Source organism: Zonotrichia leucophrys, chromosome 12 (genome assembly GCF_028769735.1).
Source record: "Zonotrichia leucophrys gambelii isolate GWCS_2022_RI chromosome 12, RI_Zleu_2.0, whole genome shotgun sequence".
Classification (NCBI taxonomy): domain Eukaryota; kingdom Metazoa; phylum Chordata; class Aves; order Passeriformes; family Passerellidae; genus Zonotrichia; species Zonotrichia leucophrys.
In genome coordinates this window covers 19,925,459-20,177,204 of record NC_088182.1, presented here as the reverse complement: position 1 = coordinate 20,177,204, position 251,746 = coordinate 19,925,459, and the positions used below count along the sequence as shown (strand labels likewise).

General features: G+C 47.4%; 2 protein-coding genes and 1 long non-coding RNA gene across 7 annotated transcripts; 1 reads left to right on the top strand and 2 right to left on the bottom strand.

The window, feature by feature from the left end:
• Positions 1-27,506: 27,506 nt before the first annotated feature.
• Positions 27,507-137,101, top strand: FBLN2 (fibulin 2). Of its 5 annotated transcripts, none has more exons than XM_064724343.1 (17): positions 27,507-27,606; positions 67,978-69,432; positions 104,224-104,335; positions 106,775-106,904; positions 111,232-111,418; positions 112,157-112,363; positions 114,333-114,449; positions 116,255-116,356; positions 122,771-122,905; positions 123,943-124,080; positions 124,359-124,502; positions 128,533-128,661; positions 129,558-129,683; positions 130,664-130,780; positions 131,750-131,878; positions 134,041-134,164; positions 136,175-137,101. In XM_064724343.1, exons 2-17 carry the CDS (start codon positions 68,103-68,105, stop codon positions 136,530-136,532), a joined length of 3,585 nt encoding a protein of 1,194 aa, XP_064580413.1. In that variant the 5' UTR covers positions 27,507-27,606; positions 67,978-68,102; the 3' UTR covers positions 136,533-137,101. The 5 variants fall into 5 exon arrangements, with proteins under 5 accessions (XP_064580413.1, XP_064580412.1, XP_064580414.1 ...); XM_064724342.1 differs by lacking the exon at positions 27,507-27,606 and adding an exon at positions 37,652-37,687; XM_064724344.1 differs by lacking the exon at positions 27,507-27,606 and adding an exon at positions 39,023-39,122.
• A 10,636-nt stretch (positions 137,102-147,737) lies between these two features.
• On the bottom strand, positions 147,738-148,391 carry LOC135453419 (histone H1-like). The gene has a single exon (XM_064724455.1). It carries the CDS (start codon positions 148,389-148,391, stop codon positions 147,738-147,740), a length of 654 nt encoding a protein of 217 aa, XP_064580525.1.
• A 46,211-nt stretch (positions 148,392-194,602) lies between these two features.
• LOC135453335 (uncharacterized) lies at positions 194,603-197,058 on the bottom strand. The gene is made up of 3 exons (XR_010441844.1): positions 196,986-197,058; positions 196,842-196,900; positions 194,603-195,630 (listed from the first exon to the last, which is right to left on the bottom strand). It is a non-coding gene; the product is annotated as an uncharacterized LOC135453335 (long non-coding RNA).
• Positions 197,059-251,746: the final 54,688 nt, after the last annotated feature.

Below are 251,746 nucleotides of genomic sequence, written 5' to 3'. Positions count from 1 at the left end.
CCCATGTCCATTCACGTCTGGCTCCAACGGCCCTATCCGAGCCCTTTCCAGTGCCCATTTCGCAGGGGCAGACGGGGATCCCAACACATCCTGAAAAATGTCTCATCTGTGCTCCATTCAGATGCAGTTGCTTGCAAAGGCTTCTCCATTAGACTGGCTGAATAAAGTTTTGAAGCCATTGGAGCCTCTTGCAGGTTTGTTCTCACTGTCCTACACAGTAGTAATGGTTGACAACCTGTCAGAAACCTGGTAACACAATGTTCATGTGGCTGTTGCCTCACAGATGTGTCTGCATGGAAGACTTTTCCTGACCCTTTGGTGATTCCTACACAGAAGCCTGGCTCCCATCACAGGGGTGAGCACTGTGTCCTGGCTGACCGCACAGGCTGAGCCCGGCTTTTGTGCCATCCATTCCTGTGAAATGGAACCACTTTCTGTTAAGGTTCTCTGAGCGGAAAAAACAAAGCCACAGGACACCAGAAAACCCATGAGCCAAACAACATCCTGAAACGAATGGTGACAGAACTGCTCAAAGGGAATGATGGGTGCATATCCCTCAGCCTTGTCCTGGGGCTCAGCAGCCGAGGACTTTGGCTGCACATCAGGACACGCCGTGCCCGGCACAGCAGGAAGGGATCCATGGCAGCCTCACTGCCCCACTGCTGCTTCCACAACCTGCAGGGCTTTGGCTGCACATCCTCCAATGGGAAAGAACAAAGCTACAGGACAGAAGAAAGCCCTTGATCCATCTGAACACATGAGGGAAATGCTGAAGGAAATGCAGCACGCAGGACAAGGTGGGTTGCATTTCCCTCAGCCTTGTCCTGGGGCTCAACAGCCGGGGGCTTTGGCTGCACATCTGGACACCACGAGCCCGGCACAGCGGGAAGGGATCCATGGCAGCCTCACTGCCCCGCTGCTGCTTCCACGCCCTGCTGGGCTGTTTGCCAGCCTGGCCTGGCTGCAGCTTCTCCCCAGCCTCTGCAGGAAGGCATTGGGCATCAGATGACAGGCAGACCAAACTGCACCACAGGCATGAGATGCCCTGCAAATTCCCATCTCCGGGCAAAAGGGGCAACTATATGGAGAAGGGAGAGCCCTGCCCTACCCAAAACGTTGAAAGGGATTTCCTGAATCTTAACCATGTCTTTGAGAGGCATTTCCTCCTGAAGATGCCACCTCTCCAATGGGGAACAGCCCAGTCTGATCCAGCTCTCTCTTTTCTTTTCTCCAGAAGCAGATGGAGAGGCTGTGCAGAAGGAAGCATTTCCTGGACGAAGCAGTGACTCATTGACAGCCTCTGCTGCTGCAGGAAGGGAGGCGATGCCAGGCACAGCCACAGGAGGTAATTGCTGTGCCTCTGGGCCTGAGCCCCGCTGAGGCTTGAGCTGCCCTCTCTGCTGCTTGGCACTGCGGGCACAGCCCGGACAAGACGGGCACAGCCTAGAGGAATTGTCCCGAGCAGGCTCAGGGCACTCGCGTACTGAGCTGTCCTGCTGGGCTCCCTCCGTGGGAGACACGTCCCGAAACCTGGGAGGGCTGCACGGGGTGCCCATGGTGGGCAAAGGGCAGAGGGGGAGAGCAAGGCTCCAGTGGGTCCTGACAGGGCCTGGCCATGTGCCCGTGTGCTGGGGGATTTGTCCCAGGTGACAGAGGGACGCAGAGACAGAAGAAGGTAGGAAGGGAGGGAAAAAGGGCAGGAGGGACAGAGCGGAACAGGGGGATAGCTGGGCACTGCCTGCTGCACTTTTCCCCAGGCATTTAGCAAGAGTTGCAGCTGTGGGAGTGAGAGCACCCAGGGCCCTGGGCTGCTTCAGCCGCCCCAACAGGGACGTTACACAGCGCATGTAAAGAGGGTGCAGAGTGACCAGGAGCCTGCCCAGAGCTCCCCATGGCAGCTTTGCCCATGTCCATTCACGTCTGGCTCCAACGGCCCTATCCGAGCCCTTTCCAGTGCCCATTTCGCAGGGGCAGACGGGGATCCCAACACATCCTGAAAAATGGTCTCATCTGTGCTCCATTCAAGATGCAGTTGCTGCAAAGGCTTCTCCATTAGATTGGCTGAATAAAGTTTTGAAGCCATTGGAGCCTCTTGCAGGTTTGTTCTCACTGTCCTACACAGTAGTAATGGTTGACAACCTGTCAGAAACCTGGTAACACAAGCTACTGTGGCTGTTGCCTCACAGATGTGTCTGCATGGAAGACTTTTCCTGACCCTTTGGTGATTCCTACACAGAAGCCTGGCTCCCATCACAGGGGTGAGCACTGTGTCCTGGCTGACCGCACAGGCTGAGCCCGGCTTTTGTGCCATCCATTCCTGTGAAATGGAACCACTTTCTGTTAAGGTTCTCTGAGCGGAAAAAACAAAGCCACAGGACACCAGAAAACCCATGAGCCAAACAACATCCTGAAACGAATGGTGACAGAACTGCTCAAAGGGAATGATGGGTGCATATCCCTCAGCCTTGTCCTGGGGCTCAGCAGCCGAGGACTTTGGCTGCACATCAGGACACGCCGTGCCCGGCACAGCAGGAAGGGATCCATGGCAGCCTCACTGCCCCACTGCTGCTTCCACAACCTGCAGGGCTTTGGCTGCACATCCTCCAATGGGAAAGAACAAAGCTACAGGACAGAAGAAAGCCCTTGATCCATCTGAACACATGAGGGAAATGCTGAAGGAAATGCAGCACGCAGGACAAGGTGGTTGCATTTCCCTCAGCCTTGTCCTGGGGCTCAACAGCCGGGGGCTTTGGCTGCACATCTGGACACCACGAGCCCGGCACAGCGGGAAGGGATCCATGGCAGCCTCACTGCCCCGCTGCTGCTTCCACGCCCTGCTGGGCTGTTTGCCAGCCTGGCCTGGCTGCAGCTTCTCCCCAGCCTCTGCAGGAAGGCATTGGGCATCAGATGACAGGCAGACCAAACTGCACCACAGGCATGAGATGCCCTGCAAATTCCCATCTCCGGGCAAAAGGGGCAACTATATGGAGAAGGGAGAGCCCTGCCCTACCCAAAACGTTGAAAGGGATTTCCTGAATCTTAACCATGTCTTTGAGAGGCATTTCCTCCTGAAGATGCCACCTCTCCAATGGGGAACAGCCCAGTCTGATCCAGCTCTCTCTTTTCTTTTCTCCAGAAGCAGATGGAGAGGCTGTGCAGAAGGAAGCATTTCCTGGACGAAGCAGTGACTCATTGACAGCCTCTGCTGCTGCAGGAAGGGAGGCGATGCCAGGCACAGCCACAGGAGGTAATTGCTGTGCCTCTGGGCCTGAGCCCCGCTGAGGCTTGAGCTGCCCTCTCTGCTGCTTGGCACTGCGGGCACAGCCCGGACAAGACGGGCACAGCCTAGAGGAATTGTCCCGAGCAGGCTCAGGGCACTCGCGTACTGAGCTGTCCTGCTGGGCTCCCTCCGTGGGAGACACGTCCCGAAACCTGGGAGCGGCTGCACGGGGTGCCCATGGTGGGCAAAGGGCAGAGGGGGAGAGCAAGGCTCCAGTGGGTCCTGACAGGGCCTGGCCATGTGCCCGTGTGCTGGGGGATTTGTCCCAGGTGACAGAGGGACGCAGAGACAGAAGAAGGTAGGAAGGGAGGGAAAAAGGGCAGGAGGGACAGAGCGGAACAGGGGGATAGCTGGGCACTGCCTGCTGCACTTTTCCCCAGGCATTTAGCAAGAGTTGCAGCTGTGGGAGTGAGAGCACCCAGGGCCCTGGGCTGCTTCAGCCGCCCCAACAGGGACGTTACACAGCGCATGTAAAGAGGGTGCAGAGTGACCAGGAGCCTGCCCAGAGCTCCCCATGGCAGCTTTGCCCATGTCCATTCACGTCTGGCTCCAACGGCCCTATCCGAGCCCTTTCCAGTGCCCATTTCGCAGGGGCAGACGGGGATCCCAACACATCCTGAAAAATGGTCTCATCTGTGCTCCATTCAAGATGCAGTTGCTGCAAAGGCTTCTCCATTAGATTGGCTGAATAAAGTTTTGAAGCCATTGGAGCCTCTTGCAGGTTTGTTCTCACTGTCCTACACAGTAGTAATGGTTGACAACCTGTCAGAAACCTGGTAACACAAGCTACTGTGGCTGTTGCCTCACAGATGTGTCTGCATGGAAGACTTTTCCTGACCCTTTGGTGATTCCTACACAGAAGCCTGGCTCCCATCACAGGGGTGAGCACTGTGTCCTGGCTGACCGCACAGGCTGAGCCCGGCTTTTGTGCCATCCATTCCTGTGAAATGGAACCACTTTCTGTTAAGGTTCTCTGAGCGGAAAAAACAAAGCCACAGGACACCAGAAAACCCATGAGCCAAACAACATCCTGAAACGAATGGTGACAGAACTGCTCAAAGGGAATGATGGGTGCATATCCCTCAGCCTTGTCCTGGGGCTCAGCAGCCGAGGACTTTGGCTGCACATCAGGACACGCCGTGCCCGGCACAGCAGGAAGGGATCCATGGCAGCCTCACTGCCCCACTGCTGCTTCCACAACCTGCAGGGCTTTGGCTGCACATCCTCCAATGGGAAAGAACAAAGCTACAGGACAGAAGAAAGCCCTTGATCCATCTGAACACATGAGGGAAATGCTGAAGGAAATGCAGCACGCAGGACAAGGTGGTTGCATTTCCCTCAGCCTTGTCCTGGGGCTCAACAGCCGGGGGCTTTGGCTGCACATCTGGACACCACGAGCCCGGCACAGCGGGAAGGGATCCATGGCAGCCTCACTGCCCCGCTGCTGCTTCCACGCCCTGCTGGGCTGTTTGCCAGCCTGGCCTGGCTGCAGCTTCTCCCCAGCCTCTGCAGGAAGGCATTGGGCATCAGATGACAGGCAGACCAAACTGCACCACAGGCATGAGATGCCCTGCAAATTCCCATCTCCGGGCAAAAGGGGCAACTATATGGAGAAGGGAGAGCCCTGCCCTACCCAAAACGTTGAAAGGGATTTCCTGAATCTTAACCATGTCTTTGAGAGGCATTTCCTCCTGAAGATGCCACCTCTCCAATGGGGAACAGCCCAGTCTGATCCAGCTCTCTCTTTTCTTTTCTCCAGAAGCAGATGGAGAGGCTGTGCAGAAGGAAGCATTTCCTGGACGAAGCAGTGACTCATTGACAGCCTCTGCTGCTGCAGGAAGGGAGGCGATGCCAGGCACAGCCACAGGAGGTAATTGCTGTGCCTCTGGGCCTGAGCCCCGCTGAGGCTTGAGCTGCCCTCTCTGCTGCTTGGCACTGCGGGCACAGCCCGGACAAGACGGGCACAGCCCAGAGGAATTGTCCCGAGCAGGCTCAGGGCACTCGCGTACTGAGCTGTCCTGCTGGGCTCCCTCCGTGGGAGACACGTCCCGAAACCTGGGAGCGGCTGCACGGGGTGCCCATGGTGGGCAAAGGGCAGAGGGGGAGAGCAAGGCTCCAGTGGGTCCTGACAGGGCCTGGCCATGTGCCCGTGTGCTGGGGGATTTGTCCCAGGTGACAGAGGGACGCAGAGATAGAAGAAGGTAGGAACGGAGGGAGAAAGGGCAGGAGGGACAGAGCGGAACAGGGGGATAGCTGGGCACTGCCTGCTGCACTTTTCCCCAGGCATTTAGCAAGAGTTGCAGCTGTGGGAGTGAGAGCACCCAGGGCCCTGGGCTGCTTCAGCCGCCCCAACAGGGACGTTACACAGCGCATGTAAAGAGGGTGCAGAGTGACCAGGAGCCTGCCCAGAGCTCCCCATGGCAGCTTTGCCCATGTCCATTCACGTCTGGCTCCAACGGCCCTATCCGAGCCCTTTCCAGTGCCCATTTCGCAGGGGCAGACGGGGATCCCAACACATCCTGAAAAATGGTCTCATCTGTGCTCCATTCAAGATGCAGTTGCTGCAAAGGCTTCTCCATTAGATTGGCTGAATAAAGTTTTGAAGCCATTGGAGCCTCTTGCAGGTTTGTTCTCACTGTCCTACACAGTAGTAATGGTTGACAACCTGTCAGAAACCTGGTAACACAAGCTACTGTGGCTGTTGCCTCACAGATGTGTCTGCATGGAAGACTTTTCCTGACCCTTTGGTGATTCCTACACAGAAGCCTGGCTCCCATCACAGGGGTGAGCACTGTGTCCTGGCTGACCGCACAGGCTGAGCCCGGCTTTTGTGCCATCCATTCCTGTGAAATGGAACCACTTTCTGTTAAGGTTCTCTGAGCGGAAAAAACAAAGCCACAGGACACCAGAAAACCCATGAGCCAAACAACATCCTGAAACGAATGGTGACAGAACTGCTCAAAGGGAATGATGGGTGCATATCCCTCAGCCTTGTCCTGGGGCTCAGCAGCCGAGGACTTTGGCTGCACATCAGGACACGCCGTGCCCGGCACAGCAGGAAGGGATCCATGGCAGCCTCACTGCCCCACTGCTGCTTCCACAACCTGCAGGGCTTTGGCTGCACATCCTCCAATGGGAAAGAACAAAGCTACAGGACAGAAGAAAGCCCTTGATCCATCTGAACACATGAGGGAAATGCTGAAGGAAATGCAGCACGCAGGACAAGGTGGTTGCATTTCCCTCAGCCTTGTCCTGGGGCTCAACAGCCGGGGGCTTTGGCTGCACATCTGGACACCACGAGCCCGGCACAGCGGGAAGGGATCCATGGCAGCCTCACTGCCCCGCTGCTGCTTCCACGCCCTGCTGGGCTGTTTGCCAGCCTGGCCTGGCTGCAGCTTCTCCCCAGCCTCTGCAGGAAGGCATTGGGCATCAGATGACAGGCAGACCAAACTGCACCACAGGCATGAGATGCCCTGCAAATTCCCATCTCCGGGCAAAAGGGGCAACTATATGGAGAAGGGAGAGCCCTGCCCTACCCAAAACGTTGAAAGGGATTTCCTGAATCTTAACCATGTCTTTGAGAGGCATTTCCTCCTGAAGATGCCACCTCTCCAATGGGGAACAGCCCAGTCTGATCCAGCTCTCTCTTTTCTTTTCTCCAGAAGCAGATGGAGAGGCTGTGCAGAAGGAAGCATTTCCTGGAGGAAGCAGTGACTCATTGACAGCCTCTGCTCCTGCAGGAAGGGAGGTGATGCCAGGCACAGCCACAGGAGGTAATTGCTGTGCTACTGGGCCTGAGCCCTGCTGAGGCTTGAGCTGCCCTCTCTGCTGCTTGGCACTGCGGGCACAGCCCGGACAAGACGGGCACAGCCCAGAGGAATTGTCCCGAACAGGCTCAGGGCACTCGCGTACTGAGCTGTCCTGCTGGGCTCCCTCCTTGGGAGACACGTCCCGAAACCTGGGAGCGGCTGCACGGGGTTCCCATGGTGGGGAAAGTGTAGAGGGGTGCTAGGCTGCCATGGATCCCTTCCCGTTGTGCCGGGCATGGCGTGTCCAAATGTGCAGCCAAAGCCCCTGTCTGCTCAGCTCCAGGACAAGGCTGAGGGTGTGCACCCACCATTCCCTTTGAGCAGCTCTCTCACAGTGTGCTTCTGGATGTATTTTGGTCCATGGTGGGGAAAGCGCAGAGATGGAGCGAGGCTGACATCGATCCCTTCCCGCTGTTCCGTGCTCTGCTCTGACATGGGGGACCCTGGCTCACTCTAGGATCACTCCCAAGTCTTCTCCCAGAGCTTCATTCCACAGCTCAGCCCCAAGGGCCATAGGGGTATCAGGAATTTCACAGCCTACCATTGCTGACTCATAGTCAGATTGCACAGGAAAACTCTAGCTGTTTTTCAGAATACCAGATGCTGTGTTGTTTCCTTCCCACTGCAGATTTTCCATTGCCCCAGCCTCAGCCCCTGGCAGCCTGCCTGGATGTTCTCCCCACGCCGCTTCTGCAATCCCACTCGTCCAGGTCCTCCTGGTTCTGTGGGCAGCTCTTCGGGCCACTGAGGCCCTGTTCCTCCTTTGTTTGTGAGCATGTCCAAGTGAGAGATGATTCAGGGGCTCAGCACCAAGGCCTCCAGCAGCAGTGGTCAGTTCCTGAGCGCGCTCGGGGGCCACAGGCAGCTGCCCATGGCTCTGGCAGGGATGTGAAGGGGAGGCCGTGCAGGGGAGCAGCCCCCACGGCCCAGCCCTGCCCATGGGGGCCTGCAGCCCGTGGGGATGGAGCAGCAGTTTCTGGGGTGACAGAGCCAGCAGCTGGGCAGTGCAGCACACACTGCACACATCTACTGCAGGGATATGTTAGCAAGATTGTGTATACATACACTCCAAACTGAAAAAATTCAGTCTAAGTGTAGCTTAGTTTCACAGGCATTAGGGTAGAATTATTACCGCTGCTTTCTTTGCTGAGCTTTGGAATATTATACTTTTTTTTTTTTATACTTTGTAAAAACAATATCTGAGTCTGCAAAGGGAGTTTTTCAATCACAAGGGTTCTTGCTTCCCTCCAGGAAAAGTGTAATTCAGTGTACCAGGGAGATTTTCTCTTAACATATTGCTGAGTTCTCATGCTGCCACTCATTAGTAGAGATGAAATAATTTCTCACTGTTCATGTTTGATTTTTGTTTGGAAACACCAGGGGAAAAATGTACCCACTGTGAAGATTTGGTTCATGTGGATCACTTATTATTTCAGCTGCATAAGTTGAGAGAGAAATTCAAAGAGGTTATCCCAGGCAGAATCTGGTGCTGATGCTTGTGCCATTGGAGTCTGGAGTGGGCTCTTTCCTAGCACAACTCACCACACTGAGCTGCTGGGCATATCTCATTTGTTTTCTGGTTTTTACTACTAAGAACAGCCAGCATCATTTAACAGTACCTAAAACAGATTTGTTGGTTCCTCTGAATCAACTCAAACTGAGGGTTGGAGTTCCTCCAGGCTTCAGCGTGGAGAAAAGGAGGCTCAGGGGGAGCCTCGTGGCTCTCCACAAGTCCCTGACAGGAGGTTGGAGCCAGGTGGGGCTCTGCTCCCATGGGAACAGGGACAGGACAAAAGGAAAAGGCCTCAACTTGCACCAGGAGAGGTTTAGATGGGAAATTAGGGAACATTTCTTCTTGGAAAAGGTTGTAAAGCATTGGAAGAGGTAGCCCAGGGCACTGGTAGAATCACCATCCCTGGAAGAGCTCAGAAGACATGTTGATGTGGGACTTGGGATGTGGTTTAGTGGTGAACATAGTGATGGTGTGGTTGATGGTTGGAATTGATTATTGTGAAGGTCTTTCCCAACTTTAAGGATGCTCTGATTCCATGATTCCAAACAACCCAGGGATAACATAATCCAATCTCTCTTGGTGTACATGACTTGGTTCACTCTGATGTTTTCTCCACATCCATGTGCCAATGCATCTTCCAGCACATGGAAGGAACAAACCAGGTGTGAAGACTGGAGAAGGAAAATGAGCCCACGTCACTTCCTTGGGAAGAGAAGGGAAGATCCGGCAACTTCCAGAGGGGAGGAGAAACAGATAAAAAGGTTTGAGAAGCTGAAGTAGTGGCAGAGGTACCAGGGAGAAGAAATAAGAGGTGAGAGAAATGGTGGCAATGAATTGCAGGGCAGGCAGAGGACACCAGTGACCCAAACAGTTTGGCACCTCCTGGCCATTAGGCAGCTGACCCCAAAAGTTCATCTCTGCTCAAAGGGCATGCACAGCCTCGCCCACCCAGTACAGGTGCAGGAACAGCATGAGGAAATGGCAGGGGAGTGTCATAAACAACCTAAATACTGTCGTGCATTTCCAGCAGGTTTTGCAGCCTGTACTGAGCATCTCAGTCCTGGCTGCACTGTTCCCAGACACCAACACCATTAGATCAGAGGAGCTGACTTAATCCCTTGTTAAAATAATCAACTCATTTCAATTTGAAGTCATTTGAATGATAAGGACCATTTACATCTTGCTGCTCAGAAGGCAGAAGATTGGGCTGAAGCCAGAGCTTTGAGGAGCAGCCAGACAAGGACAGGTAGAGCCAGGGAATGATAACATGGCACCCACACCTCAGTTTGGGAAGAATCATTTGCCCAGCAGGAGCCCAGCTCCACAGCAACATCCCTGGAAACTCTGCATCATAAATACCAGGGATTCATTCATACAGCAAAAGATTTCCTGGCCTTATTTACCCTTCCACATTTGCTGCAGCTCTTCATTTCAAAAGCCATGTGAGTACCCTGTGCTGGAAAGCTTGTCCTTCCCCTGCTCCTGGCTCTGCACCAAGATGTTCTCTCTTCTGCTGCTGACCAATGCATCTCCTGGCTCACTACTACTGAAGGAAAAGAAATCTATTTACAAGACACAAACAGCTTTGTGTAAATCACAGCCATGGGCTGCCAATTGTGCGCTCTCCCAGCCCAGCAGTGCCTCCTTCCCCCAGCACAGAGTGCTGCACTAGCGCAGCTCCAGGCACCTGTTGCTATTAGGTCATGTCACCAGGGACTGGAAAGCACCAGACAACGCTCTGTGTCTTAAAAATGCAGATGTGTGATGATTATCTCATGATAGCCATCATACATCCTGTGGTAATGCTATTTCTAATCATTTAGCCTTCAGGAGTTCTTAGGCTGGGATGAGCCCATGCTCCAAGCTGGAGCAAACTGTGTGCTCAGGTCTACTGTGTGAAACAATCATTGTGGTCCTAGTGCTGCCTCCTCCCTGAAAAGATGGACCTGTCACATTCTCCTGAGTCCACATGGTGGAACCAGGTAATTTCTAGTTGCCGGATGTACAGCAATGCTCAAACCACTAATATCATTAAATACAGTTGCATGAAATTAAATAAGAATACCCTTACTTTCAGTCACGCTCCCCTTTTGTACCACCTGACTACATAATAGTATGCAAATATAATTATTTCCCTATATTTCTTCTTTCTATTATTTCCCTATATTTCTTCTTTCTATATGTGGACCATCTCAGGGCTGCAGCAGGAGTGGAAGAAACCGGGCAAATGACTCATCTCTCTCAGGACAGACGTGGATTTTGACCCAGCAAACCACAGCAACACGGACATAAAGGTGGAGTTTTGTATTATTCAGGGAATAAAACATCGCAGCAAATGACTGCCTGAAGTTTGGTGTGTTTCCTAGAAGACTTGCTAAATAAGTATGAAGGAAATGTCCTTACTCTTTATCACGAAAGGTCAAGTGTACAAACACCTGCAGCTGCAGACATCACAAGGATGCTGTGTTTACAGCAGGCACTGCCCCATTCTGCTTCTGGCAGTCCCTAGCCCCAAACAGAGCTTGTTCAGGCTGGGGGAGATTTCAAGAGACAGCAGGAGGCTCCCTTTTTCTCTATGCTCCCCTTTTCTTTATGCTTCTTAAAAATCTCTCCCCTCTTCCCACTAACTGTGCAGGCACTGTTGGATGCAGCTTCCAGGGGCAGATTTCTTCTTCCTGTGATAGTGCCAAGCTCGCAGGGCCGTGCAGGAGGGACCTCTGTGAGCAGTGGGATTTACACTCTTTAACAGCAGCCATGTCCCAGTGAAGCGGTCAGGCTGGGCAAGGATTGTCCTTCTCGGACGGCCCGGCCAGCTATCCAGCACCGCTAGCAGCAGGGCAGCACTGTCCCCATCTCCGTGGCTCCGGACAGCGCCTGAGGCAAACGCCCTGTGCTGTGACAGCAGCCACACCTTGCGGTGGGACGTGGCACGGCTTATGGCTGCAGCCAGCAGAAAAAAGAGAGCGCTCTCCAGCTGTGGGGAGTCGGCAGCCGGACAGGGAATGAGCGAGACGCTTGCAACAGCTTCTAAGGAGGGAGGGAGACAGGGGAGGAGCCGACCCTCTGGCGAATAGAGTTTTAGAGGGGAGCGGGATACAAAAGATTGACTTAGAGAGAACCCCAATGGGGATAACTTGAGGGTGGGGCCCTGGTCCCTGAACCAATCACTCTACTCTCTAGCTGGAAGTTTCTAGAGAGAAGGGTGCGAGCGCCGAGTGACAGACAGGGCACCGGGGAGGGATTTGAGAAAGGATACATTAGTCTCCAAGGCAACTGGGAAGGAGTTGGGATAACTGGCAGCACAAGGGAAGGAGAAGATAACCAGCGGAGAACCATTACATGATAGCGGGAACAGAAAAGTCCAACTTCTACAGAAACAACACAACATCCCAGGACAGTCCTGGCACTGCAAACATGTTTTCCCTCTGCAGTTTGCAGTAACAGTCAAGGAGCATCCAAACTGTTGCAAAGCAAAGCTTGTTTAAAGGATGGGTTTAGTTCCGGTGAGCTTCCAAGGACTCCTCCTTTGAAGCAGCCTATGCAGGGGGACTCTGAAGTGTCCCTGTACTCTCCGAGTTTCAGACAGAGCTGGGAAACCATGTAACCCTCCGCTCTCAGTCCCCAAGAGCAGACAAGATGCCGTCCCCCTTTCCCGGAGCTGGGGGATGGAAAGGAGGCTGCAATGGCAGTGATGGGTGGGTTTGTGGCCATCCCATTTCCAGCAGTCTCTGCCTTCCCCCACTGGCCTCGCGGGTGCTCTGCAGCTTTTCCCCATGAGAATACCCTCTGCCCCTGTGCAGAATTCAGGAGTAATGCACAGTGTCTCCCCTTCCCAGAAATCAGGCTGTGTGAGTGTGTTTGCATATGTGCACATGCCAAGTTTTAGCCCAAAGAGAGTTTTATACCTGACTTACAACCCACTGAAATAATTTTATTATGGAAGCAGTGACATAACTTGATAGTAATGCACCCGCACCACTCCAGTGCCGGGGGTTTATAGGGCGTTTATGAGGTGTGTGTGCAGATGGTGACATCCCCAGCACACGCAGAGCTGGCAGTACCTGGCTGGAACCCTTCCAGCGAGGGGCTGGTGGCCCCAGGGTGTCTGACAGCACTGTGGAGGTGGCTCCTCACACAGCAGACCTGGGAAAGGGACAAGGACATGAGTTCAAATAGCTCACAGCAATGGTTGGCAGGACCTCCTGAGAAATTCTTCTCCTTAGTTCTGATGGGCAGCAACAAAACTAATTTGGTGGGTGCAGCTATTGATCATCTTCAGGTGAGCTCAAAGCAGAACTCTTCCTCCAACCCCTGCTGGAGATTATCTGCTCTGTAGTGCGGCCCACTGGCCTCAGAGCCTTGTAGCAGTGCGTTTCTGCTGCCACGGGCCATGAAATGAGATGTCCTGGCTGGTGCAGTTGTGTTTGAGGGAGCTGGGACACCTCTGAACAGCCAGGACACTCAGGAGCATCACTGGGGACCAAGTATTAATTAGAATGTAAAATTTCATCTGCAGTCATCTTGCATTACTGCTGTTAAGAGGACAAATGTTCCATTGCCCTGTGATTTCTGAGTGTGCAGAGTCATGGCTAAAGCTGGGCTGGAGACAAGAAAGAGGAGTTTTGGCCAACTGGCCACTAATTCATGTGTGAGTGGTATTCAGCACCCAATTTGCTTTGCAGAACCAGTAAAGGTGAGAGGCTATTGTAAACCTGAAAAAATATATTTGTGCTACAGCACTTGATTCCAAAATTGTCTTAGAAAAGAACAAATACACCTTTGTAAAAAAAATTGTGTGGTTTCTATTGCCCATCCCTCTACTGTGTGAGAAGCTTCTTGGAGACCAATACTTGTTCGGCTGATGTTCTGAAGGGATTGATTCAGAAGCTATGAGAAAAATGCAGTATGAGCAAAATACCAGCTTCAGTTTATAGAGTCAGGCATCACAAAGGCTGGAAAGAATCTTCAACGTAAGTGAGTCCAGTCTTTGACCTGATATCTGCACTTAGCTGGTCTGCAGGGATCTCTGGGATGCCATTTTTAGTGAGTTCACCTATGGAGTTTATGGGGTGAGCATAGGAAACAGAGCCCAGATTTCGCACATGAACAAAATATGTGGGATTTCCAACTCCCCACAGCCCTCGGGTCACCTGTGCAGGTGCTCACCTCTTGCCTGGCACCAGCTGCTGTGAGCACCACAGAGACACAGGATTTTAGCCTCCAAAGACCTCTGTGGTTTGACTCTCCCATCTGTGTGTCACAGGGCCCAGAAGATCAGCTCTCTGCTGCAGGGAGCTGGCAATTCATCTATTTAGCACTTTCCTGGCAGTGCAAGAGGTAAGAATGGGAGAGGTGGACAGCAAAGTCCAGCTTTTCATCATTTCTGGTAAGATGAGATGAAAATACTGATGAGTTATTTTAACGCGAGAATAGGGAATAGTTTTAACATTCAATATGATTAATTTACAACAAATTCTAAGTAGATTAACTATACATACACCATGTTTCTTTCCCCAGATGATCATTTATCCACATAACTTTGCAAACCAACAATTAGAGCAGCATTCCCTGTGCTCTGATAGTACTCTCTGGTGTTCCCAGGCTCAGGCTGCTCAAGGGAATGATGCATGGGCTGTGCAGCCGCTGAGCGTGGCTGTAACAGCATTGGGGAGTCACGAAGCATCATGCAGGAAAGCCTGGGGCTCCTGTGCCAATGGAGTTTCAGGGCAAAACTTTTAGTAAGCTGGTGTTTTCTTGCTTCCAGTCTTTTCCTCCTGGCTCTTAAATAGTGGCCAGAGGATGAGGTTGGTTGTGGCCTGGTTCATCTGCAGTTCCAAAGCAATGCATCACTCTGCAGTCCTGTGAGGGAAGCCTTTGGTATCTTTCCAGTCTTTAGTTTTCCTCAATTATTCATCTGAGGGTTGCTTAATTGCTAAATCTCCTACTTTTAAATAATATGGGGAGGCTTGAAGGAATGCTGTTCAGACACAAACTGGTCCCTTCTCAGCTTCAAAGGGCAAATAGAAATTATCTTCCTGTTCTGTCTCTCGGGCTGCGGTGACACCGATGGCTCTTGCTGAGCTCTTGCCAAGGCTGTAGCCAGGGCTCAGCCCTTTCCCATCTCCTCCTGGGCAGCAGGAGCACTCTGGGACTGGTTGTGAGAGCTGTGTCCTGAGAGGAGTGTGGGCAATGCGTGCAGGAGGAACCTGTGGTGGATTTTGTGTGTCATATTTCAGCAGACATTCACTGCAGCCTGCTGCAGAGTGAGACAGTTCCTGGTGTCTGTGTAACCAGGTACTTGGTCGGATGTTAAGAGGAAATTCCTCCCTGTGAGGGTGGGCAGGCCCTGGCACAGGGTGCCCAGAGCAGCTGTGGCTGCCCCTGGATCCCTGGCAGTGCCCAAGGCCAGGCTGGACAGGGCTTGGAGCAGCCTGGGACAGCGGGAGGTGTCCCTGCCATGGCAGGGGTGGCACTGGAGGGGCTTTGAGGTCCCTCCAGCCCAAACCAGTCTGGGATTCTGCAATTATTCTGTCTTTATTTTCACTTGTGAATTGATTCCAAGTCTACAGTGGTTTCAATGCCTGAAACCACTCACTGGGGCTGCTCCATCCCTGTGTGCACCTGGAGGAGGAGAGGGTGAGCACACAGCTTACAGTCCTGCTGTCCCATAACGTCCTGGGATGACGTTATGATGCTTGTATATCCCCATTCATATGTTCTGTGCCTTTAAGACCGGCTCTGAAGAGTGGAAGTTTTGTTTGGGTTTCTCTTATCACGGACACAGAGACAGGCGGTACATAAGGCTGTTTTTTCACTTCCAGCTTCAGCTTGCTGCTTTTGCTTGCTCTCTTTTTCTGTTCTTGCTTCTGCTCTGCTTTCGCCTCTGCCTGTTAGCTAGTTCTAGCTAAACAGTCCACCTTGCTTCCTGGACTGTTTCTCCTCTCCTGTTTCTGTGACCATCTCGAACCTGCTCCGGACTGGGACCCGGGAACACCAAGGGTTCGGCTGCAGCAGCTGGCCCAGCGCCGGAGGGACTGAGAACAGAGCAACCTCCCCTGAAAGAGACTTTCTGATTTTGCCATCTTTCTCAGAGCGGTGTCATCGGGTATTGTTCATTTTGTGTGCTGGGGGGTGCGGGGCCAGTCAAATAAACAGGTTCTTTCCACCTCTCTCCGAGGAATTTTTTCCCGAACTGGTTGGGGGGAGGGGCCGTGTGGGTTTTGCTTTCTGGAGGGGCCCTCCTTTGCAGATTCTTTAACAAATTTGCCCTAAACCAGGACAAATTTTTGGCGCGCAATGTGGGGCTCAAGAGAGAGTGGAAAAACTCTGTTTTGGCTGCATTTTGGCTGCTATTACTCTGTGTTCGTTTAAATCAGCTAATAGCCATGCTTTTTGGATTCATGTCTATTGGGGTGAAGGTTTGCATGCATTTCTGGTCCCTAGGGTTTTTTGAGATTTTAATACCTCTCTGGTCCCTAGGTTTATTTTCTTATCCAGAAATAGCTTTAGTATTGCCCCTAATACGTAGTTTTTACATCAGAGGAGCTGTGACCAGAATAGCTATCCTGCTGGGTTTGGTGGCAATAATGTACAAGAAGTTTATAAACATGCTAGGGTCTGCTCCAGGTATGAATGGTTCATGGCTATGATTATGCATCCAGTTTGTCGCAGGAGGGAATGAGGTTCTTCAGCCTCTGCTTTCCTCCTTCTCCTATGAATCAGTTGCATCACTAGTGAAGGATGTTCAGTTTCCCTTCAATGTTAAAGAAACCATCTTCCTGGTATTCAATCTGGTAACCTTCCTCTATACAGCCTGCTGCTTCTCTAGAATGAGGGCTGAGATTTCTAGATGGGCTGATGAGACCCCTGACTCAGGAGTAAACCTTGGTGTGGAAAATCCTAAGTGGTGTGGGAAATGGAAGGATATCGGCCAAATCCTGAAGGAATTCTCTGACCCTATAGTGTGGGATTTTCCCCAAGAACAAATTCAGAACCCAGCTGAGGTGGGGAAATATCTGAAAGAGAAGTACCAGGATGAGCCTAAGGAGAGGAAGGTCATTGCAGTGAGCTGGACCCTGGCATATGCTTATCGCACACTGCTAGATATTGTCGGGCAGCAGACAGAGGCAGGAGGGCAGGGAGATAAATCAACAACTGTCCTGGTGACTCAGGCTGCAGCTAACACTCCAGGCTCGAAGCCAGCAGCTAAACCTGTGGCTGTTGCTACCAGCACTAGAAGTGGGAAATGCACAGCCAAGACCAATCGACCAGTGGACGATGATGATGATGATGATGATGATGATGATGATGATGATGATGAAGGAGAAGGAACCTCAGTGCCTCCTGACGTAAAGTCAGGAGTCAAAGCAGCAGGTGCAAGATCAGATGCCAATGCATTTTTCTCCATTCCTCTGGCAGCAGAATGCAGGCCTCAGTTTGCCTTCACATGGAGGGGAGTGCAGTACACCTGGAACCGACTGCCCCAGGGGTGGAAGCACAGCCCCACCATCTGCCATGGACTGATCCAGGCTGCACTGGAAAAGGGTGAGGTTCCAGAACATCTGCAGTATATTGATGACATCATTGTGTGGGGGAACACAGCTGCGGAAGTGTTCGAGAAAGGGAAGGAAATCATCCAGATCCTCCTGGGAGCTGGTTTCGCCATTAAAAAGAGCAAAGTAAAGGGACCAGCTCGTGAGATTCAATTCCTGGGAGTGAAGTGGCAAGATGGACGGCGTCAGATTCCTACAGATGTCATCAACAAGATCACAGCAATGTCTCCACCCACCAATAAGAAAGAGACGCAAGCTTTCTTGGGTGCAATAGGTTTTTGGAGGATGCATATTCCTGAGTACAGTAAGATCGTGAGCCCTCTCTACCTGGTCACCCACAAGAAGAACAATTTCCACTGGGGCCCTGAGCAGCAACAAGCCTTTGTCCAGATCAAGCAGGAGATTGCTCATGCAGTTGCCCTTGGCCCAGTCAGGACAGGACCAGAGGTGAAGAATGTGCTCTACTCTGCAGCCGGGAACCATGGCTTGTCCTGGAGCCTTTGGCAGAAGGTGCCTGAGGAGACTCGGGGTCGACCACTGGGATTTTGGAGTCGAAGCTACAGAGGGTCTGAAGCCAACTATACTCCAACAGAGAAGGAAATCCTGGCTGCCTGTGAAGGAGTCCAGGCTGCCTCGGAGGTAATAGGCACTGAAGCACAACTCCTCCTGGCACCCTGACTACCAGTATTGGGGTGGATGTTCAAAGGCAAGGTTCCTTCCACTCACCATGCCACCAGTGCTACATGGAGCAAGTGGATTGCTCTCATCACTCAGTGTGCCCGTATAGGTAAACTGAATCGCCCTGGGAATTTGGAGGTCATTACAAATTGGCCCGAAGGTGAGAATTTTGGTGTCACAGATGAAGAGGAACAAGAACCAGTGACACGTGCTGAAGCTCCTCCCTATAACCAACTGCCCCCAGAGGAAACACGCTACGCTCTTTTCACTGACGGTTCCTGTCGCATCATAGGGATGAACCGGAAGCGGAAAGCAGACGTATGGAGCCCCACACAACATGTTGCACAAGCTACCGAAGGAGAAGGTGGATCAAGCCAATTTGCTGAACTCAAAGCTGTTCAACTGGCCCTAGACATTGCTGAGAGAGAGAAGTGGCCAAGGCTCTACCTCTACACTGATTCATGGATGGTAGCCAGTGTTCTGTGGGGATGGCTGGAGAGGTGGAAAAAGGCTAACTGGCAACGTAGAGGGAAACCAATTTGGGCTGCTGGTGAGTGGAAAGACATTGCTACCAGGGTAGGGAGGCTACCTGTGAAAGTCCACCATGTAGATGCCCATGTACCCAAGAGTAGGTCCAATGAGGAGCACCAAAACAATGAGCAGGTAGACCAAGCTGCAAAGATAGGGGTGTCCAAAATAGACCTAGATTGGGAACATAAGGGAGAGTTATTCCTAGCTATATGGGCCCATGATGCCTCAGGCCACCAGGGCAGAGATGCCACCTATAAGTGGGCACGAGACCGAGGAGTGGATCTAACCATGGACAGTATTTCTCAGGTTATCCATGACTGTGAGACGTGTGCTGCCATCAAGCAGGCCAAGCGAGTGAAACCCCTCTGGTACGGTGGGCGGTGGTCCAAGTACAAGTATGGGGAGGCCTGGCAGATTGACTACATCACACTGCCCCAGACACACCAGGGCAAGCGCTACGTGCTGACCATGGTGGAGGCCACCACTGGATGGCTGGAAACCTACCCTGTGTCTCATGCTACAGCCCGGAACACCATCCTGGGCCTGGAAAAGCAAGATCTGTGGAGACATGGCACCCCTGAGAGGATCAAGTCAGACAATGGGACTCATTTCAGGAACAGCCTTATCAACACTTGGCTAGGGAGCATGGCATTGAGTGGGTGTACCATATCCCCTACCATGCACCAGCTGCAGGAAAAGTGGAGAGGTACAATGGACTACTAAAAACCCAGTTGAAAGCTTTGGGTGGAGGATCTTTCAAGAATTGGGAGCAGCATCTGGCAAAAGCCACCTGGTTAGTTAACACCCGAGGTTCCACCAACCGAGCAGATCCTGCCCAGTCTGAGTCCCTGAATGTAATAGAAGGAGACAAAGTCCCAGTGGTACATATCAGAGGTTTGTTAGGGAAGACTGTGTGGATCAATTCTGCCTTGAGTACAGACAAACCCATTCGTGGGGTTGTCTTTGCTCAGGGACCAGGTTGCACGTGGTGGATAATGCAAAGACATGGAGCAACACAATGTGTACCTCAGGGAGATCTGATTGTGGGGTAAGAATGATATGGGGATAAGGGGTGGAATGTCCTGGGGTGACGTTATGATGCTTGTATCCCCATTCATCTGTTCTGTGCCTTTAAGACCGGCTCTGAAGAGTGGAAGTTTTGTTTGGGTTTCTCTTATCACGGACACAGAGACAGGCGGTACATAAGGCTGTTTTTTCACTTCCAGCTTCAGCTTGCTGCTTTTGCTTGCTCTCTTTTTCTGTTCTTGCTTCTGCTCTGCTTTCGCCTCTGCCTGTTAGCTAGTTCTAGCTAAACAGTCCACCTTGCTTCCTGGACTGTTTCTCCTCTCCTGTTTCTGTGACCATCTCGAACCTGCTCCGGACTGGGACCCGGGAACACCAAGGGTTCGGCTGCAGCAGCTGGCCCAGCGCCGGAGGGACTGAGAACAGAGCAACCACCCCCGAAAGAGACTTTCTGATTTTGCCATCTTTCTCAGAGCGGTGTCATCGGGTATTGTTCATTTTGTGTGCTGGGGGGTGCTGGGCCAGTCAAATAAACAGGTTCTTTCCACCTCTCTCCGAGGAATTTTTTCCCAAACCGGTTGGGGGGAGGGGCCGTGTGGGTTTTGCTTTCTGGAGGGGCCCTCCTTTGCAGATTCTTTAACAAATTTGCCCTAAACCAGGACACTCCCGAAACTATAAACACCAGGCTTTTCTCAAGTCTTCTGTTTTCATTCCACTCTCACCTCTCAAAATCTTGCCTATTTGTCAGTCCTTGAATAAGCCCCATTTCTCTCTGGCATGGTGGGAATGTGCAGGATTTCTTCTAGGTGTCTTGATGCCTATAGGTTTTGGGGTCAATGAGCTTATGCAGAGCTGTGCTCATGCTGGAAGTTAAACCTTGTCTTTAAAGAGTCTGGAAGAGCAGTAAGGAGGATTTTAAGTTCCTCACAGCAGAAGCTGTGTCCACTTGGCACCTACAGCCATTCCAAGGCAGACTGTGAAGTCTCCAGAACAGTTCGATGATGCAGTGTTAAAACAACTTTCTGCCAGTGCTGGTAAACTGCCATGGCTTGGATGAACTACCTATAGCTAAACAACCACATATGAATTTGCATTTTCAGAGGGAATTTCCCGTGAAGTTTGAATGCGCTTTTTTAGTGACAGCAGCCTATTCAACACTGCCTTGGCTCACCTGAAGCACTCTTGGCTTTCACGGAGTGTCCACATTCACATTGTGGCTGTTGAATTATCAGAGAAGCTGTTCCTTGCTTTCCAAGAAACTGTTCTGAATTCTCCACTAAATGCTAAGCAGAGCTCTGTTGTGCTGCCATTTTTGGTGAGATTTCAAATGGTTTATTTTTGTGCTATGCTGAATTTTAATAATTGCTATAAGTATGCTATTAGTCAAAATGAGGGAGAAAGAAACCCAATTATTAAACTAGACTGCTGGGACTGGAATCTACAGCTGATATATTAAAGCCCAACTGTCATGCTTAATAATTAACTCAACCCACTGACAATACTGGAAGAGAAAATGAACATTATTAATGAGATAACTGATCATTATTTCTTTTCCCTCCTACCATTAGAACAATATGTTGCAGTATATCAATTAAACAATAACTTTACATCATATACACTGTGTGCTTTCAGCATTGCTTTGCTGTCTCCTGCTTTCCCAACACCACTTTTATGGAATTAATGCTTTTTTCCAATGCTTGCTGCCCTGGGCTGTGTAAGGCCTGAGGGAGCCTGTACAGGCTGCAAATGTTACTCAAAATGCCCTGTTTGCACCTGAACCCAAGAGGAATGATCCACATCCCCACTGACAGGGACCTGTTTGTTAGGACTTTCTGAGCACTCTGAAGCTTCTGATTCAGCTTCTCACTCAGCACAGCTCCTCCTCCTGCTGCAGCCGAAACCTTGGCATTGTGGAAGAGTAAATGCCCCTCAGGCCCAGTGGATTGGGAGACAGTTCTCTGCACAGTAAGGCACCTGCCCACCCTGAAAGATGTGCTGATATCACCTGGAAAGCCCCACTTTTGGTGGAGAAGCTTCATGACCAAGATTTTCCCCAAATTATTTAAGAAACCTGGTGTCTTTCGGTGATGAATGTTTTTGCAGAGAGGATGGATAGCTTCTGCTTAAGCAATGCCCTCAGTCACATGTGGGAGCAACCTCAAGGGACTCATTTTAATTTGGATTTCCTCTCTGCATCTTGGCAAGCTCTGCCAGCTTCATGCTGCAAAAAGCACCATTTGGGCTCTGAACCTGCTGATATTTGCAAGACAGATGCCAAAGTACTACCTGAAGTTATTGCAGAGATGATGATTTGCTGTGTGTGTGGCAGAGGAGAGCTGTCCTCTGAAGTGTTTTGAGGTCTTCAGTGCCCACCAGAGAGCTCGGGATAAGCCAGATCCCTTTGCACATTTACCTTTTTGTTTGATTTTGGTATTTATTTGAGGAGGAGCCCAAACTCTCCAAACAGAAACCTGGACTTAATGACGTCAGTAAGAGCTTATCAAATGCAGGGCAGTGCCCTCATGTCCCAGTGGGCTAGAGGGATTGATTTCCTTTTTCCTTGCTGTTCCTGATGAGAGGGTTGGCTTTACACACAGCTGAATCCATTTCCTGAAGGACATTGAGCTCCAGCTCAGGGTTTCATGTTATTCCAGGAAATCTCCCCATGAGCTTGCCCCAGAGGTCAGCTGCTCCCGAGCACAAAAGCAGCAGGAAAACGACTTCCAGCCCTCACCTTGGTGCCGCGCAATAAATTAAGAGATGAAATGTCAGAAAAGCACCTCTGAAAGAAGTTGTCCTGCAGCTTGAGAAGGAAAAATAAAAGAAATCCCTGGACTTAGGAGTTGATTGTAGGACTGAGAAAGGAGGGAGTGCTGCTTTTGCATGTGAAAGAGACATCAAAGTATCTTTAGACTGAAAAGGGATAAACATTCTTTGTAGAGAAAACTTTCCCAAATGGGAAGTTAGCTGCAGCAATGGGGGCGGTTCAGAGCAGTGACTCAGAGCATGGAGGGTATTTACTCACCCAGTTGCTTTAGATAAATCCCCCTGATGCCAACGTTATCTGACACTTTTCATTTTTCTATCTTTAACAGGAACCAAAGTACAAGTCTCTACTCCAGGAACCATTGCCAAGGAGATGATTATTCATTAACTCTGGCTAAGGAAAAATGGGCTTAGCAACATCTAAGATCTCTGGGGGGAGTTTCTACATTAATTTCCTGTCAAATTCCTGTTGGTATTCTGTGTAAGCATTGCTCCAAATTAATAACGCAAAATAACTAGAAAGTAGCAGAAACCCCAAGGTAAATATTGCAATTTTTAGCCAGAATGGGTTTAATTGGTATTGTTTTATGCATCCTTTGCCTCTGAAATGTGAACTGTTTCTGGTGCTGTTACCTGAACTGCACACTTTATAGAGAAACTACAGCTAAACTACAGCTACTACAGGAAATTTTACCTCTCAATTCAAAATGGTGGAATAATAACTGCTAATAATATGTTTGACTGATTTTCACCATCATCATTGAGCATATTTCTTATTAATAAATGTCTTCATTAGTAGATCAGTGTCAAAGAATATAAATAAATTATTTGGGATGCTTCCCCCCCCACCATCAGTCACTGAATACATTATTCTTGACTATTTCTATTCATTAAGCCAGCTGCATTCCATTAAGAAAACAGTATAAACCATAGTTCAGGGAAAGACTCTGTAATGCTTGAAAAATCCCCAGGGAATATTTCTCTCATATCAACATTTTTATAGCTACAATCTTTTAACCTGGAAATGCCATGCCCTGGGTCCAGTTTGCAGAAATCACCAGAACCTTTGGGATAAACAAGCGTGTGTGTGTGGAGCCCAGTTCTGCCTGGGACACAGAGGGGCTGTCAGAGGGGAGGGATGCTGGCTGAGGGGTGTGCATGGGCTAAGGGGTCTAAAATAAGCACTTGGCTCTGTAGGGCCATGCTGAAGTGCCTCCAGTGCAGCAGATCATGAGCACAGCCTCTTCTGAGGGAGGATTGTGGAAACCTGGCCCATTAGGAAATGCTGCTGTCTCTGCCTGCCCCAGAGCTGGACTTCAGCATCCTTTTACATTGAAATTCCCCGTAAAACCTCCACCAGTTAATGGCTATTTGGCAGTAAGAGGTCAATGCAATTCAGGCTTATTGCTTAAATCTTGGGAGAATGTATCACCCTGGCAGCAGTCTCACAGTACCCGCTTAATTGTGGGAAAAGCACCCACTACCACTTTTCCCACAATTAAGTGGGAAACATTTGAGCATTTAACATTATCTCCTATAAATTCTCCACCTAATCATCCACAGAGGAGCCAGCATCATTTTGATGTTTAAGCAGGAATAATCCCTTTTTCATTTCAAGAGTCTACTCCCTCGTTTTTATTCCTGTGACTAATTGATCATGCATTCCTTTCTGAAAAATGCCTGTTAGTGTGGCTGGTGGCAGGAATTAATGAAATCATAAATTGCACGTAGTCTGTGGTGATTCTTCCCTTTGCAGTCTGTCTGGGAGATGAAATTCCTTGGCAGTGCAGTGTGTCAGGGGATGAGAATGCCTTTGTTCTGGGGAAATCTGCAGCATCACAACCACTTCAAAGGTGGATAAAGAGTGAGGGGGGTGAAAGCTCTGATCTGGTGTGACACAGCACTCCCTAGTTCTGCAATGCAATGGTGGAGGTGGGTGAGAAAGAAAAGGGTCAAATACCATCCACAAAACAACCAAACCCATATGCCTCCAGTATAGTCTGCATTCAGTCTAATTAGTTTAACTTGGCAGGAGATGACGTTAAAGAAGCAACAGTCCTATTAAAGAACAAACCTTGTCCTACACCCATAGTGAGCAGGAGCAGAGAAGATTTGAGCATCATCCCTTAAAGTGCTGGACAGGGCTTGGGACACCCTGAGGTAGTGGGAGGTGTCCCTGTCCATGGCATGGGTGGAATGAGATGAGCTTTTAGGTCCCTTCCCAGCCAAACCATCCATGATTCTATGATTCATCCCAAGGTTTATCCATATGCATATGTTTTGTTGCTGCAGCAGCTCCCTGGCAGCTCTGAGAACCCCAGCCCCCAAAACAACTTGCAGGGAAACCTCTCTTGGCCTTGCCGTTATCAGGGTGAGCACTGCAACCACAGGGATTCCTTGTGAAATACCCTCCTGCTCATTCCTGCTGTTTGGCTGGATGTGCCTGGAGCCAGCCTCACCTCCCGGGCTCTTTGTCAGGCTGCAGCAGAGCTGGTTGCTGATACCAGTGGATAAAGAGATTCCCCTGTGCTTTCCTGCCAGAGCAGCCCCGTGCTCCTGCCAGCAGGGCTGCAGCACCTGGGGATTGGCAGCTCCTGGGGCAGGGGGAGGTCAGCCAAGAGGATCCCATGGCTATGAGGGGAAAAACAGAAAGGAAATGAGGAAAACTAATAAAACAGAAAGGCCAAATCCAGTGTTGCCTAGTAAGTGCTGTCTTGGGGTCTCTAACACCACTTGGGGCTCTGTGGAGTGTTGGCTGCATGAACTTCCAGCATTGTACCACAGAACTGAAGTTGGGCTCCTTGAAGACCTCTTCCTGAAGGCATTTTCTGAACTACTAACTCAAAAGAAAGTACATAACTTTTTTTTTTATCATCACGATTTTTCTCTTACATCTTTTTCATTCTCTAGGAACAATATATCTGATGTAAAACTTGACAGGAACATGGAATACTGCCAAAAGGTAGTAGCTAGTGATGAAATACCATCCGGTACCTTTTTCTCCCCAGAGATTTGCAGGTTAGACTGACGCACATGTACACCAGTGTGCTCTTACAAACTGCTGTGCTGATTTGGGCTTAGGTAGTGATGCTGGTTTCGCATTAAAGTTTTAATGTGTTCTCTATGTAATTTTGCTCTATGTTGGTATAATGTTGTTTCCAACTTGGATTGCTTCAATCATTTAATGAACATACTGAAGAAATTCTGTTTACAGCTGTCTTGAAAAATCTGGAGAGGTTTTTGCTTCTACTGATGGACCCTGATAAAATATCACTTATGGGACACAAGTTCTATTGCTAGGCCAATATTCAAGTCAGTGACAAAATCAATAGGTGTTTAAAAAACTGGGTTATTCTGAGTCTCAGGAATATCAAATAACATTTCATAAACAGACAGCATTTCTAATTACAAGTTTATCCTGGGTCACTGCTTTTTAAAAGACCTTTTCTGGGATTGACAAACCAGGGAAAAGAGCTGCCAGCTGCCCAGAAAGGGCTGAGAGTTGGCTCTGCCAATCTTTCACCTTGGGGAGCCACATTTTACTGGGTGCTTTATGGGGGGCTCAAGATTTGCAGTAATGAATTTATTTTTTTTCTGCTAGACTGTTTATAAGTTAAAATAGGAATGTTTCTCCCAAATTTATTAAATCACAATCAAAACTTAAACTCAAGTTCCTGGGGGAAGGAAGGTTCTTCACACCTGAGAAGAAATGGAGGGATGAATTTCAGACATGTGCTGTGGGTCTGCTGCCATCCTCAGTTATTTTTGGGTAGTGCCTGCCCGAGCACCTTGCTGACACGTTCATTTGATGGGGACAACAAGGCAATGGCTGTGCTGCTTCCCTCTCTAACTAAAGACAAACTGGGAGCTTAAAGGATGACTGAAACAGAACAAACATTTAAAATTTGTAAATACAAGTGAGAAGAAATTAATTCCATAAAGTAAAAAGGGAAATGTGCATGACATTAAGGAAAAAGGACATGTGAGCTTTGTATTAGAAGCATCTTCATTGATGGACATATCAGGCTGTGACAAAAACCAGTCAGAAGTTTCAACAGATGAAAGGCTGGATGAGTTGTAACGAGCCAACATTTGATAGCTTGTATGGGAATTTGGAAAAGAAACTAGGGATATACTATCAGCCCATTGTAGTGCTGGACTAAAAGGGCTCTTGATAGGTTTTGTTTCAAAGTGAATGAAAGTGGGAGGCAAACTGGCTTGCCAAGAGGAATAGTTAGCAATTAATGAAAAATAGCTTTGCTCTTTGTAGGCTTTACAGATGCAAGGATGGGACAAACATTTCTTTGGCCCTGATTCAGCAGGTTCACAGGGGTCACACAATTCACAGCACAGAGCCCTGGCCTGACCTGCAGAGAGCGATCTGCTGGGGAGCCAGGGACCACAGGAAAGCCTTTGATCTCTGTGTGTGCCTGCCAGTTGGCCACTGCTGTGTCAGAAATGCCTCTGCTGTTAGCAGGGAATGTGAGTGTGATAAAGGAGAATTTCTGAGCCTGCTGTATGCAGAACTCCAGCCTCCTCCTGCCTCCAGAACATTCGGTGGCTCCAGAACCAGCTGGATGGTCACACTGCTCTGTATTCCTCCACACACCACATAGAGAAACACACAAAGCCAAGCTCTAAGACCTTCAACGAGCTGGATTAAATCATTGGTGGCCTCAGAGCATTCCTCAGGCTGCATGAGGAGACTCTCATCATTTCTGCCAGCAGTGACAGTGGTGGCTGTGCTGTCCCAGTAGTGCCCACAGTGCAGTCCAACCTGCAAGGATGGGCACTGTGCAGTCAACCTGCAGCAAGGAAAAGATGGGAAGGTGAGTGTGCCCGGGATTTGCAGGGGGACATGAGGTCGAATGCCCTGAGTGCCCAAAGCGCATTTGAAAGTGCTTGTTTTGATGAGCTGACCATGCAGAATGTCTCTGAGCAGTGAGGAAGAAGAGGTGCAAAACTGAAGGCCAAGATGCTGCAGGTGTAATGAGGCTCCAGCAGCCTCCCCAGGGCTGGAGCTGGGAGCAGGAACAGATCTAAGGGATGTGTTCCCTGCCTGCAGCCAGGGAGGCTGTGGGGAATGTGTGTGCTGCTGGAGGGGAATGAGCTGAGGGGCACAGAGTGGGGGAGAGGGATTGTTTTTGGGTAAAGGAGAGCTGAATGAACTCTCCTGAGGGCTGGAAGGGGTCTCAGAACAGCCCTGCTCAGCTGGGAAAAGTCAGGGTGAGGAGCACGGGGTCTGGTGGGATGGCAGGAGCAGCTCTGGGAATGAGATGATTGAACTGACTGCCAGGGCCTGTTTTCTGCCTCTCAACAACCTCTCCTCTCCAGCTTGCTCCAAGCACAGCCTGATTGCTGAGATCTTGCAGATCGCCGGTTCCTTGGGAATGAGAACCAGACCTGACAGCCCTGGACTTTATTGAAGGCATGAGTATTCTGGTCAAGTACAAGGTAGAGACACTTATGGATGAGTGAAAAAGTGTTGGGGTTTATTTATTTATTTACTTGTGGAGTTGTTCTCTGTTTGCTAAACTGCCTTCCACTCTAAATTTGCCTTGTGACTCTTTGTGGCTGGTTACACCAAAGGATGGGCAAGAGGGTCACTACTGCCTCTTGTGAAACCCCACTGCTGTTCTTGCATAGCAGCAGCATGAACCATGAAGGAAGGCCCCAGCATTTTTGAAATCCAGTCCCAAGGTGACACGGTGCTGGAATGTCTTTCCATTGCACAATAGCATGGCGAGCTGCTCTGGGATGGAGGTGGAGCAATTTTCTCTGCAGCTCTCCCGGAGCTGGACAAACCACATTTATTTTTCACACCACGTAAGAATTTATGGGAAATGTTGACGTGGTCGTGTCTGCCTGTCAAGGGTACAACAGCAGCTTCAGCATTTTTTTGGCACAGCTCTTTAAAATCCAACTGTTTACTGACTTGTCATCTCTGTCTTACAGTAAGAAAAGGGTAAGTTTGTTTTGCACTTCAGGGATCTCTTCAGATAATCTCATCTCCTTAGTTATGAATAAAATGAGGTGTGATTTTCACACGTATATATCCAAACTGCAGCTACCAGCCTGTCCCTCATGTTCCAGGAGCAATGCCTCCAGCTCATACATCGCTTTCATATTTTTATGGATTTTTATAGCAGTTTTCTTTCCATAACAGGTACAGAAATCTGAGCCTACATTCCTGTGTACTGTATATTGCATTATAAACAGGAACTCATTTCTCTGGGCATTACATTCAGTTTAAGAAACAATGTTCTTATTGCAGCCAGGATTGCCAAGCAAAATATTTGCATATAAACTGCTCTGTCAGCCTGGCAGTTGGAGTAGGGTGATGGAAGCAGAGCCACAGCATTTACCTTTGTTAAGCAGCAAGAAAGAGGATTTTATACATGAAAAGCCTAGAAAGGATTGAGAAGAGAGGGCTGAGGCTCAGGGTGGTAAATGTCTGAGAGACTTACTATAGGAACTTGGCTGGAATTAGAGAAAACCAAAAATTCAGATCAGCCTCCAAGATAAAATCCTTGAGGAGGGGTGCAAAGGCTGGAAAGTGAGACTGGGGCTAAAGCAGGGAAATGAGAGAACCAAACCAAACCTTTGGTTTGGCTCTGTCAAAGCTTTTGCCTTTTATCTAGTCAGTCTAAATAACTGTGGAAACCTAACAGTGATGCTGCAATTCTAATAATCACCTGAATTTTCATGTGAAATAGTTTCTGGTTCTCATTGCTGAAATGTATTAAATTAATTAAATGCATTAAAAATATTTAAGTTTATTTAAAGGCCTGCCTAGTTTCTGAAGGTGCCCATTGGTAAAGGTACAATTCCAGTCCATGGTGGTTGCCCTGTCCTCTCCTCCCTCCCAACAATTCAGCCCCAAGAGCTTCAGCAGACAGAGCTTGGGATGGTTTTCATTATACAGAAAGGCTTAAGGAAGGTTTTTCTACACATCTTTACAGCTATGGGATGTCCAGGAAAGAATCCAGCTTGGCTTTCAGATCCCAGATTTGAATCTGTAGTCCTAGCAATAAATAAAAAGGCAACAATGCCCCAGTGAACTGAGCATGCATTATCATTTCCTATGGATTCCCAGGGCGTTATGAAACCCCATCAGGCCAGCTTCCCAGTGTCCAACTGGAACTGCACTGGGAAAAAGCAGTCACTGACAGGAGTTTGGAGCGGAACCAAAGGCTCTGTGCACAATGGGCCCTGTGGGATCAGGTGCTGCACAAAATACACCGCTGCAAAATACTTTTGAAAAGGCCCAAATTTACCCATTATTTTGGAAATACTGATACAAATTCATGTGTGTGTCCTCAGCACAGAATGTCAGTAATTACTGACCCCACACTAATGATTGTGAAGGGAAAGGGAAATGGAGGTGAGTGTTCAGTCACTGGCAAGTAATAGCTCTTTTTTTCTGGTTATTTCAGCAAGAAAGCACAGCAGACGCTAAAATTCAGGTACCTGCTGCCATCCTCCAGCTGTGTGGCAGCTGCCTGCACTGTGACACAACCACATGAGCACCTTGGGGGGTGCCCAGCTGACAGACACTGCCAGTGGGGCAGCCTGGTGAGTGTCATCTTACCAAAAACCAGCAGGAGCGAGACAAAACATGCAATTCGTTAAGTAACCCCTATGACCTTCTGAGCTCCAAAACCGCTTCAAGTCTGAGGGGTTCTTTGATTAGAAGGAGGGTTTGAGTTAGAAGGAATCCTGTGGTTTGACAGAGCAGAAGGAAGCAGGGCTGCAGGTCCCCAGGCAGAGCTGCACTGCACGGGCAATGCCTGGAGGTGCAGACAGTGCCAATGTGCCTGTGGACAGCTCTCTGGGAAAAACTTTGTTGCAAATTCTAAATCAACACAAATAACTGGTGTGAGTGAGTTTCAGGAGCTGTGCAGCCTCCCGTGAGCGGGTGTGTGTGTCAGAGATGCCTGCTGAGGACCCTCACTGTCACACACCAGGTGAGCCCGCAGGGACCAGGACAGCCTCAGCTGCTCCAGCCACAGCCACGGCTTCCTCAAGGGGCACCAGGCACCTCCAGTATTCTGTGGGCACCCGTGAAATTAGGCATTTGGAAAAACTTGATAATACGAGAGCACACTGGAACATTTCTTGGATCAGGCTGCTGCATTACTCATGTGTCATTAATTCTCCAAATATTAAGGGAACATTTCCTAATACTCTCCATTAAAGAGACACAGAACAGCTTGCTCAGGTTAAACCGTGATGTCAGACACACCCTTGGCCAGGAGGGAAGGGAGAGCCCCAGGTGGGGCTGCTGGAGTGAGGGAGCCTGGCTGTGCTCACACATTTCACACTGCAGGCTGCACATGTGCATGTTTGACCAGCCCCACCTGCAACATCTCATTGTTGCTGCTCACATTGCCTCTGGTGTCACAGCAGACCAATTTAATGCTCTTTCTGGCATTCCATCTATAAGTAAAACCACTGCTAACTTTGCCTCAGTTTGCAGAGAACAGGGCCGTAGCACTGATGGCATTGACACTGCAGAGTCGCTACCTCTGGGTTTTAGTTCCTGCCATTCTGGTGAGATTCTCCTCTTTTCCAGGCTTAGAGCTGCCCTGGCACTTTCACTGCATTTCTTACTGCCATGCCAGAAGCACAAACAGAATGTCAAGTGAGCCTCATTTCCTCTCCTCTCTATGTTGGTCCATAATGATGCTACCCACTGCTTTACTGCTCGTGTCCCAGCTCCTGTGAAACTGATGGCTGTGCACAACACTTCAGAACTGAGAGAAGTTGGGGGCGTTTCAGCAACCAACTGCTTTATTAGGTTATTTTTCTGCATGGGTGAAACTCCCCCCTGCATTTTGAGGTCATCTATTAAGATGGAGTGTGGAATTGGTAAATGACAGAAGAAGGGACCTCAGGGAGAGGCTGCTGTGAGTTCAGCATGCGTTCCTACTGCCAGAAATGTGTCATATTTCATGGCTTTCTCCAGTTTTTAGATGCTTTGTAGGTAGATACCTATTTCATTACAGCCCTAGATGGACATGGAAAGCAACAAAAATGGCAAGGGCTATGTATGTAATGAGGGAAATTGGCTAAAGGTGACTTGCTGTGCCCCGGAGGCTGGAGCTCTGCAGCACATGGGACCTGCCAGGAGCTGCCTGTCTGCCCAAGAGTGGAGAGCTTGTGCCTTTGGGATCTGCCTAGGATGGAAGCAGTGATGTGTGCAAACCCAGCCACCCCTGAGGAAATGCTCAGAACTCTGCTTTGCCCCTCTGAGCTGAGTGGGAATGGGTCTCTGAGCATTGCCCAGCTCCCACGGACTGCAGGCTCCTGTGAGCACCCCGAGCTGGTAGAGCCTCTGGGTGGGAGATGCAGAAGCAGGAGGCAGCAGGGAGTAGGACGGGTTGGATAAGCCATGTAATCCCTGGGCCACAGGGACATTCCTTCAGCAGCAGAGTGAATTTTGCTGTAAAAACTTATCATCTTCATTTGCCCTTGCATTTAGAAGACTTTAGTTTGGAGGGTGTGTTTTTTTTCTTTTTTTTTTTTTTTTTTTAATATATTGTAGTGGAATTACTTGTTATAGATATCCCTGCTGGCTATATGAAGAAATCTGAAAGGAAAGTATCTCTGCTTTTGGGAGCTGCTGGCTCTTTGTCACAGCACCAATTTCTTGAAACACAACCAGTTTTCTATTTAATCCTTCTCATGTGTTACTTTTCTTTATGCTGCAAAGTTTTACTTTTTATGGAAATGATGCTCTTGTGTATCATGTACAAAGCAGACTTTAAATCAGAAGATAATTTTGGCGACTTACCAGATGGAATTTGGGAGGCACAATGAGGGCAGGTGAAAAGCTAGAAAGCCCCAGTGGCAGGGGGTTTGTAGGGCTTTTAAACCAACTCTCCATCACTACAACCTGCTGCACAGTTAAAGCTCCTCAGCAGCAATGCAACTACAGAAAGATAAGGTGAGAGACTCCAGTGTGAAATCTGGAGGTGGAGGGGAAGGCTGTTCAGCAGCACTTGATGAGCCAGGAAATTCAGTTGCTGCAGTTTTCAACCATTTCCTCATCTCTGGCATGTCAGGTGGGCGCTAATGCTTCCACGGTGCTACCAGCACAGGGATTTGCTGTGAAGAAGGAGAAGTCTGTGCCAGCAGCAGAGGCCCAGGGGGTGCAGGGTGGTGTGGAGGGGTCCTGCCTCCAGATCTGTCATCGCCCAGGCTGCAGGACTGGTGAGAGGAGAAGTACAAATAGCCATGGAAGCAGTAAAGTAAACAATTTATATGGAAGGTCAAATCTGCTTTATTGTTTTTATCAGTTGGATTAGGGTGAAAAATGAGACATGCTGGGAGTGCTCCTGCAAATGCTGCACAGGTCTGGGGCTGTGAGCAGCACACAATGCCCAGGCCACCGGGCCTGCCAGGGTCCAGGGGGAGTTTGGACAGTGCTCTAAGCTCTGCTGGGCATCCTGTGCAGGACCAGGAGCTGGACTTGACATTCCTCATGTGTCCCTTCCCGCTGAGGACTCTTTATGACTCTCTGACTTGCCAAGAGGTGAATTACCCACATATTTCCAGGGTTGTGGGCTCAGCCTGGAGTGTTAAATGGCTGTGGCAGAACTTCCTTAGCGCAGACAGCTGCTTTGTTTCCTCAGTAGCTTTTCCAAGCATCACTTCTTCCTTCCCCACCTTCTCTCTGTGTGCTCTGAGGCTGTTGAACATATCTAAGCATACAGATTTTTAATGTGTCCCAGGAGCTGGCTTAGTCATTTAATGAATTTATGTATCTCTAGCTCTTTTTCTTCAGGGAAGAGGTAAAATATCTGCTATTCTGTCACTATCAGAGCCATGATCCTGTGGAACTCACTGAGAGCATCAGGGAACCTGCAGAGACATCAATGGCAAACTGTCATGGAGCTTAAACGAAAGCTGGAGGTGGCCATGGTGTTAGCGTTCAAAAACACATAATCACGGGGGATTATATGTGGTGCTTTTTATTAAAGAGCTCTGGGAATCAGGGTATTACCCAAATCTGATTCCGACCATACATGCGAAATGATCATGTTTTATACTCTGTCGTTATATAACTTTCATGTTAATTATTAAACTTATATTGTTCTGTTGTATACATAGATTTAGCCCCCCTTTGAATTTCCAACATAGTTTCTCATTATTCTTATTATGGTTATATAATAATTATATTTAATTACTAAACAATCATCACATCTAACAATTATGTAATTTATCATACTGCTTACGCAGGTGCAGTTGATCTGGGAAAACAAAAAGCTTAACATTTTAGATTCTTAATGAGACCCATATGGCTGTGCAGTCAAAGAAGAGTGAACTAAATGCATGCAAGAGCCAAAAAGCAGGTGAATGAACCACGACAGACATCCTGAAATCATGTTTAAAATGCAAATATTGATATTTCTCAGGCTTTTCTCCCATATGTAAATCACATCTGAATAAGATCTGGTAGAAGAGAACATATTTTGCCTTTGAGCTCAGACACAAACAAAGCAAACCCAACTGGAGAGAACTCCTAGAGGCTGCCGTGATTCCTGGAGACCACAGGCAGCTGGGAGTCACAAACCAGACTTGCCATCACGATGGATGCTGAGCCTGAAAGTCATCTACATGCAAATCTGCACAAATTAATCTGAGGGGTTTTTCTCCTGAAAATGCAAGCTACATCTTTTTCTCCTGGGATCAAACTGCAAATGTTGGGTTTGGGGAATCCAGAAACAATTGCAGTCAGAAAGCACTTCAGTACCAGAGAAATTATCCTCTTTCTTCTGTTTCCATATTACTTGCACGGAAGAGAAAAAAAGAAAAGAGAAACAAATCACCAGCATTAATGAGCTTGCTATTATTTTTCAGTAAAGGTGTAACTCAGAGAGAATTTTCACTCGTTTGGGAAAGGTTTGGGCTACTCATGGTGATGTACTTGCTGTGAAAGCAGGGCTTATGGGTGCTGCTGCTTGTGATTGAGAATTGAATTGTGGATTTGGGGCCAATAGGCTTTAAGGTCCCTTCCAACCCTAAACTTTCTGTGATTCTGTAATTCTACAGTATACCACACACCTGGGTTATGGGAGCAAGCTGAGGGTGTAAATAATGTTTGGCTCCAGGGCAGTCAGATGTGTTTTTTAATCTGCTTTTCTTCTCACAAACATGTATTTTTGCCTTTTTTTGGTATTCTTATTTTTCTGACCACCCTTTCAGGGAACAGAAAAAAGAAAGACACCCTTTTCTTTGGCTTCCCTTTGGACTATGTTCCTGAAGGGCACCAAGCTGTGAGTACTCATCAGATTGAGCGCAGCTGCCAGTGCCCCCTCAGCTGGAGGCTGTGCTGGGCAGGTGTGCACAGCTGACAGAAACAGACTCTGCACCCAGCACCCACAGCAGCAAGGGATGGAAATGCTTGGAAAAGACATTTGTGGGTTTCATCCGAGCAGAGATCCTCAAAAAACACAGTTTCAGGCTGGTAGCCTGCTGTTGATAGACTTCCTGAATGTTGAAGTGGGAAGGTAGAGCTTTAAAGGTATGAAATGATAGTAACTGAAGCTGAAATGGAGAAATTGAGTGTAGAAAGAGCTATGCTCGTAAGCACCAGCTAGGGCCCTGGCTCCCAGCTCCTCTGCATGATCTGATTACACAAGTTGTTGTTGTGGTTTGAGTTTGTTTTGTTTCTATCTCTGCTCTTCTGGGATTTGACCATATTGCAACATCTCCAGCTTGGTGCCTGCTGCAAAGGGCTCCTTGTGGTCCACAGTGCTCCTCTAATCACTGAAATATGACCCAGCACGTGGGCTTAGGGACCGTGCTCCAAGGGTGACCTGAGTACTGCTTATCAGACCCTTCTCCAGCCACATGTGGCACTGCCCCGAGCTGGCACGGGCTGCCAGGCCAGTACACCCCATGGAGGGCCATCCCCTCCCATCATATCATATATCACATATCATATATCATATATCATATATCATATATCATATATCATATATTATATATTATATATTATATATTATATATTATATATTATATATTATATATTATATATTATATATTATATATTATATATTATATATTATATATTATATATTATATATTATATATATAATATCAATCATATAAATCATATCATATCAATCATATGTCATATTGAACATATATCAACCATATCATGTCACAGCATATCATAGCATATATATAATATCATATCATATCATATCGATCATATCATATATCAATCATTTCATCATATCATAGCATAGCATATCAATCATATCATATCTTATCATGGTAAATGCATTATTAGATCACAACAGTTGCTCATATCTCGGTTTTAGCAGGTGAAAGGAAATCCCCCTCCTCCAGATTAAGGGAATTGAGATGGGAGTGTTATTCCTGCTCCATGAGGACTACAGCAAAGGCTTTTTTTATGGTTCAGGGTAGAGGAGAATATTTGCATTTTCCTGTTTCTTCTCACGCACCCAAAAGGTTCGGTTTGGGAGCTGATATTAACCAGCCTCATGAAGTGCACCATATGTTTTAGTATTTTTTAATTACTGTAGCCTTTACAGCCTCAGCTAAATGTCATACTTAGTGCTTTGTTTTACAATTAAATCTCTCCTTTGGGGAGATCCTAAGATCTTTTTCTCTTGTCATCTGTGAAGTGTAAAGAAGAACCACAAATTTACATTACTCTAGGCAAACAGTTCTGTTTGGAAAATAAACTTCAAACTATTATTATATCAAGATGCTTTTTATTAAATGCTGTGTTGATGCCACATAACAAGAATGTAGGTGATAAAGGATATTTTCACTTTTTCTTCATTGCCTTGCATAAGGCAAAGTGGTGGTTTATTATTTGAAGATAAAGGTCTACACAGAATTTTAAAAAGCCAGTACCAGCTCAGGTCTCTACACGTTCTAAAGATCTCAGTGCTAAAAGGATGAATTTACATCTCGAGCAGACTGTTGGTTATTGCTGAAGGACTTGAATCTATTCACAGCTCTCTCCCGCTCCTCAAACCCACACACTCTTTCTGCAGAGAGCTTTTTTGCCCACAGATAAGACTCATTAAAACAAAAAATAAAAGAATTCTTAACTGACAGCAAGGTAGCTGTTAAATGTAGCCCTTCTGAGCCTCTGCTGGACCACTTATGGCAAAACAGTTCCTGGATTCCTGGTGGGAATTGAGTGTCCTTGGCTCCAGAGGATCCCCCAGCTGCTCCCAAGCTCTGGTTGAACACCTGAGCTCCCTTCTGTGCTCAGAGGGGATTCCCCACACCTTGAGGGCATCCCCTGGGGTGGGGGGGTATGTAGGGTGCTGGCCCCGGAATGGCTTTGTCTGGACTGAGGAGCTGTGGCCACTCTCATCACAAATGTCACCAGGTTGTAATTCCTGACTACACTTTGTGCTACTCTTTGTGTAGATAACACTGAAGAGGGAAATATCCATTACTTCTTCCAGTTTCTCTGTGAGTGGTGCTAATTTGCCACAGAAGCATTAGCATTGCAGTTTGGGGGGAAAACAGTTTAATTTATTGCAGATTAAAATAGAGGTGGTCAGAAACAAAAACGTAAAAAACACCTTCTGCCCCCTCCTTTCTCCTGAGTGTCAGTGGGCTGCTCTGACACTTCTTTCCTCACAGCCCCGTGGCATTTTAACCTTTCCCGGCTCCCTCAGCCTCGGGAACAAGGGAAAGGGATCATTTTTGTGTGTGGAAACCATAAGAAATGGAAACTGCCACACTGCTCTGAAGGTGTTTCCAAAGAAAAAAGCAAGAAAGCAGCGTGGCCAGAGGGGTCTGTGCTGATGAGCAGCTACTCCAGGGCTGTTCAGATCTCACCTTAAGGACAACAATAAACAAACACAGATTTCTCCATGACCCTTTATTTTTCCCAGAGATGTTCATGGCCTACACTGGAGACCACTGGAGTGGGACCTGTGGGCAGCAGGGATCTGCCCAATGCTGCCTGAAAACCTTTCCAGAGCAGCACTGGCCCAGAAACTGGAATGTACTGGGGAAACAGACTGGGCTATTATGGGTCAAACCCTCACTACACTGGGGTTTTTTTCCCTATTTATTTATTTTTTCTTTCTGATGGTTATAACACTAATGGGCTACATTTTTCATTCTCTCTGGCACTTCTAATGAGAAACAGGGATATAGGAATATCCCTAAACAGTTTACATGTGTGCTCTGAATCTCAAAGTAAACACCCAGCCAAAGTTGAGGAGGGAGCCTGGAGACAGCTGTGGAAGGGGTGTTGCTGCAGTCTGATTTATGGGGTCAGCTATTCCCTTCAGCAGGAATGGGAGCCATGTCCAAGGCAATCATGGGCTGGCTGTGGAGCATGAGCTAACCAGGGCTGCACAGCATCCCAGCCCTGTTGTATTCCTGCACAGCAGCATCCATAAATTCAGCAAGGAATTTAGTGCTGTATGTGATGTCTCTCGCATGGATCCAGCCCCAGTGCTGCAGTTTCAGCTACAGTGGAAAAACAGAAATTGAAACATTGCAGTTGGGTTTTCCAGAGCAGGTAACATTAGGAGTAATTTTAACTTTGAACGGAGATGATTTTGTGTGAACTGGGTATATTTGTGCAGGATGAGATGTCCAAATAGTCCCTGTGGGGCTTGTGAGCTGGTTTTGTTCAGAACTTGGCTGTCTGTGTGTCTGTGCTGCCCAACAACAGGGATGTTTGCCTCATGAGATGATAACTTTCACATGTTGTTAGAGATCCATCACAGCACAAGTCAGAACTAACCACCTCACATGGTCTTCAGCTTTCCAAGATTTAATCATCAGGTTTCCAGGCTGGTTCAAGTTTTTATTAGCTCCACACCTTATCCAATTTGCAAAGCCTCTAATGTGAGGCCTTCCTTCTGGCTGGAGGAGGGAGCTGGTCAGCCAGCACTCGGTGACTGTCACCCCTTTTCCCACAGCACTCAAAACACGGCTTTGCTTTCTGCTTTGGATCATTTGCATTTTCAAAGAAGTGGGGAAATAGCGGTGACAATAACTGCATATTCAATAACACCACTTTAGTTTCTATCCCAGTTGGTTTATTTTAACAGAAAACCGGTTTTCTGTGGCAGAGGTGCTGCAAGCTTGAGGCTGGGATAGCATCAAAGAGCAGCTTATGCACATTGGGATATCTTCATGACATCTGGGGAAGCAGCCATTCTGGTAGTTTATTTGTGTAGTAGGTATTTATTACCATTGCAGGATGTTGCCTGGCCTCAGACCCTGCATTCTTGGCCTCAGTGCAAACATTTTTATTTAAGCCATTCACCAGAGGAAAACAATTATCTGTGACGAGTAATTTTAAGGGTTTGTGCACTCCTTTGTCAATGGGACCTTGTTGTACCTTCCAGCTTGCCAACGACCCACACTCACAGGCAGCAGGTCTCTGCCTGTGTGGGCTGAGCTGGAAATCTCAGCAGTGACAGCCCCTCCATGAGCTGTGTGTCACCTGGCTGGGCTCACAGCAGGCTCCTCTCCAAAATGCAGGTGCTGCTTGTGACAGACTCATGTGTGAGTCCTGTGTGAGGACAGAGCAGCACCCGGGCTGGAGGGGATGAGACAAAGCCACAGCCTCATGAAGGAGGTGCTGTGAAGTGCTGCTGGGATTTGAGATCCCGCTGCAGAGCAGGGAGCTGGGCAGGCTTAAGCAGCGTTTCCCTCTGTGTTTGTGAGCACTGGGATGAGACAGAGGTAGTCCTGCTCATGATTTGAGTGGTTTTTAAGGGCTGATGTTTCTGGCAATTTTCTGGTAGTTCAGTGAGTGGGCAAAGGCAGCAGGGAACTCCAGACAGCAAAGCAGAGCTTGGAGATGAGACTTGAGGTGCAGTGAAATGCAGAAACAGCAGATGGAAATCACACCTCACCTCAGGGATGAAAACACAATCCACTCATTTTGGGTGGGTAATGGAGTGTGTTACAGGGGAGGTGAACTCGCAGCTGGAATCCAGGTGGGAATACCCAGGCTCAGAATGTTGCCTTTACAAATTTCTAGACTTCCTCCTGCTTCCTCTCTCCCCCCTCTCTGCATCCCTTCTGGCTTTCCCACCAGAGTCTCTCCTGTGCCCTGTCCTCTGCCATACCCAGCTGACAGATCTCTGCACCCACAGAGGATCCTGCTGATGGAGCAGAGCTGGGCGTGGGTGCAAAAAAGCCACATAAAAACAGCCCACACAGAAAGAGCCCGTGGGCTCTGGGTCCTGGCTGGCAACCTTAAATGTTTGTAACGTTCTGCTGAAATGGTTTTTCAATGCTTTATCCTTTCTAAATTAGGAGCATGTTTCAGAGTCATAAGGGCAGTCATGGTGGCTCCATGGGATGCAGCCTGCTGGTGGCCACTCTTATCTTGGATATTTGCTTTGTTTACAACCTGCGTGTAATGTGCTGCAGCAAATCTAAAGTGGGTTTTGACAGTCTGCATTAGTCAGCTCATCCACCACGGAAAGAACCAGAGCTTCCCCTGTTCTTTGAAAACCTTTAAGGTCAATATTGACAGTTTCAAAAGAGAAAACAATAAGAAGAAATGTGTTGTTTCAGTCACATCTTCAAGTTCCTCACTCTCAAAATGTTCAGGTACAGAGGATCCAGTGAGAGGAACTGGGATGGCCAGGGAGAAATGGGAGATAGACTGGGAAAAATCACCACTCTGCCTGCTCACTGCACACCTGCATGGCTGTCAGACTTGAGCCTCTGCTGTGTGTTTGGAAATCAGTCCAAGTTAAAGCGGGTCTGACATGCCTGGTTTGGGTTTCTTGGCAGCTTCACGTGTGACAAAGCTGAAGGTAACCAGCTGTGGGGCAGCAGGAGGGCTCACCTTGGCTGTCCTTGCAGCCTTTGCCACCTCCTCACTGAGGTGACATCTGCTGCTGTCAGATGCTGATTTCCATCAATTACTAGGGGTGGAAAAGTTTGAGAACCAGGAGCAGTTTCAAGTCAGGTTCCAAGACAGGGATAATTTTTGTGCTATTTCCCTTGAAGAGCCTTTTGATGTTAGATTTGGGTACATTTCTCAGACACTGGCAGTAAAATGTAAGAATCTGTAGGAATACTTTATCAAATGCAGCTTTTAAGTGCCCTTGCCTTGCCAGTACAGTAAATTAATGACAAGTCACTGTCAAGCATGCTCGCTCCTGGCTTGAAGAATTAGACTTTACTCTGTTTCACATGTACAACCTGATTTCCTCTCAGGGCTGAATGGGTGCTACACTGCTACACTGAATGGGTGTAGCAGAGAGTAAATGTGACCAAATACCTGCAGAAAAATTGGCTGATGATAAGGAATGGGAGATAGTTTCCCTCCTAAACTGTGGTTTTCTTTCATTGAGAAATGCGGGGTATTTCTAGTTAGGCTCACTTGATTAAATCCTGGTTGTATTAGTTCTTCAGTGTCACCTGAAGTGAAAGCAAAATATTTTAAGTGATCTTATGTGGTTAAAAATATGGCTCAGAACCAGAGTAATTACTGTGGGTACTTTTCACACTGCAGGAATCTTCTCCTGTGAGCAGCTTCTTTACCTTTTCCCTGTCACAAGTTCAACTCTGCAGGTCGCAGCAAACCTTTACAAGTTGTAGTGATGAGAAATCCCCAGAATGGTGAGAGCTGTTCTGCACGGCCTCAGAGTATGCACGGACTGTAATGGATTTGTTTGGATTGAGCTAGTTGATTTCTCTTGTATGAAATGTGCTAGAATAGTGACTCTCTGGTATTCTAAAGCAGCAACATCTGCTGAAAGCTTTTCCTGTGTGAGCTGTGCATTTCTTATGTTTCTCAACCGTACACTGCAATGAAAGGCACGCTGTGGAGTGGCCTGACTTTGGCCAAGGGGGCATTGTTTTCTGTGGCTTTGTGACATCTTCCCAAATTCTGAAAAACCGTGGTTGGATGAGGACACGCAAACAAATATTTCAGTCTGAGCCTGCTCTGCTCCATGGCTATTCAACCAGAACAGCACCACTTTAAAGTGGGAATGCCAGAGCCATGTGGAAGGGAGGAAAAGATTTGGCAAATTTGGGTCCTACAATTTACAGGGGCAGAAGAAAGGGGCAGAGGACACTGGGGGTGTTGTTGCACTGGTCTGCAAGTTGGAAATTGTTGCTTAGGAATCACTAGAGACCCTTTTTTTTGTTTTGTTTTGTTTTAATCATCTCTTAGCTCTGGAATTTTAAAATGGCACATCTCTCTTCTGGTTTGGTGCCACTTCTGTGGGGCTTTTGTTTGGGAAATAAGTTGTTTCTAGGTGGGTCAAGGATTAACCACCCCATGTACAGAGGTCTCTCTGTGCTCTGATTCCCTGTCTGTCCCTTGGGACAGTGCTACCCTCTCTCCTTTGGTGCACAGTGCAGAGCTCAGAGCTTCAGGAGAGTTGGACATGCAAAAAAAAAAAAAAAAAAAGAAAGGCTGTATTCAAGTCCAACTTTTCTCCTGAAATCAGATTTCCAAAGAGTTAGTTGTGCTTTCCAAAGCTAGTCCCTGAGTGGGTATGTGCTTATCCCACCCATGAGGATGGCTGTGTGGATTCACACGACCTGCCTTATCCTTTCAGTCCCCAGACAATGTTGTCGGTTTTCTTTCATTCGGAAATTATGGATATTTCCATTTAGCCTCACTTCATTAAATCCTGGATGTATTAGTTCTTCAGTGTCACTTGAAGTCAATGCAAAACATTTTAAGCGATCTTATGTTGTTAAAAATATGGCTCAGAAACAGAATAATTTTTTTTCTTGGACAAATTAAGTGAAAGCACTGCCTGACAACAGGCCACCAGCATAGGGCTCCAATTTTTGGGTTAGGTTTAGGACTTCCTGAATTTATCCAGGTGTGTGGTGCCCTGGTGAGGTGCAGCGTGCACCCCCTCTTTGATATGAGGAAGGACTTGGGAGCCTGAAAGTACCTCCCATGTGCATCAATTGGTCTGATGAGAGAATTTAAACCTACCTACAGACTTTACCTTGCTTAGGGCATCATGGCTTTAACAAGAAAAGCTGCTGCTGGATTGATTTTTGGGAGTCTCCTGTAATTCCTGGTTCAGTTTTATCACAGTCCTGACTCCTTTGGTCTCTCCTGGTGTTCCTCAGACACACAAGGAACACACAGGTGGCAAGTGTGGGCTCGCTGTCAGCTCAGTCCCAGTCCCAGTGCAAACCCCAGACAAAGCATTGCCCCAGCTCTGCTCCTGCTGCAGTGGGGCCAGCAAGGGGCACTCACAGGCTCACCACACAACTCACACAATTTTAGGGGACTGTGACCCTGCTTTCAGAGCAGCAGTGCTCACACTGCATCTCCACTCGTGGAGAGAGAAATCAGAGTCCTCTGCTCCTTCTGTGCTTTCATTTTTCTTCCAGATGAAATTCAAGACTGTGTAGGAACATTTTGGGAGGGCTGATTGTTTGCTGACAAAGTAAATAGCATTTTTCTCCCTGGCTAAAGTTACACAATGATTTTGTGTAGTTAGTCCATCCCTCAGGGTGTCCAGCAGCAATCGGCAGGACCCTTCCCATATACACTGCAGCATCACACAATAACACAGTCCCACTTTCCCAAGCACTGGCTGTGATGGAGACAGGATACCACATTTCAGAAATGGAAACTCTTACCCTGCTACTTTTCCCTAATTGTATGCACATTTTGTCTGTGCAGACTTCAGTCTTGCCTGTGAATGGGAGTTGAGAGCCAGGACCAGCTCCAAAGTTTCCTCAAATGTTGCATTTACAGTGTCATAGATCGGGCTGGGCTGACTTTGCTGTGAGGAGGAGGAAGGTGACCAAGCACTGCAGGGAGCTCCCAGCCCTGACTGCAGCAGTGGATTCTGCTGCATGCCTTGGCTGCTGGGGATGCAAAGCCGGCAGCCGGGCCGTGGATGCTCTGGTGCCTCCACCAGCTGTTTGCAGCTGTGCCTAGGCCCAGGCCAGGCCGGTGCTGCTGGCTGGGCAGGTGGCCTCGGTGGGACACTGCCGTGCTCCTGCTGCTCTGCCCTGCTGGCTTGGGCAGCTCCGACGGGCACCAAACAGGGTCTCTCCTTCCCGTAACCAAATGCTCGGGAAGAAAGAGAAGCCCTTCGGTGTGAGAACATCCCAGCAGTGTCTCAGAGCTCCAGGGCTGGCCTGAGGGCCCAGCTGGAACCAGCAGGTACTGAGGGGACAGAGGGGCAGGAGGAAGCCGAGCCTGGTGCCCCAAGGAGGTGGCAGAGCTCTGGATCCAGGACAGGCGGCTCCCTCTGGCTGAGCCCCCTGGGCTCACAGGCACGGCCGTGTCTGGCAGGGAGCAGCACCGGCCTCACTCCCGAGACCCTCTGAGCAGGGATGCTTTCCCGATGACATAGTGTTTGTTGCAGGGACTTGGTTCGTCCCAGGGACTTGTCTCTAATTTATCCCAGGATGGGTTTCTATAAACAGTCGCTATTGTCACACGACAACAACGGGACGCTCTCGATGAGCAGATCGGGCTCCGAGCACCGAGCGCTTCCCTGAGGGCTTACGGCCAGGTGAGTTTGGGGCTGCTTACATCTCAGTAAGCAGCTGTGGGACGAAAAGAAATTGAAAAGCCTTTATAGTACAACCTCGAAACCACCTTTAGTCGACAGAGCGGCGTTAACCTGGGCAGAGCCAGGTGAGGCCCCTCAGCCCCGAGGCAGGCGCTGCGCTCACCTCTCACCGCCGGCTTTTTCTTTTCCTTGGTAGCTGCGGTGCCCAGGAGCCCGTCAGGGGGCTGCTCCGGTCCCCGTGAGCCTCCCCGCACAGCCCATCCCATCCCATTCCATCCCGTCCCATTCCATGCCGTTGTCCCGGCGTGTGGGGCCGCGCTCCGCGGGGCTGCCGTCCCGCCCGGCCGCTGTCAGGTTGGACAAACCCCGGCGCCGCTCGGCCCCGGCGCCGCTTTCCGGCCCCTCCCTCCGGCCCCGGGGTCCCGCGGCCCCTTCCCCGCGGAGCGAGCGAGCGGCACGGCCCGGCCCGGCCCGGTAAGTGCGGGGCGCCGAGCCCCGGGCGCTCCCGAGCCCGCTGCAGCCCCTCACCCAGAGCCCTTCCCGGGACAAATGCGCGGATATTTCCTTGTGCTGTTCCCCTCTTTCTTTTTTCTTTTCTTTTCTCTTTTTTTTTTTTTCCCCTGTTGGTTTGAAAGCGGCAATTTTTCAAAGGAAAAAAAAGTTGCTGTGGATGTTTCGGAGCTGTCGGTTTATTGAAAACAACTCGCTGGGTGGAGGCGAGAGCGGCCCGCGGGGCGGGGGGAGTGTTTGCACAGCAAATGTCATTTGGCGCTGGGGGAGAGCTGCCCGCAAACGCGTCCGCCGAGCCGGGCAGGCTCCTGAGCCCAGCGAAAACCAATGGGGAGTGCGAGAGGAAGAGGAGAAGGTAGATGGCAGAGCTGAGAAAAGCGCTCTGTGCCTGCTCTCGCCGGCACGCTCGGATTTGTGGAGAGAGCGGCGCTCAGACGGGCCGGGGGCTGTGCGGGACAGGGCAGGGATGTGCCGGGGAAGGCTGGGGCACCAGGCTCGTAGGGTCAGGGGGAGCCGAGCGGCCGCAGAACCGCTGTGTGCGTGCAGGGCTGAGCCCTAGCCAGCCTCCCCTCGCCTTATCTCCTCCCCTATCGCCCGCAGCCTGCAGCAGCAGCCTGGCGGTCGCCCCGAGCCGAGCCGCCCCAGGATGAGGTCAGAGCAGGAGGGTTTGGGCACACGGTCCGTAACACCTGCAGGAAGGGCCTTGGAGCTGGTGTGTGCCCCGCTGGTATCGAATTTTCTCTCTCAGCCTTGGGTTTTCTTTGGAAAGGAAATTGCCGTTATTGCCAAGTTATATTAGCGTCCAGTTTGGCTTCTTTGCACCTATAGGCGATGAGCAGAGGGGCGGTGTTTGGAGATTGTGTGGTTTTCTAACAGATCATCAGCACCCCGGTTCTCTCCTTTCCTCCTGCTCCTCATGACACATTCTTGCTTTAGGCATCCTGGTCCTTTCAGATGCAAATGGAAGCTATGGATACATCCCATAAATGTGTCTTTACTTGCAGCTTACGTCATTTAACAACAAAAACTACAGCTCGTGCTATACAGTTAATGGGTGTAAAATTGTCTGAGAAGATTTTGGACGTAAACCCTCCTTATTAGTGGAATGGATGAAATTAGTTTTATTATGAAAGATTTTCCCCTAATGACAGAATGGAGCCTACAGAGGCCAAACTCTGGTCTTTTAACTAGTTCTTCTCCCGAGTGGCGTCAGCTGGACCTTCAAAATCACTTTGAAGACAGTTATACCAGCATTAATAGGGCTGATGTTGGCCTAAAAATATCTTCCAAAAATCACACTCTTAATTGGCATTGCTTTGTTGGCAAAGCTTTCCCGGTGCTGCCTTACTCTTCAAGAGCAATGTTATTTTAATTGCATCAATGTATTCTGTCATGAAGGCAGTGCTCTGAGCAGGGTTTATTGAGTTCAGTGTAGAGCTTGGAGCTTTAACTTTTCTACTGAAGACAAGAAACTGATGGCAAAGCCATGGAGCTCTGAGAGCTCCTCAGGTACCCCATTTCTGTGGGACTGCTGGTCTAAACACACTGCATCAGGCTATTCTGCAAGTGGCAGTGGAATAAATAATGAGTAAACAGTAGCCTTGCAGTGTATATAAATACCAGGTAAAATGGTTTTCTTTTAGTTTAAGTCAGTTTTTGTGACTGAAGAGATCTCTCTTTACTTTCCATCCATCCATTTTAATACCTTTCCAGTTGCATTAGATAATTATTTGATATTATACACTTCTAAGTTTCTCTGATCTGCCTGAAGCTGGAAGAAATGGTGCTCTGCAGTTTTGTGCACTGAGTGTAGGTGGCCTCTGAGAGGTGATGTTGGGCAGAGAGTCCCCCGCAGCGCTAGGTGGCATTAACGATGACGTTCCAAACAAAGCTCTTTCTGTCCCTCTCAGGCATGAGCAGTGGGAGGGCAGCAACAACCCCCATCTCTGGGGGCTGGGGGCGAGTGGGGCTGAGGATCAGCTGGATCCCACTGGGAGAGGCTCGTGAGCTGCCAGGGAGCCTCACAGAGTGCTGCTGAGTCACTGCTGCAGGTGTGGGACATGGAGCCCCCCAGGCTGCTCCTGGGGCTCGGTGGTGATGGCAGGGGAACAGCAGCACAGTCAGGAGGTAGCATCTTCTGCATGTGATCATCTGTCCCCGGCTGGGATGGAGCCATGGTGTTGGACTGCTTGGAAGCAGCTTTGCTGGACAGTTCCTCGGTTCCAGGAGGGGACACTGCTGGGGCTGCCACGCTGCCAGAACCTCTCCAGCACTGCAGGACATCCCTTCCTCTGGATGTGCAGCAGCAGAGTGGCTGCAGCCCTTCTCCAGGCTGCTTCCACACTGTGATTTTGTGCCTTTTTTGTGTGTACTGGAAGCTCTGAGGGCTCCTGTTGCTCTCAGGCTGCAGGGAGACTGTGGGGAAGGAAGGGACCTTGGCTGTCCCTCCCCATCGTCCCTGTGTCCCCATGTCAACCAAACCAAGACTCCTGCCAACCTTGCCTCTCTCTGCTGCTTTCTTTCCTTTATCCAGGGAGATGAGAAATCTTTACAGGATTGCTCTCCCCTTTCAAGCTGTTCTTTGGAAACGCTTCCATGCCTGGGAGTTTCTTCCCGTAGTTTGTGGGTGCAAGGTGGGATTTAGCTGCTTCTGCCAAAAGCAAAAGTGTCTCTTACATTCTGCAGAGATTCTGGTGGCTGCTGAAAGACTTGCAGTGGGCACACACTTTCCTCCAGCTGCCTTCTGGCTGTTCTGCAGAGGAAAGCAGAGTGCTGCTGGCTGGGGCCTGCCTGCCTCTGCCATGAGCCTTTGACCTGGGGGCCACTGTGATCTCAGGTGGCCTCACAGTGCCCTGGGAGCTCTTCTTCCTCCTGGGTCCCAGGGCTGAGTGTGCTGAAGTGTTTTTCTTAGTTGCATGCAGATCCCTAGTGACAGAAAGAACCATGACTCTTAGTTATTGTGCCTCTTATCTCCTCTTCGATGTGCCACCAGCCCATATGTTTAGAATAAGGCTCTGATCTCGTGATATGGGCTCATGCATTCACTTTTGTTTAGCTTTTCCCCCCATTCTCATTCATTAGAAATTTGGATTTCCTTCCAGCTCATTGGCATAACATTAACCTTTCTTTCTGCTGGAAGTGACATGTTGCCTTTAATAACAGGGGCCTGTATTTAATATCCTAAGAAGTCCTTTCCAATTCCATGTTCGTACAGATCAGGAGTTAAACAGAAGAGACTTGGAAAAGGGCTTTCCAAAAAGCGCTTTGTTCTCTCCTGCTTATGTTATTGTGGTCTTTCTGTTGGAAATCAAACAGTCAAAACAAGCTTAGGTACGAAGAAATGCAGCTTACTTATGGCCTGGCCACACCTCCTCCTGTTGAACATGGCCAGAGCAAGACCAGACAATTTGAGCTGCGTTTTCCTTCTAGTGCATTACAAACCTAACCCATTATTCATGAAAATGAAGCTGTGTTAATTGCATCCCTTGCTTTGCATGACGGCAGGCGTGCATTCCTGTCTGTCTTGTTTGCTAACGAGCTCTGTGGGTTGGAGCAGAGGCAGGGAGAGGTTTGAGCCCTGTCACTGATCACTGGCTGCAGCGTGCAGAGAGGCCAGGGCAGTGTGTGTGAGCAGAGATGTCGCTGGCATTTACTGCTGGGTGCACTGGAGCCTGGGGCTTTCCCAGCCTGGGCTGGTTTTTATGAATGAAGGCAGGCAGGGCGTGCCCAGCCCGGTGCCAGCAGCGCTTTGTGGGTCCCTGGCTCAGCTGCACGGACAGACAGACGGACAGCCAGCTGCCATGGGCTGGGCTCAGGCACCCCAGCAGGTACCTCCTGCTCTTTCTGTGACATGAAGGCTGAGGAGATGCCCCTCCACACTTCACAGACTTTCTGCCTATTTTGGCAGCAATTTTTTATAATTTTTTTTTTTTTTTTTGTGATCCTTGGCAGGAAACTTCTTTTAGTTTAGTTCGAGTTTTTGCTCCTGACTCTATTCACTGAGAATACCTCGGAGACAAGGAGCTCATTTTTTCCTGTATCCAGAAAACCTTTTAGTAACTGCTAACCCCTTACACCTGTACACATAAGTCAAGAAAGGATCTTAATGCAGTTTTGTCTAGACTGCTGATGGAGAGGGAGAGAGAAAAAGCAATTCCTGGGGCAGGCATACATGACATTTTGGAAACAGAAAATACAACCAGCAAAGATTATATCCCCACCAGGGCTGGCAGAAGGGGTCTTACGGGTGTTCTTAATCCACCTCACTGCAAATCCAGCCAGGTTAGCTCAAACCACCTTTGTTTTTGACTTGAAGGAGCTGAGTCTGCACTAGCACAGTGAATGTTCCCTCTGTCCCTCCTGCCAGACGTGTGGTGGGGGACTACCAGACTACCAGCCAGCTGCTGGTCCTCAGCCAGCTCCTGCTGTGGCCAGGGCCAGAGACACCGTCTGTGTGTCCCCAGCTTCACTGAATGAGAGCTGGGCTCTTTGGCCAGCAGCTGCTTGAGATGTGCTCCTTGCACTGTTTGTGCTGTCCTAAATCATCTCAGCTTGGTGCCTGTGCCCTCTCATGGGAAATTCCACAGGTCCCTGGTGCTCGGGGTGGGCCAGCTGAAATCCTTCAGGGCATCAGCGAACAGCTCTTTAACCCAGACCTGTTCTTCTGCCCGAGCATTTGTGAATCTTTTAGGATGATGCTGCATATGCATGGGGGTTAGGGGATGCCTATGGGATCTGAATTCCCATTTAAGTTTATAAGGCAATGTGTTGTCTCAGTTTCTGTGGCAATCACATTTGAAGTGTTTTATAGAAAAAAACTTCTAGGACTGCTGCTTTTCCATGTTATGCTCTGGCTTTGGAGGTGAGGTTAATTATAAAACAAAATTAAGGTAAAAGCTGGAAAAACTCTTTTGCTGGTGTCATGAATCAGATCAGAACGAGAGGATACATTTAAAACTCTGAAGTGAAACCTTTTCACAGGAGAGTGTTACTTTAAATATATGCTTGGAATGGGGAAAAACTCGCACTTCTGCAAAAGATTTTTCAAAAAATAATTAAACTCTACTGTTTAGAAATGATTAATTATTGTAACATGTGAGTGCTGCAGAGTTTCATCTACTCACAGTAGTATTTCAAATGATTTAAAGTTGTTTGTTCAAGGTTTGCTTTTAGTATGTCATTAAATGTCATGGATTTATTCCAGCTGTCCTCCACAAATGTATCACTTGTGAGGGATTTTGCATGGGAACAGGCTGCCAGATTTTAGTTTTGATAGCAAAGCCCAATTTTGTTTTATTTTTGATCTAGTTTTGCTTTGCTAAGCGGCTTAGAGTGGAGCTGGCAGAGAAGATGGCAGCAGCTCTGCTGGCCCAGGGTCAGGGTGGGCAGCTGGTGCAGAGCCCTGAGCCCACTGACCACTGCCTGCCCGCCCTGCTGGCCTCTGCCTCTGCACAGTTCCCTCCAGCACTCCCGAATTTGCTTTGGACAAAGCCAAGTGGATTATCTCGAGCCACTAATTAGACTATTGAAGATAATCCTGCTGCCTTTTGGGTTTGTCTCTTTTTTTCCTGACGTGAATCAGCGAGGGCTGAGAGAGGCTGTTCCTCCATCCACCTGAAGGAGCTGAGCTGCTGAGCCTGCCCAGAGGCTCTGCCAGCTCTGTGGAGGCCAACTTTTTATTTATTCAGTTTCCATAAGCAGGACACTCACGTCTGGTGGCACGGCACGTCCTGTTCTGATCTCTTCTGCTCACGTGTGGAACTCTGTCCTGCAGTCCATACAACATCCAGTCTGATGATCCTGAATGTAGGATCTGGGCATGATTAATGTATAACACTTGGATGGCTGTTTGGGAAGGATATAATGTGATGCAGAGCAGATTGGTTTGGGGGATTTACCGCTCAGTTCTGAGCTGGTGAAGCAGAGTAAATGGCTCTGCTCAGGAGAGCTGCTGAATGCTCAAAAACACTCATTTGCCTTTAGAGCAAAACCAAAAATGCAGTCTGCTTTCTGACATGCTGTTTGGTTCCTGGCATGGCTGCCTGCATATCCAGGAGGATATGTCCTGTGGAAAGTGTGTGTAATAATTCGTGAGCTTTTGTAAAATGCAGATGTTAACAGCAAGAGTGCACGATAAGCAATCTCTCCTTGCTTTTATTAAGATGTTTGCATTCTTCTCAAGGTGTTGACATAGCACACTATGCCCTGGGGTGCTGCAAGTGTCTGAATATTTAGGATGTGTAAAAGAACATTTAATAATGTCTCTCCAGTCTGGGCAAACAGGTTAACTTGAGTGCATCACTTCTATTCCTGCATTTAAATAGAGTGAAGTGAAAGAAACTCACTGGGGTTTACTTAAATTTACTAAAATCTCTCTTTCTGTAACAATTTAAAAAATAAATCAGCACGTTATGATGTTTGCCATGAAGATGAAGCATATGCCTACACCAGACAGCTCATGTATGTAATTCTTGACTATGTTTCTGTGGTTTGGGGTTGCTTGTCTCTGAGGGTGTAAACAGCACTTAAATTGTGTAAATTGTGTCTTTGTGCAGTGCTGGGCACTGTGGCACCCCAACATGCAGCCGCACAAAGTTCCATGCTGCTGCCACACCCGGGGGATGGCTTTGCACTGGGAAAAACCCGCACTAACTGGGAATTGGAACTCGATAATTGTATTGGATCTGGATGATCTTCAGGTCCCTTCCAACCCAAACCATCCTGTGAAAACAGGCAGTGAAGTGTGTCAGGCAAGCGTGTCTGTGTTTCACGTAATCTCCAATGGATTCAAAATTAAATGTTTCCATTTGATTTTAAGCCTGCTTTTCAAAAACTCGTTTAAAGAGCCTAAATAACATCTGCCATGAGTAATGTTTGGGCCTTAACAAAGGGCAGGACTCTCACATTGGTGACTAAGAGGGCTGCAGAGCTGGGTGTTCTCAGGAGCAGAGCTGAGGATTTCTCTAGCAACTCGAGTAACAACTTCCAGTCTTCCCTCAATGCTGTGTTTTCCTGATGGGTAAATCAAGCAGGTCTTGTTTCCTCATTAAAAAGAAAAGCTAAGTGAAAGAAGATAAATGCTTTCTGCAAAACATCCTATTTTCATCTTTTTTTAATTACCAGGTCTTAAGTTGCAGAGTGACTGTTGTCCATCTGACCTGCCTCGCGTCCCCTCCCCTCCTCAGTGACACTGATATTAGAAGTATGGGAAAACTTAGACTGTTGGCAAAATGGGTGGAAAATCAAATGTTTAATGTTTTGCTTGAACATTTTGTGGTTTCTCCTGAAATTCTTCGTCTGAAACAAAGGATGTTCTTTGTTCTTTATTGGGAGGCTTGTTTTTACTTGAAAAAAAATATGCAATGTCATTGTGGATTGCAGAAATTTCTACAGAAATGACATAAGTTCTCTACAAAAACATATTTTTAAGACCTGGGAAAAAAGCACACAGTTACGAACTGCAAAAAAAATTGACTGGTTTGATGGTTTTTTGGCAGATTCTTACAAATACATTCAGAGTCAAAATGTTAGTGATTTGGAAAAATTTTGAAATAGAGTAATTTCACATGACCCCCTCTTGGAAGCTTCTAGGTTTTGCATTCTTTGCTCCAACACAATTCCCACTGAAGAAATACTTCAAAAAACAAAGATTATGGATTCTTTTTAAAGTGTCATTCCTTGCTTTTCGGGTAACCGCGCTGTGTTTATGTATCTTAATCTTACCCTGATTGATATGATCAAAACAAAGCCCTCATGGATTTGTTTGGAGTCTGCAAAGGATGTGAAACTGAACCACGAGACGGGTGGAGCTGGCAGGCCCTGGGTGCCCAGCTCCTGCAGCTCGATGTGGGGGTGCTCTGGGGTCCCCTGGCACCCTGTCTGTCCCCTGGGCACCCCATCCCCTGTCCCTGGGCACCCCTGTCCCCTGGGCACCCCATCTCCTGTCCCCTGGCACGCCATCCCCAACCTCCTTGCTCTGTGGCACCCCAAGGGCTCCCTGTCCCTCCCCAGCGGTGGGCACAAGGCCTGGGAGCAAGCAGTGGGGTCGGGGGGATGGTGGAGATCTGAAGTGGGAGGGAAAGGTGGTTTTGGGACCTTGTGGTGGTCCCACACCTCCTGCCCTTCCAGCCAGGCTGACTTTCACTGCTGGGCCCGTGCTGTTAAATAGCTGGTAGTTGTCACTCCATCAGTGTTCCTTTGTTATTTGAGAGTTACTGAGACACTTAATTGGCTGTTCATTAGCTGCTTTAGAGAAAAATAAAATTTGATTAATCATCATTTCAGCAAATTACAGCCCGTTCTGCAGGCTAATGGAATTAGGCAGTGAAGAGCTGGCTGGAGCTGTGCCCTGCCCTGGCCCTGCGGCCCTGCCTGGCCTCACCCGGAGGGCTGGGGGGCACAGAAACCGGGGTCACCCTCACCAGTCAGGGCTGGGGCACCCCAGGGTGGTGGTGAGGAGCAGGGAGTGCTGCTGGGCACAGGGCAGGGGCTGCCTGGGGCTCGGGGTTCCTCACAGCAGGCCCTGGCACAGGTGCCCAGAGCAGCTGTGGCTGCCCCTGCACCCTGGCAGTGCCCAAGGCCAGGCTGGACACTTGGAGCACCCTGGGACAGTGGGAGGCGTCCCTGCCATGGCAGGGGGTGGAACAAGATGAGCTTTAAGGTCTCTTCCAACTCAAACCATTCCATGATACTGTGCTATAAACACAGCCATCGACAGAGACAACTGTTGGCTCCATTCCTAACCTTTGAGGTCACTTCACTTCCTTTTTGTTGCTTTTGTTTTGTAAGCAATTGTCACCCCAGTCAAGATCAAACTTCTGAGCTCAGATGTTGAATTCACCCTTGAAGAATATATATTTTTCTCTGAAACAGTCCATTACATTATTCCAAGTTTTACCTTACCAACATGCTAATTTCAAACATAACTGGGTTTAGTAAATTATGCAATAGGGAAGATGGAGCTCTCACCTTTGCTTTAGAGTAAAGGTCAAGAGCTTGAAGACAGGAAAGCTCGAAGATGAAGAATGCAGTTGTTAGAAATCCCACACAAGGTATTTGCAGATGTTAAATATCAGGGCAAGGATTTAAAAAGCAGGTTCTTTACATGAAATTGCTTTCCTGCCTTCTGGCCAAGAGTTAAAAGATCCCCCAAAGGTTTTCTGTTTTCTGCCATCTTTTTGTCTTACATCTTTCCTCTTCCAGGATCCCTGACTGTTTCTTCCCTTTAATCTCTTTTAGGGGCCCTCTCTTGGCTGTTGAAAAGCAGCTCTATCAGCTCCCCATCTGCCCAGGGCTGGTGGAGAGAGGAGCAGAGACCTCCCTTCCCCTTGCCAAGTGGGACTGCCTCGGCCTCCCTGACCTGATTTAGCAGTGGTTGGGCCATTGACCATGTTGACTTTGGGATTACATGGAATCCGCCTGCACAAAAGCTGGGCAAGAGCACAGCCCGTGTCAGTTTGCACTTCACCCTTCTCTGAGCAAACACTCAGGAAATGCCTGCCCCAGGCTGGTGCTGGTTGTTATCCCTGGGGTTGGACCTCAGTGTGGGGCTGGGGCTGGAGCAGCAGCAGGGACAGGACTTGGGGACTATTCTCCCTCTGCACCTTCTCTGGTGCGTTCGTGCTTGGCAGCTCCACAGCGGGTGTAACTCTCCCCTGTGCACAATTTGGGAAGAAGAGGCATTTCCTCCTCCTCTCAGAGTAGTGTTCTTGTCAAGCATGATGGCAATTGCAAATTCAAACCAGAAGTAGATCAATAACAATAGAAGAATATTAACAGAAGAGTTAATTGATAAAGTTTAGTTGGTTTTGGACACCGTTAATTGCTTAGCTGATGGCAACCCTGGAGAGGATCAGATGGGACTCTTGCATCCCAACATGTGCAACATCTTCATTGCCAAAGATCCCAGACCAGATGCCCAGGGCTTTGCTGGGTTGAGGGGCCCCACCAGAGCTGCCTCAGTGTCCAGCCTTGGCTGTGGGGATGGTGGTGGCCCTCAGCAAGGAGTGCCCTCTGTGCTGGGACTGCGGTCTCTGCTGCACCAGGCACCCAGGGGAAGAGAGACAAGGGCCTCAGCAGCCCCTCAATACCCCCTGGGCTCTGGCAGGGGGAAATTGAGCTATTTTAGGGCCCCGTTGGGGTGGAGGAGGCAGCCCCAAGCGCTGCCCTGGCTTTACCTGGGTCAGGCAGCCCTAGGCTCAGCTTTGAAATGTGAGGCAGCTTCCTTAAGCATTGCAGGGGGTAAAAAGTGAATTAACCATATCATAGGCACATGGTACTTCCCTGCTCAGATTACACTACAAAATCTGGGCAGTTCCTAAGATAGAGCTGGAAAAGGGGATTTGGGAGTGTGAGCAGCACTTGGAGCAGAGCACAGCTGACATGGCTGGGAACAAAAGGTGACAGGAGAACTCGCCACATCTGCACTGCTGCTCATACACACAGGTCAGCAGAAATCTTTCCTAACTGGACTAAATCTTTCATAATTTGTTGCAAATTTGCTGGGAGAAGTGTAGAATAACTTTGAGTGCTGGCTTTGCTTTGTGCCTTGCGTTCTGCTAGTTGCAGAGCTTGTGTCTGGCTGAGTTTCACTTTGGTTTTTGTACTTTGTTTTCCAGATTTACTTTTTAACTGTTCTGTAGGCTCTAAAGCTGTTGCTAAATATCTCCAGTTTGATGCAGTTTAAAGACTTAAGTACAGAGGGGCGGGTTTGCTTTGTTAGTTAAGGCTGCTAAAGCTGGGTCTTTGCTGCTCGTGGACAAAGCTTTTTGCTCTTTTGCAAAATTCTCCATAAGCAACCCATGTGTTTGTGCTATTAGTCAGATCTTCATGGGCTTTTTTTTTTTTTTGTTTTCTCCTCAAAATGAGTGTCTTACAAAAACAATTATTTTTAATGTCACTTCTGGCCTTTTGACTGGGAATTCAAAGTTTTACCTCACAGGCTGGAGCGAAAAGTTAGGTTTGTTTTTGTTAATGTTAGTGAAGGAGTAGCAGTGATTCACTGTGACAGGCTGAATGTGAGCCATATGAACCGAGCTGCACAGGCATAAAGGAGAATTGTGCTGCAAAATATCTCCCAGTAATTTAGATTTTGACACACTTACCACTTCTCAAGTTGCATTTCCCCGTCTCCTCACACTCCTGCCCCTCCCCCACCATCCAGGATCTGATGGGATGGAAAAATATAGGCATTGTCTCTAGGATTAGGAATGGCTGGGCTAAAATTGTGCTTTTTGCTTCTGTGGATTTTATTATAGCAGTGTGAGAGCTTCCCGGAGACACGGCAATGATTGTATACGCTTACATAAGGGGTTTGAAATGACAACTTTCTGGGCTGCAATAACAGAGTTTTGGGAGGATCATTGCTGTCCCTGGGAGCGTGCAAGGGCTGTGGGCTGGTTTGTGTCCCTTGTGTCCGTGCTGGTTCCTGCTCCAAGCAGGGTGAGCTGTGTGCTGGAGCCCGGCTCCCACAGCTGAGGGGGACAGGGGACAGCAAACCCCAGGAGCTGGGCACGGGGCCACTGTGTCCCACTCTGGGGACAGCATTCTGCAGAGCCCTTTGTTTCCAGTTAAACACTGCTGATTCCTTTTGTGTGTTTTGGGGTTTTTGCTGTAATTCTCCTTTCCCCCCTTCTTTAGTCTGTGGTTTTCTTGTATGAATGGCAAATGGAGGCTGTTTCAGTGTTGACTCAGATGGTGCATACTCATAGCAGGACTTCACGTCCAGCCTTTTTATTGATTAAATATTGCAGCATTGGGGTGTGGAAAGGAATGGCAAATGGCAGTTCATACCATTATGAACATGGGGTTTCTTACCAGTCAGCGAAAGGCAGAGCGTAGAGCTGTGTGTGAGGGCAGTAAGTGCATTATCTGTAAAATAGAACATATTTTAATGGCTCTTGAACTTGAAGATTGAATTCTGTTCTCTTAAGAAGTGTATCCTGCAGCTGCAGCAGACACACGCCAGGGGCAAGGAGAGCAGAATTTGGTGTTGCAGTGAATTTGTTATAACCCAGTGGCCCACTCTCAAGTCTCTTTCTCCCTTAAGTTATTAGCCAGGACCCTGCTGGAAGTGGGGATTCAGCAAGACATTAAGGTCACATTGTGACCCACCTTTGCTGTTTAATGTCCAATGTGAAGTTTTAAAAGCAAACCAAAAATAATACATTGGATACTATTTTTGAGGCAAAACCCCAGCAAAATGTCTGTCATCGAGTTTCAAATGATGCCTTGCTTCACTTTAACAATGAGCTATCCATTCTATGGTCTGAATTTATGGAATGTTAAACAATTTCTGGCATTACTGTGCCCCTGCAGGAAGAACAGATGGTACTTTTGAATGAGTTTTGCTATGGGATAAAATGTTCCAGGTCTTCACCAGATCATACCCATCTGTAAGAAAGGAATAGCATTTGTGTAAAGTAAACAAGATAAAGCCAAACAACTCAAAATCTCCTGCTGAAGGAAGAACAGTGCCTGTGGGCTGAGATGGTGGTACAGATTGGAAGGTAATGTGGAAAGGTACTGCTTAATATTATTTTAAAGGTGAACACTGTTCTTGGTGAAACATCCCAAACAGGAAATCTCCTTTATCAGGCCCTGGGAGGCAGTGGTCAGGGTGTGAGTGGTCAGCGTGTACTGTGTATAACAAGAGCACATTATTTTTATATATTGTGTGATTTATAGAGGTTTGGCTTTCTGAGAAGAGCATGGAAACAATGAAAATCCAGATCCTGACAGTCCTTATCGTGCCCATGTATAATATGGCCACCCCCACATTACTGAGAGGAGCACTTCCATCTGGATGCATGCCTCACACCCTTCATAGAAGTTTGTCTTGTAGGTGAAACAGAGGATTGGCAGAATTGTGGGGTGTTGCACCATTTTCCTTCTCCATTCCTCTGGATGACCAGCAACTGCTGGAGTGATGGAGTCTATAATTTTTTTCAGAGCTCTGCTGGGATTCTCCCAGTTGACCTCCAAGGGAATGATTGCTTTCTCCTCCCTGCCCTCTGCAGTGTTGTGGTCCACATTTGGTGAAGGAATATCCCCTTCAGTTTATTTCTGTTCCTTAAAATTCTGTAAGCTTTGTTCATATTGCCCATAGAGTCCTGCTTTGCAAAGTGAAAAATCACAGGCTCTGCAGCTTTATCCACCCAAAATTAATAAGGTATGTATCATGTAAATCACGTATAGTCTCTGTATGGTGTGGTGCACAGCTGTGGGCTTCCCATCCCTGGAAGTGTCAAGGCCAGGCTGGACAGGGCTTGGAGCAACCTGGGGTAGTGGAAGGTGGAACTGGGTTGTCTTTAAGGTCCTTTTCAGCCCAAACCAGCCTGGAATTTTGTGGTAAAGCTCAGAGCAAAGGGACAACGCATCCATCCCAAGCAGTTTATTAATTGCCCTCTGGAGAGTTACCCAGCCCTCCACTGATTGTAGAGAACCTCATCAGCGAGGTGACTTCTAGACAAATGATGCTAAACAGCACCAGTGATCTTCTGAGAATTTAAACTCACAGACCTCTTTGTTCTGTTCTCGTTCTGTGTACTTGGGATACCCAGGACCGTGGTATCGGCCCCTTGCTTTCAGAACTGAGCTTTCCAATTCGGTGTACGATTTATTACTGAAACCCAGTGGGAATCTCCCCCGTGGCGGCTCCAGCTCAGCCAGCTGGGTGTGCACGTCTGGCTGGGCTGCCAGAGCGTTTCCATCAGGCGGGTGAGGCAGGGCCGTGCCCCAGGAAGGGGCTCTGCAGGTGCCTCTCGCCTCAGAGCCGCGGGGAGCACTGACAGGGGACTCTGCACAGCTGAAATTCCTGCCACTGCACCCCCTCTGCTTTCCTTGGTGGGGCTTTTGTCCTCCTTTCGTTGTTTAAAATACCAAATATTCTCTACTCTTGGGAAATGTCATTTCATCTCTCATGTTAGTAACTTTTCCATCCCTAATTTTCCTTCTCAGTCATGTGCTGGACTGTACATAACTAATGTGGAGGGGGGGACTACAAACTCATTCTTCTTTTGTACTAATTATTTACTTCCCCTTGTATTAATTATCTTTACAGTAATAGGATTTCCTCAGCTGGAAAATAAAATAGTTTCCTTCCCTTCCAAAAGATCATTGACCAAAACATAAATATGTATTTTAATGTGCCAAGACCAAACAAATTGTTTGTACTACTCAATACCACTTTAGCTGGAGTATTGTTTGCTGTGATGAGAATCAGATTGAATTTACTGTTTTGTCAGTGTGTTCAACAAAACCAAGATGATGATAAAGGAAAAAAAATTATTGTTTAAATTATGTATGTGTCTATAAGGTAACATATACACTTATTCAGTCAGCATTTTTTGTTAATGCAGTATCATCTGGTTTGCTGGGATTTCTGTTTTGAATATTCCACCTGTGGTTGCAAGTGATCATGGGTTTACTTGTATTGGGTGATGATCAGTAAATTAAAGTATTCAAGAGTCTGGGTTGCAAGCTTACCCAGCAGATCACTCTAACTTCCTGTGGTATATTAGAAAATGTTATGTGTAATTTACAAAATAAGTAAGAGTTGCTTTCCTGATCTCATTCTGGTTTGTAGACTGAATATGGTACAGACCCACAAGTTGTTCTGAGCACAAGAAGTGCACGTGTGCATCTGATGGCAGAAGCTGTCCCAGTGCATTTGGGCACTTGGCAAACTATCACTGAGTGTGCCAGCTTGGGGTTCTGTGCAGAAACAGGAAAAACCCGTGCTCCTATCTCCAGGAAATTATTCTGCAAATTAAGGTTACCCCCTGGACAGTTTGGATGTGTTCCCTATGAAAGGAGGGGAGTCAGGATGCAGGATTCCATGTGTGCTGCAGGCAAAAGTGCAGGATAAGCCCGAGGTGGAAGACGGGGCCATGCTCGTGTGACTTCTGTAAGCTCCACCTGGAATTATTGTTGTCTCTGCATGATGGGCTCTGAGATGGAGTGGCAGAGCAGGCTTCTTTCCTTTGCAGTTTGGTACCCACCAAAACAAATTAATTCCATTATCTTTTATGGAAAGTTTGTGCAGGAGCACTTGGGATTGATGGATTACATCTGTGGCTGCTGACTGATTAGCAACATGATAGATGCAGCTTCATTTACAGGGATTTACTTTCATTCATGAGGAAAAATTGAAGGTTTCTTTCCAGCACTTTTTTTTTGCATTAAAACTTTTCAAAGTGCTCAACAAATGGGTAGGTTTTGATTTCCATTTGTTTAAGGCCTGTGGTAACCAACATTTCAGTGAAAACATTTTAACCAAGTTTTGTTTTAGCTGAAGAATTTAATTGCTATATATAATAACCTTGATAGGAACTTTGTTTTGTCACCATGTGAGAGGCAACTGTTCCCAGGGAATGATCACTGTTGCTTTTTCTGGATTTTATTAATTTATAATTGACAATATGCTTCATAGCACGTCCAGTCCATACTCCAGATATGTTCTTGTCTGCAGTCCATAGAGGTTGAGAAGGCATGTGCAGGAATGCTGAAACAAGTCTGAGTTCCTTTTCTTCAGACCAAAGAATCATGTATTTTGTCAGATGCTCAACCAGATTCAGTAATTGGGTATTTTTCAGTGCCCAACAGCTAGACTTTCACCGTTAATCATGATAGTGACTAAGTCAGGACGCAGTTACGCAAAAAATTATTTGCTGTAAAGTTGCTATATTGACATTTTGTTTTGACACTGATTTGGAATTAATTGGCAGACTGAAGCAAGCCCCTCTGAGTTCCTCTGGAGGGTCTCAGATGCATTCCTCGGTTCTGAAGCTGGAGTTCAGAGGCAGCTCTGGCTCACAGGTACGCTATGCAAAGCTGCCTGGCAGCTCCCTTCAGCCTTCCCGGGATGAAAACCATTGTTAATTATTTCCAAATTGCCACATGGCAGCGCACAGGGCAGGAAAGGCCACTTGCTAAGCTGTCAGTTAAATAGTAGGCTTTCTTTGGCCTAATTTGGATTTTAGATGGGGGTGGGGGAATTTTCTGTTTGAACTGTTTGGAAAGAGCTGCCTGAAATAGGTAGGGAGTGCTCAGATGTTCCAACCAACGCATTTCCCAACAAAATGTATTGTACATCTGTATTACTGTCACTGCTTAGGGGGCAGTGGGGTTCAGAGTGCATAACAGGAGACTGGATTGCGAAAGAGAAACAAATGCAAAACTTAAATGTGCTGTTACAGAGAGTTCTATGTAGTATCAGAGTTCTTTCATGGAGGAAAGGAGAAACAGGGAGAGGGAATCACAGAGGGGAATGGGAGTGACATCTCAGGTTTTGCATGCCATGTCCCTGCAGCAGGCTCTTTCCTTGGTGAGAGCCACTGCAGCCCTGCAAATGGGAGCTGTGTAAAACTCTGGGAAGGGGCAGGGGGCTGGAGCATCCTGCAGGAAGGTTAGAGGAAGGAAGAGAGAGAGAAATCTAATCCAGGATCTCAAAAGGATATGTTTGAGGGGCACGGTTGTGAGATTGTGCAGGGGTTGTGCTTGGGTTAGTTTTGGGAGATGGTAAATATCTAAATAGTGGGGAACATCTTGGAAACTAGGGGTTTGTTCCTTCCTGAGAGGGAAGAGGGGAGTGCAGCTCTTTAAATAAATGAGAAAAAATTCTTTATTTCACTTATCAGAGCAGCCTTCAGCTTTGACAGTGCTGACCCAAGCCCAGAGCCCGGAGCTGGTGCTGGTTCCTGGGAGCTGTGCTGCCCCATCACGAGGTTGTCTCCACATGTGTGCAGCTGCTCAAGGTGCTGTGGAGCTCAGGGACCTGCCTGCTGCCAAAAGAGCTCTCCCTGTGCAAATTAGTTCATAACTTATGAGCTTTGACAAGTTTTTGTTGGCTGTGCCTTGGGAAACATTTTTGAGTGGCTGTTGCTGAGTTTGCTTTAATCTTTTCCCAGATTTCTTTGGCTGGTGTGGAAATAGCTGGATTATTTAATTGTGTTTTTGAGGAGTATATATAGTCACCTGAAACTTGGTGATGTAAAAAGAAGAGAAAAAAAGTGTGTCAATAGCAAACACATTTATTTTCACTCCAGTGTGAGAGTTTGGCTCCTTCTGCAGCAGAGCTGTGACCCTGGCCCCACTGTCAGGACTTGCTGAGCCTCCTGTGCAATGTCCAGAGAGGAACCTGGCCATGGTGGGTTTGTCAGGGGTCCCATGGTGTTTGTCAAGGATTCCATGGTGGGTTTGTCAGGGATCCTGTGGTGGGTTTGTCAGGGATGCCATGGTGGGTTTGTCAGGGATCCCATGGTGGGTTTGTCAGGGATCCTGTGGTGAGTTTGTCAGGGATTCCGTGGTGTGTTTTTCAGGGTCTCCATGGTGGGTTTGTCAGGGATCCCATGGTGTTTGTCAGGGATCCTGTGGTGGGTTTGTCAGGGATCCCGTGGTGGGTTTGTCAGGGATGCCATGGTGTGTTTGTCAGGGTCTCCATGGTGGGTTTGTCAGGGATCCTGTGGTGGGTTTGTCAGGGATCCTGTGGTGGGTTTGTCAGGGATCCCGTGGTGGGTTTGTCAGGGGTCCCATGGTGGGTTTGTCAGGGTCCCTGTGGCAGAGTCCTGGGCCTGTCCTTGCTGCTCTGCTCCCTGTGCTGAGCTCCCCATGTCCCCATGTCCCATGTGAGCCCTTCCTCTCTGGCTCCTGGGCAGCTGCTCTGCTCCCACTGAGTCACTTTGGATCTGCTGCACCGGCGACTCTGAATGACACAGAATTTCATTCCTCTGGAATCCAAGTACCTGCCCTGTTGTGCTGGGCTGGGCTGGGCTGAAGGGGAGCACTGACACAATAGCCCAAGGACATGATTGTCCCCTCCCTGGCTCTGTCATTCCCTTGGAAAAAGGCTGCCTTTGCACTCTGGGACTTCAGAAAGCCTTCATACCCTGCTCATTGTGGAAGAATAAGTCCCTGAGCTGCCTGGTCACTTCTGTTAATGCTTGGCTACTTCAGCTGAAATACCTCGGGTGATGCTTTTCCATTAGTGGAGCATGTCAGGTTCCTGTTTGGATTCGAGCGTGGGGAATGTCCTGGGAAGCTTCTGGAGCATCTCTGCCCAAGGGTGCTTCTGCTGGGAAGGGAATTTTCATTGGAGTTCTTTTGGGAGGCTGTGTGAGTTTTGATCCCATCCTGCCTTCTTCTTGTTTGTCTCCTCTTGAGTTCGCTGTTGAATTGAGTAAAAATACTCCAGACTCCCAAATGTCCATTTTTAAAAGCTTTTCCATGAAAAGAGGGTTAATGATAACTGATTTCCTATTGAAAACAAAGCTGAGAAAAACTGCCTGCAAAAGCTATGACTCCTGAACAGAGGCTTGTTTAGCCAAGAACCAGAGTGTTGACAACTCCAGAGTGCTTTACTTTCAATAACAAAAAGCAGCTTGTTGGACTGGGATTTACCCTGAGGTTCATCCTACCCCTCTGCTCCTTCTGCCCAACCCAGGGGCTCAGCTCAGCTCAGATTCCACAATTTGCAGGCACAGATGATGAGCCCTGGGCCTGAATGTTGCATAAGAGCAGTGATGGAAACATTCCTCCCTTTTCATTCATGCTCCCGGTGAATAGCCTGCAGTTCCCTCTGCGAGGAGAGCAGCAGCCATCCCTTCCAGCAGCCATCCCTTCCAGCAGCCATCCCTTCCAGCGCCTGCTGAGATCACAAGTTTCCGGATTGAGAGGGTGTGAAAGGAAGATCTAATCCATGGGCTGGCACAGCCCAGTTAGGATTTACTGGGTTTAGGGGTTTTTTTTCTGGTTTTCATACAAGATTGAAATGCTCTCACAAATTTCCATTTTCTCTTGCATTTAAAAGGGATTGTTTTAAAATTGTTGTTTCCTTCCGTCCCCTCCCTTCTTCCTCCCTCAGTCTAAATTGTGACCGCAGGCAGGGAGAGCTGTTGGCAGCTGCAGCAGCCTCAAGCTCTGGCTGGGAAGAGGTGTGAAAATGCTTGGACTGGGGAAATACATTCCCCTTGCTCCTCAGGACGGGTGTGCACATGTGCTTCTGCTGCTGCCCTGCTTTCTGCAGAGCTTTCCCCGCTGTGAGAGAGATTCAGCATCAACAAAAGATTCACCAGCACTGAGCAAGGCTGTGTTTGGTCCCTGCTCATGTACAGCCTGAACCTGCAGGGCCAATTTCAGCTGGCTGGCACTGGGGAAGCAGGAGAACGCTCATGGCAGCTCTGTGGGCTGAGGAACTCGCTTTGTGCACAGGCAGTGAGTGCCAGCCCTGCGCTGGCTGTCCCACAGGGTTATTCTTTGTGTGTCTGAGCCTTAGGTGTGGATTCCTGGGCAGCCCAGTTACACCAGTGTGCTCCCAGTACCCAGCCACGGCAGGGACTGCACAGATGGCTGCCACCTTCTGCTCTTACATCAGCCTGGCATCTGGCCCTGCTCACTCTCAAAAGCAGGAGATACAGATCAAACCAGCATTTCTGTTGCTGTCGTCCCCGAACATGGCAATTTAGTGAGGGACTGAGGGGTGGGACAGAGAAAAGGATTGTTCTGTCAAAGCCTCTTCACAGGGATCTGCAGCTGGTGAAATTGCAGGTACATCTTAAAGATGGAAATCAGTGGGTTCTCCTACAGTGCACTGGATTTATTCTCTTTACTGCTTTTTGTTTATAAATGGCTGTCTCCTTTTGTTCAGTGAACATTTGACAGAATGCTCCTGTGTTCCTCCTTTCCACATATGCCCACCTTCTGTATGTCTCTGGGGCACCCTTCACACCGAGACATTGTCTTTGGGTGAAATCTTTGAAGGAGAGTGCCTCCTGTCACCTCTGCTTACCTAAAATAAGCTTTCTGGTTCAGCACTGAAATGAAACCATCTGGAAAAAGAATCTCCCAATAAAATGCTCCTCTTAATTTAAAGAACTTGCACATTTAAAATGTCTAGATCTTCTGGGGGAACACACTGGTTTCATCAACATTTTAGAGTAATACGACTGAACAATTTTGATCAAGTCAACATTCTTCCTTTTGGTTTTATGTTATGGCTTTGAAAGAAGTAAATCACTTGGAGTATATTGTTTTGAAAAAAAAGTCAAAATTTATAACTTTTTGGCCCTAAACCGAATTGAAATAAGCGTCTTGAAATCTTGTTTTATTCCCCTGCCAGGAGACAGGAATATGGTGTTTTTCAGCCAGGACTAGTTACAATTTTGATGGCTGCTGCTGTTAGCCCTGGATGTCCCATCACACAGATACTGGGTTCATCTGCTTTCCTTTCCCATGAAAATGTGTGCCTGCAGTTCATGCTTATTTGGACTGTTTGTAAAGGTGGTTCTCCATAAAGTGTCTTTACTCTGCTTTTCCTAGGAATACTTTTTAAAGAGGGAATCGAGGCATAAGGAACTGCAGCAGGGTGACCATCCTCCATTTACTGCTGGTTTACCTCACATGTTTATGTGGGTAGAATTTGAGGGACTCTCTCTCAGTCCAGAGCATTGCCGCTCTCTTGCACGGGCACTCCTGCTTGCTCAGGAGGTATTATGAGCACAGGAATGGCAAAAATTTCTTTAATAATGGCCCAGTAAAACCCAGTAAAGCCAACAGGGTCAGCCCTTGAACCAAAGCAGAGCAGGATATACAGATTAGGGGATTCCACGGTGGACATGAATGGAATTCTCCTGGACATGAAGCAGTGCATGAGGGCTGGCACGGGTGGCACATGGTTCCCTTGCTGTAGAGCTCTGTAAAGCTTTCAGCAGAGCCTTTGAAAGACTTTTATTTTAGGTGTGCAGGGTGTAATTTGTCACTCAATGGAACAGCAGAGGTCAGTGACATTGGTAAGAGTGGGTGAAGGACATTGATGAGAATGCAAAGAACCAATTCTCATGTTAGTGGAGCCCTTGTGTATTGCCCCAGTTGTTTAAAAGGACATCAAGGAAAGCATTAAAATAGTTAATGGAAACAAATTACTGTAATAACATCTGCTGGTATTAAACTCCCCTGTCCTGCAGAGCTAGTGTATTGTTTTTACCCTCTTGGCTCAGAGACCTTTATTTACAGCTCCAGCTTTTGGTGCCTCTCCCCAGTAATGAGCTGCTGTCTCCAGAGCATCGCTGCAGTGCTGGGGCAGGGCAGGGCTCCAAGGTGGAGCACACCAGCTGTGGGGGCTGGCAGGAGCACGGCTCTGTGTGCAGGATGGGGGCTCAGTGGGGCTCAGCAGCCCTGCCTGTGCTTCCCCCAAAGATGGTTTTCCCTGTGCCTCAAGTAGAGGCTGTTTCTTTGATAAGTGAGTTTATGGTTTGGGGGGAGTGATGGGTGTGGGAAACAGATGGAGAAAGCACAGGGAAACGCAGTGGTTTAAAGGAATGAAAAGATACTTTTTGTTGGAATCATTGCACCAAAACCAAGGAGCCTCTGAGGAAGGAAAGTGAGCCTGAGGTGAGGAAAGGGAGGGTTGTGGTTTCATTCACGGAGGAAGGGCTTATAAGGATTTCAGCCTTATCAGTTAAGCCTGAAAACCCAAATGCTGAGGGATGTGGAAATGGTGGGAAGAGGAAGACACAGGGGACTGAGCAGGGCATGGAGCAGAGTGCGAGAGGCAAGGAGCAAGGATGGGAACAGGGGAAGGACTGGCGGTGACCCAGGCAAGCAAACAAACCCTCGGATGGAAACGGGTGGGGGTGAGGGGACCAGGGGTGACAGCACAGGGGAGCAGCTCCTTGCTGCAAAGCAGGATTGTCCTGTGGTGAACCCTCAGCTGTCCTTGAGCACTGTCCCTGCCAGGGATGGCTGCTCTCTGCCTCTTGCTTCAGCACAGGGCTTTCTTTTGGGAGCGTTGTGGGGCACCATTTACCTGGGGCTGGCTGGGCTGGGGTGCTCACAGCAGCTCCCCCCTTACCTGTCCCACAGGTGATGCCTGGCCCTGCCCTGGCGCACACTGAGGTGCCACACCTGTGTCTCTGACACCCACACGGCCCATTCTGCGTGCTGGGGCTCTCTGGGAGCCTGATGTAAAATCGGGAATGTGGCCAGGGCAGAGCTGAGCTCAGCTGCCTCCCCATGGGGCTTGCACTGAGGCGTCACAGCCAGGAGGTGCCACGGGTGGGGATATGACAAAATCCTACTGTGAGCCCCTTTCAGAAGTCACCTGGAGTTGTTCTCCCATTCATTATTTCCCAGCTAAAGCAGTGTAACAATTACAAATTTGGATTACCTGGAAAAGCTGCTGAAAGCAGGATAAATTATTAATTCCCAGGCTACCTTCTGAGGAATTAATTTCAGCACCACATATTGAAAATTCTCCTTCATGAGAAATAGCCTGGTTTTGAGAGCAGTGAGATTTTGAAAAAGTGAAATTGTTCCAAGCCATTATTGTATTTTCTGACAAATTTATTTTTCAGTCACTCTCCTTTAGCACACTCAGTTAATATACTCAAATTAGTAGTAGGAAACCTATATATGTAAGAATTCTGTTTTTGTATAAGGTACTGAAGTAATTGGGATTCCAGGGCAGAACTGTGGAAATTCTTAGCACGGTTTGCCCATATCTTATCAGAACAGGCAGGCATTTCCCACAGCCTGGCCTCATGCCAGAGGGACTGAGCAGACTTATTGGAAGCCCCCTTTGAATGGGAGAAGTAATCTTTCTGAATGGATTTTCTGGCACAACTCCTGTTGCGTGTGGCTCATTGTTCTGGGTGATGTGGCTGTGTTTCACCCCCTAGATAAATGTTTTAGGGTTGTTGTTTTTTTGATGATGGGAGGGGTCCTGGGAAAATAATCAGATTGCTGGTTCTATAAAATTTCTATAGGCAATTTTTTTTTTGTTGTAAGTGGTTTTCCATGTTAATTGTGTAGCTTTGTGAGCAGAATTTTGATATAAAGGACAACAGCTGATTAACCCTTGAACTTTTTGATGCTCAAAGGGCTATGTAATTAGAAAGCAAACCATTTTCTCTTCTTCAAGGCGTTTTAACAGTGATGTTATGGCAGTTCATGTATGTATAGGTGTATATTGTGTGTTCATAGTATAGTATAGTATTTAGTATTCACTAAAAATTACTGCTGGTGTTGTCAAAACTAAAAGAAGTGGTTGCCAGCGGTGGCACACCCTCAGTTGTTGTAAATGTCCTCCAGTGAAGTTGGAGTCAATCCCTCTGTGCACCACAGTCCCGCTGTGGAGCTATGCCAACCTCTGTGAGCGGAGAATCCGGCCCTTAATATGTATTACAGGATAGTTAGTGTGATGTGTAACCACAAAGTAACCACAACACACAAAGAAGTTCTATTTTAGCCCTGCTGGAGCAAAGAAATAACTGTTAATGCTGAAGACTGAAGTGCAAGAGATTGCTCAGTGGGGGAAGGAGGCAGAAAAAATCCAGATTTTGAGTTAACATGTGTACAGACAAATTCTCACGTCCCAAGGCTAAGTTTTGTCTATAAAAATTCCTTAAGATTTGAGTCTTTGTAATTAAAACATAAAGAATAATTATCTTAAGCTGATATCTGCAGAGGAAGAACAGTGTATTTACTTATGCCCTGCCAAAAAATCTTTTTAGCTGGAAAGATTAACAAAAAGGCATTGAAGTATAAAGAAGGGCCTTCCTTTTATTGAAATATATATGTTTTGTCAACAGATTCAAAACAGAGCAGTCACAACCATTTTTTTCTTCCTTTCCTTTTCAGAACAGGGGTGGGGGAAGCATCCAGCTCCAAACTTAGTGCCTCTAATGCTTGGAAGACATTATGATTAATTTTTGTCCTTAGGTTTCCAGATGTTGGATTTCGTCCCAACTTTTAAAGACCTCTAATGTTTAACAGGATATGTGCTGAGTGTAGTCTTTAACAGAGTTTTCTTTCATAACTCCAGGATCTATGAGAAAAGCTAACTTAGGAGGCCGCTGCAGATTCGGAGCTGAAGCCCCAGCCTTCCAGGAGAGCAGCCAAGGCTGAACGTGCGAGGTTGGAGCGGAGCCGCGTTCCTTCGGGAAGACGATGGCCAGGGCCCGGAGCTGGCAGCAGAGCCCTTGGAACGCCCTGCTCCTGGTGCTGCTGTGCTGGGGCGGCTGCCAGGCACAGAGGGACTGCACGGGCGCCGAGTGCCAGGCCCTGGAGAACTGCATTGAGGACGTGCTGGAGCCCGGCGAGTGCTGCGCCACGTGCCTGCAGCACGGCTGCACCTGCGAGGGCTACCAGTACTACGACTGCGTCAACGTGGGCTTCGTCAATGGCAAGGTGCCCGAGGGACAGTCCTACTTCGTGGACTTTGGCAGCACCGAGTGCTCGTGCCCCAAGGGAGGGGGCAAGATCAGCTGCCAGTTCATGCTGTGCCCGGAGCTGCCCCCGAACTGCATCGACGCGGTGGTGCCGGCGGACGGCTGTCCCCAGTGCGGCCGCATCGGCTGCCTGCACGAGGGACAGAAGTACGTGGCAGGGCACACCTTCCACATGCCCCCCTGCAAGGTTTGCCACTGCCCCAACGCCGGTGGGGAGCTGATGTGCTACCAGCTGCCGGACTGCGACGCGTTCCCCTTGAACACGGCCAGCCCAGGGGACGCCGAGGACGGCGAGCCCGAGCGGCACTACGACGATCCCTACAGCTACGACCAGGAGGCCTCCGAGGGAGACAACACCCAGGTGGAGTCTCCAAAGAAGTACAGGAGTTACTCGTCCCACCTGGAGCACGAGAGCCTCAGCCAGGAGCAGGGTGAGGACTATGACTACCTGGCGGCCAGCGTGGCTCCCTCAGCGCCAGCCCTGGCTGACCCACACACGGAGAGCACGGCAGTGCCCAGCACTACCGCAGTGCCCCGGGGCCCCGCCGAGGCCCGCAGTGCCACGGAGCGCGGCGAGCGCCGCAGGCTGCCCCGCGCCACCACACCCTCCCTCCAGCAGGGCACACGCAGGGAGGCACCAGCCACCACCGGGACTCCTCCCCAGCACACCACGGCCACCACCGAGGCACCCCAGCACCCAGAGGAGTTGGAGAGGAGGCCAAAAGGGAACAAAGCAAGGCACGAGCAAGAAAGAGCCCCCAGCTCCAAAATGAAAAAGCATGCCAGGAAGGAAGAGCCAGAGAATAGCATGTTTGAGGGCTTGAAAGAGGTGAACTTCACAGAGCCGAGCTCAGCAAGATCATCCCATGAAGGCCTCGAGGGGAATGATTTCCCCAAGGTGAAGTTCAGTGCAACAACCTCTCCTCCTGTCGCTCTGAAGGAAGACCGCAGCCCGTCCTCCCCAAGGCAGTCACAGACGCTGTACCGGTACCATCCCGAGGAGGACGGGGACCCCAACTCCATCCACGCCAACCCCAGGCTGCCAGAAGGTAAGAACGACTCTGGTGTGGGTGTCTAGAGAACTCTTACTCGTGGTAACATTGGTGCTCATCCTCTGCTGTGCTGTTCTTACTGTTGCACATGGCCTTGAAATCAACCAAACCACCACCAACCTTTCTTCCATCACCTCAGGAGGTAGTTTGTGTTTCATTTCACAGAACAGGTACCATCTCACTGTTGCCCACCTTGCTTTGATTTCACAGACAGTGGATGGGGTTTTCTGGTATTTTAACTTTATTTCAGATGATGATTTATTAAACTCTGGCATTTTTCTTCAATTACTTTTAACTTCTGTTGTGATGTGAAAGAAACTTCTTCCTCTGCATAGAAGGATTTAATTATTTATCTCCAGTTACCAACTCAGTGTAATCACATTTGTAGCTTTTGTTTTCTTCTGGAAAGGAAGTGAAACAATTGTGCTTTCACTTTCTAAATAAAAATATTTAGAGCACTTGTAATATTTATCTCATGGTTGAAAGGCTGTCTGAGCTCATTAGTTCAAGAACTCGAGAGATACACTCAAATACCCCTGAGCACTAGTAGGGAGAAAAAGGGCTCTCTCTTTCTTTATATTTTCATGGGGCTGGAAGTTTATGATGTTTATGATCAGCTGTGGCAAGTGTACGTATTTCCTCCCTGCCTCTGGATTCCTCTTGACATCTGCAGGGAATGTTGATTATACACTCTATGCAATGCTCATTACTGTAATGAATGCAAACTTCATCGCTGTAAATTAGCACATATACAGCTCATATTTCCAATTCATTTTTCATCAAATCAAGAGCAGTACCTCCTCTTTCAAGATGTGGCACGAAATGTTCTCCCAAGACTCAGCTGGAGGATGCTTGCAGAGAATGCTGATGAGTCCCTGGCCAGTGCCATTTCTCCTGGGCTGTGTCAGGAGCCCTTAAATCTTGAGCTGTCCAGTCCATCTCCTGGAGAAGTTTAAGGCAGATGGGAGGAGGAGAGCAGATTTGGAGCTCAGACTCTAAGTCCCAACACAAACAGCACCTCGTGGCTGTTCAAACAGAAAGTGTGCCAGGTCCATGGATGGAGATGGCAGCTTTTTCCTTTTCCTTTGACTTCCCTTTTATTTGCTTCAGCCTCCCTCAAAATCTGAGCTGTGCACCAAGGCTGTGTATGATACATGGGCCTGAATTAAGACTGACACACAATAACCTGTTTACTGATGTAATTTTAAAGAAGATTTTTTTTAATAAAATTGCCTTTTCTTCTTCTTTCAAAAAAGGAAAAATGGGTGGAGCACCCTGAAACTTTCAATGAGAGGGTTTAAGAAATGAGTCTGTTGGGGTGAAAGTGTTCAGCACCAGAACTAAATACTGAATTTTAGAGTCTGCCTGGGTGATTTGCAGTCTGTGATTCCCAGGAACTGCTTGGCTGAGACAGGTCTCCTTGGGGGATGGATTAGGTTGAGGTGCCTGGAGCAAGATGTGATGGATGGCATGTCAGGCATGAATTGTTCAGCTGGCAGAAGCAGGCTTGGGAATCACCGGGTGCCATTTTCCCCTTAGCTGAGATACCTGTGATTTCCTTCAAATATTGCAGAGGTAGAAATGGGAAATAAATGTCCCGTGGGAGCACAGAACTCTCTGACTGGCTGTAGATGCTGCAACTCCAAGGCTGCTGCTTCCCTGCCCCAGGGAGCTGCTGCATGTTTTGGGAGCCAGCAAAGCATGTCCACCACCCACAGTCACTGACAGGTGGGACCTGGACAGGCAGCCCCTGACCTGCCCCACCATTCCCATCAGGAATATTGGTGGAAGATCTGTATGGAACTGCAGCACCCTCTCAAAAGTGAGGGCTGTCTTTTGCCATGACCGGCGCTCATGCCTAGGGACAGCAGCGCTTCCACTCGTTATGCTGCTGTAATGGACGTGGTTGTGATTCATGGGAGTAGCTCCATATGTTTCAAGTAATAAAACACATACATCTTGTGTCTTTGGTGACTCCTGAGCCAGTGGTGGAGGGGGAGTGAGATACTAGTCAGGCTTGAAAGAAAAATTAATCTCGCCTACAGATAAAGAACGAAAACATAAATTTCGTGCATGTATTTCCAACTATAAAATGGCAAAATCTACCAAAATTGCCAAATAACTTATTTTCTCCTTTCAGGAATTGTCAGCATGATGTAAACTACATCAATCCCTGATTTTCAGAGCCTGTGGGGTTGTTATGCTGTTCCCTAATGAGGCTGCAGCCAGTCTGGCAGTGTGCAGGGTTCTGTTCAACCAGCTCTCAGCAGAGGACTCTGGGGTACATTTCTGTGACTCTACGGCCATTCTAGATTTGTTTTTGTTTTGTTTAGTGTTTCTTTTCCCCCAGAGTTTAGGAAAGTTTGTGAGCTTCCAGAGAGGCTTTCAGCCCAAGTTAGGTGGCTGTTGCATTTGTTCCTACTGTTTAGCTCTATCCTGCCCCAGAATTCTGCTGTGCTGGGTCCTGATGCCTTTGGTTAAAAACATGGCTTTGTTACTTGTATTTTACATATCTCGCTTTGGTTTTATATGTAGCTGAGTTTTCATCTCCCAAAACTTTGCTGGTTCATACGTAATCTAATGGTGGAAACAACATGGAACACTTTGGTGCTCAGGAAAGGTTAATTACAGTGGTTTGGTTTTCTTTCTTCTTTTTGGCACTGTTTTTCATCTGTTGTATTGCCCTGTGTTCACATCAGCTGCTCCATTCGTAAAGGAGCTGTAAGTGTACAGCAGAGGTAATTACTCAGCTGAGAAAGTGCAAATTAAGTGCTTTCACATGGGAAGGGATGAGATTAATGGAGACTGTTCTCTTTAGACAGTCTCTCTCCAAACATTGATCTTACCCTGTCACTTACTGCAAGAGCAGCAAATGCGGGGAATTTTAATTTCTGTATTGCCTATTTCCTCATCCTAAAAGTACCCTGATCAGGGTAGGGCTGACTGAAATATATTTCAAGAACTTAGTGTCAAATTCTGTTAAGATTTTCCCACTTTCTTCCATTTCCCCATGCTCTGGCAGTAGAGTGCGGTTCCTTGGATGAATGTAACTCAGGTAGCAAGCAGCCTCACTGTGAATGTTTTATGATTTGCATTCTGGTTTTGGCAGGCTCAGCAGCAGTTTGGATCTAGCTGGACCTGTCATGTTTCAGAGTGGAGGTGTTTTTCCACTTAACCTCCTCCATGACTGGTGATTTTTTTCCCATGGTGGCTTTTAGAGATAAAGATAATTGTTCTTGAGCTGGAGTAAATTGCACCAATTTGGGAGCTGAGATCAGTGGATGTGAGAGTGGCATTTATTGCAGGTGAATCCTGCCTAGGCAGGAGCTTCTGGGGGGCACCTATGAAACTTGTGAGGATGCAGCAGAGAGTCCAACCCACCCATCTGCTGCATGTTTGCTGATTCTGAAACTCCTGGAGTAGGATGACCTTGAATTTCTGAAATGAGGGCAGACAGATCCATGTGCAGGTCCAGGAGTTGGACTTGACGGTCCTTTTGGTCTCTTCCTGGATATTCTATGACTCTGTGAAAGCAGACCTGCAGTGAGGGTTTGGAAGCATTCCCTGAGCTCACCCACCCTTTGTTCTTCTTACTGCCACCATAAAAAGCACGGGAGATGGGAGAATGCTTGCAGGGTCCTTCAGAAACAAACTCTGTTTGCAGTTAATTTGGGTTTTTTGCAATCAGGTGAAGTGTTGTCTCATTTATACTTGAATTACCTCAGGCTTATTCTCTATTTTATCCCAGTCCTTTCTGTAACAGGAAGAAATGAGCTTTGAGGCCTCAAAATAGGATATCTGAGGAATAAAAATAAACCACAGGAGACTGGTGTATGAGGAGAGAAAGTCTCTGGGCCAGCAAGTGTGAATCAGCATGAATTACACCCCTGGGTGATAGTGTTCAGTGGTTCCTTTGGTAGTTGGAGTTCTGAGGTAGCGCGAATGGGAATTAAGGCAGTTCGAGATATGTGCAGAAAGAGGAAGACTAAAATACTATAAAATTTAAAAATGTCTATCTGTTCTGCAAAAAGTGGCCTTTGTACTTTATTGGGCAGCCAGATGCTAGTTTAGAAGGAAAAATGGAAATTATTCAACCATTTCCATTAATGAAAACATCCCATGTATGATATTGGGGGGGCTGATTCCCTCACAGCTGCTGGTGCACAGCCTTCCCTGCACCCTTCCCTTGTCACCTCAGGCATGGATTTGTGAGCAGAAGGTGCAAGGAAAACCCAGTCATACCCAAATGACACAGGGGACTGCACTCAGAGTAGATGTTTGCATATTCTGCAATAAACAGTGGCCAGAGTATCCAATCTGCAGGGACAGATGTGACCTGGCTCTCTGCTCCCTTGACTCGTGCTTTCCATTGGGTCTGTGTCCAGTGCTGGGAGCAGTCCCGTGTGAGGGATGGGGACAGTTCCATGTGAGGGATGGGAGCAGTTCCATCCTGTGTGAGGGATGGGAGCAGTCCCGTGTGAGGGATGGGGACAGTTCCATGTGAGGGATGGGAGCAGTGCCATGTGAGGAATGGGAGCAGTTCCATATCCCATGTGAGGGATGGGAGCAGTGCTGTGTGAGGGATAGGAGTAGTTCCATCCCATGTGAAGGATGGGAGCAGTCCTCTGTGAGGGATGGAAGCAGTCCCAGGAGCAGTTCCATGTGAGGGATGGGAGCAGTCCCAGGAGCAGTCCCATGTGAGGAATGGGAGCAGTCCTGTGTGAGGGATGGGAGCAGTCCCATGTGGGGAATGTGAGCAGTCCTGTATGAATGATGGGAGCAGTCCCATGTGGGGAATGGGAGCAGTCTTGTATGAGGGATGGGAGCAGTCCTGTGTGGGGAATGGGAGCAGTCCTGTGTGAGGGATGGGAACAGTTCCATCCTGTATGAGGGATGGGAGCAGTCCCTTGTGAGGAATGGGAGCAGTCCCATATGAGGAATGGGAGCTGTCCCATGTGGGGAATGGGAGCAGTCCCATGTGGGGAATGGGAGCAGTCCCATATGAGGGATGGGAGCAGGCCCCTATGAGGGGTGGGAACAGGGCTGGGGGCCCCAGGCACGCAGGTAGCGGCTGAATTCCCGGTGTCCAGACCTGTCCTAGGGGATGCTTTTGGGGTCAGTGCCGGTGCTTTGGGGTTTGTGTCTGGGTGATGGCTCTGGGCATGTTGCTGCATGGCTGCTGCTCACCTGGCTGTGTTCTGGGAGCTGCTCTGGGTCAGACTCTGCTGTTGCTTTTCCAGCTGGCTGGGCTTCAGGGCGCCTCTCAGGGCTGCAGGCTCTGCATTGGGAATGTTACTCTCTTCAGGAATTCCCCTGCAGAGCCCAAACCCTCCTCACCACCGTCCTTCTCCCATTCCTCATGTGCATCTTCCTTCTAAAACAGAGATATTAACCACAGGTCACGAGCTCCTGGCTACCAGTACTTTTGTGTCAGGTTTTATGGGGCTGTTTTGCTCCTGATCTTAAAGAGTATTTTAAGCCATGGCTGTATATTGAATAGTGGTCTTTAGTTAGAAAATATCGTTTAGATGATCGTTTTTAAAGCTGCAAAGATCTGTGGTATGCAGAATGCCAACACTGGGTGCCATGCTTTGCTAAAAGCTGTGTTGCCTGTAACAGTCAGGTGTCTGCTGTCTTCTAAGAACCTAAATAATTTAAGAAATGCTCGGATCTTTCAAACTCCAGTACCTGCCAATCTCACAAACAGAGTTGTGTAAGAAGGTGGCTCTCCATCTTCCTGTGTCACTCATAAAATTAAGGTAACATCTTCTGCCTGCAGTGTGAATCACTGGGGACAACAACAGGCAGGTACAGGTTACAAGGTGGGAGAAACGTGTGTTCCTGCAGCTCCTGCCAGCCCTGCCTCCATTAAGTGCCCTCTGGAGAGCACCCTTCTTGTCCCACACACAGCTCTGTGTGCTGCTGAGGGGCAGTCAGACTTCCTCTGCTGACAGTGCGTTGTACTCTAGGCTGCTGGTGCTGCAGCACAGGGAGTTACTCACAGCTGGCTGGGAGTGTTCTGGATGAGGAAATCCATTGTGCCCAGCCTGGCACCAAGGGAATGTGCAGAGGATGACTGAAAGTGGAACAGGATGGAGCGTTCACACCTGGCTGGGGGCATGCAGGGCAGACCCATCCTCCCTGCAGCACAAACCCAGGGCAGTGCCTGCATGGGACAGGCTTCCCACAGGGACACTCAACACAGGGGGTTTCACATATCCTTGCCTTCAGGGGTTGGGTACTAGGATCGTTTAAATCTCAAATTGTTGGAGTTGGGCACCCAATCTAGGATGGCACCAAAATGCCTTTGAAAACCCATCTCATGTACCTGTTCTGTTGAGGTAAAAATCATTATTTATGCAAAGTCAGCTAAATCCACTATTTGCAACAAGAACATTGCATCTCAGTTCTGAAATTCAAACATGCTGCAGACAAAGTTTGAACATAAGATGGGAGTTTTTTGTATAAATTAATTACCCTTGAACAGACGAGGCTGTTGGGCTCACCAGGTTTCTTGAGGGAACTCCATTTGCTGGCTATTTATAAAAGTATCTGAGAGTATATTTTTTTGGTATGCATGATTGATACTCCTTCAGAAAACAGAATTTAAATGAGACTTCTTTGCAGTAATGTGTCTGTTATTCTAATCGATCACCAAGGAATTAAAACTTTGACTCTGAATGTAGCTCCTTGTTAGAGAAAGGAAAGTATAAGTAGTAATTCCTGATCCAGATTTTGTGAGACAATAACCTTTTGAACAGTTTCAAATATGTAGGCCAAATAAACGTAGCTTTCCAGCATATGCTTACTCATGAAAGGATTTGTAATTTCATTATCCCGGGCCTCACAGCGAGCAATATCTCTTACCTCTCAGGGATTCTTAGGTAACACGCCAGCAAGTAATTGGAATTTTATAAAGATCCCCTTATGTGTGAGCAGGTTTTATGTTTTCTTGACTGTTCCCAGTCTGTCTCTGCTCTGCTTGAGATGATCAATTCCTTTCCAAAGCCACCAGAAAGTCCTAAATAACCATCCCAAAGCACTGGGGATGCTTATGCTCAGCCAAAGGCTGGGAGAGGGGTAGGAGAAAGAAGGATTTGTGCTGCATTTAGGGCCAGCAAACCTCCTCTGCACATTTCCCGTTCCCTGCCTTTGCCAGGGGGCTGCAGAGCCCCCCAGAGCCACCTGCCTTGCTCCAGCATCAGTGTGGGTGTCTGGGACACACACAGCACCCTGCAGCTGCATTCCAGAGTCACCTGCCTGCAGCAGGTCACTGCCTGCTGGAATTGCTGCCTTCCCTCCATCCTGGGGTACTCTGGTGCTGATGGGGCGGCTGATGGTGATGGGGTGGCTGTGAGATGGTGGCAGTGGCTCGGGTGGGTGCAGTGGGCTGGAAAGGGAGTCTGGGCAGCCAGGGTGGGCAGGGGGCTCGTGCTGAGGCTGCCCTACCTGTCCCCCTCCAGCCCTGCCTGTTCCTCTCCAGCCCTGCCTGTCCCCCTCCAGCCCTGCCTGTCCCCTCCAGCCCTGCCTGTCCCCCTCCAGCCCTGCCTGTCCCATCCAGCCCTGCCTGCTCTCTCCAGCCTGGCCATGCTTCTGCCCTTCTGGCTGCAGTTTCTCCAACCCTTCCTTCACCAGAGATGGGGCCATTCACACAAACCCCCGAGCAGTAATTCCTTCCCCTTGGTGTCTGAGTTCTGCTTGCTTTTGTGGTGCTGTTGTGAATCACAGGGAGGCTGATTGTGTTCAGAAGGGCTCAGAGTTGTTTGGCCATAGTTTTGAATTACCAAGTACTAAAATAAATGTTTATGGCTTCAACTGCTCTGGGTTTAAAAGCTTTTAACAGTTTTAAGAGTTGCCTGAAAGGAGACGATTTGCATCAGTAACTTTTAAAAGGTGTAAAAGTTGATGCTCTTGTGAGCTGTTCCTGTGTGTAAACTATACATCTTAAAAATAATGAATATAATCAGATGAGATCTCATGGCCTTTCTGCTGCCATGCACAGGGCAAGTGACTCCTTGCAGCTGCAGTGACCTGCACTGCCCGAGGAATAAATAACTGTGTGTTAGTCCTGAACACCCTTCCACCAAGGTTACCTGAACTGAGCAATGAGGATGCCTCAGGGTTAAGGATGCTGAATTCTTAGGATGAGCTTTATTTTGCATGAGGTCACTCTGTAGGAATGTTGTTTCTAGAGGCTGTGCGGGAGCTGCTGCCCAGCATGGGGACCCTGCAGCCTGGGGCTGGGCCCAGACACTGGGAACCAGTACAGGAACTCTTCTGTGAGAGCTGCAGGAAAGAAATGCAGGCAGACATGCCTCCAGTGGTGTAAGGCAAGTCAACAGGTTACCAAAATCCAAACCACTGGAAAAGCAAGTGTGTGCTCAGTCAGGATCATCAGTGAGCGCTGTTGAAAAGGAAGAGAGTACGGGATGTTCAAAAAGGAATTTTCCATGGATGTCCTACATGGTCCAGAAAATTTTCAGCCAATTTGATGCAATATATTCTGGTCTTGGAATGGCACTGAGATGCTTTTTGTGTAATAATCCCCCTAGCACCGTGCGAGGGCTCCAGTCTGGCACTGCTATGTAATAACACTCACTCCTTGTTACAGTCTCTGAGAGTAGCAGCATCAGCTGTGTTTGGAGCAGGGGAGCTGGGGTTTGACTGGAGCTGGCTCCTGGGCAGGGAAAAAGAACTGAGAAGATGAATGAGCTCCTGCAACAAGAACATCTGGCTGTACCTCAGTTTCTTTCTCTTCTGACTTCTCACTATTTCATGTTAATTTCAGTTTGGATCTTCAAAGACATTGTAGTGCAAATTGCTGGAATAATTTTGTGAGCACAAGTTAAACTGATTGATATTAGGGAGTTCTACATCTTGTATGAAGTGAATCAGCTAAAGTGCTTCTCGTATTCATGTTCTAAGGTAGACATCCTGCAGGGACTTAGGAGCCCATTACATTTTGTCAGTGGTTTGTAGCACAGCATTTGTTATACTCAATAGCAAACCTCCTGCATGCCGATGGCACAGGAAAAAGACATTCCAGGCCCACAGAGGCTGCCGTGGTGGGGAGGAGAATTCCCTGGAAAGCAAACCCTGAACAGCAAAGCACACCCTGCACTCTGGCTGGCCGAGCTGCGAGAGCAGAGCTTGTCTGGAGGGGACTCCTGCCCAAACTTGTCTGCTCTGTCATTCCAAAAGTGAACTTCGTGTCTGCAAAATGAAAATATGTGAAAGCATACCTTTGTCATGAAAATGGAGCTTATATAGTGGTGGTTTCTTACAGTTCTTTCCATAAGGTCAAAGAGTTCTTCTGTGTTGAACAAGCAGAACAAGAAGCTCTGAGCGAGTTTAATGGTGTTTAAGGAGTCTTTTGTTTTTCTCTCTTCTACTTTTAATAATGATTGTGAGCAGACTTCTGGATAAGAGTGTGAAGGCAATGTACTGTGTACTTGGTGGCACGGAGAGCCCTACACCCATCCCACATCCCTGCCAAGTGCTGTCAGGGTTTGGCTACCAAACTTCCAGCTGATGCCTTTAAAACCTCCTTACACCCGACTGTAATTCTGCAGCTCTGTCTATAAAACATCTTGTTTATGGCCCATAAGCAGCTGAAGATTAATATAGTTCTCCCTCTTATCCAAGAATCCTTTCTCTGCAATGTTCATTAATTTTCCTGGTGTTGGAATTGCCTTGCATGGTATTACATGTAGTTTTCATTTCCAGATTCAAACCTACAGTGTTGCAGCTGAATGATTTTTAAGAGATTCACTCCAGCGAACTGTTTTCATTGAAGATAACATACACTTAAGTAATGTCTCATGTAATAATGATAAAATTTGTACTTTTCCTGGTTCTGGATCAAAGTTGATAAGCGTTGTCTGAACTCATGGCATTGAAATCAAGAGCATAGTGACCATCAGTGATGGCTGACTTTACATTAGAAGGTTCTATAAATGTTGAATTTCACTTGGATTGACTATGGTGGTTTTGCTGGTGGAAGATAAATACGGAGACTTTCCAAAATCATGTGCTGTGGTGTCAGAAGTTTTGGACGATGCTTTAAAGTGATGAATGTGCTTTGCATATGTTCTTGAAGTATAGACTTTTGGCTTGCTCAGCCTATGGCCCTGGGAAAATTTTCCTGGTGGTGTCTCTGCTCTTTCTCCTTCACCCTTGGCCACCAGGGCCCCGAGGAGCAGGTTTGTGCTGTGGCGTGGCCAAGAACAAGTTGTGGGACAGGCAGGGACTTACGCTGCCCTGGTGTCACAGACATCATTGATGAAAAATCCTTTCCCTAGGATTTTTCCTCCTGAGTAGCTGCGAGGCCTCAGGAACAAAATGTAAACAATGGTTATCTGCTGCTGTGGAATGCAACAGGTGCATCTGTGATTGAGCTCATGTGGTTGTTTCTAATTAATGGCCAATCACAGCCCAGCTGGCTCGGACACAGAGCCCGAGCCACAAACCTTTGTGATGATTCTTTCCTATTCTATTCTTAGCTAGTCTTCTGATGAAACCTTTTCTTCTATTCTTTTAGTATAGTTTTAATGGAATATATATCATAAAATAAAAAATCAAGCCTTCTGAAACATGGAGTCAGATCCTCGTCTCTTCCCCAATCTGAAAACCCCTGTGAACACCGTCACACCCTGGTACCATGTGAAGCTAACCAACTGAGATGAAAAAAGAATTACACTGCTGGTTTTCTTATTCTGAAGGAACTGAACCAGCCAGTTAAAATGAACAGGAGCTTTTGGAGTCAGCCAGTTACATTTGCTTTCCCGTGTGAATAATTTGGTATGCAGAGAAATTGCGGCTGAGAGGGCAGTGCAGGCTGAGCACTGGTACCTCCCGTGGGAGGATGAGCAGGTCAGCACTGCAGGGCTGAGCCTGAGCCTCCTTGAGCCTCCAGCCCCAAGTCCCCATTCTCACTCTGGACCATGCAGAGAGCCAGTGCACCATCAGCACTGCTGTTTGTCTGCACAAACCCTTCAACCACGGGGCCTGACCTTCATTAGGTAATACTGAAGTCTCCTCTTGGTATGGTGAACAGATTTACACAGCTTTGAAATCTGACCCTGCTATTTCAGGGAGAGTGCTTGCTTGTTAGTCAGCTTTTAAATGGAGTCAATAATGTTCCTTGAAAAAAGACTCTGAAGGTCGGACCCTGTCTTGTCAATGCCATGTTAACCCCATCAGTTTCAGTGAGGTATACACTCATTTTAGCTGTATTGCTCCTCTGATATTACTTTAAAATGGTGAAGGGCAACTGTTAAGCCTCTGAAATTTTAAAAATGAAATGCTGTCTTTAAGAAAGAGCTCTTTACATCTCACACAGACATACAGCAGTTGCTCTCACTTCACAAGGCTTCCTTTGCAGTAGCAAAGCACTTAGTTGTTTGTTATATTTTTTGGTCAGACTCAAATTTCTCTCCCAGAACTTAGAGTTAATCTATAGTAAACCTCATAAACCATCCGATCACTATATAAATACATTATTTTAGCCATTTGTCTCTTTTGTTTGTAAATTCCCCAAACTGAATGTCTGCGTAATGGACATTTATGGCCATGCAGTTGATAGCACAGGGCCCCTGGCACCGCACGGTGCTGAGGGTCACAAGTGAGCTCCTCTTCCCATGACAGGCAGGAAAGGACTTGATGCCTGCTCGTCCAGCATCACCAAACACATTCCTTTGGGAAAGAAGAGCTGGTGTTGATTGATTTATATGCTTCCCCCACCCTTGCCAGGGTCACAGCACTGAGATTCCCACTGCTCTGTTTCAAATATGGCACAGACATCTTCAGACTCCCACAGAAAGTTAATCCTGCCCTTGAACATAAAAATCTGGACTATGATTGGTTTTGTGCCATATGGTCAGTTGGTCAGTTTTAGACCCAGAGGAATTGCACAGTTTTCTAAGTATATAGCATGAGAATTGTCCTTGTGTGCTGCATTCCTACTAGGTCAGAATGCTGCTTGTCTTGAGCAAGTCTCGGCTTAGTTTGCTGTAGTCCTGGTATCAGTGAAGAAATCTTCACAGCAGTTTCCTATTTTATATTTTAATGGCAAGAAACATATATATATGTGTGTATATATATATGTGTGTGTGTGTGTATACATATATATATAATATGTATATATATAATAAAATCAAAGAATCAATAAGATTAGAAACTAAGATCTCAGAGATCATCAAGTCCAAGCTTTCTCTTCTCTCTATCTCTCTCTCTCATTCTCCTAAGGTTCGGGTAAGAGATCATTCCTGGAGAGCCAGGGGACCTCACTGCTGGTGCCATGGTGATTGATTCTGTTCCCTAAGATGAACCTCCCCTTGAGGTTTCCTGACCTCTTCTCATTTGTTTTGGCTGGTTGTTTGCTGCCACCTTGCTGAGATTTTCCTTTTGCAGCTTGAATCTGCTCCAGATTCAGAACCTGAAAGCTGCCAAAGCTCATGGCAAGTGAGAGGGAGCAAGTGTTGGTGCAGTGCAAGGAGAAGCCAGGCTGGCAATGGGTGTTGAGGATGTTTTTGGTGTAGTAGCCCACTCTCAGTATGGGCTATGTCTTGCCTTATCTGTGCATTCTCCCAAGGATGAAAAGCAAATTATCTGCTCTCATAACCTGTCCCCTCTCTGCTGTTCCATCAGTTCGAGTGTACAGTGCAGGTTTGTTTGGCCCTGCCTCTCATGGGGCAGAGAAGGTAAAGTTTAACCTTTATTAATTCAGTATCTTGGTATAATTAAGAGAAGGTGGCTCCATGTGGGCTGCCTGAGCCCAGCTCAGAGGCCTGGCTGTGTGTGCACAGAGCTGTACCTCATGTGTGGATGTGCAGGCTGGGCCCTGCAGCAGGAGTTAAAGCTGGTGTTCTGCACAGACACTGCCCACAGCGTGCAGGATGAGTGTGTCAGTGCAGCCCACACTGCTGGGCACGTGCGTGTGACTGTTGGGTATCAAATGCCTTAAAAAAGGGGCAGAGGAACTTCAGCTGTGTGCTGGGGAGCTGCCTGCTGAGGCTGGAAGATGCCTTTATCTTGTTTGCCCTCTTTTTCCCTGGTAGTAAGACTTGGTTGTTAACTTTCAAACTGCTGAGCAGCTTTTAACTACTTGTGTGGACTAAAAGTGCACCTTTTAACAGATGCTAAAACAGCTCCTTACACCTTCCCTGAATCAGTCTGTCAAGCAGGGGAGGGTTCCGTTCTGCAGCAGTGATGGCTGTTGCCACAATTTATGTAATTGAAAACAAAGCCTTTGTAAGCAGGAGTTTAGAAGTGGCAGAATTGCTCCAGAGGTGTGTGTGTGGTGCTGTGGGAATGCTGGCTAGCTCAGTGTAAACACCTGGAATATAGACAGATGGAAATTGTGGCACGTCCCTAAAGTGAGGCGCTGCAGAGCCCCAGGGGTTTGGTCCCTTCAGGTCAGGCCAGGGCAGGTGAAACAGGGAAACCTTTGCTTGGGGAGCTGAGCTGAGCCCAAGAGCTCAGAAAATCCTCAAAGGGATGAAAAGTAGGGCCTGGTTTGCAAAGCAAACACAGCACAGCAAATGCATTTGTGACTGTAGCTTGATAACAGGAATGTGTAAACAGACTGCACCTGGCTTCCTGTTTAGCTGCATTTTTCTTCCATAACTGCCACTTATGCAAAAGGATTAATTTGACAGATTTCTGCCTTTTGTAGCAAGTCATGTTCAGAACAAAGAAGAGTGTTAATTTGGAATGAGGTTAAAGTTGCTTGTCAGTTGTTGTGCTTGTAAAGAAGATGAATAAACTCTTCACAGCATGGAAATGTATGCCTTGGATATCACCTACAAAATTAAAGGAGTGCCAAATTCTACAACATGTTTCAAATAACTGGATATATGAGGTTATTTGTCAGGAGTTCCCTGGAGTCCTGTGGCTGTCCTAAGCCATCAACTTTCATTTTAAACACAGTTTTTTTAGAAAAATAGGAGACTCACAGTTTTCCTCAGAGAGAAAAACTAAATCTCAAATGTTTAAAACCAAATAAAACGCACCAACCCTGTAAAGAGAGAGCAAATTTAAAGCTATTTATTAGACTTTACAGTTGAGATGAGATGTTAGGAAGAAATTTCTCCCTGTGAGGGTGGGCAGGCCCTGGCACAGGGTGACCAGAGCAGCTGTGGCTGCCCCTGGATCCCTGGCAGTGCCCAAGGCCAGGCTGGACAGGGCTGGGAGCAGCCTGGGACAGTGGGAGGTGTCCCTGCCATGGCAGGGGTGGCACTGGATGGGCTTTGAGGTCTCTTCCCACCCAAACCATTCTGGGATTCTGTGGTTCATGTTCCTGCTGCTGCAGTCCTTCCCCAGCCACCAAGGCCCTCGGGCAGGGTGGGGTGGGGTGGCTGAGAGCCTGGGAACACCTTTCCTATCAGGGTTTGGGAACACCTTTCCAGCAGGTTTGGGAACACCTCTCCCTGCAGGTTTGGGAACACCTTTCCAGCAGGTGTGGGAACACCTCTCCCTGCAGGTTTGGGAACACCTCTCCCATCAGGGTTTGGGAACACCTCTCCCTGCAGGTTGGGAACATCTCTCTCAGCAGGTTTGGGTGCACCTGGAGCACCGGATGTCACTGCAACAAGGAAGAACCAAAGAGCAACCAGACAGCTTGAAGGGATGAGAGCCAAACCAAGACATTTCTTTTGCTGACGCCCCCAGAAGTCACTGGAGAGGGCAAAGGAAGGCTTGCTGGAATGTTCTGCAGGAGAAGGGAGAGGAGCAGACGGGAGTGTCCTGCTCTGTCACAAGCCCTGAGCTGTTGGAGGAGCTCCTGATGGGGTGGGCTGGGGTTTTGTGTCTGTTTACATTCAACCTGGAGGTGGCTGAATGGGAATGGTTTAAAATAGCCCCACAGTTGCCATAGATACTGGTCTAAATTGAAAATAGAGGTCTGGCCCAAGCTTGGAGAGTGTCCTCCAAAGCCAGCCTTGGTGTGGGCTAGAGGAGCCCCACAAAACTGTGGGGATTCAGCCCAGGATGGGGATGTCTGGATGTGTTTGATGTCACCAGGCGGCTCCAGCAAGGCTTTGCTTGGGCCTGGAGACTGGGAAGGGAAAAATCTTTCATGCTTCAAACACTCTACTCCCTTTTTTGCCCCGGGAGGTCTGTAGAGCAGGAAAAAACGCCATGGAATGCTGCTTTCGTGGCACTGGGTTTGGCTTTTATTTGTGCAGTGTTACTGTGCAACAAAGCAGCAGCAAATTTAAAGTAGTTCAGCTGGATAAAAGCACCCTATTAAGGTAAATTTGGTTTATTTGTCCCAGGAATGTGTAGCAAATGCGCGTCTAATTACAGATAAGGCAACTAAGCCTTTCATCTTCTTTCGGTGAAAAAAACTCTGCAAATAATGTGGAAAATGTTGTGGTGAAATGAATGAAGGTCTTTTCAAGGATTTAGTTATCACTGATGAGAGCCCCACTTGGGGGAATTGGGAACGTTTCTCCCTAGCCTCGGGTTGGATGGATGTTTTGGGACAATTGCAGCTGACTCTGGAAATGCCTCATTTTGAGATAACAATCTGTCCCTCTGCCTTTGGGGATCTCTGGTGTCACCTCTGGGTTTGGATGGGGAGGGCAGATCTGCAGGGCTCGGTGAGGAGGATGGAGATGCAGGAATCTGAAAGGGCACACTTAGCAATGTGCCATGTTTCCTCTCCAGTTTCTTGCTCTGTAGGTGGTAGAGAATTAGTGCTTAATTACTTGCAGGCTGTGGACAACAACCACCCCCTTAAACTGTTTACATTTCTAGATAAGGCTGGAGCTGGATATTCTTTGAGCTCAGTCCTTCCTAAAATCTGTGGGAGATTTTATAGTGCTTATTTTGCTTTTGTACCATGTACTGGAACAAATGTTTGTTCCCAAAGAGCTTTTATCTATTAAGAACCCCCGTTCATCCACGTCTACATCCCATTATATATGATAAATCCCATTCATGCCATTCAGCTCCCCAGCCTGTGAAAAGGCTTAATCAAGAGCCTTGTGCAAATGGGGGAGTTCAGAACTGGGCAGAAAATCAGATCCAAGGTGGAGCTGGAGTTCTAGACTCACTTGGATACAAGGAATTATATCTAGCAAATATCACTTGAATAAAACATTAATTTCCCATTATAAAACATAATGTTGCTCTGATAATGGTTCCTGTTTTGAGTAATCCTCATTTCCTGCGTCTCTCTGGTGACTCATCACAGCAGAGCTCTCATCCATTCTGCTCTGCAGATGCTCTCAAGCTGCCTGTTCCCCATCTGACTCAGCTCCTGTGTATCAGCATCTCCTCCCCTTGCTGTGCAGCTCTGGGAGTGTTTGCCTGCAGAGCCCTTCAGCCTCCTTCCATCCTAAGCATGACTGCTGCTCCTGGCTGCGCTTTTAAATTTAACTCCAATTTTTAACAGATTTTTGGTTAAAAATTCACATGTCAAAATTTTAGGTTTTCTTAAGTCTTGGATCTGGAGCTGAGAAGCCCACATTGCAGAATGTGTGTGTCTGTAATTCTGTGTATCTGTGAGAGGAACCAATCTTTTTTCCTTTCAGGTTTTCAGTGAGTGGTTGCCCATATAAAACATTCCCAAATGTGATGTATGCCTCCTACAGCTTTAATTAAACTTCAAGGGGTTAAAAGTGATGGGGTGCAAGGGTCTAAATGGAGACTGTACCTCTCAGCTGTCACTTCTGTAACAGGGCCTGAGCTGCTGCTACTGAATTTTATAGGTAAATATACAGTTTTAAGAAGGCTGATGGGTGGGTGGTGAGCTAAGCAACAAAACCAGAGGATTCAAAGCAAGTTTTGCTGGAGCTTGGAGGGCTGCAGTGCCCTGAGGTGCCATAAGGTCCATGCAGAATGTTCCTCGTGTGAATTCAGAGCTGTGGGCAGGTCTGGTGTGACATTTGTGGGGCCAGGCGAGATGTTTGTGAGCTCTGCGGTTACAGCGGGGCCTTTTCTGCCTCTCTCTACCATTTGGGCTAAAGGAGAGGAGGGTGCAGGTGTTCCCAGCAGTAACTCCCATCGGAATTACCTGGCTGTAAACAGGCTGTTAAGACTTCCCTCTGCTTCTTGCTAAAGGCCACAAGAATTTGTTGATCCTGAAGAAACACTAAAATTTCCTGCCAGAAGGCCGGTGGGATGTGTGCAAGGAGGAATCTTGCACAGATGAGCCTCCCAGTGCTCCCTCTGTGCTGCTCTAGGTGAGGTTTGGGCTGGAGGTTCATTCTCCAGCTCCTGGGTAATGTTGGTGAACTTTCCTTTCCTTTCTGAAGTCAACCTCACCCTCCTATGAGCAAAATGGAACCTGGCGTTCAGTAAAGGGGGCCCTGCAGTGAATATATGACTGGTTGTGCTTGTCTGGGGCTTTCATTACCCAGGTGAAGCCCGTGAAATTGGCACTGCCATGGAGCTGCCCTCCTGTCTCCGGTACCACAGGGTGTAGCTGGGACTTGCTGCACCACAGCCTCTTCACTTTTAATTGACTTCTCCACTTTTTTTCTGGCAGTACTTCAAGCTTCTTAGGTCATATTTGGGTAAAGTTTTCCTTTCCATCCTGAAAGCAGTTTCTAGTATTAAAAGTTGCACATGGATGAGAGTTTTCACTGAATGAATGATGACAGAGAGGGGAGTTTTGGGACAGTGCCATGCTTCATATAGTTCCTGAGATTGTCATGAGGTGGTTACCTAAGCTGTCAGTCTGTTAGGATTACATAACATTTTTAAATTATCTCCTTTCCCAGGGCCAAAAAATGATTCAGTCCTCTTGTATATTGTATTACCTCGAGCTCTTGGTATTTATTACATATGCAATCAAGAAAATAAGAGTCTGAGGCTTGCAGAGATTTATTAGGTAGCATTTAACAGCTCTCTGTTTGCTAGCAATTTGGTTCATCAGAATGAGGAATTTATTTCTGAATTGTCTTTTAATGAGCAGATAAGCAGGTTTCTCTATCACTCTGAAACTGTGGGTTGTCACTTCAGGACTTTGTTTTTACAAATGGAAGTTGTTATCTCTTGGATAGGTATCAGCCTGCTGTGGTAGTTTCCACTGGTTTTAATGGAGCTTGAGTTTAAATACCCCAGCTGAAAGAAGGACAAGAACCTTTCTCTTTAGAGATATTTCTTTTACTGTGTATTTTGTGCTTGATGGAATTTACACAGCCAGAACTAAATGATTTTCAGTTCTGTGAATAGTGACTTTTTACTTGGGTAGATTGTGATAGGACAAGGGGGAATTGTTTTAAACTGAAAAAGAGCAGATTTGGATTTGATATTAGGAAGAAATTGTTCCCTGTTAGGGGATGCCTATGACAATGTAATAACTGGTTTTGGAAGGGCCAAGGCAAACAGAGGTATTACTCTGTGACAAGGATTTATGTGACCAAAACAGAGGATGAGCAACATGATGTTTCTGTGTGGGAAATAAAAGTGGTTTATGAACTGATGGACTAGCTGGGATTTAACTCAGTGCTGCTGAAACACTGTATATGGGCAGCTGAGGTTGTCTGAACAGAAGGAAGGGAACAGAGCAGAGTTGTGAGAGGTGAATTCAGCAGCTGGGCTCTCAGTCCCTCTCTGCTGTGTGTTACAGGTTCCACAGCAGATCAGAGTATCACAGAATTCACAGAATCACTGCGTTGGAAGAGACCTTCAAGATCATTGAGTCCAACCCAGCCCCAACACTCCAACTAAACCCTGGCACCCAGTGCTTTGTTAAACACACCCAGGGATGGGGACCCCACCACCTCCCTGGGCAGCCATTCCAGAGCTTTATCACCTTTATGTAAAAAACTTTTTCTTAATATCCAGCCTATATTTCCCTGGGTGCAGCTTAGGGAGGAGGAAATTCCTCCATTCTGGAGGAAACAGCCACAAGGTGCACCAGGGGAGGTTTAGGTTTGATATTAGGAAAAATTTCTTCATGGAAAGAGTTGTTAGGCATGGGAGCAGGCTGCCCAGGGCAGTGGGGGAGTCACCTGAACATGTTCCAAAGCACGTGTGGAGGTGGCACTTGGGAATGGCTTTGTGGGGAGCAGGGTGGTGCTGGGCTCGTGGCTGGATTTCTCCAGTCTTAATGATTCCATGGTTCATTACCCCAGAGCCTGGAAGCTGCTCTGTGAGATGGGATTTCAAAGCCAGGCAAAGCTGGTGTTCCTCCTCCAGGCTCCAAATGGAACACAGTGTATGAGCCTGGAGGTTGTTTTAGAGATGTGCAGCTCTGTGGGGCATTTCTCTTTCACACACCACGTGGAAGGGGAAAAGCCAGAAGAGCACAGGAGAATCTTTGTGCTGATCCAGTGTGGCCTCCCAACAGCTTTAATTTTGTTTTTTTTGTTGTTTTTTTTTTTTTTTTCTTTCTTTCTTTTTCTAATCAGAATTTACAATTAAAAGTCCATACTGCAAAGCCTGTAGATGACATGTGGGCTGAGGGAGCAGTGAGTAGCAGGGAGTCCTGCACAGGGCTGTGGGAATTGCCTGCACTTTGGCATCCTCAAATGAAAGGTCATTCCTCTTCAGCCAGGAAGGAAAAGGAAAAGCTAATTCTCTCTTCTTCCAGACTGGGAAAGCCACCAGCAATTCATCACACAGGGCTGAAAGCTGCCATGAGGCTCATGGAACAGAGAGTGGGGTGATGGACCCCTGATTCAGCTGTCATTCAGTTTTAAGGCTGCTCTTCCTACAAACAATTGCTGTACACAAAATGACTTACCTCTGGGTCCTGGGTTGTGATGAACAGCATCCATCCCTACAGGTAAAAAACTCACTTCTCTCATTTGCAGTTTGTGAAATCCTATTGGAAATAGGGAAAAAACAAGTATTGGGTTAAGGAGATAGAAATGGGCAAGTAGTTGCAGCTTCCTCTCTGTTTTACAAACACAGGCATATTTGGCAGTGCAAGTTCTCAGATATGTTCAAAGAAATACAGAATAGTGTGTAAAGTGTGGGAGATTTTTTGGTCAATATCCATTTTTTAAGGAAGTCAAAAAGAAGTATAGTAGTAGGTGTAGTTCTTACTTTTTGTTGGCTTCTTGCCAGGGCAATGGTTCTTTTTTTAAAGCCTTTTTGTCCTTCAGTTTACTCCAGTTATAATTTATTTACAAATGTATTCCTCAGGAACGTCATTCAAAAGCCATGTGCAATGAGACAAGACAGATTTTTATTTTTCACCCAGTCAGGTTAAGGTGTAGAAAGTGGATCAAACAGGACACATGGCTGGCCTCTTTCCTTGGTTTTTTCCTCCTCTGCTGGATTAAACTCATAGGTGTGTGGAGGTAAACCCTAACTGAGAGTGCTCATACTTGTGTGGGGGTAAATGCTCAGAGTGCTCATACCTGTGTGAGGGTAAATGCTCAGATGCTCATACCTGTGTGGGGGTAAATCTTAACTGAGAGTGCTCATACCTGTGTGGGGGTAAATGCTCCCTCAGATGCTCATACCTGTGTGAGGGTAAATGCTCCCTCAGAGTGCTCATACCTGTGTGGGGGTAAATGCTCCTTCAGAGTGCTCATACCTGTCTGAGGGTAAATGCTCAGAGTGTTCATATCTGTGTGGGGGTAAATCCTCACTCAGATGCTCATTCCTGTGTGAGGGTAAATGCTGATAGTGTTCATACCTTTGTGGGGGTAAATGCTCCCTCAGATGCTCATGCCTGTGTGGGGGTGGGTAAATGCTCCCCCAGATGCTCATGCCTGTGTGGGAGTGGGTAAATGTTCCTTCAGATGCTCATACCTGTGTGGGGTAAAGGCTCCCTCAGATGCTCATACCTGTGTGGGGGTGGGTAAATGCTCCCTCAGATGCTCATACCTGTGAGCTGGAGCTGGCTGAGCCAGGGCTCAGGGAGGTGAGGATGCTGGTGGACTCTGCCAAATCAGGCAAACGATGGATTCACACAGTCTGCACCCTTCCTGCTCAGCTGGGATGGCTGAGAGGCTCCAGCGTGGAGGGGCTGATCTGCTGGAGGAGCAGTGTGGGCTGCTCAGGGGCCCTGCAGTGTCCCCGGGCCTGGCAGGGGCTGGGCTCTGCCCTGGGACCAGCACTGGGAGCCATTCCAGGCTGGAGGGCCATCCCAGGCCCCGGGTGTGTCCGGCTATGCTGCTCCAGGGAATTTTGGCACTGCTGTGCAGAGCTGTGGCTGCAGCCTCCCCTCCCTGTGGCCTGGACCAGCCAGGCTTCTGGCACGAGGCTTTTGGCACGAGGGCTGGCAGCAGGAGTGACGTGGAGCAGAGCTCCAGCGGGACCTTTGGCCTGGCTGGCTGCAGGAACAGGCCCTCCCTGCTGCTGCCACAGCCCAGGGCACATCAGCCCTGCCACACTCTTGTCTTTTGCCATCATCCCTTTGCCATCACCCTGCATTCCTCAAATCCTGCCAGCTACAGAGAGAAAATGAATGTGGGTTTTGGGGTAGTGGCTGGACTTGATGATCTTGAAGGTCTCCTCCAACCAAAATGATTCTGTGATTCTGTAAAACATGAAAAATCACCTTTTTCATAGATGGGGAAGAAGGTTTGGAAGGGGGAATTTGTATTGTACCAGCTCTGGTAAGTGAAGATTACCACTATTAAGAGATAAAACAGTTAAAAACATATCAAAAATGCATGTTGGCTTGGGTCCTGCTTTGAAAAAGAAAAAAAGTGTTCTGTGATGTGTGATGGACCCATTTGTTTATCTGAGGTGAAAAAGGAAGGAAGAAGTCATCTGAGATCTGTCTGATGTGAAGATGACCTGAGCTGTGCTGTACATATCTTTAGAGATGGGAATATCTTTAGAGATACATCTTGCTAGCAGCCAAGGCATTTCTTAAGGTATTGAGATTTTCAAGATGTGCATAGGGAGAGATTATTGTGAGTTAGACTGCTGGGATTTAAATTATGGCCATGTTGAAGGGAAAGCCTCCTCAGCTTGAAGCCATTTAAATTGATGTCAGGTCAGTCTGTCCTCAGAATTTAAAGTAATAAAATTGTTGTTAGAAAAGTGGATGCATTGCAGTGTAGAAGAATCAGGACAGGCTGGGCATTTGTGGAGGTGTGGCTGGAGTTGTACCTGCAATCAGCAATTAAAACAATTATCAGTGATTATAGCTCAGTAGAATGCCAGATCCCTTGCATTCCTTCAGCAGGGCTGGTGCTGGATGGTGCTGGGTACACAGTTCCTAAATTCAGTTTGCATCTTGTTTCTGTGCACCAAACTGGATTGGGAAAATACTACATCAAGAGTTTGAAAGGTTGAGTCTTTTACCAAACATCACTGGGTGTCAGGCAAACATATCAAATTTAATTGACTTTTTGAACATACCAAGTGTTTTGGAGCTATTCTGTGGAAGTAGCATTTGGAAAGTTTTACCTGTCCATGGTGTTTCAGTTGGATCTGCATGGTGCTGGCAGAGAACAGGACAGTTTGGGCTTTTGGGGTGATTTTGTTTGAAGGCAGTTGCTGATTCTTGGGAACTGATGTAACCTTCTGTGTTTAAATGCCAGTGTGTTTTCCTCATTTGCAGTTGGTTTTTATGTACCAAGTCTACTGTACAGAGGTTTGCAAAAAAAACAAAACCCTTTTTATGACTAATTCTCAGTGACAGTCAATGTCATTGAGCCTGTTTGTGTCATTGTAAATTGGCATGAAGCCTTGGAAAGCTGGAAGTGGCTAAGCAGTTTTTCCACTCAGGTAATTAGGGAACTATAACATGGAAACTTTGGTAGAGATAAAAGGCTGTGGAAAGCAGAACTGTATTTAGGAGGCTTCTTTTCACTCTGTTCAGTATTGAACATTACTTCCTAAAAATTAACTTTCCTCTACGAATCAAGCCCCTGAAGTAGTGCTGGTCATAACTTTAACAGATGATGGTGAGGAAAAGTAATTAGCGTTCAGTCAGAAATGGTTACACTGTGTGAGGCAGCGGTGCTTTACACTGCGTGCACTGTAAATTTAAGTCATTTTAACATTGCTGGGAATTCATGAAGCTCTGAACTCAGATTTCCATGTTCTCTCAGGTTCCTGAAATGTTAACTCTTGGGTTGTGGTGCCAGTCAGTTCCTGTGCTGACAGTGGCAATTAGGAGTCATTGAGAAGTCACTGAGCCTCTGCACAGGAATGACATCTGTTCCAATTGCATGGATTCAGTGCAAATGTCACATTACCCTGATTCCATCCCTGGCTCCAGGGGCTGCACGCAGCAATGGTGCAGTGGGGTGCTGCAGCACAGACACAGCACGGGCAGGTGCTGCCAGCAGGACAGGGATCTGCTCTGAAACAGGACAGGGATCTGCTCTGAAATGGGATAGGGATCTGCTCTGAGACAGGATAGGGATCTGCTCTGAAATTGGATAGGGATCTGCTCTGAAATGGGATAGGGATCTGCTCTGAGACAGGACAAGGGATCTGCTCTGACACAGGACAGGGATCTGCTCTGAAACAGGACAAGGGATCTGCTCTGAAACGGGACAGTGATTTGCTCTGAAATGGGATAGGGATCTGCTCTGAAACAGGATAAGGGATCTGCTCTGAAATGGGACAGGGATCTGCTCTGACACAGGATAGGAATCTGCTCTGACACAGAACAGGGATGTGCTCTCCAACAGCTTTGGGATCTGCTCTGAAACAGGATAAGGGATCTGCTCTGAAATGGGACAGGGATCTGCTCTGACTCAGGACAGGGATCTGCTCTGACACAGGATAGGGATCTGCTCTGACACAGAACAGGGATGTGCTCTCCAACAGCATTGGGATCTGCTCTGAAACAGGATAAGGGATCTGCTCTGAAATGGGACAGGGATCTGCTCTGAAACAGGACAAGGGATCTGCTCTGAAATGGGACAGGGATTTGCTCTGAAATGGGATAGGGATCTGTTCTGAGACAGGACAGGGATCTGCTCTCCAGCAGGATAAGGAATCTGCTCTGAGACAGGATAGGGATCTGCTCTGACACAGGATAATGGATCTGCTCTTCCCCAGTCCCTGTGGAACACAAACTCAGGGTTAATGGCACTTGGAGAGCACTCTGAGCTCTGGTCCTGACTGAAAGCAGAACCTCTGCCGAGTCAGCGAGTGCATGTGCACAGAGGTTTGGGGCTGAAAAAGGCAGACTGGGTGAGAAATGTAGCACCAGTAGTGGTGGCTTTGCTGGATTGTTGTTTTGTGTCCTAACTTGGAGGGAAATTGATTTGTTTATTTTTTGGGTTTTGGGTTTTTGTTTTTTTTTTTTTTGTTGGAGATTTTCTGAAGAGATGTGGGAAAAGAGATAGGGTTTGAGGGGGAGATAAGGAAAAAGGGTCAAGAAAAATTGGGGTAATTTGTGCAGGTAGGAAAGGGAGAAGACTAAGGGACTCTAGAGAGGACTAGAGAGGAAAAGCAGTACTGAAACAAGAAAACCTTCAAGGGTGAGACTGCAGGACTCCAGCTGGATGCAGATGAGACTGCTAGTGCTGTAAGGCTGCTGTAGTTACTCCTGTCTGTCCCAGCAGCTGGGTCACTGCTGCTTCTGTCACTGTGAGGCCATGCCTGGGTGACAGCCCTGCCTCTGCTCCTGCAATATGCCTCACACAGGAAGATTGAAGAGAGGGGTCCTAACCTGGAAGATGTGGATGGCACTTTTCTGTTATTGAAAACAGAATATTCATAATTTTTGTGAGAGCTTTTGTAACAAATTGCCTAGAAAGCTTGTGATCCCAATGGGGTTTGTACTGGCTTTTGTCAGATAGCCAATCTTTCACTATAATGTGGTTACAGCACATTTTACTTGAGTTTATAAACAAACAACTCCTCCCTAAAAGCAGCCTTGCCAATACACTCTGTTGGTGGTCCCAATCCTTGCAGAAGGGATTGTGCTCCCAGCTCTTGTGCCCCAGCTCTGGAGCAGCCCCTGCCTGGCAACTTCAGCCTTTAACTGTGCTGCTGTTACAGGAAAACCTTCTCCCATGACGTTGTGCTGAGCATCCGAGCCACAGGGACAGCTAGACCTCAGAAAGCTTTATCTTATCTATGGGAAGGAGTGGAAAATATCTTTCAAATCAAAATCTATCTTAGATACCTGCAGCTTGTGCTGGTTGGGTCAGTGGCCTTCCAGAGTGTTGGAAATGTTGAGATTTTACTTCAAATTGTTATAAGGAGTCACCTGCAGGATGTGCTGCTGGCTTTGTCAGAGCCCCTTCCAGGACAAGAGGACTTTTGGGAGGTTAATAGGAAGAAACTGCATCTGAAGAGGAAAACGAGGGGATGCCACTGGCACTTTACTGAGATCATGGGTTTGCTTGTCAGTGCTCCCTAGTGTTGTATCTTGCTTTTAAAGATACATTTCACATCCATTTGTGGTTGCAGACATAGCAGAGAAAGGTGTAGCTGCTGAACCCAAGCAAAAACAAAATAGATCTCAGCAGCAAGAAGTCAAAATTGTAACAATGGCTGGAGAGAGCAAATAGTATGCAGAGTCCTGCCTCTATCAAGTAGTTTATAACAGACTTGTTTCTATGGAGTAGTTTAGGAAAGACCTATTTTGTGTTATTGAATTAAATTCTGAGAAAAATGTGAGGTATTCTGGCCTTCCTCAGTGTTGTGCTTGTGTGTGTGGGTGTGCAAAAGTTGGTGGTGCTCCAAGCCCTCTCAGGCACCCAGAGCCCAGTGTTCCAACCACTTCTATCCCTCCCCCTGGCTGATGACTCAGCAAGTTATTGTCTTTTTCCACAATGTCCAGACTTGTCTGCCTTTAAGAGTCCAGACACTTTGTTCCTTTTTTGTTGCTGCGTCACCACAAAGGGCCTCATATGGATCTTGTTTTCAACAGCCCCTGGGCAGCACCAAGGCTTTACTCTCATCACGAGTTGTTTCTAACCTGGGTAAAAACCTTCAAAATTCAACCATCCTGATATTTTGATCATTCACTTATAATTTGCACAAGTGCTGTGTGGGAATGGATGTTCCCAGAGTGTGGTTAAATATTGAAAAAGATAGAAACTGAGAAGTGCACTCTGCTTATTTACACACAAGTAATAAAGACTGGGGTTTTTTGGAAAAGCATTGATGAAGTGGTATGTGAAGTTCTGCCTCTTTTAATATTTTCCTTTACTCTGTTTTAGGTGTCTCTTGCAGAAAGTAACAGTAATGAGTTTTGTGGGAGAGATGAAGACTCCTCCACCCTTCATTAGAATTTGCTGCCTTATCCCAAATGCTCCAAAACACATTTAAATCACATAGTTGGAGCTTTTCACAAGTCAATGCCTTTTCTCTCTCTTCATCTCTGATTCCAAACTGGAATGTGATTGGGAATGTAAATTCCTTTACAAGTGGCTGCAGCCTGTGTTGTCCAAGTAGGAAATGTGAGCCAGAGTGCACTGCAGGAGATGGAGCTGCAGCTGGGGTTTAGCTTGTGCCTCTTTAGGCTGTGCAAGTGGGGTGTGGAGCCTGCCCCAGAGCAGATTTGTCTGTCTCTGGCTGCTCAGGAGCAGCAGGAGGAACATGAGCAGAGCCTGATGCCAGCCTGATGGCTGCAGTGGTGGGTACATGGGGAGGGAGAGGGACTGGGGCTGTCCCTGCAGCTGGAGCAGCTTCTGTAGAGAACAGGCTGAAATACTGATCCAGAACAGGCTGATCTGCCCACAGCATCCTGCTGATTGTTTCATGCTTTGCACATGCAGCTGTTGCCTGTTGGCTGCTCCCTGCAGGAATCGCTGTCCCACCCGTTCTTGCTGTGCCTCGGCAGGGCTGGGGTCAGCAGCGGCCATCAGCAGCTCCATCAGTACTGCTGCACTAAGGACTGGCCTAAATATTAATATATTGATATTTACTCCATGTATAAACAACCCCAGGCTGCACTGGAGCTGCTCAGCCTGGAGAAAAGGAAGCTCAGGAAGAACCTTCTGTTTCTCCACAATTCCAAGACAGGAGGGCTCGGGCTCTGCTCACAGGGAACAAGGGGAGATGGCCTCAAGCTGTGCCAGGGAGGTTTGGATTGGATATTAGGGAAAATTTTCTTGGTGGAGAGGGTTGTCAAGCATTGGAAAAGGCTGCCCAGGGCAGTGGTGGAGTCCCTGCCCATGGAAGTGTTCCAAAACAGGTGTGGATGCAGCACATGAGACGTGGCTTAGTGGTGGTGCTGCTGGCCTGATGGCTGGACTTGATCTCAGGTCTTTTCCACAGAAACCTTAAGGATTCTCTGATTCTGCATTCAAGGGCCTTGTGCTTGAATTTGGTAAAGGAGCAGGCGGTGCCTGTGGGATTCCATGGGCATGGGGTCAAACCCCAGCTTTAGGTGAAAACAACCACTTCTGCCATAGTTTACAATTATTTTCAAGTGTTACCTTGCTTGAAAGTGACTTCAGTAGCAGTGCTGGCAGGTATTCCAGGAGTGTCATTTATCCTGATGAACACATACGTGAGGTACTCACTACTTTTAATTAGGAAGATAGAATTGAAACAAAAGTAGGAATTTTGAGTGTGATCTGGGTGGTGTAGGTTTTTCACCGGCAGAAAGGACTTTGGGAATTGAGCAGTTCATGTGGATGTGTTTCTCTTGGTGTGCTGTGGGGTTACACTGAGCTGGAGGCAAAGTCTGAAGTGGGAATGAGCAAAATGGTTCACCCAATCCCTGCTGTGTGAAACCACAGTAACAGCATCAAACAAGGTGCTTCATTTAGAAGTTAAAAAGTCCATTTGCCTAATTTGTACCCCAAACCATTACTTTCTTAGGGAACTAAACCCTCTTCTTTCCAGACATCTGTGGTTGAGGCCATGCTGCGTGGCAAAGGGGAGATTTCCTGCTGTGCTTCCTGCTAGGGCTGCTAAATTCCCCTGCAACAATCTAAACATCATTATCAGCCCATTCAAATTAGTATTTCCTCCTACTTCTGTAAGGGATAAAAGGAGGTTTGTTTCCTTGCTGTTGATTTAAGTGTCCCACTGAAATTCCTTCACAATAACTGCTCTGGCACTGGGTGCATCCTTGAGAGTTTAAATCTCCTTGGGGTTAGTGGATCAAGGCAGAACTGGGAGCCATCAGCTCTTCCAGCCTGTCATTAATCCAGGAAATGCCCTGGGCCACAATCAATACTGATGGAATTCTTGCCCAAACCCTGATTACAAAACTTCATAAAGGAGAGCCCGAGGAGAGATCTCTTCAGAACATCATCGTAAAATAAGGAACAATGTAATTGATGATTATAAACCTGACAAGGACCAGCAAGGAATCCTGGAAGGTTCCCAAATAAGGAGATGGAGCTCCACAACAGCTCTTCTGTTCAGTTTAAGCACCCCTGCTCCCTAATTAGAAGCTCAGTGAAATTCAGAGGTTTCCTTCCTCTGCTATTCAGAATCCTTTTGTCAACAGCCCTCAGCCCAACAGAGCTGGAGGGCACATTCTTGGTCAGGAGCACTCCTGGGGCTGTTCAGGTCAGGGGCTGCTGCTGTCATGTCCTCTCCTCTCTGTGCTTGCCTTCTGCAGGTGTGCAGGCTGGTGCTGTGGTGAGAGCTGTGCTGAGCAATGTGGCAGAGCAAACAAGCTGGCACCAGCAGCTGAGCTGAGCCGGGGGTGAATCTGCCCCGTTTTCAGTGATGTTCTGAACAGGGATGAACACCCAGTTCACTCTGATGAATTTTACAGTTTTTCTACTTCGGGTGAATTGGTCATGAGGAAGATAAAAATCTTGGTTTCCTCCTCCTGAGTGGATTTGAGACTTTGTCCGTGAACAGTTTCTGAGTGGGTTCTCCTGGGAGGCGATGAGGCTGTGTATTTTTAGCCTGTTCTGTGTGTGCTGAACTGGTGGAAGCAGACTGAGCACTGGGCAGGTGCTGGGGATTTTCTTTTCAGTTGCCAGAGTTACAAAACTCAGAACCCTAAAGGCTCACAACAGCAGCCTTTAGGATGTTTGACCTTTGGGGTTGGCTTCATGGAGCATCCATGAGCAGTTCCCCATCCCCTGTTAGCCCTGCTAGGGGGTGCACAGTGCAGTCTGTGCCACAGCAAGTCAGATATAAATGTACAATCCTCCTTCAGGCTTCCAACAAAAATACAATTTCCATGTGCTTGGTGTGAGAATGAATAATGTATTTATATAGATTGCATGATTAAAGTATGTGTAGTGGTTTTAGGCAATTGGGCTTTAAAATGTCACAGTAACTTGGCTTGTCCTTGATCAACACTCCCAGTCCAGAACAAAGACCTTTTTCACTGCTAAACTTTTAATATTTAAAGCAGAAACGTGTCTTAATGGATGGCTGTGCCTACCACTGCAGTGTGGGGGTGTGAATGGGTAATGGTGAAATGAATGCATTTTTTTCTGTAGGTAAGCAGTCAGACATAGGGGGAACATATATTCTGAATGAAGGTCTTACACACACATCTATTTGCTGCTTTATGTTTGTTTGCCTTTATATTTTTTTAAGACAAAGGAATACTGGTTTTTGTAATTTAGTTACCATTACAACCTCAGCTCAGTTTGTAATTGGTTAAGAACATCCTGGAAGTGCTTGGCTTACTCAGTGTTGGAGTTGCAGCAGATTTAGTGATCCTGCCTAATTTTCCCAAGTGCTGTGACAGGCAGTCCCTGACTACATTCCCTGATAAACAATACTCCTCTGAATTTTAACTTGAAAATTAAACAGGGCTGGTGGAAGTGCTTTGGAGAATGGAGCCTACCTAGCCACAAAACAGATCATGCAAAGAGCTTGCTCTCCCCAAGATAAAATTCTTCAGACAGGAATTACAGGGATAATCGGAACCAGGCTTTCCAAAGCCACAGCTCTTTTGAAAGTTAATAGCCAGCATAAATATACTCTGTGCAATATCTGGGGAAGGAGTGTTGAGGGGGGAAATACAGCCAAGACTGAAGGGCTGAAGGGCAAGAAACATTCTGCCTGCTCTGAGTTATCATTGAACTGATGGAAGGATGATTGTGCATGAACTGTTCTGCCTCAAACTCTGGGGCAGAAGGATACAGCAAAATGAGACATTCTGCAAGGCAGGCAGAGCAATTGCTTGGGTTTGTAGCTGGTGAAAAGGGTTAAAGAATTTATTTAGTTGCCCCCCCTACTTCTTTCAACCTGGATCCAATAAAGGATGCTGTCATGAAAACCTTAAAGACCAAACATTGTCTAAATTATCTGGCCTCTGCCACAGGTAATACAAGTTTTGACTTACAAGGATTATCCAGAACTAAAGCCTGAGGGAGTATTAGGTTGCTATTCATTGACACTTTGAACAAAATCTGCCAAACAAGCCTGGCTGAGGCTATGTTGATGTATGTCTCCACTGTATGGTGCACAGCAAAATGAATGTTCAGCTTGGGTTATCCAGTTTTCATTGTGCCTTGGGGCAGACACAACTCTCTATGTTTTGCCAAGCAAGCCAGCATAAGGAATTTATGAAAAAAAGAGTAATGTAGGAAACAGAATGTTTTCATGTTGAAATGGAAAGCAGATGCTTCCCAAAGAGTGAAGGCAATATAACAGGAACTTGTCCTGGATGAGTGGTGGGATGGATTCCCAAAGAGACGTGGGTACCTTCAGAGGATGGAGGAGAGCACAGAAAAACACTTTGCTGCATGAGGTTTGAAATGAAGGCAGATTGCTCCAAGTGTGATGGACCTCCCTTGCCCTGCTGTGGTGATGGCATGGCAGGCAGGAATGGAAGAGCGTGGTGGAAAAGGATCAGGCACTGAACTGAATCCAAGGGGTGTGTGCTGAGTGCTCGGCTCAGCCTGCATTTCTCCTGCAATCTGCTTTTCCATCATTTCCAAGGAGAGAAGCCTCAAAGGCTGAGGAGAGCACGTGGGTTAGTGCCCCATCCTGAGCAGTGAGCTGACTGTGGTTTGGTCATGGAAACGCTCCAGCACTGCCCTCATTTCAGGGAGATTTAGAGTCAGACACGTCCTGAGCACTGCGGCTCTTGGAGGAGCCTGCAGGAACCTGCACAGAGCAAAACCCTCTGCTCATTTATCTGGGAACAGCTCCTGGGAGAGCTTAACCAGCCCCAGTGACGTAAGTGATAGCTCAGTTTGGAGTGAAAGCAGCTGGCTTTGGGGCTCTGCTGTCATTCTCCCCTGCCCTGCCTTTGCCAAGATAAATGTTCCTCTCCTCTTTACCTTACTCATTAAAACGTCTTCCCAGCCATCCCAGATAAACCAAGTTGAGAACATGTTACAGTGCACACCTAGATTGTGAAATTCAAGGAGGGAGTTTAATAAAGCCTCTCAGGCTGTTGATAAGATAGGAAATGACAACCTGTTAAGGGGTAAAGCTACAGTACTTTATTATTTATTTATTAGAGCTTTAAATGGTGAAGAGATTGGAGCAGAAAAAAAGACCCACTGGAAACAGTTATTTTTCAGTATTTTAAGAACCCTCCCAAGTTGTCCTGCGAGGCTTTTGTCATTATTTTTTATAAGGTATTGCTGTATGTTTTCAGGCAGTTATTTGATAAGGAAGTACAACTTATTTTTCTCCAGTTCTTGTTAAGTGTATGTGCTGGGTGCAAGTGTAAATACTATAGGTTTGGAGAAGATAAACTACTTTCTTCAGGTGTAGGAGTGGAAGTTCCATCATAACAGAAAGAGCTCAGCTCAGTTTGGTAGTGTTCCCTTTGCCTCTCTCCCATGTGAGTGCTGATCCAGCAATTAACAGCTGGAATTAAAGCCAGCAGGGAAGAGATGTGGGTGCCTGGGGCTGGCAGTGCCCTGCCCAACACTCTGATCCTCCTGGTGGTTCTTGCAGTACTCTGCCTTTCCCTGGTTTATAGATAGTTGGTGTTGGTGTTAATACCAGTTTTGAGCTTCACCTCTGCCTGAAGTCAAGGGATTCTGTCCAGGCCCCTGCTCTGTGTCTGCCTCACTTGGGTCTCTCTGTAGTTGAAGTTGCTGTCTGAGACTCCTCAATGTCACGGCTCCTGGAATAATTTTAGTGGAAAGGGAATTAATTGTCCACTCGTGCGTGGGAGGCCTGGGTGGGTTGGTTGTGTGGTGGGTCAGCCCTTGCTGCTCCCATCATGTGAGGAGCCGCAGACTTACAGAACAGTTTGTGTGCAAAGGGATTTAAAGCCCATCCAGTGCCACCCCTGCCATGGCAGGGACACCTCCCACTGTCCCAGGTGCTCCCAGCCCTCTCAAGCCTGGCCTTGGGCACCGCCAGGGATCCAGGGGCAGCCACAGGTGCTCTGGGCACCCTGTGCCAGCGCTTTATCGGGCTCAGTGAGGAAATGCTGATGTCCTAAGGTTTGTCTGCGTCTGTACTGAGACTAAAGAACCGCTTAGAAGGGAATGATGGATAAAGCTGCTGACAGCTCAGTCAGGAGTGCTGCCTCCGAGAATGGGCATTTGCATAACAGGAGTTATTCAATCGATGCAAATGCTCTGCAGAGCTGCAGACCCGAAGTGAGAATGGGAGGAAGCAAATTGGAGGTGTTAAAGGTGTGAAATGGTCTGAGTGGAAATTCAGGTGAAGCTGAAATCAGGAGAACTTCAGCATCAAGAAAGCTCTGGCAAGAAACTGAGATACTCCATCCCTTCTTGACCTTCTAGAGCTGGCTGATGATTTATCCCTCTGGAAACATAATTTGTGAACACTGGGAAGGAAAAAAAGGGAGGAAAGTTTATGAAAATCCACTTTGTCTCCTTTGCTGCTTTAACAAACCTATGGTTCACTGTGACAGTGTCAGGAAATAATTTAGTAGCCTTTAACTGTGTGTTTTTCTCAGTTTGAGCTTCAACTAAACTTTTTAAAATACACCCACCCACGGCAGATTTTTGTAGCTGAAATTCTTAACCTGTAAAAGCTGTGTGGATTTTGTGTGACCATGGAAAACCTGGATGTGTCCCTGGGTCAGCTTGAGGCCATCTGGCTGCTGCTCAGGGCTGGATCAGGCACTGAGACAACCTTAAAGCACAGGCAGGGAAGGGTTAAAACTCTCGGAAGGAAAAGTGTTATTTAAAATACTTGAATTAACTTCTAAGTGTCTTTAAAAGACAATACCAGTTTTTGAGATTAGGCCAAAATGTTCTGTAGTTCACCTCTTTAGGCTGATGCAGAGTGATAATTGCAGGAGGTGAGTGTCTGAATTGCAAACAAGTGAGGAAACTGCTGCTGTTTTCTAGTGCAGCCTTCACTTTTTTTTTCCTTTGTGAAGACATCTATAAATAGCAAATTATCTATTAGCAGGTGGGTTGTGAAGTGACTTTATCTTTAAACATTCACACAGTATATATAGAAAAACAAACAGGGATCACAGAGTTCTCAAACAAAATTACTTTGTTTTCCATAAGCAGATGCAAATCTGCTTCTGAATCTGCTAATATCATGGAAGCCCCGAATAAACAAAGCTCTGTTTGAATGTTTTTGTATTTCAAAGTCTGTTACACACAGAGCTGAAAAATCTCTACCCAGCATAGAAGCTCTGTGATCCCCAGTCCTGTGCATGTATTTAGTTGTATATATTTGTTCTCCCTAATGGAGAATTAAAATATCATAAATCTATGCTAATATCTCTGAGTCCTATTATGAGTTATTCCAGGTTCTTTTAAATTCCTGATGAAGATAAAAAGCAGTAGTTTGTTTATTTGATGATAACTTCATTCTGGGTTTAATTATTCATAAGATCACAGCAAAGGCAATCTATTTTGCAAATATGACTGTTTAATAGTATGGCACTTCAGTAGAGCAAGCTGATATTGAATCCTCAGTGAGGAATGAGTAACTCGCTTTTAGTTGAATTATAAATCATGTAGATTACTGCAGTGTAGATAGTTAAATTCTGCTCTATTCTCATGTTCCAGCAAGAGCAACAAATGTATTGCAGCCCTTGGTAAAATGAATGGAGTTTCCACCGAGGGAGTGAATTAGAACTATGTTAAAATTTCACTGTTTTATAGCAATGTGTTGTAATTATCTGGTACTGGATATATTTCCTGCCAGTTTAACTGCATAGATCAACCCTCCAATGTCACAGAGCAGCTCTTACACCTAATAGAGCTCTCAGGACTCAAGTATATTTTAAGGCAGTTAATGTGTTGTGTAAAACGAGAGCATTGCATAGCCTGGGGGCCATGTGCAGATTGTTGTGGTGCCACTGCCCCGTGTGTGAGTGGGAGCAGGGCAGGGTGGGGGGACACAAATGGCTTTGGTCATTAACCCCTGCACCTGCAGGGCTGCTTTGGGCTGTTCCTGCCCCAAGGCTTGAAGAGAACAAAGTGCCCCAAGTCTGTGCAGTAGGTGCAGAGGATCCAGCAAATCCCATTTCACTGCAACTGCACATTTACATCTTGGGTGTAAACCCACAGAATCAAATGTGGGAGCCAGAGCAGCATTCTCCATGTCCATCTCTCTTACTGCATCTTAGTGCCAGTGTAACAGTCAGAGTTATGGCTCCCAGACCCTTTTCACTGTATTTTTAAGCCAGCTGAACCATACAAGGCTGGGGCACTCTGTGCTAACCCAGCCTGTGTAGTGAGAGCACTGTTACAGCAGCATAAGGACTAAATCAACTTGCACCAAGTGGCCAAGCATGATTTTTCAAGGATTTTGCTCAGAGATGTCAAATATAGAATGTCTTTCAAACCATTTATGTAATTTATAACATTTAAAAGCCTTAATTTCCTTCTGCTGTTCCCCCCTGAAGGACGTCACCAGGTGATCAGTTATGTCAAGATGTTTTAGGTATCAGTTGTCTCTTTTTTTTCCTCATAACCAAACAAAATGTGGAAATAAAGGGAAAAACCTCACCCTGAACAATCGTTACTTTTAAGATTTTCTCAATTAAGAAGCAGAGTTAAACCAAATCCATTCCATACAAAATAATCTTAAAAAAATCTGTGTGTATGCTTTGTACAGGTTCCACAAAGGAGTTGATTGAGAGCTGCTGTGGAGCTGGCCAGCAGTGGGCTATAGACAACGGGGAGTGCACAGAAATCCCTGTAAGTGGCATGGATGGTGATATTTGCAGGTACGTAAGGTAAAACTGAACATTTTGGTAAGCATAAAGAGTAGCCCTTGAAAAGAAATCAAATGTACTTCATGGGATGTCCAGGAGACTGGAAACTGTGTCGTTCATTATCTGAATTATTTGTGGGCTGGCAATATTCATGGCTAATTAGAGGCCAGGATTTCCCCCTCCATTTGCCCAAAACCTAATCTGGACGAAAGCTTTTCAAGGTTTCTTTTTGTCTCTCCCATGAGCAGAGCACAGATTTTTATTTCCCGTTCTCCGTCTGTGACCGTGTTCACAGGGGTTCTTGGATGAAGGAAGACATGAGGATCTGACTCCATGTTTCAGAAGGCTTGATTTATTATTTTATGATATATATTACATTAAAACTATACTAAAAGAATAGAAGAAAAGGTTTCATCAGAAGGCTAGCTAAGCTAAGAATAGAATCAGAAAGAATGATAACAAAGGCTTCTGTCTCAGACAGAGAGTCCGAGCCAGCTGACTGTGATTGGCCATTAATTAGAAACAACCACATGAGACCAATCACAGATGCACCTGTTACATCCCACAGCAGCAGATAACCATTGTTTACATATTGTTCTTGAGGCCTCTCAGCTTCTCAGGAGGAAAAATCCTAAGGAAGGGATTTTTTCATGAAAAGATGTCTGCGACATTCCGCCCATCTGTGGAGTTGCAGTTCAGTGGGAGGGCAGAGCTGGCAGGTGCTGAGTGCAGTGATTATCCATCCGTGTTGAGGAATGTGTTCATTGCTCTGTGAGTGCCCCTGGTTCTGCTGGAGTGGGACCATGCCCTGATCCTGCTGCCCTGACAGGGAGCCACGTTCCCTCTGCATGGCAGGAGGACAGGGATGGGCGCACGGTAACCTGGACCAGCTGCAGTTCATCCCTTTCCCTGCCCACGAGCCTGGAGCAGCCCTTGGGGAGGATGGAGACAAACCCACTCCAGACTCACATTTTCACTGACTGATCCCGTCATTTAGAGCATTGAAAAACTTTGGCATGATCCCTTTTATCAAATTCAGTATCATTGCACCTTTCTGAAGTTACTGGGAGACTGAAATCCTTCCTGCTGGGATCTGGCTGACATAACTGACACATACCAACTGTCTGTGAAGTGAAGGCAGATTAAAAATCCCAGCCTTGGCCTAAGTAGGTGCAAATCCAGTACATGAATGAGTTGCACCTGCACATCTGAGGCTGGTTGTAGATGAAAAAGCCAGATCCTAAATGTTTCAGTCCCTGTGAACCTACTGAGATTAAAAGAAATAAGAGAGCAGGGGTTCAGTTGTTTTACTTGTAAAATTTCAGTTGTGTCCCTGTTTTAAAGATTTAAGCCTGTCCATAAATATTAGGTCTAAACAAAATGTTTTATGTAAAAAAGCATTCAAGTATGTGGCCTCAGAGCCTGGAAAGTGAGGACAAAACCTTGCTGCTGCCACTGGGAGCTGTGCCAGTGAGCAGGGCTGGTGACCCTGCCCCTCTCCAGCCCCAGGGCACTCCCTGTGCTGGAACCCTGCAATTCCTGCAGCTCCCAGGACTCTGCTCCAGCTCAACTCACTGCCCAAAGATTGTAAAATCCCAGTGTGGTTTGGGTTGGAAGGACTGGAAGTCCATCCCATTCCACCCCCTGCCATGGGCAAGGACACCTTCCGCTGTCCCAGGGTGGTTGGAGCCCTGTCCAGCCTGGCCTTGGGCACTGCCAGGGATGCAAGGGATACATACAAAGTGGATGCTCATTAAGAAAATGAGTATTCCTGTTCTGCCAGGATAGTTCTCTGCACGTGTTCAGGTGTTCTGAGTGGGGTACTTGAGGTGGCACTGGGACATTTGCAGGGGTGTCAGAGAGCCCTGTCCCTGGGCTGTGTGTGTGTGACAGTGCCTGTCCCTGGGCTGTGTGACAGTGCCCTGTCCCTGGGCTGTATGCGTGTGACAGTGCCCTGTCCTTGGGCTGTGTGACAGTGCCCTGGGCTGTGTGTGTGTGACAGTGCCTGTCCCTGGGCTGTGTGACGGTGCCCTGGGCTGTGTGACAGTGTGCCTGTGCTGTGTGACAGTGCCCTGTCCCTGGGCTGTGTGTATGTGACAGTGCCCTGTCCCTGGGCTATGTGACAGTGTGCCTGTGCTGTGTGACAGTGCCCTGTCCCTGGGCTGTGTGTGTGTGACAGTGCCCTGGACTGTGTGACAGTGCCCTGGGCTGTGTGTATGTGACAGTGCCCTGTCCCTGGGCTGTGTGACAGTGCCTGTCCCTGGGCTGTGTGACAGTGCCGTGTGCTGTGTGACAGTGCCCTGTCCCTGGGCTGTGTGACAGTGTGCCTGTGCTGTGTGACAGTGCCTGCCCCTGGGCTGTGTGTGTGTGACAGTGCCCTGGACTGTGTGACAGTGCCCCTGTGCTGTGTGACAGTGCCCTGGACTCTGTGACAGTGCCTGTCCCCTGCAGGATTGCCCAGAAGCAGTGCTGCGTGTCCACGGTGAGGGAGAACAGCTGCCTGGCCGGGATGGTGGCCGCCAAGGAGGGGGACACGTGTGGCCCCGAGGACAGCGACCCCTGCGCGGGCTCCTCCTACAAGGTGAGCTGCCCTGCGGGTGTGCGAGGTGTCCTCCTGCCTCAGCAGGGATCTGCTCCTGCATTCCTGTGGGGCACAGAAATGATGAACTTGCAGGAATGTGGCAGTGATATGGTGCTGTTTGCATTTCAGTGTGCAGCCCCTTTTAAAACTTTGCTGTAATGTTGTTTGGAATTAATTTCCATCTCTGTTTTGCAGACCTAACTGGCTGTAATGCTTTTGCTTCCTCGCTTTGGAAGTAGCTGAAAAGTCCATTTTAGTTTTTATATCTATAGTGTAGAAGAATTTAGAAAATGATGGGGCAAAACTTAATTGAAGATATAATGTGAAACCCATTACTGGGCACTTTGCTTGGCTCCAGTGTTGAATTGTAGCCCCCTTCCCAGTTCTGCACAATGCTGGACTAGATGAACAAGCATTTAGATGATGATGGAAGCTTTTGTTCATAAATAAAGGCAAACCCTTAATGGACAGCACAAATCACAAATCCTGAGCCACAGCCTCTGCTTAGATAAATGAGATTTGCTTTATGAGAACCAGTGGAGCCAAACCAATTTAAACCAGTTTGAAGATTCAGCAGCTCCCTTGTCCTGTTTTCACCAGAACAGTGCCTTTCAGAATTCATTTCCCTCTGATCATCATTTACATAGCTATAGCTCAGCTTAAGTGCAGCTTCCTGGGCTCAGCAGGAACCCGATTAGTTCTATCTGTTTTTTTCATCGCAGACTCTCCCAGATAATTGTTCACTGGAAAAGCAGGGAATGTGGACATCTACTGCAGGCTTTAAGGGTTAATTAGCTGTGCTGATTTGTCATCCTCAGAACCATTGCTAATTTGGGTCTGAAGTCTGTCATTAGAGTAAAAGGAGAATTTGTGCGTTCAGGAGAAGACATTAATATGTCTGAAAAGTGACAGAATTGTTATTCTTAGGTTTTCACCAGGGGTTGTTTGCATGCCAGGCAGAGCCAGGCTGTGGAGTCAAACCTGATTACACATGCCATTCCTCAGGCAGAGCTGGGGAGGGAGAGCTCCATCATTCCTGGCTGAGCTGAAACCAGAGACTAAATACTCCCGTGGAATGGTTCCTCATGCCAGTTCCACTGGGATTTTTCCTTTAAGATAAACCATCTGAGACAGTAAAATTACTGAACAGCTTTGCTCACCTATTTAGCTTGTTTAGCTCTTGAGTCATTGCAGCCACTGCTTGAAAAAAATCAATAAATATTGAGACTGTTGAGACTTTGTATTACTTTAACATTACAGTATGTACTGCTGTAATACAAAATAATCCAGCTTTGTACTGCTTTTTAATGCTTTGTATTACAGGAAAGATTTTCTAATTTTATTGTGGTTAAACATTGTTTCAGAGGGGATCTGGCAGAAGATGCTGACAGTCCATAGTGGTGTTTCCCCTGATCTGTCTGCTCTTAGTAAATCCTGTGGCATAAATCAAAAAAGTTTCTCTGGAATGTGGAAAGGTTTATTAATTGCTTCAAAACCCAGCAAGATATTTACTCTGTCTTGCCAAAAGCCAGGGTTTTATCTCCAGGTTACAAACATTTGTGGGTCTTCAGGCATTTAAGATGTTTTCACCTTTTGCTTCAAGGTCATTGTGGCAGTGCTGGTTTTTCAGATCCAGGAGTTCAACCTGTGCTAAATCAACCTGATCTTGGGGTGCTTTCATTGTTATTTACTCTTAACACCAAAAGCACAGGCTTAGGGATTTTTCCTAGTGCATGCAGACTTCACCATGGTAAATCCAATTATGCAGAATTCCAGCTAAGGTAGTTTTGAGGGGAATGCAGAAAGCTGTGAACCATAGAATGGTTCTCAAGGTGGGTTTCTCAACTGCCAGGTAAAAATAGTCATATTTGCTATTAAATCAGTTGTAGAATTCCTGGGAAGTTCAAAAAGCAGCTTACAGAAAGTCGAGGCATTCCAATTCTTTCATTTTAGATGGAACTTTTCAGAGAACAAGTTTTTCCACTGGAAAATGAGACAGTTTTGTTCACCTGGAAAATATGTGTGCCCAAAGATGTATGACTGATTTAATACTCTCTGTCATGCCTGCACATGGGATAAATTGTTAATCAAATTATGACTGAAAGAAGCTGAGGTCTTCAAGGCAAGTATTGCACATTTTACAGTACTTCAGTAAAAACATGTATTATCTTGAACTTCTATTTTGCATACTGAAGGTGACAAAACTGAGCTAAAACAAAAGACAAAGAAAGATAATTTGTTTTCAGAAAATTTGAATTTGAGGGTTCTGGATTTGGGGAGGATGGCAAGAGGAATTTTTCCTTTTCTAGCATGACCACAATTCATTATTGCTAGGGGATTTGGTTTTTGGTTTTGTTTTTTTTTTTTTTTTTTTTAATATTCATTTGAAAAGATAATTTAAGCCTATTTAGTGTGCAAAATAATTCATCCTCTTCAAGGCCCACAGTGTAAATAATTTTTTCACAAACGTATTTGGGCACGTGAAGGGAGCTCCTTATGGCTGTGCATATTTGCAGATGTGAGTAATGTCTGCTGTTTATGGTGTTTGGGGATTTCTCAGATTAGGAAGCAGGGCCATAAAATGAGCTGCAGCCCTCAGTGCTGGCTGCACATGCCAGGCTGTGCTCTGAGTGTGAAGTGCTCACAGAACCCCAGTGCTGCCCTGAAAAAAGGGGCTCAGCACAAGAGTTCCTGAGCATTGAGCTGGCAGTGGATGCATCTCCCTGCAGGAGACAGGCTCTGGATTAATGGGAATGCCCACCTAGGGTTTCTAATGGTGGAAAGTGATCCCTCCTCATTCCCATGCTCCTCAGAACACTGCTTCTCTTAGTGCCTTCCCAGCTCAGGGATCTCCTTCCTGCTCTGTCCCTGGAGCTCCTGCTGCCAGCTCGAATCCTGTGTCTGACCCTTTCCACAGGGTACCCGAATGTTTGAGCAGGCTGGAGTCTCCTCTCTGGGCTCAGGGAGGCTCCTGCCCCTCATTTCCTGTGTCTGACCCTTCCCACAGGGTACCCGAATGTTTGAGCAGGCTGGAGTCTCCTCTCTGGGCTCAGGGAGGCTCCTCCAGTGTGGCTGCAAGCTCTGAGTGAGTGGGTGATGTCAAAGGAGTTGCAGAGGGAAGGAGACTCTGCTTTTCTGGCAGTGAAACATGGTATTTTAGCTAAAATACATGAACAAATGAATAAATAAATTAGGGGTGAGAGGACACTTAAATTCAAATCCCCAAAGGCATCTCCAGCTCAGGTGTGACCCCTGTTGTCTCTGCAGCAGACCCAGCTGCTCAGCTTGGTTAGGTATCCACTGTGCAGCTCCAGTGTGGACTTCTTGAGTTTGGTATCATTTATGTGATGCCCTTTTGTGGCCTGACTGTGCAGTGGATTTGTCTGGGACTGAGTAAAGCAGCACACAGTTTTTGCCTGCCACCTGCAGCAGAGCAAACTGCAAGAGGTGGGAGATGAGCATGTCAGTGAAGCTGCTGTTCAGGTGTGAAAGAAAGAGGCACAGAGCTCATCAAAGGCACCCTGGGCTCCCTCCTGGCAGTCCCAGCAGGATGCTGTGCAGCACAGCCAGGCCATTAAAGGTCAGAGCAGGGCTGGAGTGCAGAGAGGAGAGTCTGTGCTGGCACTGACAGGCTGGGATGCTGCTGACCCTCATGTCTGTGCAGGTTATTTCCAGTTCCCGTCACACAGCTTCAAACTGACCATGCTTTGAGCTCTAATGCAAAGAGCTGCAGATCTCTATTATTTTGTTTATAATTCCTGTTCATACTACACACAGGCAAGGCCTGGGGGGAGCAAGATGTGCAGCACCACTCCTTCCTGGCGTGTGGAGCTGCTGAAATCACTGGTACAGCCAGACTTTGTGTTTGTTGTGGCTGCAGTTGACCCGTTGGTGCAGAATGGCAAAAACAAGCACAAGTAAAGCTTTGATATTTACAACTGTCCACGCTCCAAATGTTTTTCCAGATGCTGCACTGCTTAGGAAACTGCAAATCAGTTCCAGGTGTGTGTGGGCTCATCCCTGAAACTGTGTTTAATCAGAATAGAATTGTTAAGGTGGAAACAGACCCCTAAGACCATCAAGTGTAACTGTAAACCCAGCACCACTGCCCTGTTCACCACTAAACCATGTCCTCAGGTGTCACATCCACACACTCTTTGAACCAGGTGTGGGGACTCCACCACTGCCCTGGCAGTTTGCTCAGTGCTGGTGGCTGACAGACATTCCCAATGCTGGTGGCTGATGTTCCCAGTGCTGGTGGCTGATGTTCCCAATGCTGGTGGCCAATGTTCCCAGTGCTGGTGGCTGATGTTGCCCTGTCTTGCAGCAATGCTGTGACTGCTGCAGCCTGGGCCTGCGCCTGAGGAGTGAGGGGAAGAGCTGCGAGTCCAACATCAACCTGGGCTACCCCTGCAGCCACGTGATGCTGTCCTGCTGTGAAGGGGGGGATCACTTCGTGCACCCCGAGATCAGACGGCACCCGGAGCCCGTGCCCACGGTGACCCCCGAGAAGGGTGAGTGTCCTTCTGTCACTGAGGGCTGTGCCTCACCCTGAGGGCCTTCAGCCAGCTGCTGGAGGCAGCAGGGCATTGGGGGCACAGCTGCTTTCCTCCCAGATCTAGCACAGATTGCCTTCTTCCTAAGGCAGGTTGGAGAAAGCAAAGAATCTCATCCCTAAATATACCTGAGACCTCACTGAGAGAGGAGCTTTGGTGTTGTGTGTTCAAGAAAAGCTGGTTAAGAAACTCACTTAAGGATTAATTTTAATGTCACAGAAAGCCTTGGTCAGGAGTGGAAGCAGGTGGTGCTCCAGCTCTGGCTGGTGTTTAAAGGCAGTAGGGAGGACAGCCCTGTCGCTGCTCAGTGCCTCCCAGGCTGCTGCTGGTGCTAACATAGGAGAAGCCAACAAATTGTGATGTTGGAAAGTTTCCAAACCAATTGGATAACTCCTCCTGAAATTTGGAATTCAGTGCGGGGCCAATTTCAGCTGGGGCTCAGCACAGTTCAAATGGGGTTGGCAGTGATGTGGAAGGTCAGCTTGTGGCCTCCCCTGTGGCTGTTTCTCAGTGGCTCTGTAAAATCTGTCCCTGCAGCCCTAGAGGAGGAGGAGGAGGTGACCCTCCAGCACCACAGTGTTATCTCCAGGATGGGTTCCTTTGTAATATCCTTGCAGTAACTGTTCTGGGTGGATCTGGTTTTCCTTGGCATTGTGTGCCAAGGGCAGAATAGCTGTCAGACACGCTCTGCTGTAGTTTCAGAGAGGGAGGATCACCACGAAGCGCTGTCCATCAGCAGTGAGGCCGAGCTCTCCAATAACCTGCCCGGGGATGACCTGGATGAGTGCCTGCTCTACGGGGGAGAGCTGTGCCAGCACCTGTGCATCAACACCGTGGGCTCCTACAAGTGCTCGTGCTTCCCTGAGTTCACCCTGCAGGAGGATGGCACCAGCTGCTCTCCAGGTGAGAAAAGGCACATGAAGGGCAGTGTCTTTATACCTGCACTCACCAGCCAGGCTTTTCTTTAGTTTCTATGCAGTTGCTCTTTTTTAATGGGTGTTAATGCATGGATGTGTTCTGTAGAAATTGTAAAATATAAAGAAAAATGGTAATTTAGGACACTCAGTTACACCTTATTTTTGTGTTTGGTGGTATGGGATAAGGGTGGTGTTTCATATGTTCAAATCAAGAGTGTTTGCACTTTTCAGAAGGGAATTTGTAAAGATTTTTTAAGAAATATCTGTTCTTCTCAGAGTAATTTTGTATTTCACAGTCAGGTTTTCTTTAGATAAGTTTAGATAAACTTAACTCAGTTCAGACAGACAGCATTGCTACCTGAACTTTGATTTTTATCTAAAATCATTAACATCCTTCAGTGATAACAAACTCCAAGTTTGTCTGGTGTGGTGGAAGTCTGGAAAAGAAAGTCACTTGTGTTGTAATTGTTTTGATGTGTGGAGTTCTCCAATGGCACAATTTCAAGTCAGATAACCCAGAAAGTTGAAACCTCATATTGGTTACAAGTGCTTTCTGTTATTTAACAAGCAAAAGCAGTGTTTCCATCCAATGACAGAACTCCTTAGGCTTCTAATCCTCTGCCCAAGCCAAACAATGAGCAGTCTGTATGTCATCCTTCTCAATGTGGTGTTACAGCATTTACCTCAAGAATGCATTTGACTGTTCCTGTGGCAGCTGTCTGCTCTGCTTATATTAAAATTCTGGGAAAGGAACCTAATCCAAAAGAGGCAAAGAGAAGTTCTTATTTTAGCACCTCAGGATTTGGCCTCATTGCTCACCTGGAGTGTATTTATGGCTTTGCTTTGCTGTTCTTCTCCCAGCAGTGCCTCTCTCTGCTGAGGTTCTGAGTGGAACATCTTGTGATGTGGGAAGTCGTGTTCCTGCAGACCTGCAGGGCTGTGCTGCTCAGGGCTGTGCCCAGGGGTGCCCAGGGGTTTGCAGAGCTCACCTGGGGCATGGGAATGTCACAGGGGCAGGGGACACCCGTGGGAGCTCAGAGGGGCAGGGCAGGGGCCAGGGCAGGGAGGGCTGGTGCTGCCCTTGCTGTGCCAGGCTGAGGGAGGCTCAGGAAGGGGATTGGGAACCTCAGTGGCTTTGCTTGGCTGAACCACACGTGGCACAGTGGCCTTTCAGTTCTCCTTGTCCCTGTGTGACTGTGCCCATCTTGGGCATTCCTGGGGAAATCACTCAGGCTGTGCGCCAAGCAGGTGAATTTTGTTTGTCTCTGTTCCACAGTCTGTCATGTGTCTGTGCTGACTTCACTTGTTTAAGGAAATCACTCTTCCCACACCCCAAACCTGCACTGCAATCACCCTTAGTCACTTAAGGTTGCCACTGTTTTGGGGGTCACACTTTGCTCCAGATAACCCTTGAACTCAGTGGGGACAGGACATATCCCTCTTAAGGATTTAGGCTCCATGGATTTAGGATTCTGTTTTGATGATACTGATACTCTTATTGATGTAACAGAGCTCTTTTTTTTCCTGATACCTTTTGCATTACTGTCTGTTGAAAATATTAGTGGCAGACAGCAGCTGTCATGTTTTCCACTTGGCTGTACAAAAGTCATTCCAAAGTACCCTGTGCTTGTAAAGATGTTTGTTGTTTGTCTGTGTTGAAATAGGATGGACAGGATAAGGTCAAAGCTTGATTTTTTTTTCCATAAAATACCGAATGAAAGACAGGCAGTGTATTTAAAATACAGCAAATGTTTTAAAAATGAAAACAGCACTTTGTAGTTTTTTTCAGATATTGCAGTACTTACAGAAGTTACTGTCAGCCAGGCTCTCTGATCTGTGTCCATGATGTTTGTTTCCTTCTCCAAACCATGATGCAGTGGGATGAGTGGGATCACCCCTTGCTGTGGGGTGTGTGGTGGGGATGGTGCTGTCCCTGATCCTCCCTTGCCTTGCAGATCCTGACAGAGGACAGATGACCAGGCTGGAAGCTGAAGCCACCATCCCTCCAGTAGCATCTCCCTCCCAGCCCATCCTCGTGGTGTCCTTGCAGGAAGAGCAGGACAAGTGCAAAGGTACGTTGGAGGTGTCAGTTGCAGAGGAATGTTTAGAGACAGAATAAAACTCTCATCCCTCCTCCAGTCTGATTTCAGTGCACAGCTTCAACCTGTTGCTGTGCAACCTGAGCAGTGCAGGTGGGTGTGAGCAGTGCAGGGGGTGAGCAGTGCAGGGGGTGAGCAGTGCAGGGGCTGTGAGCAGTGCAGAGTGTGAGCAGTTGCTGTGGCACAAGGCTGAGGAATTGTCAGGGGAAACACGAGGGAGAAATGTGAGGCTGCTCTCTGCTTCCAGGGCTGTTCCCCACTGCTCCTCATGCTGGGGTGGGCAGTGCAGCATTGCAGGTGTGAGCGGTGCAGGGTGTGAGCAGTGCAGGCTGTGAGCAGTGCAGGGTGTGAGCAGTGCAGGGGGATATGAGCAGTGCAGGGGGATATGAGCAGTGCAGGCTGTGAGCAGTGCAGGGGGATATGAGCAGTGCAGGGTGTGAGCAGTGCAGAGTGTGAGCAGTGCAAGCTGTGAGCAGTGCAGGGTGTGTGAGCAGTGCAGAGTGTGAGCAGTGCAGGCTGTGAGCAGTGCAGGGTGTGTGAGCAGTGCAGGGTGTGAGCAGTGCAGAGTGTGAGCAGTGCAGGGTGTGAGCAGTACAGGGTGTGAGCAGTGCAGGGGGATATGAGCAGTGCAGGGTGTGAGCAGTGCAGGGTGTGAGCAGTGCAGGGGGATATGAGCAGTGCAGGCTGTGAGCAGTGCAGGGGGATATGAGCAGTGCAGGGTGTGAGCAGTGCAGGGTGTGAGCAGTGCAGGGGGTGTGAGCAGTGCAGGGTGTGAGCAGTGCAGGTGGGTGTGAGCAGTGCAGAGTGTGAGCAGTGCAGGGGGTGAGCAGTGCAGGGGGTGAGCAGTGCAGGGGCTGTGAGCAGTGCAGAGTGTGAGCAGTGCAGGATTTGAGCAGTGCAGGGTGTGAGCAGTGCAGGGTGTGAGCAGTGCAGGCAGGGAGGTGTGAGCAGGGCAGGCAGGAGGAGCACTGCAGTCCAGCTGTGTCTGTGTGCAGCAGCAGGATGTGAGCAATGCTCAGGGCTGCCTGGACAGGTTGGTTCCTGGCTGATTCCCCTGGCCTGAGCTGGGATTGTGCCTGGCTGGCCTGGCAGCGTGGAACTGCAGCTGATCCATGCTGGGGGTCCTGATGTACTCTCGGGTTGCAGTTGATATTTGCTCAGCCAAGATGTGCAGGATGTCTCTGCTTCGGCCCATGCAACTGTAGAACGAGTCTGGACTCTTCACTTTTCGGTCTTGAGGTTGTTTATTAATTCTTATCCATAAAATTTTCTTTCTGCCCAGCCAAGGTCTGTTCAGCAGGGCAGCCACAGGCACTCTGACCGCCCCTGAGGTGGTGTTGTCTTTTTATACTACAAACTACATATAACATTTTTACTCTTAATTCCCAATACCTATCGCTGTGTTAGACAGTGCACTTCTACTCTAAACCAATCCCAAAGTACCAACATCACTGCAGAAAATGGAGAACATGAGAAGAAGGAGAAAGGCTGGACATGCCCAGATTCCTCCATCTTGTCCCCATAACCCCCATTCCAAAAATCCTAAAATATACATTTTTGCCCTGTGATAATTTTGTTATTACACCGTTCAAACCTGTGTGACTTTCATGTCCTCATACAAAGTTGGCAGCTTGCTCCAAGGGTCAAAATCAAATCCCCAGGTGCTCTGGGCAGCATGTCTGGGTGTCCAAGCCCTCTACAGGGTCCCTGGCAACTCTGGACACCCGGAGGGATGTACTGAGTTCTGACAATGCACTGTGCAATTTTGTGTTGTGCAGATAACGGCCCCTGCAAGCACCTGTGCAACATCGTGGATGGAGATGCTGTGTGCTCCTGCATGGCTGGCTACACGCTCATGGCTGATGGGGTTTCCTGTGAAGGTGAGTGCTTTGGGCTCCCCACAGAGCCATGGTTAAATGTTTGTGTACCTCACACCCCCGGCTGTTCCTTATTTTCAGAGTTGGGAATTGCAGTGCCATCAGAGAGACCATTTGGCAGAAGGAATCTCAGTTCTGCCTCACAGGTACCTCCTGAAGCACAGCGTGGCTGTTACCTGGCGAGGTGGAGGCACCTGGGCTGGCGCTTCTTTCCTCTGACATTGCAGGCTTTTTTACAGCCCTTCTGGTTTCTCTTCCCACTGAAGTTCCTCCCCAGGCCTTGTGTGCACAGCTGTGGACACTCAGCACTCTGGCTGGGAGCAGGAGCAGCAAGCAGGACCCCTTTGCTCTCCTGGGCATCCTCAGGGCACAGCTCTGCCCTGGCATCTGCTCTGTTTGCTTTTAGCTCCTCTTGCCTTGGAAACCTGAACTCAGGGAGGCTTCACAGCTTCACAGGACATGCCATGGGAGCTGGGCCAGCTCAAGGTGTTCATTTGCTGCTGGGGAGATGAGCAGTGAATTCCAAAGCTGCATCCTCACCATTCACATTACAGACATTTTAAATGGATGTTCTTGAGTAGTCACAAGGGATGTGTTTGCCCAGGGAGGGCTCGGGGGTCAGAAGCCATGTCGTGTGACAAACCTTAATTACAAATCTCTAAGTAAGGGAGCAATAACAGTGAAATACAAGCAGGAGCTCCCAATGCTCAGAATTGCTCACAAATGATCCACATCACTCTTAATCTTAGATCTTATTGAATAACAAATCATTTTCATAAAATTCCAGACAGTCTGTGAAGAAAATGGGATTTTAATATCGCCAGATGAAATATTCACAGTGCACTGCTTACCCAAGCGTGGTGGAAGTTAATTTGATTAATTAATGTCAGCATCAAAAGGGGCATTTCAAGGCAATCGTTTTCCTACAGGAAATGAAAAAATTTGTATTTGTCAGTGGAGGCAGTGAGTTTAAACATTGGCAAGGGACATTTATAACCTCTGTTGAAGTCAGGATCTGATGGTGAGGGTGGTGGTGCACTGTGACAGGTTTCTTTCAGGGACTGTGCACTGTCTCTATGTGAATGCCTGCATGTTTTTAAGGATATTTCTTCTGGAATGGCAGAAGCACAGGAGTGTGATCAAGGACTGAATGATCTCTGAGGTTTTATTCCAGCCCTATTTTCAGTGTAACACTGCATGTATTGCAGCCTGCTGCTGATGTGGGAGCTCCAGCGCACTTCATCTCGGCATCCCCGGTGTGACAGAAATGTTGTTTCATTTCAGGACTGTTCTAATGGAGTTCTGTTTTTCCCTTTTGGCTGCCCCTGCTGCTGTAGATTTGGATGAGTGCCTGACAGGTGCTCAGGCTTGTTCCAGCGGACAGTTTTGTGAGAACACACTGGGATCATTCTCCTGTGTCAGCCACAGTGGGATGTGTGCAGAGGGCTTTATTCTCAACAGGCATAGGAAATGCGTTGGTAAGACGAGAGGCACACGGCCTCCCTCAGCATCACAGCTCTCCATGCTCTGCAGCACCTCCCACCATCCCTGCATCTGGCATCTCAGAGCCACCCAGCACAAACACACATCACACATGCACCATTTGCTCAGCCCTTCACCTCATGAGTCCTGTGCTGTTTGGTGTTTCCCCCGCCATGTCAGGTGCAGATAACGTTGAGCAGGAGCCCCAGGCCCACAGGGTGGGGAGCACAGCAGCTCTGCTGACTGCAGGCTGAGCTCAGGGGTCACAGCAGCTGATCCCTCTGCACAGTCCAACACTGCCAAGTTCTAGACACCACCAAACCACAGTACTTCAGAAATACAGCTCAACAATCCGTGTGAGTCCAGGCACTAGGAAAAGATCCATTCCAAAGAGTGGGCATTTTAAAATTCATGTGAGACCTTTGTTGATTCTGGCATAAGTTTCTTTGTGTAAAAGTCAAAGGTGCATCATAATTCTGCTGGATCATCCCTGCTGTTTGACTTCATGGAAGAAACCAATCAATTTTTACCAGTGTATTTATGAGGATTTAGTTTGCTCCCAGCAGCCAGGACCTCAGCTTATGTGAAATAGTTTCTTTTTTTGGGTATTTTTGTAGAGGCTGGGTTAGGAGGCAGCAGGAGCATTGCCTGGAAAAATGGAGCACCTGGAGACCTCCAGTCATCCAGGAAATCATCAGTGCTCATGGCTGCGATGTCCTGTGTGAATGCAGAGCTCTCTTCCACCCCTGTCCTCCTCCCTACATGTATAACACTGTTTTTCTGACCACCACAGCTTTGGTTTTACTCCTCTCTTTAAAGCTCTGTGATCCCATCTGGTTAACAAGTGCCGTGTGTCATTTGGGCATGAGCAGGAAAACTTCTGTAGTGTCAGAATCCAGAGAAGAGCTGTGATTTACCACCTTTTGGGTGTTCCTTAAATTAAAAGGTGTTCCTTAAAAAAAAAGGTGTTCCTCCTGCCTGTGTCTGCAGCCTGGGCAGGAGCTGCTGGGGCAGGTGCCAGGCACTTCCTTTGTCTCAGTTCTCTCTCTGCCCCATGGCATTGGAACAGTTTGATTATGGCTGATACCCGTAAACCTCGGGCACTACTCATGAAAGCAAAGCCACAACTCTCATTTGTGAAGCTCTTCTCCCTTACTGAACACCAAACTTCTGTGTTCCTCTGATGCAGGGCAGTTTTTACAGGTATCCTTTTAAACAACCTACAAAACTTCCCTTTGTTGTGTGGGCTGCCTGCTCCCATCCAGCTCTGCTCCGTGTGTGGTGCCACCAGAACATTTGCCATGTTTAACATTTTTTCCTCCTTTTGTAGTCGAAGGGGAAAGCCACAGGCATACACTGTGGTTTGTGTTTTGCTCACTGCCTTGTTCTCCTGGAGTATCCTTTCCAGCCTAACAGCTTGCTCTCCACCTTGAACTGTCCCAAAATCCAGCAGAAAACCTTTGGTAATTAGTTTGCAAATTCTTGTTGGGTTAAGGATGTTACTCTCTGCGTGTTTTAGGGACAGGAGGAACAATCTTTGCCCAGCCACAAAGCAGCTGATAATCTGTGATCTGTGCAGTTCCCTTTAGCCAGAGGTGGGGAATTTGTAACTCCAGGTGCATTCAGGAGCACACAGCCAGGATTCCCCAAAAGCCAGCCATGCAGAGAGGAGTCCCCAGCTGTTCAAACAGCTCTCACACAGCCCCTCTGGGAGCAGGCACTGAAATGCCTTTGGGCTAGGAGCTCTGTGCTCTCAGAGATAAGAGCCAGGCTGGCTGTTGCTTTTCTGGTGACTTGGAGGCAAAGTCATTCCCACCACCCACTGCACACTGACAGCTCTGCTCCTGTCCCTGCTACTCCCACCTCAGTTCCCTCCTGACAGGGAGCACGACATGGTCTCTTTATTCCTGCTCCCACAGGGTGGGTGGCTGCAAAATAACAAAGTGCCCGCATTGCACAGATGTGTCCCATAAAGCCAACAGAGCTGAGGCCATTTGGAGAGGAAAAAATAATGAGAAACTGCAGATGCAACACAAGAAAAGTCTGCATTTCACTTTTTTAATAGAAGGTGCATCAAAGTGAGGTTTTGATGTCAAAGTGCATATTGGGATAAATAGCAGTAGGTAAAATGTTGATGGCAGAAATGCCAGCTCTTGGGTGCAGCAGATGTGCTCAGGGATCGTGTGTGTGTTGCTGTTTTCAGCAACAGTTCTGTGGAAAAAAAAAGAGTTATTACATGATTGCGTTTCATTCTGGGTTTTGCTGACATAGAGTGAGGAATGTTGCTGCCACACACAGAGACTGAGTAGATTCCTCAAAAATTAACTGTGTGACTTGTTTTCAGTATAGTACTGAGTTATTTTTCCTCTTTTCTCTGTTTTTTAAAGAAAACATCATCTTACCTTCCCTCGCAGCCTTAATTGGGTTGGATGAATACCACAGCTGGTCCAGTGTTGGAATTAGCTGTGTTTGGGACTGAAAACATAACTCCTGTTATTCCTAGTGCTCTGTCAAGCATCTCACTGACTTGTGGAGCTGGCTCCAGGACTGGAGGGAGACAGGTCATGGGCACTCTGGATTCTATGGCAAATTTAGGAATTTGTTTAGAAAAATTAACAAAACCAGGCATGTTTGCATGCTAAACTGGCCAGGGGGCTGTAGTGGGCTGGCAGCTGGCCTGGTGGCACAGCCAGGAGCTCCTGCCCTGACTCTGGACAGGCAGAGCAGAACTTTGCTTGGCCATGGCTCAGGGTTCAGGCCTTGCAGCTCAGCCCAGCTCACAGTCAGGCTGAAGGACTTGTCAGTGTCTCATGTGCACAAAACTTCCATTGAAAATGAGAATACGGCATTGTAATCTGCCAGTTTCCGTCATTTTAATTTCCTCAGATATGTTCCAGCTAGTTCTGCATAGTTTTTCAAGCAGTCAGAGTTTTCAAAATTGAATCAAAAATATAGACAAAACATGAAATCATATTAGATTTTTTTTCTCTCTGTTAAATGACAACATTTTAATGCCTGTTACTCAATATCCACCTGCTGATCACATGGAATGCCTCCTACCCTCTTTGGTTCATGTGTCACAAACATACTTCCTATTTTGACGTGTGCTGCACTGACTCAAGCTCATGAGCTGCAGTGTGATGCTGTCAGTTTGTTTATGTGAGAGCCTTTTTGTGGTTTGCAAGAGCAGATAATCTCAGATCTGTGGTACAGCCAGCAGAAAGTCTTGCAGTGCGTTGGGTGCTATTAAGTGGCCATCCATTGCTGGTTTCCTCTAAAATAAATTCTAAAAAAATAAAAATTTTTAAAGAACTAAATGTAAGTAGGTGAGAGGGATCTACCACAGAACCTTGTATTCATCTCCCACCATGTGTGGGGGGGTTTGCTACCCCCACAAGATCACTTGTGAAATTACTCTTACTCTACTCCATTGTGATAATAGCAATTTATAGAAAGTGGGAAACTGCACAGGCATTGGGGGACATAACCCTGCAGGAGCTTTGGGGCAGGCAGGGAGCTGCCCCTCCATGGAGGAGCTCAGACTTCATGTGGGACAGGTAGACAGAGATCCAGGTGATGGGCAGGACCTTGCTGTGGATTAACCAGGAGCATTGGAAAGCAAGCCCAGAGCATGTGGAGAGTGGCAATGGCAAACAGTGAGCAAAAAAAAAAAGGAAAATAAGAATAAGTGAGAAGTGGAATGTAACTGAGCTAATGTAGGTCTTGCAAAACTCAGTGCACATCACCAGTTATCCAAACCCACCAGGAACTGAAGGGTTTTGGTGCTTCTCCTCATTTCTTTGCTAGAAAACCAGCTGGCACATTTTTAAATACAAAAATCTTTTTGAATGGCTTTTCCTGTTTTCGTGCCCCACAGGGGAAGTCATATATTGATGTACTTATCTGAGAATGAGGTTCTACAGCCAAAATGAAAATCTGATTCAAACAATACTTGCTTTATTGTGTAGTATGAAAACAGCTTCATGCACAGAGCAGCCAGAGGACTGGTAATGGTGCTGGTCACATTTGGCTTTTGTTAGCTCTAGCAATTCTTAGCTTTATATACAACTGGGAATGTGTGAGGTTTTGTGGAGATTGGCAAGAAAATTTCTTCCCAGTCTCTGCCTCTTTTTGTTGCTTCAAAGTATTTGCTCATCATGCTATTCTAGCTTTCATTGTTAACATAAGCAAAACCTGAATTTTAGATTATTTCATCCAAGCCTATCAAAACATATCATTTTAAAGGTGTTTCATATTCCTTCCCTGTCCCATGCTCTGCAATCTTGTGTTCAAGTGATTTCTTAAGAAGAACTTTTTCATGACTCCACTTGCTGAAATCAAATCTCTTTAAAGCTCTAAATACAAATTTACAGACTTGATTGAGCTATCAGGGTTCCTCTCCATGAGTTCCTGCCTATCCAGTCCCAGGGTGTATTCCTTAGGGAACAGGTGTCAGCATGATCCAGCTCACAGGCAGCCTCAGCTCCCATCCCTGGCAGTGCCAGCCTGGCCTGGGACAGCAGGGCTGCTCAGTGCCCTGGGCTCTGGAAGCCTGGAGAGAAGCAAGGAGCATTAATCCCTTTCTCATTCCCTTGTCCAGGAGTTCCCATCCCTTCACCACCAGCTGGCCATCAATCCTCTGCCCACCCTGCCTTGCCTCAGTTCTGTCCATCCCCATCCCCAGTGCCTGCACCTTCCCCGTGGCATTTGGGGAGAGGGGAGGAGGAGGAAATAAATCCCCCTGTGATTTGTGTCTCTTCAGTCACTCTGTGCTAACTAAAGAGCCCGGACTAGAAGCATCTTCCATCATCAGAGCCCTGTAACAAAGCCTGTATTGAGTGTCCTTCTTGTGAGCTTTCTGCTCCTTCCAGCAGAGCAGGAAGAGGGAGATCCCTCGGCACCCTGTGGCACTGATTTGTTCCCTCTTTCTCACAGACATCAACGAGTGTGTGACAGAGAGACACACTTGCCAGAGGAGAGAGCACTGTGTCAACACCATGGGCTCCTTCCGCTGCCTGCAGGAGCTGAGCTGCCAGCCCGGCCACGAGCTGAAGGACGGCGAGTGTGTGGGTAAGGGAAGGGAAAGGATTGCACAGCACTCTGGTCTTGCTGCAGCCAGAAAAGGCTGCTCAGCACACAGGTGTTGGGCTTTACAGGCTCTTCCTGCACATTCACTCGTTTGAAATGGTTTCCAGGGATAATTGTAAATTACTTAGAACATGGATAAAACCTTCTGAATTAGGATTTGACATCTCCCTGATGGAGGAATCCCCCTTAACTCCTCTACCTGGCTCAGGTGATGCTGTTTGCTGACGATTCCAGCAAAAATTCCCAGCCTGAATGGAACATGGGGCTGACAGCCCCATCCTCCCTGTATTCAGAATCCTTGTCAGCATTAATTTACATTTACATGTAAGCATTTGGAATGGGTTAAGGAGTTGTTCTTCAACCCCCTGTCCCTGTAGGTGTCTAACAAAGAAGGGAACATCAGTGCTCACAGCAGCACAGGAGTGTGCAAGGGACACACGTGTCCTGCCTTCAGGGCAAAACCCACTGTTATTTACACTTACACGTTTTACAGTTTCCTGACAGCTGCAGTAAGAGATGCCTAAGGAAAGAGCTTAGCTTTTGATGTAGAACATAAAGCCATAAAATAGAAATTACCAGAAATCTCCCTTTATAAGCAGCTGTCATAAATAAAGCTTTGTTTACTTGAAGAGGCTGTTTTGTGAATGCCTTGTTCTGTTGGCTGATTCTAGAGCATTTCTAACATTTATTACTAATCTAATTTACTTTCTAGTCTTGAAATTAGATTATAGATGATTATTATATTTACAAACTGTTTTACAGTAGCCTGTAAAAAACTGCAGATATTTTGGTATTTGTGGGTTGCAAGAGATGCTGTGAATGAGGCAGTAGGGACCTGAATCAAATCTGCTGCAGGACCTGACAAATCCTGAAGTGATGTCCAGCAGCATTTCCCATTGGTAACACGTGTCTGTTAAAATAATGCTTCCTAATTTCTTTTTTGGAGGCTAGCTGGCCATGAGGGCCACTGAAAGGTAGAGCTGAGCTCACCCCAGTGTGGTGTTTTGTGTGCTGAACAGATATCGATGAGTGCCAGAGAGGAACTCACAGCTGCAAGGTGAACTTTGTTTGCCAGAACACAGAGGGCTCCTTCTACTGTGAGTCCAAGCAGCGCTGCATGGATGGCTTCCTGCAGGACCCCGAGGGCAACTGTGTGGGTGAGTGTGGGCAGCAGGGTCTGTGCCCTGTGCTGCAGCTCCTGGCAGCTGTGCACTGACCCCTTGGAGATAGAGTTTTCTGTAAACCCTGCTGGGAGCTTCATGCTGCTGCCCATAGTTGCATGTTCAATTTGGAGCTATTCCCACAGCAGACCTTCATCAGCCTTGTCTTTGTAGCACGAGAAACTGAAGTGAAGAAAAAGAAGTGACAGCTGGGAGAAAGCAGACCAGAAGGGTCACACAGCACCTCTCACTGTTCTGTTCATGTTCTTCACCAGATATCAATGAGTGCACGTCCCTCCCTGAGCCCTGTAAGCCAGGATTCAACTGCATCAACACGGTGGGCTCCTACACGTGCCAGAGGAACACGCTGAGCTGCAGCAGAGGGTACCACTCCAACGAGGAGGGCACGCGCTGTGTCGGTGAGGCAGCCTGGGGCTGGGGGGCTCTCCCAGGGGAAACTTCTGTTTCATTCCCAAAGAGATATTTGGGGTTACTTTCAGTTCCTGAATGTGTTTGAGGAGTGGGAGTTTGCTGTCCCTGCAGCTCTGGGATTTGTTTGTGCTGCAGGATCCTGATGTGTCGTTGCTCCATGGAGTTTCTCTTGGTATGCTCAGCAACTGGTTTTGGCAGCAGATTTCACTGACTTCCACTCTGGAGAGAGTGTGTTTTAACACTTAAGCTCATCCTGTCAGTCAAGGCCACAATGCCTAGGTGGTTTTTGTAGTACCTCCCTGGAAGTGAAGTGATCTGCAGTAAACAGGGCATGCTGGTCTTGGGGGCTCACAAGACTAGCACCAAGTGGATTTTCTTTGTAGGGGTGTTCTATGCGTAGTGTTCCCCATTACATTCACTGGTGAGGGTGTTTAGGATAAATTCTCACTGTGTGAAAAAAGTTGTGAGGAGAATGAGTATATGAAATATTCATATAGGCTGGTGTGCAGCTTGATCCTGATTTGTGTTTGTTCCAGTGTGTTTAGGGAGTTACTGACTCAGAATAGCAGATTTCAGTGCTTGTTAGCATTTGTTTGTAAATGAGCACATGAGGCACCAAGGGCTGGGAAGCTCAGTCCCTGGTGCCCAAGGCAGGGCTGGCTGGGTGTTCTCTGATTCCCCGTGTTTCAGGTTACATAAAATAGGAAATCCTGAAATGTCAGTGGGGAAAAAGAAAAAAAGGAATGACAAAGCAGCAGTTTGCTTAGTGGTGATATCCCAGTGATTTTCACCTACCTTCCCCTGGAATAAAGGAAGGCTAGCAGATTAACAAAATGTGCTTTGTAGTGCTGCAGGTGGGTGGGAACTGTGTTGAGAGCCATTAATTTGGCCATGATTAGCAGCTTGTAGTGTCCACCGGTGGTACAGCCAGACCCCATTTCCACAGATATTTCTGCATTCACCCTTTTGCTCTTCATTATCCTCTGCCTCCCCTCATTTGCCCCCTGGACCATTCAGACCATGCGTGACCAGTGGAAAGGTGGAGAAGATTTGGAAGTAGCAGATTTGCAAGGAACAGGTTATGTGTGCAACTGAGGAAATTGAGAAAGCTTCCAAATACTGTGTTTTGTTAAGTTCAGGGCAAAGCAGTGCAGTGTTCTTTTCTGTCCTGTTACAGCCTGGGATATTTCAGTTCTTACAAAAAGAAGCTCCAAAAGTGCTGTCCCCCTCAGTTCTGTGCAGACGCAGTTCTGCAGCTGCTTTTGATCAGTCATTTCTCAGCCAGGCCACGTGGGCTGGGGATGGCTGCACCACCTGGAGCATGGTTACCCCGAGGCTGTTTTTAGGGTCACCACCATGCCAGAGGCTCCCTGAATGCCATTTCTCCCCAGGGCAGCCCTGAGCAGCACAGCTGTCCTGGCTGCAGTGCCAGCATCCTTTGCCCTGCATGCTCTGCACACGAGGGCAAGGGTGCAGTCCCCATCCCTGGACATGGCCAAAAACCACGGGGATGTGGCACTTGGGGACATGGCTTAGTGGTGAACATGGTGGTGCTGGATCAACAGCTGGACCTGGTGATCTTGGAGGCCCTTTCCATCCTCAATGGTTCTGTGATTCTGTCATAGCTGGGGCAAGTTGTGTTCCTAAATTTCAAATTGATGGGACAGAAAGAATCCAGCTTTTCTCCACAGCTGTTCCTAAAAACAAAACTTACTGTGTGTAAATCCAGGAGAGAGGAGGAAATTGCCATTAATCCTCCAGCATCTCTGCTCTAGAGCACAGTGAGGTAACAGAATGCATTGTGATTCCTGATGGCCTTCAGTCTCTACTTTACAGCACACTCCAGGCTCTTCAGGAGCAGCCATAAGGAGGCTTCTCTAGCTTGATTTTGGGAAAACATAACTGATGTTAATTAGTGATATCTCTGTCTTTGCTGTGTGCACTCTGTCCCTACTGCTGGTCTGTGTTGTTTGGTATTTTTTTTTTGAATGGCTTTTTTTTAAAGTAGGCAGACAGCACAGAGAAGAAAGAAGAAAAGCATATGGTCCTAATTTCCTCTCTCTGTGATAAAGACTAGTGTCTGTGAGGCATTACAATAGCTAATTAGATCCCTGAATCAGATTTATTCATTTCACAGTAGTAAAAACATCATCTGCACGTGTTTGTTCAGCAGAACGACACTTGTAGGGTCATCTCCTCTGTTTAGAGAATTCATCTGTCTTTAAAATGCTCAGATTTTCTGATTTAGCAAATGAGTTATTAAAACCTGCCTCTTAGATTTAGCTGAAAACTGCTCTAAGTGTGAAATATGGCACAGTTCTGATGTAATGCCGTAAAGAACTAATTAAAATCTGAATGTAGTGGAATGCTGGATTTTGGACAAACTAGCAAACTGGGTGCACACATGAATTCATTACAAATAAAACTGCTACTTTACAAATTATCTGCATTAGAGACTTCCCTGGTTTTGCTGCTACCTCTGATTAAAAGAAAGCTGGTAACTCAGTGTTCCAGCAGAAATTTCAGTTCCTGTCAGGAGTTCCTGCATGGTGAGAGGCACTCCCTGCCATCCCTGACCCCGGTGCCAGCAGGGACTGTGTGGGTGCAGCCCCTCCAAGGCTCTTGTTTGATGGAGAACTGCCCAGGAGCCCTCTGAAGTGATTCAGTGCTCAAATTTATGAATTCAAATAGGGCAGTGTGGTGAATTTCCAGCCTAGAGATGCATCCTGATGATTATTACAGATGGGCTCAGAAGCTCACTGTGAGCTCAGCCGGGAGGAGCTGCTAATAAATGAGAAATGGGAACAGTGGAATAGCCCAGAAGATAGAAACTGTAATAACCAAAATAACAAAACATGGTGCAGGTTACAGAGGCTGGATTCCAAAGAGCCCTGGGCAGGGCAAATGCAGACAGGTATAGAGATACAGGTGCAGTCACAAAGGTGAGCTCAGAACCTGACCTTGCATGAACTAGGCATGGAGCCAGCTGGAAACAAGAACTGGAAACTTGACCAAGTACAGGATAGTCCTGTTAGCATACTGCTAATTCCCATGACCCCACTCTTCCCACCATGGCCTGGTCAGGTCCCCTTCCCCTCAGTGCCCTGCCTGCCATGGCTTGTGGCCAAAGCCCCCTGCAAACGCATCTGAAGCAGGAGTCCCAGTTGGACGAGGTTCCACAATTACATGAACAGGGATTTGGGTTGTAAAAGTAATTGAAGATGTGAACAATAGGAAAAAACCAGGATATGTTGGCTGAGAAAGTGGCAGAGCTTGGAATATTTGAAGAAAAACACAGTTCTGAGGGTTAATCAGACTTTTTGATGCTTCTTGTCACAGATGGTAAGAGGGATTTGTTAGATGCTGATGAGCTATTTAGTCATGTTGCAAGTCTTGTAAATCAGCCTGTATTGAAAACTCTCATCTTCCTCCTAGGAAGTTTGAATGAGATTGGAAATGATGTGTGTGAGGGGAGAAGCAACTAATTTGTTGGTATTGGATTTTGGATGAGAGGCCGTGGGGAATATGAAAATGGGAGCTGATTGAGAAAAGAAAAAAATCAACATTGGGAAAGAGCAAAAGGTAGACAGCAGGAGCAGACTGAGAGGGCAGGTGGAGATGAAAATAGCAATTGCTTTAATTGAAGGGATGAGCAGAATTTCTGGCTGGTTCTTGTTTTGCTTTAAATGGCTTGGTGTGACTCATGGAATAGCAGAACATCAGAATGAGGGGTTTAAATGTCATGGTTTGATCAGAATCAAAGTGTGTTTACACTGAAATGTAGAATATACTGGGAGAACCCCATTGCAAGTCCAGTTACCATTTTCACTTTGAAGGTAAGGCTCTGCTTTTCCCAGGTTTGACTCAGGTGCCCCTGAGATGAACACGGAGGGAGAAGCTGATGGTATTTCTCCTGTCCAGTTCTAACCCTGACATTAATGGACCTTTTTGTGTCTCTTTACAAACACTGGTTTTAAGCAAACTGTACTGATGCTGAGGCCCTCTCTGGCTCTGCAGATGTGGACGAGTGCCAGACTGGGGTGCACCGGTGTGGAGAGGGGCAGCTGTGCCACAACCTGCCCGGGGGCTATCGTTGTGACTGCAGGACGGGCTATCAGTACGACGCCTTCAGCCGCAGCTGCATAGGTACGTGGGGCACGGAGGGCAGGCAGTGACCCCTGCCTGGGCCTGGGCCCGAGGCAGTGCTCAGCAGCACTACAGTCTGAGTTCTGCCATGGTCAGCACCTCTGCAGCATGAGCTGTGCAGTCTGCTCAGCACCCCTGCAGCATGAGCTGTGCAGTGCTAAGCACCCCTGCAGCATGAGCTGCGCAGTGATCAGCACCCCTGCAGTCTGAGCTGTGCAGTGCTAAGCACCCCTGCAGTCTGATTTATGCCATGCTCAGCACCATTGCAGTCTGAGTAATGCAATGCTCAGCACCATTGCAGTCCAAGTTGTGCCATGGCTCAGCACCATTGCAGTCCGAGTAGTGCAACGCTCAGCACCTGTGCAGTCTGAGGTGTGCAGTGCTCAGCACCTCTGCAGTCTGAGTTGTGCTGCGCTCAGCACCACTGCAGTCCATGTTGTGCAGTGCTCAGCACCACTGCCACCCGGGTTGTGCTGTGCAGTGCCTCAGAAGAGGGTGCCATCACCTCCAGGGCTGGGCTGTGCAGCACATCCAGGGCTCTGTCGCTCCCAGCTGGGATTTGGGACCAGGCGCCCTTGGCTTGCCTTAACTGCAGGTTGTCACTTAAAACATCTGCAGAGTTCTTCCCTGTGGGTTGTGCTTCTGCTGCTGTGGGAGTTTTTCTGTCTGAAGGTTTCAGCACTGTCCTCCCAGGAGCCGTGACACAGCACTTTGTCTTTGGTCCCCCCCTGTGCAGCAATCAGAGCTCGGAGTCTCACAGCCTCCAACCCAAGCTTGTAGAGCACTTCACGCTCTACAAACCAATCTCTGATACTTTAAAAAATCCAAAAATCCCCTCCTGCACCTCGTTTGCTCGTGTCCCTCAGCTGACTGTGGGTTTGCTCTTGGTGCTGCAGACATCAACGAGTGCTGGAACTACCCTGGGCGGCTGTGCCAGCACACGTGTGAGAACACGCCCGGCTCCTACCACTGCTCCTGCTCCTCCGGCTTCCGCCTCTCCTACGACGGCAAGCACTGCGAAGGTACCGCTGCTCCTCCGTGGGGAACGAGCTGCTGGGGGACCTGGGAGGAGGCCTTGAGGTGAAATACAAAGGCAGTGACCTTTGTGTGCTCAGATTTGCAGACAGTCACAGAATTACAGAATAATGATGTTAGAAGACACCTCTCAGATCATCGAGTCCAACCCATGCCCTAACACCTCAGCTATAGCACCAAGGGCCATGTCCAGTTGTTTTTTAAACGCATCCAGAGATGGTGATTCTACCACCTCCCTGGGAAGAACATTCCAGTACTTTATTCTTTTGGTGAAAATTTTCTCCCTAATATCCAAGCTGTACCTTCCCTGATGTAGCTGGAGCCTGTGTCCCATGGTTCTGTCAGTGCTGCCCGGTGGAAGAGACCAACCCCACTTGTCTGCAACCTCCCTTCAGGAAGTTGTAGAGAGCAATAAGGTCACCTCTGAGCCTCCTCTTCTCCAGGCTAAACAGTCTCAGCTCCTTCAAATGTTCCTCAAACACTGGAGTTGTCAGATGAGTGTCAGCAAGTTTCTCCTTTTCTTTCTTTCCCCATGTACTCTTTGCTTTCCTTTCAGATGACAGGAGAGCAGAACAAAGTTAAAACAGGAAACCATTCAAATTTTGATAAAGATGAAACTTGGTAGTGACAAAACTTACATAAAACGACTTTGGATTGAATGGAAAATTTTTGAGTTCTCCATGATTTTTTTTAGGGCAACAGTATTTTAGTGAACTGAAACCTGTGAAGTCTGAAACAAATGTCTGCATGTGTGTGTGTTTCCATTGGCATATGGAGAAATGAAATTCAGGTGCAACAGACATGCTCCAGCTTCCTGGCATTCTGCCTAAGGAGCAGAAAAAATAGGGACAAATAATCCTTCCTGAGTCACTGTGACTGGAAGGTAAAGGTTTTCAGGGCAGGAAAGGGTGGAAGACACTGTTCTGAAGCACTGTGACCAGCTCTGTGTGTTTGTTTTTGGATGCAGATGTGAATGAATGTGATAACAGTCCCTGCAGCCAGGAGTGTGCCAATGTGTATGGCTCCTACCAGTGCTACTGCAGGCAAGGCTTCCAGCTGGCAGAGGATGGGCATTCCTGTAAAGGTAAGGTGCTGCCTCGCCAGGTCAGGGGCGTGTGTTTATTCTCTGTAGCAGGAACTCTCTGACCCTCAGCAGCCCCTGATGCTGCAGGTGATGCCTGAGGATGGTTGTGAGCTGCAGCTGCCACAGAGGCTGCAGAAGGTCCCTCAGCTGCTGCACAGGGCAGTTCAGTGGGTGGAGCACACCTGTGGGGCTGCACAGCCTGGGAGGTTGTTGTAAGGGTTTCATGGGGGCAGAGCTGACTGAAGAAATCAAGTGGGAAGATATTTGTGTATTGCATCAATGAACACCTGCACTGCTGAGTGAAGGCTTGCTCTGGCTGCTGCTCATAGTGAATGAGTAGCAGAGTGTCAGAATGGAGAGGAATGGTTTTACCTCTTCAGCTGAAGTTACCAGCACTGACACACTGGAGGGTCTCTGTATAAGGAATGGTGAAGAAGCCAACACCCTTCCTAGCACAGGGAAGCCTGGTGAAAAATGCATTGCTGAAAGGGGAGTGAGGCCCTGGCACAGGTTGACCAGAGAGATTTCCCATCCCTGGAGTGTTCAAAGCCAGGTTCAGCCTGGTCTTGTGGAAGGTATCCCTGCCCATGGCAAGGAGGGGAATGAGCTTTGAGCTCCCTTCCAGCCTGAGCCAGTCTGTGATTCCATGATTCTCTCAATTACAGAGGCACCAGAGAGAGACAGTGCTTCAAATTCAGACATGCCCCACCCTCATTATTCCTTCCCATGAGTGTGTACTGCTTGCAGCCAGTATTTCTGGGAGCAGGCTGGTGTTCAGCATTTCAGAAAGCACCAAAGCAATGCCAGACCTCCATGGTTATGCTCACATTTAGAAATATATTATAAATGTGTCAGGTGAGAGTTTCCTGGTGTCCTGCAGCCTGCCTTTGCAGACCTGTGTTTTGTTTTGTTTTTTGGTTTGTTCTGTCTGTTTTGTGTGCTGGGGCTGTGACTGTGTTCTTTGCACAGACATTGACGAGTGCGCGCAGAGCGCCGGCATCCTCTGCACCTTCCGCTGCGTCAACGTCCCCGGCAGCTACCAGTGCGCCTGTCCTGAGCAGGGCTACACCATGGCAGCCAACGGCAGGACCTGCAGAGGTAACAGCACTCACAGTCTGCAGTGAGCTCAGCCCTTACAGCTGCTCAGTCAAACCCCCATGTTTTGGATCAGTCGCTGTTCCAAAGTCAGTCTTCGACAAAGTTGCCAAATATTGGTATCTGCAAAGTCAGTTTTCCTGTGCTAGAGGAAAGTGCTGTGGCAACTCAGCTGTCAGTGTGAGCTAATTGCTTCAGTGAATTCCCCATGAGCCCACTTCATCCCCCAAACTGAGGCACTTGATGGCTCACGTGAGCTGTGTGTGCACCTTGGAACAGCACTCAATGATCAGGGGTATTAGAGGTGCCAGATGTAGAAATCTGTGGCTGCTTTATGAGTTACAGTTTTCTCCTCCAGAAAACTGGGAGATTAAATGTTGGTGCTGTAATTGAAACTTGGCCATCCAGCAGTGTCACCTAAGCTTAATTGTGCTGGCATTAATAAATGTTAGTGAAATGACAAGTACCCTTCCCTCACACACCCCTTTTCCTCAGAATTGTGGAGATGTCTCCTGGGAGTCGGGTGGTTTTCATCTGGTGTGCAGCTGTGTGGTTCAGAGCTGAGCCCCCCTTTGCAAACGATGCACTGCCTGTGTAACCTGATGGAGGATCTGATTACCTTTAGTCCTCTGCACATTCCTGCAGCCCTTACACCAACTGCCAGGCATTTCCTGCCCTGGCTCTTTCAGGAACCCTTCATGTAATGAAGAATTTGGCTGTGTATCTCCTGTGCTTGAATTCTGACTGCTAACAGCAGTGAATTTTCTCTGTGTAAATCCTGAGCAGCATGAGCATACTTAATCCCGACTGTGGAGCAGTGAAGCAGATGAAATGACAATTAAAATCCTTTAGAAACATTTTAAAATATTTTCAAATGTGTTTTTAAGTATGATTGCAGTAATATCCATGTGCACTTAAATTCTTACATAAAGTTCACCTTTAGAAAACTGCAGCTCCCCTGGATATACCCCATTTTGGAGCTCTGCAGGTCTGTAGGCACAAGTTTGGGCAGATACTGAGGTGTGTCTGAATACGTGGTCAAAGGAAGGCTGGGGTGGTGTTGGCTCTGTTGTTGGCTCCTCGTGCAGGGAGATGATGTTGGTTCCCCCCAGCTAAAGATCTGGCTCCAGTTGCTCATCATCTGACCAGTTCTGAAGAGTTACTGGTGGAATGTTCCTTGTACCCTATTTTCAAAAGATGAGTTGTATCTCATGGCCCAACATATGGATCTTTTTTGCAGAAACTGCCTGTGGTGTTTTGCAGCGCAGCCAGAGTGGTACAGGGAGTGCTTTCATGACAATGATTGCAATATGGAAGAAATTTTCTTTTCACCTACGGGCACTGCTGAGAACCAGCAAGGGATTTACTTGACTTTGATTCCCTCCTATTTCCTATTGTATACTTTTCTTTGCAAGACTTTTAAACCAGCTGGTTCAGTGTGTGAGATCAGTTCTCATCCCAGGGGAATGGAGGGAGTGGAAGGCTGTGATTTCCCTCTAAGAGTCTCTGCTCTGTGAGAATTGGCAGAGCTGCAGGGCCCTACACAGTCCACATGCCTTGTCTGTTGGAATTTATTTCATTTTAAAGCCTCTGTGCATTGTCTAGACGTTTGGGAGTACACAGTGTGACTGCCAGGGCTCTGCCAATGCTTCCTGCTCAGGCTGGATCCTTGTCTCTGCATCTGGCTTCCAGCATTGTCAGGCCCATGGCTTGGGCTTGTGGCTGTGTGTTATTTAGGTAGCCACATTATTCTTTGGAGCTTTTAAGTGCTCTTCATTATGTTTTCTGTAATTACATCTCATTATGGGGAGATACTTTTATTTAGGTTTTCTGAACTCTGTGCCTTGTTCTGAAGGGTTGTTCTGAGTTCCCATGTTCCACATCTCCTGGATCCTGTAGGACAGCAGTGACCACTTTGCCTTTGCTTGCTTTAACTCCAGATTTATTTTAGTTGCTCTGCTTTAATCCAGAGCTACCTTCATGCCCAGATGCATTCTTCTGGCACAGCCCAGCTTTCTCCAGTCTCAAAAAGTCAGTGAGAAGGTCCTGTTGTCTTTTAGCATGGCTCAATTATATCCTGGTGAGGTTTGTTTATTCCTGAAAAATACCAGGAATTAATTCTTACTTTTGAACTTAGACCATCTTTTTCTTGTGTTTCTTCTTAGATATTGATGAGTGTGCAATAGGAAGCCACAACTGTTCATCTGCAGAGACTTGCTACAACATCCAGGGCAGCTTCCGCTGCCTGTCCTTCGAGTGCCCTTCCAACTACAGGAAGGTGTCTGACATGTGAGTATGGCCCTGGGGCAGCACCAGAGCCAGCCCAGTGCCTCTGCTGCTCTGTGGTGCTTCCTTTGTGGGTGGCTGTGGGTGCTCAGAGCTCTGAGAAACTGCTTTGGTATACCTGGAGCTCATAAACCTTCCCCATGCAGAGTTTGTGTTTGGTTACCCTTCATTCTCTCAAGCCCTGGAGCCCCTCTTTGCCCTCCAGCTGCTGCTGGAACAGTAGAGACCAGAGCCTGCAGCTCTCCTTGCAGCTCTAAAATGTCTCTGTTTATAATTAAGTTTTAAAGCACGACCTTCTGTGCTGTTTGTATCAGAGCGGGAGCAGCCAGGCTGCTCAGTGGGTTTGGGGCTCCCTGCTTAATACTCACATTGCAGTTCCTCAGGGAGTGTTGAAAGGGAGCAGGAAACTGAGCTTGCCAGGCCACAGGATTCTGGGAATGGCACATCCCCAGCCCCTCAGCAGCTGGGGCTCAGGAGCCCCAAAATCTCCCTGCCCATTTTCTGTCTCGGTGGCTGCCAGTGCTTTGGAACCAGTATTTACTTGCTTATGGCTTAAAACATACTTTTCCTGCCTTATAGAACTGAGCAGCTTTGCCAGTTGAGGAGTTTGTTTCCCAAGGTGTTTTAGGTACCTTTTCAAGGGGTCTCATTGTTATTTTCTTGGAGCAGTGCCCCAGCCCTGCTGGTGATGAGCCCCTGGCTCCCCGTCCCGGCTCTGTGCCATTCAGCCTGGCTTGGCTGTTCCCGTGGAGCTTCCCCTCGCTCTCCCCAGGCTGTGATCTGTGGTGCTGTGCTGCTCTCAGCTGCACACCCAGACGTGTCCTGGGCACTGGCAGGGCAGAACAACCAGCTGTGATCACACACTGAGGTTTGGGAATGCTGTTTGTCCTGATGGGACTACCTAAAAACAGAGGCCAGACAAAATTAAGAGAATAAAAAGCTGTTATATTTATTGAAGTGCCTTCAGGTACATTTAGGGCAGAAAAAACTCCCCCAGGGGCTACACCCAAAATATGTAGTCACAGGTTTTTATACTTTTATAAGTTTGGTCCATTTGCATATTGGGGTTTAATCTTCCAATTACAGCTTTAGGTAATGAAGTCATTTACCCCAAGTTTGCTGCCCCAAAACTCACTTTTGTTTCCATCTCTGGGGGCCTGAGGCAGTGAGGTGTCCTTGACTGCCAGGCCCGGAGAGGAATTGTTGTGTCTGCCCAAAATGGGAAAGCTGCAGCTGCCACTTTGTATGGAGTTTAGAGTTAGACACTAAAGAATTGCAGGATTACAAATGTATGAAAAATACAAAAGCTGAAATCCTAAGGTATTGGAATTAAATACCAGTGTAGCTGGGTGGAACATGCCTGGGCTCTTCTGGCCCTTGCTGCTTGACCAAGGGCAGCAGCTGTGGTGGTTTCACCTTAGAGACACCTTTGGCTGGCTGGATGATGCAGCTGGGTGCTTGGGAGAAGTCCAGGCTTGCAGGAGCTCAGGTTTACCTTGATGGAGAAGCTTCAAGGCAAGGTGGAGGAAAAGGAGTCAGGTTCTGCTGGAGGGTTTCGATCCAGAGCTTTATTCTGGCACACAGGCCTCTGGATCAAGCAACAGCTCCAACAGAACCAAGGAACCATGTGGTTGCTGTGGCTTTTAAGCCCAGGGAGAGGGGCAGGGAAGGGGTAGGGATCCCACCAACCAGGTAAGGGGGGGGAAGTCTCAAGGGACAAATGACACCTTGATGGCCCAGTGTCCCCAGGGTTGAGAGGCATCTTTTGGACTCTGCCAATCACACTATGCCCTTTCTGGGATGCCAAGATTGACAGACAACACTCAGCAGAGAGCAAAGGAGGGGAAGGGAGAGGTGATTGGCACACCTGGGGAAAGAACCAGGATGACTGAGACAGGCAATTACATCACACCACAACATCAATCAGTCCGATCCTTTGCAGTGCCCCCAGGTTTTCATGTTTTTCCCTGCTGTTCCCTGGCCGCTGAAGGTCCCTCTCTGCTCTTTCCCCAGGAGGTGTGAGCGCATCAACTGCTTCAACTACCTGGAGTGCCAGAACACGCCGGTGCGCATCACCTACTACCAGCTCAACTTCCAGACCAACATCGTGGTGCCCGCGCACATCTTCCGCATCGGGCCCTCGCCCGCCTACGCCGGGGACAGCATTGCGCTCACCATCACGCGGGGCAACGAGGAGGGCTTCTTCAGCACGCGCCGCCTCAACGCCTACACCGGCATCGTCTACCTGCAGCGCCAGGTCAAGGAGCCCAAGGACTTCCTGCTGGACGTGGAAATGAAACTCTGGCGCCAGGGAACCTACACCACTTTTCTTGCCAAAATCTACATTTTCATCACAGCTCATGCCTACTGAAGCCTTTGCTGACGTTGGATTTTATTGGTGCTATGCTCTTTAACTGTTCTACCAAAGCTTAATACCATTGAACTGGCATTTCATGTATCTAGCCTTTATATTATTTGTCTTTCGTTGCTTTAAACTTTCTTATTGGTTGTGTAAATTAAGTTAATTTTTATCTTTTTATGTTCTGTTTTCCTATGCAATTCTGTACATCATCATCTGCCAGCGAACAAAGGAAGGGTTAGAAAGGCAGTACAGACCTTGTGATAAATGCTGGAACCTTTTCTTAGCAATTATTTTTAGGTGTAGTCACTTCTGCAGGGTATTGCACTAGAGAGGGAAGGTGTTCCTGTGGGAGTACTGGGAAAAAAAACATGGAATGATTTCTCTTTCTGACACAAAGTTCTGGTTTGGCCAGGCCAGTGGCCTCACTGGGGTCTCTGCTGAGGTGCTGAGTCCAGGGCCATCCACGGACACTGATGGGGACCCCACCTCCTGCTCCCAGGTTATTTTCCTCCTTCCAACTTTCATAATATGTTGCCTTAAAATATATATAAATAAAAGGAAACTCCACCAGTGAAAAAGCCTATGGATGAATCTTGCTTTAGCAGGAATGCTCATGTGCTGAATATTTGCAAGACCAAGGCCTTGCCAGAATGTTACACTTTAAGGTAAAAGCTCACGTTGCGTTTTTAGTAGTTGTCTTTGAAAGTGTTGGTGTTCCCCTGTTCCTCACTCTATGATATGTAAGTGCAGATGTGAAGCTTTGTAATTCTTAAAGGAATGTCCAAATGGAAATAATGAAATAATAATTACTGCTCCTTGTTTAAAAGTTTGGGCATGTCCCTGAGCAATAGCTTGCAGTTTTAAATAGACAAAAAAGAGATTTGCTTCTCTGCTTCAGGAGAATGCCTCCAGTGGTGTTGCCAAATGAAAAATGCCACTGAAATTGGTGGGTTGTATTTTACCATTTAGAAAAGAGCATAACCAAAGTTTTGAGCTTGATTTCCTCTGGTTCTTCAGGGGACTGGATGAAGTCCAAAGTTAGAGGCCAGATCTGGCAAAGCATAATATAATTGAAGTATTTGTTAGAACTTAGAAATTAATATCAGAACTTCTTTTTGGCTGGTTTTTTTTCTGTCCCCAAAAAGCTCCAGTTTTGCAATTTTCTGAGCTTCCTTTGTTTCAGCTGTAATTATTCTGCAAAATGTTTTGAAGGAAAAATGTAGCTACAAGATATGGATGTTTATTTCTCTTCAGTTTAATAATACTAGAATCCTAGGTTGGATGGGACCTCAAGGGTCCAACCTTTCTTGACAAAACAAAATCCTGTTGTTTTCTACAGCTGATCTTATTTTGATTGACGTGTACACAAAAAGAAATGGAGATATTAAATCTAGCACCTTTTTATGCCATATTCAACAATTTTATTATGTTGTAAAAATTGTATCAAAAAATCTTGTAAGCATCGCCTATATGGTGAGAGGTATTCACTGTATCCCCAGGCCAATCTCTACCACTTCAAGTCACTCCTTTAATTTGGACGTCCTTAAAATGAAGGGCAAATCTTTCTGTATCTGAGACCATAAAATCCCATTAGCAGGGAAAATTTATTTACGTTCCCCAGCTGTAAAACAAGGCCTATCTGTGAGCTTGCCTACATCAACCTTCTCTTTGTTTTTTTCCTATAAAAACCATTTAGTAAAAGATCTTCCATCCATCTTTTGTCTTCCATAGTTAACAGTTTTGTAACCGTGTAACAGGGAAGTGCCAGCTGAGAAACGCAGCCTTGTGCAATTTGTCATTCCAGTTAATTCCTATCTTACAGCTCCAGGCCTTCCAGATCCATCCTGCACACGTTCAGGGGTGACACATTTCTCCAAGCCCCACTGGGGCACGTCAGGAGTCACCAAAACCCAGAGTTTTCCATCAGCATTAGGATTTGATTGAGCACAAATGATACCCAGGCCTCGACTGTGCTTCTTGTCAGAGAACAAATGGACAAGTCATTTGTTACTGGGAGACCTTTTGCTGACTAAAACCAGCCACAGTCAATCATATTAAGGATCTGGCAGCTCTTAGCACCAGCTCTTCATTTTCTGGACAGGTAATTGATGAAGAAAGTTTTAGGGAAGGCTTTGCATACTATTAAAGGAAAATGCTCTGCTAGGAAGAAGGGTGTCTTCATCTGTAGTTGGGAAAGTTCAGAAAGGGTTGCTCAGTGCAGCTGGTCAAAACAAGGGGAAGGATTTCAGGAGATAACTTCACATTCTTCTGCTTCCAGATGAACCAGAGGGGGGTTTAACCTTTTCCCAGCCCACGGAGTTCTCGCTGTGGGCTCAGGGGGGAGCAGGAGCAGCCAGCACTGCGCCCTCAGCTCTGCCCTGGGGCAGCGCCTGTGCCTGGGCTTGAGCAGCCTCAGCCCCACCCGCAGGGGATGTGCTTTCACTGGTGTCAGCGGCCTTCAACTGGAATTTTGGTTTCCTTCACCTGGTCCAGCTCCCAAAGGCCTAGTCCCCACCTCCAGGAATGCTCTTTCCCTTTATTTGGCTGGGTAACCTGTTTGTATGTCTGTGCACAGGAGGTCTCAGTGGAAAGGGTTCAGGCCTGGGCTCTATTTCTTTTCTTTTGAGTAGGTTTCATTTACTCCCTTCCCTCTTTTGTGGCCCCCCAACCCTTGCCTGGTTGAGGTGAATTAGGAGCAGCTACACGAGAGCTGTGCAAGCTGATAAACTCGTGAGGAAGACAACAGCTGCAAACCTCATAAAGAGTTACAGCTGACTTGGGGCATCTGTTCTGTATGTGTGAAAACTCAGATTATTGGTGTGTTCCCCAGGATGGAGATGGCCTTGCTGTGACCTGCCGGAGCAAGGCCTGCTCTGCTCTTCTCAGCTTTACTTGCCCCTGCCTTGGTAAAATCTGACCTCTCTGCACTCTGCTGTTGTATTCCTTGGGAGATCCAGTGATCCCAGAGACTGAGTAAGATCAAATGAGCTGTTGGAAAGAAGAAGAAATGTTCCTCTGTGTGTTTGCTGGAAATTTGAGTGGATCTATTCCAGAAAGAAGCATCAGGTTTTACTTGGACTGGAATGTGCATAACAGAGTTGAAATAGCAGAACACGGGTGAGAGGGATGTTTTTACCTTGTATTTTAAATTGTTCTCTTTGTGGAGCAGGGAGGAAGTGGTTTACAATGTCTTTGTGTGTAAATACAAGTCTGTGGGTCACTGCAGGTGCTGGCAGTCTGTGCCAACATTCCTGTGTGAGCCTGGGGCAGGGACAGGCATTGGATGGCTCAGCCTGGGCCTTGCTCCTTCTCCTCACTCTGGGGGACCAGAGCAGGGCAGGGAGCTCTTAATGGGCCCAAAGTTTTACATTTCTTCCAAGATATCGCAAACAGACTTTCATTCTCTGTTATTTCTCTGTACCAGTTATTCAGGCAGTTATATCAATTATATAAGATTCAGGAGAGGAACAAATTTCAGACAGATTTTATAGCAGAAAGTTGTAATAAGGGCCATTCTGCAAAATCTCAACATTAGAGCATGAGAGCCTCTTGTCCCAGTGCCTCGGTCAGCTGAGGGCATCATGGAGAGTGAGGGCAGGGCGGAGCCCTCTCCAGTCCTGTTCCCTTGGGCAGCCCCTGGCATACATCTGGCCATGGAGAAACACACACATCGTCCTTTGTGTTCCTCTGTGTCCTTCTGCAGACCTGCCTCACACCTAGGGAGATGGTTTTCCCATTCATTCGCCTTTTCTTGCTGTTGTCTTTCCATTGCTCCCACCCATGCCAGGGGGAAGAGAAAGTTCCAGCTGTGGAGAATTAGGATTGTGGAGTAAAAATAGATTTTGAGGTCAAATAAAAAGTGTCTTCACACTTCTAGTGTTCTCTGCATTACAGAGACATTCATTTTGAAGTGGCTACTGAGGAGCAGGATTTAATTATATCTGGTTTCAATGATGTGAAGCTGAAATCACAAACTCAAGCCTTTTGTCTTCTAAAGCACAGTTCTTTCTCTTGCATGTTCTCTTCCCATAAGCTGAGGCTCCTGTTAGTTTGGGGTTAAAAATGACAACATCTGCAGTGAATTTTCCCTTTTTAGCAGGGGCTGGAGAGGAAGAGGATGCCATTGTGGTGCCTGCCCTGCACGCTGTGACCGGAGGGGTGGGACCAGAGCCTTTGTACATCAGTGAGTTCTTGTGTGGCAGCCAAGGATTGTGTTCAGTGCATCAGTGCACAGCAGGATGTGTGGGACGTGGGATGGTGCAGTGTGGCGGGATGGAGGGGCTGAGCTGGAGATGCTGGGGCTGGGCTGCAGCAGAAGGGTCTCTGGGCTCACTGCCCCGTGGGACACAAAGCCCAGGCTCACTCTGAGTGAAGAATTGGTCTCAGGTGAGATGCCCTGTGCTTACAGGTGACCCAGGGTCCGGTTAGTGAGCCCAGAATGTGTGGGAAGGGAAATGAAATTAGTTCTGTGCAAGGTTCATGAGATTTGGTTCATTGCTAACAGTCTGTAACTTGAGCACTCAACCTCCCGAGGAAATGCTGAGTTTCTGAAGAGAAACACTGACTATGGAAAGGGCCATCTGAAGGAGTCAGAGCTTCTCCCAATAAAACAAGTGTGGAATGCTGTCCTTTCTGGGGAAGGGTGGAGGGGACAGATGTAAAATCTAATTTTATTCAGGAATAATAGTCCAGTGTGCAGAGCACTAAATTCTCCTCTGTGCCATTCCTGGAAAGGAGTTGTGAAATATATTAGCGACACCAGTTGATCCAATGTAAGGAAAATGCATCCAAAAAGGAGACATGAATGCCCTGAGGGAATGGGAGGGAGGAGATGCCTTTCTCCCTGTCAATGAGGGCCCCTGACAGCAGCACAGACTGCACTGGGCTCCGCTCCAGGGAGGGATTTTGGCTGACTCTGATTGCAGAGTTACTGGTTACAGATGCACCATAGAAGGGGACAGATCCTCCCCAGCACTGACAGCCAGGAGAAACATGTATGTGGAATACTTTCAGTATGGGAAAAAAGCTGATAATCTTTGATGAAGAACCCCTGAGGTGGAACACTGCCATTGCTGGAGGCTGACTGAACCATGGAACGTGGAGGCTGAACAAATCCTTCTGGGGTTGGTTCCCTTCTCCCAAGGATTTCCCACACCAGAGGTGGTGCTGGTGGCTGAGGGCTCAGTTTGTTCTCAGGTGCCACAAACCTGCAGCTGGGCTGGGCTGTGCTGGGTGCCACAGGAGCTCTGCAAACAAACAACAAAAACCCCAACCTCAGTCACCTTGAAAATAATGCTTGCTGAGGAAAAGACTTAATATTCTTGAGAAAGAGTTTTCCACAGGTTCCAAGCAGCTGTTGATGCAGGGCTCCATTGAAGTGGATGGGCTGGGTGAAGGCACAGCTTTAATCATAAATTAATTTTCCCCCGGGGACAGGAGCAGACACACAAATGACATGTGCTGCTATCGTTCATTGCCTGAATCACATCTGGAAGATGCTGACATAAATAATGATGAAGGCCATTTAAAAACGTGATTACTCCATGTAAGTACCTGAATTTTCTCTCAAAAACATATGTTTGCACTAGTAAATGAAGTGCTCAGAGGAGGGTGAAGGCCAGGCCTGCAGTGTGGGAGGACACCAAAGCCAAGAGGCAGAGTCAGAGCTGCCAGAATGCAATGGGAGGCTCCCCAGCCTTCAGCCAGCCTCGACCCCTGCGTGGAGGGGTGTTGGAGCAGTTTGGGTGTTGGTGGTTGGACATGAGGAGTTTTTCCTTGTTTTTACTGGTTTGGGTGGAGAGGGAGGCTGTGGGTGTTCGCAGCCCTGCCATGAGTGTGTTGAGCATCTGCACCTCACCTGGGTAGTCCAAGGCCCTTGGCAGGTGGTGCAGAGTTGGTTTCCCATGAAGTGTGATCTTCTCAGGACTCTGAAAGCTCTCACCATCCTCACATCCCAGCCTCCCGACCCCTGGAAATCCAGGAGCTCTCAGTTTATTTGGTAACTTTGGTACCTTTAACCCCCAACAATCTCCACCTCTTTCTCTCAGGAGCTCCATTTGCAGCCTGTCCTTTCTGTAGCTGCTTCCTGTGGGTTCTCCTGCTTTTACCTCACTGCCAGGAGATCTTTTTTTCATCACTTCTCTCTCCTTTGGAAGAGCACAGCTCAGAAAGAGAAACACCCACCCTTCTTGATGCACCAGCATGAGGAGTTCACTGCCTGCTGAGCCTCTGAGCTGCCGGGCCAGATCCTGAGCAATGATATTATTGTAGATTACACCACAGCTTCAAACTGCAGCCTTGCAGGTTTGGAAGGCAGCTGCTCTGTACCTTTGGGATTCCAGGGTGTGTTGTTGAACGAGTGCCCTGGGAAATCATTAATAAAGGATAATTTGTATTTCCACAAATTCCACTCTTTGTTTTTATTTTTTAAGGCATTATGTTTTGTTCTTTCTTGGAGAGTTTTTGTAGAAATGTAGAGTTTAACGTTAAATATTTGCTCCCACGTGTTTGTTTTTGAGAGGGTGTTGGGATTTTCAGTTTATGTCCTTCAGCATCATCTCCCCCCAGAGAACAGTCTGGGGCAGGGGCACTGCTCTGGTGGTGCTGGCCCAGCCACAGCTGGTGCTGGAGTGGTTCAGTTTTCAGTTATTGCAGAGCTGCTTGGGTTTATTCTGGTGTGTTTCGTGGTGCTCTAGCTGACTGGAACAGTGGCAGTGGAGATGTTCATGGAAATACCCAAAAACCAGAGAAATGGCAGAGGGATTTGTTCTCTCTCATGTGCTGGCCCTGGAAGTCTTTGAAGAACAGGCTTCAAGAGCAGTTTTTCCCGGCACACACCATTTCCCCAAACCTGTCAGTGATGTATTTATCCCTCCCCTCATGACAATAACTCAGTTATTTGTAGGTTGTTGTACTCCCCTGTCCAAGCAGGATGAGCCATTTCCAAATGCACATCCCAGTGTTTCATCATCTCTGCTGTACATTGCAGCCATATCTGCACAATCAATAATGCAGAGATTTGCAGGCCCGTTTTCTTTCAATGCTGATCTAATTAGTTAATAAAATAATAGTCTCCCCCCTACCTCCTCCTCCATGTTTCCCCCTCGTTTCTCATCTTAGCCACTGAAGAAATATTTCCTCTGTTCTCACAAAAGGAATGCATTTACACTTGCCACAGCAGTTCAAAGATACCAAGAATATATTTTCCTTATGCTGGTAATTGCTTTTCTTGGTCATTAGTTGATCAAAGTGGAGGAAATAGAGCGGGGGCAGTCAGACTAAATAATGGATTTGGAGTAGAACTGGGACTGGAGCTTTCTTGGGGTTTTTATTGTTTTCAAAGTGCAGAGTTATTCAGTCTGTGCACAGGCGTGCCTCCCTGGTACATGGGGAGTAACTGTGGAGTTACTGGGGTGGTTCCTCCATGGTGTAAATCAGGCACCAGCTGCTCCACGTTGTTCCTCCAGACTCTGAAGGAGCTCATAGTTCCAACACAGGTTTTTCTCACAAGCAAACTGAGCAAACTGAGGAAAGCCTTTCTTTTCCACCTGTCCAGCAAGATATGCAGGTGGTGAGAAAAAAAAAGGAAAAGTGGGGATTTGGTGCTTGAGTTTTTTGCTTGATATTTTGTTTGGAATTTTTTTAGAAAGATAAAAGTTAAGATTGTTCTTCCCTTCTTTCTGGCACTGTTCTTGTGTGGAAAGCTTGTGTGGAACGTGAAAATGAAACTTTGGATTAGCATAAACATTTTAAGGTCTTTCATCAAGTCTGTTGCACTTACTGTCAATGTATTTCATCATTGTGGCTCTTTAATGAGGTTTGGCTGGTGCAGGCGAGACAGACAGTCAGAAGTTCACTTTTGCTTCATTTGGTTTTTTTGTGGGTGTTTTTCCCCCCGCCTGTGTCCGGCCCCGTGAGCTTTGGTGGATTTGCTTGGAGACAAACCTGTTTCTAGATTTTTCCTTATTTGGAACCAGTGCCCTTATCAGTGCTGCCAAGAATATCCCAGGCTGAGTGGCAAGGGGCCAGGAGCTCACTGCAATCACTCAGAGGGCTGGAATTCCCAGGAAAACTGGGGCTGGCATGGTCACTGCCATGGGAGGGAAGGTGTTGGATAGGCTGGATGTGTCTCATGAACACCATCTTCACAGAAACACTGGTGTCTTTGGAAATCCTCCCTTTACAACTGGATGCTGAGGTCAAAGATAACTTATTTTGAACAAAACTTGGGGTTTTTTTTCAGTAAAACTCTTCTGGCTTACTCAGTGGCATTTAATCATCTCAAGATCCATAATACACATAAATACTCTGAGAAATATGGAAGGTGGGTGCTCTAATTTGCTTTTTATTCCTCAAAATAATTTACTGGAATATACTCAATGAGCATTTTTATGAGCTTCCTGGGGAAATTTCTACTGTCCTGCCTTCTTGTAATGAAGGATGATCTTGGAAACAACAAACAATTCCTTGACTTGGAACAAAAGGAGAAAAGTGTCTAAAATTGTCAGTATGTGTTTATTGGAAGAGAAAGAGGCATTTAGTAGTCTTAATGATTCAAGATAGCTCAGTGTTTTACTTTGAGTACGGAGGAAGTTTGTTTTGAAGACCTGACTCAATTTCAGTTGGGTTTAGTATGTCTGTGAGCTGCTTTTGCATGTATGAACAATATTCCCCATGGATATCCTGGGAAAGCACAGGGCAAAATCATATCTGATGTTACTTCTGACATCAACAAACTCATAACAGGGATGAAAGTAATGCAGTATTTCTACTTCAAAAAGGGGAAAAGCAGAAACACCTGGGAAAAAGTTAGATGATCTTGGATTTCCTTGGTGTGTGGAAGGATGGCAGGGGCAGACAAATTGCTCCCTGGGATTGTTCACCTGATTGTTGTTAATTTTCCAGAGAGGACCACCATATTGGAACCACACACAAAGGGAAACAAAGTGGGAGGAAGGGGAAAATGGAGAAGAGGGTCACAGATGGAAAAATTAAGACATTCTTTTAAATGCAATTGGTAAAAGCAACAACTGAATGGGCTTCAGTGATCCCAGCCCTGCTGTCAGCTAATGCTGGCAGGCACAATAAATGTTTAAAACTGGCCTCAACGGTGCAAAACTTTAAGGACTCTACACCAATAAACGGAACGGTTCATAATGTACTTTTAATTAGTACCCGTCAGGGAAGTAGCACAGCTCCAGGCATTTCCACACCCTCTGCCATGGGCACGTTATCCAGACACAGCCAGGAGCAATGCACACCCACAGCAGGGGCAGTGCACACTCACAGCAGTGCACACCCACAGCAATGCATACCCACAGCAATGCACACCCACAGCAGTGCACACCCACAGCAGGGGCAGTGCACACCCACAGCAATGCACACCCACAGCAATGCATACCCACAGCAATGCACACCCACAGCAGTGCACACCCACAGCAGGGGCAGTGCACACTCACAGCAATGCACACTCACAGCAGTGCACACTCACAGCAGTGCACACCCACGGCAATGTACACCCACAGCAGTGCACACCCACAGCAGTGCACATCCACAGCAGGGGCAGTGCACACTCACAGCAATGCACACCCACAGCAATGCACACCCACAGCAGGGCTGAGCCGTCCCCCACGCACGCAGAGCCCCACGTGGGCCACTGTGACAGATGAGGCCTCAGAGGCCTCCCCAGGAAGAGCTGAAAAGCTCCATTTTAGGAGCTCCCTGCCTGGAATCACGTCTCACTATCTGTAAATGCTGCAGGTCTGGGCTCTTGGTGGGACAAGTCCTGGACTCAGGTGACGCCCTGGCAGTGTGGCATGGGAGCAGCTCAAAGATGGAGCCAAGCAGAACTCACCCTGGCTGGATGCTGGCAGGAACAGAAGGGAGGGAGGGATATTTCTGAGTTTCTAGGTGCAGGGCTCTGAGGGGGAGCAGGCTGGCTCCGGTGCTGTGGAACAGGCTGACATGATGCTGAGGAAGGAGCCAGCAGAGTGGGTGGATGGTGCTGGTGCCACATGTGTGAGTGTGGCTGGCACATGGCTGTGAGTGCACAGGGACAAGGAGACAAATCTGGGCTGCCCCACCTGTGCCGGGCAGGGGGCCTGGGGTCTCCCCTGGGAGTGCAGTGTTTGTCTGGGACCTGTCCCCTGTGTTTGGGTGGTGGCTGTGCTGGCACAGAGGCCGGCCCAGAACTGGAAACTGATCCCTGTTCCTCCTTTCCATGGATGCTGAGGTCTCCAGGCACCACCTGAGCAGTGTGTGAATGGATTTCTGGGGATGTAAATTGTACCTGTGCCCACTGTAAGGCCACCTCGTCCTGGGAGAAAGCTGCAAAATTGTTTGGGTATAAAAGGTGCCTTGTTGGCTGTCACAATGGGGGTAGACAGAGACAGCGCAGCACTCATGGTTTGTGCAGCAGAGACTTTGTTGGTTTGCACAGCTCTCACACACCCTATTCAAAATGCTCCACGTTCCAACCTGGTTGGCTATGACTGGTTACCCCCCAGCTCACTGACCAACAGCTGCCTGCCTGCATTCTCATCAGGGGCTGGCTCTGCAACCCCCCCCTCCATTTATGGCACACACAGTCCAGCTGTATGCTCTCACAGCTCCCCCTTTTCTGTTTTTAAATATAAAAGCTGTGTTTATTATCTCTCTGCAGGGCCCCTTTGCAGTAAGGACAACAAACACGGTACAAAGAGAATGAAATTCTTCACTAAACTGACAAACCTAATCTTTCTAGCTATTGGTGTGTCCCATCAATTTTTTACTATCATGTCCAGGAGCTATCAAATGTACAATGTTGCTGGCTGGCATGTTGCAGGCTAATTACTTAAAACTTACAACCACTTGAAGGTTACAAACAAACAAACCAACTTAAAAACTATCAGAGGTAACATTTAAAACTGTCAGAGGGAGCATTTCTTTTTGCTGGTAATGTCCTTAAAGTGTCTGACTCCTGAGGTCCAGGTGAAGTCACAGGCGAGTTGTCATTCCAAAGGTCTGGGGTTTCCATCCAGCTGGTGCAGAGGGTTGTTACCACTGGATACCAGCGTCTGTGGGAATGCACACACACCCTGCCCCCAGTGACAAGGTCCCATACCAGTACCTTCAGTTTAGGTAACTGGGCATCACTAGAGGACTGAAATGACAAAAAATTATTTAAGATCACAGGGTTTATTTAAATGAGCAGACTCTCAATTTCTCTCAGTCGTCTTACTTCTTTTTTGGCACTGTCTTCTTTGCCTTGGCCACTTTGGGTTTGACTGCCTTAGGCTTGGCTGCTTTGGCCTTCACCACCTTCACCTTAGCTGGGCTCTTTGCTGCCTCCTTGGCATGGCCTGCCTGTGTGCCTCCCTTGAGACTCTTGGCTGCTTTTTTGGCTCCTGTGGCTGCTGGCTTCTTTGCCTTCTTGGTTCTCTTCTTCACTATCACCACTTTCTTGGGCTTCTTGGCAGGGCCGGCAGGTTTCTTGGCCGCTGGCTTCTTGCGCTTGGCAGCTGTCTTTTTCTTTGTTGCCTTTTCTTTTGTCTCACCTGGCTTCTTGTTCAGCTTGAAGGAGCCAGAGGCCCCGATGCCCTTGGTCTGCACCCGGGTGCCATTGCTGGTGAGGCTCTTGGGCCCCAGCTTGATGTGGCTCTTGTTCTTCTCCTCATCACGGCCACCAGCAGGCAGCGCCTTCCTGAGCTTGGCCAGGGAGAGGTCCTTGCGCTCCTTGGGGGCAGACACGGCCCTGGTGAGCAGCTTGGTGACACTGGGCCCTGTGGGCTTTTGGGCCTTGGCACCGCTCGCCGCCATCTTCGGCTTCCTGGGGGCGGCCCTGGTGCGGGGGGCAGCGAGCGCCGTGTCCAGCATGGTGCTGGCCTTCATCCGTGACCCAGGGACACCACTGCAGCTGCTGCCCATGCTCTCCCCAGGGACTGCCTCCTGTGGCCAAACCTTCCTCCTTCTATGACATGTACAGTCCAGCTCTGCGCTGTCACAGCTGCCCAAAAGGCCTCCAGCCCTCCCTCCCTTCTGCCCGCAGGAAAACCATGTCGGGAATTCCCTGAAAGGGCTGGTTTGGCTTTGGCCCTGCCTGGCCCTGTTCTGTCCAAAGCACAGTGGGATGGGCACCTCCTTGGGAAAGGAGCAAAGCTTAATTCCATGTGCTGGTAGGGATGTGTGTGACTGGGCAAATCAGCCAAACTCTACCTTTCTTCTGTCGCCTTGGTTTTTTTAGTTTTCCTAAGCCTTCTGATGTTTCCATTCTTGTAACGAACTTTCTCACACACTTATGTAAATAACTTACTATTTTGCATTCTTTTATGGAGGAGAAATTTGATGGACTGTTGGCTTGTTCAGTGTCATTGGAGAGGTGTCACTGTCATCCTCCAATCCACGGTCACTTTTGGAAATCTATAAATGTTGGAGTCAGAAATTAAACTTCCCTCTTTTTTACCTTGACTTCCCTCTTTTTTACCTTGGAGAGCTGCATGCCTACGTTGTTTTATTTCGTGTCCTATAGCAACATTCTTCCCTCTTAAAAATGGGGATTATGCCATCCCTTATCCACACTACAGGAACACAAAAGCCTGATTGTTTCTCTGTACGCTTCTAATAAAAATAAATGCTACCTAAGCATCTACAATATGAGTTTACAGTATTTCCTGTTTGCTTTATTTTTTTCTTATTTCATTTTAGAAAGAACTCAAACTAATTTTGCTACACCCGCCAACTCTTTTTTTCTTAACTCTTTTTTCTTCTAAGTAAAAGATTTTTCTTAAGGATTACAGATTAATTTTACTGTACACATATTGCACTGAAACAACTGGTAACTTTTTCTTGTGCCTACTCAGAGAGCTGACTCCTATAAATAGTATTTCACATGGCAGGCATATAATACCCATGCTCTGTGGTCTCTGCCAACAGTCTGAGGTATGGAAATGAGGTTAATATTAATCTAAAAGACATATTTTATTTGGAAACCCTCCTCAGCCTTTTCCCACGTTGCTGTGGGAGAGGTGGGAAGCAGAGATGGACAGCACTTTCATCCCTGGGAACAGATGGAAGGTGCAAAGCAGACATCTTCAAGAAGAGCTGACATTTTAAGCAGCATCGAGTCTGCAGGGAGAGATAATATAGTTCCTGAGACATAATGATATACTTGGAAGAGCAGACAAGCTTTACAGCATGCAAACTGAAAAGGCATTTTGAGCCTGAATGCTTATTTCTTTTTATCATTCTATCCCTATGTGCAATAAAGATGTTATCTCCTCCTTCAAATCTTGTCTTGCTTGTATCCCAAGATATTAATGTCCAAAATTATATCAGATTTGACTTTCCAACTTGCTTTCCCATCCTTGATATTGATGTCTGCATCTTCCCACCTTCAAGGCAATCCTGCATGTCCTGGCCATGTGACACAGGATAAAGAGAGAAAAGGTTTATTTTTTATTTGCTGTCTTCATTGCTTTTACTGATGAATGTTTATTTATCCATCAAGTCAGAATAAGCAGTCATTTGCACTGGATCCTAATTTCAATTAGGGATATCTTAAGTACTTGAGTAATAATGTCATTGTTTGTTATTAGGTTTTAAGTAACAGACATGAGTAAATAATAAGACAATGTAAATATAAATCTACTTAATTATCTGAGCCTTAAATGCCAGGCAATAATACCTAATCTAAAAAAAGAAACCCATGTGAATTCCTAACATCAGAGAGACCTCAGAAAGAATCTGTCTCTTATTAAATTTAAGTGGGTCAAATCCTGCAGCTCCTCAGTGCAGGGGAGAGGTTTACTCAAGGATTTTAATGGACTACACCATGATAAATGATGACAGAGGGGGTGATAAATGCAATGTGTTGCTCATTAAGACAGGCAGAGATGGGCTGGTAAATGATGGGTACAGATCTAATGATTTATTTCCAGAAGTACTGAGAAAAATTCAAGCCCTAACTTAAGCTGTACATTGCCATGATACTGAGTGAGTTTCTGCAAAACTTGAGTCTCAGGGAGTTGAATCTTACGTTCTTTGTCATCTATATAAGCAGAAGTAATAGCAATAAGGAATAAAAATGTGTATCCTAACAGATTGATTGAAATTACAACTTTAGGGATTTTCTTCATCAAAAACTGGCAGGAAGAATTTAGTGCTGGCTGGGTGTTTTCCACTAACTTCTGAAGAGCTCATCTTTGGGTGAAGCATTAATAGGGAGTAAAGTGGAAAAGTGACAAAAGCCTTTTGTGTTGCCTGGGTTTCAGCACTTTGAGTTGGTCCTGTGGCACCTCTGGGCCCGGCCTGTTGTGCTGTGCAGCTCAGAGGAGCTTCCCTGCATCACTAGGACTACCACGGAGAGTTTCCTCCCTCTCTGTTTGAAATGGAAAGAATAACAACCCATTAAAACACTGCCTGGGCTCCTGCAGCAGCACAGGGAAAGAAGAGCTCACTTGGGAAGCCACCACATTCCTGCTTTGTGTGAGCCCTTGGAGGGGTGATGGTGCAGCAGGGTGTCCTCAGGCTCTTCCAGGATAAACCTGGATTTGGTAACTGGGAAGGAACAGACAGCAGCCACAGCTGGGAGGGAGCTGGGGCAGGATGAGAGGGAAGGAAGGAGCAGGGGAGGGACCAACCTGCCCAAGGGAAAGAGCCTTCAGGGCAAAGATGACAGTCAAGGTCAGGCTGTCAGAGGAAACCACAGCCTGTTCTATAAAACTGATGGCAGCTGTGCCAGGGCTTTGGGCATGCCAGTGCTCCTCAGTTTATTTTACATTCCCCTGGGGCAGTGACACATGTGCTCTCTACCCCTCAGATGTGTGAAGGGAAATGAATTTCTGCTGCCTGCAGTGGGGATCCGGAGGGCTCTGACTGAGGCAGGGGAGAGGAATGGGCCTCAGGACAGTTTTAGAGATGAGTTTGCTGTGAGGACAGGGGTGGGAGCTCTGCTGCAAGGGCTGAATGGGGGTCCCACCACACATGGCTGGGAGGGAACTGGTTTGCAGTTGTCTCAGTGCCTTGCTAAGATTCACATCTTTGGAGTCTCAGGAGAGGACTGCAAACCTCAGACTGGTGTTGAAGCTGCAGCTTTGCTGTTTCAATCTGCATGAGTTTCAGAAGCAGCAGTCTTCTACCTAAGCAAGTATTTTGGTATTGAATTAATTAGCAGTTCTCTTACCACAGCACTTTCACAGGAACTCCATCCCACACCTGCAGCCCCAGCCAGGCTCCCAGCCAGGCCTGGGGGTGCCAGCACTGCCTGCCCTGAGCCCAGGCCCTGCCTGCTGCCATCCACTGCCTTTGCAGAGCTATCCCCACCTCATGTGCTGTGCAGTGGGACAAGAAGGGCATCACAGCACCGCTTCCCCACTTGGTTTTAGTCTTCCCTCTGGCTCTGCAAATGTTTTGAGTTTTCTAGTTGGAAATAGAGGAGAAGCTGATGGCCACTGCCTCCAGTTATGAGTCAATGTAGCTGATGTAGCCTGGCTGCCAAAGAGGTGTGAGGTGAGCACCGTGCTGAGCCCCTGCTGCTCTGTGAAACAGGCAGGCAAAAACTGCAGCATGCACAGGGGGCATCAAACACCTTCCCAACACAATGGGCAGTGCAGGGCACCAGTTTTCCCCAGAGCCACCAGGCTGAGCCCCTCTCGAGCCAGGCTGGGAAATCTGGGAATGTTCACCTGGACAGGAGCAGCTCCAGGGAGAGCTCAGAGCCCCTGGCAGGGCCTGAAGGGGCTCCAGGAGAGATGGAGAGGGACTGGGGGACAAGGGATGGAGGGACAGGACACAGGGAATGGCCTCAACCTGAAGCAGAGTAGATTTAGATTAGATTTTAGGAAGAAATATTTCCCTGTGGGAAGGACTACTCTGAGAGTGGGCAGGCCCTGGCACAGGTGCCCAGAGCAGCTGTGGCTGCCCCTGGATCCCTGGCAGTGCCCAAGGCCAGGGTGGACACTTGGAGAACCCTGGGACAGTGGAAAGAGTCCCTGCCCATGGGAGTGGGACTGGATGGGCTTTGAGGGCCTTCCAAGTAAACCATTCTGGGATTCTGTGTTTTATTTAACTCTAGAGTTACTGGTAGCCTCTCATTTCCTTGCATTCCCTTCATTCCCACGGTTCTGCCCTCTGGATTTTTGCCCTTTCCCTGTGGCCATGCCAGGGTAGGAGGCAGGAGCAGAGGGGCTGGGAGGCTCAGCCTGCAGCCAAACCATCCTCTCAGATAACATCCTGCCAGGGAAAACAACATCTAAGAGTTACAGATAGGCCAGAATGACAACAGCACCGTTAAAGCCTTTGTCATTCATGATGAATCCTTGCAGGAAGTGTTCCTCAGCTTCAGAGGATGAAGGTCTCTTTTTAAAGAGGACCATCAGCTGATCCAAACCCAGATAAAATTCACAGCACTACATTGCATTCATCAGCACAAAGAGTCAGGAAGATGATGGGTACCACTGGCTCACACAAGAAAAAAAGTACAGCCAGCATCAGACCTCACAGCTTCAGGGTTTCTTTTGGAGCTAAGCAAACTTCCAGCAATTTTCCAGCCAGGGATTAATTTCTGTTGTTGTGCTCTTGCTTTCCAGACACCGCACAGCCCCTCCTGGGGCTGTCACACTGGGGCTGGGCCCTGCACCCCTGTGGGAGCAGCAGGGTCACAGGGTGATCCCTCCTGTGGAACACTCTGTGCCCCCTTGAGAAGTGGGATCCAAACAAGAAAATAACGTGCTGGAAGTCTTCCATCCAAAATGGTGTTGAAGAACTCACTTATTTGTGTGAGTGATCTAATGAAAATCAAAGGAAATTCAGAATGAGATTTCTTCCACCAGAGGGACTGTTTTTAGCATCTTTGGGAGCTGTGCAGTATGACAAGAGGTAGAAGAGAAAGGGAACATGCTGGACTGAGTAATGGCAATTGTGATGAACGTATTTCAGCTACCTTAAATATACAACTCACTGTAAAAGAAATAAACAGCCAATCTGAGGAACTATTATTTTTTTAACATCCTCCAGAGTGATTATTTGTGAAAGATGTGCTTGTTGTGTTCCACTTCCATAAAACATGTACATAGGGCAGGTTTCTGAGCATCACATCCTCCAACTCCAGCACAGCAGTTTGTGCTGAGGGAGTGGTTTTTGGTTTGGGAAGGAAGGAGTAGAGTGTGAGTTATTTTTAGGGGTTTTGTTCCTTTTTTCTGAACAGGGAAATGGAATGTATTGAAGAAAATGGAATTTTTAAAAAAGGAAACTGGAATGGCATTGAAAGCAGGAGTTCCCTTCCATGGCAGGAGGGAAGCCAGCAGAGCCCCTGTTACCCCAGTACGCTCACTCACAGCACTGAGAGCTGTGTAAACTCCTTACAGGGATGTGCTTCTCCAAATTTCCTCATGGAGAACATGGGCAAGCATGGGACCAGGCTGCCAGGGCACTGGGAGAATCCCCACCCCTGGAAGCATCCCCAAGGTGTGGATGTGGCACCTGGGGACACAGTTCAGTGGTGGACAGGGTGGTGGTGCTGGGCTGATGGTTGCATTTAATGATCCTAATTGTCCTTTCTGACCTTGATGATCCTGTGATTCTGTGTTTGTCTGTGGGATGAGTCAGACAGGCTGTCCTATAAAATTATTAGGTACAAGTAGAAAGAGACTTTTATACTCCTCTGTCTCGACTAATTTGAGCAGCCAGCTTGAATTCTTTTCTCTCTCTAATATTTTCCTCTGATTGCCTTCATATTCAAATTTAAATTAAAGCCCAAAGATAACTGGCCAGAAGTTCTCACCTTTAGCCTGTGGGTGCTTTTGCTATCAGCTCTGGTGTGCCACGCAGCAGCAGTGCTGCTGGAAAGGTTGAATGGAGCTTTGCTGATACACGGCTCATAAATCCGAGCGAGTCAAGAGTTCTGATTTACACTTTAATTAAAGTATGTATCATACATATATTAAAATTCAAATGCTTAACTAATATAAAGGTCAATGGAATGCAGAAGCTGCTCCCTTCCTACATTTTTAATTTCCACATTTTGGTTCACTCAGTCAAATGTGCACACAGAGCGATCAGGAAACTTAATCCAACAGTTTATAAGGAAAGATACAGTGATGTGTCTTAATCTAAATTCAAATTACTTTCTTCTGGGGAAAAAGTCATAGCTGTCAAAACCATTGCTGTACTAACTATAAATTTATCACTTTTGTTACATAATCTCTAGGGAAATTAGATTATAAAACCTGTTTCTGATTCTTAAGGCTTATACACCAAACAATAAAAATTTGCCTTGATTCATAACCTGTTAGACTTCATTAAAAAATATGGAGCCCAGAGATTTATGAATAGCAGTGACATTGACATAGCTTCATTTGCAAAGAAATTACATCCATAGCTCTGCATTAATCTGTAAATGCTTATGAATGAGAACTTATTTATAATTGTGGGGAAAAATATTTGTAGGATTTACAAGTGAGATATGATTTATCTTGAGGAATTTATAATTTCAATTATATACAATTAATACCAGTCATAATTTAAGACTTCTGGTTGATGAAAGGCTGTGCATATTGACTAATTATCCTACTTTTCAGTTAGACATAAAGAATGTTGTGCTTTGAATAGTTTAAGGACTGCAGGTTTTCATCATGTAATAGCAAGCAATGGCACTGATCTGTTTTATATGATATAGATAATTCTTGTCTCCTAATTAACTGAGTACAGAATTCAGCACTTGCAAGGGCAGACTGTCAATGTGAGGACTAAAAACTTTTGTAGTGAATGTGAAAATGCAGTTTTGTGGTTGTAGGTGTTTGTATCTACCTGGTCTCTCTTCCTAGTCTGTACTAACATCAGTTTGCAGCTTTTTCCTGGGGCACTGCTTGGTCCTTTCCATGCTGTGAGGGGGCTTTGGCACAGGGACATGGCGTTCACAGGGACAGTGGTGGCACAGGGACATGGGGCTCACAGGGACAATGGTGGCACAGGGAAGGGGCACTCACAGGGACAGTGGTGGCACAGGGACATGGCGTTCACAGGGACAGTGGTGGCACAGGGACATGGGGCTCACAGGGACAGTGGTGGCACAGGGAAGGGGCACTCACAGGGACAGTGGTGGCACAGGGAAGGGATGCTCACAGGGACAGTGGTGGCACAGGGACAGTGGTGGCACAGGGAAGGGATGCTCACAGGGACATGGTGCTCACAGGGACAGTGGTGGCACAGGGACATGGGGCTCACAGGGACAGTGGTGGCACAGGGAAGGGGCACTCACAGGGACAGTGGTGGCACAGGGACATGGTGCTCACAGGGACAGTGGTGGCACAGGGACAGTGGTGGCACAGGGAAGGGATGCTCACAGGGACATGGTGCTCACAGGGATAGTGGTGGCACAGGGACACGGTGCTCACAGGGACAGTGGTGGCACAGGGAAGGAAGTGGTGCTCACAGGGACAGTGGCACCATCCACCCACACCTTCCTGTGCTCCACATCCTCAGGCAGGTTCTTGCCCAAATTAGATCAAGTTGGATGCTATGGCAGCAAAGGTTTGTTTCCTGCAATAGGAATGAGCAAGGGAGGGATTTTCTGTGCAAACCCCCTTTAATCATGAAATCATCCTGAGACTGTAAGGGCCATAAGGATGCAGCTGCTGTCCTGGCTCTGCATTCCCTGGGAAACTGGGTTACATTTGCAAATAAATTTGCTTCCATTTGTGTTTTGTATCTACCAAAGCACCAGTCCCAGGGAAGACTCCTTAGCATCCACCCCAATGTCCTTGACCTTGTGTCTACCTAAATCCTGAGTCTGAAATGGGAGGAGGGATGTCTCCACAAGAAAATTTTAGCAATTTCTGGGAGAACTGGACAATGATATGAGAGAACAGGAGTTTCTTTTGAGTGTATAATGTAGAAATGGGAATAATTATAGTGTCTGTGAATGCTTCCAGGCTGTTCTCTGGGCCCAGGAAGTCCTCAGTACAAGAATTACCAATCCAAGTTTTCACAGCACGACAATGTCTCTCAGTTCTCTCAATGTCAAACCATTCAGTGCATTGCTAAAAATACTCTCCTTGTGCACAAAGCCAGCCTACATGACAGGCTGGCGTGCTTTGAAGAGGAAAGCATCCGAGCTGCCTGCACTGATTGACTACTCCAGAAAAGCTTTCTGCAGAGAGCTGTGCAACTTTCTGAATGGATTAGCTGTGGCGAGGCTCACAGCCCTTGGTGTTTCCCTGAGCACAGACAGACAGGCACTGAGGGTTTATTGCATTTTAACTTGGAAGTTAAATTTATTGCATTTTAACTTGGACACAGCAAATGGCGGCTCTTAATTTTGCTTTTGAAGTCTGTTTTGCTCAAGAATATAAAAAAGTTATGCTCATCTTGTCAGAGAACTAGACCCCCTTATGTGTCTGGGGAATAATCAAAGCTGCTGGCACGTGTTTGGGTGGGTCATAGTACAAAAAAATACCCTGACAAAGAATTGTTCAAATGCTGATAGTCGATGTCGACATTTGTACGGTATTTTTTCTGAGGCTCACAAAGGTCCGAATGAAGCCATGATTGACTTTGGGGAGCTTCCATTTCCACTTGCAGAGCAGATCCTGCGCTCCCTGGTGCGGCCAGGGCAGATTAGAGCGCTGAGAGCAGGGGTGGCAGTGGCTGGACACTTGGAGCAGAGCTGGGCACACTTCAGGACAAGGGACACGAAGTGGAGGAGAAAGCAGAGCTGAGGAGGATGAAGAGGGGAACCAAGCAAGTGCCATTGCAGTGACTGTAGTCTTAATTAGCTTTTTTTCTGTAGCCATCATTCCACTGGGATGCTATGGCAGCACTCTGAGAAGGCTGATGGAGTTTGGAAGTATCCTGGATGGATGAGATCCTCCTGAAATTTGTGTTGAAGATTTTGCTATTTCTGGAAAGGCAAATAAGCTTCTCAAAATGGCAAATGTTTGAATGGGCCTTAATTGGACCATAATGTAAATTCTTCTCTTTTTTTTTTTGAAGGTAGGCCAAAGCTGGGATTGAGCAAGAGAGATCAAAGTAAACTGGAGCTAAATGCAGCTGAGGGAAATGTGAAACTAATTTACAAAACCCCAAGTCGCTTTATGATCTGAACAAGAGAGATCAGTGCTGGAAACTGTAACAGGGCTCCTACATGGCAAAGCCAAGAGCACTGAGAGGAATGGTTCAGCAAATCACTTGCACATGAGCCAGTCCAGGCAGTAAATGGTTCATCTGATAATTTCCTGCTTTAAATGTGGAACTGAGTTGGTCTTTGTGCTTTCACATTTGCTGTCTCTATTTAGTGACACTTTCAAATTGCAGTTTGTATGACTTTGTAATATGTCTTCCTAAGGACAATTACCTCTTCAGAGATTTGTGGTACTGTCATTATTCCTAAAGATAATCTTATTTTCTAGCACCTTGGATGGACCTGTTCCTATTGATTCAGTGTTGGGACTGGACATCTTGATGAAATGTTCAGGTATCTTCCCACAACAGCCCATGGCCACAGGAGTCTCCCAGGAAGAGCTGCTGCCATGAGGGTGCCCTAAGGCTGAAGGCAGAAGACAAAAGCAAGGGGAGCTCACTTGAATCTTTTTTAAGATGCCATATCCCTGGAAGTGTCCAAGGCCAGGTTGGACAGGGCTTGGAGCCACCTGGGCTGGTGGAAGGTGTCCCTGCCCATGGCAGGGGTGGAACAGGAGGAGGTTTAAAGACACTTCCAGCCCAAACCAGTCTGAGATGCTGTGATCACGGGCCTTTCTCAGGCCCTGGATCACACAACTGCCATCAGGGTCAATCCCAAAACCAAATACTTGGAGCTGTACACACAGGGCAGTACAGAAATGGGAGTGCACCCTGTAATGCACAAGCTGGAACCATAGAGATGCCCTTCATAGCATCCATACCTGTTTTCTGTTCAAGGCAGGGCTTTGGAATATTCTTGACTTGGCAGACACGTTCCAGATGCTGCATTTTGGTGGGTGCTGGTGGCTGCCCTGCCCTGGGCACCACTGCATCCTCCTGGGAACAGCACCCAGCCATTGTGTCCAAAACCCCAGCCAGGTTCTCAGGCAAGCCAGGAGAGTCTTTGATAGCTGCGATGCTGAACACGCTGAAACCCAGCTGTGCTACCAAAGAGTGTTATTTCTTCTTTGAAGATGCTTTCAGAAAAGCTGATGAATTGAAATGCTTTTCAGATCACAGAAGGAGCTGAATTTCCATCTCGTGCCTCCCTCTCACAAAAGGCGCCGCAGTCATCGCGGAGCAGCCAACGCCTGTCTGCCCGTGATGGATGTGTGCGAGGGAGAAGTGAAAGTTCCTTTTATTCTCAACAGCCAAGTGCCACAGTCAGAGCTTCAGCCTCTTAATCAATCAGTGTCAGGCAGTGTCACAGTCCCTCAGCACCTCAGTTAGCTCTGCACTACCCATTACTCCCATCACTGCTCCTGCTGCTGCTCCGGCCCTGCCTCACAATTCCTGCACCAGGAGTGCGGAAAACTCTCTGTGCTGGAAAGGCCTGTGGAGCTCTAAGACAGCCTGGGGTCTGCTGCCTCCTCAGCTGGGAGAGGAGAGGAGAGGAGAGGAGAGGAGAGGAGAGAGGAGAGGAGAGAGAGGAGAGGAGAGGAGAGGAGAGGAGAGGAGAGGAGAGAGGAGAGAGGAGAGGAGAGGAGAGGAGAGGAGAGGAGAGGAGAGGAGAGGAGAGAGAGGAGAGGAGAGGAGAGGAGAGGAAGGAGAGGAGAGGAGAGGAGAGAGAGGAGGAGAGGAGAGGAGAGGAGAGGAGAGGAGAGGAGAGGAGAGGAGAGGAGCTGAAATACAGCATTGTGGGTGAATCTCTCAGTCTGGTGCTGTTCCTGTGTCTGTCCCTGGAATCTCCCAAGGAGCCAGGATGGGATGAGTGGCACAGCTGCAGCACCACTCTGCTGCTGGAGCCCTGCTGGAGTGTCAGACAGAGCATCCCATCCTTCAGCAGAGCTGATCAGCTCCTGACCTTCAGCTCTATTGCAGCCTCTAATGTGAGGACTGAAGTTTAAATCAAGCCAAACAGATTGCTTTTGTCATTTACCTTCATGCTGCAGCCTCACTGCACTGCTCCCACCCCTACCCTCACTTTTCTCATCTTGGGCCGACTGCCCAAAGGAGTTAGGGAGAAGAATTGTTTTAAAAACATACTGCTTCTAGGAACAGGAAAGCAACACAGAGCTCTTTTCAGGGCTTGCTCATATCTGTGGTCTAGAATTGTTTGCTTTGAAGAATAGAAGTCTTTAAAAACCCCAGTGATAAAAAACTAATGGTGGAAAAATAATTTTCTACCTGACAAAGCAGCACAGTTCTCCACTCTGAACTAAACCCTGAGGGAGGCTGTGAAAATCTGAGTCTGTTGCCTCCTAAAGCAGAGTCTCTAGGAAAAGGTTAACCTGCAGTTTGTGTAAGGTTGGCTGGGGGCGTTTCCACTCTGAACAACCTTGTTTGGGTGCCAGCAGCTCTTCCACCATCGTGTCCAGCAGGCACAGACACAGAGGCCCTGGGCGTCCTTGCCTTCCTCCCTTCACCCTCACCCTCAGCACTGCTGTGACGGTCAGAGAGGGGCTCCAAGATGCTCTGAGCAGATTTCTGCCCCTCCTGCAGACAGTGACCACGGGCTGTGCTTGCAGACCCTCCTGGCTGAGCTCCTGTGTGTCCCTCCTGCACAGAGGGGTGTGAGTGTGGTGTTTGCAGAGCCCTGGGCAGGCTGAGCTCCCCAGTGACGGCCGAGATCCGCTCTGCAGGACCAGCTGGGCGCTGTTGCTTTAAATGCTTTTCATTTCTGTTCCTTCCTCCGGAGCTCAGGCTGCCCAGGCTGAGCTCTGCTCTCTGCTGATCCGTGACCACCCCCTAGCGCACAGCTCTGCTCCGCTGCTGCAGGCACGGAGCCTCAGCTGGGCGCTTTGCTGGGGGCTTTGCAAAATTCCCACCTTGGGAATTCCATCCCAGCCCTCCCCACCTTCCCAGAAAGGAATTCCTAATTCCCAATATCTCATCCATCCCTGCCCTCTGGCAGTGGGAGCCATTCCCTGTGTCCTGTCCCTCCATCCCTGCTCCCCAGTCCCTCTGCAGCTCTCCTGGAGCCCCTTCAGGCCCTGCAGTGGCTCTGAGCTCTCCCTGGAGCTGCTCCTGTCCAGGTGAGCACCCCCAGCTCTCCCAGCCTGGCTCAGAGCAGAGGGATCCAGCTCTGGGATAGGCTTGGTGACCTCCCCTGGTTTCACCCAGCTCCATGTCTCCCTTGTGCCGTGGCCCAGGGCTGCTGCTGTCCCCCAGGTGCAGTGGGGTGCTCCAGAAGGGTCCCCTGATGCCTTGTGCAGGCTGTCCTTGAACAGGGCTGGATGGAGCTAAAGAACAGAGCAGGGATTTATTCAAAGGCCTCAATGGATGCACCCTGGGCAGCACAAGAGCCCAGCCATGGCTGCACCCAAGATGGACCAGAATGGTCCCAAAATGCACATCTGGTCACAGGGTCTCTCCCTTGGATCAGTTCTGCTCCATTTGCACCTTGCAGTTCATTGTCCCATTCCAGCTTTAGCCCCTGCAGTCCCATCCTTGTTTTTCTCTCTCCAGCCCACGGTGTTTGTGCTCTTGGGGCTGAGATTTGGGTCATTTGTCCTTGGTCCCCAGCTGGAGCAGGAATTGTTTTGTCTCCCTGCTCTGTGCACAGAGTTCACCATGCCCTGATGTGAACCCAGACCTAAAGCAGCACAGAATGTGTAAAATATAAAGCTAAAACCTGAGGCATCACAGTGACCTCACAGAGGTTTGGATTGGGGTGGGTTAACTGCAGACACACATCCCTGAACAAAAGAAAAGTCAAACTGAATGTGTGTTGCAAAGAGCAAGGATGGGTTTAGATCCATGCTTTTTCTGCACAGATCAGGAGGAATTTATATTAAACTGGAGCCACCTAAATAATCTCCTTGCTGAAAGATGTGACTGAGGGGAGTTTGGTTCCCTTCATCCTGAGCAGTGCAGAGCACAGCTCAGCACTCCCAGCTCTCCTTGAGGCAGGTTGGCTGTGCCCTGGGATGCTGGCCAACCCATCTGATCAGCGAGTTACTTATTTATTCAACACTTATTTCTAAAAATCCCAGGCAGATTAAAATTTGGCAAACGCTAGGCTGCTGGAGTGAGTGATGCAGAGAATAATAAATGGAGCAAAATTAATCCAACTTCCTCTTGGAAACTTCGCAAATATGCATATTGAATCTTGCTTGAATCACAATGAATATAAAAAGTAAACGTTCACCAAAACACAGTGCCCATTTACAACCCTGTTCCCTGTAAATCCAGAGTTTACAAGGCATGTAAATCCTACACAGTCCCACCTCCACAGTAAATCAAAAGGGGGAGGATTTGTTGTATGCCAGTAGCTACTTCATACTTCTCTGCAGGATGTTTTGCTGAAAGGAATCCTCCAGGAGAATCTGCACAGGATGGACTCCCTGCCCAAGAGAAAAAAAAAGAAGAAAATTTTCTGAAGAGTGGCCTCTTAGATTTCCATTTTAGTTTGTAAACTTCTTATTTGTACATTCTTATAATAGTCTCAAGGAGTTCTTGTTTTTAAAAAAATTTAAGACCTGTAGACTGTGAGCCAGGATGTCAAGCTTTTACCTTAATTATTCTTTAGTGTTAAAAATAAATAAATATGCCTGCATCAGTGCTAAAAAACCCCAAAACATAAATGCTGAGGTGTCTTGTATTAGCCTGGGGAAATGTCCCAAGTTTTCTCAGAATGTTCTTGCCTGCAAAGAATGAAAATGTTATATAAAAAAGGGTATGGTGGTTTGTCTTACTGAGATATGTGAATGCACAGTTCCCTTTAAAAATGATAAACACTTCCAAGTTTCTGTGATTTGATTTGTTACTTCTGCTCCTTTCCCTTGGCCTCAATGGCTCATCCGTGCAGTAAATCCCACCACTGCTGTCATAGCTGTGGGTTGGTTTTATTATGGGGGTGTATTTTGTTTTGAGGTTTTTTATGGGTAAGGATGGGTTGGGTTTTGTTTGTTTTTTTTGGCTTTGTGTGTGTGTGTGTGTGTGTTTGGGTTTATTTTGGGTTTTTGTTTGTTTGTTTTGTTTTGGGGTTTGGGTTTTTTGTGAGTGGAAATTTTTCTCTTTGTTTTATTGTTATGGAGGGTTATTTGTGGCTTATTTTGTGTTTTATTATGTTTCACTCCTATTTTTTCTGCAGAAAAAGAAATTAGTTTAAATAATAAAGGAAGGAGGAAGGTAATGTACAGTTGAGTAAGGACCTGAATGGAATTGAAATACAGAGATGGAATTCAGGAAACTTCCCTCTCTCTAGGTGTTGCCTTTGCCTCTATTTCTTATGTCTGAGGAGTAAAAGCAGAAGGGAACTGGTGTGGCCGGCATGTAAAAAGAATTAGTTTTTTTTTTTTTTTTCTGCTAGAAATGCCTTTGGGTACTCGTGCTGGAGATGCAATGAATGTTCTGAGGGCTTCCAGCTCACGCTAAATTGAAGTCCGCACACCCAGCCAGGAGTTTGCTTCTAACCCAGCTCTGCTTTTGATTAAATACTGAGGAAAAGGTGCTGTACATGGCTGCATACACTGATTTCAGGGGTTTGTTTTCTCCCTGCAGAGACACTGCTCACCTGTCTTTCAGCTGCATGGGAGAACACCTGGTTTATCCTGCTGCTGCAGCTCTCACCCAGCAGATTCACCTGCTGGCAGAGCTGGGTGCCAGGGAACCCCTGCCAGCTGCATACTGCAAATGAACATCATGGATTTTAACGAGCACTTCCATCCCACACACATCAGCTGCTGCTGCCATCAGTTCAGAGAGTCCAACCCACAAATCTCCTCCCCCTGCAAGGACCATTCCCTGGTTCACAATTTGCCATCATCACTAATTGGTGATGTGAAAGGAGGTTCCTCTGTGTTGGTGATAAATAGATCAACTGCCATATAAAGCACTCTGCTTCAAACTCAGAACCTGCTTGCAAGAGAATAAATAGGTTCATCAGCCGCTTTCCAATATCAGATTTTCTAATCCCTAAACCAGTCCTTGAACCTTTTGCTCTAATTGATTTTATTGTTCCTGTGGTTGCATAAAGAATCGTCTTCTAGTCTTCCTTTCTGCCTTTAAATCACTTCATTTAAAAGTTTTTTTTGCAAAGCATCAGTTTCTCCCTCCTTATTTCTCAAGAGGCTGCAGTCAGTTTTCATAAGTGCAAAATAAATCATCTGTAAAAACAATACCACCAAGTTTGTGATAGGTCATGTCCAGAGGGAATAAAAGAAACCCAAGCCCTGCATTGGCAATGCTGTTACTGATGGCAGAGTGATGTGTTTTGTCATCTGCCTGAGCTGTGGTGATCCTGAAGGGCAATCACAGAATCCCAGACTGGTTTGGGTGGGAAGGGACCTCAAAGCCCACCCAGTGCCACCCCTGCCATGGCAGGGACACCTTCCACTGTCCCAGGCTGCTCCCAGCCCTGTCCAGCCTGGCCTTGGGCACTGCCAGGGATCCAGGGGCAGCCACAGGTGCTCTGGGCACCCTGTGCCAGGGCCTGCCCACCCTCACAGGGAGGAATTCCTCCCTACTATTTAATCTGAACCTGTCATGTTTTATTTTAAAACCATTCCCCCTTGTTCTGGCACTGTGTGCCCTGAAAAATCCTGCAGCCCATGCCAAGAGAGCGGGAGGAGCTGGGCAGCAGGAGAAGAACTCTGGGGGTTTCATTATGGGCACAATCTTCTGCATCCTCCTGCCTTTCCCAGTGACCAGAAGCACCCAGCAGAGCAGGAGCACTGGCAGAGCTGTGTCCTGTGCACTGCTTCCCATTGCCTCTTCAGCCCTGCAGGTCTCTCCAGGTCTGTCACCCATCTGCCCACCAAACGCAGCTGAGAGTTTATTCAGCTCACCCCTCTGAGGGCTTCAGGATCCTCTGGATTGAGGTGGGGGTGCCAGATAAGCAGTGCAGCAGCAGCAATGACAGCCCAAGGACATTTGTTCACTCTCCAGGCCCTTGGCTCAGCTCACAGCTTTGCAGAATGGAGATTTCAGTTTTAAATCTCCACCTTACCCCTACTCAGAAGAGTTATGTGTCTCTGGTAGCAAGAACATCAGAACCTGGGTGTGTTTTAAAACCTGGTGCAGTGAGGGGGCAGCTCTGTCATTCTCACCCCTGCCTGATGCAAACCTTGCCTTGCTGCAGGCAAACCCCAAGCTCAGCCTGTGCTGGCTGCTGGAAATGAGTTCAGCCCCTTTTCCTCATGGGCTTTGTGCAGGGTGAGAGGCCAGCAGCCTGGGCAGGCTCAGGAACAGCTGGAAGGGGACTGGGAGGGCTGTTCCACTCGAGTCAGCTCCCTTGCAGCCTCCCTTCAGATCTCCTCCTCCGGGAAGAGCAGAACTGAACTCTGAGTAACCATGGTGCAGCTTGTCCAACACCTTCTACAGTCATTTGGGTGATAATGAAACGCAGAATTTAGCTGTAAAACAGCCAGCTCAGCTCTGGCAGCTTCCCAGGGGAGCACTGGGGAGCACAACAAACTCTGCTGTGGACCTTTCCCACTGCCAGCTCCTGGAGAGGCTTGAGCTGTGCAGGGCTGATGTGCAGGGACAGGTATCAGTGCTCACCTTCCCTGTGTGCTAGCTCAGGATTTCACTCAGAGCAGCTTTCTGTGATCTGCCTTTCCCACAAGCATCCTGTGAGCTCAGGAGGCCAGGCTGGGGTTCTGCCGAGGGCTGTGTGCAGGGTGTTTGCAGCAGGGTTAGAGCAGAGCCCTGGCACTGCCCTTCAACTCGGGCAGGGGAGGCTCCTGTCAGCTCGGAGCCCTCTAATTTCATTACTCAGCAAGCTGCTGAAATTGATTTTGCTTCTCCAGCTGTTAGCAAGGGTAAAATTACATTTTTACTAGATTTCTGGCTTTCAGCAAATTAACTTGAAGCCAATCAGGATTCTTTAGGGACTAAAGGAAGGAGAACAATTAGCCAAGCCATAAAAATCTAACTTAAAAAAAGCTGCCAAATACAAGGCCAGTGCTCTCTTTAAAAGTTTTATATCAGCATAGCTCTACTTATGTAAATTATTGGTGCAAACAAATATAGAAAAGGTCTTTGCTCCCTTTCTGCAGCATGAATTTTAATGTATTTTCTGCAATTACTAGGGATATTTTGCTTTTAGTTCTTATTAGGTGAACATTGCTGTAACCACTCAAAAAATCTCTGCCTTTATGACTTGAGTCAATTTACTGTCATGAGGTACATCAAGTGCCACCTTATCCTTGTTTCCAACCTCAAAACATCCCAGGATTTGTTAGGATGTATAATAATAAGTTATTAGGATGTATAATAAAAAGTAATACACTTTGCTTTCACTCCTTCCCCTGCCTCCTCTGCTTGGCAGTATCTATCTTTATTTTTGCTCTGAAGCTCTTTTCCTCCTTCTTTTCCCTCTGATTCTCCTTTGCTCTTCAGGGCATAGATGTGCCATTTATTCTTGGCATCTTTCTGTGAGCCTATTTCTGCACATCCCCTTCCTTAGCTGTACTCCAGAAAAGAAGAAATCAGAAAGAATTTCATCAGCATTCCTGATGCAAAGTACATCCATGGGGAAAAACCTGCTTAACCCCATTTAAACAAATGGAATAAATGCTTTGTGTGTGGAGCAGGAAAATTCCTGGGAAAAAGGTGAAATGGGGGCTGAGGGACAGGAAATTCATGGGAAATGGGGGCTGAGGGACAGGAAAATCCCAGGAAATGGGAAATCGGGGCTGGGGATAGGAAAATCCTGGGAAATGGGAAATCGAGGCTGAGGGACAGGAAATTCCCAGGAAATCTGGGCTGAGGGACAGGAAATTCCTGGGAAATGGGAAATTGGGGCTGAGGGACAGGAAATTCCTGGGATATGGGAAATCGGGGCTGAGGGACAGGAAATTCCTGGGATATGGGAAATTGGGGCTGTGAGATAGGAAATTCATGGGAAACAGGGAAATCAGGGCCGAGGGATAGGAAAATCCTGGGAAATGGTGTCTGCAGGATAGGAAGTTCCCGGGAAATGGGAATCGGGGCTGTGGGACAGGAAATTCCCGGGAATTGGGAAATCGGGGCCATGGGACAGGAAATTGCCGGGAAATGGGGAATCGGGGTTGAGGGACAGGAAATTCCCGGGAAATGGGAAATCGGGGCTGAGGGACAGGAATTTCCCGGGAAACGGGAAATCGGGGCCGAGTGCAGCTTTTTTGCGTCAACAGCGGCACCTCGTGGCCGCTCGGGTTATTGCAGCCGTCCCGCATCTCCCGGCAATTCCCCAATTCTGGGATTTCCCTGGGATTTCCCAGGAATTCCCGCCCGGGGATGGCCCTGACACCCCTCTGCCGCCCCCACCGCCACCTCCTGTGGGTTTTTAAGGGGAAGGCACAGAGAATACCGGGTGTTTGTCCGGTGTGGGGCGGGCGATGCTGGGTCCCCTTCCCTGCATGAGTGACCCCTCAGCGTGGGGCAGGGTCCCCTCCTCAGCATGGAGTGCCCCCTTAAACTTGGGGTGTCCCCTGCAGTGGAGGGCACTGTGTGCCCCCTCAGTGTGGAGTGTTGGGTGCCCCCTCAGTGCGGGGTGTCCCCTCTTTGCAGGGCAGTGTCCCCCTCCTCAGTGTGGCAGTGTCCCCCTCCTCAGTGGAGGGGACACGTTCCCCCTCAGTGTGGGGTGCTACAACACCCTGCCTTGGACTGAGGCGTTTGGTGCCCCTGAAGTGCTCCTCAATCTTAGCCGTGTTCCAAGTGCTTTAGTGCTGACTGTAGGCAGTGTAAATTCAGCATAAATGAGTCTGCCATAGAGGTGGAATACTCAAAGGAACACAGCCACATGGCCACATAGGTCTTGTCAGAATTGGGCTGTAATCTGGTATTTTCCATGCTGAGAGGCCACGTGTGTAATTGCTTCATCCTTTTCCTTGGGACAGGCATGTGCCAAGTACACTGCTGACCCTAGCACATAAATTTTTCACTAACAAATGAAAATAGTGAGGGGGAAAAGGAGATATTTCTAAAGGAAACTTTCAGTATAAACTTTAAAACCCAAATCCGCTGATTTGGGATAAGTGATATGTCCTGCTTCCTTCGAGCTGTCACCTCGTGTTACGCACAAGATGTGACCTGTGAGCAGCACTCCAGGACAGGGCAGATTACATCTGGTCACGGCAGAGGCTGCAGAGTCACTCAGAGCCAGGCTGGGCCCCACACGCTGTGGATGCACCCCAGTCCTTCAGCATTTGTGCAAGAGTGACTGGCCCAGCCTCATGCAAGTGAGCTCACAATGAGACAGGTTCAGAGCTCTTCCAGGCTGCAAACAGAGCAAACAAAATCAAAACCAAAACCAAACAGGCTCCTGCTGGTGCTGGTTTAATGCTGTCTCAGCTTGGGAGCAGCAAACTGCCCTGGAGAGGGGCTGGGCTCTGTCCTGTGCCAGTGCCCCCCTGGCAGGGCCCCCCTGCCCTCCTCCCCTCGCCCAGGGGCATTGCCCAGCCTGGCTGCACTGGGCATGAGCACAGCCCAAAGGCTCCTCAGCCCTTTCTGCTCTGGGCCTTAGGGGAAGCAGAACTGGACCTGCTTCAAACCTTTTTATCCTCAGTATGCCCAGCAGGGCAATAATTTCAGTTGTGTGGGCCAAGATAAAGAACCACTTCCAGCATCGTGGGGTCCACCCAAAGAACACCCATTTCTTGCCCTTTTTGTAATCAGAGGGTTCAGCAACTCTGGCAAGAAGCCATGAGGGGAAAAGCAGTAACTCAGATGGGTCAGTGCTGAGCTGTGTCATGTTGGACTGGCCACCAGTGCCTTGCTGTGTGTGGAAAACCAGAGGGGAGCTCTGGCTCACCTGTTCCCAGCAGCTCACTCCTGCAGCTGGAAAATCCAACTTTGTGAAAATATTATTGTCTTATTTTCTTGGACCACAGTGAAAGTTCCAGTACCTATTACATAAGGGAAATGGTTATCTCAATGGATAAATGCAAGCTGAGTACACAAGGAACAAAATTCTAGAGAAATATGGAACCAAATATATATATGAGAAATGTAGAAACCATAGCTACCCTATCATATAGATACCATACATATCCTGTGGTATATAACACCATCACTGAATGTGTGTGTGCAAGAGAAAGGCAGAGCTTGGAGCGTGGAGGACAGAGTGAGTGGGTCTATCCAGCTATCTATGAAAAAGGGAAGGTGAGGGATGTGCACCATCCAGGTCACTTTGCTTTTGTCGTGTTACCCAAGGTGTTGCTCAGTTAGAGAATTAAAGCCACTCATTCTGGGGGGGAATCAACCTTCTCCAGTGGCTGTGCTGTCACCTAGAAAAGCTCAAGAAGGCTTTAAGCAGTTTACAAAATCCATCATGCAGTAAGAGACGCAAAGACAACTCCTCATGCAGGGAAAAGATTCAGTGTCCAAGAGGTAAAATGAAAACAGACTGTCAGAGCTTCCAAAGCCTTTGTATGAGGCTGAGAGATGAGAACAGAGCAGTCAATCCTGTAGCTTAAAATGACTTAGAGCAGCCCAGAGCAGCAATGACAGTGGGGTTTGGGGTCCTATGGCAGTGTTAAAGTGCTTCAGAGCCTTCCAGTTACTGACAATTCAGCCCCACCTCCACAAGCCCCTCACCCAGCGGTGATAACTGTGTGTGTGCTCCACATTCAGAGCTGGTTAATGAGGACTCAGAAGCTCCTGGAGGATGCTCCTGGCTGAGTGGACACCTGGAGAGGAGAAGTCTTTGGTGTGACCCAATTCTGATCTCCCAGTACCTGAAGGGAGCCTTCAAGAAAGAAGGACAGAGACTTTTTCCAGGGGCCAAAGTGACAGGATGAGGTGGAACAGCTTCAAACTGACAGGAGGTAGGTTTAGGTTGGATATTAGGATGAAATTCTCTGTGAGGATGGGCAGGCCCTGGGCACAGGTGCCCAGAGCAGCTGTGGCTGCCCCTGGATCCCTGGCAGTGCCCAAGGCCAGGCTGGGCACTTGGAGCAGCCTGGGACAGTGGGAGGTGTCCCTGCCATGGCAAGGGTGGCACTGGGATGTACATTTCTGCCAGCGAATAAAGTGTTCATGAACCCAGGGAACCAAAGGAGCCTCTTCCATCCATCCATCTGCACCAGCTGCACCCCAAACCTTTCTTTGAGGTTCCCCAAACCTTTCTTTGAGGTTCCTTGCCTCATCAGCTCCTCTCAGGCAGGCACGGCCCAAGCCCTCCAGGCTGGATGTGTTTATTTGCTTAGGAATTATCTTAATTGCAGGCAGGCCCTTGTATCTTGGCTCCAGAGCCATTGTCTTGTGTCACCCTGCAGCTCTGGGGCTTCCTGGGGAGCCTTCCCTATGGCTGGGCCATCCTGAGGAGCCCAGGGGTACCAGAGTGTAAACACTTGGGCAGAGAGTGGAAAATGCCACCGGGAAACAATGGAGGCAGCTGCTGCTGGGGAAGCTGGGTGTTGTTACTGGGATATTGCCCAACCCTTCACTTAACCCCGAGCCATTTCCAGGCTCAGAGACCTGCTGGGGACACAGAGCTGGTTCCTCAGAGGGCTCTGCAGTGCAACATTAGACCTGGCAGCCAGGGCAGATCCCCTCTGTGTGCAGGGGCAGATCTCAGCTGAGAGCAGGTTCTCCTTTTGCCAAAGCCCACATTTCCTTCTGCTGCTGCTAAAACATTCCTTTGGAAGGGCCCGGTGTGCTCTGTGAGGGCTCTCAGGAGCTGGGATGGCAGCACAGCCCTCAGCTGGTGGCAGAGGGCAGGAAGGGAGTTTTCTTGCAGAGGTGGGACTCTGACCCAGGCTGCTTCTCTTTATTCCAGCAGCAGCAGCAGCTCTGCTCCCCTCGCTCAGGTAGTGTGCCCATGCATGCTGGTGTCACTGCAGTCACACGCAGGGGCCAGGGAGGGACCCAGCCCTGCCCATGAAGGGCTGTGGCAGGAGCTGGGGCTGGGCTGTGCCCTCTCCTGACTGCATAGCCGGCTCACCTGCTGTCCCTCAGGAGCTCTGAGTGTCCCCAGGGTCCCTTGGGTCACACCAAGGCTCTGGCAGGGACACAGCGGCTGCAGGTGTGGACACAGCACCTCCCTCTGTGAGACAAAAATGCACTTGTTGTGATGATGCTCAGCCAGAAATAACCAAATATTTGAAAGCATGAGGAACACCTTTAAATTCCTTATTAAAAAAAAAAACAAAACAAAACAAAAAAACCCCAAAAAGTAAGAAGAAGCCCAGAACTAGTTCCTTCCCACCCCCAAGAATGGCTTCTCTTTGATTCCAACAGAATAGGAAAGCATTTCACCTTTCAGTTGTGAAATTGGGACTGCTGCACCCACTGCCATTTGTTTCTGTCTCCCATATCCCCTCTGCACAGGTGATGGTGGCAATCCCAGAGGGCTGGCCCAGCCTGCAGTGCCCCAGCTCAGGGCAAGGAGCAGCTCTGTGTGTGCCCTCCCACCCTGGGCACAGGGCACAGGGGCTGGGGCAAGGGCAGAGCAAAGAGGAGATTTCTGGCATCTGTTAACACCCCCAGCCTCTGGACAGCCTCAGTAGCAGCCAGCCAGGCCTGGGGTGCCTCCCAGCCTCAGGAAAATGCTAATCTCCCCTCAGCTTCTCCTCCCAAGGCCACAGTCAATGTCTCTCCGAGATTCAGCTGCCAAAGGATGTTCCTGCAGAACTCTGCTCACGCCCTGTGACGTTTCTGTCTGTTAGCTAAATATAACATGGCTAATTATTCTACTGACATGGGGTAAATGGCTGTAATTTTTCTTTACAGAGTCTCTGCTTGGGATCCTGTGTTATAATCTGGCTTCAAAAAGAGACATTTTTTCAAGTGTGTGTCTTGATGCCATTCTGTACTGTACATGTTGTTTCAATCAGTTGCTGGCTGAGTTTGGGCAGGAGTTTTTAAGCTCCTGTACCACAAGGGGAATCTATGACCCCAGCTTAGGGTTTAAGTTCTCACTGCAGGATCTAACTTTCTGCACTTCTGCATCCTTTTGGTGTCGGCACATTTCTCTTCACAGAGAAAAGCAAGGCACAATTCTTCCCAAGAATATTTCTGGGATTCCCATTCTCTGAACCTCAGAGAAATGAAAAATAATTTTTATCTCATTTGCTGTGCCTGTGTTGTGCCAAAGCAGAATGCAACACGGAGATTGTTTACCCACAGTGATGGTGTTTTGGTTCCTTGGCCTGTCAGGGCCAGGTGTGTGTGTGTGTTGGGACAGTCACGAGATTCTGGGCAGTGTAAGCAGAGCTGAGTGCTTGGCAGATTCAGTTCAGATGTACTGTAACATAGTGTTATATAACATAGAATAATATAGTATAATAAAGTAATTAATTAGCTTTCTGATCAGATGGAGTCTCCTTTGTCGAGGTGAAAATTTCCTCAACACTTTTGGGATCTTCCGTCCCCTGTGGTGCTGTGGGCCCTGTGTCTGCTCTGAAATAAAGCACAGCTGCTGTTCTACACCCAGCTAAGTTATTCCTCAGAGAGACTCCTCCTCCTTGTTCTCATAGGGGATTGTAAAAAACAATTTTACACCTGATTGGGCATTTAATTTTCACAATATGTCGAAGAAACGGCAGAGAGCTCTTTTTCTGCTCTCCAAACACCCCGAAGATCAGCTGTCTTGGGTGTACTCAGTCATCATGCCATACTAATACACTTAAATAGCCTCCAGACAGAAGCTCACATCCAGCCAGCTCCAAAGAGGCAAGGTCCCTAAAGAATTGCTGTAATTCACATCCCCAGTGCTCACTTTAAAAGAACAAAGCTGTCTGTCTGTGATTCTTCTAATTATTTCATGTGCTTTCTTTTAGAGAAAAAGGCATTCAGGTTTTCTCCCCTCTCAGAATACCTGATTTAGCATCCCAGAAAGGAAGAATTTCCCTAAAACATGTTCCCTAGTGTGTTATTAATTCTGGAGTTCTTGCCCTGGTGCAGGAATGAGAATTAATTGTGTGGTGAGCTGAGGATGCTGGCAGAGGAGATTCTTTGTCATGTGAACAGCAGTAAGTTCTGATATTGCACACTGCTGCCACAAAGGGTTTGGGGCACAAGAGCTGTGCTTTGTGCAGCAATTGCAACATCTGCAGCAGGGCCATGGTTCTGTACAGGCAGCTGTTCTCTGCTGCAGTGAATGTTTGCAGTGTGCACTGCACAGTGCAGGAGGAGCAGTTACTGCTGAAGGAGACTCCACAAACACAGGTGAGAGGGTTGGAGTGTTTTGGCTTGTTCCCAGGGCTGCAAGGCTGTGTGGGCCCTGCCTCTGGTGGACAAGCATTGTCTGGTATGGGCAGGATGCCCATGAGCAGTTCCACAAGCAGTGCCAGAGGAACAGGAATACACCCGGCCCCACCTCTGTCCTGCAGAGCTATCTGGGGATGTGAACCCCTGTGCTGTGCTGGCAATGCAGGGTGCCCTCTGCCTGCCCAGGGGCTGCCTTAGGGCTGGCTGCTGCTCCCTAAAGCTCAGGAGCCAGCCCCAGATGAAAAGAAACAGGAGGGACAAGGGAGTAGCTCGAGGGCAGGGAGGCAAAGTATCTGGTGCAGCTGAGAAATGAGCCTGTGGATAAAGGTGAACTGGTCACCAAGAGGAGACTGGAGCATCTTAAATCTTCAGCCAGACAGAGGCCCTGCCCTGAGCACAGGATCTGCACTGGCCTGGGAAGCATAAAATCCATATCAGAGATACCAAGGGGTTGAGCAAAACAGAGGCTGTTTTTCTCTGTAGGCCATCATCACACTCAAGAATTTACCTTCCTTTCTGATAGTAAATGTCAGCCCTGAGACATTGAGGGGAAGCAAAAGCACATGAAATTTCTTGTTCACATTTCTTCCCTGCATGGTTTAAGATGAAAAGAAATGTGGCTACAATGGTCATAACATTGCAATGGGTATTCTGGGAAACATTAAACTCAGCTCTTGGGGGTAACTCCTGCCTTGGCAATGTTGTGACAGTGCTGAGTGTTCTGCAAAGAGCTCAGCTCCCCCAGTGTCCTTGCAGGAAGATGAGGGAGGGACAGGCACAGGCTTTGGGTGTGTTGAATTGACCAGCTGTTCTGGTTCAGAGCAAATTTGGGAGAGAATCCCCAAAGGGGCTCCTCTGGGAAAGCGGATTCAATCGGCCCCTCTCCCCAACTGGTCTGGGAGAAAAGTGGAAAAGACTGTTTATTAGACAATAAAACCTAAACAATATTAAACAATAAAACCCCTTGCAGCTCCAAAAGAGGTGACAAACTGAGAACTCCCTGGGTTGCAGTTTAGCTCACTCAGGCTCTGATCAGTCCCTCAGTGCTGGAATTGTTGCTGGCCAGGCCCGGCCTGGTGGGCCTCAGGTGCAGCTGCCGGTGCTGCCCTGGGTGTTCAGGCCAGAGCAGGTTTAGAGAGGTCCAAACAAAAGGGGAACAAAAGGAAAAAAAATCACAGTCCAGGGAACTTCTTTGCCTCAGCTGGCTAAACTAACTAAAAGCAAAGGAGAGCTCTGTCCCGCTGTCTGTCCATCCGCAGACAACACAGTCAGGAGCAGGAATGTGGAGGAGTGAGTGCAGTGTCTGAAAACAAACTGCTGATTCTTCTCTGCCCCCTTCACTCCCTGGAACAAGGCTTAAAGGTGCAAAACTTATTATTCAGCATTAACAGAACAGACAATTGGGGATAAAAGCATCATATAGTCAACCCAGGACACTAGCCCAGTGTGAAGGCAAACACTATGGGCAGCCCTGTCAGCACACGGGTGGGCAAGCTCAGGTGGGCCTGACTTTTTACTAACAGGTACAAATATTTTCCCACAAAAATGAAATGTACTTTTTGATGAGTGCCATCAGTAAAAATGTGGAGTTTTGAACCGTAATTTGGCAAACGGATGGCATGCATGGTTGGAGTTTTTGTTTTCAAAACTACAGATGGCACAAAACAACAGTCATGTCTAAAGGTAGCATGGAACCAGATAAATTCAGCTAAAGGTGGCACCTTGGCTACTTCCTAGGCTCTTCATAAGTACTTTGCCATGAGATTGAAATTCCCTGAGATTCACTGCTGAGAAGAACCTGTTGGATTCTCCTTCACCCACTAGGTGACAGGCACTTGTCCCTGTGGCACGAAGAAGGGATGGGGCCATGTTCACCTAACAAAGTGCAGCTCAAGGAGTCTTTTCTCAATCCGCCTCTTGCCCCAGTGTGAGACAGGATCTGGCAGGATCCCTGTGTGGCAGCAGATCTGCTGGGGGCTCTGGGAGCTGCCCTAACCCAGATCTGCTGGGGGCCCTGCCCTTCCCTCCCTGCCTGAGCCCTTCCAGGGATTCATTCCCAGGGCTCTCCATGTTTAGCACTTGTGGGATTTGACAAATTATTTGCTTCCCCTGCTGCCTTTATCAGTAGAGCTGTCCCAGTCTGACTGAGTGCCAAGCTGTTTTTCGTAATCCCAAGTGATGGGAAATGGACCAGAGACATTTCTGATTGAATGGGTGAGGAGATTCACTAATGAGCTTGGAGAAGTAATCAGTGCAGGACCTGGCACTTGCAGAATGCTTATGTTTTGTGAAAACTGCACAGATTCTAATTTTTTAACATTATGTTAAAAATTCAGTGTTCTAATTGTCTGGAGGAACTAGTATTAAAGATCAGCACAGCTTTTTGGAAGTTTGCCATTAAAAAAAACCAATAATGATTATTATTATCAATTATTAAAACTTATTCAAGATGCCTCCAATCTCTGTCTCATATCCATTTATGGTAAGTGAAGGGAATAATTTTACAGATGGTTATATTTAATTCTAGCAATATAATTATTAATTCCCTTTTTTCCTTCCCCTTTTCTGCATCCCTGTGATTAAACATTAAATTGAGAATGTTTAAACATTCCCTTTGGAAAAAATTGTGTCATGTGGTGGGACAGGAATGGGAAGCTCTCAATTTCTTATTGTACTTTGTATAATCCTGCTTCTGGGCACAACAGAAGTTTATCCAAACCCACAGTTGTGTTGGTGTGCAGGTGCTGGGGCATTTCCTAATGGCTCACAAGGATCAATCAAAGGCTTTAATGTTCCCAGCTCATGCCAAATGCTGCCCTCCCTTTCCAGGGAGCTCTGTGAGGTCACAGAAACTCCTTTTACTGTTTCAGCCATTCTGGTGACACCGAGAGGAAAGCTGAGCTCATGGATTTGTGTTTGTCTACCCAAGGCTTCATCTGCACCAGTCCAGTGTGCCCTCATGGGAAATACTGAATAATTCAGTTGATGGAAGGTGAAATGTTCAGAAATAGGAGGCAAAACAAGAGCAGATTTTGACCTGTTAAAAATATAGTTTCACATTTTTTAGTGCTGACCATGGCTCTGGTGTTGATGGTGCCTCCCCCTTTGAACTGTTCCACTCCAGACTGTAATGGAAGTCTGACCCCTTTTGGGTTATCTGTTGCTGTGCCTCATCTGTGTGCCTCCTTTTTGGTATTTGATCCTGAAATCAGTCTCACACCAGGTATCCAAAAAAACCTGGGCAAAAACCCTACTGCTGTAAAAGGCTGCTGTAAAAACAATATTCAAAGTGCTTAGCAGAACTTTGCACAAATTGCTGCTTATTTGGTAAGGAGCACAGTCCTGTCTCTGTATCTTCTGCATTTGTTGTGTCCTCACCCAGGTGAGGGCACCTGGTGTGGACTCTTCACATGGAATAACTTTGGTTTATGAATGGATTGGGTTTGGGCGCTGAGTGGGTTTGGTTTGATTTGGTTTGGGCACTGATTCAATGAGTTTGGTTTGGGCATTTAGTGGGTTTGGTTTGGGTACTGAACCAGTTTGGTTTGGGCTCTGAACTGGTCTGGTTTGGGCTCTGAACTGGTCTGGTTTGGGCACTCAATGGGTTTGATTTGGTGACTGAATGGGTTTGGTTTGGGCACTGAATCAATCCGTTTGGTCTGGGCACTGAGTGGTTTGGTTTGGTCTCTGAACTGGTCTGGTTTGGGCACCAAATGGGTTTGGTTTGGGCACTGAATCAATGAGTTTGGTTTGGGAACTGAGTGGGTTTGGTTTGGGCACTGAATGGGTTTGGTTTGGGCACTTAGGACAGAGCATTTGGGGTGGAGGGTGTCAAACCTCCCCTGCTCAGCAGAGGAACAGTTCCATTCCACATCTGAGTGTTGCTGTGGGCTGAATGCTGCTGTGGCAGATTTTTGTTCACAGTGCTGGGTGCTGTGAGCAATAATCTCATGATCTCCCTGTGAAAAAAACTCCTTTCCACACCCATTATTCTGCAGAATAAAATCAGTATTCTCCTAGGCTTTGTCAAAGTGAAACAAAGGCCCTGTACAAGTGGAAATAATAACCATTCATGTATGTGCTCTGGGTGAGGGAATTATGCAGGTTTTTAACCCTCTTCTGGGCAGGTAAAATACTTTATCAGACAAAAAAAAAAAAAAAAAACAAACAATCTTATTTTGTTAGAGTTTTGCAAATTGAATAATTTTATCATGTGACCTGTCTTGGTTTTGTACTGTAGCCAGTCAGAAAAACAGGCTAAAATGTTTTGGGCAGTGGTTTTTTTAAGCTCTACCTTGACCTGTGTTCCAGTTAACGCCCGGTTAAACCACTGGAGGGCAGGATGGAAACAAAGGAAAGCTCTTTCCAAAACGGGACTGCACCTGGTTCCCAGATCTGTGTGTGCAGGACATTTGTCTTCAGTGTTCTGCAGACCCACTTCTACTCATTATTACAGTAAAATCTTGGCGCAGATAATTAGAGGGGAAGTCCATTCGTTCTGAATAAAAGTCAAAAGTTTTTATTTAGCAATATTTTTTCCCCAAAGTCTGATGAATGAGCCTCCTTGAGCACTTAGGTCACAGAATATATCACAGATATCACAGAATCCTGGAAGGGTTTGGGTTGGAAGGGGCCTTGGAGATGCTCTGGCTCCAGCCCCCAGCCTGGGCAGGGCTGCCCCACAGCAGATCAGGGATATTGCAAACAGAGAAAACACCCCCACTTTATAACCCAGAGGCATCCCTTGCACAGCAGTGCAAGCACAGCTGAATGCTGGCATCATTTTGGGACACCCTTTGGGAGTCAAAAATAGCTGTGCATTTTGGAAATTCACCTTTTTTCCTGAAAACACATGAACTGGACAGATTGGCAATTTCTCTAGTTGCACAAATAAATTGTATATCTTGCCATAAATGTCAGCCTTCAATGCAATCGTTCCAGGACAGCTGTAGGAACTCTCTGGTTTGAATGCAGTTGGTGGTTTCTCTGTCCTGTTCCAGTTATTTATTAGTTAAAAGATGAAGGTGCTATATTGAAGTGATCTCTGTGAATTGTTGGGGGCCAGGTTTTTGTGGAGTTTTTGGTTTATTTATTAGTTAAAAGATGAAGATGCTATATTGAAGTGATCTCTGTGAGCTGTTGGGGGCCAGGTTTTTGTGGAGTTTTTGGCTTCTTTATTAGTTAAAAGATGAAGGTGCTATAATGAAGTGATCTCTGTGAGTTGTTGGGGGCCTAAACCTCTGTTGGGGCCCAAAACCTCTGTGAGGTTTTGTGGGGTTTTTGGTAGGTTTGCTGGTTTGGGGGTTTTTTTTTGGTGGTGCTGATGGGGGGCTTACTTCAAGTGAAGTAGAAGGAAGCTCAGGCTCAGCTGAGCACTGAGGGTTTTGGATAACAACAAGTGCATCATTTTATTAAATTTTAAATAAAAGGGAAAAAATGTGTAGGCTGAGCAAATAGGTGGGGTTAGAAGGTGCCTCAGGTGCTGAGTGCAGTAACCTCTATTTTACCAACACATACCCCAGGGACAGAGCTGACCCTTTGCTGAGTGCTTCCTGAGCAAGGCTGCTCTGACTTCTGGCAGCTTTAGAAGACCTTGCCTAATTTACTTCCAGGCTGTGTTTAAAACACACTGGTTAAGGTCTGGGCAGTGTTTCAAAGTCCCACCTGCTCCCCTGCAGGTCCCCATGCAGCTCAGTGTGTTCCCTTGCCTGTCCCACTGTCCTGGCCCTGCTTTGCTGTGCTCAGGGCAGCAGAGGAGGTGTGGAGCGGCTGCAGGAGGGGTCAGTGCCAGGAGCACGATCCCGGTGCGCTCCTGCCTGCTGCTGCTTATCCCACACAGAAATGCTCCTTTGTGTGCAGGACAGCTCCCAGGGAGGGGCTGGGGAGCTCTGGCTCTGCCTGCCAGGGCAATCCCGAGGAGATGCCAGCCAAAAGAGCAGCTGATGAAATGTTTGATAACAGATCAGCTGCAGAGCCACCCCAGCTGCCCCTGGCTCGCTCTGCTGTGCAGGTGAGGGCCAAGAGTGTCCCCAGGCACAGACAAGGACCTGCACAGATTTCTGCCTCATTTTCCTACTGTGTTAGCAGTTTATGGTTTTGTCTTTCCTTCCCTTAGCCAGCTAATTCCGTGCTTCTGGAAATCCTGCTTCCATTCTTAGCAACCTGCCTGCTTCTGACAAATTAAGAATACCAAGGGAATATAACAATGTGTTTTCCTTGTGGTGAAGACAGCATTTAAAGTGCAGAACAGCTATTAAAGACAGTAAAAAATGCAATTTTGATGTTTTCCAATTTTTATTATGGTAGACAGGTAGTTTCATGTTAGAGATAAGCCTATCTGTAAGTGCAATAATTACTCTTTAATTAAGATAATTATAAAAACAGGAATGTAAATACTCAAGGTATAGTATGCCTCAACATTTTTGCCTTCACATTATCCACAAACTTATCTTGCATACCCTGTTTTTACTTGATTATTACAACAGCATATGCTCAAAACTGAAAACAGAGTAAGCAATTAAACTGTATGTAGACTGTTAAGTTTAATAGCTGAGAAAGAATTTTTGTTGTCATTTTCCTAATTTCTTCAACCTTTATCTTTTTATCTTCCTTCCTAAGGAGCTGGTGGGATTCTCCCAGCAGTCTCTGATACTGAGCTTGTTTCCAGCTGGACTGGGGCAAGGGGCAATGCTGAGTTCCATCAGGATTCACAAATTACCTGGCCAAAAGTAAGAGACCTTCCTAGTACTGAAAAAGGCAGAGGGTGGATTCTTATTAGAGAAACAGGTGAGAAATATTCAGTGTGCCCCAGCTGCAGGAAAATTGTGTATTTTGAGATCTTAGTGGTGCCAACCATGAACCAGCAGGTTCATTGGGGCCAGTCCAACTGCTGCTGGTGGCATTGGTCATTTTATCTGTTCTGGTAAGGGGGAGGAAAACATGAATGTCTTCAGTGTCTTCTTAATAGATAAATCCATGGAACAAAAGTGCAACAGCAGATCTGTAACTTCTTTCTGTTCTGACCAAAGAGAAACTCAAACAATAACCAGCTCCTTGAGTCCCAGAGCCCATTATTCCTGGGCTTGTTTCTGTTCACTACACAGTGATGAACAGAAGTTATTAGAGAATGATGGCAGTTTTGTGACTTTATTAATTTTTGTAATAAAAGAAGGGAAATCACGCATCTGGAATTAATGGTCTGGAAAAACACTCCTGTGTCCAGCTGCTGTCTTGTCTCCTTATGCAAGGTCCTTTCTCTGATATGTCCGTGCTGCAGAGTCCCATCTTGTTCCTCTCTGAGTCTGTGTGCTGTTCCCTGTTGGAAATAATGATTAATGATTTCTCTAAGTGTTTGATTTCCTTTGTCCCCCTTTGTTCTGGGCTGTATGACCCTGCAGAATGTGATGTGGGGATCACTGCCATGAGCCCACAGGTTTCTGGGCCAGGCTCTGGGGTGCTGTAGGAGAGCATTTCCCAGTGCCTGAAGCTGTGCTGCACATCCAGGACATTCTGGTAGCCCAGTTTGTCTCTGAGCTCTGCCTGTGCTTGTTTCACACAGCTGCAGGCTCTGGTGCCAGCACCTCTGTGGGCCAGGGCTGCAGGAAATCCCTGTGCCTCCCCTGCAAATGGAAGCTCTTGGGCTCCCAGGAAAATGAAAGGTGGTAAGGACACACAAGGAAGGCAAAACCAAAACCAAAAGCGGCAAAACCAAAACCAAAAGCAGCAAAACAAACCCGGATGGCTTTGCTGCCCTTCCCCTGCTGCCTGACAGCAGTGGCTGCTCTGCTGGGCTGTGGCATCAGAGCATCCTCATGGGCTGGGGAGACACCAGAGGAACCTGGGGTTGCTGAGTGCCCCAGTGCCCATTGGAAAGGGAGACTCTGTCAAGCTCTCAGTACCTTAAACATCCACAGTGATCTGGTGGTTTGAATAAACTGGGACACTGAGGGTCAGGTCATGAGCAAAGTGCAAATTGTGTGAGCAGAAGTGCCACCTGTGCAGAATTAACACTTTTAAACCATCGAGACAGGGCATCAGTGGGGCATTTATTGCACTTTCCCAGGAGTACGAGGTGTGTCCAAAGCCACCAATTCAATACAGTGCAGCTCACTCCCCTGCTGGGTCTCTGGGAGCTCAGTCCCACTGGGAAGAGCACTAAAGTTCTGTGGAATGGAGATGCCAAAATCCAGTTCTGCAGAGCTTAGAGGATGACTCAGGTCTGCCATTGACCTCAAGGTCTCACTTTCAGAATTGGTGGAACAATAATTTTGGCCACTTCGCACAGGTTAGAGATGTAGGCCCTGATACCTGCAAATAAAAGTGTCTCTGGTGGATGATGCAATGACCCAGTGAAGAATTATAATGTCTTTTCTTGGGAAAAATCCCCTCAATTTGAATGGAGTGCATCTGGTGACAGGTCTGTGTGTGTTAGCAGCTCAGAACAAGGGCAGGGCCACTCTGAGTGCTCCAACAGCTCCTGGGGTGGGATTATATCAGCAAAGGCTTCCCTTGACTTCAGGGCCATTTGGCTTAAGCTTTAGGGTTACATTAACTCTTCTGGTTATTGATATGTTTAAGGGAATTTTTTAAAAAAAGGTTTTTTAGGAAACTATTCCAATACTATACTTGGTTGTAGACAAAATGAGGGAATATTCCACATCTCCAGAGGGTCTGGCTCTAGGAAGTTCCCAGTGTGATCACTGCTTTGGTGAGGGTAAGAGTGTTCTTGAACAAGTTATGATGGTGAATCCAGAGTCATTCTCTGAGGTTTGGGGACACTCTTAACTTACTGATTCCAAAAGGAAGATGATCAGGTGCCCATCCATTGGAAGAGTCTTCAGACTCCACACTGAGCCAACTCTTCATTGGAGCAAACTGGTCATCCTAACCTAGCAAAGGAAATGGAAGGAATGCTGGAATCCCAGAGGAGCTGGGGACTGGAGCTGGTCCTGGCCCAGAGGGACCTGTCTCCACTGGCAGTGCTGCCTTTGCTCCCTGACATTCACAGAATGCCATGGCTTGGCAGGACCTGCCCAAGGCAGGAACGAGGGAAGGGGGAATCTTTTCCAGGTCAAGATAATCCTCACAAATCCCAGGGACAGAACTCTTGAAAACCAAGTGCTGGGGCACAATGATAACCTAATCATTTTCTGGAAGTTTAAATCGGAGGAGAGAATCTGCCTGCAAAGTTCAACATGCAAAGTTTTGAACAAGGCCAGCTCTGCACCCTCCTAACCTGTACATCCAGGCAGACAAATGGGGTGTCTGGAAAAGCAGACAGCAATCCAAAATGACTCCAGATTGGTAGTGACAATCAATTTTTAAAGGAAGTTTAGTGAGTTCTGTAACGCAGGTCATTCTGGATGCTGTTTGCAGAGCACAGCTATCCCAATTTAACCATGACTGTGTCACTAAAGGGTTTTTCTACTGATCCTCTGAACAAAGCAGCCAAACACAGAATGGTACCCAAGGAGTGAGGGCTGTGCAGTGTGGCACCTCCAGCTCAGTGACAGGATAGACAAAATTCTCTTGGTAAACCTTTCCTCTTCTGGGGTCCTCAGTGTCCTCTGAGGGTGTAAGCCAAAGAGCTTTACATTTTAAGGCTCTTATTAAACCAAAGAACAAGCAAATTTCTGTGAGGTTGCATTGTTTTGCAGCAAATTATCTAAATCAATGAACTTGATGTCTCAGACAGGCGCTGTGCCCAGGACATCCTTCTTGATCATTTTAGGGCTGGTTAAAGGAGTAGTCTCTGAAAGTAACACCTTTTATTGAAGGCAAGAACACAAAAGGTCCCTGTCAGACAGCTCCTGAGCTGGACCTCAGTGCCATTGCTGCTCTTCTCTCCTCTGGGGAGAGCTTTGTACATTTTGTATTGATTGGCTCTGGGACAGTGCAGCCACCTTCACCTTTTGCAGCAGGTTCACTTCCAGCACAGCAGGGTAACTGATCAGCAAGGGCACAACAGGCAGGAGGAATAGTCTGGAGTTTGCCTGAAAGAAAAAAGGATTAAAGAAATTTTGGGTGGATGTGTTGGACTGCAGCTCCTTTCCTCTAAGCTCTTTGTGATATTTGTGGTGGTGATGTGATTGGTATTGGTATGATGTGCAGGGGTACCTTTAAACAGACCACCAGAGTGGCCCAGGAACTCACTTTCTAACAGCCTGCTTGGGATAATTTATTTTCCTTGAATTGAACATCTCTCCAGGTGTTGGTAAATTTACAGATCATCCTGTTCCTTGATCAATTTGTGCTTGTGTTTCTCCTTTCAGTTTTCACCTGGAATTAATTCTGCAATGTGTGGCTTGGTTTTATGGTCCTTCACTGCATCCTCTCCACTGTAAATAGGGAGAATCCAGTCTGGATGCACACCTGGCTGTCCCTGAGACCCAATGCACAACTGGAATAGATTCTGGTCACCATTTGTTACTCACCATGATGTTTGCCTAAAAAATGACCTCTAACTGGGATTTTGTGATGTGGGCTCTGGGATTCTATTCCCTGAGGAATCCTGGTTCCCCTTGGGAAGATGTGCAAGTTGTTTTCCTCCCTATGCTTTTATTTTATTGTTTGTAAATTGGGATTCTGTTTTAATCTCCTTCATAAAACTGTTATTCCACTGTTGTCAGCATAGTCACATCCAACAGAATAAAATGCTGATTTCTAATTTCTATCAAACCTCTCCACGGCTGCATTTTTGGGGTAATGCTTTGTCCTTGTATCCTTTGCAACAGCACAGGAGATGAGATTCAGATTTCACCCTCCTTGGGCCAGGAAACACTGGGAGCTGATAAATCCAAGGAAATGCTTCAAACTTCCTTATCAGAGGAGTGGCATTGCCTTTGTCTGTCTGAGCAGGGTGGGGCCCTGCTGATGTCCCAGAGCTGGGGGAAGGACACAGGAATTCCAGGTACTGCAGGGGGGACAGATCCGAGCAGGACTGGGAGCTGCACCCTCTGATCTGTTCCCTCTCTGCTGTGCCAGTGCTGGCTCCCCAGTGCAGCGTGAGCTCTGCCACTCTGGCAGGGCCCTTGCCCAGCTCCAGCTGCAGGGGCAGCAGCTCCAGGCACCACCACTGCAATGGGGGAACGAGGGATCCATCCCTGCCAAGAGACAAAGCATTGATTAATGGGCTTGAGAATTAATCCATTTTTTTTTATGCCTGGTTGGGAAATGATTCAAATTGTATCCCTTTTAGATTGTGTATTCAATAGGGTGATAGGAAATACATGCAATGTAAAACAAAGATAAGGGATATAATAACAAGTAAATGGAGGTGTTCTGCACTTTGAGGTAATTCTCTGAATTACACCTGGGTGCACACTTCCCACGTTACAGACTGCATGGGATCCATAGGTTTGTGCATCCTGGGGGAGGAATGCTATGATTTGCTGAGAAACAGAACTGGAAAACAACTGATGTCCCCAAGCCCTTTCTGAGCTCCAGAGATTGCGCAAGGATGTGACCACAAAGGAAACCAGTACCAAGTTCCCAGTGGAGCAACACTCACAAAATGGTCTCGCTGCCCAGGGCTTTTGTGAAGGTCTTTTGCATCTTGAGGTGAGTTCAAGATCACTTTCATAAAAGCACTGACCAGTCAAGTCTTAACTAACCCCACAGAAGTAATGCAGAAGTAATTACAAGTCTCTGCTGTTCATCCTTCTGCCTCTCCCACCACGCTGCTGACATTTCCATTTTTCTTGGCTAATTAGTCTTGAATTTTGTTGTTTTAAAATAACCTTTTGTTAAGTTTTTATTTTGTAAAAAAAATAATTATTGTGAATTCTTTTACTGTTTCAATGTCTGTCATGTGTTACTCCAGTAAATAACTTTAAAAAAATCAAATATTGATTTATATGTTTGGCTTCCCTTTGTTCTATACAAGAGCAGTGATTTCACTTAGCTATTATGATGGATAAAACTTCAGAGATAATTAAATACATTAAATCCCTAAGGGAAGACTTACTTCAGGTCTGAACTATTCAGACTTGAAAGCCTTTGGAAAGTGTTAAACCCACCATCATTTCAATACAGAGGCTTAAAAAGCCCAGCAGAGCCTCACAGAATAGTGCAGTGCAAGGAGCTGTTGTGTGCTAAAGGCATTTTCCTGAATTTGTACAAAAGCAGCAGCAGAGCACCACTGCTGTGTGTTTTATGTAAACCTTTCATATATTCACAGTAGCTAAACAAGAACTTGGACTTTGTGCCCTTTTAGAAATTGCTGTGCAGCTGTGGCCAGTGCTGAGAGCTTTATTTGCCCCAGTATTGGGGCTGCCAGCTTTGGTGAAGCCTCCTGATGTGTCTGTCTGTCCCTGCCCTGCTTTTCCCACTCATTCCTTCTCCAGGGCAGGAACAGGGGAAATGCTGAACTTTGCCAACCCTGGCAGTGCCCAGGGCCAGGCTGGACAGGGCTGGGGGCAGCCTGGGGCACTGGGAGGTGTCCTCCCCATCCCTGGGGTGGGATGAGCTGAGCTTTATGTGACTCCCATCCCAAAGCATTCCAGGACTCTCTGATAACAAGTTAATGCTTTGAGATGTAGATATTTAGGATTATTGTCAGTGTATTGAGCACAGAACTGCAGAGAGCAGCAGGTGCCTCCTGCATTGTCCCCTTTTGTCCTGGATTGATTTAGGGCTTGCTGTTCCTATCAATCAGTTGTCAGCGGTTGTCACCTGAGTTAGGAGACACTGAGCCAAAGAACCCTCACCAGGGAACTCCAGCAAATCACTACCTATGGTGAATTGTACTATGAATTATGTGCAAGTCAAAAATATTAATTTTTTCTTTATATGTAAAAATGTGGGTTTCAACTTCAGATGAAAATTTGGAATAAGAGGCAAAGCATGAAATTTCCTGAAAGGGGAAAAAATGTGTACACATAAAATACTAACATTCCACATGAAAATCTATCACACGCCCAGACTGCAGCTGAGAAGAGGGGAGTGTGTCCATGTGTGAGGGGTGAAGCATCTCCCCTGAGTCAGGATCTTTGCCCTGCAGCAGGGCTGGGCCTGGGGCTCTCCCTGGGGCTGGAGTCCCTGTTAGCAGAACCACATCCAGCCTTGGATTCCCAAGGCAATTCCCCTGGATTTCCCTTCCTGACCCATTTCTCCCGGCTGGGGTGATCCAGCAGCCCTGGAGGACCAAGGGGAGGATGAAGGCAGGTTTGGCCCCAGGCTGGAAGGGTCACAGCTGCCATCCCCCTGGGACTGCCTCTGGGGACACCTTTTGGCCACACATCTCAAGTCAGATGAGCTGAACCCACACTTTTCCAAGTTCTTAACAGCTGGTTTTGCATCTGACCGAATACAGGGAACAGCACTGGTGGAGAATGCTGTGCTAGTCCTTCAGCTTTTTGTCTAAAGGTGAATAGGGAGACCAGGATAGAGAAGAGAGAAGAGAGAAGAGAGAAGAGAGAAGAGAGAAGAGAGAAGAGAGAAGAGAAGAGAAGAGAAGAGAAGAGAAGAGAAGAGAAGAGAAGAGAAGAGAAGAGAAGAGAAGAGAAGAGAAGAGAAGAACCCAAACCAATAACAATAAAACACACAAACAACAAAGAAAATTAAAAATAAGATTGTCAAAGCTTTTATTTTACAAGCAAAGCAAGTGCTTGTGCTGACGAGCTATTTTATCTCCCTTTTCACAGCATGTCTTGGCACCAGCCATGAGCCATTCTGCAGCTCCTGCCCGCCCTGCAGGGCTGTGGGACTGTGCCACCCTGTGCCAGCAGCCAGGGCAATCCTCACAGACACCCAGTCAGCAGCACAGCCAGCAGGGAAGGCATCAGCATTCTGCCGGCAGAAAATGTGAATCACAAGATTTATTAGCTAGAGAATGAATCCAGTGGATGATAATGTGGGAGACTTGGCATCTCCGTTTTGCCTGCTTCATGAATAAAATTCAGCATTTGTGCATTTCATGAAAGAAAGGAACCTCTTAATATTAAAAGGGTTAATTCTTAACTCATTTCTCTTTCACAGAGCAGAAATATTTTCTGTAAGTCATAAATAACACATTTTAATAAACGGAGACTTTGATTACTTCATGCGGTCCGGCCTGCATTGTAATTTCACAGAGACTCTTTGACACCGTTCCAACATCCAGTTTCTGTTGTGCATATTAAAAGTTCTACATATTTCAGACGTGTAGAGGTCTTCATGGTCTACTAGTGAACAGTGTTATTACTGAAAATAAGTTTGACTTCTAGAGAAATAATTGGCTTTTAACGGAAAGCGGTTTTATTTTTAAAAAAACTTCATTGTTTTCATGATTTACCTTTAATTTATGTTCCCTTACTATACAGTCATTTTTCTCAAAGTGCACTAATTTTGTAGTTCAAACAAGGCTTCCATTTCACCCTTGAGCCAGGATCCCTGATTTTTCTTTCAACTGGAAGTGCACAAACTAAATTTTTGGAATCGGTTCAAGGTCAAATTCAGTTCCTTGGAGTTTTGTCTTGAATGTGAACTTCAACAAGGAATGAGAAAATGTAACTTTTTCTCAGTGACAAATACTAGCCAATATGTTGGTGGTGGCATTAAAAGAGCAGGAGGGCTCATGCTGGCTTGTGCTCCAGTGCTGGAAGGAGCTGTAACTGCTTCAAAGACTGGAAATTATTTCAAGCAGCATCTGTTTTGTCCTCTCTAATTTACTTTCATTGATTATAACTCTACAATGAGCATTTGGTAGAGAACATTTTTAATGTGGTTCCCTCCCTGACCCCCTGAAAAAGGAATAAGGAATGAATATATTTACCTGTGGGTTCAGCAGGTGCACGTTGAATTGCTTGAAATTTTGAGTTTACTTCCACTGGGGAAAAATGTTTTCTGTCAAACTGGGGAAGTGGTTCAGCTATTAACTAGCTGAAAATGTGCTAAAAATTATAGACAACCATTCAGTAAACCTCAGTTTCTGCAGAAAACTGAGCAGCCCTGAGCAAAAGTTGGCCCATGTTTCAGTTGGGTGAGCTCCTTCCAGAAAGCCTGAATTATTTTCTCTGTTTGCAACCATATATTAAGAACTTTTCCCTGTATCCCCAGTCTTTGCAATGGATTAGATGTCACCAAGAATGTTTGTATTTTTGTCATTGCAGGTTTCTGGTGGCCTGCACAGCTTGCACAGAGGGGAGCTGCTCTCCTGCCCTGGTCCAAAACCCACCCATGGCTGCCCAGACTGCAGCCATGCTTTGCTGTCCCTGGAATTCCTTTGTTCAGAGCTGACTGTTCATCTTTAACCCTGGTTATTTATGGTTTACCTGATTTTGGCTGAGCTGAGTTCAGGGCTGAGTAATTTTCCAGCGACTTTGTACATGATGAACACTTCACTAAACTTGCTACCAATGCCTTTGATCAATGTTCTCTTATAAAAGTAATTATTCAAAGCAAAACAGGCTGCTGATGGAGTTCATAACTCACTTTTGAACTGCCAGGCTGGTGGTGGATAGCGCTTATATTGTAATTGTAAATGATAATGATATTTATTGCTCCTTCCAGTTGCTTTTACAGAGGAATCTGCTGTAACTTGGGGCTCTCTATTAACTCACCCAGTCATTCCCTTTACCCAGAGGTATTTCTCACTTTTCCAGTGTCAATGAAATTGCTCCTGCTCAGCAGCATAAAGGGACAGAGAGGATGCTGAAAATTTCCTATGAAAAAAATTAAATCACTCTTACAAGCACACGGGAAAGAAAAAAAGATAAGAATCAGAAATTACATTAAAGGATTCTTAGAGAAAGGTGCTTGACAGAAGGATTTAAATGAAAAGTCAGGACTCATCTGAGGCTTCAAGACTGGGGGTGGTCTCTAGGATCAGGAATAGGACAGGAGAAGTGAAGGCAAGAACAGGAGTGTGAAATGAAAGTTACAGAGCTATCAGTGGTACCAATAAGCCTTGAGAAACTAAGGTTAAGACAGTCACCATGTGCTTTATTTTGCCTTTCTCAGCTGTTGAGTAGAAGCTGGATTTGCATTAAATTTTGTATTTTTATGAAGGGATCAGTTGGCTCTTGTGGCAGTTCCATGTCAAGTTTGTAGCCACAGCAGAGCAGCAGAGCAGGGAGTGTGAGGCACATTAGGAGGAGGCAGAAGCAGCAGGGGAAGGACAGGCTGGTGCCCAGGGTCAGTGTGTGCACCCAGGCTGTGTGCCACTCTGGCAGTGCCAGGGGATGAGGATCAGCGTGTGCACACAGGCTGTGTGCCACTCTGGCTGTGCCAGGAGGGTGAGGGTTAGTGTGGGCACCCAGCTGTGTGCCACTCTGGCTGTGCCAGGCAGGTGAGGGTCAGTGAGGGTCAGTGTGTGCACCCAGGCTGTGTGCCACTCTGGCAGTGCCAGGGGGGTGAGGATCAGTGTATGCACACAGGCTGTGTGCCACTCTGGCTGTGCCAGGCAGGTGAGGGTCAGTGAGGGTCAGTGTGGGCACCCAGCTGTGTGCCACTCTGGCAGTGCCAGGGGGGTGAGGATCAGTGTATGCACACAGGCTGTGTGCCACTCTGGCTGTGCCAGGCAGGTGAGGGTCAGTTTGTGCACCCAGCTGTGTGCCACTCTGGCAGTGCCAGGGGACAGGGTGGTGCCCAGGGCTGAGGGTCAGGCTGTGTGCCACCCTGGCAGTGCCCAGGCTGATGCTGCTCTGGGACTGGCACTGGCTGTTTGACACCCACATCTCCATGCTTTTCTTTGGGTTTTTCTCTGCCCTGCCCAGGACTGCATGCAAGTGATTACAAGACCTTTCCAGGTTCCTCCCTCATGTTGCAAATGTTCACACAAAGAGCAGTGCTCTCCTTGGTGCCCCATCCACAGGCAGAGCTGGTGCCTGGTCAGGTCAGTGTTCCCACTGTCCTTCCTGTGTGTGCAATGAGTTCTGGGCTATCATCACATACTCCCAGGAGATCCTTGGGCTCAGGGTTCAGCTGCCTGGCTGCTGTTGGAGCTCTGCAGGCTCTGCCCTCTCCAAGGGCCTCTCTCCATGGAGGGCAGCCCAGGAATTTCCCTTACCTTGGGTGGGCTCTGGGTCTGACCCCCGCTGGAAGGCAGCAAAGCCATGGTTGCACTCTGTTTCTCCCATTTTCATATCCCTCACACTGGAAGAAAACTTTCCCTTGGCTTCAGTGGAATCACTTCTTATTAACTCCAGTGCAAATAAGAGCAGGAGCTGGTCTGCAAGTGTTGAATTATTCATTGTGTATTCAGCAGGGCTTCCTAAGATACCCAGTATCTTTGATCTATGACATCATTGGTTGTGGAAGCCAAGAGGAGACATTCTACAACTGAAATGTAAATTCCCAGATATGACCTGAAATGTAAATTCCAGTAATATTCCTCCTCCAGGTGATCTCTTATTTCATATAAACCCAGCTCAAGAAATATTCACCACCCCCACTGCAGCCCAGCTTTGTGCAATTTAAAAGCAATGATGCACAACTAATTGCTGGTGCATTGTGCTCAGTTATAGCAGCAGTGAATGATTTCCAAAAGTTGATTATCCTTGGATGAATGATTTTCTTACCTCTGGTACATGCAGGGTTTGCTTTTGCTGCTGTGACAGACAGCTAACCACATGTTCTGCCTCAGTGGAACATCAGTGTGTGCTGGTGAAATCCGTTCCATGCCTTGCAGTGGGTGTGCTCCCTCATGGTTTTTGATACTGATGTTTTATGGTGTACACAATCACCAGGCCACACTTGGAAGACAGAGGGCTGAAATGGAATTTATTTTCTCTAAATTTGATCCAAAGCCTTCAGAGAGTTTCCAAAAAAAAAAAAAAAACCAACAAAAAACAAACCAACAAAATTATGCACACTGGCAGGAGACAGTGTTGACAGTGTTTGCAATACTTTCACTCTTTTCAGTTGTAGAACATGCAGAAAACAAACACCACCACATGCATTCTTCATGGCAGGCAGTTAACTTCAGTTGCCTCCTCAGAGGGCTGAAATTATCCTGAGTGTCCAAACCAAGGTGATTTCCAATCAGTCTGTAGGCTGCTCATAGGGTTATCTACAAGGGGTTCAGAAAATATCAGTTCATACAGAAACTTCAAACTATCTCTTTTAGTTTTTGCACTCAAAGCCACTCACTGATGTGAAGATCAGCTCTCAATGTCCAACCCTCAGTGCTGAAAGAAAGAGGAAGGAAATTATTTAAGTTTAAATGAGTAAAAGCTCAGAGTGGTATTTCTGAGACAATTTAACAGGCTGCCCAGAGAATCTGTGGCTGCTCCATCCCTGTAAGTGTCCAAGGCCAGGCTGCACCTTGTGCAGACACCCAGGTCCCCAAATGGTGCCATAAAATGGCACCAAGCTTCACTCCTGGTGGGAGTCCATGGGATTTGGCTCCTCCAGTCTCAATGTTTGTAAAGCAAATTAACAAGCTGCAGAGAAGTTAGTCCAGGGTGTATTGTTATCCATTAGGGTTGAACCTGCCAAGAGCAGATCCTGATGTGATTACTGAGACAAAAGTATCACTGGAGTTCTGGAGTTCTGCCCAAATTAGGGCTTCAGCACTCAGTCCTTGTTCCTTTATGTCATCAGCAATCATAACGGGGTATTTGTTAGTGTTCTCAGCTAAATAGTATCTAACAAGAAATCATCACATTTGTTTGACAGAACAAAATATATTTTCATGTGAAATCTGTTCTTCAAAATTCCAAACCCTGTTTACACCCAGGAAATTGCTTCATTTGTAGCAATTTCCTTTTCTTTAATTCCATTTCCAATTCCCATTATGAAACTCCCAGGCATGTAGTATGGCCCAATAAATAGGTGGAGTAGGACCAGAAAGGAGGAAATACCTGCCCTTTTGTACATTTTACTCCCATTTAGAGAAGGAAAATAAGAGAGACATATACAGAAATTCCAAATGTAAGCAGTTACAATAATTAGCAGCGAGATTAGCACTTGATTACCACTTTTTTGATTTTTTTCCATATCCCCCTTTGCAGCCAGACATAAGTGGAATATTGTGGCTGACGTACTACAGCCCTTTTGTGAAAATTCCAGTGCAGATTATGAAGCTACGCCCCGAGCCCTGCTCCCAGCAGCGGTGGGTGTCACCATGCCCAGCAGAGGTGGGTATCAATCACCATGCCCAGCAGAGGTGGGTATCACCATACCCAGCAAAGATGGGTATCACCATGCCCAGCAGACATGGTTATCACCATATACCCAGCAGAGATGGCTATCACCATGCCCAGCAGAGGTGGCTATCAATCACCATACCCAGCAGAGGTGGTATCACCATGCCCAGCAGAGGTGGCTATCAATCACCATGCCCAGCAGACATGGGTATCAATCACCATGCCCAGCAGAGGTGGCTGTCACCATGCCCAGCTCACAGGTGCCAAATCCCCCTGAGAGCCGTGCTCAGCATCAGCCACAGAGCCACGGTGGGTGTGAGCCAGCTGCATCCACTTGTGCTGCTCTCCTTGCCCATTCCAGCAGGAACCCCCTGAGCTGGGCTGGGCTGGGCTGGGCTGGGGGAGGCACTTTTGGGTGATGGGCTGAGGCTCTGCAGCCCTTGCTCTGGTGGAATGCCTTGTGTTGGCATCGCTGCCCGTCCCTGTGCCCCAGGCACAGCCAGGGTGCTCTCTGCCCCTCTGCAGTTCCTGTGTGTGTGTGACACCCAGGCTGGGCTGTCTGAGCATTGCCCTTGCCCTGTTGGTGACATTTGTGACCAGGTGGCAGCAAACAGCATTGCTGGGCAGGGAGGAGCAGATGTTTGACACGGGACAGGCCCTGGCAGGGGAGGGTAAGAGCCAGAACAAACAAAGAAAAAAGGCTGGTATATATTCTCTTCCTTGATAACAGAACTGACTTAGCAGAGAGGGGAATCAGAATGCCAGGAATGAGCTCCCTGAGGCCAGCACTGAAATGAAGCAGCACAGCTCACTGTGCCATGCTCTGGTGCTCTCCTCCCCATCCCAGCTGCTCCTGAGCTGCACTCCAGCTTGCCTTGTCCTGAGCAGAGCTCCTGGTGCTGCTGGCCAATGCCACCAGCTGCAATGGCCCCGGGAGCTCCAGGGCCACATCTGTGACAAACTGGGCGTGGATGTGCTCAGCTTCCTCCCAAAGAGCAGGGAGATATGATTGCAAACCCAGCGTGCTGAGAGGCAATGGGAGCAGGATGGCTCCTCCTCAGCCATCTCCTCCGTGTGTTTCCTGCCCAGCAGCTCGCCTGCAATCAGGGGGTGTTTGCCCTGAGATCTCCCAGGGGAGGGCTGAGCTGGCTCCTGCTCCCAAGCACTGATGCACCCAGCTCAGCTCTGCTCAGCCTCACAAACCTGGCACAGGGCTTGCTATGGGACTGGGGAAAAGTGCAAAGCCCAGTGAGAACCTTACAGGGGAGCTGGCAGGTCAGAAATTACCCTTCAACTCACACTGCTTTACATCAAGTTTTCCCAAATAGACCAAATCCAGCTCCTGCATATAGAAAATGCAAGTGTTCATCCATGCCTCTTGACATTCACACAATCAGTGTCAAATCCTGCAGAGCTGGGACTAAAATCTCCGGATTCTGTAACTGATTTGCATGCAAGGATTGTGCACTGGATTGTGGTGACATTCCAGCTTCCCCAGCTGTGCTCCAAGCCCTGCTTCTTTATGTGGGAAATTGAGCAAAATAGTGTGTTTTACATTGCTTTATGTTCTTGTTTTCCTTCGGGAAGGGAAGGGAAGGGAAGGGAAGGGAAGGGAAGGGAAGGGAAGGGAAGGGAAGGGAAGGGAAGGGAAGGGAAGGAAGGGAAGGGAAGGGAAGGGAAGGGAAGGGAAGGGAAGGGAAGGGAAGGGAAGGGAAGGGAAGGGAAGGGAAGGGAAGGGAAGGGAAGGGAAGGGAAGGGAAGGGAAGGGAAAACCCCTACAAAACTCCAAAACCTGAACCATTTTTACTTTGCAAACACCAAAGAATCCTGATCAGAGTACAAAACAGAGTAGAATTTTAGCATTGTTAAGGCTGCAGCCTTCTCTTTCGTGCCCTGCAGAAAGCAGTCCCAGCTTTTCCCTTGCTGCCATTCTGCTCCAGCCAGACAAGTTGTTCTGCCTGGTTAAACCTGTGCTGTGTGTTTCATGAGCAGTGTAAAAGATCCTCATTGCTGTTCTAAAAATACAATGTACTCAACAATCCTAATCCAACAGTGCAAGACAACACAGGTTTCTTTCATTAGAGGATCGTGGTAGGTATTGCTGAATCTAGTTCAAACAATTACCACTGAATTTTATATCTGCAGGCAGTGTAATAAACTGGAATATAGTTTTCACTCTGATCAGTCACATGAGAAGTATCTTCTTACTGCTGCATCCCCTTAAGCATCCTTATTCACCCATATGTGCATTCTGGCAAGTGCTGCCTCCTCTCCACCATTATTTGATGTACAGACCTCAGCCAGGGCTCATTATTTTGGGAGTGAGGCAGCCCCTCCTCAAAGTGCCACTGAGGATGCCCCCAAAGCCAGGGCTGAGCCCAAACTCAGGGACTGATGGACTGGGTCAGAGCACCCAGCCAGCAGTGTGGTGATGGGAGCAGTCTTGTTGGTTCTTAATCTTCAAGTTTTGGGGGTTTGTTGCTGTTTTGGTTTGGTGTTTTTAAGAATAGTTTCATGAGGAATAGAAGGAAGTGGTGAAAGGAAAGATTTACTAAACTCTTCACAAAATAGGTTTGAGTTATTGGTCCAAATTAATGCTCTGATGTGTTTTTTTCTTCTAAACCCTTTTTCTTAGTTGTGCACAAAATGCAGCACGAGCTTGTCACAGATGAAGATTGGGGCCTTTTTTGAAGCCACAACACTGCTGCATGTTGCAGTTGACCCCAGTTTATTTTAAAAAGAGCAGGTGGACAAGGTGAGGCCAAGGGTGTTAACGTGAGTCAAAAAACAAGGGGGAAGAAGTCTGCTAAATGAAGAATTCCAAGGTTTGCACACTTCCTGAAAAATTAATTTCTTGATGAAGTTTCCTTGCATTCCTAGATGAGCTCTGCTAGATTTCATGATGTGGGGATCAGTCCAGAACAAACCATGGCCTGGGATTGCAGAGGAGGGTGGGAGGTGATGGGCATGAGAGAGCAGGGGCAGCCCAGACCTTGCCTGTGCATGAAAATGTGTCACTCCATGAAAGGGACTGCTGGGGGTCAGCTCTGACTGCTGCCTGGGCCAAAGGAGCTGCAGCCCACAGGGGTGGGAAGGATCTGTTTGCAGACCTCAGGGAGTGGAGGATTATCCTCATTAATTCTATGTGTGAACATGAAAATTAAATAAGGCCAATGAATCATGTAAGAGAAACAATTTTAAAAGCTCAGGGAACTTGAACTCGATGAATTTCCATTGAATGTTGTCTCATGGGCTGCAGTGTCACTCAGGGCAGTGTGTGCATGTACCAGGTTATCACACATGCTCAAACCAGCTCCCTCCCCAGCAGTGCTGCTCCAGGGGGCAGGTGATAAACAAAGAGCGCAGGCAGGTCCAGAATAGATGTTCCTAATTAGCTTTTTTCTTTTTTTTATGTCTGAGCTGTGAAAATTGGCTGCAGCACTCCCTGTGATTACACCTTTGCCTAGTACAAATTTTGCTGATGTTTGGTTGAGGGAGAAGCAGCAATTACGCAAGGCACAGGTGCTGTGGAGTACTCCAAGGTGTGCTGCGGGAGTAAACAGCCCTGCAGGATCAATTTCCCCGTGTTTCAAAGCAGAGCATGTCTTCTGTAAATCTGCTGATGCTGAAAGATGTGGCTCCTCACATGCCCAAATCTCAGAGCCAAACAGCCACAGAGAGCTCCGGTAAGGGAGTGACCCCATTGCACTTCTTGAAGGTTGGGCTCCAATGTGTCATGCAAAAGTAAACAAACATCATGTCCTGGTATAAAAAGGGCTCAGTGCTCCTCATCAGTGCAAGGTTTCAGGCTGTTGGTAAGGGGAACATGGAGAATTCTCATTAATGCTTTATCTGCTACAAGAGAGAAGGCAGCACGGGGATGGGGAGGGCAGTGATGTTCTCCCTGCTGCTTCTGCCTGTCCTTCTGAAAAGGCAGAGAGTGCAGAGGCATTTCAGGCCCACAGGTGCATTTTGAGTATTACACTGACTCCATCTACTCCTGTGAAATGCTCGCACAGTGAAATATCCCCTCCCACAGAAATTCACCTCTGCTTTATCCAGTGTGACCCAAAGAGAACACAAAGCTGTCTTCTCATAGGATTCCAGAATGGTTTGGGTGGGAAGGGACCCAAAGATTCCCTCGTTCCAACCCCCTGCCATGGGCAGGGACACCTCCCACCTGTCTGTGTCCCTCAGGAGCTCCCAATCTCCTCCTTGCTAGTGCAGGCTCTGCTGGTTTATCTCTCCCCTCTCACACACCTCTCCCGATCTTTGGGATTCTCCTGTGTTCTGTGCCTGTAAGAATTTCCCCTTCTTGATCACACTATTTTGTATCTTCTCTCTGGTGCCTAAAATGCTTCAGTCTTCTGTGCAGTGCTGGTTAATGAGTTTAAACTGAATTTAAAATAGCTTCAAGATAACTAGATATATTTTGTAGGGGGAAAACTAACTGGAGAGACAACGAGAAAATCCCTCCTAACATGTTCACTCTGAACATTGAAGGGTAATTCTCTAACTTGTAACTCAGCCTTGGTTTTGTCTCTGTTAAATTTATGTCTTTAAAGAGTCTCCAGCACACATTTGCTCCCAAAATTTCACTGGTAGTTGCAGGAAAATGGTACCTCAAGGACACTGTGAACTGCAGAATGGCAGATTTCCTTGGGCTGGAGACAATGCAGAGAGAAATCTGCAGCTGGAGGGATGTGACACACACATAGCCCAAACACAGGGAAACCCAAACACACACCAAGAGACCCACCCCAGACACACCCCAAGCAAACTCTCCTCTTCAGATGGAGCCCTGCAGGAGGCTTTTTGTAGGAAACACAGAGTAAAAGGTGTTGTGCAAGCCCAGGGCCTGGCACACAGCTGGGTTTACTTGAATGGAATGGGAGAGCAGGGGAAGGTGGGGCAAGGCAAGCCCGGGGCAGGGACAAGGGAGGGGAGGATTTCCACTGGAATGGCTGGGAGAGGATCGTGTGGGTGCCTCTGGAAAGAAATGGTGGCTGTATTTACTCACCACCCCAAGCTGGCATTTGTTTGTGGGCAGGGTGGAAGGTATTCCCCTTTCTGCTGGCCCTGCAAACATGAAAAAACTGAGCTGGTGGGTGAGCTCCATTTGTGGGTGTGAAAGGATATAAACCAGGGGGAAATGGTGAGTTACTGCTTGGTTAACTGTGGAAAGCTCAGGAAAATGAGTGGCTGTTTGTCACTGGACAAACAGAATGTCTCTGGAGGGGAACTGCCATGGGCAGCACAGTCTGACAGCTGCTTTTGGGGAAGGATTCCTTTTATCTGCAATGCTGGATGCAGCACACCTGTGTGAAAGTCTCAGTCAAGTGAATCCTTGCAAATAGGGCTTTGTGGAAAAGAAAGACTCTGGTTTGGCAAATGCAGCACAGCTTTCATGAGATACTTCTGATTAATGTGGATTTGCCATCTCTGCCCCACCATCTGCTACCCAAAAATAGAAAATTTGGAGTGATGCTGCTGCTGCCTCTAAGCTTCCAGCTAGGATTCAGGCTTTAATGGAATAATTACATCGCAAACCAGTGAGATCTTGCTCTTGAGCCATTAATGATCATTCCAAAGGTGAAATTTGTAATTTGCTGTTTTCCCTTTCCCTCTTTTGTGTCCTTGCCTCGCAGGAGGTGGTCAGCCAAGCTGTGCTGGCCATGGCTGGTGTGTGGCCATGGCAGGGCAGGTTGGGAGCTCTGGGCTGGCAGAAAAACCTGTCTGAAAATGGGCTCTGCACCAAAACTGCCCTGGTTTGAAAAGCAGCTCTGCTGTGGCTGCTGGGGGTGTGAGGGGAGAATGGGGTCTGGAGTCACCATGGCTCCAGGGAGCCAGGAGGAGATGGTGGTGATGATAATGATGATAACTGTGGTGGTGGTGATGGCACCTGTATTGCAAATCTATTGCTAAAAATAGTTTGGTTTGTTTTTTCTTTTAAAAGTGAACCACTAAGATCCCATCAAGGGAATTGATTCTGTGTTTTTGTCTCTTCCTCCCCTTCCCCCAGTGTGCACTCCTAATGCTTATGAAAAGCTAAGAGTCACTTTGTGTTTTGTTTTGCTTTTCCTTAAATGGAGATGTTCCATCTACTGTCTTGTCAAGCCTGATCAAGCCTTCTATTTGATCCCAAATAGCCCAGGTTTGCAGTTTATAGAATTATGAATAAAGGCTTCATGTGCTATTTAAGATACATGTTCCTCCTCATTCAGAAGTGTTTGGCATTTACCTTTCTTATTTAAACATGTTTAAGCGATTCCATTACTAAATACTGCTGGAGGGAACCAGAGAGGGAGCAGAAATTTGGCATCAATCCCAGTGCAATTTGGAGGCGAAGGTCTGAGGATGCTCACTATCCTATAGAATGACAGTAATTAAAATTAATGAAAAATCACTGCATAACACCCACCACTTGACATATTTCCTCAGGTGCTTTTTGCAAAAATCTCCAAGAGAGACCTGTGGCTTGGGGCTTTGAAGTTCCTCTGCCCCTCCTCAGTCTCACCTCAGCTTTCATAAATGCAGATAGATAGCTGAATAAATATTCCAAAAGAAGTTCATTACTTAATACTCTTCTGTCCTAAGTAGCTTAATTTCTGTCTCCAGATGCCTTTGTAAAGCTGCATTTGTGCCCAGGTGGAAGGATTAGAGTTGGATCAGCCCAGTGGCAGGGACACAACTCCTTGGAGAGGCAGCAGGAGGAACAGCAGGGCTGGGGCGGGGAGGGATGGAGTGTGAAGGGGAAAAAGCTGCAAGAAACACAGCAAAGAGCCCCAAAACAAGTGAAAAAACCCCAAACCCCACCCCAAAAAACCAAGCCTCACGAAATATTCTGTGTGAAGATAAATATGTTTGGTTGATGAAGAAAAACAGGCTCTTAATACTTCAAAACTTTCTGATTGTTTGTAGCCAACAGCACAGGCCTGGTAAGGCATGGGACAGGGGGCACACACAAACAGTTATTCCTTATTGCACTTAAAATCCTTGTGTTGATTCCCTGGTTTCTGTGAGGTGGAAGGATCTCATCCTGGGATGATAAAAGGCAAACTCACAATTCAACAAACTTGGAGGAAGAATCCCACATTTTATGGGTTTTTTTCCAGGTGAAACTGAAAGAACTCTATCAAATTGTCTCTTCCTGTTGCTACCACACAGTGCCACCTGCTCAGGTCTGTGGATTCTCTTTTAGGCAAAGGAAACTTCCTGATCTTTTTTTTTCCCTAAAAGCAATTAAGAGAAACACTTAAGAGAAAATTCTGATCTATTTGTGAAAATCTTTTTCTTTTCTTGCTGAGAAGAAGATCAACATCAGCATATCAGGCAGAAGAGATTCCAGTGTCACTTGGAAGTGACATTAAAAGGCTCTTCTGAATCAGTAAAGCACCTAACACATAAAACTCTCTTGCTCTGCAGCCTCAGTGTTTGGTGAACAGTCAAGATATTTTCTTACCCTAAGGAAAGAGACAGAGTTGTTTTTGTCTTGGTACTCCTTCTTCTGAGTTACTCTTTGTTTTTTGTCATGTTGCAAATCAGCAGTGAAGAAAACTCACTCAGCAGGCAGTGAAAGCAGCAGCAGCTGTTTACCCCTTGGGACATGAGCCCTGCAATCCCCACCCAGCCCAGCAGACACCTCCAGCCCCGCGCGTGCACGTTCGGCTTCACCCGAGCACAGGCACCGGGCCAAGCAGGAATCACACACTCCAGGGCTGCATTTCAGGCTAAAACATTCCCTCTCCAACAGGTTAATAAGTTAGCCGTGAAGCACCAGAAGCATCAGAACTGCAGTTTGAAATATCTCATATTAAATCTCTAAAATAAACATTGAGAACTAGAGAAAATAAATTGCCCTGTGAAAGAATTGAGTAATATTATGATTTCCCTCTTCCTCACCCCTTGAATATATTGCTTAATCTGTCCTAAGACTGTAATCACCATCCTTAAGAAGGATGTGCATGTGGATGCCTTTGGGTTCCACAGCCTGTTTTCCTTACAGCAGCAAAGAGGGGCCCTTCTGACTCTATTACTTGTCAGTGTTCATTAATAATCTGGATTTTGGGCAAGGTTCTTATGCCCCATTTGTGAAGATGAATCTTGGGCCTTTCGGACTCTATTACTTGTCAGTGTTTACTAATAATCTGGATTTTGGGCAAGGTTCTTATGCCCCATTTGTGAGGATGAATCTTGCTTGGAGAGCAGTCAGTAGGATCCTTGACACTGATTTGATGAAACTTTTAGCCTGGCAAAGTGTCTTTTCTGTGATATGCAATGCAAAAATTGGGTACACCCCATCCAGCACTTCTCCCCCAGATGGCTGAGTTTCAAATTGGTTCCTCTGTACTTTTTCTGTGATGGTTTCACACTCTGAATTAGAAAAGGTTGGATTGGAAATTCTTCCAGGAGTTGCACATCTTTGCAAATATGGAGTGTGTGTTATCAAGCGGGTGTTATCATTTCTGAGGCTGTGCTATAACGTCTTGGGCCGTGCTATCCTCATCTAGAGAATGGTTATTTATGTAGATGTTTGCTGTTTGTTTCTCAATTGTTACACCTACAGCAGCAGTGGGATCACACCCTCAGACTGTAAAATCTTCAAGGCAGCAACTCCCAGTTTGCACAAAAGTGCAAAAACCCTAAAATACACGTATCTGCCTTGTTGAGAGCATATGTATCACTGGCAAGTGCTTCCAGGAAAAATGGTGAATTCCTTTCTTTCCCAGAACTGTTCAATTCTGCATTTTTTCTTTAGCGAGTTCTGGAATTGAATTTTCAGCCTCTATTCTTGTTCGTTAGATTTTGTTTCTTCCTGTCTTGTCCTCTAGGTTTTATGACTACTTATTTATAGGTTTGTTTCTTCCAGGCGGTTAAATTGATCTTTAATTTTATTTCATGGCCACAGAGGAAAGCAGCACAAGCTGCAGCAAGTTGGGAGGCAGGCAGGTATTGTGTACACTTTCCTGAGGCTAAACAGACCCGTGCTCCAGTGTCTTGGCTGCTGCACTGTGCTTTTCCAAGGAAGAGGATGTTGAGGGAGATCTGGGAAATTTGTTCTTTTATTGTATTAAATGGAATAGAGATGTGTTGTCACGGTGCTGTGGGGCTGCAGCGGAGCTCAGGCGTGGTCACCAGGTCAGCCTGTGGGGAAAGCAGAGAAACCCAAATCTCCTGGGAGAGAACAAATCCTCACTGTGAGCCAGGGCTGGGCCTCTGGAGGTGGTTTGGCGCTGGGAATCAGGGGAGCTGTGAGGAGGTTCCATTCCAGGAGGTCTCTCTGTGACCTGAGCCGTGCCCAGAGCAGAGCTGGGAGCAGGGTCTGAGCTGGGAGCCCCTGAGCAGGGCCCGTGCAGAGCGAGCAGGAGCTGTCTCCACTTGCCAGGCAGCTGTTTCAGAGGTGCAGAGATGCATCATGACTTTGCTACTGATCCCACCACACTGGGGAATAGGATTTGCCACTTTGTTCCTGTGCCTTGAGCAATTGTCATGTTTTCAAAAGAAAATTGCTCTGCTACAGTTCTGATTTCCACCTTTTGAACGCTGCTTTTCATCTTCACTTTCTCTTTGCTTTCATGGGCCAGAGGAAATCACTGCCTTGAGGAGATGCAGCAGTTTCCCCAGACAAGGGGGTTAGGGCATGTGGGAGGTGACAATGCCTCTGTCCCCTGCTTGGCACTCGGGCAGTGCCAGCCTGGGTGCCTGAGGGACACAGCCCTGCACTGGAGGGCTCTGGGGAAATCCTGTGCTTGGCTCTGATGGAAGGCACCTGTATTTCACACACCAAAGATTAACCCCTTGTTCTGCAGAGCAGAGCTCAGGCTGGCCCAAGGCTGCTGTGCCAGTTTTTATTTAGTTAATACCAGAATGTGCAAAACCAAATGTTGAGTACTTCTGTTGGAACCAGAGGTCTTGCTGTTCAGTAAATCCTCCTCAACAGCACTGCTTTTTGGGAGCTGATATCTCAGCCAAGTATCAGTAGAATGTGATCAGAGCTCCCACTGTACAATAGCACACACAGGAAACTGAAATGTGTGAGTTTGCTGTGCTGGGACATCCTGCAGGAGTAATGCTGTGTGTACCTGGGGCAAGGATTGGAGAAGCTGCTGTCACTTCATGTTCTGCTGTCCTTCTGTGGGTTCTGTACTGTCTTTCTGTGGATTCTGCTGCCCTCCTGTGCGTTCTGTGCTGCCCTTGTGTGGGTTCCCTTAGGAGGGATTGGCCATCCCAGGAGGACATCTGAACTGTGGTGGGTGAACCAAGTGTGGAACTGTGCACCAAATCCTTCAAGAGTGGTGCTGGCAAACACGTGAAGGAAATGCTGTAAGCCTGACTTTAAACAGCTGAAAGAGGGGAAATGTTTCTGTACACAGCAGGAGCTGCCTTTGGAACGGGCTGGGCCTGCCTGGGCCTGGCTGCCCAAAGCAGTGGCGGGCACAAGGAGCATCAGCAGTGTGCAGAGCCAGGGATGGCTCCTTGGCAGCCTCAGGGATGTGCAGGGGTGCTCTGCAGGGAGTGCCTGGCCTTCAGTTCTTGTCTGAGTGATGCTTCCCCTTGGCACAGCTCAGAGACAGCCCTGAGCTGAGGGAGCACTGGGCAGGGCCTGGGCAGGGGCTCTGAGAGTGAATACCTGTGATTTCCCTGCACAGAGTGAAACCTCGGGGCTGAGGGGCCCTGCAGTGCTTTGGGATGTGCCCACACGGGGCTGAGCAGGGCCTGCCCACAGCCCAAAGGCAGGGCCAGCACTGCCACACTGGGGCTCCCAGTGCACTGCAGAACCACCCCAGCAGGACTGGAGGGCCACCAGTGTCCCTGCCACCCCAGCAGGACAGCATGAAGCAGACCCACAGAATTGGTTTGTCAGATACCCTGCAGCGTAACTCCTCAGTTTTGGCAGAAAAAGAATTCATAGTTTTCCCAGCAAAACCAGTTATTTATGCTTTAACCAATTCAGGAGCTCTTCTTTACTTCAGTTTTAAAAGCAGTTTTTGGAAAGGATCTCAGTGGGGTTAAAATGGTAGCTAATAAGCGCCCCCTTTCCCTTGTCATAGCAGCAGGAAAATCATCAAGGGCTGCTGCTACATATAAACCATTTGCCTTCAATAAAATAACTGGATGCACAAATTTGGGATTTAATTTCAGTCTTATTTGGTGCTTTTTTTTTTCAGGTTGTGTGGAGTAATGAATTCTGGCATAAATTGTATAAAACACTCTGATAATTTTTTTATTAATGTTGCCCAAGTTAGAGAACTAGCACTTAAATAGTATTGACTTTTTCTTTGTTTGTTTCTTTCTTATCAAGTTTCAGACATTTTTGAGGGTTTGGCAGGCGTCCATCAGCCCTGAAGCCATGGATGATTTATCACCTGGCTGTTCAGGGCTGAGGTAGCTGTGCCAGTGCCCTGCCTGCTCTCCTGTGCCATTCCCAGCCTCACTGCAGAGCTGCCTGGGCACAGCCACAGCCACACCGTGCTCCCCAGCAGGACACCTCTCTGGGAATTTTATTGATCTAAAAACTGTATTTTTAATGAACACGCTCAGGAAATGTGTTTGTACACAGATTTATCACTGTTTTGCTGCCTCCAGAGGAGATAACTGTGGAGTGTTTCCTCCCAGCTCTGTCTGGACCTCCTGATCCCTTCCTTAACCACTTGCAGCTCTCAGCCTGTTCTGTATCATCACCCCATTTTAACACTGTGGCAAATTAGGCCTTTTTTTTTTTTTCATTAAGCCATAAATTATGGTTTCCTGGATTTGACTTATGTTTTTAAATTAATATTTCCCCATCCCTTTCCCCTTTCCAGAAAGTCTTTATCTGGCAGTTCTCCAGCAGAGGTTCGGCCCCAAGTCGAAATCCTGCCTCAGGATTTCCTGGTCTTGCCTCAGCTTACTGCATGTCCAGAGAGTCATTCTGCAAACAAATTAATTTTTCCTTGTCTAGAAATTATAGAGCTCTTTCATTCTGTCCTTCTGCAAAGGAAGTTAGAACAAATCTGTCTGAGGGGCTTTCAGGGCACTGTGCTATCTATGGGTAACAGCCAGGTGCATCTGCAAATAGAACAGGAGCAAGAGAGGATTGTCAAATTGAGAGAGGAAAAGCAAATTGTTCTGGTTAAAATAGTTGTTTGTTCTTCTTGTGTTTGTGCATTAAACTAAATGGTTGCCATCACTCACACAGACAGAAATAATCTGCCTTCCCCTGCACTTTGTTTTGGAGAATGCTTTAGAAACTGCTCCCTTTTCTGCCCCTTCTTTGTGTAGAAATGTTGAAAAGTTACAGCAAGTTTTCCTCCATGCCTCTTTTGCAGGCTTTAGCCAAATATCTCAGGGTTCTGCTGCCTACCAGCCTTGGAGCTTTGGCTTCTTGCCCTACAGATCTTCCAGTGCAGATATGAGCAGAACTGTGGTTTTGTTTGGCTGGAAGTTGAGTTCTTCACAGGGGATTTGGGTGGCTGTGAAGCCAAGTGGCATGGCAAGGCTGTGAGCATCCCTGCTCTCCTTTGTCAGCGGATGACAATCTGTCACCAGCTGAAACTCCCAGGCGCCCAGGAGAAGAGCAGCAGATGGAGTCAGCTGCCAAGCAAACTGCTCCCTGGCTCTGTGTGAGGCTTCAGAACCACAGAATCGCAGATTCATTAGGGTAGGAAAAGATCCTTTAAGATCATCGAGTCCAACTGTCAACCTAGCACTGCTGTGTTCACCTCTCAGCCATTTTGGGAGTTTCTGACTGAAGAACACATGGTGGGTTTGCTGGGGTTTGGGAAATTCCTTGGGTTTGTTTTTGTCCCAGTCTTGCCCTCTGTGCAAGTGTCCATAGAGAGGAGGGTTCAGCCCACGGTGACACTGTGGGTGGCACTGGCTGTGTCACTCCCTGGGGACATCACAAGGCTCAAACTGCAGCATGCCAGCAAAATCTGATTCTCTTCCTTGTTCTACCAATCCTGTGCTCTGTGTAGGGATTTGGTCTCTCTGTGCTGAGCAAAATCTTCTGTAACTCGTCTCCCTGTGCCAGGGGAATGGAGCACATGAACAATGTCCACAGGTCCTGCTTGTGGAGTTGCTGGACATCAGCTCTGGGACAGGCACTGCCTCTTGCTTTGTCCTACACTCTGCTGAGGGAATTTCATACTTCATACATTTTTAACAAGAAAAAAAAATGCACTAGGTGGGCATGATATGCTGCTAATGCTGCACTCTCTATTTTTAGGAAGCTGTTGGCCTGCTCATTTGCAGTTTTGCAGTTGAGAACGAATAGTCTCGGTCAATGCTGAAATAAAAAATGTGAAGGTGCTGGTTCTGCTGTCAGGCGGGCAGGTGCTGCTCTGAAATGGCTCCATTGAAGTTCAGGAGCACATCTGATCAAAGAGGACATCAAAAGCAGCACAATCTATAAAGCAATAGTGCCTGCATGGAAAGCAGGAGAGCTTTATTGAATTCCATCAGTTGTTCTCGGTGTGTTGGGAGCACAGCAAACCTCACCTCTGGGTTTCTGCAAGTGAGGATGAGGCCCGTGGAGGGAGGTGGATGAAGTTCTAAAGAAGAGCTGGCTTTGGCATTTCTGATGGAGGTTTTGCTAGAGCAGGGTCCAAACACATCAGAGATCCCTGCATTGCCCAGCTCAGGGCTGAGGTTGGGGCTGGCAATTCTGCTTGGCTGGCACATGAAGGCAGATTTACATGTTTGGAGTGCAAGGAGATTAAAATACTGATAGAAAGGGGCGAGAGAGGATTGCTCTGGCATTACTGAGGTGTGCACAGTGAAGCCATGTGTGATGAGTGTGAGCATGGAACCTTTACCTGGTGGGTTTTCTTGCTCTGCCCCTACACTCACTCCTGCAGAATTGCCGACTGAAAGTGTTCATCTTTCTCACCTCTTGGCTGTTTGCAGAGAACTGAGTGAATCTCTGAGGTGAAGGAGAACTGCAGATCTGGAACTTGATGGGATCAGGCCATAAGGATGCTTCGGGCAATGTTTTTAGCTGTGAAAAGCACACGGTTAAAGAATAGTTTTTCAGTTTCATCCAAAAGATCAATATTCATTTGACAGTGAGCAGAAGGGGGAGCCAGAAAGGCACAGTGTCAGTGCTCACACTGCATTTGCCATGTGGTGGAACAGGTTCTGTGTCACTGTGCCTGGGTCCAAAAGTCTGATCTGACCTCACTTCCATCATTTTGCTTTTTTTTTTTGACTTTCTCTGTCATCTTCCTGTAATACTAATTCCCTTCAGTTCTAATAAAAACATTTGTAAGATAATGGAGGAATCTTGGCTGAGCATTTGTTGTTTTAATTTCCAGCATATTATATTGATTCTCTGAAGATTGCTTGTCTCCCTGAATGATTTGTGCATTTGTGGGGTTTTGTTCCTGTGGGGACTGGGAATCAGGAACATGCAGCAGCACCTGCATTAGTGTCCTTACCAGCTTGGAGTAGGAAAGTTGGAGTACTCTGAGTTTGTAACTTTTTCCTTCACAGAGGTAGAAAACTGATTTCCTAGGCCAGGAGATGCACTGGATGAACAGAGCTGTGATTCAGAAGGGGTTTCAAGGTTTTTTCTTTGAGTTTTGGGGGTTCTGCATTTTTTGGTTTTGCTTTCTGTTTTACTTTTTCTTCCTATCCCCTAAAAACAGCCCTAAACAGGAGCTGGGAAAAACCTGCAGATTTCAAATGAAGATGGATGCTCAGCTGGGACTTGTTTGGAAAAGTTTGCGGTAGCAGTTCTGCAGAACTTTTCCACTCTTGGAGTTTGAACTTTTGTCTCCCACATTCAAGTGGAAGATCTCCTTGGAAAGGGGGTAGGACACAGGGATGACCTTGGAGATGGGGTTGGACACAGGGATGTCCTTGGAAAGGAGGTAGGACACAGGGATGTCCTTGGGATGGGGTAGGACACAGGAATGTCCTTGGGAATGGGATAGGACACAGGGATGTCCTTGGAACGGGGGTAGGACACAGGGACATCCTTGGAAAGGAGGCAGGACACAGGGATGTCCTTGGGGATGGGGTAGGACGCAGGGATGTCCTTGGAAAGGCATTGGGTAGGACACAGGGACGTCCTTGGGAAGGGGGTAGGACACAGGGATGTCCTTGGGGATGGGGTAGGACACAGGGATGTCCTTGGAAAGGGGGTAGGACACAGGGATGTCCTTGGGAAGGAGAGGATTCTGCTAAGAAGCCCGTTGAGTTTTGGCAGTCAGCAAAGTTGTGGTGGAGGTGTGCTGGGTACTTTCACAGTGCTGTGCCTCAGGTACCCTTCCAGAAGACTATTTCTGTTTTAGATCAAAGAAAAGTGCAGTAGCACACCAGAAATCCTTTCTCAGGCTCTTTCTGTGGTTTGATGTGTTTTTTTCTTCCTCCCCTTCAGTTATTGTGTGGTCAGCCTTGACGGGCTTTTAATGCCCTGCCAAGTTCTCTGGGAGCTGCAGAGACCATCCCTCTAATGGAAATATGATGTAATTATACTTCAGCATCCTCTAAATGGGTCTCTTCTGCTACCAGGGTGCTCACATGTCCATGCAGTTGGAAGTTTTGTTTTGTGCATCTGTTTTTAATGAGGATGTGGCCCCAAACTATCACAGAGGGCCAGGAGAGCCAGCTGTCCAAAGCTTCTGGTACCCAGAGCTGGCTGTGATGACTACAAATGTTTTTCATTTATCTGATTAAATAACTCCTCCAACACAGTAATAATCAAAAGTGCTTGTTATCACTATTCAGCTACACTACTAAGTGACCAGAAATGTGAAGAAAAACCAGGGTGGAAACAAAAGAAACCCTTCAGGACTGTAAAAGTTCACCTTTTAACCCATCTTTTCAGCACCTGCCTGGAGCAGGGCTGTGGTGGAACAAAGGCTGTGGAGTGATGCCCGTGCTGGGCATTGTGTGTGCTGGTCCCACCCTCCCTGCAGCAAATGCTGCTGCCAGAGAGCCAAAATCCCCGGAGACCTGGCTGCCCTTGGAGCTGGGATCACACCCTGGTGTGCTCACCACGGGCTGTGGGGAACACTCAACACCCCAAATGCAGGCAGGGACAGGGAGCTGTGTTTCCATTGGAAGCGGGGCTGCATTTTCCTCACCTGACCTCATGGAGATGAGGCAGAGATTGGCTGGAGAGCCCAGCTGGGGTGGGGACTCACCTGGCCTTGGGTGCTTTCTAGGACTGCTGTGTGCTGCTGCATGTGCTTGAGCTGCAGTGTTTGGATTTCCAGAACCCAGGGAATCTGTTTTGGGCCTGCTCTTGGTTGGCTTGCCTGGTTCCAGGCCAATTCACAGCTCAGAACTTGTCTGTGTTTGGAAATGGATTTTAGAATAGATGCACGGCCAGTGGACCCAAGTGCCAAAACACAAATCCCAGAATCCCAGACTGGTTTGGGTTGGAAGGGACCTTAAATCCATCTCATTCCAACACCCTGCCATAGCAAGGACACCTCCCACTGTCCCAGGCTGCTCCCAGCCCTGCCCAGCCCGGCCTTGGGCACTGCCAGGGATCCAGGGGCAGCCACAGCTTGTCCCCCTTCCCAGGGAAGGATTCTCCCAATATCCCATCCATGCCTGCCCTCTGGCAGTGGGAGCCATTCCCTGTGTCCTGTCCCTCCATCCCTTGTCTCCAGTCCCTCTGCAGCTCTCCTGGAGCCCCTTTAGGGACTCTGAGCCCTCCCAGAGCTTTCTCCTCTCCAGGTGAGCTCCCCCAGCTCTCCCAGCTGTCCCTGTGCTGCTGTGAGCAAACAGTGGGTGCATTTTGAGGATGTGCCACCTCCTGTCAGGTGTGGCACCACTGCAGGACAGGGGGAGCAGCTCAGGGCACAGGAGCCCCTCTGGCCATCCCTGCTCACCTGCAGCACCTCAGCTCTGAGTGCTCTCAAATCCCCTGGTCACTCCCTGCCCTGCTGTGTGTGCCCACAGGAATCTCACTGAGCTCATAGGTGAGTTTCCTTGGACAAAGATCACAGAAAACCCCATGGCTTAAATGGTTCCTTTGGAAATCATTGAAATGGTAGCTAATGATGCTCTTGTTTCACTCTGTGCTTCATTCTGCAGCAGTGTGCTCAGAATAGCTTGGAGTGGATTTGGCCAGTTTGGATTTTTTACAGTCAATATTTTCAAGACAGAAGTGAAAAGCAAAATAGGTGTGGGATTAAAAGAGAGGAGAATTGTTTACATTAACTGAACAACAGATGTCTGACAGCTTTAAAAATAAAAACAATCAATTTCCAGCAGTGGTGGTTATGGAATAGACCACTAGAACACGGCTCCAGGGAGAGATGGTGGGTAAAGGAGCCCGGTTTGTCCCTGAGCAGGCCATGGGAAACTCTGAGGGCACCAAGCTGGGCTCAGGGCTGCTGGGGCTCCTTGGTCCCACAGCTCTGAATTAACAATCGAGTTGCAATCACCAAGTGTCAAACTCAGAACACCACCACCTCCAAAGGACTCAGAACAACATTTGTACCTGCAAAGAGCTCGGTTCCTCCTGCTCTGGGCAGACCCAGGGGCAGCTGAGCACCCAGAGCTGAGTCACACAGTGACTCACACTCGTGCCCTGGGGTTTTGTTTTCTTTTCAAAGCAGTTTCCTGTATTTTGGTCATATAGGATTACAATTTAAAGCCCTGGTTGACCTGTTTGGGTATGCAAGTTCAAAGAAATACAGACTTGCAGATGCTAACCAAACATGTATCACTTCTAGATGCTGTTTCCATGTCACTTTTCAAATTTTGTGACAACTCAGGAGAAAAAACTCTTAATAATGTGAATTTGCAGTGATTTAAAAATAAATTCCTGAGAATTGTCCCTTGTGATTAAAGAGGCTGTAAATCAAGTGTGTAGGTAACTTTCTAAGCCTTGCTTTGCTTGCTGAGGTCTTTGATGTTCAGGCACAGATGTTCAGCCTGTGCCAGGGCAGAGTCAGCATCCCAAGCCCTGTGTCCCCTCTGTGCCATGGGCTCAGTGCCCTCCCCTGTGCCATCAGCTCAGTGCCCTCCTCTGTGCCACCAACCCAGTGCCCTCCTCTGTGCCCTGAGTTCAGTGCCCTCCCCAGTGCCATGGGCCCAGTGCCCTCACCTGTGCCATCAGCCCAGTGCCCTCCCCTGTGCCACCAGCTCAGTGCCTTCCTCTGTGCCATGGGCTCAGTGCCCTCCCCTGTGCCACCAACCCAGTGCCCTCCTCTGTGCCCTGCGTTCAGTGCCCTCCCCTGTGCCATGGGCTCAGTGCCTTCCCCTGTGCCACCAGCTCAGTGCCTTCCCCTGTGCCATGGGCTCAGTACCCTCCCCTGTGCCACCAACCCAGTGCCCTCCTCTGTGCCCTGCGTTCAGTGCCCTCCCCTGTGCCATGGGCCCAGTGCCCTCACCTGTGCCATCAGCCCAGTGCCCTCACCTGTGCCCTGAGCTCAGTGCCCTCCCCTGTACCACCAGCTCAGTGCCCTCCCCTGTTCCCTGCTGCCCCTCCTGGGCCCCTCACACAGAATTCCCTCCATGGCTCAACTCTGTGGGGCTGCTCTGGCTCTCCTGCAGCTGGGATTGCCCCCGAGCTGGGTTTGCCCCCTGAGCTGGGGATGCCCCCTGAGCTGGGACACGGCTCTGCTCTCAGGCAGGCTCTGAGACCAGCAGTTGGTAAATTGCCGTGATCTCCATAGCTGAAAAATGTCTGAGGCATTTTAATCAAATAAATCAAACTGGCCCAAGTGTCTGCTGTGGCTCATAACAAAATCAGAGGAGCAAGTAGTGCTGAACACACACATTGTGTTTTGTGCTGCAGCAAAGTGAGACAAATGCCCCGCTCTGTGTCAGCAGGTAATGACATCTCCCACAGAGCAGAGTTCCTGTGTTAATCATATTTGACTTCTCCAACTGCCTCGCTTCCTCCTCCCAGCCCAGCCAGCAGCTTGCTGAAATTGTGACAAATGCTCACACACCTCACAGAATAAAAATCCTGTTCAATCTTTTCCCCATCCCTGTGCCCAGAAGGCTCCCAGTGAATCCTTCGCTGGGTTTGCAGGCGTCCTCCATCCAAACTTCTTCCTGGAATTCCACCTGAAGCCTCTCTGTGTCCTGTTCACGGGCTGGGCTTTCCTTTGCACAGGATAATGGATTCTTTAAGCTTTGAAAGTGAGTTGTTGTGGCCTAAAGTAACAAATCAGTTTTGGAATGCATGCTGTCTGTTGTAAATGATTTGAGGGTAATAAATTTTCTGGTACAAAGCAATAGGCAGAGTTTTCATAATGTTGAACAGTTTGGACTTGTCTTGGAGGGAACAATGTCGCGAAAGCAATGTGCTGGTTCCAACTATTTGTTATTATAAAAGACAATTTTTTTTTTCCTTAAGGTAGAATCCTCATCAGATTTCATGCTTTGCTGTAACTTGTTTTATTCCTTATGTTAGACAAATAAAAATATTTGAGCATAGTTGTGTATCTGTTACATCTGTTAATGTAAGCTTTTTTTTTTTTAGGCTGCTTAGAAAGGCTTATACATGCTACCTCTTTTACTAAAAGCTCATGAAAGTGGATTTGATTGCTCCTAGAGCTTTTGATAAGCTACATTTGAACCTGGCTGATTGAAAACTGAGGCCACACTGCAGAAGCTGTCTGTATTACCTTAAATTTAACAGGATGGTTTTCCAGCACTCATTCATTGCCTCCTGGAAACGTTCACAGGTGGCAATTTCTAGAGCTCCCCCACAGGCAAATCTGATGAAATACCTGCTCCAGACAGCCCTCAAGTCAGAACTGAGTTTTGGTGAGGCTGGATGTGCAGAGACCAGACTCTTGCACTTTTCCATGGCAGCATCTCTCTGGGATCTGTGCAAACCATGAGAAGCTCGAGTCTTTATCTGGGTACCCAGCTTTAGGGGCTGCAGTGCAGGAAAAATGAACTCTCTTCATTTTCAGCAGCCACAAGACTGAATGACTTCACTTTCCTAACTTCTCTAACACTTCTCTTTCTCCAGAGCCCCTTGGTTGCTGCAGTGCCCAGGGTGCCAGTTGGGTTTGGGCTGGGTGTTCCTGGCTTAAATCGGAACAGTGAAAGAAACTTGTGCATTCAGAATAGATTAAAATCTGCTCAAATGAGACCTTTGACTGTAAACTGGGGAGTGATCATTTGTGGGTGAGTTTCCAGAGCAATCTGAGCTGGCTGCTTTGGGCTTTGTCATTACCCTGGCTGCAGTTTGCCGTGCAGGGGCTGCATCAGCAGGCTCTTGGCTGAGGAGGGAGCAGAGGAGCTGCTGCTGCAGGGCTGGGAAAGCTCAGGATTCTCTTCATCAGAGGGATCTGACAATCCTCCCCTTTCCCATCCCTGTGTGCACCTGTTCATGGCTGGAGCAGGGCAGGGCAGTAACTGCCCACACAGGGCCCTCTCTGTCCCTGCCCAGACTCTTCTTGCCCCATGGCTGCCCCATGGCTGCTCACTGCCCACACAGGGCCCTCTCTGTCCCTGCCTAGCTCTGTTTGCCCCATGGCTGCCCCATGGCTGCTCACTGCCCACACAGGGCCCTCTCTGTCCCTGCCCAGCTCGGTTTGCCCCATGGCTGCCCCATGGCTGCTCACTGCCCACACAGGGCCCTCTCTGTCCCTGCCCAGCTCGGTTTGCCCCATGGCTGCCCCATGGCTGCTCACTGCCCACACAGGGCCCTCCTGTCCCTGCCCAGCTCTGTTTGCCCCATGGCTGCTGTTCCCAGCAGCGGCACCAGCACAGGCAGGGACAGCAGGGTGAGGCTGCCCAGGGAGGCTGTGCTGCTCCTGTGCCAAGGGCAGGATGGGGCAAAGCCCTCCCAGAGCCTTCCTCCCTGCCTGCCCCTCTCCCTCCTTCCCTCATCCCTGCTCTGGTCCCCAGGGATGGGTCACACCTTCTCCTCATTTCTGAGAGCTGGGGGAGAGAGCAAAGCACCAACACCAGGGGTGTCTGAGCCTGCAGGGAGCTGGAGCTCTCTCTGGGCCCGCATTTCTGTGTCTTTAGTTCTTTTTCCTCTCTCACAAACCAGGAGCTCTATGGCCACTCAGGAAATTAACTTGCTTATTGATCTTCCTGAGGGCCCGGGGATGTAATTCTGTCTTTATTACATCAGATTTTAGGAGATATTTTTGAACAGTGGCAAAAGCATAAAAAGCGCAGGGGAAAAAAGCTCACCAAAAAAAATGGCAGCAGCAGCATTATGTCTCAGGTTTGTGGGGCTGATGAAATCAGTCTGTGTGCATGGGGAAGAGAGGGAAGATTTTAGCAACTTGTGTACTTTAGGAAATTTATGTCAGAAATTTATATCAGAAATTTTAATATTAGATTTATTTATAATCTTCAAATTTTCCTTATTTTAGGTCACAGAGAGAAGTTCAGGGTTTATTGTGCAGCATTTCCACCACATATTTTTCAGAGCTACTTATCTTCCTCATTCCCCTTTGTAGCCTAAAACTTGGCTTGGCAGCTCCTGAGGTTTTCCATGGAATTGCTTAAGGTGTTCCCATAACAGCCTGCACTGATTTCCATAGAGCAAATGTTCTCCTCTTTCCCAAAGAACACCCTGCAATGTGTGACTTCCACCAGCAGCCTCAGCAAAAATGTGCCCTGGATCTGCAGGGATCAAATCTGAACCAGCTCAGGCAGATCAGTTCTGTTCTAGCATGAGAACACAAGTAATGCTGATTTCTTCATTCCAATTTATGCTTTGGATTTTCCCCTCAGCTTTCCAGCATCTACAAGTGAGAATTTCTAATATACAGGACAAATGTTCATCAATACACAGGCACATGATTTTTCTGGGACAGCTTTGCTAACATGCTCTTAGAAGTAACTATTTGTCATTTAAACTCCATTTGATGAGTTAGAAGTGAGAGAAGCAGTTCATAAAAATTATTTCTTTCTGACTTCCACAAAAACTCAGGCAATTGTTTAATCACATTAAAAAATCAAGGCAGTTAAAACTAAATTTTCTTGGGGATTTTGCTTTCAAGACTTATTCCAGGTTTCTTACAGAACATTCTTCTGTGTACAGGAAGTGAAGTCAGACCTGGCTCCAAAAATGGTGGCACCAAAATCACGTCATCCTGCAGCAATTAACATTCACTTTGACAGGACAGAAAATGTTGATGAGGCTCCCAAGAAATGAGAGAACAAGACACAGTGCTGGTGGTGAGTTGATTTTTTATTTTTTCCTGATTAAAGCAGGAGCAAGCACAAGTCCTACATTCCCAACAGGTAAAGGATTCCAGCCTTATTATAATGTGGCTTCAGTGTGAAGCTGTCAGATCTGCAGAGTGAGAAAAAGCAGAAAAAGTCTGTCACCCTGGCATTTCTGTTTCCACATTTTCCTTATCACCAAGCAAAGAATGCATTTTTTCATTTACACCTGCCTGTACCTTTATGCAGCACAAGCAGCCTTTCATGCATTTCAGAGGAGTGAGATGTCATGCTAATGATATGTTTCTTTTTCTGCCTTTTGAAGGGCAATTTAAATTGTCTCCCTGATGCTGGATTTGCATTAGTGATGCTGAAACGTGTGCACGTGAGTGCTGTAAATGGATACAGTGGAGGAGTGCAGGTATTTCTTTCCTCCAGACTGATTTTTTTTCCCCTTATTGAAATACAAATTGCCATGTCTGTTTAAAGCTGAAGTGTGGGGTGTTCTTATTAGCACCTCTAGCCTGAAGCTTTTTCATGTTCAAATGAATGTTAAGTGTTACCAGGATTACACATTAGACACTTTAAAAGAATGAGCTGAGAAGCTCATTTCAGCTGTTTATTGTTCATTCCAGGGTGTATTAACTATGCTCATTTAAAAATCATATTTCCTCATCTTCTGATATTTTGGAGAAGAAATAAGAAAAGGCAGATAAAATTTAGGCCTTGTATCAGCTTACATCGATTATCCTGCATTTTGATCTTGCATTTCTCCTAAATTGGCTAAATAGTTAAAGAATAAGGGAGCAGGAATGACTAACTGCATTGAAGGCCTTCTGTTTTTTCTTTTTATTGATACCATCCCCTGGCTGTAGAAAAGAGACAGTCTGCAAAGAGACATTTGATGGTGGCTGGCAGCTCTATAGATATTTTCAGCATATGTTTAAGTACTAAGAAAGTTTTTTTCTTCTCAGAACACACAGAGTGCAGCTTTAGAAGGGAATATTCTGAAAGTGCATTCAGCCTGTGATTTGGTGGCCAGCAGCAGTGCCTGGACTGACCATTTGGTGAAATGCTTCCAAGAAAGCTGTCAGATGTGCACCAGCTCCATGCACTGTGTGGATGTGTCCCCCCCCCTGCAGGGCAGAGGACACTGTGGCTGCAGGAGCCTCTAAAAATGCCAGGTTGCTTAAAATTCTTGGATGCAGCATATCATCCTGACCCTGTGATTTAAACAATCTTTGAATAGAGGGCTCCCTCAGGGGTCTCAGGATTGAGAGCACTGGGAGGGACAGTGAGAGGCTGTGACACAGGAGAGGCTTCCCCACTCCCTGTCCTCCCAAATCTGGGAAATCCTCTCACTGGGAAGGAGCCACAAGGGGTACAGGACTGTCTCCTTGAGGAAAAAGGTTCTCTGGGATGCAAGATCCTAAAACATCTGGTTTCATGCCAAACAGAAGAGATTTTGGACAAGGGGAAGCAAGGAAAAAAGGAAAGGGGGAAACTGCCTCCTAATACTTGATTTGAAGAGCAAGCCTTGGGTTCAAACCTTGGGCAGAGGTTCAAGTCAGTTCTTTATCTAGACCAGTTCACCTAATCCTGGTTATCAGCCTGCTCCTCTCCTGTAGGCATGAGCTGCTGTATAGCCAAGGGGAAGAAACTTCCCAGTGAAGAAATACCAGGGAACTTGCCTCAGCTAGCTGCAGGAGCTGAAAGAATTTCCCCTCTAATTCAGATTGCAGACACTTCTCACTGAAGTCTTTTTGGTTGGAGTTTTTTTGTTTGGTTGGTTTTTGGGTTTTTTTCCCTTTTATTTATTTATTTAAGAAAATTTATTAATGTGCCTCTCTCAGTTTTGATGGGACTCTTTAGTGTCTCAGCTGTGGAACCTCCAGGCTCTCAGCTTTCCCAGCTCCTTGTCAGCAGGACTGCCCCAGCCTGTGCTGAGCAATTGTGAATTCTGTGCACAGACAAGTGCCTTGAGGTTTTAGTGACCCTGCAATTTACTCCTAGGCTGTGGTAAACTCTCATTTGTATAATTCATGGAAATTACTGAATGAAAAGGGCACTATAGAATATTGTTTCCAGTACAGCAGCCTGCTCTGACTAAAACAATGGGGGTAAAATGAAGCATTTCTAGAAGAACTGGCCATCTGTCCAAACACTGCTCAGCTCCTTGTCCGAAGGCTATTTGGTGGAATTTGGTGGTGAAGTGTTTGTCTGTGCACCTGTGGATCCACACAAGGACACTTTTTCTTCCTTGGATAAATATTTATACAGGAGATACTTGCACTTAATACTGCTTGTTTTCCTTTTGCTCTAGTGAAAATATTACTGTTAAAATAGAGCAGGAGAGGAATATCTGCAGCTCCATGTGCTCCTGGAGGCTGAAGATGTTTCCCTGATGATTCACTGGGGAGCTCTGTGACAGCAGCAGTGCAAGGAGCCCCTGGCACAGAGTGTCCCTGGCACGGGCTCAGGGACTGGGCAGCACCAGGATTTGCCTCTTTCCTTCCTGGGGAAGCCAAGCACAGCAGCCCTGGGCCGTCATCCAGCACTTAAACCCCTTGATGGATCTGAAAGAGCTGCAATTCGTGGATGTCGAACATATTTGAGTCCTGACAATTCTGTGATGTCAGAGCCTGACCGCTCCGGCTGTTTGTCTCTGCATGGACACCCATAGGATGGCCCTGGGACAGCCCGCGCTCCAAAGGATGAGTCTGGAGTCTTCAGATTTTCAGTCTTCGATATTGTTTATTATTCCTTATCTACAAAATTTTCTTCCAGCCCGACAGAGGTCTGACCAGCAGGGCAGCTAAGGGCACTCTGATCTCCCACTGGGCGGTCGTCTATTTTTATACTAAAAACTACGTACATCATATTTACCTTTATTTCCCAGTACCTTTCACCCATCTTAGCAACTGCACCTTCACCAAGAACCAATCCCACAGTGCCAACATCACCACAGAAAAAGGATGACAAGGAGAAGAAAGAAGGACAAGACACGCCCTGATCCCTCCATCTTGTCTCCATAACCCCCTTAAACCAAAATCCCTGCACCCTCTCACTGCAGCTCAGAGCTGCTGGCAGCAGTTTTATAGAGCCCTCACTGGGGTCTGCCCCTCGCTGCTTCTTCCTTCAGTGCTGCCACAGTGGGGAAAATTAGAAGTGAAAAATAAAATAAAAAAAAATCTTTATTCCCTTTGTCTCAATTGCAGAAACCTTATCAGATCCCTTCCAGGGCTCATCCTTACAGCAGGAGGGTGTAGATGGAGTTTGGTCTGCTTTGTTATGAGAGATGACAACAACAAAGTGATATTTGGATAAATTTCAGTTCACTGTTTTAAAAATGGATTGCTGAACTAAGAGAAAAAGCTATGTTAGAAGAAACTTAAAATTCTGTGGTCTGGGGTGGTTTTATGCATTTTAGAGAGCTCTGCCTTGTTTTCAGTTCCTCTGTGTGATTTATGAGGTCACAGGACTGCTTTTCTTTCTTTGGTGAATTTGGTGATTCTCTGCAAAACTACTGACTGTAATGAAAATAATTTAAGTTCTTTTTATTGTAGTGCAGTGTTAATTCTTAGAAATGCAAAACATTACAAAATGCACACCTTACAATATAATAGATATCCAGGCAATAAAGCAGCCCCTGTTCCATTATAAGGTACCAGTGTTAAGTGATTGTTTCCTTTATGCTGCCTGAATTTCTAATTTCTCTTTGTTAGAAACCTGTTTAAGTAAAATCAACAAATGCAGTTTGCTCCAAATATGTAACCTGCTGCTCCCTGGTGCTTGTAAGCAATCCTTAATCTTCTTTTTTTCTCTTGCTGTCATCTCCAAGGGCTCTTCCTGCAATGATTAGAAGCCTTCTTCACCTTTGGGAATGGCTCAGAATCACAAACAATATATTCAGATGAAAGGGAAATGCTTGACCAGCCTGTCCTGGCAGCTCTTTGATCTCCTTGGGGCCGGAGCATCTTCCAGCCACCCCCTTGGGAAGGGGAACAAGGGACACATTGTCCTGGGGGGCACAGGGGTCTGCATTCCTCATTTAGGCAGGAAAACACCCATCCCCTCCTCTGTGCTGGGCTCGATGGAAAACTGGGAATCTTTCAGGAAGAAAAAGAAAGCAACAACAACATGCTGTTAATGAACTGGCCAGTCAGTGCCAGGCCAGGGTGGGCAGGGCACCCACAGGTGAGTGTGCACAAGTTCTGGAGACTTCTTTGGCAAGGAAAACATTGGTTTTCTTGAATGAGACTATCAGAAAAAAGAACAGTCAGAGTTTAACTGGAGGTGGCAACAAAGAGCAAAATGATGGGAAGGCTTGAGCACGAGGTGGTGCTTGGCTTTAATTTAGAAACTTGCTGTGTGTGCAAGTTGAGATTTAGTAAGGAACTGAGAATTGTCATTTGAAGGCACAGCAGAAGCTCCTGGTGGTCAGCCTGCCCTAAATAAAAAGTTTTGATGGTTCAGATGATGCTGAATTCATGCTGTGACACACTCTGTGTTCAGTGATTCTGAAGTATTTTCTGAAGAATTTTATCGTGGTTTCTGTGTTTAAGATGTGTGATGTGCAAGAAGGACATAGACATGATTTCACTCCATAGCTGGTGCCAGCACTAAGATCTGGGGCTTTGTTAAATCCTCCTAAATTTGAAAACCTTCAAATTATTGGAGATTAAATTAAATATGGAGATTAGATTAAATATGGCCAATTTCACAGAGAAAGCTCAGGGTGAGTGGGCAGTAGAACATGAATTCTGGCTCCAGGATCCTCATCTCAAATTCCGGTTTATATTGTTTTAAGACATGCAGTTATGACAATTTAAAATTACAAGTGGCTGAATGCACGAACCAAACAGACCTGTCAAAGGCATCAGAGGTAATTTGCCATCTTCTTTTCCTGTTGTCTCCTCTAACATGACAAAAAGATAGTTTTGTTCCCTGTACTGACTCTGCTCTGCAGCTTCTCCCTCTTGCCTTGGTTCAAGGGAGGCAGAATTCTTGTTTTCCCCTAAACCTACCCAGCCTTTTGATAGGGGCTCTCTGATTTCTCTACATTGTGAAGTGCTGGTTAAGCTGATAATGAACAAATAAAATTTTAAGTGGAATGAATACATGCTGATAGACAGATAAATCTTTTTCTTGGATTTTTGCATACTTAAGGATCTGGCCTCACTCCCATTCCATTGAGGGCAGATGAGATGCCTGTGAGATTAGTCCCATATTAATGACTACAGAACATTATGTCATAGAGGAGTTTAACAAAAGATTGTGTCATATAGGTACTAAAAAACCCAGTTACCTTCCTAAGGCAGTGCTACAAAACCTGTTGGTTCAGCAGATCCTAAACTCGCATCAACAACTTTTTGTGCTCTTTAAACCATTTGCATTACTGAAATGCTGATTGATTTCTGCTGTGTTATTGTCCAACCTACGACTTGCTGAAAATATCCTGTGGTATTGTTTTCCCCCTGCTTCTTTTGAAGCGATTACAAAATGCAGAGATGAAATAAGATACTGTAAAATGCAATTTCGATGGATTCTGCCTGATCCACAGGTAATGACAGGGATGCTATTTGTGGGCTCTGGGGAGATGGGAACGTTTGAGCAATACCCAAAGCATCAAATGCCCAGAGCCAGGCAGGAGTGACTCAGGGTGTTCTCCCAGCAGATGTCCTGAAGCAAAGTGGGTTTGTCTCAATGTGTGTGTAAGTTCGGATGTGCACTCAGGCACACAAAGGAGGAGGCTGACTTCTAGAAAGGCTTCAGCATAGAGTTCTGTCTGAGATTAGAGCTCCTGATGGATGCCCTCAGAATGTCGATATCGGGTTACTCCCTCCATCCATCACAGCCTGCTTGCAGCTACTTTGAAAATGAAGGTGGAGCAATTAAAATGACAAACAGGGGGTAAACAAGGCTTGGAGCCTGAAACTGCCTTAGAGCTGCTGGGGTGAGAGGCACAGCCCTGGGCTGGATGCTCTGAGCTGCTCTGAGCCAGGGCCATGAGCACCAGCAGGAACCAGCTGTGAGCTGGACCTGGGGCTCCTCTGCTCACCTCAGACCCCTGGACCAAACACCACACTGCACAACTGAGGGGCTCCAGTGGGTGCAAACCTTTAGACCACTGTTCAAAACTCTCCGGAATGTGTTTTGAAATACTAAGCCATTGAATTTTAGCCATAAATTCTCAAGTACTATTTACCTCCTTTGTTCATCCAAACAGCTGCTGGCAACTGCCATCATCTCCTGCAAAGTTGACATTAGCAAGAAATAATTGAATTTCTTGTCTTTTACTACATAATTGCAACAAAAAAAAAACCTAACCCAACACCCTACCTTAAAGGGAGGGGGAGGGCAAGGAAAGGTGCATAATTGGAGAGACAATCCCTGTCTCACACATGTAGTGACAAGCTTTATGTGATTTTTATTGCAATAATTACTGTATCCTGCTGATCAAGAATAATTATCATCACCATAGCAACTTCCTATGGAAAGAGTGATTGGGGGTGGGACAGAGTGAATGGTTCCTTGATAGCAGCTTTGGCTTGCTCGTTTGGGATGTTCCTGTGCCTCCCTTTGGGTCTGGATACATGAATGCAAATCCCCCACGTTTATTTTGGCAAACAAAAACACAAATTGGGAAATGGGGGTTGTTGCATCAGCATGAAATTCTTTAATTCAGGTCCTGCTTTGGCTGGGAGCTGGGGAGCAGAGCCTGGAGCCCCTGAGCTCAGAGAGTGTTTTGAATGATTTCTGTTTGAAACCCTCTCTCCTCACAATTTCTGTTTGAAACCCTCTCTCCTCATGATTTCTTGCAAAATGCATTGCTTGTTGATTTTTTTTTTTCATTTCTTCTTTTAGTAGCATTTCACCTGTGCAGAGGTGATGCTGTTTCAAAGGCAGCTTTCAGATTATTTTAAAATAAAAAATAACATTTTGAGGAATACCAGGTGGCCTGGACATTTGTAAACACACAGAGCCGCCATTTTAATGGTTTGAGTAGATGATGAAAACAACTCATAAAGTGACGATTATGCTATATGAGTTCATAAAGAGGACTTATGATACTCCAAAAAATCAGTATATCTTTACCAAAGTTTCCAAATTCCTCCCACCAAGAGTCAAGGCGGCAGTAGCACAGACCCAGTGCTTTAGGGGAACCAGAAGAACAGATCTAAGGTATGTGGCAAGTTTGCAGCATGGTGCTAAACCTTCCCAGTCCTGAGGGTACAGTCAGCGTGACTTGTTCCCTTTGGCATTGCCAAAATAACTGCAGTGAGGCAGGGCTGAGCTGGGGACAGGGGCTGGCATCCTGAAAACTGAATTCCAGTGTTTGGTCCACAGATTCCAGGTCCCTGATGCTCCCTTGGTGGTGCCACACTGGATGCTGAGCGGTTTGGTGGTGCTGGAGGAGGAGTTTGCTCCCTCTTTCCTTCTTCCATGGGGATTTCCCTCCCAGTGCCAGATTCACTGGGCTGGTTGTGAGGGGAACTCTTGTGGGCAGGTGGGGAATGGTTTCACCCTGCCAGCCTGCAGGGTGGAGGGTCTGTAATGAATATCTTGGTTTGTCACAGAAGCAGCAACATCCTCAGGGCTGCTGGGGCTGTTCCAAGGTGAATTGGGCCTGCTGTGCTGAACTGTACTCGTACCCTGGTTTCTTCACTCTCTCAGTGCTCAGAAAGGGGTGCTTTGAGGTTCATTTCTACTTTCTGACCTTCTTGAGAGATCAGTGCTCAGGACTGGCACAACAGAGTCTGTAACTCGCAGCCAGCAGCTGACAAGGGAAGGGAATGTTGTGTAGGGATTTTTGGGAGCAGCAAAGTGCAGAAGTCTGCAGTAAGAACAGGACAGGCGTTCCTGGCCTTCTTTGCTGCCATGAACCTGACTCCAAGCTCCCAACCTTGGAAGAGAATTTTGAGCTGGCATTGTGCAGGAATTGACTTTCTGCCATGGTTTTAAAGCCTCTGCACAAAGGGCCAAGGGTTCTCCTGCTGCCTGCCCTGCTCTGTGGCAGAGCCTGTGCCTGGCACTGCAGAGCCCCAGCACTCAGGGCTTGCTCACCCTGCACACACCCTGCTCACACCCTGCACCCACCCCTGCTCACACCCTGCTCATATCCTGCTCACACCCTGCTCACACCCCTGCTCACACCCTGCTCACACCCTGCTCACACATTGCTCACACCCTGCTCACGCCCCTGCTCACACCCTGCTCATGTCCCTGCTCACACTCTGCTCACACCCTGCTCACATCTGCTCATGTCCTGCTCACACCCTGCTCATATCCCTGCTCACACCCATGCTCACACGCTGCACACATCCCTGCTCACACCTTGCTCACACCTTGCTCACACCCTGCACACGTCCCTGCTCACACCCTGCTCACACCCTGCTCACATCTGTGCTCACACCTTGCTCACACTGCTCACACCATTGCTCACACCCTGCTCACACTCTGCTCACACCCTGCTCACACTCTGCTCATATCCCTGCTCACACCCTGCTGACATCCTGCTCACATCCCTACTCACATCCCTGCTCACACCCCTGGCACTCGGTCCCGTGGCCGAGAAATGACTGCTGTGACTGATTCAAAATTCTCCTGCTCTCAATGCCTGTTGAAATCTTTGATCTCCCACTCATTTCATGTGCTTTGCACTGCTTCCAAGCTGCTGTGTGACCTTCAGGGCACTTTAAAAGTAGCATTCTAAATCTACAAGTTGCTTCCTCTAAGAGCTGTTTTCCTCTCAAAATAGAAGCATGTGTCTACTGGGGGAGGCAAGATGAGCCTGGGATGGTTTTTTTCCCCTGTTGAGGTCGTATTGTATGCAAAGCATTATCCTGTGGAGGTCTAGATCCTCTGGAAGTTCTGTAAAACCAAACAAGTGCTGCCTTCAGTGTGGACAATGCCCTCAGGCACAGGGTGGGATTGTTGGGGGTCCTGTGCAGGGCCAGGGGCTGGACTGCATGGAATCACAGGAAGCAAATTCTAGTTTTAGCTACTGTGTCTGACAAATCACTTAAGATTTGCTTCTGGTTTTTATAAGTGATGTAGTTATGACCTTACACCATTTTGAACCAAAATAATTCATGTTTCTGCACTTTGACTGGTTTTTCTACCTGTTGCTCTAACTACTGGGCACTAAAATGACAGCAAGAAACATTTGCAGAGTGTGACCAAATATCACATAATTAAGCAATTTGACATTGGAATGCAGAAACCAAAATGTAACAGTAAAAGACTGGTCTAGATTTCATCTGCTCAAAGTAATAATAAAGACATCAGCAGGGAAATCAGTCATGCACATATATTATTTGTGTGCACTTAAGTTGGACAGATAGGATAATGGATGTGGTACACACCAGATGTTACATTTCCTGGAAATAGATATGTTAAAGGAGCTCACAAGTGGTTGTCAATGCCCCTTTCATTACCCCATCAGTCTAAATTTATCCAGTTGAAATAAACATCTTAGTTTGTCTGAACTGAGGATTCACCTTTAAATTCTCTGTGCTACTTTTATATGCACGAAATAATAGTTAAAAACTCTGCCATGCAATGCTCTGGTGTTTCTTAAATCCTCTAGCAAATTTAAAGGGTAGGAACTTTCTCACAGGCTCATTTTAGGACAGGAGCAGCAGCCAGGTGGGCACAGGGATGTTCAGACACAGCCAAGGCCCACACTTCAGAAATAGTTTGGTCTTGTCCATCACAATATGCAGAAATAACCACCTCAGCCGCTGTGTCCCTCCAAAGCAGTGGCTGATCCAGGCCAGGCATTTGTGGCAATTCCTACTGAACAGGCCATAACATTTGGAATTGCTTTTAGAGATATTTTCTTTAAAAGAAGCTAATAACTAGGCTACCTTAAGGGTTAAAAGCACTCTGTAGTGCATGATACGTGATCCTTATGTAGTTGCATGATATGAATGCAATAGTTTACCAAGGCAGTAGTTGGTTGAGTTTTTGCAGACTGTTAAAAAAAATCAGTGTAGTTGAAAAAGAAAAACTATCAAGGTGCTCATGCCTTCAGCATTCCATGGGAATGGCTGCTGAGCAGCCCAGAGTGCTGGGAGCACACAGTGTTTGCACAGGGAACTCTACAGAAAGGTGTGTCTGCAGCTCTGGGGCTGCTTCTCTATATAATTTATCTTGTGCAGGTTTCAAGCATTCACAACTGCACTTGTTTATGGCCTCTGGTGACTCCTGCCCCACTGGGCATAGTGGGACCCTGTTATTTATATGGACACCAGGTCTGACCTGCCATTGGGGACCCTTCCAGCCTCCTCTGGGGGAGGGAGGGAATCTGTGCTCCTGGTGAGCCTTGTTTTCAACACCAGGAATCCTTCATTAGAAATGCCAGCCAGGAGGGGCAGCACTCTTGGGTTCTGTGACCTTGGGAGCAATGTTCTCCTCAGTTTAGCACTCCATCTGATAAGGAATAGGATGAGGAGTAGAATAAAGAATAGGATGAGGAGTAGAATAAAGAGTAGGATGAGGAGTAGAATAAAGAATAGGATGAGGAGTAGCTGCTGCTGACATTACCCTGCTGAACAATGAAGGACTGGACACTGCTCCATGTGTTTGATGCCTGCAGGGCTTCCAGCCCCAGGCCAAGGAAAAGATGCTTCAGCTGTTCTATTGGCAGTGGTGCTCTCAGGGGGTTTGGGATGCTGAGGAGCCCTTCACTGAAATAAGGAATGGGATCTGAATAAAGGAGGAGTCTGAAAAAGGAAGTACACTGGAGCTGGACAGAGCCTTTGGAGTGTGTGGAATGCACTTGTCAGCAGTTATTTTTGTGCCAATGAGTTATCTAACTGTTACTGTTTACATACCAATTTGCTCTGTTATTGAATAATTTCTGTAGTAACCAGGGCAACAGTTCCATCACATGATAAATTAATTACTCCAAAGATACACATCTTCATAAAGGAGCTTTGTATCATCAGGTTATGCAGATGCTTGGAAAATTTAGTACATTTCTTGGTTGGGGGATAGATCCAGTAAATAAACAAAATCATCCCATACTTCAGGCTCAGCCACAACCTGTGTGCGGTATAAGAAATCTTCCCCTGACTGGACTGGTGCTTGGATCTAGTTTTAGATCTGCTTAATAAAACCAAGCTCTTGAATTTCTTTTCTGCCTCTTCCGTTCATGCAGATCTGAGCAGAAGCCCCCAGGTGAGAGCAGACTTGGCATGGGATGGGCAGAACAAGGTGAGGATTTCTCTTTCAATCCATGGTAAAGCCCATGGTGCAGGATTAGAGGAAAGGCAAGGGCACTGCTGAGCTTTGGCTTTTCATGGTGATTTTTCATGGAATAAGTGCAATCCCATGCCAGGAAAACCGAACTTGAGTTACTCAACCTTGAAGCATCTCATTGTATAGAGGAATGAGGCTTCCAGAGATCCATGGTCAGGAGATTGCAACCTCCTGAAAGGGCTGGAGATTTTAACTGATTCATTTCTACAGCAAAACCCAAAAGGGTGGCATAAATATTTTGATGGATTTAGAAAGTAAAGAAAAGCAAAAAACATGGCAGGAGAGCAGGATTAGGTCTAAAGTGACCTGAGGATATTAATGAAGATCAGTGCTTGTAGCTGAAATAAAATGGACCATCAGGGTCCAAGTCAGGGTGACTGCAGCTGCAGATCTTTGTAGATCAGGAGATTTAATTTATCTTCAAGACAGCAACAAAGGGTGGATGTAGAACTCTCAGGTTAGGTGGGAAAGACCTGTCAGAAGAGGTTGTGAGTCTTCATCACTGCAGGGTCTCCCAGCCACAGTGCACTGTCCTCCCCTGAGCTCCGCTAGAAATGCAGGCTGTGGGGCTGAGTGAAGAATCAGCTATAATCTGTAAATTCTGCCTGTTCCTGTGCTCTCCTGCTCACACTCTGGGCTGCAGAATGCTCTGTGACCTGTGTGAGTGGGTGCTGTGCAGTTCTGCTGGGTGTGCTGCCAGATGGAGAACTCGCTGACACACCTGAGATAGGCATCTCCCAGACTGTCAGAACTTGATTTCAGTGCACCAAAGCCAATTAGCTATCTACTTATATTAGAGATAAGCTACTTAATGGATCTAAATTTTTTTTTTCCTTTTTGCTACTTGTGATAATTTTGGAAGTCAAAAGCTTTTCTAAAATTAGTGTAAGAATTTCATAGTGGTTGAAATCAAGGACTTTTTGTAGCACGTACAATGCACAGCATGGTGGGATGCGGAAGCTGTTGCATTAGGTTTCTTCACACACAGTAAAATATTCTGTACAAGGGAAGAAAAGGTAGGAAAGGGGAACAAAAAAAGCCAAAATTAAGAGGTTCAAGGTGCTTAATTTTATGGAATCTGTGAAGAAATATGTCTTCAAAATCTTCAGAGTAAAAGAGAATGGGGAAGCAGCTCTATAATTACTCCAATCAGAAAGTATGCCAACAAAAAAGGAACAATTAGTGATGTTTCCCAGGCAGAAGATATTTCTCCTTACCTGAGTGATCTATTGCAGAGATATGTAATTAAGTACACGTAATAATAGGTTGGGTAACTCTATCCCTGTCAAAAAGGGAAGAAAATCCATCCTATTGATAATTGCAGGTTTCTCAGTGTCTCACTTCTTTCCATCCTCCTTTTCTCCTCATCAGATTCCTTAAACATGCCTGGCTTCGGGCTCACCATGCTTTAGCTTGAGTCAGTGGACGTGTTTACATCTCCCACTGCAGCCCAGGAGCTGGAGGTGCCTCCAGGTGTGCATCTGCTGCCCTTGGGGTGTCCGTGGGGATGGGGGCTGCTGACCAGACCCTGCCCACCAAACACTGCTGGAACAAGCTCTGTGCCCTGCTGCCTTCTGTTGTCTTATCTATTATCATTATATGTTGTCTCATATATCAAGGGTTCTTTTATCATTATGGTGCAAGGGCTCCATATCCTCAGTTTTATACCTCCTTGATGTTTCTCATAGGCATCGCCTCAAAGCACTGCCCATTCCTGATCCTTGTAGCAGTATCCTGAGACCTCTGACTCCCATTCCCACCAATCCACTCCTTTACACCACTGTTCTTGTTGGCTACAGGTGTTGCCTGTTATCATCCAGCCTGCTCCTAATCTTTATTAATATGGTCCAGCTGCAACTCTTTAGGGGGCTAAGATTACATGCTACATCACCTTCATTTACCCACACTGTGTCCCCCTGCAGCCTTCCATGGCCAGAGGTGTCAGAGGAGCCCCTCAAGGAGCACAGGTGGGAGCAGTGCCCAGCTCACCTGGGCTGTGCTGCCCATTCTGGAATATGGATGAACACTGGTGAGGGTGGCTGAGGCTTGGCTGCATCTCAGCCCTCAGCCACGGGGCAGCTGCAGCTCTCCTCAGCCAAGCCAGGTTTGAACTGAATTTCAAGAGTTTGGAACTGAAATATGCAACTGTTTGCACTGTAAACTGAAAATCTGACTGGTGCTTGAGAGGAACAAAGACCATCCCTTTGTATTGCTCATAACAGTGGTTCCTTTCCAAGAAATGCTATTTCACTTTTGTTTCGTGAGGATGAAATGAAGCTGTCTTCAAATAAATAAATAAATAAATAAAGCAATAAGCCACCCGTACAACGTCACATTTAGAGCAGAAGTCAGTTTTCACCTGTGCAGATCCAGGGCTCCTCAGGAGGCCAAGAACTCCAGCCCTTCCTGGCAGGGCAGGACTGAGCTTCACTTCCCCCTGCCTCTGCAGAAGGCACAAGCCATATATCTAGAGGATATCTTTGGCCAATGATGACTTACTGCCCATTGTAAAGACTAATAACAATATGTAATGAAAGAAATTAAGTATTTTTGATCTTTGCCATTCACTCGGGTTTGTCCCAATACGTTCTTTTAACTGGAAGTGTCATCTGTGAACATGGGCAGTATTTTTCACTTTCCAGAACAAGCAATGAGCAAGTCTGGTGATTATTTAGCATATTAGCTTTTCCAGAACAAGTCTGGAAAAAAATATAAATTTCTTGTTAAAAAACGGCAGAGCTGTAGTACCACTAAGCCAAAAGCCAGCTTTCCAAAAATGTAAAGAACGAGGGAGGCTTCTAAATCCATACCTGCTTCTTGAAAAGATTACTACCAATACAGAACGTCCCAGTGGCCTCAGAAATAAATTACCCAAAGAACACAAATTGTATTTGTTTTACAAAGTGACATACAAAAACAGAAATAGGAGTTTTATTCACAAGCTCCTTGCAGTTTGATTCTCTCTGCTCACCTTTACATTAGCAGACTGTTAGGATTCTAAAGCCAGGAGCTGTCAGCTGTTTCCAGGAGGGTTTTTAGACCTCTTGTTACGACCCAGTCGCAGGGATTTTCCTCTGAGTGGGGCTCCATTCCCAGAGAAGCACATCCTTCTGTAGGGCATCTTAAAAAACATAATTTTGAATAAGCACAGCAGTGGAGACTCAGCTGGATCCCCATATCCAGCAGCACAGATCTTTGCTGCCTGAAAGCAGCTCATGGCTCCCTAAATTTGTTCAAATAAGTAAGCATCATCTTTCAGAAAATTACCTACAGAATTCAATACAGATTATTAGAAGACAGATCATATAAACAATATAATATTGTACCTGTCATCCCCATAATCTTTGTCCCTCCGGTGTTTTTAGATAACTGAGTCAAAATGGCCATAACCTGACTGGAATCTTTTTGGAGAGAGCCAGGATCTTTGTTCCTGGAGCTATTTCTGCCTCTTTTCCTTTTGTCACTAACAAAAAAGTAAGCCAAGAATTTTATTCTTCTGAATTCCCAAACTCCTTGCTGTGAATGCAGTTCCTTCCATTACTGCCCAGATACCAATCTACCCTTGCTCTGCTACTGTCAGCAGGGCTCCCACCCTGCAGCCTGCAGAGAGGAGACTTTGCCATCTCCCTTCACAATTCAGACTTTGTTTCTCCAGCAGGGAAATGGCTCATTCCAAGGTGCTGCACTCTCAGGTGGGTTCACTTTCCCGTAGAGTTTTTGCCTCCTGACAAAACCCCTCAATGGTGATTCTGCTGGAAAGCTCAGCCCCACTCGTGACTTTCTGGGTACATCCACACATTTAACTCACAGAGAAATGAGCCCATTTTGCCCTCTAACCTTGAGGTTACAGTTAGAAGGTTATTTCCAGTGGTTCTTGACTTGGACGGTCTGGCACTGACTGTGTCTCCTAGAGGTTGACAGTGAAATTCTGGGAGCAGTATTTGGCAATGCAGACAGCATCAATGGGGGCTGAAAGATCCAGCTGAGCATGGAGAAAGAATAAATTGATTACAGCTCACTCAAGTGTAAATTGAACTGTCTGTCAGCTTCTAGTTACTGTGTGCTCTGTACTGCCTTTTGATTTTTTTTCCCATTTTGATATAAAAGCCACGTTACATGCAGGAAATAAAAAAAAAAAATGCCGAGGTATTTATAGGGAAGATGTTTTGATAAGAATCCAGTCAAGAGTTTCTGTCATCCTTCACTTCAGCTTTTAAGCCCTCAGAGTACAGTGCTCCAAATAAAACATGCTGTGGTGGAGTTGTCTTCTGACAAACCATGCTAAGGTTCGGTTAATTGTTACACAATAAAGAAATCCTTAAAAACCCATAGGACAAGCTATAATCTTGGAGTCCTGGGGAAACACTTTGCAATGCCCCTCTGGAGGAAGGTGTTTTTAATCTGTTTCCACATCTGATGGACAAACAGGAACTGAGCTGGTATCCATGTTCCCCAGAGGCTGTGCCTTCCCCTGGATCCCTGGCAGTGCCCAAGGCCAGGCTGGACAGGGCTGGGAGCAGCCTGGAACAGTGGAAGGTGTCCCTGCCATGGCAGGGGTGGAACTGGATGGGCTTTAAGGTCCCTCTAACCCAACCCACTCCAGGATTCTGTGACTCCCTGTATAATGGAGCCCATGCATCCAATCTCAGCATGGTAGGAAGAAAAGCAAATTCCGGCTGAATCAGACACTTCATGCCCAGCTGAGTTATTTGTCCTGTAAAGTGTTCATGTTCACTGAAAATTTCTAGGGAGAAAAAGAAGAGAAAAATATCAGCTTTACAGATAGACAACGAATGCTGTGGGCATTAACTCTTTGAGAGCCAGAGCTGGGTCACAAATTAACCACAAAGCTGGTTTGGTAGGAACCAGCTGTCCCATGGAATCAGAAGATGTTATTGGGGTTCCAGTAACAGAAGAAAAGCGAAGCTGGTCTGGAGAGTCAGTCCTGTGAGGAGCAGCTGGGGGAGCTGGGGTTGCTCAGTCTGGAGGAAAGGAGGCTCAGGGGGGATCTTCTCACTCACTCCAACTCCCCGGCAGGAGGGTGCTGGCCTCAAACTGCACAAGGAGAAGTATAGGTTGGACATCAGGAGGAATTTCCCAGTGGAAAGCATTGTCAGGCACTGGACAGAGCTGTCCAGGGCAGTGGTGGAGTGTCCATCCCTGGAGGTATCCAAGGATACCCTGGATGTTGCACTCAGTGCTCTGGGCTGCTCTGGTGGGGTCGGGCACAGGATGGACTTGGTGATTTGGAGTCCTTTTCCAGCATTAATGATCCTGGGATTCTGTGAGATCCTAAGTCTTCCCACAGAGGGGAAAGATCAGGAGCCTCCCACTGCCCTTGCTGCCCCAAGATTTCCTAGAGGTTGAATTTCCCATGAAGTGAACATATCCTAGGTGCTCTGCCACCACCCCAACCCAACCCCAAACAGGGTAACTGCACGTGAAACACTCAGGGCTGGGGAGCTGCAGGTGGAAGTTTTGTCATTGCCAAACTCTTGTTTACACAGAAAAAGAAAATAAATAAAGAAATATTTGTTTGAATTCAAACTGAACCTCTGAAACAATTAAGTGGAGCTGAGCAAATTCATAAAACAAAGGCTAATGACACGTCCCCCACACTGCTTGGCTGTGTGCCCCCATTGATTGACTGGTAGAAAGTTACAGGCGTTAAGTTGGTATTTTTCATTACTTGTGATGAAATATGAGGATTTCTTACCATTCCCTCTGCCTTATTCTTGTAACTAAAGCCACCCATTCATTACAAGAAATCATTATTTATTTGTGTGCAGGAAAGAATCCAGGCTACTTCCCAAATTCCAGTGCTCCCTCAGTAGCCTGGCTGCTGTTACCATTCACCTTTTCCATGTGTGGCCCTGAAGTTTGTCTGAATTCAACAGGAAATGCCAACCCTGCAACAATGCTCTTGTAGGCAAGAGGAAAATCCCAGCTTTGTTTGCAACAAGTGTTTCATGATTGTTTCTCAGTGTTTTTCTACCCTGTGCGAACCAAATGGGGGTTGTGTGCATGCACCAGTTGGGTTTTAGCAAAGTCTTTCTGGTGTCCACCTTAAATTTTATTCAGAATAACAAGAAGAATGAAGTTGTGGATATAACCCCGAAGGCAACTACATGTGAAGTCATTTATCACCAAAAAAAATGTGAGGAATGTTGAAAATAAAGTTAACGTTCATAGTCATATTTTCATTTTTTTAACCTGTAGTGCTAAAGGCATTTCTCTTTGTTCTCTAAGCATTTTCCTTTCTTTTTATTCTTTATTTTTTTGATGCAAGACATTATAATGTATCAAAAAGCAACTTGAAACTATTCCTCTAAATGTAAGAAACGTGTAAACTGAAGAATAGAAAGAACCATCCATCTTCCTGTTTTCCTCTCACCTTCCCCCAGCCAGAGGTTTAGCTGCTGCCTTGTGCTGCATCAAAAACAAGCTCTGGTGCCAAGGTCTGAACTGCCAGAGCCACTCTGGTTACTTGGCATGGCACAAATGCCCATGAAGCAAAGCCAGGGCCATGATGGGACAGAGGGGCAAATTCTCTGAGACACAGGGACAGCAGCCTGGCACCTGCAGCTGGCAGCCAGCTCAGCAGTCTGGAGGGGTTCTTGTAGTTTGTGGGGTTTATTATTATTATTATTATTATTATTATTATTATTATTATTATTATTATTATTATTATTGTTGTTGTTGTTGTTGTTGTTGTTGTTGTTGTTATCACAAATGATGGTAGAGTCCGTGCAGGGCAAGGAGGGGTCTGGGGTGTTTTTTGTGTGGTCCCACTTCCAGGAATGGCAGCAGTGAGAGGCTGAGTGCCAGTGTGGGCTGCACTCCCCCAGAGTGTGCGTGTCTGGGTGTGCTCCCTCACCTCCCAGGGCAGCAATTCCCCTCCTTCAGCCTCTCAAATCCTCCCACTGGCTGGAAACAGCCACATCTGAGTGTTGTGTCCGTGGCTGCCAGGTGTGTGCAGAGGTGGAGGGACACACTGGAGGCAGTGTGAGATGCAGTGAGGAGGGGCAGAGCTGTGGCACTCAGTGCTCTGGTGTGGAATCAGTGTGAAGGGGGCACGGAGCTGCTCTCCAGGAGCTCTCCCAGCCAGGCACATGATTTCAAAGGGGAGCTGCTGTCGTGTGCACCCTGCTGTGGAAAGATCCCACAGCCTGGGGCTCTATCTGGAGAACAGAAAATCGGTTGTGCAGCCGTGAAGTTGGAATCACAAATCAGAAAGCCTCAGGATTAAGATTCCTAGGAGTAGAGTTTAATTACAACAAGCTCTCTCAAGCATTACTGCAGCACTTGCAGCAGTGTACACAGCGCTAATCTGTGCTAACAGCCTGCCCTACAAGTTGTTCTGCCATTTGGCAATTCGGGGCTGGAAATGTGTTCTGCTGCCTGGGCTGGCCCTTGGGGAGCCAGCAGGGACCCAGCCTGTGCTGGGGCTCAGCTTTTAACCCTGTGGGGATGGAGCAGGAGGTGCTGGACAGGCTGGGATTGCTCACGCCCATCACTGCTCTGGAGTGTGCAAAAGCAGTAGCTGCAGAGCTGGTGGCTCAGGGCGAGCTCCAGCTGACTGTGTTCCAAGTCAAACACAATAAGCTGTAAACCCAATGGAATGTGAAAGAAATTCATACCTTAGTGAACCGTAAACAGAATCACGGATGATAAAATTTAATCAAAATGTAACATTGCCTTCGGGATTCAGATCCAGTGTCTTTTGATGATTAGCAGGATTATCAAATGTAGATGCTCTTTTGAATACCATAATGTTGTAACGTTGCACTCTATGGAACATCAATGCCAGAAATAATTTAACACCTGCACATAAATCATTTTGCAATTATCTTTTGGGAATTATTTTATCTTAATCTTTTTATTTTGTTCCAAATAAAATTAGAGAGGAACACTGAAAGATGACACTAGGTGAAGCAGAGGAAGGATAGGAGCACTGTCAGGTTATATAAACTAAGCTAAATGTCTGTTTTCTATTATTTAATTTTTAGATTGACATGCAGCTTTGGCTAAGGACTGTAAAACAGAAATGGTTTGTGTGTATGTACATATAGTTAATTAAATGAAGGTTTAACTCAGCAAGATTGAAAATATATGTACTGTGCTCTTTAGCACTAACAACAGGGATATTTAGGCTGGAAAACCTTGATCCTATTGATCCTCCTTTCCCTAAAGCAAAACAGCCACCTAAGTTTGGGACTTAGAAGATTATCAGTCAGAAGTTACAAAACTATTCTCTGATCAGGGAACAGAAAAGAGCCAAAGTTAATTCTTCCTCACCGTGGGGGGAGCTGGGGGTACAAACCCCAGTGCAGCCAGAGAGGAAAACTGCCCCAGGTAACTCCCAGCGTGGTGGTGGGTGGGTCACTGGTGTTAATGGAAACTGGGGCTAAATCCCACCAATCCTTTAAAAGCTGAACCCCCCATGCTGGGAGCATGTAATGATGGGCTGTGTCTGCAGAACAAAATAAGTCAGAAATAAATTATTACATTTGGGTGCACTTGGATTGTGTTCCAGCATCTGACCAGCTTTGTCTCAGCAGTGTTTTGAAAGGGAATTCTTGAAACCCTATTGCCAACAACTTTGCTTTCTGCTTTGAGTCATCATTGGGAGTAAAATCTCCAGTGTGTAATAGTGACAGTAATGATAAGCAAGCAAACTGTGACAGCAACAATGCAGATGTCACTTTATATTCAGCCAAAAGAATGACAAAATGCCTCACTCAGGGTGTCAGTAACCAGTGGGCCAAACTTTGCCCCAACAGATCTTCCTGTGAGCTCCTGCAAACACACGAAATACCAGCAACTGGCTTTTAGTTTTGTACAAATCATTGTAATTTTCTGTACCTGTTTGTCATAGGAAAGTTTTCCCCTGTGTGCAGGGGGGAATGTGAGCAGGCTGTGCAAAGCCCACCTTCCTATCTTGCCAGCGGGAGCTAAAAACTGAGCCCTGGGGATTCTTTTGAAATAGAAAAAGAATAAAATTCACAGGTCTATTTACTAACTTTCAAACAGTGGTAGGGTGAAGTTAAACAAGTAACTCAGGAAATGCTGTGAGCTCTTTGGATGGGAGTTCCCCATGGAGGTGACAGGGAATAGCCCTCAGTGAACAGCACAGCCTTATCCTTGGACTGTGCTCCTGGTCAAAACTTGACCAAAGACATTTGCAAAGGTGGAAATAACTGTGCCATTTTAGTGTAATTCAAGGATTTATTACATTCTATTTTCTTCCTAGTGTACTTCCATACCTGTGTGTTCCTTCCAGCTCAGGACATGCTATGGTTCTGTGATTCATGCAAATTCACCCAGTCTTGTCTGGGAAGAATTCAATATTTCTGCCCATGAGAAAACCTTAAATTGAGACATTTCAGTAGGTCTGAGCTTGGAGGAAGAGGTTTTTGAAAGTGAAAAGGAAGTAAAGTTTTGGTGTAAACATTTTCCATGCTGGACAATGTTGTGTTTAGAAAACAAACACTTCATTTTTCTGATGGGTCTGCACAGAGGATGAAGCCCCACACTAAGCAAACAAATTTTCAAAAATAAAGGAGACTCCGTTCAATAAAGATGAGCAATGCAATGGACTATACAAAAAAGATTTTGGTGTTTTGGTTTTGCTTGTTGGACTTTTATGTATATTTCTCTAAAGTTGTAATAATACATGTGCACTGGAGTGCTGTTTAAAATGTTGGCATCTTTTATCTTAATTTCTGATTGATTTTATAATCAAGTGAGCTTAAATAATATTCATTTAATTAATTATTATGCAATTATTAGCAATTATTTAGGCAGTTGCTCACCAGTACTGAGCAGGTTTCAGCTGCTTGGCTTTGCAGTAATTACTTTCAAGTCTATTTGGATACAAACATGGATGCTCCTACATCTTCAAACCTGAGAAAGGTTAAAAAGAATAAAGATAGGGTGATCTTATACAGAAATTTGAGTGTAGCCCTGGTTTCTTTAAAGCTCTTTGCCTTCACTGCAAAACACAACATATGGGGCAGTAAAATTCAGTGTGAGCAAGGGGAAGAATGTTTTAATAAGGCTCATAATAGTGATTGTCTCTGATCAATTCTAGATTTCAAGATGAAGAATGTAACATGAACCCAACTACTATTAACATAAGTTATGCAAATCTCTGATCAGGGATGGAATCATTATGCCACACTCACTATAAAGTAAGAGCACAGAAAAGCCTTTGTAATTTGAAATGGAAATTAAACCAAGTGAAAGATGCTCCATGCCCATGGGATTTCTTCACAGTATCAGCGCAGGAATTAAAAGGTTGCTTCAATTTTTTATGTATCTCGCTAGGACTTTGACAATGTCTCCGTTTACCATCACAATGTCTGCACTGAAATTCCAGAATGGGCTTCACTGCTCAGATTTTATTTCCCCCACCATCGTTTACATTCTCACAAAATCTGAGAGGCACTGCAGGGTGGGAAAACGGTGGTGAACATTTGTAGGATCTGACTGAGCTCTGAAACATCTCTGAGCAGTCCCTGAGGAGAACAGTGAAGGGACTTAAGCACAGAACTCTGCTGTCACTGAGTGTCTGGGTCAGAGTGGTGGGTCAGCTGTGGGCACTTCTGGGAGTGCTCTGGAAAGCTTAGGGTGCTTAGGGTTTGGTTGGAAGTGATAAGAAGTCACTGTAAAGCTTTCCATGGAGATGATGTTCCTGTAGCTGTGATCTCTGATTAAAATCAGAGGTAGGGAGGCTGTGTGGCTGTTATTTGAGAGGCTGTTACTCCAGGACGGATATTTCAGTGCGTTTATACCTGCAGTGATGCTCCTGACACACAAATCAATGTTCAGAGCTGGTGGAAGTTTCTCAGCACTTGTTTAGATTTCATTGACTGTAACATTCTTTAACCAGAATAGCATAAATTATTCTTATGTAACAGGTGGGACTGGAGGCCTGGGAGAATCCCTGAGTTTCCCTGTTGAAATGCTGAACCAGGAGGATGCTCGGGGGGCAGAGCAGAGCTGGCTGTGCTGCCCTGGGTGCAGCAGCTCCAGCCCTGCCCTGTGGAACAGCCCCGTTTGCTCTCCCTGCGCTCCCTCAGCGTGCCAGAGCCAGCAGGGCTGCTCTCCACATACCAGCCCTCCCAGAGATGTGCCTGGGCAGCACTGGAGTGTGTTTGCTCTGATTTAGCAACTATGTGAGGCAGCAGCACAGCCCTGGAGAGCCCTACAGGGCTGGACAGAGAGGAGATGGGTGCCCTGAGCTTCACAGGTCACCTGTGCACCACCCTGACACGGAGCTGTCCTTGCAGACTCCCTAAAAAACCCTCTGGGGTCCACCAGAGAGGAGGGATGTGTTCTGGGGCTGGCACTCTGCCCCCTGGACAGCTGCCCAAATAGTTCCCTGCTTTATTAACACACAGTGTCATTTGTCAGCTCATCCCACAGCCTCCAGCCCAGGAATTTTGAGGGGATGCAGAAGGGAGAAGTGAAAAGATCACGTAAAAAAAAAAAATCACTGCACTAATTGAAAGCTTTAACACTAATAATGATCTTGTCCCAGTGATATCTGGTACCTAATCAAAGTTCTGTCAGAGTGCACACAGGCCAGGACTGGGAGCTATAAAATCTCTCTCTCTGGGCTTTGGATTTTCACATGTATTTGGTCCGAGGCAAGTGGGTACATGAAAAGAACCACAGAAAGTTGTATTTAGTAGTCAGGATACATTAGGCTCTTGAATCATTAACACTAAAGACATTTTGAAGTGTTAGCTTCCAACTTAAGGAAAGGTTTAAGTAAATTGCATGTAAAATATTCCCATGTTTATTCTACAGTGAAGTGTTGCCTCATTTGACTGTAAAAATGCACTTCTTGGAACAGAATGCCAAACTGAGCTGGTCCCATTTATCATATCTCTGAAAGTGAGTGGTGTTTCTTTCCCTCTCTTTTCCTGGGAGAAGCAGAAGGAAAAGCCCTGACTGCAGGTTAAACAGTGTGCACCCTCTAAGTGCTGCACCAAATCGTGCTTCATGCATTTACTTTGAATCCAAAGCCTGGAGGTTTAACTCTGTGTGCCTTGGAATGAAAGCACACTCTGGTGATGAAGAAGGCATTTGCCTTCAGGTTGGGAAAAATTGGAGCTCACGTCATCTCAGCATGATTAGAGCAGGAGTGTACTGCTGACCTGGGGGCGTGCAGCAACAGGCACAGGAGCAGCACAGCCAGCTCATCCCTGCCTCTGGAGAACGGGGCAAGGTGAAAATCCCTCCAAGAATCATAAATATCATCATTGTTAAGAGACCAAGGGATAAAAACATCTGGGAGTGTCATTGCAGTACTTACAGTGCTCAGAGTATGGGGTGTGTGCAGGGGCATAGAAATAAATTGTATTTAATCAATATAAAATGAAAGGTCAGTTTCAGGAGTGAGGCTTCGTTTAAGGGAATTATACCACTCTTACAGGCTTGCAGAGTTTGCACTTCAATGAAGCTGTGTAAGTGTGAAGAATCAAGTTATAAACTACAGAAACTCTATCCTAGTATCAATTATTAAAGTCAGTCAGCAGTGTTAACACCTTGGCCCTATGCCTGGCCAGGCTAATTATCAAAGTAATAACGCTGTGATATTTCCACAATAAGACTGAATCCTTGTAATAATCTCTAGACCTGATTCCACACTGATATACTTCTCATCCATGTTCTGTTCCCTCCCCTTGCTTTCCTTCACAGTAGTTTCTAGAAGGACTCCCCTGAATCCCTGGCAGTGCCCAAGGCCAGGCTGGACAGGGCTTGGAGCACCCTGCGACAGTGGGAGGTGTCCCTGCCATGGCAGGGGTGGCACTGGATGGGCTTTAAGGTCCCTCCAACCCAAACCATTCTGGGATTTATAATAAATATTTGCACTTGTGGATTGCCTAGTTAGAGTTTGCAAAGACACAAGTGGGCTGAGGTTAATTAATAGTAATTGAACATGACCTCAAACTCAAGTCTTCAATACATTTGAAGAGATGGAAAGGGAGTAATGAATCTTCTGTGAGGAATAAGATCACAAACAAGTTGGATCCTGAAGTTTGAGACTTCAAAAATTCCCTGTAGAGGGAATCTTTGAATTGTAGCAAATAAGGCATTATTTAGAGAAAAATACAAGATTAGCTGTGCACTGCTTCAGTAGTAATTGGGGGAAAAAATACCTAACTGGAAGTTCTGGCGTTAATTTCCATGGAGAATGCATTTATAAATCAAACTGTGGACAATGTAGTCATTAAAATCTGTCTCACCTGTCTTTCCTTGTTGCCCAGCTGGCCATGGGGAGCTCCAGGAGGAGGTGCTGGGATTGCACCTTTGGATGGGCGCTGGACGCAGCCAGCTCTGAGAGAGAGCATCTGCCAGCTCCAGAGCTCTTCAGATGTCAGCTGGCTCTGCCTGGCTGGGCTTCAGGCACTCGTGCTTCCAGGGTGTATTCATTTCCAAAGTCAGGCTTTTGCCCTCTGTTTTGAGGTTCTATCCTTCAGAATTCCTGAACTCTTTCCAAAAACGTCAGCCCCGCCCCAGGCCTCTGTTTCAGGCAGGTCTGCAGGAAGGCTTGTGCAGCCCTGCCAGAGCCAGGAGCGGGTTTGCTGTGCCCTGCCCTGTGTGTGGGGCTGCACTGCTGCTCCCAGGGCTGTGCTGGGCTGGACACCCTCAGCCTGGCTGTCCCTGCACACACAGAGCACACTCACTGCTTGCAGGCGCAGTGGATTGTCTAAGTTTATATTAAATGCTGTCTTTGAGAGTTGCCTGACCTCTTCACTCTGTTCCCAATGAACCAGTGTGTCTCTCCCAAATCCTGACCCTTCCTGGTGCTCAGCTCTCTGGCAGTGGTGCTGTATCTGGTTTTGGGTTGGTTCAGTAGGATACGGTCAGATCCAGCTCTTACCAGCTGGAGGAAACCTTTGAGGAGAGCTGTGGACAGCTAACTTTGGTTAGACATGCAAAAATAGGAATGTGCTTCTGCTTGGCTTTCACTGGGCTGGAGAATGACTGATGTACATCAAAAGAGCAGACTAATACTTTAATAAGCTCCAACAAAAGTATAAAATTAATGTTTTCTTCTGCTAATAAGAAATACAATCTCTCAATGCAGAGATTTATCTTTCGTACTCTTCTTACCTTTATAACTTATCCAAAATTCTTTAAAGTGCTCTCTATTATTTTTCTTTCAGTTTACCCTCACAGAGTTCCTTCATGCAGTGATTGTTGCTGGTCCCACAGGATGGAACAGCATCCTGTGGCACAGACACCCCTGCTGAAGGACCACAATTCCTGGTGCACATTTCTACCAGCACAGGGCATGGAAATTATGACAACTATCTGCAAAATTTCGGTTGGAAACAAGTCCCATAAATGTGGAAGCTTTCTATTACCTTGACCAGTAAAAGTACACCATGGAAAAGCTGAGGTGTAAATGCTGTTCCTGTAAAATAGTCTAGTGCATTTCTGCAGTTTTTGTGGGCTCTAAAGGTTAATGGCAGATCTCTGTCTTCTGGGTTAGAAACCATAAATGAACTGCAGAGTGGTGGGGAGAAGGTGGGGTTTGGTGGCCTCTCCCCGATTGCACACAGATAACCCGAAGTGCTCAGGTGGGACTCGCAGTGACTATTCTGCCAGCCTACGGCCTAAAGGAGCGCTTTTCGCCCTGCGGAAAACGATGCTCTGCCCCCACTTCGGACAAATACAAAGAATTTCCAGCAGGGGGCATGCAAAGGGTACGCTTTCCCAGGGCTTTTGCCTCGGTGGGGTTTTCCCTCAGCAGTAAAATAAAATGGGAGCAGGAGTTGAAGAGACGGTGCGGAGAGGCCCTGCTGGCTGAGGGAGCGGCGGCTGCTCCGCGCTGCGGACACCGGCCCTGCCTCTCTCTGCCCCGAGGGTGCTGTGCCCGAGGAGCGCGGAGCTGCGGCTCCGTGCTGTACCCGGGGAGCCTGGAGCTGCGGCTCCGAGCTGTGTCCAGGGAGCCTGGAGCTGCGGCTCCGAGCTGTGCTCAGGGGAGCCTGGAGCTGCGGCTCCGTACTGGTCCCAAGGGAGCCTGGAGCTGCGGCTCTGTGCTGTGCCCGGGGAGCTCCGTGCTGTGCCCAGGGGAGCTCGGAGCTGCGGCTCAGTGCTGGTCCCAAGGGAGCTCCGTGCTGTGCCCATGGAGCCTGGAGCTGCGGCTCCGTGCTGTACCCGGGGAGCCTGGAGCTGCGGCTCCGTGCTGTGCTTATGGAACCTGGAGCTGGGGCTCCGTGGGACCAGCCGGCAGCTTCGGGGGGCTCGAAGCCCCGGCACCGCCTGCGCCGGGCATGGGACACGGCAGGGCCGGGCATGGGGACACAGCAGGGCTGGATATGGAGACACGGCAGGACATGGGGCATGGCAGAGCCTGGCATGGGGCACGGCAGGGCATGGGGCACGGCAGGACATGGGGCATGGCAGGGCTGGGCATGGGGACACGGCAGGGCGGGGCATGTGGGCACGGCAGGAACATGGGGGCACGGCAGGGCCGGACATGGGGGCACAGCAGGGCTGGATATGGGGACACGGGGCACGGCAGAGCCTGGCATGGGGCACGGCAGGACATGGGGCACGGCAGGACATGGGGCACGGCAGGGCTGGGCATGGGGCCACAGCAGGGCCTCCCCGTGTGGGGCCGGCCCAACCCCAATCCCCCGTGGCAGCAGGTCAGCAGTACGGCCTGAGGCAATCGGGAACCTGCACGGGGTTGAAAGAAACGCTGTTTGTTGTTTGTGGCCTTATTACCAATGTCTGATGAAAGAAATGCTGTTTGTTGTTTGTGGCCTTATTACCAATGTCTGGGTTTAAGAAGCTCCTGCTTCTCCCACATCAGCGCTCTAGACAAATCTTGAACCACCTTTGTGGCAAGGCCTAACAAACGCTGTCACTTTGACCTAATCCACTTTTCTGCACAGCTGTGCTAAAGTCACCTTTGGTTTTATCACATTTTAATGCAAACAAGGCCGGAAGGGTGCTTGTTTGGATTGAAGAAGCTGTGACAATTCGTCTGAATGGGAACTTCAGTAACTGGGAAGAAAAATGTGACAGGGAGCTTTATCACTGCATTGTACACAACAATCTGAAAATTATTGCTTCTTTAGGGGCCTATTCTCTTCTTGAGGCCTAGCACAGTCTATGCTAAGCAGCCAGACAGCTCTGAATGGTTTGCCAGTCCTAAAGACAGATTTTAATTCTATTGTTAGTGGGTATCCCTGACTTTCCTAAGAGGATTCAAAGAGAGGCTGCAGAACAAGGCAGCTGACATAAGAGTTTGGCCAATCTTTAAAATTCAAATAGCAAAGGAGGTTTTCCCTGGTCCTCTTAAATTAGCCAGCCTCGAGAGATGTTTGCTTTCAAAATTTGTCAAGTTCATTCAAAACTAAACGAACTTGCAAAACGTGCTTTTTTAAGCCCTTTTAGAAAAGTTTGCTTAACCACTAATTTCCTGTAACAGTGTGAATAAAGCAGGGAGGAAAGATCCTTTTTTTCTTTCTAAAACCTGGAAATTGTCATAGTAAGAGGTGCTTTTCAGAAATTACATATATAAACATTTACCAAATATGGGCAAATATTTATATAGGCACAGGTCATGTTTGTACTAATTTCTTTTTAATACTTCAAGTAAATTCCAAGTGAAACTGAACAAGTACTGAAATGCTGAAAAGGTTTATCTCAGCCTCTGATAAATCTACTGCAAACTGAATATTCAAAGTATTTGCAGGACAGTGTTGAATGAATCCTTCTTGAGGCTGTAGAGTGGGGTACATGGAAAATAAGGGGTTTGATCTCCTAGGAGACAACAAAGTGGGCTCGGTGGGACCAGAGGCTGGAGCTGCTTGGCTGGCTCTGCTATGCCACAGAACTGGCAAAGCAGCTCACAGTGTCAGGATCCCAGTGCAGCACCAGAAACAGCCTCTCCCAGAACTGCCAAGCTGTCTGTCCTGCTGGAAAATATTGCATTTAATCTGTCCAGGACCTGCAGGACTTCAGCTCGTGTGAAAGAAATGAAAATACCATTCTGGTACAAATAGCAGCCAGGTAATTGTACTTACCTTGTACTGAGTTCTCACAGAGAGAAACACGGAAAGATGTTGGGGACACAGACACAAGCACTTCTCTCACAGAGAGTTTTTGGGGACACAAACACAAGCACATCTCTCACAGAGAGTTTTTGGGGACACAAACACAAGCATTTCTCTCACAGAAAGTTTTTGGGGATGTTTGCAGCAGAGTGGAGCTGTTCCTCCCTCACAGTGCCAGCACAGGCAAGGAGGCAGGAGCACAAGGACCAAAAAGACAGCTCAGCACTTGGTGGGCAAAAATGACTGAATTATCCCATTCTGCAGCCTTTTCTCTCTTCCCTCCCACCCCCAACTGCTGAGATGGCAAATCCTGGTGAACAGCGGTGCTACCAAAACCCAAAATTAAATTCAAGAATTCTGCTGTTGAACTGAAAGGGTGGCAGCTGCCCAGGCTGGCTTTGGTGACCACATCTGCTTGAAAATAAATCCCCATCAGATTCTGCCTCTTTTCTCTAAAGAGAACCTGCAGATTATGTAGCGGCTGTCAAATATTTCACCATGAAAAGGTGATTTTTTTTTTCATTTATTTTAAGGGAATATGTATTTGAAAGTCTGTGGTCATTAACAACAGAACACTTGACAGCAGCCTGGTTGTTGTGGTTGTTTCCAGAGCCACTCTGGGGTGCACAGGAGGCAGGCCTTGGAGGGCAGCCCCAGTTCTCATGGGAGCAGCAGCTCCTTTTGAGCACAGCCGTGGGGTTTGTGCTGGGGCTGAGGGAGCAGGGGGTGCTGCTGGAGCAGGGCTGAGCCCGCAGCTGCTGCCCTGGACACTCCTCCCCTGGCTCCCACCGCTGCTGAACTCCCCAAACCCACAGAGGCAGAGCCTGTCCTGCCTGTGCAGGGCCAGGGCCCCTGAAGGCCACCCTGGTGTCACTGTCACCCTGCTGGAGCGTGGCACGTCAGGAGCAGCAGCAGCAGCACAGCTCTGTGTGGGCACTGTGCCCTCTGTGCTGGCTCTGCTGGGCTTTGCCCAGGTGAGCTTTGCCAAGGGACCCTGCCACCCTGCAGAGGCTGGCTCTGCTCTGCAGGGAATTGCACTCCAGCCCCACTTCACATGGATGTGAAACTGCAAGGCTGTTTTCAACATACTTGAAATGCAATTAGGATTCTCTCTAATTGCTTGTGAGTTCTGTGCCAAGACTTGTCTGCAGTGTTGCAATTGCTGCTTCCAAAATACCTTTCAGCTCTTTCCATTGTATTCTTTGCATCTTCTGACCACTTTCCCTGTGATTTGCTCATTGCCTTTCTGGCACAACACGTCCTTAACTTTCCACCTCTTCCAAAAGCAATCCCTGCTTGAACTAATTACTTGCAGGTCTGCTCAGGTATTTATTAAATCACAAACATGAAGGAGAAATTGAAGGCTGGGAACCTACAGAATCCTGTCTCCTTATACAGGAATTTCAGGTTGTCCTCACCTTAGCACTGCCATCCATTTATAACCAGATACTTTGCAGGGAAGGGAAAAAAAAATCCTTTTTCTTCCTCCTTCCATACCTGCCTGTCTCAGGCTGGCAGTAATTATGTGGAGTGAGTTGGTAAATTCTTCAGCTGGGTCTGCTCGTGTCCTCAGTGAGGCTCTAATGGATCTGCAGTGCCCACAAGAGCTCTACACTCCAACCACTGCCATGGACCCCGTGCAGGATAATTAACCACAAAGTGAGTTATCTGTCCCAGGCTGAAAATGTAATGAAAATCAAGGTCAGATGCCCTGGTGTAGGAGACTGGGAGGAGTCTTCTGTGTGGGAGCCCATATTAGGTTTCCCACCCCCTTTAAGACTGCAGTTTTTAATGTTTAATAGGATAATATTTTGAAAACAAAGAATGTTTAAAATCTGTTATCATTAAGTAACAAGTGGACTTCACTCTAATTTTTAATCCACTCGTTTTTTAAAAAATTCTTAGAGCCCACCGAAGCTGGATTGCAGCAAATGAAAGAACATCCTTTTAATTCATTATTCAACAGTTTTCCAGCAATTGGGACTCACTCACAGAATTCTAGAGAGGTAGAGAGAATTTCTGGCAAATCTCATCATTTATGGCAGTCAGCCTTGAGGGACTAAATCTTTGGGCAGTGCCAGAGCTGCTGTTCCAGGAGGTCTTTATTTGATTCCTTGTAGGTAAGGCTGTGGGTTGAGGCAGATCAGACAAGAGAAGTATCTGTATGTGTTGTATCAACAAAAAAAAGATCCATTTAATTAGGGGTCATAGTCTTTTTATTTGTTTGTTGTTTTGTTTTTTCTTTTCCTAGGGATTGTGTTTTAGATTTCCTTGATCTAATATTGTCAAAGGGGAAAAGTAGCCACTGTCTATAGAGTTACAATCTAATATAGTTAAACACATCATTTTTCAAATTGCTACTCCTGTCTATAGGCCAGGTAATGATATTCACAAGGACAAGTGATGGGATCTAAAACTGCCACTGGAATACCAGGAGCAATTATCTTGGCAAAATCTGGGCAAAATTAATTTTTTGTTTCAAGGCTGAAATACTGTCTTAGTGGAATCCCCTGTGTAATTACAATTCCATGCCCCAGAAATAAATCTTCTGAGGGTGGAAGCAGACTGTCATTAGGTCCTGTTAGGAAAGACTGTGTCATTCACTTCTGTTTTAACAAAAAATTCAAAAGTGGAAAATGGGTGGGTTGGAGGGCTTGAAGGACTGTGGCATTTTGAAGCACCTCTGCAGTGCTACCAACAAAGAAATTAGCTCTCTGGACTGAGGTGATTTTAGCTCTTCCCACCCCCTGCCCCCTTGTGAATGGAGCAAAGCCTGGCTCTCCTGCCCAAGCCTGCATGGTAATTTGGTTGCTAAGTACAAACTGGAAATAAAATCCCACTTGCTCTCTTCATTTTATGAGCTGCCTGCAGGGAAGAGCAGGGGTTTCAGTAAACTGAGATGTGAGGTTCCTGTGCACTGGAATGTGTTGCTTTTCAATATAAATCTCAGTCTGTGGTATCATTTTCCCTGCTTACCTGGAGGTCCTGGAAGTTTTTGAAGTCATTGGTGGAAGCTGCTCTAGAGTGCAGATGGAGTGCTTTTCTCTGTCAGCAATCTCCCTTTGACTTCCTCTTGCTGTGAGGTGCTCCCACAGCTTCCTACAGCGATTCTGTTTCAAGCTGGTCATGCAAGAGCTGAAGTGGTCACCAGAAGTCCTTTTACTGGCCCAGCATCACTGTGATTTCCAGCCACAGCCAGCCTGTTTCCTCAGTAATCCCCTGTGCACCTGCCAGCCCTTGATTTGGGAACGTGTTCCATGCACGAGCAGCACACCTGGCTTCTTCTGTGCCCTCTTTCAGGTCTGAGATAAAACAGCAGCTGGAACACAGTTGGCAGGCAGCTGACAAAGGTACTGACACTGTTAATAATAAATGAGGCATCAACAAGTCTGCAGCTATTCAATTCACTCCTTCTGGGCACTAACACCTCACTGTGAGGTTCTAAACTGTCCTGAGAGAAAACTGTGACCTCGTGTGATTAGAGAAATGGGGCTAATTCTAAACACATGAAGGCCTGTTGCTTCAGTCTGTGGAGTTTATGGTGTGAAATATCTCACAGCATATAAACTGATGGGAATAAGAGCTTTAGTGCACTTTACCTTTAGCTTTAGTTCACTTTGGGGCCACTGTGCAGGTTGTCAGCTGTAGGGTCTCTTACTGAATGAAACCTTCTCTACACATGCAATGATTGTTCTCCAGAGAGTAGTGAGCTAAAGCCAGTAGCTCTAGGACCGTGATGTTCTTCGCTCATCTCTCACCTAACTGCAAAATTCAGGGAAAGGAGGGAATGGAACTGTGACTGGCACAGCGCCTGGTCCAGGACAGAGCAGGGGAATGACAGCAGGACCAGGGGATGGCAGCAGGACCGGGACAGAGCAGGACCGGGTGAAGGCTCAGGATAGAGCAGGACTGGGGGTCAGGATAGAGCCGGGGATGTCCCTGGCTCAGGGCAGAGCCAGACCCGGGGATGGCGGCTGTTCCCCATGGGGCTGCAGGAGGGTGGCAGCCCTGTCCCCCCGTCCCCATGAGGATGCAGTAGGATGGCAGCCCGGTCCCCTGTCCCCATGAGGATGCAGGAGGGTGGCAGCCCTGTCCCCCCTGTCCCTATGAGGATGCAGGAGGGTGGCTGCCCGGTCCCCGCTGTCCCCATGAGGATGCAGGAGGGTGGCAGCCCGGTCCCTATGAGGATGCAGGAGGATGGCAGCCCGGTCCCCTATCCCCGTGGGGTACAGGTGGCAGCCCGGTCCCCTGTCCCCGCGGCCGCAGCGGTGGCACCCCAGAGCAGAGCCCCGCTCCGGCACGGCCCCGCTCGCACAGGTATCGGCTGACGCGGCCGTGGCACGCTTTATTTCAAAGAAGTAGCGGTAACAATGGCTCACAGTAATAACAGCGCTGCCGCTTCCCCCGGGGGAAGGCACAGAATGCTATCTCGCCACATGATCTCATTTCTTTTAAGCTCTGCACTAACCGCTGACATATCGCATAAATGCCTCCTTTATTACCTGCCAGTGATTGTGTTCTGTGCTGGGAACGGCCCCGGAGCCCGCGTCCCGCTGCCAGCCGAGGCTGAGCGCTGCCTGCCCGTGGCTCTGTCTGTGTCTGCGCTCCGGAGGCCCCGCATCCACCTGAGCATCCTCGGTTACGGCGCTCTGAGGCGCCTTTGTTCAGGTGCTCGCCGGGCTGGCCCGCAGCTGGCACCGGCCGGGGCTCTGGTGCTCCATTTGCCAAGTCGGTAATTTGCCATTTTAGTCAGGGGTGGGTTTTTTAAGCGGTGTCCAGCGGGTAATGTAGCCTGGCCACACATCCCTGCAAGGATTCTGGTTCTTATCTCTGCGGGTGCTTTCAGACAAAAGCGACATTCAGTCACACCGCTTCCCTTATCAGCTTGCTAAGAGATAAAATAGTTATTTTCCAAATTGCCTCTCTCTTTCCAGTTTTAAGTAGACCTATATAGATACTTTTCAGTCATTTTAGTCTGCAGGTACTGATTTCACATAAACAAGAATACACATTCTGTTTTGTGCAACCGTTCATTTAAACTCCACTTCCATCTGGACAAAGCACATTCTCTGTATTTCATTATATTATGTTTTAATCTGTTCTGTCCAGCGCTGTTTAAATTAAATAAAGGGCAGAAAGTAGCACACGAGTCACAGTGACCATTTTTCCCCAGCAGTGAATTACAGACTGCTACACACACACCTGCTCAGGCTGCAGTTGAATTGGTGGATGGTACCTTCTGCCTTCAGCTTGCTCCTTTATTTTTCTGCAATGTGCTCTTTTGAAAAGGCTGGTAATTATTTGGTACTCTGAGTACAGCAAAGGACTGAGCTCTTCAGTGAATCTGTGCTTTGCAGATAAATATCTTGATCAATGGTAATAAATGAAGCAACAACAACAGCAAACAACTCACTGTCTGTGAGCTGTTCCTGAGTGCTGAACCTCTCCAGCTCCCTCCCTAAGGCCACTCCTCCAGGTTTTTAAAGATCACTGAATCACAAAATCCCAGAATGGTTTGGTTTGGAGGGACCTCAAAGCCCCTCCAGTGCCACCCCTGCCATGGCAGGGACACTTTTCACTGTCCCAGGCTGCTCCAAGCCCTGTCCAACCTGGCCTTGGGCACTGCCAGGGATCCAGGAGCAGCCACAGCTGCTCTGGGCACCCTGTGCCAGGGCCTCATCACCCTCACAGAGAGGAATTTCTTCCTAATATCCAATCCAGCCCCACCTTCTGACAGTTTAAAACCTTTCCCCCTTGTCCTGGCACTCTCTGCCTATATAAAAGGCCCCTCTTCCTCCTTTTCATAAGCTCTCCCTGGAATCCTGCAAAGGAATCTCCCCTAAACCTTCTTCTCTGCACACTGAGCAGCCCCAGCCCTGCTGGTCCTTCTCCCTGTGCCTGCTCTTGCAGCCAAGCCTGGCTTTAGGTTTGCCAGAGTCCCAGGCCCAGCTTTTCAGGCCCTGGGATGTAAGTGCATCATTCACTATGGGGTCTGAATTTTCAGTTCCTTGGGGCTCCTTCCAGCTTTGCCTCTGTGTTCCACTGGAGAGGGACCACGCTGGTCCTGCTGGTGGCTGCTGAGTGCCAGGGCTGTCCCTCAGGGCTGTGAGTCAGTCACAGACTCAGGGCCTTGCCAAGAGCCCACATATTTGCAAACGTACCTGATTTGCTCCTGCCATGCACACACACACTCACACTCACACTCACACACACACATGCACACTTTGTCATTGACAAACTGGGCCTTGCCAGGCTGATTGCAGAACGTTCTGTCAGCAGGGCTGGAGCTCCTCTCTCTCTTGTCCAGGCTGCAGTTTGGTGGGAGCTGTTTGGGCTCCAGAGAGCAAACCCTGCAACTCAACAGCAAGGTACCACTAAGGGAGCACTCTGTTCAAATGCTACTTTTGAACATTGTGGGTTAAAGCTTTCAAGGACTTATTCTTCCTTAGACTCTGTATCTATTTTAAGTCTCTCTCTCTCTCTCTCTCTCTCTGTCCATATAATCTCTTCCTGCTGAAATTAGGACCAAAGATGCACTTGTATGCTACAGTTTCAACTGCATAAACACCTACTGCACTTCTGCAGCCACTGCTCAAGCTGTCTAAACAACGGCTGGGAAGGAGGGTAACAACCAACATGGAATAGCCCTGGGAAAGTAGAATAATGCAAACTTGGAATGAGGGTGAGGGAAATTGTCTTATTTTCTTTTCTTCAGAAACATGAACTTACTTCCCACTTTTGTTTGCTTTAGTTTGCTGATCTGCCAGGTGCACGGATCCAGTAGGCCAGGGCGCACCCAAGACATTTGCTGAGATGGTTTTCTTTCCTTTTACATTGCTCTTCAGATCCTGTTGCATAAATTAACACGTCATGTTCCCACATTTGGTGATGGAGGGTTTGTGGTTCAGCAGGGATTTGTTCTCTCTTGCTCTTGTACTGAATCAGCAGCGGGTCTCAAGTAGGATGAGCTTCATCACAGAGTTGTTGTGTCTTCATGTTGCTGTGTGGGAAACCATCTCTGTTTCTCACTCTTGACTTACGAGTCTGTGGCAGAGTTCTAAAATCTGCAATTTATCCTCTTGCTGGGTGGTTTCACAAACTTGTGAATAAACTGCTTGTATGCCCTTAGCAGATCTCAGCTTTGCACTCAGCAACTAGAAGTTTTTCATTTGGTCTAAGCTGTGTGAAGACTAAATCTCACAAATTATCCCCATGTTACAGGAATTGTCCTTCAATCTTTGCAGAAATAGAGGGGAATATGAACCATTAAGACAGGCACCTCCAAAATGAGCATTAGCAGGGCCAGGGCCAGTGTTAGCACAGAAATTTTGGTTCAGTGATTAAAGAGAGGAGTCAAAAGTCAGGGCTTCTGACTGCTGCACTAAAGCACAGTTTTATTTTTGGAAAAGAGACTGCAGCTCTCCTTGGTTTGTCTAAAATTCTTTTGATTTGCCCTCTGAAATTCACATAAGGGATAGCAGATTTTTATGCAGCTGGCTTTCATTGTTTCAGTCCTTATTGGTACATTGCACTTGTAAATGCTGTTAACTGATAAAAATACTGTGAGCAGAGACATTTGAAGAGGGCAGAGCACCCCTCCCTCAGCTGAGGAACTCCTTCCTTCCCTGAGCTCTGCAAGTGCCTTTGGCTGCCTGGCAGGGCAGGATGAGGAGCTGGAAGATTAAGAGTGTCTGTCCCTTTTGCTTTCAAAACCAATTTTCATTCAGTGGTGGCTAAAGCTGGTGGACAGATGGCTTCAAAAAGCCCTTTAACTAATAGGTTTTGCCAGGCCTACATCCTCTCTTCTGTTAAACATTTCATTCATTATGCAGCTTCAAGGAACGGGGAGAGCCAGCTCTTTCTGCCAGTGTCACCCCTGCACGTAACTCCCCCTGCTCTCCAAAGAGCTGTCAAGAAGCATTTTTCTTCCAAATGGGTAGAATCTGAGTCTTGCTACAGTCAGCTTCTGAAGAGGAAGGGCCTTGCATTCAGCCAGAGCTGTGGTGATTGCTGAGATGGAATTAAAAAGGAGACGAAATAAGAGGATGGAAACTCTCAAAGGGTGTCAGGGGGCTCTTTGCCTCAAACAGCCTCGTGGGATGGAGTGTGGAGTACAGACTTTGTACACACTGAGCTGGGGCTGTAAAACAAAGACAGTGCCTTGGATGCTGCATGGGTTACCAACAAGGGAAAAGAGAAATGAAAATAACACTGCAGCTTTTCCATTCTACAGGAGCTGCTTAATGACTTGAGCAATTAGAGCAAAAGTGGCTATTTTTCATTATCAGTCCCATTTTAATTTGGCTTAAAGTCACCTGTTGGTAGAAGAAAAGAGGTAAAACAACTGAGCATTGGTTCTGCTTCTGTGAAGTGCAGGAATTACTTCCCTTAGAAATGCAAGGAATGAGAGCTGAGAGTTCCTCTGGACACAGGAGAGATCCTGGCCTGGCAAGGAGCTCCCAGTGGGATCACAGGCACAGCCATGCCTGGGCTGGGAAAACTCAGCTGTACCCGTGCTTTGTGCCACTTGAGTGTGAAGTATTTGGGACACTGATTTGAACTGAAGTGCCAAAAGAATGTCCTGGTCTGTTTTCCTGTGAATGACCATGTGGGCAGGAGAAGAGAGGGGAAGGGAGGACCAGGGTATGGGAGACTCCCTGAGTGCACCAAGGCTGGGTGCTGCCACACTTAGGAAAGGAGAAACCCTCCCAGAAGGAATGGGAATGGTGTTTCCTCTGTTCCTTCTCCTTTCCCATACACACACTGCAAGCTTAGTGGGGTTTGGACTTGGTTCACAACACAGTGGCCCCGTTTGTGTCTGATAACCAACACAGAAGCAGCTGGGGAGGGAAAGAACAAACACACTCTGAGCTCTGAAATGTCTGTGTTCCTTCTGTTTGCTATCCATTTTTCTGCTATATGAAATATGAAACAGTTTTAGAGTAACTTCAGCCATTGACAGTAAATGGAAATTGGGGCAGGAAGAGGTAATGCATTTGTCATTTCAAAGAACACCTCAAACTCCTTTAAACTGAAGGAATTTAAAACATCCTTGTTTTCTGACTGTTTAGCATGTGGAGAAAGGATAGGAATTTTCCCCAGTCATAATAAGATTTACTTAAGTTGCAAGAATTTTTTCAAGTGTTTACAAATCCAAGTCAGTTAACTACTGCTCACATGAAGAGCTCTAAACAGATTGATATCACTGGTGCACAGACTGGGAATACATGTGAAAGGCAGCTCAGCAGATTCATTTTGACTCCAGCCATGACTTGCAGTTAACACCAACAAAATGTCATGTGGGACATGCATGTATTTTCTGTAGGACTTTTGCCTGATGTGAGCACTTCCCTTCTTCTGGTAATCAGCATTTTGTCTCAAGTGCTAAATTAATATTTCTGACGGTTTCAGGAAAAGTAGAACTTACAGCTGAGGCTTCATTCATCACTTACTTTAGAGGAGACACTCTGAG

What these genes read in the sequence shown, in the direction of transcription:
- FBLN2 (XM_064724343.1), top strand. Translation starts at nt 68,103, where the DNA reads ATGGCCAGGGCCCGGAGCTGGCAGCAGAGCCCTTGGAACGCCCTGCTC. An exon ending in CTTCAGCCGCAGCTGCATAG is followed by an intron (nt 128,662 to 129,557) that starts GTACGTGGGGCA and finishes TTGGTGCTGCAG; the next exon opens with ACATCAACGAGTGCTGGAAC. An exon ending in TACAGGAAGGTGTCTGACAT is followed by an intron (nt 134,165 to 136,174) that starts GTGAGTATGGCC and finishes CTCTTTCCCCAG; the next exon opens with GAGGTGTGAGCGCATCAACT.
- LOC135453419 (XM_064724455.1), bottom strand. Translation starts at nt 148,391, where the DNA reads ATGAAGGCCAGCACCATGCTGGACACGGCGCTCGCTGCCCCCCGCACC.